The sequence below is a fragment of the Phacochoerus africanus genome, chromosome 4 (genome assembly GCF_016906955.1).
Source record: "Phacochoerus africanus isolate WHEZ1 chromosome 4, ROS_Pafr_v1, whole genome shotgun sequence".
NCBI lineage: Eukaryota > Metazoa > Chordata > Mammalia > Artiodactyla > Suidae > Phacochoerus > Phacochoerus africanus.
Window position 1 is genome coordinate 130,601,874 of NC_062547.1, and position 288,358 is coordinate 130,890,231.

A 288,358-nucleotide genomic window follows, 5' to 3' on the forward strand; every position below is an offset into this window, starting at 1 on the left:
CAAGGCCTGGCTGACACCTTGATTGCAGCCATAACTGCACCCATTCCACTGAACTGTCTCACAGTGAGACTCCCTCTATGGTATATTCCATCTCCAAAGTTTACAATGGAGACTTTCCAGTGTACAAAGTTAAGACCTTAGCATATTACATTTATAGTATAGAGATCAAATATTTATTTTTAAACACCTACATAAATGAGTTATCATATACTATATGGCAATATGATGATTTGAAATAGCCAAAAGAAAATCTGGTCTCAGGTTTGTTTACTTTTGACAAAGGCAGTTGATGACAGCCCTTGTATTTGTTATTTTTATTAAAGAAGTTATTGGATACCCACTCAACATTTTATTTTTCAGCTAGCACTGGGATTCTTAAGAACTTTCCTCAGCTCTGATTTCACAATAAAGACTGGAAATTCTATAGCAATTTATTTACTTGAGCTTAACATTTGTATAGATTTGAGCACCTACTTAACGTATGTCCAGACTTGCCTAGATTCTGTGAAAGTTAAAAAAATCTTACTTGTTGATCCTGGGATGCCTTTTCCCTTAGAAATTGCTTATTGTGGAGGGAAGGGTATTGTACAAAAGCACATTCATTCTGCCTCTGGAGAATCTGAAGACATCTCAGTGGCCTCCTCTAAAATGATACTTGTCACTTAACATTTCTGCGTTAATGTGAAAGTGTTTAAAACTTCAGAGCATTTTGCTAATGTAAGTAATTTGCCTGAGAATGTTTCATTTGGCCCCCTATTTTTGAGACAGGGTCAGGGATCTAGAAATTAGAATTTAAGGGGAACAGAGAAGACCTCTCTTCTGTGTCTGCCTTGCCTCAGCCTCCTTGATTCCTTGATCTTGATTTTTGCCTTCACCATTTTCAATGCCACTTGAGACGATTCCTTTGGGACAGATGAGAGTAATATGATTTTTTCTACTCATTTAAATGTTTATTATTATGAAACTTGGAGTAAAATTTTAATGCCTTATAGGGAGTTTATTCATCCATCCAAGGAAAAGTTTTCACAAATGGGTGAATTCAGCGATATTCAACACAAGGTTAGGTTTTGATCCATCAAGTCTTTTTTTCCCCAAAAAAAGAAGGGACAGCGTATGAATTTGAAAGGTGAAAGTTGGAGGTAGACTCAAGCTGGCAGGGGGGGGTGGGGGGGTGGGGGGGGGAAGGGCCCAGAAGAGAAAGATGGATGGAGAAGGGGAAGCATTACATCATTTACAGCATTACCTTGTTCAAAGCATATTTGAGTGACCGTTACACATTCCATTTTAAACAAAAGAGAACAGTTGCTTCTCTTTCTGCCCACAGTCAGATTCTTTCTTCTTATTACCATCTTTTACCAACTTATTTTGATCAGTAAAGAGAAGTCTAGAAATTTGTGTTAGAGGCTAAGAAAGTACTCAGGCTTGGCAGTTCCAAAGAAGTAAAATTTACGATGTAGCCTATAAAGAAGCTGAGAGGTTGTGCTACCTCCAGGCTTGAGCCACAAGTATACAGGGGAAAAACGGCTGCCAACGGAAGGTTCAATAGAACATCCATCTCAGTGGGAAGATGGGGACCGATCCACAAGTAGAAGTCCCAGTCCTCCCTCATAGAACCCTTAGGTAGTAAAGCAGTAATTCAACTCAAGAAAATGCCTTAGAGCATTTTCCCCAAGGAGCGATTACTATCTCACAAGAGACATCTCAGTCTTCCACCTCTGCCTTCTCTATTTGGTGACTTTCAGAACAACCAGATGTGCCATACAGTGTGACGGAGGGAGAGGACACAATGTGGAGTCAGAACAACTGGATCCCACTCAGCACTTCTACCTTTGTGCGCAAGTCATTATATCTCTTTAAACCTCAGTCTCCTCATCAGCCACAATCTCAGTTTAGAAGTTGTTTAGGGAGTTCCCATTGTCGCACAGCAGAAACAAATCTGACTAGGAACCATGAGGTTGCAGGTTTGATCCCTGGCCTCGCTCAGTGGGTGGTTAAGGACCCTGTATTACTGTGAGCTGTGGTGTAGGTCGCCATCGTGGCTCGGATCTGGCATTGCTGTGGCTGTGGCGTAGGCCGGCGGCTACAGCTCTGGTTAGACTCCTAGCCTGGGGAACTCCGTGTGCTGCAGTGTGGCCCTAAAAAGACAAAAAGACAAAAACAAAAAATGTTGTTTAGAAGCCCACTGAGATAAAATGGTGAATATGTTGTTTTACACATTATGCTCATGATTTTTATTGCTAAAGCATGTATGTGTGTGTGTGTGTGTGTGTGTGTGTGTGTGTATTCTTTTTGAGGGCCACACCCACAGCATATGGAAAAGCCCAGGCTAGGGGCTGAAACAGAGCTGCAGCTGCCAGCCTACCCCACAGCAACACCAGATCTAAGCCCCATCTGCAACCTGCACCACAGCTCACGGCAACGCTGGATCCTTAACCCACTGAGTAAGGCCAGGGATCGAACCTCATCCTCATGGATCCTAGCGGGGTACATTACCGCTGATGAGTACAATGGGAACTCCACTAGAAGGGTGTATAAATTCCAGAACATCCCACAAGAAGCATCACAACTTAGTGGTCCAAACATAGGTGCTGTGACAGAAATGTAACTGCTTCTCATAAGCAGCATGTGGGATTCAAATCTTCGTTCTATTCCTTTCGGATATATCCAAAGATATGCCCAAGATAGAGCTTAGAGGATCCCTAGAAAGTTTCCTTGGTTGACATGAAAAAGATATCCTTGCGGTTCATTATGTATATTTTTAAAACGAATTCAACTGAAATAATTTTTTCTAAATGTATATATATTTTCAATTCTCTCTCACACACACAATAAGGCTAGCCAGTTGTTTACATGAATAACAACTTTTTTTTGCTGACACAAGTCTTAAGAGAAACCCTTGAATTCAGTTGCCATGTCTTTTGCATTCAACAGAAAGCAAATGCCAAAAAAAAAAAAAGGGAAGTTTGAGGTTATACTAATAGCTGTTCTTGAAAAGATGTGAGGCACTGAGAGGGCAGGGAAGGGAAATCATACCCACTTCTCCACTTTCCAGAAGCAAATGTGATTTTGAGGCCTCTGATTAAATATTGAGTGGGTGAATGTGAGTACTCTACTTCATGACCTAAAATATCCATGGTAACATTTTGAGTGGTAGTGGGCTGCACAAAACACATTACAGCACAGAGGTAAAGAGAATAGATTTTAGTAATAAAAGAACATACATCTGAATTTCAGGCTCTCTAGTTACTAGCTGTGAGATCTTGGTTAAATTATTTAACTTCCATTAAGTCTTGGTTTCTTCATGTGGGAAAGAGCAATAATCATAACAGTTGGTACCATAGAGTTAAAATGAAATAATGTAAATAGAACTAAGTCTGGCACATTGTATGATCCCAATAAATGATAGATCTTCTTATGTTGTTATTGTCTATACACTCTTAAATTATGTATAAAAACAGAGATATTGTAATTTATTGTAACGAAATTCCTAAGGTTCTGAGTCCATTCATTCTCATATTCAGCACACATATATATTTGTCATTTTATAGCAGCATTTTTCTCTGATGTGCGTATACTTTCTTGGCAAAACAAACTAAATCAATGTATTGTAAATCAAATTACATTTGATAGTGAGGGATGGTATTACACTCAAGAATCATAATTTTTCAACTTTGCTGAAAAAGATAGTCCTTTGAAAATCTGAGGCCAGCTATGTATCCTCATTATGGCCAAATGCACAAGTCTTTACAATATAAAACTGTATAATTGAAGGAGTACTTGGACCTCCCCTTAAAAAAGCTGAGGTTTTTCAGGAAATGACTAAACATTCAATATTGCAAATAAACCAATCCTTAATTTATCTGATGTACAAACTCAAATTTTCATACAGGGACATTTAATGAAGTATCTTACATAGACTCTTGATGTTTAAAGTACTCTGAAACATAGTCATGTGCCATAATGTTTGCCAGATAAAATCATTTTTAACCCAAGATTATTAACTATGTTCTACCTAGCAGTTTTGTATCCAGTCAACAGTCACTAGTGGACCATTAATACTAGAGTTGGGGGGTAATACTGAATCATACAATCTGATTAATGATTTTCTTTTATGTTTTTTCTGTATCAAAGAGCCTGCAAACACAACAAACTTTTTTCTCTAGAACAGTTTTTTTAAACATTATAGTTTTAGTAAATATCTTTTGGAAATTTCTATAAAGTACTTATTTATACCTACTGGGAGTAACTGAACGGTTGGATCTTATAAGCAATCAGTAAGGAGACAAGTTTACCATTAAATACTTGGTTTTTTACTCCTGAACTCAATACTACATTGAAGGTAATGTAATGCAGTGTTTCAATACTTGAAAACAGCAAATGGCTAATAGACTTTGAAGGCGTCCTTGCCAGCAAAATTTGGTATTTCTACTAATAAAAACAAATCATGTCATGTTGTGAAGGTGTGTTTAAAGATAAGTTTCAAAAGATACAAAAAAGTCTTGAGGAAACATAGCTGAGCTATGAGTTAACCTTTACATGTTCATTTCTGAAGTTGTAGACTAACCAGGGAAATATCTTATTTTAAGCAGTTTTCTTAGCTCAGGACAAGCTATGGCATCACCTCATTTGTGGTTTTGATCTCCTGTACATCTTCAACTCTTGGAGTCTGACTCTTCGCTTCATTTTTTTTTTCTTTTTCATAAGCAAAATTCACGAAACTTCCATGTGAGATTTATGTTTTTTTTTTTAATGGCATTAGGTAAATCAAGAGACAAATGAAAATATTTCCCACAGTGCTAAGGGACCAGTCACTTCCACTGGCAGGGGTTTGGTTTGGTTGCTGATCTTCTGCATCTGCCACATGTGAAAGGACAGGAGGGTCATTCAGGAAACTCAATATACCCACAGAAAGAAACCAAACATGACAGCTTATTTCGGGAACCATTCTATCCTGAGGATACATTTGTTCTTGGAGCAGCCTCAGGCAGCCTCCCTTTGATCAAACTGCATCTTGATTAAAGGGACAGCTAATGTCTACTACATAGAAAATGGTTTTCTCTTGACAAAGTTGTCTTGTTGTTAATCAATATTTTATTGCTAAATGTCTGTTTCTTTGAAAACAGATTGAAAGATGGATCCTAGAAGGATGGGTATAGTCATCCCATAACTTGGGAATAATAAATCCTTATAATAATGTGTACGGCATTTCTGTCTCTTAAACAATATACTTCTGAAGAAGGAGATATGGGAATGTAACTGTTATTTCTTTCTTTCTTTTTTTATTTGTAATATTTACACTTGTGGAATAGATCACCAAAACTGATTTAGTAATTAAACTATAGAATCCAATTTAGAAGCTTTTGTGTTTACTAAAGCCCTTAAATGAAAGCAAATAATTAAATATTAATTGTAACTAAAATTAAGAATGACATTAGTTAAGGCACTTAGTCATGCTTTTTATCTTTCATTCTCTTCAATAGCTTTCTTTTCTACCCAGTCTTGGGGTTTACAATTCATGTCACTTCTTTTTTAATGAGAGTCAGAATGGCCAAAATCATCCTTTCTTTTCTTTCCTTTTTTTTTGTCTTGCTATTTCTTGGGCTGCTCCCGCGGCATATGGAGGTTTCCAGGCTAAGGGTCCATTCGGAGCTGTAGCTGTCGGCCTAGGCCAGAGCCACAGCAATGCGGGATCCGAGCCGTGTCTGCAACCTACACCACAGCTCACGGCAACGCCGGATCCTTAACTCACTGAGCAAGGGCAGGGACCGAACCCGCAACCTTATGGTTCCTAGTCGGATTCGTTAACCACTGTGCCACGACGGGAACTCCAAAATCATCCTTTCTAAATGATAAATAACAACTGTGATACATGAAAAGCAGGATGGTAGCTCCATCTTGCCAGTTTCTGGGACTTCAAATTCTTGCTGAATTGCTTTTAGACTCAGCAAGCATCTCACAAACTTTCTCATTGAATAATAAAATAATAATCAATGTCTTAAAAGGACAAGCAATAATTCACTGTTGGAGCTGTGTCTGGCAGATTGTGAGCATTTTTTTCTCTGTGTGGTATACACTGAGTGTTTATATTTAAGACTAAGAACACCAACAAAATTGTTTGCCTTTTTGAATTGCTCTATTTAAAATTTTCTCCTTATTTTCAACCTGCCACATATTACACTTCTCCAAGATCAAGTTTCTTCTCTTTTGCTTGGATTGTAGTTAATAATTCTCTTCTTCCCTAAAATTAAGCAGCAAATACATTCCTCAATAATTTTCAGTTGTTTAAGATTAACTTATTTTTTTAATAATTTCCATGGGTTGTCTATGAAACACAAATACTGTCCTGTACCTAAATGGGCACATCCTAAGAGAAATCGTTTTTCCACCAGGCTGACAGCTCATGATGATGAATGTTTCTAGAATGGCTAAACGTTCCCTGCATTGACTAAGGACAAATGGTGCTGACTGTCTCTTATTTGTCATTTATTTTCAACACACAGTCACATCAAGTTCCAAAGTGGTGTCTTCTTGGTGAAGGATAATGATGAAGATGTGACTTAACGGGTTAAAGAAGTGACTCGACAGGCATATTTAGACTCTATAGTTGAAGTTGAGAATTCTTTCTTGCTACTCAGTGGCCTGATATTAGCTCTTTTGTAAGGGAAATGTGTGTACTTTTCTCATATCTCCGTTCTCTCCTGTCTTGATCTCAATTCTTAATCTTCTGATCTCTCCTCCAATGTTCTATGTACTTCAGGAAGGGTATAGAAACCTCTCAAAATCCTTGTCCATTGTGCAAGCAACACACAGACACACACGCACACACACACTCTCTCTCTCTCTGTGTCCAATAGGGCCTGGCACAGACTAAATATTCAATTAAGTGAGTGAATTCAATGAATGGTGGAAAAAAATAAAGAAATAACTAATGAAATGAACCTCATTGAAATAAAAATAAAGGAAGCCTGTCGTGAATTTTTGAGCTGAGCAAGACGTTTTGTTGTGTTGGTGGTTCTATGAGGGCAAAGGTGAATTTTTATCATTCTCTGGATAGAGAGATTAAAATGGATGTCTTTTCTAAGTTAAATAGTCACATCATTAAACATAAAAATTTCAAAATAATTTATAATCTATAGTTACAAAATGACTGGTAATTTCATGACTATAATAAGATTAGTGAATATAATGCATTTTAAATAGAAATACTCTATTTTGAAAATAAATGATATATAAACTACTACATGGTTAGTGTTTATTTCCTTCATGATTGTATCTAAAAAAGTTATTTTCAAATTATATTTCAAATAAAAATATTCAGTGTTCTCACTCTAAATTTTTATTTCCTTTGATGGTATATAACCCAATGATAAAGAATAAAAATGCAAAAATAGAGAAATAATGAACTTGAGGATTTCAATAGTAAATTAATCTTATTGAATATTTTCCTAGTCTAGGTAATATGAAAAAATATGTAAAGCACCTATATGGTAGTACCCTATATTAGTAAGTTATGATCATTATTATTTCTATCATAAAATAATCAAATAAGAAATCCAGGACCAGAAGGCTTCACAGGCAGATTCTATCAAACATTTAGATAAGAATTAATATCCATCCTTCTGAAATTCTTCCAAAAAACTGCAGAGGAAGGAGCACTCCCAAGCACATTCCATGAGGTTGCCATCACCCTGATACCAAAATCAGGACAAAGACACCACACACAAAAAAAGAAAATTACAGGCCAATATCTTTGATGAACATAGATTCAAAAATTCCCAACATAATATTGGCAAACCAACTACAACAATACATTAGAAGGATCATACACTGTGATCAAGTGGAATTTATCCTAGGATGTGAAGTTTCTTTAATATACTCAAATCAGTCAATATGATATATCACATCAATAAACTGAAGAATAAAAACCATAAATTCAAAATCAAATGAATTTCTATATACAATGAAAGACCAGAAAAAAGAAATTAAGGAAACAATCCCATTTGCCATCATATCAAAGAGAATAAAATACTTAGGAATAAACCTACCTAAAGAGACAAAAGACCTGTACTCTGAAAACTATAAGACACTGATGAAAGAAATCAAAGATGACAGAACAAACAGAAAGATACACCATGATGTTCACTGGAAGAATCAATATTGTCAAAATGACTATACTACCCAAGGAAGTCTATGGATTCAGTGCAATCCCTATGAAATTAACAATGGAATTTTTCATAGAACTACAACAAAAAATGTTAAATTTGTGTGGAAACACAAAAGGTTTCCCAGTTGGCCAATCATTACATATACCTGAGTAAGCATATGCCAATCCCCAAAGTCCCTGAGTAACAAAGGTAATCCTGAGAAAGAAAAATGGAGCTGGAAGAATCAGGCTCTCTGACTTCAGATTATACTACAAAGCTACAGTCATTGAAAGAGTATGGTACTGGCACAAGAACAGAAATATAGATCAATGGAACAGCATAGAAAGCCCAGAAATAAACCCATGCAGCTATAACCTATGACAAAGGAGGCAAGAATGTACAATGGAGAAAAGACAGTCTCTTCAATAAATAGTGCTGTGAAAACTAAACAGCCTTGTGCAAAAGAATGAAATTAGAACATTCTCTACTACCATACACAAAAATAAACTCAAAATAAATTAAAGACCTAAACTTAGGACCAGATACTATAAAACTCTTAGAAGAAAACATATGCAAAGGACCCTTTTAAATAAATAGCTGCTATATCTTTTTGATACAGCTCCTATAGCAATGAAAATAAAAACAAAAATAAAAAAATGTTACCTAATTAAACTTAAAAGTTTTTTTTCCCATCAAAGGAAACCATAAAACAAAAAGACAGCCTGCAGAATGGGAGAAAATCTTTGCAAACAAAGTGACTGACAAAGGATTAATATCTAAAATATACAAACATCTCATACAACTTTACATCAAAAACACAAACAATCCAATTAAAAAATGGTCAGAAGATTTGAACAGGCATTTCTCCAAAGAAGACAGAGAGATGGCCAAAAAGCACTGAAAAGACGCTCAACATCACTAATTATTAGAGAAATGCAAATAAAAACTGTATTTTTTGTGTCCCTTTCTATCTCTCTTCTCCTTCTGGCACCCTTATAATACAGATGATGCTGTGTTTAACATTGTCCCAGAGTTCTCTGAAACTCTCTTCATTTGTTTTCAATCTTTTTCTTTTCTGTTCTGCATTCGTGACTTCCACTAATCTGTCCTCCACTTCACTTATTCGTTCTTCTGCCGCCTATATTCTGTTGTTGGCTGCTTCTAATGAATTTTTTATTTCAGTTATTTCATTTTGGATCTCTTTTTGCCTAAGTTTTATATCTTGTATTTATTTGCTCAGTGTTTCCTTTAAATTATCCATCTTTGCCCCCAGTTTATTTCAAATGTCTTGCATCATCTTCAGCAAGAAAGTCTTTATCCTAGAGGCTGAGAATCTCCTCATCACTTAGCTGTTTTTCTGGGGTTTTTTCTTTCTACGTCATCTGAGTTATAGTTCTCTGTCTTTTCATTTCTATAGGTTTATGGTGTGGTGACCCTTTTACAGATAATAGAGTTGTAGCCTCTCTTACCTCTGGTGTCTGCCCCCCTTGTGGCTGAAATTAGTATGGGAGCTTACTGTAGGCTTCCGGATGAGAGAGACTGATGCCTGCCCACTGGTAGGTGGAGCTGATTCCTAACCCTCTGGTGGGTGGGGCTGTGTCTCTGGATGGGATTAGAGGTGGCTGTGTGCCTGGGGGGTCTTTAAGCAGCCTGTTTACTGATGGGTGAGGCTGTGATCCCACCTGGATTGTTGTTTGGCCTGGGGCTTCTCAGCCTGATGGGTGGGGGCCGTATTTTCCCAAAATTGCCACCTCCAGAGGGCGCAGCTGATGAATATTCCTGAGAGTTTTGCCTTCAATACCCTTCCCCCACAACAAGCCACATTCACCCCCTGTTTTCCCAGGATGTCCTCCAAGAACTGCAGTCACATTTGACCCAGATTCCTATGGAGACTTTGCTTTGCCCTGGGACCTGGTGCACTGAAAGTCTGTGTGTGACTTTTAAGAATGGGGTCTCCATTTCCCCCAGTCCTGTGGAGCTCCTGTGCACAAGCCCCACTGGCCTTCAATGCCAGATACTCCAGGGGCTCTTCTCCCAATGCCAAATCCCCAGGCATGGGGACTGGACGTGGGGCTCAGAACTCTCACACCTATAGGTGAGTCTCTGTGATACAGTTACTTTCCAGTCTGTGGGGCTTCCCACCCAGGAGGTATGGGGTTGATTATAGCACATAATCACCTCTTGATGTGCCCTCCTTTTGTCTTCTGGAGTGGGATATCTTTTTGAAAGTTTCCAGTCCATTTGGTTGAAGATTGCTTAGCATTTGGTTGTAATTTTGTTGTTTTTAGGAAAGAAGTTGAGTTCCAGTCCTTCTATTCCACCATCTTAATCCTGTTTCTCCAAATAAAAACTATAATAAGGTATCCCATTACACTAGTTAGAATGGCCATCATCAAAAATTATACAAACAATAAATGCTGGAAAGGATGTGGAGAAAGGGAACACTTCTACACATTGATGGGAATGTAAATTCTACTATGGAGAATATTATGGCGCTTCCTTAAAAAACTAAATATAGAACTACCACATGATCTAGCATTCCCACTCCTGGGCATCTTTCCAGAGAAAACCATAATTTGAAAAGATACAAGCACCCCAGTGTTCACTGCAGCACTATTAGCAACAGCCAAGACTTGGAAGCAGCCTAAATGTCCATCAACAAAGGATTGAATAAAGAAGATATGGTACATATATACAATGGAATATTACTCACCTATAAAAAAAGAATGAAATAATGCCATTTTCAGCAACACAGATAGACCTAGAGATTACTGTACTAAGTGAAGTAAATGAAGGAAAGGCAAATATCATATGAGATCACTAATGTGTGGAATTTAATAAAAAAATGATACAAAAGATATTATACAACAGAAACAGATTCAAAGATTTAGAAACAAAACTTATGGCTACATGGGGGGGATAATTAGGAGGTTGGGATTAACATATACACATGACTATATATAAACTAGATAACTAATAAGAACCTACTGTATAGCACAGGGAAATTTACTCAATATTCTAGAATAATCTATATGGTAAAAGAATCTGAAAAAGAATGGATAAATGTATATGTATAACTGATTCATTTTGCTTTACATGTGAAACACATTTTAAGTCAACTATACTCCAATAAAATTTTAAAAATAAAAAATGAAGAAAAAGAAATGCATGTGTGAATTAGATACAAATTATGTACAAATGTATGCCTGCATTGAAGAGTGCTAAGGCCTCCCAAACATATTTCATCCTTCCTCAGTATGTAGTGGCATGGGACTTGAATGGCAGTGATCCCTCCCCAGAGTCCTAAGGGTGGGCTGTCACGGATCCTTTCCCATTGCCACAGTAGTTGGTTGTGGGTAGGCATATATTTCAGATTTAAGCCAATCAGCATTTCCCCAGCTGAAATGATTCAGCTATTTAGGATCACTCAGTGGGAACAAAACATATGACTTTTGTTCTAAGGTTCTGGAAGGCAACCCTCTTTATCTCTAGCCGTGAACAAAGTCACCTGCAGTCACATTTACTACTGGCAGCCATTCTATGCCCACGAGGAAAGCAAGCTTTCAGAAGAAGCCAACACTGTTGACAGAAGAATGGCAAGATGGAAAGATACTGTGTACTGATACCATCACTGATTAACCTTGAAGAACCTTTAATTTCTGGACTTTCAATTCACATCAGCCAGCAAATTCCCTTACGAGTTAATGAGTTCCCTTTTTTGCTACTTCTAACTGAAAGTATCCTTCACAATACAATATCCACCAAAACATGTTCATTTATTTGGTTGAGAGCTATGAAAAAAATCCTAGTGGAGAAGATGACTATTCTGAGAAATGGCTTAAGATCCTCTTCTATCACCTTGCTTGGTTTTACTTATTTGAGTCTAGAAGTTTTTATTGGAAGTATAAGAAAACTATTGTAGAGATAAAAATGAAATATTTGGATAAATTATATTTAATTTTACAGCTAAACAAATCTCTAAGAAATTTCAACAGAGACCCTATTAGAGACACATAGACAATAGATTCCACAGAGCCTACTGCAGCAAAGCATTAGGAAAAACGTGAAGAATATTTAAAAATACATTAACCTAAAAGAGAAATTTCTGGGGTTCCCGTCTTGGCTCAGTGGTTAATAAATCCGACTAGGAACCAAGAGGTTGCGGGTTCGATTCCTGGCCTTGCTCATTGGGCTAAGGATCTGGTGTTGCCATGAACTGTGGTGTAGGTCGCAGATGTGGCTCAGATCTGGTGTTGCTGTAACTCTGGCATAGGCTGGCGGCTGTAGCTCCGATTAGACCCTTAGCCTGGGAACCTCCATATGCTGTGGGTGCAGCCCTAGGGGGAAAAAAAAAGAGAGAGAGAGAAATTTCTTGGGGAGTATAACTGCCTAACAAATATGTCTTGACACAATTACTGTTTTGAACTATGTCTGTCTGCAATGCCCTGCATTGTGACAGGAACACACATAACAATAAATATTTTTAAGTGAATGAATGATTTACTCTCAAGAAGCAAATAACTCTAAGAGAACAGTAAATCAATCACAGAAGGAACACAAATACATCCTCAACAAGGCAGTATAATGTTTTAAGAAAAGCAATGAATGTAAGCCAAAGAGAATGAGGTTTATGTTGGAAGTTGAACAACTGGGTTTCCTGGACAAAAACTGACAATATGAAAAATATAAGAGCATGAATCAGGCTTTGATTCCAAGCAACAGAAACCAATTCTGGCTAAGAAAAGAAAAAGGGAATTACTTGGCAGTATATTAGGGCTCATGACATCAGCAGAGGTTTCAGTTAGGGTTGGTTAGGAATGAGTAGAAACCAAGGCCATTCCAGGGACTAAGAAGCAAGACTCACAAGAGGGAAAATTCTGGTCCAGATGCAGCTATGTAAAGCAGGTGACAAGGTGGAGGGTTGGTGGTGACCTGAATGAAAGCCATTTCAGGGGAGGTTGTGAATTACTGAAGAAGATCGGAGAGAGATTTAAAAATAAGCAATTTTCAGAAGAATTTTCCTATGATGGGGGCACAGAAAGACCTAAGTTCAGAGAAGTTTTAATGCTGCTACTTAGTATGTGTCTGTGATGATGGGAATGAACCACTGGCTAGAACACCTTCCCTGAAATGGTCATGACACTGGTTCCGTCTCATCCTTTGTGCGTCAGTTCTTTGCTGCCTCCAGCTCCTAGTTGTACATCCTTGTTTTATTCTCTCTGCACCACTCATCCCTGTCTGAAATTATCCTCTATATTTCTTTGACTGCCTCCACCAACTAAAATCTGAAATTAATAAGAGCGGCCACTTGGTCTTGTTTACCCCTGTATCACCGGCATCCAGAAAAAATACCTGTCCCATAGCAGAGCCTCAGGAAGTATTTGTGGGAAAAAGAAACGAGCAAATGGATAACTAAAATGTGGACTGGTTCTTTTATTCTCTCTCTCTCTCTTTTTTTTTTTTTTTTTTGGTAGGGCAGCACCTGCGGCATATGGCAGTTCCCAGTCTAGGGGTTGAATTGCAGCTGTAGCCACCACACTACACCACAGCCACAGCAATGCCAGATCCCAGCTGCATCTGTGACCTACACAGCTCAGGCAACCCAGGATCCTTAACCCACTGAGCAAGGCCAGGGATCAAACCTGGGTCCTCATGGATGCTAGTCAAATTTCTTTTCCGCTGAGCCACATGGCAACTTCTGGTTCTTTTACTCTTATATTACTCTTTGAAAATCAAAGTCCCAGGATCTGGTTTCCAGGATAGCCAAGTTCAGGTGCTATGCATTCCTTTGTCTGGACAGGGTTAGACTCTTCTTAGGGTATATGGTGGGGGCTGAGTATGTGACTTTACTATCCCTCCAAAACCGAATACAAGGGGACCAAGACAACTCCCACAGGGAAGTCAGAGACTGTTTAGGGATCCCCCAATAACATATACTCATGCAGTACAGAAACTGTAAGGAAGGAAAAGGAGTATTTACTTCCTGCCATAAAAAAACCATAAATGAAAAGTTTACATACCAGCTCATCAGTTAACAGCTTTCAATTTCATGCTTGTTTTCTGAGGAAAGACTTTAGGACCAAGGGGCAGGCAAGTTATTCTCTGCTCACCGAGGTAAACATCCCTCTCCATTAAAACAGGTTGGAAGCCTGGAGATAATTAGACCCACTGTGTCAGGCAATCAGCAACATAGAGAAGAGGTCACACAAAACAATGACAAGAGAGCTGGCTCATTTTTGAGAGGTGCAGAAGAAAAGCCATTAGAATCAGTTGAAAGATGTTTGGGTTGTTATGGTTCGTGGACTGAGCAGTCCATGTACTTGTTTATGAGATGTTGCTGTGGTTTCTTTCTCACCTGCACCCCTGTTCTTGACCTCTCTCAGCTCAGACACCCCCTGCATGGTCCCCCTGTGTGCCCTGTCATGAAATTGTGGCGAACTTTCCCAGGTCAACTCTGCACAAGTAATCATTTGTCTCCACAAGACTGTGCATCCATAGGAGGAATAGCTTGGAAGCACTTCTGTTTGGTTTTACTTATTTATTCTTTTCAATGCTTATTCTTTAAGTTAGAACACCCCTTTGGGAATCGAAGACCTGCTTCATTTACTCTTTTTCCAACAAAACATTCATGGCTCCCAGAATTATAACTTGATAGAAGGATCAGATCCAAGAGAGCAGAAGCAAGTATTGATTTTATTCATGCCTAGCATCAAGCCTAGTGCACCATGGGTTTTCAATATTTGGTGAGTTAGTGAATGTACGATTGAAAGTAAGTGGACAGATAAATGCCAAAGGGCTATTTCCCAAGCAGAGACTAAAAACCTTCAGTGCAGTTTTCTCCTTTTTCCTCAGTCATTCCACTTCATTGTGAACCTACTGTCTCTTCTGTCTTGCTCGCTCCTCATTGTACATTTCTTCTTCTTTCCTTTCTGGTTTTATTCCCAGGCTGAGCTAAGTCGGTTAAGGCATCCTGATAAGTATTAGGATGAGAGCATGTAAAGTATGAATACTTTTTCAGATTCCTCCTTGTTATATGCACATACATGATGTATTTTGTTTTTGATTTTATGTTTATGTTCCATATGAGTTATTACAGAATACTGAGCAGAGTTCCCTGTGCTATAGAGCAGGTCTTTGTTAGTTATGTATTTTATATATAGTTGTGTGCCTATGTTCATTCTCATTCTGCCAATTTATCCCCCCACCATGGTTTCCCGTTTAGTAACCATAAGTTGGATTTCAAGAATCTGTGTCTGTTTTATAAATAAGTTCATTTGTATCATTTTTTGATTCTAATAAAAGATACACTTCAGATAGACCAGAAGTAAGTTTTTAAACGGCTCTAGCAGTCTCTAAAAGCCCAGATGAGCTTACATTCTTTTGTTTATTTATTTATTTGTTTTTAGTTTAAAATATTGTTAACGGTGGAAATGCCAATGATTTATATTTATTTATAGAAGCTTTGCTATATCACCTCCTTTTTCCTTTAGACTAGAGGGAAAATTTGTACTTTTCTCAAAATTCAGTCCAGCTTCAAAAAATAAGATCATTTCAATGACTTTCATTAATAAGTGCTTTCCTTTAACTTAATCACAAAGAATAGTATCATTTATTTCATTACTTAGCTTGTTCAGTTAAAAACTCTATAGACCAATATGTCTTCAATAAACCTCATTTCTTCACCACCTCCTTCTGAAATCCTTTGCTGTAGCATTCAAACAAGGAGGAGCAATAGAGGAAAAGTTACTCTGTTTTTCAAGGACTTTTTGAAAGCCTGTTTTTGTACCAGCCATATCTCCTCACTGCCTTTTGATCAGTGAGATGTAAGATAAGATTAATAAGTATTATAAATAATTAGTGCTTACACTGCCTTTCACCAGCCATTATTGAGACGACCTTCCTTTCATAAATTGTTATGAACCAACGGCATAGTGAACATTTGCACATTCCCCTAAAATGCACTAAAGTATAATCTACTTTGTGGGTTTTTTAGTAAGACAGGCTAAGGAAATACAACAGAATGTTAAAGCTGGAAGCGACTGCAGCAAACAACTCAAGTGAGTCTTTAAACCTAGGTCACAGAGAGGTAAGATGATTTTCTGAAGTTCACACTGTCTCCAACTAGATGCAAGGCCATAAATACCCCAATCTTTATTTTTCAAAACCTCTCTAGTTAGTGCTGATTTTCCCACCCAGAACACCAAATTGATAACTTGACTCATAAGGCAGTATCTGAGTAATTTAAAGTTCTACTGGAGAAATAAATGTTAAATTCTTTTTTTTTTTTTTTAGGGCTGCACCTGTGGCACATGGAAGTTCCCAGGCTAGGGGTTGAATCAGAGCTGTAGCTGCTAGGCTGCACCACAGCTCAGGGCAACGCTGAATCCTTAACCCACTAAGCGAGGCCAGGAATTGAACCTATGTCCTCATGGATACTAGTCAGATTCGTTACCACTGAACCACAACGGGAACTCCCTATTTACATTTTTTAATTGATAAGTTTCAACTAGTCCCACTGCTATTACAGTTATTTGGTCTGTGTGCTCCATCCCTGGAAACAAACTCTGTGATAGGAAAAATATCTATCCTACCAACCTAATTTATTTGGGATGGGCTGTGTATTTAGGTTTGGGTGAGCCCAGCACATAAAAGATTAACACCCAGGAGTGGCTCTGATCTGTAGACTTCAAAGGTCTTACGTGTACTTCCTGTCAGAGTAGGAAGTGGAGTAAACACAAGCTGACCTGGGTCCATCCATGTGCCAGGAAAAGATGTAGCAAGTGGCTGGTGTTTTTTTGGACAAATAAGTAGGGAAAAGGAGCAGTGGCTGCAGATGAGTTGTGACTGAGATCAGATCACCAGCTAATCTGCACAGTTTATCACTTCTGCAATCTTGGGTCAGGAAAGAAGCCTTAATTAGGATGTGGCCAGGTGGGATCTTCTGTCCCAGGGTCTTTGGGTCCCAGAAAGGGAAGATTATCACAAGGAGAAGTGGTCTGTAAAAACCACTGTTAACCTGTAAACCAATCCATTTCTACAAATGCAGCCCTCTAAGACAAACTGTGGAATTGTTTCCTTAGCACTGGTTGTAGATGTCATGCTTTATGCACAAAACTGCTGCTTCTGGCCCACTGTGAAGGCATTTTCCAGAAAGGATGAATATGGAGTGGTTTTTCATTTACCACTGGATCTGACTTGTGAGATGTTTTAAGAGGTTACTGTGGCTCTGTAATTGACTCTCTTTTCCCCCCTCTGGGAAGTTAACTGTCCTTTCCCCAGCCACTGTGGTTGCCTAGCAACAGGGGACAGCAGAGCAGTAACAGGGATTCTAAACCTCTAAGGAATGGGGATAGTTGATATCTGTCCCACAGAGAGATTAGCTCAGTGGCCCTGCTTTGAGATGGGAGAATGTTATAGCAGGACATCTGTAGCCCCAGGGCATGAAACCCCAGAGAGAATCAGGTAAGTTCCTAGCTCCTCCTGTTCCTAAAGAATCCTTGGAAATTTCTAGATCAAGTATCCTTTACTCAGGGCTTCAAAGAAAACTTTTCCTTCATGTCTGGGGAAAACATCAGACAGACTTTTTCTCCTTTTCTAGAGAACAATCCCTTTCTTTGAATATGGTTGTCTTCCCAGATCAGAGAGCAGAGTCTGACATGCAGTCAGTGCACAATAAATATTTGTTGAAGGAATAAAATGCCCCTCATTGACTCTTCTCAAAATCACATCCTCACCCCAACTGTTTTACTGGTGTGGGAAAGGGGGGCTGAGCCAGTCCTTTTTCCAAACCACTGGAATGAAATGTCCCCTTCACAGCTCCCTCCAGTAATTATTCACAAAAGAAGTGAGGTCATTCCAACTCTCCCGAAACATAAGTCCAAATGGACAGTGGCTTCATGCGTGGAGATAGAGTTTGCCTCTCTAGGTGATCTACACTTAATTGATCTATAGCTAATCACCAGAAAATTTGCATGTTGCCTCCTTTCCCTTTAAAATGTGGAAAGTACCTTCCATTTACAATTTCCTTTTAAACCTCAAATGAGAGGTGACCATGCCTCCTCTGCAGAAAGGACTGGATCCCAGAGGGTGGTCCTTGCAATACACAGGTAACTGCAGTTCTGCTTTGTCAAGATTTAAGATGTCTTTCCAATATGTGAAATATGAGGGCTTTTTATTTGCTTTTACTCTTGTGCTATGGTCTGTAGAGGATGTGGGAAATTCACAAATCCCTCCAAATTATATGACAAATGTTTCTCTGTGCAAAGGAGTCTTTGACTCTCAAATGATTAACAATCTTTGGGAGGAAGGAAGTTTTGTGCCTTTGAAAGAAAATAAAAATTTAATGAATACTTGTTTTCTTTTCATTTCTCTGAACATGGCACCTAAAGGGACAATATGTCAATGTGCTGACAATTGGAGAGGGGAATGTGTGTGTAATGGTACCAAATGGAGGAAAAGTGGCCTGTGGTTAACAATTTTGAAATGAAGAGCCCAGTGGACCACCAGCAGGGAAGCCAAGTGAAAAGCAGGACTCTGCTCACACTGCAAACTATCAATGATGTTTCTGTTCTATGCAAGCACAGAATTAGATGCTCAATAGCTGTATTTCCAAACCAATGTTATTAAAATCACTCATGCATATGGACTGATCGCTGACTAATTATTACGCCAACATAAAAAAAATCAGGTAAAAAGTTGGGAGAACAGGTAGATATTTAAAGGAAATATTTATGTTGTAAAATACTGCTAAAAAGTGACTATAAAGCTTCTAAGTCACATTCTTACTTCCTGCCCATAGAATTTTGAAGACTTTGTCCAGCTTTTCCATGAACCCTGAAAGGAGAAAACACTGCAATACAAACAAGCTTCATAAATACATTTGTTAATTCTAATTTGTTTTCCTCTCAAGGCTAATAGGCTTTCTAAAGCTTTTGTTCCCTTAATTATGGTACAACATGGCTTGTACTGTGTATGCTCAGTTACTATGGTTACTCTAAGGCCATGACTCATGACCTTTAAACATTATTGTCGGGAAGCCAAAGCTCCTTCACTTTTAAACCAGCAGTTATGTTTCAGGCATTATTACAAGAAGGGAGCTTCACATAGTACTTTTTCTTGTTTCTGTGTGGCACTTCTGACTATGCACATGTATTGTACCCTCCATTTTCTTTTTAATTTGGCTTCATTTAGAGACTGAATATTAATTTCTTGACAAAGGATAGGCCTTGTCTTCTAGGAGTTATCACTGAGAAATGCAAAAATATAAGGAGACAAATAAATGCATATGCCATGAAACGTAATAAGGCTATAAAAGACAAATGTCCAAAAACTGCTCATGGACAGAGGCAATAAGTGGTTCTAGGAGTTCCTTTCGTGGCGCAGTGGAAACGAATCCAACTAGGAACCATGAGGTTGCGGGTTCGGTCCCTGGCCTTGCTCAGTGGGTTAACGATTGGCGTTGCCGTGAACTGTGGTGTAGGTCGCAGACTTGGCTGGGATTCCACGTTGCTGTGGCTCTGGCGTAGGCCAGTGGCCACAGCTCTGATTAGACCCCTGGCCTAGGAACCCCCATATGCCTGGGAACCTCCATATGCCTCAGGTGCGGCCCTAGAAAAGACAACAATAACAAAAAAAAGAAGTGGTTCTGATCAGTAGGACCAAGGAGGCTTCAGGGGAAGGCGGCATTTGAGTCACAGGGTGAAGAGTAAGATTTTAACAAACAGAGAAGAGAGCAAGAGGCTCCTAGTCAGAGGAAACAACAAAAGAGGAGGATAAACGTGTTCCCTGCAACTACAAGGCAGTACAATTTGGTGAAAATACCAGTTTTGTAAGACGCATTGATAGAAGACAGCATTAGTTAGAAGGTAACCGGGGACCAGCTTACCAAGGTCCCTCAAAGTCATGTGTTGTTTTGCCCAGCAACTGGGATGATCAAAAGCTGGTTTTCCAAGTGTTAGCTCCAATTAAGCTCAAAACTGTGTTCTCTCTTCTCATCTGTATACTTGCCCCTCAGCCTCGAAGGAATAAAAATACCTTATCTTTGAACAACAACAAAAAAAGTTTGTTTTCCACTTCATGATAAAGAGGTACTGTCAAGTAGAAAGCACCACAATACTGGGTTTTGCTGATGTAGGTAGGAAGCAAGAAAAGCAATTACCTCTGTCAGAACCCCGGTGTGTCCTTCTACTAAGTGGGAATTTAATTAATTTTGTTTGATGGTCACTGATTGCTCTGCGAACATTTTAAGTGGTTTTAATTTTTTGGAAAAGTGAGAGACATGCACGGAAATATTAGAATAAAATAATATGTTCATTAGGAAGATGGTAGGACAGAAAAGAATAAAAATACTCCAGTATTTAAAGTAAAACTTACTGGTTGGTCACAGTAGAATGAGACTTATTAAGACTGGAGGTTTATTAACTCATCTATTCATTCATTCATTCATTTATTCAACAAATATTGACTATCCTAGCCCTCTTCAAGAAACTAAGGATGCAGTAACAAACTAACAGAAAATAATTCCACATCTTCAAGGAATTTATATTTTCATTTGGGAGGAAACACAATAAATATAACAAATCCCATGATATGTTCGAAGGTGGTAAGTACTGCAGAGAAAAATCAAGCAAGGTGACGAGGATGAATAGAGGTGCAGGCTTCCCTGAGAAAGGGATATCTGAGCAAAGACAAGAAGAATGGGAAAGAGCCAGGTGGACAAGTGTGGATGGAGTGTTCCTGGCAGAGGCGACTGAAGAACTGTGAGGAGGCCAATGTGACTCTGAGGAGACGGACTGAGAAGGAGAATATGAGATGAATTCAGACAGGTGAAGGTGGGTTGTGTTTGGGAAGGAAAGGAGGGAAGGCAATGGAGTCCTACTGTGAGTGGGAAGGCTGAATGCTGAGACCTCTGTAGGACCTTGTAGGTCATTGGATGGGCTTTGGCTTTCATTCTGAGTGAAGTGGAACTCCTTATGGGAGGGATTCTTTAGAAGAAAGTAAGATACTTTTTCTTATGGTTGGTATGTCTTGAAAATGGAAGGTAGGGGGCAAATGTAGAACAAGAAAGAGCCATTCAGGAGGTTAATGCAGTAGTCCAGGTAAGACCTGATGGTAGCATGAGGTTTGAATCAGGGTGTTAAGAATGAAGATGGTGAAAATTGGTCAGCTACTGGATATATTGTGATGGTAGAGCCCAGGCAGAGAAGAAAAAGAACCATCAAAAGTTCTTTCCCGTTGAATTGGATATGGGTTCAAAAACAAAAAAGGGGAGTCAAGGTTTTAGCCTGAGCAATGGCAAGGATGATGTCCTTATCAACTGAGATGGGAAAGACTGCAAGTTGAACAGATGTGGGAGTAGGAATCAGGATTTTGGAAATGCTGAAGGTTTTGGAAATGCTGAAACTGAGATGTCTATTAGACCTCCTGGTGGAGATGTCAAGAACTCAATTGAATGAATGAATGTAGAATTCAAGGGAAAAATCTGGACTGGAAATACGCATTTGGGAGTGCCCAGAAGACAGGTGACATTTAAATCCCTGAAGATGGATGAGCTCCCAAAGGGAGTGAATGTGAGTAGAGAAGAGAGGACGCACTGGAGCATGCCAACGTTGAGAGCTCAGGGAGAAGAAAAAAAACCATTAAAGGAGACTGAGAAGGAGCAGCAGCTGGGACAGGAAGGAAGCGTGGAAACTTAGGATGTTTTGGGAGCCAAGCGAAGAAAGTATTTCAAGGAGGGGTAATGAATCCTGTCCAACCTTGTCAAGTAAGATGACCTGGACCACATGACCTCTGGATACAGTAATGCGGACATCACTAGTGAAGGCAATAAATGCAGTCTCTGTGGAATGGTACTTGTGAGAGTCTGAATGGAGTGCCTTTAACATATATAGAAGGAAAGGAACTAGAGATTCTGAGGATATAGTTTTGTTTTAGTGGGGGTCGCAATAATCAAGCAGAAACCACTGGATTAAGAGGGCACACGAGGCAATAAATAAGAGAATGTTTGTAGACAATTGGAGAGAGAGAAGGAAAAACTGCTTGAGAAACAGTGTAGGAGACAAAGAATTCCCCAAGTCTGCTGTTTCATAGGATATGCTTTCCTCCCTGTCTTTTTTTTTTTTAAGTTGAAATAAGATATTTTGCAGGTTTTTAGAACAGATTGTACTGTTTGGACTGCTTATTCTCAAGAGGAACTTTAAAGGCTATTTTATCTTCTTTAAGTAAAGTTTACATTCCCTAGTCTTTATTTCCTTTAGAAATGTTCAGAAACTGACTTTGGGAGGAAATACTTTTAGAAAATGTACCTTCAATATTACAGCACAAAGATCGATTAGATGTGGGTGTATATGTGTGTGCATGTCTGAAATAAAACTTTGGAATTCTGAACTTTTACTTTATTTCAGCAGCAGGTCTGGAAGTTCAGACACACAACAAGGAAACAAACTACTGGTAAGAAATGAAGTTTGCATGAATTCCTTTTTAAAAAGCATTACAGTTAATGAGACAATTAATTCATGTTGAGATCTTTCCAATATAGTTTCGTTTTCACATTTTACAAGTAAAGATCTTAAAAATAAAACATGAAATGTTCTTTTTCAAGCAGAAGAAGGTAAAGTGGGCAGAGTGCCAACTAAGAATGCTACTGGGCAGGAGAGAAATTAGGTGTAGTGTGGCTGTCCCCATCTTTACTTGGAATTCCACAGTGCTCTCTACGGCCCTACCCTGTGGCAGGCACTCCAGTTGCTTCAAAATGTCTACTTGTATATGAGAAAACCCTGGAATTCAGACATGCTACAGACTGGGTAAATCATATTCTATTTATTTAGCCTTGGGTTTAAATTACAGTCTATTCAGTCAATAGACTGAACATCAGTCTATTCAGATATTCTCGGTTGATACTCTTTCAAGTCATCCCTGGGACAGCTGGGTCCTTTCTACCTGAGCCTCAGCTAGTCCCTCTTAAGGCATCAGGTGACAACCATGTAGGTTGGTGAGAGGTGTTGAAGCTGGGTGGAGGCTCATTATACTAGTTCTCTATTTTCATGTAAGTTTGAGAATTTCTCTTAAACAAGAGAAAAATAAGCTCTCTGTGCATTCTTGATTCAATTTCAGTAAGGGTCCCCTAGACTTCATCCATAGACATTTCCAGAACAATCTTTTCAGCTCTAATGTAGGGGCAATGTGGTAGAGGAGAAAGATCATTGAGCTAGGAATCAGGCCCAAGTTTGCCAGCTGCAGGGTGTGTGACGACGGCCAAGTCACTTAAACTCTCTGAGCCTTGTTCTTTATCCATAAAAGGAAGAATGATGAGACCTTAATAAATACTTGCCTTCAAATAAGATGTTTGAGATGTGGAATGGTTGTGTATAGGAGTATGGCTATTCAGAATAAGATTCCATTCAAATGGGCTTCCCTGTGGACCATGGAATTTTGCCCTCTGATTTCTCTATTTCTTTTTGGATTCAACAGTTCTGCTTTCCTACTCTGGTCCCCAATTAAGACGTTTGATCTAGTGAGGTTCCTATTCAGAACCCTACTTCTGCATAATTATTTTTGTTCAATGTTAACATCTCTTTCCTAAGTAAAGTTCGTGTAATCTGGCCCCAAACAGACTGGACACATATGTGAAATCTGTAATAATTTACAGGAAGAGGGTTTTTGTTGAAGAACTCTAAGTTAAAGGGAAATCAATTTAGATGAGTAGAGTACAACTTTAATTAAAAATTTGTTTTCTAGGATCTACTCTGTAGCACAGGAAGGTCTACTCAATGTTTTGTAATAGCCCATATGGGGAAAAAGAACAGACATATGTGTGTGTGTGTAACTGATTCACTCTGCTGTAAACTGAAGCCAATACAACATTGCCAATCAACTATACCACAATACAATCTTTTTAAAAAGGTTGTTTTCTAACTCTAAAGATACTTTAATCATACATTACTTTTTTTCAGCTAGCAAATCAAAACAAAATAATGAGTTTTAATTTTATATAGTAGAGCTATTTACAATTGTGTTGACCCATAAGTGTCCCTCAAAGGCACTACATGAAAGTCCCTTTTCTCTGGTTGGTTGGAACCCTTGGGCTACTAGTTAAATTGGAGTTTTGAAAATGGGAGAGTTCAGATCCCCAGGGTGTGTTAACTGCCTTTCCTCTAACAATGCTAATCAATTAGCACCCTAGAGGTAACCCTCTCACCGACTGCCTGAGACACTGGAAAAGGAAAAGGTGCCAATTACCACATTTAGGATTTCTCCCAATTAGCTTCCTGGGGTTCAGAATCTATCTCTTTTCAATTTACACTGAACATAGGTAGAAGCCCTGGGGCTTGAAGTCATTGGTTCTGCTTTAGTTACTGAATTTTTACATTTCTAAAAGTATACTTAGCTCCAGGAGGAGGTTAGGATTATAGACCTCATGGCTATGAGATGTTCCGAGTTAGTGCTGCTGCCTTCCCACACAACCCCTCTTAAACCTTGGAACTCAAAGCGCAATTGCTCAGCAGAAGAGATTCTGCTCTGTGCCAGGAGGAACTAAATTGCAGGTGGATCTCAGAGGCCTCTTTAAATAGTTCTTGTTCGCTTTGGTAGAGAAGATTAGGGTGAAGGATAACAAGCTCTTTAATTCTGTGAAGATGCCTTCACTACACAAGCAGAGTGAAACATGTTCTACTTTTGTGGCACCACCACCTGGGGACCAGGGTTCCCAATTCGCCTTTACTGACTGGGTCTCTGAAAAATACGTTAACTTTTCTACTCTCTTGGAAAACCGAGCATTCTCAAGAGCTTTTTTCACCTCTATGTCCCTGGGACAAAATTTCTGACGCTAAAACAGCATCTAGTCAGTACCATTTGAAAGAGAACCAATGGACTGGTTCCATGCAGAGGATCAGGTGATTGACAGATGAATCCTTATAGCTGTTTATGGGGGTGGTTTTTCAGAGTCATCACTATTACAGTGATACTTTTCTTCCCCTCCTCCTCTTCATCATTAATATCATTATTACTATTACTGCCCCTTTCGAAATGAAAAAATTTGAGAATCAGGGAGATTGAGGGAGAGTCTGGCTATTGAGTGATCAGTGAGTTATGGGCTGACTACATAGTAGGAACATTATGGGATAGTCCAGTGAGAATTTATGTGGATCCACTTCTCAGGTGCCAGGTTGTCCTTGTTTATCTGGACCTTATTCCTCTGGGCCTGTTGGAGCATTAAAACATTATTTGAACTATTGCCTTTGTTCTACTTTAACAACCTCTGTAAGAGAACAGCTAGTACTTATAAATCATCTCATCTGAAACTGTTTAGGAAATAAAAGTTCTATTGCAAGGAGGCCTGTCCTGAACTGGGGATACCTGGCTCAGGGTTTTCTTCCCCACTCCCCTAAAACTATTCCTAAGAATGGAGACACATAGAAATGGCTGATGTAAAACAGCAGATGATCATTGGTTAAGTGGAATGGCACATCTAAAAGTGAGAGTATGGGTATGAATTCATTACGGCTAGAGTATGCAGGAAGTATTTCACCCATTGGGCAAAATGGCTTATTATAAAATCTTGTAAGACGTTTAGTGGTCAAGTTGTAATTTAGGGATGACTTCATCAAAGAAATGTTATTTTAAGCACTTTTTAGTTTTTAATAGGTAAGGTCAAATTCATAGCACACCATATGGGAAGTCAGCTTTATAAAACAACCTTAAATTAGCTAAAAAAAGAAAGTACTACATTTGATAAGCTGGGAAGGGCAAGTAACACCTTAAGCTGTGTCAAATTATAGAGCTTCTTCTAGTACTTGGTATAATAGAGGATTATTTTTGCAAGAAACATATTTGGTCACATTTCTGATATTTCTAAATTTCAGCATTCTAAAATCGCTTTCAAAAGATTTTCTCCTTTGATGAGCAAACTTTCAAATCATTAATGAATTACTATTGTTAATATAGCACTTGTGCTTTAAATGAATATTTCAAATGATTTAAAGTCAGTTTTATTTACCTTAAAATGAAGTCAATACAGGAGTTCCCGTCGTGGCGCAGTGGTTAACGAATCCGACTAGGAACCGTGAGGTTGCGGGTTCGGTCCCTGCCCTTGCTCAGTGGGTTAACGATCTGGCGTTGCCATGAGCTGTGGTGTGGGTTGCAGACATGGCTCGGATCCCGCGTTGCTGTGGCTCTGGCGTAGGCCAGTGGCTACAGCTCCAATTCGACCCCTAGCCTGGGAACCTCCATATGCCGCGGGAGCGGCCCAAGAAATAGCAACAACAACAACAATAACAACAACAACAAAAGACAAAAAAAAATGAAGTCAATACAGATTCCATTTCTATGCATATGTAAATATAAATTTTTTTGCTATTATAAGAAATAGGTTATTAATGGGGCCTAATTAAACCCAAAGCTTTCGCACAGCAGAAGAAACCATTGAAAAACCAAAAAGACAACCCAGAGAATGGGAGAAAATCTTTGCAAAACATGCAAATGACAAGGGCTTAATCTCCAAACTATACAAACAACTCATACAACACAACAACAGCAAAAAAAAAAAAAAAACAATTGAAAAATGAACAGAAGACCTAAACAGACATTTCTCCAAAGACATTCAGATGGCCAGTAGCCATATGAAAAAATGCTCAATACTGCTAATTATTAAAGAAATGCAAATCAAAACTACAATTAGGCACTTCACACTGGTCAGAATGGCCATTATTAATAAGTATACAAATAACAAACACCAGAGAGGGGGTGGAGAAAATGGAACCCTCCTACACTGTTGGTAGGAATGTAAACTGGTATAACCACTATGGAAAATAATATGGAGGTTCCTCAGAAAACTAAACATAGAACTACCATATTATCCAGCAATCCCACTCTCAGGCATATATGTGGACAAAACTTTCCTTGAAAAAGGTATACGCATCCCTATGCTCATTGCAGCGCTATTCACAATAGCCAAGACATGGAAACAACCTAAATGTCCATGGACAGAGGAATGGATTAAGATGCGGTGTATGTATATATATACAATGGAATACTACTCAGCCATAGAAATGAATGAAATAATACCATTTGCAGCAACATGGATGCAACTAGAAATTCTTATACTAAGTGAAGTAAGTTAGAAAGACAAATACCGCATAATATCACTTACATATGGAATTTAAACTATGGTACAAATGAACCTATCTACAGAACTTAAAGAGACTCATAAGAGAACAGGCTTGTGGTTGCCAAGGGGGAACAGGGAAGGAGCAGGATGGGTTGGGAGTTTGGGGTTAGTAGATGCAAACTCTTACATTTAGAATAAATAAGCAATGAGGTCCTACTGTATAGTACAGGGAACTGTGTCCAATCTCTTGGGATAAAACATGATAGAAGATAATTTGAGAAAAAGAATATATATGTGTGTATGTGTGTGTGTGTGTATGTGTGTGTGTATACATATAGATATAAATAAATAACTGGGTCACTTTTGTACACAGCAGAAATTGGCACAACATTGTAAATCAACAGTACTTTAACACAAATTTTTAAAAAAGAAACAGGTTATTTATTAGCCACCCTATTGGGAAAGAAATGCTATCTCAGAACTGGATTTTTTCTCTTTTCTTCTTTCTGCCTTTCTTTTCCTTTCCTTTCCTGAAGCACACTTGACAAATTGAAGTTGTACAAGTTGTCGAGTTTTGACACGTGTGTGCACATGTGAAATTGTCATCACAATCAAGATAATCAAACTTCCCATCAGCCCCAGAAGTTTCTCATGCTTTTTGGAATCCCTCCCACTCACTTCTTCCCACCTCATTTCCAAGGAACTACCACGTTTCACATCATTATATATTATTTTGCATTTCCTTGAGCTTTATGCAAACAGAACTGTACATTATGTACGCCTTTTACTGACTTCTTTAACTCGGTAAAATTATTTTGAAGCTCACCCATGTTTTAGTGTATACCAGTAATTCATTTCTACTGCTAAATAGTATCTCACTGAATGGAATGTACCAGTTTGTTTATTCCTTCACCCACGGACTGACATTTAACTTATTTCCAGTTTTTGACTCTTTACAAATAAAGCTGCTATAAATATTCACATACAGGTCTTGTATGGACATATGCTTCCTGTTCTCTTGGGTAAATCCCTAAGAGTGAAATGGCTGAATCACATGGTAGGTATGTTTTTAACTTCTTAAAAACCATCAAACTATATTTCAAAGTCATAGTATCACTTTATGTTCCCACCAGCCGTGTATGAAAGTTTTAGTTCATCTACATTCTCCCTGATCCTGGTATGGTCAGCCTTTTAAACTTAGTTATTAAACTTAACCACTCTAACAGGTGTGGCAGTATCTCATCGTGGTTTTCATCTGCATTTCATTAATAACTAGTGTTTGAGCAACTTTTCACCTATTTGCCATTCTTATATCACATATAGTGATGTGCCTATTGCAATCTTTTGTCCATTTTTAAGTTGTGTTGTTTGTTTATCACCGGGTTTTAACAATATTATTTTTATATATTCTAGGTGCAAGTAATTTTTCAGATGGATGTTTTGCAAGGTATTTTTCTCTAGTCTATGGTTAATTGTTTCATTCTCTTAACAGTGTCTTTAGAAGAGAGAGGTTATTAACTCTGATGAAGTCTATCAATTTGTACTTTCATGGATTCTACTTTTGGTGTCTGATCTAAGAAATCTTTATTCAAGGTCACACATGATTTCTTTTAGGTTTTCTTCCAGATGTTTTATAGTTTTATGTTTTACATTTACATCTATGATTTAATTTTGCCTGATGAAAACTATCAGTTGAGTCTATCACCAGGAATTTCTTTCAGATGAAGGCACTCCACTGCCCCATAGTCATCCCCCTTCATGAGATCAACCTGTATGTAAGGACTGGTTGATGCAGCTCTGCAAATCCTGGTGCCTCCCTCTGAGGACATTTCCAAAGGGTCAGTCCAGCTCCAGAGCTCCCCATGGGGTCAGCTCAGGCCCTGTTGCATTCCTGTTTCTTTCCTTCCTTTATAGCTATTACTCCCAAAAGCCATCTCCAAAAGCCCTCTGCAACTCTCAAGAGTTTTCATCCCAGGAATTCTAACCCACAGAATAACAAAATCAGAATAGGTCTAACAAGTGAATGAGGTGTTGTGAATGGAAATGCTTAAGAGATCCAAAGCAACCATGGTGTGCCCCGTTGAGGGTGAGACAACAGACATGAATAGAAACTGTCTTTAGGAGTTCTGGTTGTGGCTCAGTGGTAAGGAATCCAATTAGTATCCATGAGGATGCTTGTTTGATCCCTGGACTTGCCCAGTGGGTTAAAGATCCAGCGTTTCCGTGAGCTGTGGTGCAGGTCACAGATGCAGCTCTGATCCCACGTTGCTGTGGCTGTGGTGTAGACCAATGAGTGCAGCTCTGATTGGACCCCTGGCCTGGGAAGCTCCATATGCTGCAGGTGCGGCCCTAAAAAAGGCAAAAAAAAAACCCATCTTTATAATTTTGATAGCACTTCAGAGAAATCTTTCCTAATATAAGTGAGAGATTTAATGAATATCTGTTTGCAAACTTTAAGGAAGTGAGATATATTTAATAGAGCACAGTAATGTTCATTTGTTCGGTCTAAAAAATTAGCTTTTTTCCACAAAAGAAAACAAGTTGTATAGAAATTGAAACTTTACTTCTAGGGACATCTGATAGTTATCTAGATAGTATCTGACATCATTGTACCTGGGAGAGTAACATTATCTCCCCAGATGTTCAGATGTGAGAGGTTAGTTGGAGACTCTACCCATTGTTCAGCCTCTTACGTAACAACTTCCCTGTTGAGATCTTTCAATAAATGAGGGGCTGACTTATATCATGCTCTCCTTTCTCCATCCCACCCTTGTCCCTTTACAGTCATCTCAAAGTTCACCCAGTTAAAGAGCCTAAATTCTATACAGAAACAACTCCAGCAGAGAGTCCAGGTCAAGCAGTATCTAGAAAGGTGATAATGATGGTATCATTGTAATTAGTGAGAAACTTATTTTTTCCTTTGGCTGTTATAAAAAATGGTCAAAACTTCATTAAAAGTTAGGAAGGTTATCAGGTGCAAGTGGCTAATGGCTTAATATTTTACTTATCTGAATAATTCACTTTTTCTCCACAACACCCACCCAAGGTTGGAGGCAGAGGAACTCTATTCATCACAGTTACCAGGGCACCCTCTGGACGGAAGCTTTGCCTGGGAGTGCATTTCTGCAATCCAGGCAGGCGGCCATGGAGGGAGGGGCTGAGGGCATGGTGAGTGCTCCACCCGGAAGTTACACACTCCACTTTTGCTCTTCCGTCATCGGTCAAAGGACTCACACGGCCAAAAACAACTTCAAGGACTGGGCAAGTAAATCACATCATGTGCCTCAGATAATTTTTAGAAACATTTTGATGGTCCAAAATTACAGCAATGTAAAACTAGATGTTAAAAAAAGAAAGAAAGCCTAAGAAAAGAAAGGAAATGCTATAGACACAAAAGAAAACATCACCTCCAGGATTTATTATTTTAATAAGTTCTATTTAACTTGAGGACAGAGACCATAAAGAAAACCTTAGCTTTTTTTCTTTTTCTTTTTTCTTTTTAATTAAGCACCACAGATGCATTTCTAGTGCCGCACCCTCGGCATATGGAGGTTCCCAGGCTAGGGTTGAAATGGAGCTACAGCTGCCAGCCTATACCATAGCCATAGCAATGCCAGATTTGAGCCACCAGGGATTGAACCTACATCCTCATGGAGAGGATGTAGGTTCCTGTATGGCTTCCTCTGAGCCATACAGGAACTCCAGACCTTAGCATTTTACAATAACGTTGGCCAAGGAGTTACTGTTATGGCTCAGTGGGTTAAGAACCCAACTTAGTGTCCATGAGGATGCAGGTTGATCCCCAGCCTCAATCAATGGATTAAAGCTTTGGTGTGGCTGAGGTGAAGGCCAGCAGCTGAAGCTCCGATTTGACCCCTAGCCCAGGAACTTCCATATGCCACAGGAGTGGGCCTAAAAAGAAAAAAATAATAATAATTAAGGTTTGCCAAAGAACTAGGCAATGTCCTTCAGAAAAATGATCCTTCACAAGCAATTAGGCAAAACGACCCATTTCAACTTAACTTTCTCTGATAGAGCAGAAGTATAAGAAACAAAAAGTCCTGTTTTCACATGCAAATATGTTTATTTTTCTTTGAAGGTCAAGAGGTAAAGAAATTTAGAAAACATGTGGCACTGAAACAGATTGTTTACAGATAGATTATTTTTCAGGATTTCCCCAAGAGGCATCAGTGGAGCAAAGGACCTCTTAAAACTGAAGAATTTGAGTGCGGATTTGTTTCATTAGATACCCATGACATTTTCCCCCTCTATTTGGCTTCTTCAAATGGCAAAAAGTTCCAAACAACGGGCATTATTTGGGGAAAGCATGGTAATTTGTGCTGTGTAGCTCTGTGCTAACACATTTTATTTTCTGGAGGGTGGAAATGTTGAGAAGTTTGTATGTAGAGAAGGAAGTTTTGACATGTAAAAGGGGGCAGAAGTTAAACATACATATTTAACTATATAAAAGTTACACATATGAAGTCAAATCCAAGGGTTACTCTGAATTAATATTCCGTTAAATTCAAGTTTCATGTACAATCTGCTCATCTTCTGAAACCTGAATGTTTCGATCAGGGGAAGGCAGGGGAAGGGGAAAATGTGGTTTGGGGACCAGGTAATCAATGAGTCTGACTATGAGAGCACACTTCAGTTGCTGTGCTCTAAAGAAAAACACTTCCCCAAATTTCAAATTTTCCTTGAGAGAGGAAATATCCTCCCCAATGACTGGGACAAGTTATTCAACCTAGCATTTTCCAAAGGAGTGAGTCTCCCTTTGGATGCTGGGAGAGAAGCTGGAAGAGACAGGTATGACCAGGAATGAGAAACACAAAGATACAGGCTCCTAGCAATAAAGCCTGGCCTCTGGCTGCCCTCAGCCTCATCAGGAAGATTGGATAATTGAAGTTTAATTTGTTTTGATAGTTTTGTTAAATTGAAATGTGCTGCTGGGAATAATAACCCCGGGTCATCATGTCAATAGCTGAAACTGTTTGTGTTAGCTAAGGTATCAGGGTGAATTGGCTATTTCAAAATATATCTAATGATTCGAATCAATGTGATATGTTATCTGTACTTAATGAGGTTCAGAGAAGTAGAGCATCTCTCCAAGTTTTGATTAGAGCTTGCTTCTACAAAGACTTCACTCTTTCCTCGAACAAAGTTATGCATTAATGCGTGAAGATGGAAAGATCATTTAGTCTCTGGAAATTCTATATCTCATAAGAAAACTTATCGCTATTCCAACTCATATAAGAAGCACTGATAAATATTCAAAGTCAGTCATAGAAAACATTTGTAACATCCATTACAACATAATATCCTTCATATATTAAGGTCTCATATTAATTGATGAGGAAAAGATTGGCCCTTAAATAGAAAACAGGCAAAGGACATAAATCACTATTTCTAAAGAAGACGTGCAAGTGTACAATAAGCTGTCCAGACTTGCAAATATAAAATAAAATGTCCAAATAGAAGGCAAAGAAATAAAACATTTTAAAACTTAGATATCATATTTACCCATAAATTTGACAGATTCAGAGAGCATTGAAAATATCATTATTGGCAAAGGTGTAAGAAAAGTCTGATCCTCATGTACTGTGGTGGGAAGATTCATTTGGGGGATGTAATCTTAAATATGTATCAAGTATATATTCTTTAAAACCTGGTAACCACTTTTTTCATTTATATTAATAAAAAACAAGTTCACAAAGGTGCATAAATATGCTTATCACAGGGCTGTTAAGCTGCATATGCACATAGTAAAATTTATTGTGAACCATTAAAAATTACGGTAATTTTTAAAGTTAAAATTGTGAAAATTGACATTTGTTATTATTCAAATATATATACTTTTGATATATTGTTAACTGAAAATGATCATAATTTAACCATATATAAGCATGTATAGTATGAACTAGTATTTCATATGTTATACATCCTCAGGTACACATACCGCTCTAGAAGGTTATACACTGAATGCAGTGTCCCTGTCCACTCAGACTGCCATAACAAACTACCACAACAAACTACCACAGACGGGGTGGCTTAAACAGTAGACATTGAGAGAGTTCTGGTTGTGGCAGTGGAAATGAATCCAAATAGTATCAATAAGGATGTGGGTTTTATCCCTGGCCTTGCTCATTGGGTTAAGGATCTGGCATTGCCATGAGCTGTGGTGCAGGTCGCAGACGCAGCTCAGATCCCCCATTGCTGTGGCTGTGGCATGTGTAAGCTGGCAGCTGCAACTCTGATTTGACCCGTAGTCTGGGAACCTCCATATGCCACAGGTAAGGCCCTAAAGACCAAAAAACAAAACAAAACAAAACAAAAAAACCCAAAAAACAAACAAACAAAAAAACCCAAACAAACAAAAAAATAGACATTGGTTTCTCATAGTTCTGGAGGCTGGGAAGTCAGAGATCAGGGTCTAGCACAGTTAGGTCCCAGCTTACAGATGCTTTTGCCTTGTGGCTATAACTCCACATGGGGAGAAGGAAGTGGGGAGGAAGAGAGAGAAAAAGTGACAGAAGGAGACAGCTCTCTGGTTTCTTCTAAAAGGGCACTAATCCCATCGTGAAGACCCCATCCTGGTGACTTCATCTAAACCCAGTGACCTCCCAGAGGCCTCATCTCCTAATACTATCACATGGGGAGTTAGAGGATCAACATATGAATTTGTGGGGGCCTGGGACGTACATCCTGTCCAGAAGATCATATGGCCGTCTCTGGGTGGTAGGATTCTGGACGACTTTCACTTTCATGTTTATGCCTTTTATATTGCCAGAATTTTGGATCCATCATATATAGAAAACTCATGGCACAATGATGGTACTCCACATATCTTCTCCCCTTTCTCCTCTCTCATCCTTGTAATACCGAAGTCCACTTATCTAGAACCTCTTTCTTCCCTTTCTCAATACTTCCTACATCATAAGCTCCTGAAGGGTAGGGAATTTGATGAATTCAGCTTTATCCTCCAGGGTTTAGCTCTGGGCCTTACATATGACAGCCACTTGATCAGCATGTAAACAGTTCTCCCATGTTTGTTATGAAACAGCTGGACACATTTTTCAGTCAGAGAAGAAAATGCTCTAGAATCATACACAATGCAAAGGAAGATTAGATTATAAGATTAAAATTAAATGCAGTTTAGAAACATTCTTTGGAAATGAATAAGCCCTGTTTTGACTGCCTCAAATGCCTAAGGAAAATGCTATAAATTCTAGAATAGTTTGCTTTCCCTAGGGGCTATTTCTACTTGGAATCTTTCTTAAAATAGAAATATCTAGGTCTGTGGTGGTAACCATAGTCTGAATCCTATTAATTTTTCTCCTTCTGAATAAAGCAGCATGTGACCTTGAGCCTTCAAAGGTGTCCTTACATTCTTTCCTGATAATCACGTTACTGAAAATCTACAAAAAGTCTCCCATAAAGACTGCTTAACATGTACTACTGAGTTCTAAATGGTCCAGCCTCAGAACTGCTTTGCAGTGAAAACAAACCAACCCACAGTCTAGTACCCACAAGGTAATTTTCAAATTGGATTAAATAAACCCAACTAAATTTTTATTGCTAAAATCACTTTCAAATAATCTACAGAAGAATAAAGACGTAGGTTTAAAAAAAAATAACTTCATTAGAAATTGCAATCAGAATTTAAACATAGCAAATCTACTTGTTATCAAGTAAAATTTTTGGCATATAAATGTTATAAAATATGGCACAACACAGTCACATATTCTCTTAATGAAACAGAAAAGTCTAAGTTCTTGTCACAAAATACTGTGTGACACAGCCTGTCTCGTATGAGAATACCCTATTTCGGTTTCTGTCCTTAGAGATGTGTTTTTCATTCACTGATTCATGACTTTGGGGACATCCATCTGAGTGTCCAGGAACTTATGATCTGAAGATGCAATCTATTTCACTTATGTGATTGATTCTACCATCTAGAGCTGCACGTTCTAAAAGAAATATGTAATTTAAAAGCCATATATGCAATTTAAATTTTCTAGTAGCCACGTTAAAAATTTTAAGTAAATAGGTAAAAGTAAATTGAAATAATGTATTCATTTAACCTAATATATCCAAAATACTATCATTTTAATATGTAATCGATAGAAAAATATATTGAGATATTTTCTCATATATTGTTGTGTACAGGCTTCAAAATCTTGTGTCTATTTTACATAATAGTTGATTCAAACCAACCACATTTCTAGTACTCAAAAACCACACTTAGCTAGGTGCTACTGCACTAGATCATGCTTCTCAAGAATGCTGTTCGTATTCACTTTCTGATTTGTCTAGGAATTGTGATGTATTTCTCAGTCAATTCTCTTTGGGCCTTATGGATTAAAAAGAAATTTCAAGATTCTCAACTGTGTTTAATGAAATTCAAAAATATGCTATACTAATTGCTATATTTATTTTTAAAATTAAGGTGTAGTTGATTTACAATGTTATGCCTATTTCTGCCATACTGCAAGGTGACCCACTCCTATATTCACGTACATTCCTTTTGTTATACTATCTTCCATCATGGTCTATCCCAAGGGACTGGATATAGTTCCCCATGCTATAGAGTAGGACCTCATTGCTTATCCATTCTAAATGTAAGAGTTGGCATCTACTAACCCCAATCTCCCAGTCCCTCTCACAGCCTTCTGCCTCCCCCTTGACAACCACAAGTCTGTTCTCTGTGTCTGTGAGTCTCCTTCTGTTTTGTAAACAGGTTCATTTGTGCTATATTTCAGATTCCACATGTAAGTGACATCATATGGTACAAAAATGTGCTATAAAAATGATCATCTCAGCCATACAAAAGAATGAAATAATGCCATTTGCAGCAACATGGATGGACCTAGAGATGATCATACTAAGTGAAGTTAGTCAAAGGCAAACATCATATGATATCACTTATATGTGGATTCTAAAAAAAGGATACAAAGGAATTTATTTGCAGAACAGAAACAGACTCACGGACTTTGAAAAATTTATGGTTACCAAAGGGGACAGTGAGGGGGGGGCGATGGACTGGGGTGTGGGATTGGCATATGCACACTGAGTTATAAGGAATGATGGACCACCAGGGACCTACTGCATACACAGGGAACTCTACCCAATATTCTGTGATAATCCATATGGGAAAAGAATCTGAAAGAGAACGGATGTGTGTACATGTATAACTGAATCATTTGTTGTACAGCAGAAATTATCACATTATAAGTCAACTGCTCCTCAATAAAACTTTAAAAAAAATGATGTCTTGCTAGTGGAGCTCATGCTGTGAGGGGAAAGGGAGGGAGATCAGGTGGGGTATGGACTGTGTGGATTGTCTGACCAAAGGCCATGTTGTGATTGTGTAGCAAGGGGTCCCCCTGTGTAGGAAATAGACACTAAGCTGTTCAGGGTGATGGGCATAAGGGCATGAGCGAATTCTCATACCCAAGTTCTTTGTACTATAATTCCAACAGTTGTCTAAGTGTGTTATTTCTTTCAAAATTTAAAAAAATTAAATCAAATTTCTAAAATGAGAACTCCCCTTTTATCCTTTGAAGGATGATGCCATATTTTTGGTGACACAAGAGAAACTTGAAAGATGATTATTAATTTTACTATTATATTATCCATCTAGTTATTTCCACAATTTTTTGCTCTTCTTTTAAATTTTTTTAAAGTCATAGTTGGAAATACTCAATGAATAATGATAAAAAATAATTCCTAGGATGATTAAGTAGCAATATATTTCAAATATAGGAAAAATAAGATCATTAAGATCCAAGAATATATCATAGGTTATATAAAAGGCTCCAACAGACCTGTATGAAATTACAGGAATGCATTTTATTCTACATAAAAGAAAAAATACATATATATGCACTCTTTGTAAGACCTCTAAGAAGAAAAGCCATGAAATTCAGATTTTTATGAACAGAATGGTTCAAAAAAAAAAGTAACTCAAAATTACATTTGTGTTCAATGAACTGTAATGATATACTGAGGGGTAAGTCTCCTAATTAGACAGTCAGTGAGGAAAAATTTCAGAGAGTCTTTTTGAAACATCCTTCTTTCCTTTTTCCATAAGCTTCTATCTCACATGACAGCTTTTTCCAAGTTTTCTCAAAAGTTCCTTGGAAAATGTTTTCCTTTAGCCCTAGTCCACACTTCTCTTGCTCTTCCTCAATCTCCCCCTTTCCATCTCAGAAGCCCAATAGAATATGTCCAGCAAGAAGGTCAAGAAAAAGAAGAAATAGAGCAGACCAAGGGGCAGAAGAGGGTACAGGCTGTCCCCTCTCCTGTATTTTTGAATTTTTGTTCTTCTATTAAACATAGTGACTTTTCCAAAAGGGAGTAATGAGGCTAGGTGCAGCTGCATAATGCCAAGGTCACCAGCATTTCTAAGAGTTTCTGGTCCTTAGGATCAACAGCTTAGGCTCTTTCTTAAGCTGTGAGCTCCCAGAGGTTACATCATCAAAGTATAAAAGCTAGATCTTAAAAAGAAGATAATTTAAAAAACCAACACCTTTCTTTTATGGATCAGGCATTAAGCTAAGTATTTTCTGCATGACCACATTGAACTAGCACAGCAGCCCTCAATGAGTTTTCATTTCCTCCATTTTTAGAAGTGAGGAAATGGAGCCTCAGGATAATTCAATTACTTGCTTGAAGTCATATGAACAAGTAATAGTCAGATCCACATTTGAAACCAATAGAATTAATATTAGTTAGTATTAAGGAGAAAATGGATTTCAGAGGATCCCTAGGAGAGTAGGAGAATCAGGCTTGGAGACTATTCCCCACTTTCCTGCCAGATTTTGGTGAAGAACCCATTACTGTTGCCACTGGGCACAGGCCCATCATCCTTGCTACTTCCCCTGAGGGTCAGGTGTCACTTCTAAGCCATCTGTCACTGCAGCATCTGTAAACAGACTAACCCTGTCAATCTGGCCAGATGCCATTCTACTTGGCACTTTTTCCATACCACTGTCACTTATACTGAATTCTCAGGCTGGTGTGTCTGTTTGGGGGAGCCTAAGTCATATGCCTACAACACGGTGCAAAGGAAGCTTAAGAGGGAGTTCCTGGTTTCTGCTCTGGGGAGATGAGATTCATAAGATGGGAAATATTCCAAACAGGTAAAGACACAGGATGACAAAGGCCATGGCAGGGTGCAAGTTGAATTAGATGTAATGATCTTCTCATTTCCCAAGTGAGAAAACTGACTGCCCCTGTCTAAGCTCTGCCATCTTCTCTGATTTCTGGCCATGCCTCTTAGTGATATTTTGACTGGGAGACCTTAAAAGAAGTGGAAATTTACAGCAAAAGAGAGTGCTCTCATCTGTCCTCCACTTACCTTATCACATTGGAATGTACTATGGAAATTGTTACTGAACTTTTATCTGATCCAAAGGATGCAGAACACATTTCTCCTTCAGGTCTTGGTAAAGAGGGATGTCTGAGCAAATGCTGGGCTGGGTTGGGGGAAGGGGAGATTGGTCATGGAAAAGATTTCTCATGGAACATCAAGTTCAACGAAGGATTTCCTTGCTAGGTTTTGGAAACAGAATCATTAGAATATTGACATTTCTATCATGGCCATTGGATTTTTTTTTTTTAAGTTTACTTACTTGGAGCCCAAAATTCACTGATAGAAGAAAATTAGCTTCATTTTGAACTCTACCAATCATAAATCATTTGTTACTGATTGTACATAATGTAGCAATAATTTATTCACAAAACTAAGTTTGAAAAACTTCAACGTGGGCAAAATAATTCTGTCACCTTACTCATAATCTGACTTAATAGTCTTCTTTCTACAGGCATGTGCCTTTACTAAAACATTGGGATAAGTGGGAGAATGAAAACACTGTTGGTCAAATACCAAAGTACTCAAAATGAGGTATGAGAGAATGAATAATCCTCTCACCAAAAACTCAGTTATTCAAAGCATTACCTTTACAAAAGGAGAAAGTATCTGCATTATTATATGTTACACTAAAACAAAATTTAATTTAAAACAAGTAGTATTTTTGAATTTTTTTAAATTAAAGGACTCAAGATCTTTTCTTTAGTAAGATTACCTTACTATGGTTTTTCCTTACATTTTACAGTTTTTAGTATGTGCAATCTTTTTTTTTTCACAGCTTTCTCAATCATGTGAAGCAAGTGGAGTAGTTGAATAATTTCACTATTGACTAATTCCTTTACTCCATAATTTATCTGTTTTATATATACATTTTATGTTATTTTTTAACTGTGGTAAAATGTATATGGCCTAAAACTGACCATTTTAACCATTTTTAACGTGTAGTTCAATAGTGAAAGGCATGTTCACAATTAATCTCCAGAACTTTTTTATTTTGCAAAGCCAAAAATCTATACCATTAAATAACTCCCCATTTCAGCCTCTCCTCTATTTAAAAAAAATCAAAACTATGCTTTAATAGCAAATTACCTTGCTATGTCTTTTTCCTCCCCTTTTTAGGAAGGAAATACAGTCTCGTCACTAAAATCTTTATGATCAGCAGGATGGATTAGCACCAGCTGCTGTGAGGTTTCAGTTACAAGAACCAGGCTTCCCTGAGATGCTATGTGCTCCACTGTCCAGAGAGGAGTCATTTTGTGTCTTTTGAGTTTGGGGCATGGCTCTAGGAAGAGATTATTCATTTGTTCATCTGCATGACCTACAATGGAGGCAACGAGAACATACTGATATGCTCATGCATTAATATTTGTTACTTTATTTTTGAATAAAAACAAAAGGTACTGGACCACACTATTCCCTCTAAACAAGGAAATCATAATTTGAGCTACATGAATGGCATCAAGAAAAATGCTTAAACACCCTGAAAGTATATGCAAAACATAAGCATGTGTACTTATTTTGTGTGTGTGTGTGTGTGTGCACACAAGCATGTACATAGGCATTTTTTTTCCTAGTAGGAGAATTGACAGATATCAATCAGTAGGGAGTCAAAGAGATCTGTAATGTCCAAAGTTTGAAGAAATCCACCCATAAAGTCAAAATGATAGAGAGCTATTGTAAGTCATGGAACAAACTCTGTAACATAACCTGAGCCCAAAGGCAGATCTTCTCTAACCCAGTCCCTGCTTTACTGTTAACTTGAATTGAAATGATGGAAGATACAAACTGTTTCCTAGGTCCCTTTTCTCTTCTGATACTATTTGGACACAGTCTGTAAGTGCTTATAAAGCTGTATTATTTGAGACAGTTCTGGAACTTTTGAAAACAGCTTAGGACTGCCTGTTACCTCCTCCTTACATCTCTCAGAATCTTTGTCAAATAGAGAAGAACAAAGCCCCAGAGCACAGAGCAGTATGTTATGAGGGAGCATGAAAATGTTAAATTAACCACCAAACTTTTGACATTCCTTTGGTTTTTTTTTTTGTTTTTTTGTTTTTGTTTTTGTTTTCCATATAACTAAATCCTCGGATTTTGTATGGGAGAGAAATTCAAAACTGAGTATCTGGTGAAGGTATGCATCCTGCGTGTCTGGCTACAACATATTTCTACACTGCTGAGACCAGTACCTGGCAAATAGTGAGACCTCAATAGATAGTTTTTTAATTTAAATGAATGTAATTGCTTGGAAATGAATGGAAATGAGTTAGCCTGTTAAGAGTTTCAGGTAAACTGTTATTTAAAGTTAGATATGAAGCTATCTTAAATCACATGGCCATTTCTATTCAACATTCATATGCCAATAATCTTTTTATAAATTAAAAGGAGTCAATAATTCCTTCCAAATACCTATTTATTTTATTTAGCAATGCCTGAGAAATGGAAAAGGAGTGTAATCTTTCACAGGGTAAATGGTTGAGCTTAACAAATTTGTCTTTTTTTTTTTCTTCCTAGAATAATAGCATCTTGGAGCCTTGCTAACGTGACTTGATATTGAATTCAGGTCCATCTTGGGCTTAATCCAGGGGAATTCAGGGACCACAGTTCCAGAATGGCCACCTAATAAAACTTTCAATATATAATTCAACAGAGATCACTTACATAGAGGGTTTCTATGCTTTTACATTTCATAAACCTGTAGGAATTTCCATCAAAAAAATAATGGGAGTTAGTTCTTATAGGACTGGCAAGCTCTCAATTTTTTTTTCCAAGAAAAATAGCAAAACACATTTCTCACCTACTATCACTGTCATCTGTTAAAGAAACACCCTCTTAACACCAAAATATATAGAATGATCATAATCTCAGAAAACAGGACAACTCACTAAATGCAATAAATTTGGCTTCATGAAAAATTCACAACGTTCTTTTCAAAAGATTTGTTTTTGTCCTTTTCTTGCTGACTGGTGAAAAAAAATGTTATCACAAATGAGCACTGATCTACGGGCTGGCATTTGAGAGCCACTAATAGAATTAAACCCCCTTTGCCAGAGATTTCTTTGCTTCCAACTCCATACCCTCTCTCCACCATCCCCCCCACCCCCCTGCTCTTTTCCAGGGAGCTGGACTTGTCCTCAAGACTCTCCTGCCCTCTGGCTTCTCATTGGGTTCAGCCCCAAGGAAGATACAGACAGCGGTACAGAGGATGAGAGGAGGATCAGGGTATTTATTCCACTGGGTCCATCCACCACCACTGCCTGGGCACAGGTTGCAGTGGGTGTATTTCTCTGCCCAAGGTCTCAGTTCATTGGATAGCCCTGTCCACAAGTTCTTTCTAGATCTTGTAATAATGCTCTCCCATGACCTCTCCCCCTACCTCTTCAGGTCAAGGAGTGAGGCAGCGCACCCTCTTATCAAGGGGACGTCTCACCATCTTTGTTGATACCCTGAACTGTATCCACACCATTCCTTTCATCAAACTGCTCTCAGTCACTCCATTGGAGGGACCATCTATTTTCTTCTGGAACCTGATTGATACTTTCTTCATTTAATGATGAAATAACTGAGGTTCCGTGAAGTGAAGCCCAAAGTTTACAAAGACCAAGTCACACAGTCAGAGAGAGTCAGGTCTGGTCCAGAATGTGGGCTTGCAGGTTACAAGCACAGTTCTCCTTAGTCAGTGCTCATCCATCATCTTCTCATGACCCCCTCTTCCATGGCCTTATTGATGGGCACTTTCTAGAAACTCTTTCCACTGGGCTTTGACAATAGCGAAGTTTGAGTTTTGAATTTAAATATCGTATTAGGTGACTAACACCACCACCCCACACACAGAGGAATACCGTTTTCACCAGAATGGATGGGAATCAGGAAAACTGCATTGTCAAATTGTTGCCTAAATAGAAGCTGACAATTTAGCTTAAGAAACTACAGCAAAAGCTAAGCACAAAAGGACATGAGAGTGACAAACCTTCCACCATGAAATGAACTCTGATCACCAGAGACTGGGGGTGGGGGGGATGGGAAAATTATGCTCAAAGGTAAGGGGCTGAGAGGCGGGTAGCTGTCAAGAGACTTTAATCTGCGTGGCAATTATGAGCAGGTTGTAGAAGGGTAAGGAAGTTTAGGGACTTGGGTGCTTGTCAAGCGTGGGGAAAGAGGAGCAGACTGCAGTAATGACAGACAAGACATCAAGCAGGAAGCTGTTGCAAAGGGTGTTGAAAGTGCATTTTATCTGGCAGGAAGTTACTACACCACTAGGTGGGGGTCGCTGCTGGAACTCTGGGTGTTAGATGTTCCAGATTACTAGAAACATTTAATTGTCTTAAACTGACTTATGTCAAAATGTTCATCTGTAAAGGTGGAATTTGCCACAACCACATCTTTATTTAGCAATCTTGCTTTTAAAGAAATGCGCGTGCACACACACACACACACACACACACACTCATATTTAGCATGTTAACTCTGTTCTAACTGCATACTTGACTGAATTTCCCACTGCTGTGGTTTGACTGTTTGCTGTTACAGAAGTGCCTCTACTGGGACTTTCTTTTACTAGGGTTTAAAAATAAGCTAGGAAGTTTTAATATCAAATGGTTTTCATTGAAGGATTACACTAATAGAATTATTACTAATAATATTAATTGAGCACTTCATCCACCCCAGAAGTTACCTGATTTATGGCATTTAATCCTTACATCAACCCTGCCCTCATCGCCCAAACTCATGGCCATCTCCTTGCCCTCTGCTGCACTGTCTGGCCCCTGGCCTTGACAAGCTGACTTTCCCTGGGGTTCTGATTCCTGTCAGTGTTATAAGCTGGATGGGTGGAAAGTATTGCTCAAAAAAGTGACTGTTAAAGCCTCCCAGCCTGAAGGGGTGCTCCATCTGGTGCAATCACTTGCTTTGACTTCTAAGCCTTCTATCCACAACTTTTTACTGAGCTCCTACTAAATGTTCAGTGTGGGGCTGTCTGGCCTTTGTAAGTGCCACACATGGATTCAGAGTGGGGTGGAAGATTTGGATGAATCAGAGACCTTGAACCAGTCCGGAAGGGTGGAAGGGATTTATGCAGCTAAGGAAGAAGAGCAAGGTCACTGTGAGGCAAAGAAATACTGACTTAAAATTAAGGAAGGGGACAATGAAAAAGTACTGAGATGAATTAGAAAAATAGAGAAAAATTAAATTAGATCAACGAGTAGACTTTCCTCCAGATTCTCAAATCTGAAAATTTAGCAGCTAAAAGACAATCCACTCCTACCTTTTTTCATAAATTTGTCATTTATTAGGCTGTCAACTTTAACACACATGCATAATAGTTCAGAGTATTTACCAAAACCAAAAAGTTTGTTGAGTTTTTAATATCCTGTAGTATTCCTTCAATCTGATCATCTTGGTTATCTTAGAAACATATTGTACTTAGATTACCAATGAACATTTAGGTAGAAAAGTTTCAGATATAGAGTAAAAGTTAGAATCCTTGAATACCCATTGAGGTGCTGGAATTTATCATCTGAAAATCCACAGACACAGATACAATCCCCAAATACCTATATATAGCATATATTTTCCTTTTTGATTAGAATAATTCACTTATCAAAAACTTAAACTATTCAAGCAGTTTCATATTCATAAGAAATGTAAATTGCGTTACATACGGTATATCCTCATGTGCCTGAAGCAGAATGAACTTAATGGTTTAAGTCCCACCTTTCTGCTCTTTTGCCATTACACCCTGCAAAACTAAGACAATGACTGCCTACACCTAACTGTGCAGGGTCCTTGAAGACACATACCCACCTCTAAAACTTCTAACCCCAGGTTTTCACTTTTTTCTGAAATTTTTCTTGATCTAATTTGTATGCCATCGTTTGGTTAATGGGGGCTGCCTCCCATTAAAAAGTGCTTGACTTTGTGTAGACCAGTGTTGCCCAGCATAGACACATCCATGGCTCTTTCCCTCCAAGGACTGGGGGGGCAGGAGGGCAAGTCGGAGAGCGGCCGAGACCTCTGGGGTAAAGGTGCTGAAGACAGGCTCTGCATTCTTCACAGTGTGGTCAGGACTCTCCCTGTTCTCCAACCCATGCCAATTTCTTAAATCTACCTGTACACAGAGTCCTATGTTATTTCATAACAGTCTCCAGTCAAGTCTGTTTCATTTGGCTTTGACTTGCCTTGCTTTTGTCTTACTGGAAATGGTTGTCCTTCTTGGCTAGAGAAATTTGGGATGTTTGGAGAAAATGACCTAGAGAAATCTATCAGATGATCTTGCTGGGTCTACTCACAAGAATTTAAAAACTTCCTCTTGAGGTCAAACATGAGTAAGATTCTCCCTGAAAATGGCGGTCTAGATCAGGGATCCTTATCTCTCTGGAATAGTTTGGTCTCTTCACAATTTCCCCTTTATGCACAAAATGTTTTGTAGCATAAAACTACCTCCCAGTATAAATACACAAGAATTTTGTTTTGAGGCTCCTGTTTTGAAATTTTTGGACTGACTCTTGAAATGATTGGAGTCATACATGGGATGCTGAGGGTCACTGGGTCATCCCAAACATCTATTCTGGCCCAAGATGTTCACCCCTCCAAGGCTGACCCAGGGAAAGATCATGCAGCCATGTATGACTTAGAAGCCACACTATTTTTGAGACATAGTGACATTTCTTTGCCCCTCATCCCATGGAGTTTCATTTATATCCATGGCAGGGCCCTATGGTTCAGAGTATGGTATGAACAGTTGCAGGAACTGAACAAATGCTTTATTTTTATGGCTGGTTCCATTTACCACCAGATGGCTCTATTGTATCATCAGGAAATGTACATAGGTGTAAAATTGGTGGGCTCCTAAACCAAAAAAAAAAAAAAAAAAAGCAGATTTTTTTTAACATGTAGGAACACAGTCTGTTCTTTCCTGTAGAGTTAATTGGAAGCAGCTGCGTCAGCCTGAATATTCACAAGAAAACAGGACACACCCAAGAAGGCTATAGTAACATTATAATCCTAGTACATATGAGGTTTTCCTTTTTTATATATATGTTAAATGATTTTTATTTTTTCCATTATAGTTGGTTTACAGTGTTCTGTCCATTTCCTACTGTACATCAAGGTGACCCGGTCACACATACACATACACATTATTTTCTCACATTATCATGCTCCACCATAAGAGAACTATATCATAGATATAGTTCCCAGTCCTATACAGCAGGAGAGGTTTTCCTTTTAAGTTTTCCTATTGCTTTGTAATTACTAGTTGTCTCAATAAGTCAATGAGTAGTCAGGAAGTGCTCTAGTCTTAGTGGTGCTGATAAGAGATATGCCCAACTTTTGCATATTCTTCTGCTTCTAGATGAGAAAGAGCAACTTTGGAATAATTTTGAGAGATAAAGTCCACACACTTGCTGATCTGAGTCATATGAGCCATGTTCTGGGGAAGAATGGTCTGATTCGAAACCCTGTGATATCTTTGCTTTAATACGTGTGATAAGAAGGTGACAATCAAAGGAAATAAGACCTTCTCTGAGTTCAAATGCCTTGTCCCTCAAGATAGGTACATGTTAAAAATGAAGGCATCCTAGGTGACATCTCTTATTGGGAATGTAAAATTTTGGTTCTAACCTCAAGAGACGTTCTGATTGTATCAAGAATAAAAGTTGCAGATTAACCAAAGTTCAACACAGGTATTTCATTCTACCTTTCTAAAACTATTTGTTGTCATAATTTAATCTACATTTTTTTTAACTCTGCCTTTAGACTCTAAACTATTAAATAACAACATTGTGTTTGGAATATTTCACTGTTTTATGACTTTGCTGAAGAAGAAAAGCAGATGATTTGTGTGAGTTTCTTAAGACTATCCTTAGTCCAGAGTTGTCATGATGTGTTCAGGAAACTACCCATATCAAAAAGTAATTCTTGATTATTGTTTTAAAGAAAGAGTCCCTGGAAGCCAGACAGGTGGTGTTTACTTTGGCATAACTCGAGGCCTTGGAGGTTTGCCTGAAGGAAGCAGAAGAAAAGGTTAAAGTCTTATCCGAACAGGTAATACCTGTCACTGGGACTGGAAATATCTGTTTCTCAGTGTGCAGTAGAGCAAGGTAAATCTAAATACACATTATAACCTCTGTATCCACTGATACAGGTGCAAGTACACACACACACACAGAGCATTTCATTCATTTCAGATATGACAATAGTTACTTTAATCTGTGTGGAACTTTTCAGCCTTTGCAACTCGTCTGATATTAATGTTTTGATTTTCCTTCACCACAGCCCATGAGTGAGGCAAGCCATCTTTAAGCAAGTAGGTTTCGGAATAAGTGAAACATATCTGCATTATAAACGGATAAGCCCAAAGTAAGATAAGACCTATGGGAACCACACAGGGGCAATTTCCTCGAATTATGTGAAGAAAGAGAGTTTTTCACCTACTGGCTTCCCTGTTGGGCTTTGAAACTCATGGAAGCAAAGCAGGTCATAAGTGGAGAATAGACTTCACTGGGCAGTCAGATTGCTGTATAGGTCACGGCCATATACACCAGGTCTCTGATTTCAGAGACACTGAGTGTGGGTATCTGTAAAGCTCAGATCACTTCCCGACACGATTACACTCTGCCAGCGGTATAGCATATGGTGCAAATCCCACCGTTACTGTTGACCCTCCCCCCGGGCAGGGGGGCTTGGCAGAGAGCAAGGCTGCCAAGAGCCTGGGTCTTCCTACAGCACAGGGCAGCTGTGCTCACTGCTGGTAGCAGTCAGTGGAAGAAAAACGACAGAGACCTTGAGATACTACAAACGTTGATTTGTTTATCATGGATCAAGACATTTTGATAACATAGTTTTAGAAACGTCCAAAAAGAAATTTTAAGTGTTGTAATAACAAAGGTCTGTAGAGCAAAATCTGATTGTCTCAGAATGTTGTAAGAATTTTTGTAGAGACTGGGGGAGAAAAGTGCTTCAGTTAGGAGAAAAAGAAATACGATGAAGAGTTCCTGTCGTGGTGCAGCGGTTATCGAATCCGACTAGGAACCATGAGGTTGCGGGTTCGGTCCCTGCCCTTGCTCAGTGGGTTAATGATCCGGCGTTGCCGTGAGCTGTGGTGTAGATTGCAGACACGGCTCGGATCCAGCGTTGCTGTGGCTCTGGCGTAGGCTGGTGGCTACGGCTCCAATTAGACCCCTAGCCTGGGAACCTCCATATACCATGGGAGCAGCCCAAGAAATAGCAAAAAAAAAATAAAAAAAGAAAAAGAAATACGATGAACATGTGCTTTAGGGGTACATGCACAAATGGGCTCAACTTTCCAAAAAAGGTGTACTCTTACTTGGAGATGTGTTTATACCACATTCATTTTATTTATTTATTTATGCATGCATGCATGCTTTTTAGGGTTGTACCTGCAGCATATGGAAGTTCCCAGGCTAGGGGATGAATTAGAGCTGTAGCTGCTGGCCTATGCCACAGCCATAGCCCTGCCAGATCTGTACCACATATGTGATCTGCACTGCAACACTAGATCCTTAACCCACTGAGTGAGGCCAGGGAGCAATCCCACGACCTCATGGATACTAGTCGGGTTCTTTTCTGCTGAGCCACAATGGGAACTCCTTTAAGATGTGTTTACTGCTTACTGTCTAAATCTGACAGACACAAGGTATTACCAGTGGTTATGCGTCAGTTAATGAAAAAAGTGGTGCCCTAGCCTTGGACCTATTGGAAAAAGACTCCATCTCACCTGCATGTCATAACCCACCCCAGCTTGCCAATGGGTCTTTTCTTTAAAAAGGAAAAAAAAAAAAAGCAAACTTCCAACTGTGACAAAACATGGAACATGAGGTACCATTTCAAAGCATAAAAACTAAGGAGATCAGAGCTTGCAAACATGGAAGAAATTTTGAATGGCTAACTCAAAGAGGGCCCCCCTGCTGGTATTAGGCTATGCTAAGATGTATGCGTATTTTGTAATTGAACACCTTTTAATGATTTTAATGATTTAAATCAATAAAGTTCAATTTATCCTTAAAAGTACTCATCCCTTTTGTTCTTTATAAATGTTTTTAAACAATGCAAATTGCCTCTAATATTTAACATTCTTAACTAGATGATCCCTTTATGTAACATCAAATACTTACTTTTTTTTTTTCAGGGCTTAGCAGATTAACTACATAAAATGGAAATTGGATTTCACTCAACTTCTTTGTAACTACCATGAGTAAGATGCTAGTTAACTGTCTGAGGAAGACAGACAAGCAAAGCTTTTCTGCCAAGTAGCTCACAATTAAAAGAACCACTCTAAGAGCTGGGAAGTAAAAATAGGTGTTTGTATGGCTCCCAGATCGCCTGCAGAATCACATTAAGTTGCAGGATCTGCATGTGTTATTTTCCTGAAGTATTGCCCCTGGAGGTGTCAAATTTGCATATAACCAAGTGAATTTAATTGGAAGTTGGCAATAGTGTGAGGAAAAGGAAAAGGTGATGTGCAAGAAAAAAAAAAAAAAGGCACCTTAAAGGCACTGTCAATATTACACTTTTAATTAAGTTGAGTATTTTATTAGATTTGGCTGTCTCCACTGTTACTGTTGAAACAGGTTAATCAAATACAGACACTGCTCTCAGAGGATTTAAGCCTGAAATTTTTGCCTTTTCCAGTGTTTTAGTTCCTTGTTCCTGAGCAGATAACAACTGTAACATCACTCCATCCAATCCTATGTTTAAATTCATAGATGTTTTTTAAAAATGTGATGACAGAAGGATAGAGAAAGGTAAGGGGAGCAAATGACCTTTCTAAAGGCTAAGATAGGAGAATATTTCTGAATGGAACACCTGTCTCAAACAATCAAACGTTTGTCCACTGGGTGCCACTGTCTTCCTTACCAGGCGATGCCACTTCGTAGTTGCAAAAACAGAAATTGCCTTTAGTGGCCCAGACAATGCTGTGTATGCGGGTGTGTGTGTGAAGGAATATGTTTTCCTGTACACATGCTAAGATTTGATTTATTTTATTTTAATTGGAGTACAGTTGATGTACAGTGTTGTGTTAGTTTCAGGTGTAGAGTGACATGATCCATTTATCTATGTATATACCTATCCATTCTTTTTCAGATTCTTTTCCCATCTAGGCTCTTACAGAATATTGAGCAGAGTTCCCTGTGCTGTACAGGAGGTCTTTGTTAGTCATCTTTTCTGTAGTTGTGTGTATATGTCAATCCCAAACTCCCAATTAAAGCTTCTTTTAAATACTATCGATTTAGGGTTGATGGAACGCTAGCTAGCTTTCACTGATAATCCAAATCATTTTGTCTATCCCGTAGCTGGGCCCTGGCCAGATGGGTTGGCCTGGTGGTCTAGAAACAAGTGGGGAGGGCAGAAGAAATAGCAGGGACAAAGATTTGTGCTGGGACTAGGAGTGGAAGCTCATGGCATTGTCAACCAATGGATCCTGCCTTTGAGAAGAGGATAAATGTCAACCTTATCTGAATTTTTGCCTCCTGGCTTTGTTTCTTAGTGATTCACATAGAACTAAGGCAAATAGATGCCTAGGGGTTCACCTACACTAAGCATCGATTGGTCCTGGGCCTCAGGTAACTTAAACTTAACCTTTCTAGGGTCCCTTCTAGCAAGGTCTCTGTTGGTTCACTATGAAAAAGAAGAAATGTAGACATAATGAGGAAATAAGAAGAGGGTGGTGCTTCCTCTCTGAGGTCACACGGATGACAGTTCTTTGTTGGCCTCTTCTAGCTAACATTATTCTTTATTTCGCTGCAGTTGTGTCACTAGGGTTAAAATAAGAGAATTATGAAATCAAGATAATTTGCATTTCAGGCTTTTAATCTGGGCTGTGCACAGCTCAAAGAAGTAAGTTTGCAGCAAAGAAAGGGATGTAAGAATCCCTCTCTTGTCCTGGATATTAATGGTAAGCAATTCAGGACATTGCCACGTTTAGTTAAAGAAAACACTTGATTATATTTCCTGTAGGTTAAGATCAGTGGGAGAAAATGTCTGGAAATTAGGTAGTAGATAAAGGACTAGAAGGAGGAACAGGAAATAAGGGAAAGTGTTAAGAAGAAGAAAAAAGAAGAGGCAAAAGGTCTCAGAAGCTCATAAAAAAGCAGTTTTTGCCTGTGTGCTGGCTTCTATCACCAGCACACACAGGATGGACAAAGAAAGGGGCTCTGATAGGCTGCGGTCTATGACCATACACATGCCAAGAGATCTCACAGCCTTGGGGCTAAAAAAGTGTCAGAAAACCCAGTTTCACAATGAAGCAAAGACCCAGAGGTGCCCCAGCGCAGAGGGGCTCAGCAGGCCAGTTCCTGACATGCTTCCTCTGGCAACAATGTTGGCTCCGTGTCTCTCATTCATCACTGGCTGCTGGTTCCTGGCTCCCAGCGGCAGGCCCAGGAGAGCTCAGGCTTTGTTTCTGCTCCACCACTTACTTGCTTTATGACCTTGGCCCGTTCCCTTGGTCGCTCCAAGTCACAGCTGTCTTACGCACACACAAGGGGGCAAACACGTTATTGCGAGGACTGAATGACATAAGTGTATCTGGCTCTCAGTTAGGGTCTCAGTAAATGTTAATTTGTCTCAATTCCTGCCAGTGGTCATAAAAGAACTATGTGAATCTCTGAGTCTTGTGTCATGGGCTAGGGTGTGTGTCTGTATTATTTGCATAAGTTTCCTTTTTTATTGGTCTCTCCCAAAGTGGTTGAAAGACAACCACATCACAACAGAGTGGTTACTCATCATCTCAGAGACTTTCAACCAGGAGAGGCCCCTTCCCTACCCCAGCCCCCTTGTTCGAGCTGGTTTTTCCACTACCTCACTGTCACTCCTATTCTTACTCAACTCCTCATTTGGTAAAGGGACTTTAGTACTTTGACCTTCTTTCTTTCCACTTCATCTCTTAAGTCTTCTGTCTGTTCCTGCTCATTCTCTGATTTTGCCCAGGCTGAGAGCTGAATGGGCAGTGCTGATATATGACCGTTTCAGGGTTTTGCCAGGGTCAGGGGCAACTGGGGAGTGAGAGGAGTCTATGATCACTTTCTCACCAAGGAGGTGAATCCAAGAATGACCATGTAGTCAGAATTTGCTTCACGCATCTTCTGGATACTCTACCTAGCAAAATATTGGTTGCATACTACGTGGGGCATAAACACTAGCCAGGAAAGAGATGTCATGATTTAAAGTAAGAGCTGGGAGGTAGGAACCTTGGTGGGGAACTCGAATTTTTTTTTTCCTAACCATTGTTTTTCCCAAGTAGGGATAAAACATAGATATGACACAGCAAGAAGGAATTTAAATAAATTATAAATAAATAAATAAATTCACAAAGAGGAATTTATTGGTGATATTCAATATATGGAAGACATTTCAATGGAGGATAATATGGTAGTTTTGTTTCCCAACTTTTCATGAAAGCACATGGGAGCCTTTTTCTTACTTCTTAGTAGTAGCTCAGGTGTCAGCTGATGTAGTTTTCCAGATGAGAGAGATACTTCCAAAAGCCCCACATAAAACTAGTAACAGGGGCTCCTCGTATTCTCGTTCTTTACTGAATCTGACCAATTATGTTACAGTCAAAGACAATTCCTTTCCCTTTCTTTTTCCCTTGGGATCTCCCTAAGATCCTCCTTCATTTTAAAGAAAGATATAATGAGACAAAGCGTGAAAGGGGGTGCAATAGGGGGTGTTATCTAAGTTCACATCCTACAGGAATGCAGGTACAATGCCAGCCCTCTGCAGTGTATTGCCAATGGTGGGCAGAGAGTGGAGGAATTAACCTTTATTCAGCATCTATAATGTTCTCAGTACTCTAGATGGACAGACATTTCATCGCATGCACACATGAACCCTATAAGAGGCACTATTATCATCCGCATGAGGGAAATGAAACTCGGAAACATTGTCGTTTTCCCGAAGTCACATAATTAATAAACCATGAGGCTGATATTAGAATCTAAGTATTTTTAAAATTAGAGGCCCTCTTCTTAAAAGCATATGGTCATAGGTGAAAGCCATTTAAAAGGAGTTTCCTACACAAGCAGCAGTGAACAAAAAGAACTCATTTGGTTCCCACACTGGAACCTAAAACACTTGTTAGATCGCTGGGTCCCACCCCCAGAGTATCTGATTCGGTACATCTGAGCTGGAGGTCAAGAATTTGCATGTCTAACAAGCGGAAGTGAATTTCCTGCATCTCACCCGTGAGGAGGAAATTTTGCCCTTGCTCTGTGCCCCACTCCCAGCCCAACCCCAGAGGAACTAAGTCAATCACTTAGGATTAGTTTTGTGTACATAAAACAACCCAAATAAGAGTGGTCTCAACAGGTTGACATTTATTTCTCACTCATATGGAGTTAATTCTGGACCAAGGCAGCCCAGGACAGGTGCGGCGGTAGATCTGTGATCCATAGAGGCCTGGGCTTGGTCTCCGTGTGTTCACAAGCAAGGCTTTAATCCTCAGGGTCTAGGAAGTTCCGACTGTGGCTCTGCAGGTTAAGAATCTGACAGGTGCCATTTTGACGTCCAATCATTTTGACTCAAAATCCATCATTTTTGACTTAAAGTTTCCAATAGTTCAGGTATAGGAGGACCTCCCACTGTGGCTCAGCAGTAACAAACCCAACGAGTATCCATGAGGACATGGCTTCAATCCCTGGCCTTGCTCAGTGGGTTAAGGATCTGGCCTTGCCGTGAGCTGTGGTGTAGGTCACAGATGTGGCTTGGATCTGACGTGGCTGTGCTGTAGGCGGGCAGATGCAGCTCCATTTTGACCCCTAGCCTGGGAACTTCCATATGCTTTGGGTACTGCCCTAAAAAGCAAAAACAAACAAACAAAAACAATCCTCAAGGTCCAAGATGCTCCTGCAGCTTCAGCTATTCAGTAAGTCAAGCAGCATGAAGAAGGAGAAGGCAATGCAAACTGGCAGAGACCTGGCAACTGAGAGGCCTTTCAAAGAGCTTTTCTCCAAAGCTCACCTAGTGAGTTCTTATAGCCTGAACACTGCTATTATCTTGGGGGCTAGGAAATCTGCATTTTTAGCTGGGCATATTGCACCCCAAGAGCATGAAGGTTCTTTTACTAAGAAGGGGAGGATGGATATTAGGTTGACCAGTATCTGCTTTGCTCATCCAACCCTGCACAGAGGGCTTAGTTCTGATAAAGTCAATGTTCTTGTGCATGTGAATAACTGGTTTTTCTGGCACGATCTGTTGAGATGATTTTCATCCATTGAATGGTCTTGACAGCCTTGTCAAAAATCAATTATTCATAGATGTATGGCTCTGTGGAGTCTTAATTCAATTCCATTGCTCCATAGTGGTGTGATTTTCAGCAGGTACTTCTGGTTGTAAATCCCAGGTGAATTTTTGAGCTGGACCTAAGATTCGGTCGTCTGGGTCCTTTACAATCCTGTTTTTTAGTGCGATAACTATAATGAAACCCTCTGACTTAAGCAATGGTTTCTGGGGATTGAATGAGTCTTCTGGATGACTTTTGACCTTTAACACTTAGCAAATAAACAAACAGAAAGAACAAAGACTAGTATATTTGACTCTAATAACCAAAATTTTTTCAGCTTTTTATATCTAATGCTCTAAAATTCCTATTATTTGCTTCTTAGTATTCAATCTACAGTTTTGTTAAGAACAGAAAGAATATAGATTTCCAGCAAATTTTTAGGTACTGAATATGTGTATGAGTGGCTAAAAGGGATTTGATGCATACTGAGATTGTCTCCAAAAATGTTCTGGTTCTTTTTTCATTGTTTAAATGCAACAGTGGATCCCTTGATGTCAAGTTTATTTGAAATAAGTAATGTGCCCTTGGTAGGAGTATTCATTTCTGCAAATGCTCAGAAATTGTGCTTGATATGCCAATCTGAAATCATGAGTTTTTGTGAATGAGTTTTTGTTTTCCAACCTATTTGGAAGTCTGCTTTAATGCCACAAAATCACAAGCAGCTCGTTTGACTTGGAATGGGTTTCCTAATCGCCATGAAACCTAGTAATTGAGAATTTTGTTAAACAATTTGGTTCTGGTTTATTTTATTGTGGAAGAGTTTCCTCTTAACACACACACACAAACACCCTCCTAACTAAGCCGTAGTCAATTTTAACCCTCTTACTGGATTGTTGGATATTAACTGGGAACTCCAGAGGGTGTAAGAAAAAAACCCAAGCTGGTGAAGAGATGTGTTGTTTTGAATAGAGTTGAGCACAATGACAAATGGGCTTCTGTTGTTTTTGTTGTTATAGGTCAGATGCATGGACTTCTGGCCTGTTATATAACTAAAGACTTCCTCTTGCTTGTAAATGTCAAGATCAAACAGAGGTCAGTTTTAAATAGCTGACTCGGTGCTAATAAATGGGACTTTCTTGCCTAAGAAAAAGCAAAATGCCTTGCCCCTTATATGTCTTGCCTCTGCTGAAAAGAGCAGGTGTTTTTTACATGCACAGAGCCTGCATTTTCTTCATAACATCTTCTCAGAGATCCAAACTAACTTTCACTTTGCTTAATCTCTCTCTACAAGGAAATTAGGCATATGCTTTTGTGCAATTATTCATTTAATAAAATACTGATTCAATATTCATTCAATAAAACATTGACGGAGCCATTTCTGTGAGCTAAGTGTTCCACAAGATACTCCTATGTATGTTAGCCCATGTATTTCTCTCCCTAGCCCTGGAAATTATGTTCCCATTCTGCAAATGATGAAAGCTCTTTTGTGGGATTGCAGCCTGCTTGTCTGCTCTTGCCACACACTCTCGCTTGGTGACCTGGCTTTAGAGCACATGGTCTACCAAGAATAACCAAGTCTTTACCACTATTTCTCATTTTCCTCCTGACCCCAGACCTGAATATACAACTGCCTCCTGAATAGTTATGAAGACCAAGGTCCTCACAGGCGAATCAAGCTCTAACTGTCCATTAGCTTCCTGCCCCAAACCTGTTCCTTCTCTCACATCCCTTGCACCAGGGAGAGGTGCCACCAGCCACCCCATGGTTTATATAAGTAGAAATCTGTGCTGCTTTGATTCTTCCCTCTTCCTCACCCCACATGCTCAATAGATTCCTCAGTGCTCAAATGAAGCCTCTCAAATAGTTCTTCAATCCATCTTCTTTTCTCTATCTCTACCACCATTGTCCTTGTCCAGTACCCCAACTTCAGAAACTTCTCCCTGCTTTACTTTCATTATGGCCCTTGTTTAATGACTCCTCAACACTATCACCAGAGTGGAAATTCTCCAACACATATCTCCCATTTCTTCTTGCATAAATCCTCATTTAGCCCCTTTTACTGTCAGGATCAAATACATACTTCTTCACAGATTTTACAGTCCTTTGTGGTTGAACCCCTACTTATTTCTCCAGTTTTATCTCACAGCATTCTCAGCATATTACTATTATACCTCTTTCAGTTTCTTCAATGTAATATATCCTCTCTTACCTTTCTCATCTATAAAACCCAAAAGGTTTTGTTCCTTACAGTGAAGTTTTAATTAATACATCCTTTCCCCTCTGCTTCTACATAGAATTGCTTTACTCTGTTCCCACCACCTTTTCTTATCTCCCTTTCCCATTATGTAACAAAACCCAACAAACTCCTCATTTCAGATATTCATTTAGATGTCACTTACTCCAAAATGCTTTTATTTCTCTTCCAAGTTTGAGTTAGGTGTCCTTCCTAGGTGCTCTCATAATCCTTCTCCCTTTTGTCACCCCATCCCTACCCCCTCCAACTATCCCATATATTCCATGAAAAAGAAGTACAAAAAGTGACTTCCCTGAGGTCTCAAATCAAGTTAGGATTCATTCATTGGTCTTTCTAATATCAAAGCTCATGCTCTTTCCATTATAACAATTGGAGTTGACCTCTAGGCAATGGGAAGTCACTAAAGGGTTTGAGAGATATTCAGATTTGTACCCAGAGAGCAAACTCTGAGGCTACTGATAAGAATAGATTTATTAGGAAACCACAGCCAGGTATGTCAATGTGTAAGTTCTTTCAAAAATCTAGTTTAGAAACAAATTCTCATGAGTAGTGAAGAGAAGAAAGATACAAGAAATATTTATGGTCTGGATTTGTTGATTAATTAAGTGGAAAAGTAGTATTCAAGACTGATCCAAACTATCACATCAAAAAGAATAAAATACCTAGGAGTAAACCTACCTAAGGAGGCAAAAGACCTATACTTCAAACACTATAAGATGCTGGTGAAAGAAATTGATGACAACTGAAACAGAGGGGAAAATAAACTATATTCTTGGGTTGGAAGAATCAATACTGTTAAAATGACCATAATAACCAAGGCAATCTACAGATTCAATGTAATACCTATCGAATTACCAATGGAAGTTTTCACAGAACTAGAACAACAAAAAAAAATTTAAATTTGTATGGAAACACAAGAGGCCCCAAATAGAGAAAACACTCTTGAGAAAGAACAGCAGAGCTTCAGGAATCATGCTCTGTGACTTCAGATTATAATAAAGCTACAGTCATCAAAACAGTATGGTGCTAGCACAAAAGCAGACACATAGATAAATGGAACAGGATGGAGAGCCCGGAAATAAACCCACTCATTTATCATCAGTTAATCTACAACAAAGGAGGTGAGAATATACAATGGAGAAAAGATAGTCTCTTTAATAAGTGGTTCTGGGAAAACTAGACAACTACATGTAAAAAAATGAAATTAAAACATTTTCTAACATCATGCACAAAATTCATCTCTAAATGTAAGACCAAATTAATTTCCAAAATATCCAAAGGTCATATAGCTCAATATAAAAACAAATAAGCAAACAACCCAATTAAAAAAATGAGCAGACTGGAGTTCCCATCAGGTGCAGCAGAAACAAATCCAACTAGGAACCATGAGGTTGCAGATTCGATTCTTGGCCTCACTCAGTGGGTTAAGGATCTGGTATTGCTGTGAGCTGTGGTGTAGGTTGCACATGTGGCTCAGATTTGATATTGCTCTGGCTGTGGTGTAGGCCAGCATTCATAGCTCTGATTTGACTCCAAGCCTGGGAACCTCCATGTACTGTGGCTTCAGCCCTAAAAAGGAAAAAAAAAAAAAAAAAAAAGGGGCAGAAGACATAAATAGATACTTCTCCAAGGAAGACACAGATGGACAACAGGCACATGAAAAGATGTTCAACATCACTAATTATTAGAGAAATGTAAATCAAAACTACAATGATGTGTCACCTCACAATCAGTCAGAATGGTCATCATCAAAAAGTTTGTAAAAACTAAATGCTGGAGAGGGTATGGAGGAAAGAGAACCCTTTTACACTGTTTGTGGGAATGTAAATTGGTGTGACCACTATGGATAAGAGAATGGAAATTCCTTAAAAATTTATCATAAGATAATAGAGTTATCATATGATGCAGTAAACCCACTACTAGGCATATACCTAGAAAAGATGAAAATTCTAGTTCAAAAAGATTCATGCACCCCAATGTTCATTACAGCACTACTTACAATATCCAAGATGGAAGCAACCTAAATATCCATTGACAGATGAATGGATGAAGAAGATAGGGTTTATGTATGTATGTATATACATATATATACATATAATAGAACATTACTCAGCCACAAAAAAGGAGACAATGTCATTTGCAGCAACACAGATAAACCTATAGCTTATCATATTAAGCGAAGTCAGACAGAGAAAGACAAATATCATATGATATCACATAAGTAGAATGATATAAAAATGATAAAATGAACTTATCTACAAAACAGGAATAGGCCTACAGACATAGAAAACAAATTTATGGTTACCAAAGGAGAAAGAGGTGTGTGTTGGGGGGGAATAAAGAAGTTTGGTATTAACAGATGCACATTAGTATGTACCAAAAAAAAAAAAAAAACAAAAAAAAACAACAAAGACCTACTGTAAAGCACAGGGAACTATACTCAATATTTTATAATAATCTATAATGGAAAAGAATCTGTAAAATATATACCTATATAGATATATTTGTATCTATCTATCTATCTATATACATGTAGATGGTTTTGACTAGAATATCCCTAAAGGGTATCAGGGACTGCCTGTCATTAAATATCCATTAAATAACTGCAAGAGACTACTTATACAACCCCAAATTAAAGCACTAAATTGTTCCTCAGGCTAATAAGTGAGATCATCACACAAAACACACAGTCATACAAAATATATTTATATATACATATATCTGAATCACTTTGCTATACACCAGAAATTAACACAACATTGTAAATCAACTATGCTTCAGAAAAAAAACATTAATCCCAAGTTTCAGGTGACTGGATGATCTGTGGTTCCCCCAGATATCTTATGTTTGAATCATTAGATGTTAAAGGTGATTGATTTCCTGCAGAAGACTTCATGCAGACTCAATTTACCCTATGCATGCCCTGGATTCTTCTCAATGCGTTGCAGTTTGGATCTCCTCATTTTGGTCTTCTGAATGTTTCAGTCCTTTGACTGATCAGACCCTTATCCTATTTTTTAGAAAGAGGTTTTTTCTTCCCATTTCAGCCCCTGGGGCTTCAAGGAGGAAATTTTGCATGACCATGTGTTTTGTGTGATGATCTCATTTATTAGCCTGAGGAACAGTTTAGAGCTTAATTTGGAGTTGTATAAATAAAAGTCTCTGTGGTTATTGAGTGGATATATAATGATCGGCCATCCTTGATACTCTTTAGGGGATATCCTGGTCAAAACTATTTACATCGTAATACTGACAGTTCACTGGCCTTTTCTACTATCATTCTTTCTCAAGTAGACAGAGAAGTTTTCTTGACGCCACATGGCAGACTGAACACAGAGCAAGCATGAGACTCTAGCTGTTCTCTCTTAAGCCAGACACTAAGGAGATCTGAGGAGAAAGAAAGACTCTTGGAAGTTGTTCAAGGTTAGGAGAATGCATGTCCCATAAGCCAAGCCAGAGAGGAGAGAGTCAACTCTCTGAGTCCTACTGGCAGGGGAAGTATGTGCCTTTCTCCACAAAAGTGTTCTGAGAAGGGAACAGAACTTAAAGGGACAGGCCGTATCTTAGGAATGGGTCCCAGGGCCCTACAGGTGTTGGTTTTAATTTCTTAGAACCTGAAATTAAATTATGGCCTTTTGACATTTGCATCCAAATAACTGACCTTTACATGCAAGTCAACAGATAATGGCCTCACCTTTTCCCATGTCTCATTTCTCCCTGGTATTTTTATCTATTCCTATAGCCTGGAGGACTTATTTAGAGATTAAAGGACTCTTAGAAATCTCTATGCCTGGGTCCGTAACTTTATATTTCAATTATAAACTGGTAAATATTTTTACTTTTTGGTGAATATTCCTCTCTTCACTCAACTTAAATGTTTCTTCCCTTACTCAGAGTCTCCTGCTGCCCCTTACCCCAATAAGGGGGTACTGTGGTTAAATGTGGTCCCTTCCAAATCCAAATGTTGAAGTTCTAACTCCTAGTACCTCAGAACATGACTTTATTTAGCAAGAGGATTTTTGCAGATGTAATTAGTTAAAATGAGGACATGTTGGAGTGAGATGGGTTCCTTATCCAATATGGCTGTGTCCTTATTAAAGTGGAAATTTGGACGCAGACACACAGGAAGAAAGTCACATGAAGATGAAGACAGAGACCAGGGTCATGCTTTAGAAGCCGAGAAATGCAAACACTTCCAGCAAATCACCAGATGCCAGAGAAAAGGCCTAGAAGAGAGTCATCCTTACAGCCCTCAGAAGGAACCAACCCTAACGATATTTGATCTTGAGCTTCTAGCCTCCAGAACCGTGTGACAACAAATTTGTGTATAAGCCTCTCAGTTTGTGGTACTCCTTAACAGCAGCCTTAGCAAACTAATATGGGGGTAACCATGCTTCTAAATTATAGGCCTTTGGGGGTCTATTTTAAGATGTGCATAAACTTAGGAATGGATGGAAATAACTTGTGAAAAGCAGCAATATTAATAAATGTAAAAGTCTGTTCTGTCTAGGGTGGGGGTGGGATGGGGAGTTTGTTGTTTGTTTTTAGCTGTAAAATTGAAATGAGACCAAACCAGTTCTGTGACCTAAATGTATCTTCAGACACAGAGTTCCTGCCCATTCCATAGGTAGAATAGGTAATTTTTACAGTGCTTACCTCGGTTATTTATTGCCAAGGAATTTTGTAGTTTGTAGTCCAAGTCAGCTTGCAAAGCATTTAGCACAAGGGAAGCCTTTGTTTTTTAAGTGAAGTCACTCCTCTCTATAGCATGAGCTCTACAAGGCTTGCCAAGACTCACTTGGATTTTGAGTGACACTGGGAACTTATTCTACGAAGTTAATTGCTGTGCATGTGGGTGTGGATTGTGGAGGAGATGGTCCAGGAAAACAACAATGAGAGGGGATAAACACCAAAATACATTACTTAATGGGGGTGGTTTTAATAATTGTACTCTGATGGATTGGGTGGATGGTGAGAGGAAGAGAAGTTTTTAATACACTTGTGGCTTAAATATATGGGTGGGTGGTTCCATTGATTAAGAGAGGGAAGTCTTGGGAAGGTACAGATTATGAGGAGTTCATTCTGAAGACATTACCTCTTACATGCCTAGTATATATTCAAGTATATCCAACAAGCTAATATGTAAAAAAAAATTGACTAGTGTTTCAACCATGACACCTAATGAGATCAGCTAGGACTCTTAAATTTTTATATTTAGAGGATTAGAAGAGGAGGAAAGGCCAGCCAAGGAAATTAAGAATCAGGGAGAGATCCAGAGAATCATGTCCTGGAAGCAGTAAGAAGAGTTTCATGAGGCACAGAGTACTTGAATTGCAATATTTTACTTAGAGGCTGAGTAAATGACCAGAAATGTGTCCAACACATTTGGAAAAGCAAGAATCATAGGGGACTTGGGCAAAATCAGTTTCTGTGGAGTCGTGGAGGGCAGAAGGCAAGGGCAGAGAGATAGGAGAGGAAAATAACTTAGGGCAGCCCTTCTCACAGTCCCTGGGAAAGCTTTCCTATAGCATAAAAGGAAAGAGGTTAGGAGGGAGGGAGGGAGAGAGAAGATTCTGAGAATCTAAGACTCAGAATTTAGGAGTGCCTCTCCTTCTCAGTTAAGTGCACCAATTAATTATCTTTTTAATCGAAACCAACTTGCATTAGCTTTCTGTAAATCACTGAAATGGTCCTGACAAATAGAGCAATTTGTGACATACCCAAGACTCAAAGTCAGGGCAACTCCCACCAAAGGAATACCTTCTAGCCTTTTTCTTGACTTTGACCCTGGAGGAAAAAGACATAGAAGGTTCCCAGAGGTCAGAAACAGAATCAAGCAGATGAAAATCCTCCACTCCCTGCACCACCCAGACAGGCCTTGCTATCTCTGACAAAGAAAATGCAATGTTTCCAAAGGCCTATGACAACTGAAAGCTGTTTCCCTTTTTCCTCTTTCTTAAAAAGGGGAATTGCATTGTCCGGTTTTCCCCATACTTTAGACATTGTAGGGAGGAAATATTTACAATTTTGTTTTTAGGTGCTGTGTCAGGATGAGTGTCCTCTGGATTTGATTCAGGGAAGGATGCACAAAATGGGGAGCCAGGTACAGAAATTTGATATGACTTTGGGTTGTCTCCTTTTGAGAGGGAAGTATATTTCTGGATTAATGTAGACTAGATGTATCATATTATGTAGGAGCATTTGGGAAAATGCACATTCTTAGGAGCATGAGGGTGTGGACTTTAATTGGCCTCTGTCATTACGGTTACATTTTCTGGAGAACAGCTCCTTCAGGCACCGATCTTTTAATAACCACATGGCTGTCAACCAAAGTATTCTTTTCTTTTTATTTTGCTTTTTTAGGGCCACACCTTCAGCACATGGAAATTCCCAGGCTAGGGGTCAAATTGGAGCTGCAGCTGCTGGCCTGCGTCACAGCCACAGCAAGGCCAGATCTGAGCCTCATCTGTGACCTACACCACAGCTCATGGCAACATCATATCCCAAACTCACTGAGTGAGACCAGGGATCGAACCTGTATCCTCATGTATACTAGTCCGACTCATTTCCACTGAACCACAACAGGAACTCCCCAACCATAGTATTCTTGACTAGAGAGAATGAGTTTTATGTACATGACCTAGGTCCAGTCAAGCATGATATCCCATTCTCCTGGCCATAAAGATCGGTCCAGGAGTGGCCATATGAACATAGACAGGGAAAAGAGTTCTTTCTCAATGTGATCCTGGAGTGCAAATTGTAACCTGCAGACCTAGAAGGCGATAGGTAGCATCTTCCCCAATGTGTGAAGAAAGCTTGTCTGCACTGGGAAACCAGGAGGACAACACACAAGAGCAGCATCAAGATGTGGAGGTAAAAAGAGACAGAGCACTACAATTTCTTTGGAGTCTCTGGAATCTAGTTGTGAGTGAAACAAAAATCTACTTCTGACTCTCCAATTATATAAGCCAATAATTTTCTTTCACAAAAAAAAAGATTGAGAATATTGTAAGAAAGTAACAACAGTGTGGGTAGGCAATCATTTTAAGAAGCTTGAGTGGGAAAAGAAGCCTAGAAATGGGAAGATGATTGGAGGAGGAGGTGGTGGAGAGTTCAACAGACAGCTTTTATTTATCAGAATTACTATAACATGTTTATATGCTGAACAGAATCATCCAGAAAAGGTGAGATAGACAATGTAGAGATGGATTGAGGGGGTCTGGGGCTGTAGAAATTACAGGAGCAAAGGCTTTTGACAGACAGAGGAGATGAGATTGCAAGCCACGTGAAAGGGCTGGCCTTTGACAGAAGAATGTCTTCATTTATTTAGTAAGGATGCCTTTTTATTCAACTAACAGAAACCCAATTCAAGTCATGTGTCAAGGCCAGCTATCATCTCACATAAGAATAAGTCCAGAGATGGAGTAGTTCCAAGATTGGTTACTTCAACAGCTCAAGAATGTCACCAGGAACACAGGTTGTTACCCATCCTTTGCCTAACCACCCAGAGTGTTGGCTGTGTTGTCTTTACATGGTATCTGTAGCCATTTAAGCATTATATGCAGTTGTGTTGGCTGTGTTGTCTTTACATGGTATCTGTAGCCATTTAAGCCTTATATGCAATTAGAACATCCTGTGAAAAAGATATGTTCTTTCTCCTGTATGTCTTTAAAAAAATTCTGGTAAAATCCTTCACCTCAGGCTCCATGGGCCTCTATTGGATTGCAGGCTCATGACTAAAATAATCTTTTATACCTGGGAATGAGACCAAAAAGTTTGGCTTAGCAATTGTGATTCATTCCCTGGGGCTGGACAAGACCAAGCTTCCCTCAACACATGGCTGCTGGCTAATCCAAATTGGGTGTCTGGTAGCAAGCGGTAAATGGGGAAAGAACTGATGGGAAACAGGTTAGCCATGTCTGCTGCATTAAGGTTTGTATACTGGCTGGTAGGAAGGTGAGGCAGTAGCCATCTAGCAGCTTTTATTATTTCAGTGAATTATTGATGAGGTGGTCATTTGGGGTAGAGGGTTGAAATCTGAAGAAAAAGAAAGTATGAAATATTTGAGGAAAGAGTAGAGAGAAGTAAATAGAGACGAGGAAAGTCAATTTGCTAGGGGAAAAACATGATATTTTAGTTTCAGGGTGGTGTTGAGTACCTGTCTGGGATTTGATTTGTTAGTTTAAAACTAAACCAATCCAGGAGTTCCCTGGTGGTCTAGAGGTTAAGGATTCGGCATTGTCACTGCTGTGGTTCTGGTTTGATTCCTGGCCTGGGTATTTCTGCATGCTGTGGGTGTGGCCAAATAGAAATAAACTTAAATAAAATCCAACCAATCCAATTTTGTTATTTTTTTTCTAATAACTTTCAGTGAATGGATGTAATGCTAACAGTTTTCTTGACCATTAAGACCTAACTAGACAGTCACTATTTTAAAGGAGGTGAAATTCATAAAACATACCATTAACCATTGTAAAGGATACAATTCAGCGGCATTTAGTGTGTTCATAGTATTCTGCAACCACCGGTCTCTTGAGTTTCAATATTTTTTATTCATCCCAGAAGAACACCTTGTACTTATTAAGTAATGATTCCCCATAATTCCTTCTGCCTATGCCCTGACAACCACTAATCTGCTTCCTGTCTCTATGAGTTTACCTGTTCTGGAGATTTCATTTCAAAGGAATCACACAACACGTGACCTTCTGTGTCTGGTTTCCTTCACTTAGCATAATGTTTTCAATGTTCATTCAAGTTATAGCAAGTATCAGTACTTCACTCCTTTTTATGGCTGAATAATATTTCATTGCATGCATACAACAGAATGTGATTATCCATTCATCTGTTAAAGGACATTTGGTTTTCACCTTTTAGCTTCTAAGAATAATGCTGCTATAAACATGTGTATACAAGCCTCTGCATGGATATATGCTTTCATTTCTCTTAGGTGCATACCTAGGAGTGGAATTGTTGGACCGTATGGTAATTCTATTTTTAACTCTTTGATGAATGACAAAACTGTTTCCCACAACAGCTGCACAATTTTACATTCCCTCTAGCAAGGTATAAGGGTTCTTATTTCACTATATCTTCGCCACTTTCTATTTTTTACTTCTAAATCACAGTGGCTATGAAGTGAAATCTCATTTTGTTTTTGATTTTTTGATTTTCATTTTCTTAATTAATGACCAATTATGTTGAATTTTTTAAATTATGAAATATCCAATTTTATTCATACAATTATTAATCACAATTGCAGGAATAGGTTTATAGTGCCATATATCAATAATAGAATGAGAAGGAAATGAAATATTAGTGACATCTTATAAATCTGCCAAAAACAGATACTTGGCTAAATATCTAGAGTTAAACCATGGTGTCACAACAGGTTAAATTCATTTCTACATCTGTGCAATAAGTTGTTCCTTATAGTTATTTTTCTCTCTTCCAGTTTGTCCAGATTTGGCTTCACGTGCAAGGATTTTTTTTCTAGTCTTTGTCTAGTTTTAACCTGCTGAGAACTACCTTGCTCTGGTGAATACACATATGGACAGTTGTACCATTAGCCTTCTTACACTGCACCTGCTCAATGTAGGTGACATATTTTCTTCTGCGCACCTGGACTGCCTCGCTGATTTGCTGACCTTGGTAGTGTCTTCAAACCACTCACACCTCATTGTCCTTTCAGATGGATGGGCACGAGCAGGTATTGTGCTTCTGCTGAAATTCCTTGGAGAGAAGGGACACCATGATCTTCTTGAGCACAAGAGGGGACATTCTAATGATATTTGTAATTTTTGTGGTCTTCTGAGTTCAGGAAGGTGTCGAACTTCAAGCTAAGGTTTACCTGGCACCAAATATGCTTTCAAACACGTTTTCATGAGTTTGTTGGCCATTTGTATATCTTTTTGGGAAAATGTCTATTCAAGTCCTCTGCCCATTTTTTAATTGGGTTGTTTGTCTTTTTGTTGGGTTGAAAGAGTTCTTTACAGGTATATTCTGGATACCAAATCTTTATCAGACATAGGCTTTGCAAATATTTTTTCTCATGCTGTAGATTATCTTTTCACTTTCTGGATGATGTCCTTTGTTCAAACGTTTTGAATTTTGAAGTCCAACTTAAGTATTTTTTATTTTCCTGCTCTTGCTTTTAGTGTCATACAATCCACTGCCAAAGCTGAGCTCTTGAAGATTTTCTCTTGCTTTCTTCTAAAATTGTTATAGTTTTTGCTCTTATATTTATATTTTAATTAATTTTTATTTATGGAGTGGGATGGGGTAGAACATCATTCTTTTGCATGTGGTTATCCTGTTGTCACAGCACCATTTGAGAAGAGACATTTCTTTACTTACGAAATGTTTTTGACACTCCTGGTGAAAACCAATTGACCATAGATGTTTGGGTTTATTTCTGAACTTGCAATTCTATTCCATTGGTCTGTTTGTCTGTTTTTATAACAGAATGACACTGTCAATAACTACTATAGCTCTGTAGTGCATTTTAAAATTGAGAAGTATGAGTCCTCCAAATTTGTTCTTTTTCAAGATTGTTTTGGCTCTTCTGGGTCCTCAAGATTCATATGACTATCAGGGTTACCTTTTCCATTTCTGGAGACAAAGCCATTTTAATTTCAGTAGGGATTGCATTGAATCTGTAGTTTACTTGGGAGAGTTTTGTCATCTTAACAGTATTAAGTTTTGTAACACATAAACATGAGGCTTTTTTTTCATTTATTTAGGTTTTCTTTAATTTTTTCAGCAATGTTTTTTAATTTTCAGTGTATCACTCTTTCACCTCCGTGGTAAAATGTTTTCCTTGGTAAATTATTCTTTTGGATACTATTGTGAATGGAACTGTTTTATTCCTTTTCGGATCACGCATTGCTGGTTGTATTAATCATGCCTTTTATTTTCTGTAATTCAGATGATATGACATCTGGGGTTTGCTGACTGCCCCTTCCCCCAAGCTTGCCAGTTCCTAGAGATAGTGGATGACTTTCCTGTGAGCGTGCCTTTCAAAGCCTGCACTCCCATTACCTCCTCTTAACAGGAGCTCACACTCAGGGCCAGTATACCCCTGCCATAAGCATACCAGGTACAGGTACCATACAACTAGGGACAATCTCTGTGTTTCAGAGTCCACTACAGTTATTCGAACTGGCTAATCCTAACACTGTTTATCTCTGCTCACCCCTTCCTTCCCACAGAAAGTACATTAAATGTCCTTGTGCACACTATCCCCTTGCTTTCTCTATCTCCTGACTGACTCTGGTCATCCCTATGTGCTCCCCTCACTACCCAGCATAGCCCCCTATGGTGTGGCATGCCCCTTCCTCCTGGGACTGCGAGTAATGAACTACCTTTTCAATGGCAGTCATCTCCTGATCTGTTGACCTCACCATGTCTGAATAATAATAAATCCTGCATTTTAAAACACAGGTGTAGAGCAACCCAAACTGATTTTTTTGTGTTTATCTTGTAGGCTAAAACTTTACTAAATTCATTTATTAACTGTAGTAGTTTATGGGAGGGCATTTTTTGAAATTACATATAAAATCATGTCATCATGAAGATAGTTTTAGAGATAATTTTCCTTTTCATTTCCAGTTTAGAGGTTTTATTCTTTTTCTTGCTTAATTGTCCTGGGTAGGACTTTCAGTACAAGGGTGAATAGTAGTAGAGAAAGCAGGCATCCTCACCTTGTTCCTGATTTTAGGGGGAGAGCTTTCTATCTTTCATCACTGAGCATGATGTTAGCTGTAGGTTTTGCGTGTGTGTGTGTGTCAGGGGGTGCACTCGCGGCATATGGAAGTTCCCAGGCTAGGGGTCGAACTGGAGCTGTAGCTGCCAGCCTACACCACAGCAACAGAAATGCGAGATCTGAGCCGCATTTGTGGCCTATACCACAGCTCACTGCAACACTGGATCCTTAACCTACTGAGCAAGGTCAGGGATCAAACCCACATCCTCATGGACACTAGTGGGATTCGTTGCCACTGAGCCAAGATGGGAAATCCTAGATGTGGGTTTTTCCTAAACGTTCTTATCACACTGAGAAAGTTTCCTTCTATTCCTAATCTGCTAACTGTTTCTATTACATTGAATTGTATGAAATATTTTTTCTGCACCTATTGAGATGATCACATATTTCTTTTTCATTCTATTAATGTAGTGTAATATAGTAATTTTCTTATTGTTTTTGGACTGTTCTTGCATCTTTGGGATAAATTCCACTTGTTCATGGTGTGTGCTCTTTGTAATGTGTCACTGGATTCAGTTTTCTAGTATTCTGTTGAGGATTTTTGCATGTATGTTCATAAGTGATAGTGGTTTGTAGTTTTCTTATGGTATCTACACGTGACTTTGATATTAGGGCAATGTGTTAGGAAGTATTTCTTCCTATTCTATTTTTTAGATGAGTTTGCTGAATTCACCAGTGAAGCCATCTGATCCTGAACTTAGTCAGGATTCAATTTCTTTACTTCTTGTAGGTCTATCAAGATTTTCAAATTTTCTTGAATCAGTTTTGGTAATTTGTGTCTGTCTAGGAATTTGTCCATTTCCTCTAGATAATATAATTGGTTTGTGTCCAATTATTCATAGTATTCTCTCATAATACTTTTAATTTCTGTAAGGTAGGTGGTAATGTCCTACTTTCACTTGTTTCTGTTATTTTTCTTTCTTTTTTTAGTCGATATTGTTAAAGATTTGTCAAGTTTGTTGATCACATTTCCAAGAACCAAATTTTTGGTTTCATTGATTCTCTCTATTGTTTTTCTTTTGATTGTTTTGTTTATCTCTGCTTTAGTCGTTATTATTTACTTTCTCCACTGGCTTTGAGTTTAGTTTTCTTTCTCTTTGAGTTCTTCAAGACATGAAGTTAGGTTGCGAATTTTACATATTTCTCCTTTTTGAATGTACAAAATATTTTCAGCTATAGATTTCCCTCAGGTACTGTCTCTGCTGTATTCTCTAAGTTTTGGTATGTTTTGTTGGTGGTTTCTCTTCATTTGTCTAGGACGTTTTATAATTTATCTTATGATTTCTTCCTTGACCCACTGATTCTTAAAGGATGTGTTATTTCTGTTTATTTTCAAATTTTCCAGTTTTCCTTTTGTCATTCCATTGTAATTGGAGAAGGTACTTTCTATAATTTCAATCCTTTTAAATTTATTGAGAATTATGTTGTGGTCTATCTTGGAGAATGTTCCCTGAGCACTTGAGAATTATATGTATCCTGTTGTTGTTGGGTGGATTATCCTGTATATGCCTGTTAGGTCTAGTTGGTTTGTAGTGTTCAAGTCTCTTTCCTCATAGATTTTTTGTTTACGTGTTTTATCCATTATTAAAAGTAGTAAACTGTTTTAACCATTATTAAAAGTAGTAGCAGTGAAGTATCTAACTACTCTATGACTATTTATTACTATCTATTTCTCCCTTAAATTCTGTCAATGGTTGTTTCATATACAGTTATTTCATATTTGTCTGTTGTTTGGAGCATATATGTTTAAAATTTTGATGAATTAGCCCTTTTATCAATATATAATATCCATCTTTGTATTTTGTAAGTATTTCACGTGGCATCTATTTGATGCCATCTGAGATTAGTATAACCATCCTAGCTCTCTTTTGGCTACTATTTGCATGTAATACATTTTCCCATCCTTTTCACTCTTTGCTTCTTTGAATCAGAAGTTAGTTTCTTATAAGCAGCATATATTTGAATCACATTTTTATTAATTTTGCTAATCAGTATCTTTTAACTGGTGAGTCTAATCCATTTACTTTTAAAGTACTACTGGTAACAAAGGACATAATTCTGGCTTTTTTCTGCCTGTTTTCTATATATCTTTTATCTTTTTGTTACTCAATTCCTCCATACTGTCTTCTTTTGAGTTTGTTTTTCTAGGGTACCATTTTGATTCCCTTTTCCTTTTCTGTATCTTCTTTAGCTATTTGTCTCTAAAATGTTTATATTAGTATACTTGGTAGCTGTCCATAATGTCCATAAATCTCTCAGACTCTGTTCATTTCTCTGTATCCTTTTTTCTTTCTGCTCCTCAGACTGAATAATGTCCGTTGTACTATCTTTAGGTTTGCTGGTTCTGTCATTTTCCCACTTATATCTGCTGGTGAACTCTTTTAGTGATTTTTTTTTCCCATTTCAACCAACTATTTTGCTATCCAACTCCAGAATTTCTGCTTGGTTTCTTTTTATAATTTTTATCCCTTTAGTCATATCCCCTACCTGTGCATACGTCATTCTTAAGATTTCCTTTCCTTCTTTGCCCACAGTTTCTTTCAGCTCTTTGAGCATATCTAAGATACTTAAAGTGTTCATCCACTAAGTCCAAAAGCCCAATGTCTAGGCTTCCTCATGGATGATTTTTTATCAATTTCTTTTTTTAAAGTAAATGAGCCACACTTCACTTTGTAATTTTTTGTTGAGAACTAGATATTTTGAATATTATAATATGGTAATGCTGGAAATCAGATTATTTCTCCCTCTTCAAGAACTGCTGTTGTTACTTATTGAGGTCTACAGTTATATATTTGTTTACTTTTCCAAACTAATATTTTCAGAGACCATATTTCTTGTCATGTGTGGTTACTAAAGGCTTCTGTCCCATTACTTCTGCAGTTAGCCAGGGACATGACAGAGATTGCCTTGAATGCCAGCATCTCTCTTCATCAAGTGCTTCCCTAGATGCTTCAAGTGTTCTGCTAGACTTTAGAGCTTGGAAATGGTTGATTTTGACAGTTCTTTCCAGTTCAAAATTTATTTAAGTGGAAGGACCAGTTCCTGGAGCTTCCTCCTCTATTATCCTCTTTGAAGTATGAGTCATTTGTTTTAACTATTAACTTGAATACAAATCTAAAATATATCAGTACTCTTTCTTGACTGCATCAAGAAACTATTCAGCATATACAGTTTATCTTTCACTTGTAACTGTATCACTTTACCTTTATGATGATCTTTTATCAAATATTGGAAACTATTAAATTTAGAATGGATAAGAAATGAGATCCTACTGCAGAGCACAGAGAACGATATGCATTATCTCTTGGGATAGAACATGATGGAAGATAATATGAGAAAAAGAATGTATATATATGTATGACTGGATCACTTTGCTGTATAGCAGAAATTGGCACAATATTGTAAATCAATTATATTTTAATAAAAAATTATTTTAAAATTTAAAAAAATTGAGGTATATATTAAAAGTTGAATTTTTTTAGTGGATTTACACATCCTCAAATAAATTATATGAAAGTTGTCACTTTGTTTTACATAACTCTTACAACAAATATTGCTCACACTTTTAAAATCACCTCTTCCTTCCAAGTTTGTTGGAATAAAGGAAAGAGGAGAGGGGGGCCTGCTCTTCAAAAATCAAATGAAGAATATTAGCCTCCCAGTGTCATGTGAACTATATGTCTAGCAAAGGTGGCTAACTAGGGTACATAAAAATTGATTACATAAAGAATAAATGCATTTCTACTCTCTTTTTGTAAGCAGATACCAGTCAATTGAATCAAGCTTTTATTTTTATGCTCTTTCAAGAGAGTAACTCTATAAAATCAAGCAGTTCTTACAAAAAGGGAAAAAGAGAAAAGGGAAAAAAAAAGAACTAAAGAGGAAGAAATGCCCAAGATCCCCAGAGTATTGTGATATCTTGCAGCTGCTAACTCGGATTTCCTCTTTCTTTCTTTGTGCCTTGTTTTCTACCCCATGATTTGAATTTGAATTTAAGCAGCATTCCTTGGGGCTTCCTGATTTGAAAATTAAATTTTGAAAAGCCCTAAAACCCCCATGGAAACAAAAGAGTGAATTCAAAATGGCAGTTAATATCTTGTAACTTAGCAATAGAAGACAATGTTTTATGCAGTGCTTAAAAAAACTCAGATGTGTAATTTTTATTTCACTTCACTTTATTTTTCTCTCAACTTTTTCTTTTCTTTCCTTCTGCATTCTCAGGCTTATTTGATAGGTAGTTTTCAAAGAGGCTGGGGTAATATCATTTGCCCTATGCCAAAAAAAAGTTTCATCATTATATAATGGAATAGAATATTAGTTCTTGCCTCAGTGTATTCACATGAGGAAGAGCTAATAAGATCCCTTTACCCCACTTTTGTGAGATTATGATACAAATGAAAATTAAAACTCATAGTTTAAAAACGTAATAAATGGAATGATCTTAGGAAAGATTGCTCCTGGCCCATTTGCTTGAGTCTTATTATAAGTTTTGACAGAATTTAACAGAAATCCTTCTGGGGAATTTACAGCCTAGTTAGAATACATATGACTGGAGAACTACCTTTTAAAAATACAGCAAAGTACCGTGGTAGAAATTTATTACGATTACATAGGTAATAGTATCAGAGGGTGTGTGCTGATTCCACATCAAGGCTTCTTGCAGTTAAGCTGAACCTGAGCTAAACATATTTGAGTCAATGGGATATTCAGATAGAAATCTCACTACAAGAGGAGAGAAAGGAGATGGGGTTGGCATCTACATAAAAAAGGAAGCAAGATTACAGGACAGAGTTCTCAGGTCTTAGGAAAAAGGAAAAAAACTTCCTTCAGGTCAGGTAAATAAGTAAACACATTGAAAAAGAATGCTGAAAATCACGTAATCGGCGGGAGGGGGGGATCACAGAGCTCATCTTTTCAGGCAGCCTCCTAATGAGATTTTTTTTTTTTTGGTCTCTTTTTTAGAGCCACACCCATGGCATATGGAGGTTCCCAGGCTAGGAGTCTAATTGGAGCTGTAGCTGTCAGCCTACACCAGAGCCACAGCAACGCCAGATCTGAGCCACATCTGTGAACTACACCACAGCTCACGGCAACATTGGATCCTTATCCCACTGAGAGAGGCTGGGGATCAAACCCGCAACCTCATGGTTCCTAATCACATTCGTCTCCACTTCGCCATGATGGGAACTCCCCTAGCTAGATTTTAAATGTAATATAAAACCCAGAGGGGGAAGCAGACCCAAATCCAACCCATTATTATTGGCTATGGGCAAGCTGATTCATCCCTAAAAGCCCCCAGTTCCTCAATCCTTAAAATAGTAACAACTAAAAATATAAACCAAATGTGTGGAATGTGTGGCCACCAAATAAATGTTAGTTACTGCTGTTTTTCCATGGACTTTACTCACTTGTGGTCAAGATCATGAAATTTGGAGATCAGATAATGTATCAATAGAAAGCATATGGTAGCAAGTAAGAGAAAACTCAACTTCTCAACAATAAGGAAACTTACAAGTCCACCAAGTTTAAGTCCCAGGGTAGGAGGTACTTTGAAAATAGTTGATAAAACATTTCAATAATGTCAACAAGACCCAGATTTTTTCTATTGTCCACACTTCCACTCAGAATGTGGCCTCATTATCTAACTGGTTTCTCAGATGTTTCTGGGATGGCTATGGTAGCACTCCTATGTTAGATAAGAGAAAGTGCTTCTCCAAATCATCAAAGTTCCTCCTGTGTAGTGTGAGTGGTCCAAATTAGGTCACTTTTCCTCACACATTAACTGTTGACGGAGGAGAGCCAGGCTCTGATTAGTTTAGGTCTTGATTCCTAAGCCCAACAGCAGGAAAGACAATGTGATTGTCTCATAATTAGCTGCACTCCTGGGATCAGGTTTAGGCTTAGGGAGTCAGACCCAACATCTACTGCTAAAAACTTGGGTTCCAATATTTATCTGTTATGTCCTTGAACAAGTTGCACAACCTTGCTGAATGTACTGAATTTCCTTATCTGCAAAATGGGTAGGAAGCTGAATAGAGATGAATAAATAAGAGAACAGAAAGTTCTCAGAATATGTGGTATTTAGTAAGTACCCTGTAAATATGAAGCATTAATATTTTTCATACTTTTATATTGTGTAATATTTTTAAATTTTCTGTTTTTCTGAAAAAACAGTGTTTTCTAAAATATAAACAATATCATTTCTTACCTCCAAAGTCTTACATATAATAAATATCCAACAAATTTGTTTAAAAAATGAGGGAATAAATGAATATCTGTTGAGTGAATGAATAAAGGCCTACAAATAATAGGAGATAGATTTAAAAGAAAGACAACCAAATGGTGACTGGATGAATTATAGATCAGTCAGGACCTGGGAACAAAATGGGCTGGATTAAGAAAGAATACATTTGGGATTTAAAAAAAATCAGACCTAAAGAGACCTTTTCCCTGAAGACTAGAATGGTTACAGGTAGTGAGCAAATGAAATACAATATGAGCCAACTCACAGAGGCTATGATGGCTTCAGATAATTTATTTTACAATATGATAAATAATAAATATTTGGATAAAAGCCCATATGAATGTTTACTGCAGTCTAGAGGAGATGGAAGAAATAATATCTATTGAGTACTTGTTATATTTCAGGCATTGTTCTAAGTGTTTCTCTCATATAATCTCATATAAACCTCAAAACAAATGTGTGAGTTTGGCACTGTTCTTTTTGTCCTCATTCCTGTTCACTGATAGGAAAGTCAAGCTCAGAGAGACTGAGCAACTTGTCTGAATCACAAAAATATCAAGCGGCAAACTGAGACTTTGACTTAAAGGGTCTGAGTCAAGAGTCTGTGTCTTTAGCCATTACACTATACTGTGGGATAAAAATGGAAGGGTGAGCAGAGAAACCAGACTGTATTTCCAAACTATCGTGCACCCAAGACTGAGATGTGTTGCTGCCCATGTGATCACAGGCCTCCCAGGTCACTGAGAGCTGAAAGGCAAAGCCTGACCAGTTCATGGTACATGTGTTGCCTCCAGCCCTCATGCTGCACTTTTGTCATCCTCTGCACATAACATAATGGCTGCATAGGATGTTAACTAGACAGATATTTGTTCAGGGAATGACTTTATTGATGGATGGATGGATGGATGGCTAGATACAGGTATATATGATGTGCTCAACTTACGTCCCTGGCACCAATCATGGAAATATACCAATATCTTCATGCCTCTCCATTTGGTAATTTGTCTTTAAATATGTGTTGCCCTTTTCAAGATGAGAGTATGCTTTGCAATAATACTTGGAGTAATGCAAAAGGGATACTTAGAGATAATCCATGCCTCAGAGCACAAGAGTTGGCATGAATACAAAGCTGTGTGTCCCTTTCCAGGGACTCTTTCAGAATTATTGCTGAGGTATAGACAAAAAGCATAATAAACTTCTTGAATGAATAAAGTTAGTCCAGCTGCTGTCCAAAAGAGTTAAGGGACTACAGACTATTAAACTACCATGCTCCTCAAGAAGAATCTACATATAGTAAAACAGTCACTTCTAGATATTTTTTCGTTGTGGTTTAGCATAGCTCTGCCCTTGATCAGACTTTAACTAAAAATTCCTGCATTTCCCTTCAGCTTCATCTACCATGCTACTTACATGGCAAAGACTCAAGAGTCAGAACTACTCTTTCTAGAGAGCTGCAGTCTCCCAAGAGTTAAGTTTCAAGAACCCTATGTAAACCCCAATACGGATTTTATTTTATTTTATTTTTTTTTTACATTTGTCTTTATTTATTTTATTTTATTTTCCCACTGTACAGCAAGGGGATCAAGTTATCCTTACGTGTATACATTTCAATTACATTTTTTCCCCCACCCTTTTTTCTGTTGCAACATGAGTATCTAGACAAAGTTCTCAATGCTATTCAGCAGGATCTCCTTGTAAATCTATTCTAAGTTGTGTCTGATAAGCCCATGCTCCCGATCCCTCCCACTCCCTCCCTCTCCCATCAGGCAGCCACAAGTCTTTTGTCCAAGTCCATGATTTTCTTTTATGAGGAGATGTTCATTTGTGCTGGATATTAGATTCCAGTTATAAGTGATATCATATGGTATTTGTCTTTGTCTTTCTGGCTTATTTCACTCAGTATGAGATTCTCTAGCTCCATCCATGTTGCTGCAAATGGCGTTATGTCATTCTTTTTTATGGCTGAGTAGTATTCCATTGTGTATATATACCACTTCTTCCGAATCCAATCATCTGTTGATGGACATTAGGGTTGTTTCCATGTCCTGGCTATTGTGAATAGTGCTGCAATGAACATGCGGGTGCATGTGTCTCTTTTAAGTAGAGTTTTGTCTGGATAGATGCCCAAGAGTGGGATTGCGGGGTCATATGGAAGTTCTATGTATAGATTTCTAAGGTATCTCCAAACTGTTCTCTATAGTGGCTATACCACTTTACATTCCCACCAACAGTGCAGGAGGGTTCCCTTTTCTCCACAGCCCTCCAGCACTTGTTATTTGTGGATTCATTAATGATGGCCATTCTGACTGGTGTGAGGTGGTGTCTCATGGTAGTTTTGATTTGCATTTCTCTTATAATCAGCGATGTTGAGCATTTTTTCATGTGTTTGCTGGCCATCTGTGTATCTTCCTTGGAGAAATGTCTATTCAGGTCTTTTGCCCATTTTTCCATTGCATTTTTGGATTTTTTGCTGTTGGGTTGTATAAGTTGCTTATATATTCTAGAGATTAAGCCCTTGTCGGTTGCATCGTTTGAAACTATTTTCTCCCATTCTGTAAGTTGTCTTTTTGTTTTCTTTTGGGTTTCCTTTGCTGTGCAAAAGCTTTTCAGTTTGATGAGGTCCCATGGGTTTATTTTTGCTCTAATTTCTATTGCTTTGGGAGACTGACCTGAGAAAATCTTCATGATGTTGATGTCAGAGAGTGTTTTGCCTATGTTTTCTTCTAGGAGTTTGATGGTGTCCTGTCGTATATCTAAGTCTTTCAGCCATTTGGAGTTTATTTTTGTGCATGGTGTGAGGGTGTGTTCTAGTTTCATTGCTTTGCATGCAGCTGTCCAGGTTTCCCAGGAATGCTTGCTGAATAGACTTTCTTTTTCCCATTTGATGTTCTTGCCTCCCTTGTCAAAGATTAATTGACCATAGGTGTCAGGGTTTATTTCCGGGTTCTCTATTCTGTTCCATTGGTCTGTCTGTCTGTTTTGATCCCAGTACCACACTGTTTTGATGACAGTGGCTTTGTAATATTTCTTGAAGTCTGGGAGAGTTATGCCTCCTGCTTGGTTTTTGTTTCTCAGGATTGCTTTGGCGATTCTGGGTCTTCTGTTTTTCCATATAAATGTTTAGATTGTTTGTTCTACTTCTGTGAAAAATGTCATGGGTAATTTGATAAGGATTGCATTGAATCTGTAGATTGCTTTGGGTAGGATGGCCATTTTTACAATATTGATTTTCCCAATCCAGGAACATGGAATATCCTTCCATTTCTTTACATTCATCTTCTTTGATTTCTTTGATTAAAGTTTTATAGTTCTCGGCATATAGGTCCTTTACCTCTTTGGTCAGATGTATTCCAAGGTATTTGATTTTGTGAGGTGCCATTTTAAAAGGTATTGTATTTTTGTATTCCTTTTCTAATATTTCATTGCTGGTATACAGAAATGCAACTGACTTCTGAATGTTAATCTTATATGCTGCTACTTTGCTGAATTTATGAATCAGTTCAAGTAGTTTTGGGGTTGAGTCCTTAGGGTTTTCTGTGTATAGTATCATGTCATCTGCATGCAGTGACAGTTTTATCTCTTCTCTTCCTATATGGATGCCTTTTATTTCTTTGGTTTGTCTAATTGCTGTGGCTAGGACTTCCAAAACTATGTTGAAGAGCAGTGGTGAGAGTGGGCATCCCTGTCTTGTTCCAGATTTGAGTAAGAAGGCTTTCAGTTTTTCCCCATTGAGTATTATATTTGCTGTGGGTTTATCATAAATGGCTTTGATTATATTCAGGAATCTCAATAAAGATTTTAGATTCAGCTGTACAAATAAAGTACAATCATGAAACATAATAAAAATGAATATTGAGATTGTTGTACTATAAAATCCCTCTCCCTGCTGTAATTTTGTGGTCTCTTCTCCTGCCCAGAAAATTTCTTTGTTATTAAAAAATAAATAAAACCAACATTATTTCCTTATCTTTCTCGACCAATCATTTGTCAACTAGAAGGAAAGTTTCAAAGGCCATTTTCATATTTCATAGATATTGGTGGAAGACAATTCATTTATAAATTGGACTTTTAAAAGGAGCTTGAAAAACAACACTGTATTTCCATACCCTTACAAGCAAATGTCTGGCTTGCAGCCTCTGAAAGAACAAACTCAAAACTGCTTGAGTAAGTTTCCTGGTTGGAGGGAAAAATAGAGGCTCTGAATCACAAGGAAGACAATGGGGAACTGAGCAAAAAAATGGTTCTTGCAAAAGCCCAGGTATGTTATAAAAGAAAAATAATTATTTTAAAAGTTACCTAACCTATACAAACTGACAATTCTGTTGTTATTTTTGGTTTGTTGGAAATTAATATGGTAAATTCAAGATGGTAAGAAACAATATTTGTATTTGTATTCCCTGATGAATATTCACATATAAAAATTAAATTTCCTTGTGATTTTTTTTTTTTTTTGGTCTTTTGAGAGCTGTACTCGTGGCATATGGAGGTTCCCAGGTTAGGGGTCGAATTGGAGCTATAGATGCTAGTGGCCTATGCCACAGCCACAGCAATGCCAGGTCCAAGCTGCATCTGTGACCTAACCACAGCTCCTTAACCCACTGAGCAATGCCAGAGATCAAACCCTCATCGTCAGGGATGCTAGTTGGGTTTGCTGTTGCTGAGCCATGATGGGAACTCCCTCCTGGTGATATTTTTAAAGTTGTTTGATATGTATTCTTTTGAACCATAATAGCTGACTATCCTATTTATTCTGTAAGTGGTATTGATTATAAAAATGTTTTTAAGTTTTCAAGGTTGAACTCAATTGAGGAATAGTTCCTTTCTGTGTAGTAAAACAAGTCCATCAGAAAATTTTTTGTATACTTTCAGTAAATTATTTTAAAGGAAACCACCAGTCTCTGGACATTTACACATGTGTCATTATAAAAATTTATCTCTTGTTCAACTCATATTGTTTTGTATCTGCCTTTGGGATGGATAGACAGAAATACTTGTATTTAGACATAGATATATTTCTTCACATAAAAACATATTCATATATTCCAAAGGCAAATACAAACACATTTGGTCCCTCATCTGTGTATATATAATATATGATTTACCTGTAGTACCTCAAATAAAACTTATTTTTCCTAATCATTTCCTAACTCTTAATATACACATGGACTTTGTTAGGTTCTTCCATAGAATAGAAGAGAGTTAGGATGGGAGAAATGATTTCTTTTTTTTTTTCGATGATTTTTTAAATGATGATTTTCAAAACAACTAGCTGAGATGATAATGCTGCCATTTGTAAGATATGAGCACTAGTACATATTTACCTTGGGATACTTTGAATATGTAAAAGGAAGCGTTACACCCTTTGTTTCTAATTCAGTTCATTGAGAAATTACAAGCCGAAGTGAAAGCTTCCCAGGAGCAACTTGAAGCCCATGTAAGTATTTTTCTCCTCTTTTTATTCCTTCATGTATATCACTGTGATTATGGAAATGAAATTTTTCAGAAGTTCTGTGATCTTTCTGTTGTAAACCTACTCATGAGGCTAAGAATCAGTGTTTGTATTGCCTCTACAGAGTTGCTTTCCATAAATAGATTTCTGCTTTGTGTTGGTGAGAAAAAATTACAAAACTGAGTTCCTATGAGTAACCAGATGGTTGAATCAGGTACCACCAGGATAAAGACTTGGAAACTTAGGGGAGAACGCTAAGCAAGCCAGACCAGTTTAATGAGAGAATGGAAGTGGAAATTATAGATCCCTCCCATATAGGCCTAGAGCAGTGCTTTAAATTTTAGCACATCAAGAAATACATGGAAAACTTTTAAGAACAAATTGCCTAGAGTTTTCTATACGCCTAGGATAGGACCTGAGACTATGCGCTTCCAGGTGATGCTAGACTCCAATGCTGCTGCTCATCTTCAGAAATTATTTTGAGCAGCATTGTTTTATGTACATTTGTTTTGCCTCAGTCTTGTGAGTTTCACACAAGTGACCACATAAACAAATGAGACACAGCACTGTCCATTTTTTGCTACAAGTTCTCCCCTGAGAGAGACATCCTATGAGGCTCGAGGGAAAATGCCATTTATACTTTGGCCTGTCTTCCCTCAGAGAACACCTAAGGAACAGCTCTGGCCAAAATGGCCTGTGCGTTCACATGCATAAAGCCGTCCTTGTTGCGCTGCCACTGTTCCTTCCCCAAGTTGTGAACAACCCTGAGCCTTTTAAGTGTTTCCCCAAAGAGGAGTTTGCCATCCTTTCAGATGTCTCCTTCACCCACATCCTGGGTGCCATGGGATGGCTTCCTGATTGAGAACGCTGCCACTCATGTTTAGGAGCCAGTCTGAATAAGAGCAAACTCAGACCAATCTGAGACCGGAGAGGCTGCAACCCAGAATTCCTTCAGGAAAAGACTGCAAAAAGAATAAATTCTAGTCACCATGCCATCGGGGTGTGCCATGAGCCGATTTGTATAAAACTGCAGTAATTGCCCCATTTTTGTGCTAGGGTCGAGAAATGCTCATCTGCTGTAGCAGCTAATAGAGTTTTTAAATCTAAATTCAGAAGCATTTTTGGCCTTGTGTGTTCAATTGACCAATACTGAACCTGACTAAGGCCTGAATTTGTGACAGTGAGACATACCCTGTGACAGAAGTGTATCTCATTAGCCCAGTATCCTGTCCCAGATGCCTCTCCCCCAGGGTTGCCCTTTAGGCTGCCAGGTAATGACTGTTGTCAGAGGATGTCGCCTCCTGCCAGATGGATACCTACAGCCATCTGCCCACGGAGTTTTTAGCTCAGTATTTTGCTAGAAGAGATACTGGCTAAGGTTCAGTTATTAGCTTCCAGCATCTCTTCATGAAAAACTGATGAGAAAAACATGCTCCTGAGTGCCTTAGGGAAATTCCTGTGGCGTCTTCTTCCACTGCCTTGCTTCTGTGGATCCTCTGCCGCTACCATGCTGTTCCCATCCCAGGCATGTCTGAATGGGACGTGTTCCCTTGTATTAGGGTACTGATACCAACCACCATAATTTCTCCTATGTAACTGTTCAATATTCAGGTTATGATAGAGCAGCCTAATCACCAGTATTTTGCTTCAACTCACCAAGAATATTTAAATGAGGAGTTCCCTTCATGGCTCAGTGGTTAATGAACCCAACTGGTATCCTTTGAGGATGTGAGTTTGATCCCTGGCCCCGCTCAGTGGGTAAAGGATCTGGTGTTGCTGAGAGCTGTGGTGTAGTCACAGATACGGCTTGGATCCAGTAATGCTGTGGCTGTGGTGTAGGCCAGTGGCTACAGCTCCAATTCTACCCCTAGCCTGGGAACCTCCATATGCCGAGGGTGCGGCCCTAAAATAGCTCCCCCCCAAAAAAGGAATATTTAAATGAAAATAATATTAATAATAGTGTTTACTGAGAGTGCACACAGTGATTTGTATTGGATAGGTGCTTGATATGTTACTGATTTCAAACCTCAATCCAGCTCAGACAGGCGAGCACTGTTTTTCAGATAAGAAAACAGAGTCTTAGAGGTCATTCGCCACACATGTTGATTCTGAAATCCAGGCTTCTGCTATGACAACTTGCTGCCTCTCCAAATTATATTCCCTACGTGCCATCGGAGGGGTCAAACGGTATTTACAAAATTTCTGTCTCCAATCTTCTCTTTTCCTTTATTCACTCTGAGTGATTCATCAGTTCATAATGCTCCCAACTCTTACTTCCATGAAAATAAGCAATCCCTCCACCCCCACCGAGCTCCTTCTATCTAAATCATTCTTGATTACACCTCCTTAGTGCTATAATGAGCATTTCTTTAAACACTGTTCCTGGAAAAAAACATTCCAAATGATGTTAATAGGTATTCTTAAAAAAATAAATAAATAAAAAGGCATTCAAAATAAAATTAAGTTAAATATGTTTACCTTAATCAGTATACAATCAATCTCCAAGAAAGGGTCAGACTATGTCATTTCCCCGTGGCGTTTGTCCATGAGTGATATTTTAAGCACAGAGGTTTGGAGACTGCTGGTACAGTGCATCAAATTAAAGCGCTATGCTCACTAAATGTGATCTGAATCTCTTGCTGATACCCCAGGTTCGGCACCAACAAAGTCACATTTGATATCTATTCTCATCTCTGAAATGTATTCCTCTGTTCTCCCCAGGCATGGTGAATACTATCTCACCACTTTTAGGCATTCTAGATCCAAACTACAAAGCAGTATTAAAACCCCACTTGTCTCTGCTTCCATCCAACATTTAGCTAATTGTCAGGCTCTGAGTATGCGTCTACAAGTTACCTCACTTCTGTGTCTTGATTCCATTATACTTCCAATTCCTAGCTCTTTTTGACCATCATATATCTCAATTATTTAATCAATTTATTTTTTGGCCATGCCTGCAGCATACAGAAATTCCCAGGCCAGGGATCGAACCTGTGCCACAGCACTAACAACGCTGAATCCTTAATCACACAGGCCACCAGGGAACTCCCATATATCTCATTTATTGCTGCTGACCCCAAATTAATGACATATTCAGGTTCACAGCCCCCACTACCCCTGCCTACTGCCCCACCCACATGCCCTCACAGGATGAAGCCCTATTTTCAGAGGAGCGAAAGGATAAAAGAGTAAGCTTTGGGGGTGGGGGTGGGGGTGGGCAGAAAACCAAAGAGAGCCAAAGGTTAACACTCACTCAATGTACTAGAGAATAGAGATGTGGGACTAAGGGCCCAAGGGGGTAGGAATGGAGCCCTGCGGATGGAGTGAGGGTTCTTCTTTCATAGGAGGTCAAGAGGCTCCTGGGAGTGTTGGCGATGCTTAAGGTTAGGAAACTACCCAGAGTGTTCATAAGAGTTGTCAGGCAGGAAGTACTGGAATGTCCATAAGTGTGTAGAGTCAATATGCAGAGTTTGAAGTTCCCGACTGGGCTATGCCTCCCAAGTGTACCCCTGCTGCAGTGGGCAGGGCACTCCTGGCCGCTCTGCTGCCACACTGGGGAGGCTTCCCCAGGACCACTCCTACCTTCATCTCCCCGTTCTGGTTTGCTCCACTCTCTGCCTCGCACCTAGCAGGCTAGTTAAATGGAACCTCTGTCTTTCTCTACACAACGGATGCTGGGTGGGGCTCTCCGTGTCCTTGGGGTCTGGACTCTCTTTCCAGCTCCACTTTATCCAATTAAATGTTACTCTACTTTTAAGACTCTTATCAGGGAGCAACTTCCCTCTCTACCCCCAGATTACCTTCTCTTGGCTCTCATAGCCCCCTGTACATACATCTTTTTTAGCTCAAAATACATTTTTTGTTTTTTGGGTTTTTTTGTCTTTTTAGGGCCACACCTGCAGCATATGGATGTTCCCAGGCTAGGGGAGAATTGAAGCTGTAGCTGCTGGCCTACACCACAGCCACAGCAATGCCAGATCTGAGTTGCATCTGCAACCTACGCCACAGCTCACAGCACCCTTGTATCCTTAACCCACTGAGCAAGGCCAGGGATTGAACCTGCATCCTCGTGGATGCTAGTCAGATGCATTTCCACTGAGCCATGATGGGAACTCCATCAAAATACACTGTATTGATGTTATCTGTTTATACCTCTGTCCTCCACTGGACTTGAAGGTAACTGAGGGCAGTACCAAGAATGTGTGTCTGTGTGCACTACACCAGGGCACACAGGCTCTCTGCAATCGCTCAATACATTTTGCTGAACTGATTTGAATTTTACTCTGATCATGTCATTCCCCTTCTTCCAAAGCCTAGAGGAAGACAATGGTTGTGCATTATTCCAGAATAAAGTCCAACCTCCTGGCCTTGGCATGTATCAACTGAAAATGAGGGCCTGACCCCTTCTTCTGTCTCCTCTGCAACACACGTCCATGACCCCCAAGTGTGCCCACACATTCCGGCCCTGCATTCTGTGCTCACAGTTTCTTTCCACCTGGAACATTTGTCCCCACCACTGTGTTTGCCAGATTTTTCCCATTCTTCATCTAAATTGTTCCTTCCAGGAAGTTTCCTCTGGCCATCAAGCTATAAGTGACCTCTCCTTCCCTGATGCTTTCACAGCACTTCTTCTCACCTGTCCTCTGTCACTTGTCACACTGTGACCCACAATGGAATTATGTATGTGATGTGGCCATCTTTTCCCCAAGACTGTGAGTGCCTGGAGAAGAGGGGACAAGGCTGTTTTTCTTTATGCCTCTCACAGTGTCTGATTCAATAGCTTGTACGGATTTTATTAAAATGAATTGCTAAAACAGCTAAGTTAAAAACAGGGTTATTTTAGAATTTATAAGAGCCTACTCTAAATCCCTGGCAATGTTACTTTATGAAATATTATTCCTTAAAAATGCCAGTTACACTCCCAAAGACATTCTATGAAGGCATCACCCTAATACCAAAACCAGACAAAGACACTACCAAAAAAACCATTTTTGATGAATTTAGATGTAAAAATTCTCAACAAAATTTCAGCAAACCAAATCTAACAACACATAAAAAAGATCACTATACATTGATCAAGCGGGGTTCATCCCAAGGTCACAATCATGGTTAGACATAGACAAATTAATCAATGTCATATACCACATTACAAAAGTTAAAAATGACGTCATCATCTCAATAGATGCAGAACAAGCACTTAACAAAATTCAGCAACCATTCATGACCAAAACAACAACAACAACAAAAAAAACTCTTAGCCAAGTGGGTATAGGGGGAACATATCTCAACATAAAAAAAGCCATTTATGATGAACCCACAGCCAATATAATACTCAACATAAAAAAGCTGAAAGCCTTCCTGCTAAAATCTGGAACAAGGATGCCCACTCTCAACACTTTTATTCAACATAACATTAGAAATCTTAGCCACAACAGTCAGAAAATAAATAAATAAATAAATAAATAAATAAATAAATAAATCCAAATTGCAAGAGAAGAGGTAAAACTGTCACTGGCATATAGGCAGATGACATGATACTACATATAGAAAACCCTAAGGAATCCACACAAAAACCACTCTATCTGATCAACAAATTCAGCAAAGTAGCAGGACATAAGGTTAACATTCAAAAATTGTTTGCATTTCTATATATTAACAGTGAAACAATAGGAACAGAATATTTTAAAAATATCTTTTAATATTGCACCTCCAAAATTAAATACCTAGGAATAAACTTTATCAAGGAGGTAAGAGACTTATATGCTGAGAACTATAAAACATTCATAAAGGAAATTAAAGAGGACTCAAAAGAAATGGAAAAATATCCTATGCTCCTGGATTAGAAGAATTAATATTGTTAAAACAGTCATACTATCCAAAGCAATCTACAGATTTAATGCCATCCCTATCAAGACATTTTTCACAGGATGAGAATAAGCTAAAGATTAATATGGAACAATAAAAAACTCAGAATTTCCAAAGCAATCCTGAGGGGAAAAACAAAGCAGGAGGCATAACTCTCCCAGATTTCAGACAGTATTACAAAGCTACAGTAATCAAAATAATGTGGTATAGGTTCAGAAACAGACACAAATATCAATGGAACAGAATAGAGTCTAGAAGTAAACCCAGAAACCTACAATCAATTAATCTTTGACAAAGGAGGCAAAAATATAAAATAGGTAAAAAATATTCTTTTCAGCAAGTGTTGCTGGGAAGACTGGACAGCTGCATGTAAATCAATGAAACTAGAACATACCCTCACACCATGCACAAAAATAAACTCAAAATGCCTTAAAAATTTAAACATAAGACATGATACCATAAAGCTCCTAGAAGAGAATATAGACAAAGCATCCTCTGAGAGAAACCATACAAATGCTTTACTAGGTCAGTCTCCCAAGGTAACAGAGATAAAAACAAAAATAAACAAATGGGAGCTAATCAAACTTACAAGGTTTTTCACTGCAAAGGAAACCATAAAAAAATGAAGGCAACCTATGAAATGAGAGAAAATAGTTGCAAACAATGCAAATGGCAAGTGCTTACTCTCCAAAATATACAATTTATACAACCCAACAACAACAACAAAAAACAAATAACCCAATCAAAAAATGGGCAGAAGACCTAAAAAGACATTTCTTTAAAGAAGAAATGGATGAGCAAATGGTATATAAAGAGGTGATCAACATTGCTAATCACTAGAGAAATGCAAATCAAAACTATGAGGTACCACCTCACACCAGTAAGAATGGCCATCATTAATAAGTCTTCAAATAACAAATGCTAGAGAGCATGTAGAAAAAAGGGAATCCTCCTACACTGCTGGTGGGAATATAAACTGGTACAATCCCTATGGGAAACAGTATGGAGATTCCTCAGAAAACTAAAAATAGAACTAACTTCCAGCAATCCCACTCCTGGGTATACATCTGGACAAAATTATATGCACATTTATGTTCATAGCACTATTCACAATAGACAAAACACGGAAGCAACCTAAATGCCCTTTAACAGGTGGATTAAAAAGATGTGGTACATATATACAACAGAATACTACTCAGCCATAAAAAGGAAGGAACTAATGGCATTTGCAACAGTGTCAATGCAAATAGAGATTCTCATACTAAGTGAAGTCAGAAAGGGAAAGACTAAAACCATATGATATCACTTATATGTTGAATCTAAAGTATGACACAAATGAATCTATCTACAAAACAGAAACAGACTCGCAGACATAGAGAACAGACTTGTGGTTGCCAAGGGGGAGATGGGGAAGCAGTAGGATGGACTGGGAGTTAGGGGGTTAGTAGATGCAAACTCTTAGATTTAGAATGGATAAACAATAAATCCTACTGTACAGCACAGGGAACTGTATCCAATCTCTTGGGATAGACCATGATGGAAAATAACATAAGAAAAAGAATGTATATATATGTATGACTAAGTCACTTTGCTATACAGCAGAAATTGGCATAACATTGTAAATCTACTTTAATTAAAAATTAACCAAAAAAGAAATGCCAGTTACATAAGGCATTACTTTAATCTCAAATTGATACTTATAAGATGTAAGATGGAAGGGACAAAAGTTAATGATTCTTTAGAGTGGTAATTGAGGGAAAACATAGCAGAGAAAGAAAATACAGTGGTGGGAAACTTCAATTTCAGAAGAAGTGTATCTAAAGGAGATTATGGTCCTTACACAAAAATTAATAACCTAAAGTCTAGGCTCCTTTTTATTCAGAGCTCACTCTTTTAGAATCCAATAGTTAAATTATATTATTGTATAATTAAAGGCATAGCTATGACATGGAAAGAAAGTACAAGTCTTGACATTTCAGAGAGTGTTGTCACTACTAATATTTTGAAGATTAGAATCTCATCCCATGAACTTCAATTTGCCTAGTCACAGCCTATATTTTTAAAAGATTACAAATGGTTGCCGCCCCTCCCAGTGTACACATGGGCACACATTCAAGCCACCCAAAGGTCTAACATGCCCTGGGCATTTTTATCACTCCCTCCCACAAGATTCCTATCTGTTTAGGGACCTGTATGGGATTGAACAAATATTTGAAGTGAGTGTTTATAATAACTTAAAGATAATTGTTCCTGGTAGGGCAATTTGAATCAAGACTAGGTGTCAAAGGAAAAAAAAAGTCCTTTCAAAATGATTGTCTTCCAAATTGTTGAATCTATTGCTTGTCTAGTTTTAATATAGAGGGAATATAAATCCTCAGCTCTGTTCCATCCACTGTCATTGATGATATGATTATCTGTAGTCCAGAGTTTTGCTTCCCTGACCCCTCACCTCCATTCCAATGGCCAGCTCATTTCTTGGTCAAACTAATACCAAGATTTGACCAGAGCAAAAGTTCTATAGTATTCGATGGGATTATTTCAAAAGGGTAATCTGGGCAACTTGGTGATAGATACTTGAGTGTTAACATTATTCTCTATACTGTCCCTGTATGTTCGAAATATTTTATAATAAACTAAAGAGTTACGAATATCCAGAAGAAGAAACGTCCCATGAATTACACAGGGTGCTTTAAGCTGTAGGATAGATGAGTGTGTTTTTGAATTCAGGAGTTCCTGACCTACAGTTTCTAAAAACATGCTTAAACTGGGAAGCAGTGGTCCTGATGCTCAGAGTCAGAAACACAGGGCATGAAGGGATCACAGTGAGTATCCATGACAGAGTTTCCCCAAAGAGTTCGTTTAACTTCTTCCTTTCCTTCTCTAAAGAAGCTACAGACTACCACTTTACAAAGTAAAGGATATATAAGAGCCACCAATTTAGATCAAGGGCAGACTCCTTTCCCCTAGAATTTCAGACTTTGCTAATTGGTCTTTTCCTACCGAGATAGAGGATGTGGGCTGCTTGTTGTTGTTATTGCTTTTTTGGCTGCCTAAGCAACCACTAACACACCTTTCTCAACAGTACCCTGATAACCTTTCTAGCTGTGTCTCTTCCATCTTGCAGTCTCGGAGGGCCTATAACTCAAAGTATTTTATCAACTACTAGCTGGGGATTGGGCATGTGCCCTATGCCAATTGGACTCTGAATATTAATTCAGGTGAAGCGAGAAAGGAAAAACACTTAGAACTGATATATCCTACCAGTGACATCCAAGCACCATGGAGAGGGAATTTGTGCTGCTGGACCAGAACTGCTCTATCTCCTGTCTATTTCTGAATCTGACTCCTGTCCATTTGAGGAACCATCAAATAATCCTAATTAACTTGAAATTTCCCCTTTTCTTTACACTCGTCAGAGTAGGATTTGGTTATTTGCTGCTGAGAAGCTATAATACTTAGCATTATCCAAGTAGTTCTCAAAGTATGACCCCTGGACCAGAAGCATTTGAGTCACCTGAGATTTGAAATGCAAATTTGAGGTCTCATCTCACACCTCCTGAATCAGAAAGTCTGGGAGCTAGGTCCAGCAATGTATGTTCTTCAAGTCCTGCAGCGATTCTGATGATGGCTAATATCTGAGAAGCACTGTACTGTCTGCTAAAATCCCCATCGCTTTCAGCCTAGACCCTCTGCTCTCACCAGCAGCATTGTCCCTGACCAGCATCTCACTGATGGGGGCCAGCTTCTCCCTCCTGGTGCTCCCACCTCTGGGAAGCATCTCCAGCCCTGCTTCGTAGACCAGCAAGCCAGGATGGTGGCACACAGGACATGTGTGATCCCCTGGTCCATGATCTTCAGGCTGCTTCCTCTCTAAATCCCATACTTCAGTGTCCTCTAGAAGTATTGCTTTCTTCCTAAAGTTTGTCGTGAGTAACTTGAAGGTAAGGTGACAGTAATTAATAACACCTTAGAGTCACACAACAACTTACAGTTTTCTAAATGCTCCCACCCACATTATGTCACGTAGTTTTCACAACACTCCTGTGAGGCAGGTATTACTCCTCCTTTATCAGATGAAGAAAGTGAGTCAATGTAAGAGGCCTGCTCACAGCAAACAGCTCGTATGGAGCAAAGCAAAGACGTCAACGTAGATATTCTGACTCCAGGGCCCCTGTTCTCATAAGCCTGATTCCACTTTTATTTCAGAAATTTTCCTGATTATATACACCAACACACATGCCAGTTGTAGCAATACATTAATTTTTATGATCGTTTAACTTTATTTTAATCTGCAGACATCATGGCAGAGTTCATCAGCCTGAGAGACTTCTGAGAGAGCCCCACCTGGAGTCCATAAGGAATGGGGAAATTCCTTCCCTGTGGGCCATTCTTTTAGAGCCAGACGTGTTAATCTACATGGAAAATTCCTCAGAGATTATGAACAGAACCCACTGGTACTGAACGGCTGCCTATGCGATAAATCTCGGAAACATTTTTACTGCCTTAGTTGATTATATTATAGTTAACCCCTCTCTGCATCCCATCTTTGATTATCTGGACTCAATAATTATTTGACCTTTCATTTTGACCCTTTGTGTGGTTACTCTGTGACTCATCTCCCACATGCTGGATCAGGAGAGGCTGAAAACCATAGAAGAATAGTGGAGGCTTTCCAATCCTATTGGTGAGTATTGCCGCCATATTTTTCCATGAGCTTAGAAGGGGAGGGTGGTGGAGTCCTCACTGCACACCAGCAGGTTGCTGTAACCTCTGACGCCGGTACTCTCTGAACTGTGGGCCATTAAATGGATCCTGCCAAGCAACATGTGGTTAACTAGCTAATAGTATATCGATGAGGCAGTATTCAACATAAAACTTTGGGATGCCATCAGGATCTTATTTAATTAAACTTAATTTGTCTTTTTTTTCCCCTCAAAAAGCCAAGGCACGAAAAATTGCTGTGGGAACCACTGATCTGAGCTGTAGGATCCACCAGTGAAGGCAGATTGAGTGGCAAGGATTTAAGGCATGAGTTTCTTCAGCCAAATTAAGGGAGCCTAGATTCTGCCACCCAGGAGGCTCATTTCCTCTTTCTAGCCAGATCTGAGTCCTAGTTGTTCTTTTTTTTTTTTTTTTTACTGTCATTTTAGAGCCACACCCACAGCATATGGAAGTTCCCAGGCTAGAGGTCAAATCGGAGCTGTAGCTGCCAACCTACACCACAGCCACAGCAACGAAGGATCCAAGCTTCATCTTCAACCTACACCACAGCTCACAACAACAGATCCTTAACTCAATGAGTGAGGCCAGGGATGGAACCCGTATCCACATGGATACTAGTCGGGTTCATTACCACTATTATGAACTCTCTATTTGTTCATTTTCTATAGATGATAAGTTTAAACCAAACAAGTATCCAAGGACCATGCCTGCCACTCCAGCTATTTCAGAACCACTGCATGTGTCTGATCTTTGTTATCTACCTGCCTGGAAACATGGTATAATCGTTTTACTTCTTCTGTAAATACCTATTAGCCCACTACGCATCTCTTCAAACATAGACTTGTTAAGGTTGGGCTTTTCATACCAACATCCTCTCAAAAAATATACAGAGTTTAGAGGCCCACATATTTCAACATAGACTTGCAGTATGATCTCTCTACCTTCTTGTCAAAAAATCAGGTGGGAATAACATAGCATTGTTTCCAGAATTTTCCCCTTTAATCCTAAGCTGCATTGATCTTTAAAAATTGATAGCCATTTGTGCTCACACAGAGCTCACCCTATACTATTCCCAGAAGCATCTAATAGAAATCACATTTTATTTGTTCTCTTAATAATTCAAATCACTTTAAGATAAGTGAGAGTCATACACTTCCATTATGGAGAATGGAAAGATAAGCTATTGATATGAATCATGAGGGGGGTTTAAAGGCATGACTCCTGCCTTCTACCCAGTCAGGCAAAAGGGTCCTTAGAGGGAGCTAGGCAATGATCTGGAAACTTAGTCCTGTTACTCTGGCTACATGACACGACAAAGGTTACTAACTTTTTGTTCTTATCTGTGGCAAGAAGCTAATAACATTACTTAGCCTGATGGGGTGCTGTGGAGGATATATAAATGTATATGTGACATACGGCATATGAAGTAATGAGCAGAGTGCCTGACACATACCAAGGTTCAGAAAATGTATTAACAGTTTTTCCAAGATGAACACTTTCAGTAACGGTTCCACAATTTTTATGGGGTTCTGGTTAATTATCTGCTCAAATAAAGTATCTCATTTTAGCAACCAGTTGGTTTATAGAGAGTGCTAGGAAGTTGATTAAAAACACTCTAAACTAATTTTTTTTTTTCTTCTTAGGGCCACACTTGCGGCATATGGAATTTCCCAGGCTAGGGGTCAAATCAGAACCACAGCTGCCAGCCTACACCACAGCCAGAGCAACATGGGATCTGACCCTGTCTGCGACCTACACCACAGCTCAGGGCAACACAAGATCCCTGACCCCACTGAGCGAGGCCAGGGATTAAACCCGCATCCTCATAGATACAAGTTGGATTTGTTTCCACTGCACCACAATAGGAACTCCCTCAAGACTAATTTCTGAGGAGAATCTCGTGTCCTGTCAGTGGCTCCTCAGCTCATTTCTTCCCCTGGAGAATGTCTCTTAAAGCCTTTTGTACAACTCTCTCCTTGTAATTTAATTGCCTCTTCGTCTTCATCCCTGATTTGACTGTAAGTTTCTTGAGAGTACAGCCTGGATCTAATTCAGGTGGTCTGCCAAGTAGGTTTTCAATATGTATTTGTTGAATGAATGAATGAATCAGTCCATCAATGACTGATGTTTCCAACAACAGATGCCAGTTCTAGTCCCAGCCCAGTGGACCACCTCTACCAGAGAGCCCTGTGCTTGACTGCCCTCTGGGGCGGAGGGCTAACCAGGAGTGTTCTTCTGGGCTCCATATTTAGCTTTGAAAAAGCTTGGAAGAAAGGAAACACATCAGAGAGAAGTACCTGAAATATGGTCTCTTTCCTTCAGGTAGATACCCTAAAATCCTTCCTGAATTAAGTGAGTTCAGCAGAAAGCCGCATTTCTAGACCACATTAAGTTGCCCTAGGATCACTTTTATTGGATGAGAAGGAGGCGGTAGGATGATGCTAATGACTTAGTTTGGGAAGATTTTATACAAAATTATCCTATGGAGCTTATTAATGTATTTGCTATCAGATTATTATGGAGGGTATTTATCATTCTACCAGAGAGTATGTATTTCTGTAATTTTTGCACCAGGAATATTGGCTCTTCCACCAAGCACTGGGCTTCCTTTTACTCCATGAATTCTGTGTTTCTATCAAGGGCTATTTTGACTATCAGAAAGGCTAGGGCCAAGTCCTCTGTGCCTCGTCTCTAGCAAGTGATCACGTAGGATGTCAGGACACGGATGTGTGACTCAACCCTCTCACTTGCTTCTCTATCCTCGGTCTCCCTTTATCTTTCAAATTCTTATTTTAGCAGCTTCTAATTCAATTCATTTACCTTTTCAAGCTATCCTAAATTCTTTCTGAAGGGCATCAATACCAGATTAAATCAACATATGGGGGGGGGGTCGCATTGTGGCTCAGTGGGTTAAGAATCCAACTAGTATATCCATGAGGGTGTGGGTTCAAACCCTGGCCTTGCTTATTGGGTTAAAAGATCGGGGTTGCCATGAGCTGTGATGTAGTTCACAGACATGACTCAGATCTGGCATTGCTGTGGCACAGGCCTACAGCTGCAGCTCTGATTCTACCCCTAGCCTGGGAACTTCCATATGCCACAGGTGCAGCCGCTAAAAAAATAAATAAATAAGGGAAATAATAAGACTGATTTGGTAAAAGTGCCCTGGGCAGTTCTTCCTGAGCTAGTTCCATGGACTATAGATTCAGTTCATAAGTCTCCTGCCTCAAATCCTCAGAGTCATTCATTGACTATATGAGAATAAATAACTATAATGACAAGTAAGGACCTTGACCAGGACCCTCCTATTTCTCCTTTGCCAGTTTCATTTCCTGACCTTCTCTCCCTTCCGCTATGGCCGCTTGACACCAACAGTGGTTCTGACTTGAGGATTTGGAATTCACTGGGGATTCCTCTAGGTTCAGGCCTCCATCCCATCACCAATAAGGCCCTTCCCCCTACATCAACCCCTACTAGCCTTTCAACAAAGAGTACACCTGTCACCCAGGTGAAAAACTTCTCCTGACTCCTCAGACAGTAACTTACCTTCCCTCTAGTGAACATTCTATAGATCTCTCTTTTGGCCTTCACGCCATTGGTTGAGTTCCCAAGATCTGAGATTTGGAGTTATTTACACATAGTTCTTGACACAAATAGGTGTTCAATAGATGCCTTGTGGAGGAATGAACAAGTAAATGAGGACATATTATCTGTATTTACTGGCTGCTAGTTAGCATTAATTTTTTATAATAAAACAACAACAAATAAAGATTGTCCCTCTAGTTTGTAGTAAATCACCCATAAATACCAAGAAATTATTTATTCATCACCTCATCCTATTTTCAAAAGGGAAAAAACAAAGTCAAATAAATATGTATGTATTAAATAGATATAGCCTGGCATTTTATGAATTTTAAACTTTATCTGTTCTCTTGATATAATTTTATACTGTTATTAAACATTAACTATAATGTTTAATTTAACCATACTTATATATTTATAGTCTAACTTCACAAAGAATTTGAGATGGCCTATAAGAAATGAAAGTATGAAATCATTGAATTTTTGAAAGTATATAAATAACTATAATTGAGAACATATACAGTGAAATAAAATAGCAATAAAAGGAAAAAAATAGAATATTCATGTTTATAAGTCATAAATTCCCGTGCAGTATAGCTGAAACAGAAATATAGCTTTGATCTTCGTAACAGCCAAAGGCAAAACAGGAAAAAAAGATCAGATAAATAGCTCTTATACATTATGAGGAGAAGATGTTACTAATTATTTTCTAATGAGTTAATTCTGAAATGAGATTTTTATATTGGATTTCATATAGGAAATACTGAGAGCTATAGTCAGGGTAGGGGAGAACCTACCAAAAACATCAGATCAGCAAATGCACACATGGGTTTTATATGGCTGCTTCTATAATTTCCATCAAAAGAAGCCAAGGGCATAACATGTAATAGTTACAGTAATTTTTACTCATTGTAATTGTAGTCTGATTAGATTGCATTTTTTTTAAATCCCCAGCTATTTATGATAATCCAGCAGGCAAATTCAACTGCATTTAAAGGCCAAGTAAGTAATGCAGGAGAGGGAGGATGGCCAGAATAAGTCATGTGAATCTAGAAAGTGCATGACTAACATAAAAGGAAGAATAAAGCCCACGTTGGCCAAATCCTCCAATTATTCTGAAGGTGAAAATCCAATTTTTTTGTGAAATACCATTTATAAATGTTAGCAATGAACTCAAGCAAAGTAGAATGCTTTGTGTGGCAAACAAAACACATTTATAGGCAGCCTAAATATGAACTTGACACTGAGTTTTAAATTTAGACGGTTCTTTTCCTACATCTGTTCTGTAATTTTAAAGATGTTCATTACAAAGGACATGAGTATGCGATTACATGCGAGGGGAGTTAGTTTTTATGGTTGTTGTTTCAGCCACTCTGATTTTATTAGCAAGGCTAATGCTAGCTGTTGTAACAAAGAAACCCCAGAATTTCCATGACTTAACACAAGAAAAGTTTATCTCTTGCTCATTCTGTTCACTCTGTTGTGAATGTTCTTGTTGGTGGACAGGCCCTGCTAATGCATCATTTCTCAATGTTCTCCAGGGATAAGGACTGAAGGAGCCTCTGCCATCTGTGACATGCAGATTCCCAGGTTACTCTGGGATCCCCTCTGTTCTAGGTGGCCAGAGGGGGAGAGATCACGGAGGTGATTGCTTGGGAGGTTTATAATGGGCTGTTTCTGGAAGTGGAGCCCCTCACCTCTGATCACATTCCATGGGCTAGAACTCAGTCATGGGGCCACACTAACTGCAAGGAAAGCTGGGAAAGGTCGTTGAACTGTGCACCCAGGAAGAAGAAGCAACCATGGATTTTGAGAAGTGGATGTCCGATTCTGCCACTGCCACACAGGGTTCAAGTCATTCATTTTATCTTTGATTTATAGATATTCACAACGTGACTCCAGAAGGAAGGACATTAGAAACTGGTATATTTTTTGAAATTATTAGTATCAGCATTAAACTAGGGAAAAACTTGGGATTATGCAATAAATAACAGACAATCAAAAAGTATGAAAGAGAATGTACAATATCCCTCCGTGTCTTGCTCTGTGATATTCAATGGACAAAAATATCAAGTTGCTTTTTGAAAAAAATAAATACAAATCTGACTCAGGGCCCTTTTGTCATTGTTAGCAGGAAATGTACTCTCCGGCATTTAGTAGGAAGGTTAGTCGTCTCTCCCTCTGGGGGTGCATATAGAAACCTCAGGGATATTACTAACCAGCAGTTGAGGGGCACCATTTTCTAGTTCATTGTGGCTGCCATTCCCTCTGCTCTAGGCCCATGCTACTGGACCTTCAAAGACCATTGGCTCTTTTTTGTCAGTAATAAGCCTTACCAGAAGATTTGTGGGAGCTTCTCATCTATAAACAGCACTCAGGGTTCAGCCTCCTTTGCACACCTGCCTACTTGAGGTCGTATTATCCAAATGACCTGGGTAGAAGTGGAGTATGGCCTCTGCCACCTGAATAACCCTCATTACCTTATCCTCTTTGTTTTGAATGAACCAACTTCCTCCCCTTGAGTTTGCTTACTTTCCTTTCTTTCTCAAAACACTAAACTCCATCCCCTCCCTACTTGAGATATTTTTAGGTTCTTATATTAATGAGGTCAGGCCTCTCAACCACAGGCTTTCCAGATGCTCAACACTATCAACAAATGTTAATTTCCTCTCCTAGCATGAGAGCTCAAGGTGGGCAGTGTCAGTGCTGGAGTAGGGGAAACTGGCCTTCATGATGCTGGTCTGAGAAGAGGAGACAGAAGAAAGGCTTGTCCTTGCCCTCGTCAACCTCTCCTTCACAATCCCCCCACACTCCACAACCCGTCCCTGCCCCAGTAAATTGGGTAAGTTAACTAAGTACGTAGAAATGCCTAAGCATCAACTGCTGGTATAAGACATTTTCTCTCTGAAAATTTCAGACAGGTTATGGGGTCAGAGCCCCACTCCCCTAGCTTATGAGTTGGGTGACCTTGAGTAGGATGCTTTATCACTTGAGGTGCGAGTTCCATGACTTCAACATAATGACAATAAGTGTATCTACCTCATAGGGTTGTCAGGAGGATTCAATGAGTTAATACTTTTCAAGTTCTTAGATCATTACCTGCCACATAGTAAACCTGGTATAAGGGCTGGGTAACTAATGAAACAAAAAAATAAAAGAACAACAACAAAAACCCAGCAGGCACTCCTATGGCTTTGTTCAGTGCTAAGTTTAATGGTCTTCTTGGTGAGAAAACACTCTGAGAACTCTGCAGCATGATTATCTGTAAAATGGGATAACCATAGAACCTGCCTCAGGAGGTTTATTGTGAATACTTGATGACACAGGTAAAGAGGTTAAGTCAGTACCTGCAACACAGCCAACCTTCACTCATCTTGCATTAATCGCTGCTGCTACCCTATCCTGACCATCATTTGTAATAAATATTTTGACATTTTTCTAACAATTTAAAAGCATATATTCTTTGATACTAAATTCTCTTTTATTGAGTTTGATGCTCAAGTACTCCACTGTCTCAAAGAAATGCAAGTCTCTGTTGAGCCCCAAGAAGTACTTGTTTTTAAAGCACTCATTCTTTCTGCGCACAAGGAAAGTGTCCAGGAGACTGTATGCACCCTCCAGAGGAGGCACAGAAGAACTAATACAGGTGTTTTGTTCCCCTTCACCTGGGGAAGAACACAGTGATTGCGTTAGGCAGCTGACAATGCCACAGGGAATGGAAGACGAGTGCTGAGGAGTTTTGCAGCTGGAAAAGTTCATCCTGAATGCTTGGAGGCAATTCTGACCATACTCCTGCCCCTCCAAGTTCACCTTCCCAACCTTTACTTCTCGGCCCCCTAGAGAAGGTCATCCCACTTGATTCTGTCCAATTCTTGCTTTGACCCCGTAAACAAACATCCCACCTGGGAGTCTGGATGACACACAGTCCCCCTGGGCAGTGCTAAATGCAATGCAGCTGACTTGGCCAAAGTTTCTTTGACATTCATTTTTGGATGCACATCTCTGGAAACATCAATGTGCCTTTAGTCGGGGAGCCAGTGGAGGACAGAGAAGGGTTAACTGGCACATATCTTTCCAGGTCTCTAGTTTCTTCTTCTGTCCTTTTCCTGCTTTGGCCTTCCCATCCTCAAACACTGTCAGGAATTCCTCTGGAACAGAAGCACCCTCAATTAGACTGAATGAGGAACCTCAGAATGGTCCAGAATTTACTTTTTAAGCAAGTAAATTTTCATATTGTTTCCTAAGAATCACTGAAGCTATCATCTCCTCCTTTGCAAAAGGAAAAAGGGAAGTTGTTTCTAATTTTTAAATGTTAATTTAAGCAACTGCTTATGTGCAGATGTTTATTATTTGCAGTGTTCCAAGTATAAAGAATCCTATCTTTTACATCTTTTGCCCAGTCTCTGTGCTTATTTAAGTTCCATTTATTGAGAATCGACATAAACCCCACCAGGAGCCTGTCTGGACGGAGGCAAAGAGAAGAGGTCCAGGAGAGTCCTCTCGAGACTTTATAAATGAGAAGGTATTGTCATCGACTCAGAACTTGTACAAATAATCAGCAACCACATAACATAAATGATTTGGACAAACTTGTTTAAACAGGTGTGATTTCTCAAAGGAGGATAACCAGTCAGGCAAATGGCTTAGGTCTGAGTCATCTTAAAAATGAAGAAAACCTAAAATAATAACACCACACCTCTTGAACTTTTTTTCATGAAAAATCTATGGCAAGATTGTGGGGCAGGAACTAAGGAGAACGTGAGCTTTTCATAGAAAGGGTAGAAGTCAGTCACAAAATTCCAGGAAGAGGCAAAGGAGGAATATTCCAAGAGAAATAGTTAGTGTTGATTCTTCAACTAGTTTTTCCCATCCTAACAAGCCAGTCTCTCATCCTTCAGGCTTACCCTGTACAAGGAGACTTGGTTGTGAGTTGCTGTTGCCTATCTTCAGTAGGGGAAGAACTGGTTAAGAGGAAGTGTTAGAAGGAGGAGCAGGAGGAGGAAGTTAGGGGATCAGACTGGGAGGGGAGCGTGCCCAGAGCACCAGGGTGGGGGTGGGAGCAGGAACAATACTAACAGTCAGACTGGAAGCTCAGAAGAAACACAGGGCGGATATGAGACTAAGAGGCATTACTCTGCCTCGTGGAATTGCTAATGAGACGGCAGCTAGATGTTTACATTAAGCCTTTAAAAACAAGTTGTGTCCAGTTTGAGCTCCTGGGAATGTTTCCCCCCTGAACACTCTTCAATGCCTGAAGCACACTTATCCCCAGAGACAGAGCTTATGAGGGAACAAAAGTAATTAAAGAGCTCTATCGCAGGAGCCTTTAAAAAGCTGCGGTGTTTAGTTAGCCATTGCTGTAGACAAAAGTCACTCTGGATGGAAACCTAGGATTCAGAAGAATTTCACCCTGAACCACTAGCATGTTCAATGCTCATGAATATGTAGTTTTTTAGTAGATTGGACGAGTTCAGAGTTTTGTTGGAGAGAGACTCAGTTAACAGTTTGAGGGTGGTTGCATGACTTCTCCGTAAGTGTGGTGCCTGGGGGTTTACTTTGCCTTTTTAGCCATGGATCTCAGGATAAGGATCTAGACTTCAGGATGCCTTCCTAGCCAACGAATCTTTTGCTGGTCAGTTTCAAATGTGACCCCTCTGGAAAATCACGCCAGTAAAATTATAGGCCACATGGCTTCCAATGTGGCCTCACTCATTGTCCTAAACATTGCTGAGGATGGACAATGGTATTCCAAAATCTTCTGTAAATATGACAAATTCTTTTTCTTAGGATACTTTCTAATTCGTTTTCATGGATGGGTTACTATTTGTTTTATTTTTATTTTCAAGAACATAGATAGGTTCCGGGGAAATTTCTAGCCTAAAATATAATTCTCTGTAGCCCTTCTGAATGAACATTCTGACAGCAGGATCTCTGTCTTTTTGCGTGATTGTGGGTTGCTTTAAAAATGCACAGTAGTAAGACTGCAGGCTGGTGTTTCTCAGACTGAAACTGTTGGTTCATAGATATGCTCTTAGGTCTATATAGTATAGGCATACACTGTGTGCCTTGGGAACTATGGCAGATACCAGCTTTAAAATATTTTAGAAAGGGTCCATTGATATTTATGACATTTCCTGTGGACTGCCACATGCCAGAAGAAACCAAACCTGAGGGAGATAAAGAGGAAAGGTCAGAACATCAGCTGAAACACTATTTCTTTCCTGGACTTCATTTTTGGAGCGATGTAAGAAACTCAAAACCTGGTTTCTTGAAATAGCCTACTTGAGACTGGAGAAGCTTGGAGAAAATCACAGCTAACATAATTTGGGTACATTCACAAGTTCTTGTATGGATTTTACCTTTGGTGTCACAGAAACCATCCTCTCACAGGCCTTCCAGACTGCCCACTTGAGTCTAAGAGGCTTCTTTATATCAAGAAGTATAAGAAGGGATTTGTCAAAAGCAATGATTGCATACGTTCTTGATTATATATTATTAAATAATAACATGTATATATAAAGTTCAAAATCACAGATCCTTATTCTCTCCTTAAACCTTTTCATCCATCCGTGATGCTAAGGAAAAGCTATTAGACGTTGTGTTTTAAAGCTGCTATGGTGCATTCATATGTGTTTAAAATAGCAGGGCAGGGAAGTTGATTAAAAAATAAGACCACCTTATATATATGTGAAATGGACTACTACTTAGCAATAAAAAGGAATGAAATAAAAAAAGAATCTATATTTTCTTACTTTCCTTCTCCACAGTATATGATTTTGTCTTTTTTTTTTTAGCATCTTCATGTTTAGATCTATTTATTTATGTGACTGCTTTCCAATTGTAGTTTCCTCCATCCTAATTCTTCTTCTTCTTTTAATTTAGAAAAGCCCTTTCAGTATTTCTTTTAGAATGGGTTTAGTCACTTATGATGGAGCACGATAATGTGAGAAAAAAGAATGTATACGTGTATGCATAATTGGGTCACTATGCTGTACAGTAGAAAAAAATTGTATTGAGGAAAAGTCATCTTAATTAAAACATATGCTCTTAGAGAAGTAAGAAAAAAAGGAATGAAATAATGCCATTTGTGGTGACATAGATGGACCTATAGATTATCATACTAAGTGAAGTAAGTCAGACAGAGAAAGACAGACATTGTATGATATCACTTATATGTGGAATCGAAACCATGATACAGGAGTTCCCATCATGGCTCAGCATAAAAAAATCTGACTAGTATCCTTCCATGAGGATGCAGGTTCAATCCCTGGCCTCACTCAGTGGGTTAAGGATCCAGCGTTGCCATGAGCTGTGATGCAGACGTGGCTTGGATCTGTCATTACTGTGGCTGTGGTGTAGGCCAGCAGCTACAGTTTGGATTTGACCCCTAGCCTGGGAACCTCCATATGCCAAAGATGCGGCCCTAAAAAGACAAAATCATAATAATAATAGACTATGATACAAATGAACTTATTTGCAAAACAGAAACAGACTCAGAGACATAGAAAACAAATTTACGGTTACCAAAGGAGAAAGAGGTAGGGAGATAAATTAGAGGTTTGGGATTATTAGATACAAATTACTATATAGAGAAAAGATAAATAAAAAAGTCCTAATATATAGTACAGGGAAATGTATTCAATATATTATAATAAACCATAATGGAAAAGACTATGAAAAATAATGTATATATGTATAACAATCACTTTGCAGTACAGCAGAAATTAACGCATTGTAAACCAACCATACTTTAATAAAATTTAAAAAAGAAGTAAGAACATTTATTAGACTGATGGACTTCACAAAGAGATCATGATTCATAGTTAATGTTCCACAGAGAGTACCATAGAAATCAACATGCTATTGTGTAGATAAATATTTTATAATTAGAGTCAAATATCACAAAGCATTTAGATTGCATCTATAAAGCTTTTTATACCAAGTGGTACAGAGAATTTGTCAAAACAAAGCTGAAAAAGATGACTTCTCTGCCAAAGAGTACCAGGGCTCTAAAACTAGCTAGCGATTTTGAGGCAAGCTTCTACTGACAGTTCAGCATCAATGGAACCTCTAAGGTAGAATTCTTTGAGAGCAATCATATTCTTGTTTAAGAGAAATACATTCCCACCAGTTTAAGCAGAAGAGGAATTAAATGAAGATCATGAGTGATTCCCCAACCATCTAGGAGGGCCAGAGGACCAGACTCGGAAACTGAAGCTGGGAATGATGTTCGATATTACACAGAGCTGCTCTAGTGGAATCACCCACCACTGTGTTGCCAGCCCTGGACATGTCCTCTTGAACCTCTGCCTCTGTATAGGGTGTTTCTGCTATGAATGGAGTACACCCCAAAATCATCTGATCTGAATTCTGTCATGGATGCTTTTGACTGATGGAGAGCAGATCTTAGACATGCACTGAGGATGCAAGGGGGTGGCAAGTGAATTCCAGCCTTTTACTTTGAGAAGGTAAGGACTCATAGACAAGGAAATCTTCAAGTTTAGAAAAAGTGCTCAAAATGCTTGCAAAGCAAAAAGAATGGTGTATTTCCACCACACCTATCAACCCAGAATCTGGTTCCTGGCATAAGCTCTTAGGTCTCAGACAAAAATAAATCAAGATAAATTTACCTGTAGCCTAGAAGGAGTCCACAGTTCGTAGTGACTGACTTACTCCTAGCTATTTGCTTCTTTAAATCTTATCTTTTAATATATATGGATTTACATTTGTCAAAGACAACAATGTGATATTATTATTTATACTAACTTCGTAGTTACCTTTTTATTTATGAATCAGAATTAACTGGATGCTATGATAGTCCTTCTTTTCCACCCATTAGCAGGTACCATTTCACACCTGCTAGGAGTTTTGGGGTTTGGGTACTGTGCCTTGGATGGGATAGTGATGCTAGGAAAGTAGTTTTCAACCTCAGGGAGTCTTAGAACTATCTGAAAAGGTTGTTTAAAATACAGGTGGAAGAGTTACCATATGACCCAGCAATTATACTCCTAGGTAATACCTGAGAGAACCAAAAACCTATCTACATAAAACCTTGTACACAAATATTCATGGCAGCATTTACAACTGCCAAAAAATGAAAAGCCAAATATCCAACTGATGACTGGATAAAAAAAAAAATGTGGTAGCGGGTTCCCATTGTAACGCAACAGAAACAAATCTGACTAGTATCCATGAGAATGAGGATTCGATCCCTGGCCTCACTCAGTGGGTCGAGGATCCGGCATTGCAGTGAGCTGTGGTACAATTTGCAGACACGGCTCAGATCCCGTTTTGCTATGGCTGTGGCTGTGGCTGGCAGCTGTAGCTCTGAATCAACCCCTAGCCCAAGAAATTCCATATGCCATGGGTGCAGCCCTAAAAAAGACAAAACCAAAAAAAAAATTAGTATATCTAAACAATAAACTATTTATTATTCAGTCATAAAAAGGAATGAAGTACTGATTCATGATACAAGATGAATGATTTCTTAAAATATTACACTAAATTAAAAAAAAAACACCTATTATATAAGTCCAGTGATATGAAATGTCCAGAGTAGGCAAATACATAGGGATAGAAAGTAGAACTGGTTGCTATTGGCCTGAGAGAGTGAGTGATAGGTGGTAGATGAGGAATGAGTTCTATCCAATGAGTATAGGTTTCATCTTATGTTGAAGAAACTTTCTATAATTAGATAATAGTGATGTATTTCAAGAAAAAATAAAAAAATACAAATAGCTTTCTCGATTCCTTTGCCAAAGAATCTAAATGCAGGTATGGAATGGAAGCTGGAAACATGTATTTTTTCATTTGGATGCAGACGATCTATGAACCACACTTTGGGAATCATTGTACCTGAGCCTTACATGTGTAATCTCCTCAACTATAACATTGTAGAGACACTCACACAAATCTGTAATTCTTCGAGTTCATCATTTTACTTAAGAAAATGTACATAAAAATAGTATAGAATGCTAACAGAAAAATCTTCAGAATATGATGTATGAATAAAACACAATAGCTTTCTCCTAAATAACTGCTGTAAAACCAATGGATTTAATGATTTTTAATAAATGTATTTGTATTTTTTTTACTCTGAACCACTTGTGTTCTAGGAAAAAAATGAGTGGCTAACTCTTAATATCACCTGATTAAAGTCTAAAATATTCTCACTTGTATTAATTTATTAACTTAGCAAAATAGTAGCATCAGTCAGCCTTGTGCACTGAGTTGGTACACAAAAGAACCAGTCACCACCCTCTAGGATTGTGCCATCTAATGCCGTGGTTCTCAGCCTTGGGCTACCCACTGAAATCAATTGGGGAGGCTTTAAAAAATTCTTAATCCAGTGTTGCCATGAGCTGTGGTGTAGGTTTCAGAGTTGGCTTGGATCCCCAGTTGCTGTGGCTGTGGCATAGGCTTGGGAACCTCCATATGTTGCAGGTGTGGCCTTCAAAAGACAAAAAAAAAAAATTCTGAATCCTAGGTCCCACCCCCTAGAGACCCTGATTTCATCCATCTGGAGTATAGGGAGGGCATCAAGAATTTAAAAATCTCTTGAATCATTCTAACATGCAATCAAAATTTAAAACCACTGCTGGTGTGATAAAGAGATTAACCATACATACATAGGTCATGTCCCACATTATGGCAGCAATCCAAAATTACTATGGAAACTCATGAAAGCATCCCTAACCCAGGCTGGAGAGGGGGATCGCGCAACAAAGGCTTCATACGTGGAGGACTGGGGGGGGGGGGGGAATACCTGAGCTGAGTATTAAATTATGGGGACAAAACTGCCAAATGAAAACAGGGGTGAGTGTGAGAGAGATCCAGGCAGAGGCAACAGACCATGCAGAGGCAACAGACCATGCAGAGGCAAGGAGAGGTGAAAGAGCCTGAATGTTATCTTGAGGAAAAGCCTGTGAAGTCAAAGCCCAACAGACAGGGCATGTATTTTGTTGCTGGACATATGCCCCCAGACATTTCCTCAGAAACCGACTTGAGCGAGCACGGCTGGGACTCTGAGGTCATGGCATCTTCTTACTTTCTTGCTCTTGGGGAAAGGCAGCAATATCCTAGTGCCCTGTATTAGGGACTCCCAGTAGAAGAAGAAAATCTAGTAGTGCTGGGCATTTCCCAGGAGGTTAGTAGCTATTGAAATGGATCTTGGAGTTAGTCTGTTTTGCAGAATGTTTAATACGTATCTACTCAGATCAATTGCAGAGCCTCTTTTCCAGAAATGCTGAAGCCCACGTCCCAGGCAAAGATCCTCTGTTAACCCTAAATTAAATAACCACTGAACAGCAGGGAAGACACAAACTAGGCAACTAGTAGGAAACCAACTAAAAAGGAATTTCCGTACAGAGCAAGAGATACCTATTTCTCTCTTATCCCTAAAAGAACTTTGGGAGTTACCACCTAATTATGTCAACACACCCTGCTTTAGGTTCCTGTCTCTGTACACTCATTATCTCTAAAATAGGATTGACAGACCAATACAGGTGGCTCTCTGGTGGAGTAAACAATCCATGTTATTTCCAGAGGAATACTTGAGGTTGTAGGGAGATTGCCTTTATCTGATGTGATGGAGTCAGCGATAGGATAATATGTTTTCTTTATTGAGTCTGGGGGGATCACTTCTTTAATGTGACTTCAAATATCTGAAATGAAAGAAACTTACATTTTGGCAAAGGTTTAACACAATAGTGAACATTAGCATACAATCCAAGCTTTCTGATGATTTCTCCTTTTAGATCTCTTTATTGCTAAAATGTATATAGTGCATTACGGCTTCTGAGATCCTTTCACAAAGATGACTACCCTCTCCTTGGATTGCTACAATTTATAGGGAGACTCAACAGCTGGTCCAAGGTTAGAGAGTCATTGTGTCTTACTTGGAATAGGCAGAAAGATATTTAGGCTGCAGTTCCTCAGCACAAAATGAATAGTCTATTGTCTACACGGTGTTTGTAGTTGTTCAAGCACCTTGGTCTCCATTTACTGGGATAGCTTTACCCTCTATTGTTTTTACAAAGTATTTTAAAGCACATAGAAATACACACACATCCTCTAATATTTTTTTATTTAACCTTAGCATTTCATTTACAATCATCTTCACACCCTTACTGGTTTATATTAGGTGAAATTTTTTCCTATTTTGAGTGATGCTGTGAATTTTGTGTATGGAACTGAATGAAGATTATTTCTCTCAAAAACCTTCATGTACATTTATCACATTTCATTCATATTATATTTCTAATTTAGTCATCCTTTAAAAGTCATGTTTTTCAGCTCTTGCACTGCAGGTCCAAAATGTAACCAATGAAACCTTAGCCAAAAGGTCAATAATATGAAAGTATATACATTTTAAAATTGCCTTCCCTTTCTTCCTACCTTTTCTCCCCTTATGTCAATAACATGTAATTTCTATACTCTAACATAGAAAAACATATACATACACGTACATTTTGTAAAGTTGAGATTTTTTTGTTTGTTTTCACAAAAATATGATCTCTGTATAGCACTGTGCAACTATATGTATCACTTTCCCCTCTATCAATAAATCCTTATCATCTTTATAATAAATCTTTTTAATGATGTACTCTTTAGTAAAATTTGTAACAAGAATTATTTTACTCTAAATATGTTTTTAACATAAAAATGTCTCATTAGCTTTTTGGTTGTACTTTCCATGCCCTCTGTTCACCATATGGCTAACATCTTTCAAAAATCCTTTTTCTCCTTTTATCCCCATAATATAGACACATTACATATGTGTACATGTCCACATGCATGCACGTGCACACACACACACACACACACACACACACACACACACACACACACAATCCAAGCAAAGTATTCACTGTAATGTCAAGTGATGATTAAGGGCTGGAAGTGTTATGGTGAATGTTTAACCTCCAGCTCTTGGGAGAGGGAGAGGAGCCCTCATTTACAGTGTTTGCCTATTTCAGTGTTTAAATAAATACCCCCACCACCATGACCCTTTTTAAGCCACCAATGTTAGATCATCCTGTTCCTAACTGTCCTGAAAGTTTAACAACCTGCTCTTATAAGCCCACATGAAGAGGCTCCAGGATGCCACTGACTGAGGCCATGGTGCCCACAGTGGATGGTGCTGTGCCTTGTACCTGGCATCTCGAGGTGAATGGGGAGACTCATCTAACAACCAGTCTCTCTCCTAAGAAGTCCAAAATGTCTTCTTGGCCCCTTTTCTTGATTATTCTGCAGGAGACTAGAGAATTAGTCTTTATAAAGATTCCATGAAGCTCTTCTAACCTCCCTAGGGATCTTTAACATGGAGTTGGGCAACCAGGTTTTCATGGACTTTATGGGTTTATCTCCATTTTGGCCAATGTTGAAGCTAAGAATTTATCCAGGTATCCTGCAGGAAGTCCTAAGGCCCAGCTCACAGCCTACTGTCCCTGGCATCTGGAATTAAGAGTGACAGAGAAGAAGGGAACTTGGGTGATCAAGTACATCCTCAGGTAGTCCTTAAGCCCACGATGTTTGAAGATCCTATCCTAATGGGTGACTCTTTCCTCCATGGCAGCATGACTGTAACCACCAGAAAAGACTTCAGGTACAAGACGGTACCAGAAACCATGGGACAGAAGGCTAACACAAAATCTAGTCAACTACAAACCATACTACAACACAATTTTATTTTATTTATGTATTTTTTAATGATTTTTATTTTTTCCATTATAGTTGGTTTACAGTGTTCTGTCAATTTCTACCAACTTTAAAATAACTATAAATATTTCCCAAACTCTACTAGCTACTTGGTTTCAAAATGTAAACCAAAGGACAGTAAAGGGAAGATTTAAATAAATTAAAATCTAGAGACAAGTCAATTAACTATTGGACTCTGGCATTGTCCATGGCCACATTTGAATCAACTGTCCTGATTCTTTTCCTCTATGAACAAAAAATTTGGCATTCCAGGGACAACATTCCAGGCTTGGTAGGACCCTGCCTTATCACCTAGTATCACCTAATCAAGAAACACAGAAAACTGCTTGCCCTTCTCAGAGAGAAGAGGCTTTCACTTTGCTCCTTGGATACATTGTTTAACCTTGGGACTCTGGACACATTCAAGTTACATCCTTTGCAACAAAGCCCTTTCCGTCTTTCCTTCCACTTGATGCCCAAAATGCCTATGGTCTGAGGAAGCTGAGAGAGATCAGAGTTAAAAGCACTGCTTAAGACCTCATTTATTTATTTCCCAAATATTTACAGGATGCCTATGGTGAGAAATAGCAGTTAACAAAATAAACAAAATCCCTGCCATCAGAGAGCTTACATTCTAGTGGGGCAAAAAAGACCAGCAAAAAAACTAGTAAATACCAAGTATCAGAGGGTACAAAAAAGCTGAAGAGAAAAATAGAGTATAGACACTGGTTAGACCTTAGGAAGGGGGTGTTATTTTATACAGAGTGGCAGGGACAGGTCTCATTGGTAAGATAATATCAAAACAAAAATGGGATGGAGGGAGTTCTGGGAATGTTGGGGAAAGGACATTCCATCAGAGGCTCTAGGAAAGGCAGAGTGCACCTGCTTGGTTTCAGAGCACAGGTCTCTGCAGATGAAGACTTTGGAAGCACCACAGATAAGATGGCCCTCACAGTGCTGCCACGATGTCAGTCCCTCAGGGCCCGGGAGGCACAGTGGGTGACACCAAGCTCCCATGTTAGACTATGTCTGTGTTGCAGCCTGGGTACCAACCTCAGCGTCAAGCCTCAAGGCAAGATTTCCATAGAGAAGAGGAACTAGTAAACCTTAATGCTCCAACCCGTTGAAATACCTTGCCTATCAGCTCTTCATTGAGAAAGAGTCACGCAGGCAAACCTGCCCCTCCGCTGAAGATGTCCATGAGGGCACTGGGATGTTTTGTACAAGTGCTCTGAGCAGTTACTGACAGCATTAGTGCAGAAAGTAATCCGACAATACAGGTGTTTCTCCCACACTTTGTATGCGGAAAGTCCGCCTTCTAAAGTCTATGAGTACAGTTAATGTTGACAAAGCCTGGGGCTGTTTGCAACCACACCTCTTTCCTCTACCATCTGCCCAGGTCTTTGGTCAGCAGGAGTCTTTCTATTTTCCATTACTGAGTTCACGCAACGTTGACCCACACACCCTTGGGATAGTCAAAACATCTCCGTTATGCCACCTTGTTAGAATTCACAATTTAATATGCTCTTAAATATTAAATATATTCTTTTCCTCTCTACTCATTTTCTCAGTTCAATTTCCCTGAGTGGAGATTATTTTACTAGTGAACTAGCCTCTCTTTATCACTTGGGTTAAAGGCTATAAAGTTGTTTTGGACCAACCTTCCGCCATCGTTACCAATAAATCCTATGGTCAAGCCTTTCTGAGGTCTCTGCCTTACTTCTGAAACAGCCAATTAGAACATGATGCTCTCTTTGGAAAGGGCCAGCCCCAAATATCCATTCATCTCTGACCTCTGGGGTCACGCTGAGAATCCTTCTTATATGTTCCAAGAAGGTCATAGGATTTTCCCCAATACTCCTTTACAATCATGTTTCAGAGTTTTTATTAAAATTGGTGAAAGGCTTTCTGTTCCAACTATGCCCACACAAAAGAATCATTATTGATTTGGCCTTTAATTGCCAACTAGACAACTTATCCTTTGCTGATAGAAATCCTAGGCATTTCCAAAAGGCTTAGTCCTCACCCCACCTAGAATACCAGGCCAACAAGGATCAGTGTGCATGTCCACCCAACACTAAGCATGGTTATATTCCTAACCATGAGCATACTCAGGAAAGAAATGAGAGCAAACCAACGGAAGACTTAAGACTTCTACCCACCGCCCCCGACTCTTTGAGAAATAGCAGTAACACCTAAAAGAGACTATATTTTGGGACAGGACAAAGGCTGAAAGCTGTGTTTCCCTTGAAGAAAAAACTTAGCAGCTGTAGTTTTCTTTGAAACATTAATATCAACCACTTACTTTCTAGCCACTCAAAAGGGAAGGATAGAGCAAATGATATAACTCTTAGTTTTGATTGAGAAAGGGACTGGAATTGCTCAATGTCCCATGACATTTATTTGAATGGATCCTGTTTAAGCATGCCAGCTGGAAAAAACAGTATTTATAAAAGCAAACAAGCAACATTCAGCAAGGAAGCAGGACCTGTGAAATAATGTGGAAAAACTTCATTTCCAAACTCCCATTCTTAATGTTTTCCTCATTGGGGGTTCATAGATAGTAAACAGGTTTTGTTTGAGTCTTTCCAATACTCCCCCAGTTTTTCCCTGAATGGAACCCTTTCCGAGTGCTTTTCTCATGGAATTTCACAGACTCAAAGAAACAGAAAATGTAGTTGCCTAGATTTGGGAGAGCATTAATTTCAACATTGTTTTAGATGGATCCACATGAAATCAGAGTCTGCATTAAAGAATCAGCTGTGATTCGTGGAGAAAGGAGCTCTGTGTGTTCTATAGAACAAAATGTGGGGCTACCACATAACTCACCCACCTTCTGTCCACCTGCCCCTTGGGAGCTGCTGTCCTGAAGTTAGGGTCACTCCTTCTTGGAAAAGACAGTGTTCAGGAAGTCACACAGCTCCTTATGAAGCAGTGTCTTTTTTCGCCACCTATAAGATAAATGGGGTTGGATTGGTACCAAATCTTTGAACTCAAACATACCTGTTTCAAAAGAAACAATGAAACTTTTTATTAAAAGGCTTTAATATGGGAGAGGACAAATCTGGTCGTTTGCAAGCACATGAGCTGATCTTTATGATAATCTGGGTATCTTGACAGGAAACTTGGACCAGATTTTAGAGCTCTTATAAAACTAAAAGACCTTCATTAAGTGTTTGCCTGAAGAGTCAATGTGAAGGACCAGGAATGGATAGTCACTGGGAAAGGGATGGCTAATAGCACTTACTTCTATTTTATCTACTAAAACTCATTCCCACTTTACAACGGCTATGAAAACAAGTTACACACAGTGGCATCAGAGCAAAGTTCAGAGACACAGCCCAAAAGCCTGCAGGTCCTATTTGTGCTATCTCTCTCCATAACATAAAAAGTACTGCCTTTACAATAAAGTGTATAGCTAATAAAACTCTGAGCAGAAACATGTGCAGTCATCTCCTCATCAGTCATAAATGGTGACTCCTAGGGTCAGCAGGAGCCTTGGAGGTTCCCAGGTTCAAAAACCATGAGAGACTGCAACAGCTCGGCAGCATCCCAGTCCTTACAGGAGGACCAGATATGCTCCATTGGACAGGCTTCCAGCTCTCATCAGTGCCCTTCAACCCACAGCCCAGGAGGCTACAGCTGTCCTGTTTGTTACACCTGGGTTTGCGAAGGACTGGCCCCCAGGGTCTTCTGGCAGGGCCTTCTGATGGCCTTTAACTGATCCAGAAATACAAATCCTTCTTCTATTTACTGCCAAAGATATACAATTTCATATGCCAAAAGATGTACAATTTCATATTTCTTCCCAAATCACTCTTAGGAAGAACTCAAGATTTTCTACTAGTTAAATGTCATTATGAATTACTAGCATTTAAGGTGCATAACCTAAATTTAGCGAGTTGCTAGAATTTAAGGAAGGAGGTATTTTATAAGCAGTGTGAGACAATGCTGGCAATGCTGGAAAGCTACTGGTACACATGTAAACAACCTGTAGTATGCTTTGACAACTTTATGGTCAATTTTTGGTTCTCAATTGTTGCTTTTTTTTTTTTGCTTTGTAATTATAAGTTAATGTTAGTTTAACTTTGCCACTTTTAATATAATTTCCTGAGAACTTTCTGGTTATTGAGGATCATACAGTTGAAGACTATTTGGCTATTATTTGATAATGAATATTTGCATTACCGATGTTTTAGCTTATATCTTTCAAATAACTAGTTATTTAAATAGGAATCATCCATGTCACTAATGGTAAAGAAGAGGTATATGACCCACACACAACCACGTCAACCCGCCTCCACCAAATGGCTAATTACATACACCTTGTTGGTAGGTGTATTAATTGAATTTGTGCAGATTGAGTTGCAACACACTATCAAGACAAGGGTCATAAAATAAATGTATTATTTTAAGGACATTGATTTATAGCACATGTATAAGCTCAAACAACAAATTGATATTTTCTTCTTCATTATCACTGAGGGTTTTTTTTAAGTTGTATTTAAGTGTAGTCGATTTACAATGTTGTGATAATTTCTGCTGTACATCAAAGTGATTCTGTTATACAGATACACACATCCATTCTTTTTTCAGATTCTTTTTCCACATAGTTTATGACAGAAAATTGGGTAGAGTTCCCTGTGTTATACAGCAGGTCCATTCTTTCAGATGAAAAGACGGATTAGAATTTTCAGATGAAATAGATGCATTAGAATTTTTTACTTCTTTCCACCCTCCTTCACCGAAGTGGGACATAATTTTCTTCTTTTTCTTTTTTTTGAAGTGAAAGAATCACTGCTTTAAATCACAACATACTCTGAAATGTGTTTAAGTCAGAAAACATGAACTTTTTTTTACCGAAGACATCACTGGATTGCCAAAGAAATCATTTTAGCACGGATGAAACTCAATGAGTGACAAAATCCTTATCTCCTTTGGGCAGCCCTGTATCCAACCTGCATGTTTTCTGAAACACAGATAAAATGTGCTGTCCATTTATCTTTTAAGAGTATATCAAGACTTCAGCAAGAATCTGGCTTCAAGAAAATCTGGAATTTAGGACTTCGAGAGACAAGGGTCTCTAATTCTGTAGCTGAAACTTGGTCATTCTTCTATTTGCTGAATTTTTATCTATGGTGATCTTGAATTAAATTCTGTAATGAAATAAGCCCCTTTTACTGGAGAATAAGAATAAAAACCATCTCCCAACTTTTTCTACCTCCAATGTCCTGATGACGCAGTGGTGATAGTTTTAATAATTATTTACCTTTGCACAGATAATTTGAAATCAACTATTATAACATTTGTATTCATTTTTTAAATATGCTAAATTAAGATAAGATGGAAATGCTGAACAAAATCTTATTAGTGAAGCAGATGAACTAGGTCACCTATGCAGCCTCTCCAAGGCCCATGTTTCAAGATGTTGGCAATGGAAGAAGCAAGATAGGTCAAGGGCTGGGCAGGCTTCACAAAGTAAGTCATGAAAATTCCCAAAGTGCAGAGTGTTTTTCTGAAAAGTTGAGTTCTTTCATTTCTTCTAGAAAGAGTCTAAGGAGTACAAGTTTTTCTGCTAGCACCAAACACCCATTTGGGCAGCAAAGACCTTGGATCCTGATAGCAAACTTCAAAGGTAGTTTTTAACGCTTTCTTCTAGCATCTGTTTTTTGTGTCCTTTAGGAATAAAGCCTGCAAGGACAAGAATGTTGTCCTAGAGTTCCTTCCACTTCAGATCTTCTTGATGGCAGCAGAGAAAAGCTCAGTTTAGAAAATCAGTTTATTTTTATCATCCTAATGGTGAATGATTAGCCCAAAGTCTTCGAGATGTCTGACATTTTAAAACTTTTTGATTTAGACAGGCATGGTTTATTGTCTTTCAATATGGAACCTATTGGTTCTTAAATATTTAATCAGTGTAAAACTTTAGGTACGGTCAGCAGAAGAACTCCTTGTGCAGCTGACTGTCTGTCAATAAGCCTGGCAAGTTTTCTCTGTCCCGGACACAGCTGTGCAATGTACAAGGAGGTAATGAAATACTGGACCAACGTATAAATGTCAAAACAGTAAAGAAACTCTTGCCTCCAACTTGATTTGTCAGACAGTAACTTTCTATTCCTTTGGGGGAATTCCAGCAGTTCCTGGGTAGGAAGACAAGAGGCATACATATACCTGGACTCTATGTAAAATTCTTGACCAAGGTCAGCGATTTCCCACTCATTCATTTGCTAAGAATTTGCAGGCTTGACTCATCAATTCATTTTTTAAAGCTCTATTCAATTTTCAAAAGAAATTTAAAGTATCCTTCACTTTCTACGCAGGGACTCTGGGAGAAAAGGCTAGACTTTTCTTGAATAATTAGAAACCATTGGGAAGAGCGGTGACTCATGGCATTTAGTTATTTGCTCTACTATTAAGTAACAGGAATGGACTAACGTGTCAGTGTTTTGATCCATTTGGAATCAGAACCATTTAACTTTCCTTCCCTGTCATCACACTGTCCTTGAGAGTTGTATGAGGAATAAGATAAAGGTTCACTCAAGGTAACATCTGGATTTTTTTCAAGCACATTTGAATGATTTGTTATATTTCTAAAACATTCAAAGAAAATGGTAAAATAAGTAGTTCATCAGAAATAGTGTGAATTTTCTAATTACTTTGTATCTGTTCATTTAATACTTATTCATCATCTATTATGTGCCAGGTTCTGTGCACACACTACAGTAAACAACATAAAGATTGCCTCTATAGGAGTTCCTGTTGTGACTCAGTGGTAATGAACCCAACTAGTATCCATGAGGTTGCAGGTTCGATCCCTGGCCCCACTCAGGGAGTTAAGGATCTGGCATTGCCACAAGCTGTGGCACAGGTCACAGAAGAGGCTCAGATTTGGTGTTGCTATGGCTATGGTGTAGGGTGGCAGAGGCAGCTCTGATGCAGCCCATAGCCTGGGAACTTCCATATGCTGCAGGTGCAGCCCTTTAAAAAAAAAAAGATGGCCTCTGTCTTCTGGCACCTCAAGCTAGTGGATGACATAATCAACTTGAAAGGCATTTGCAATGTAGTATGGCAAGCGCTAAGACAGGATAAACACACACCTTTTGGACAGTACCCAAGAAGGGTCCTTAATGAGACTGAGAGCAGGTGAGGGGGTTTCCCAGAAAAAGGCATATAAAATGAGACACAAAGTGTACAGAGGAGTGCAGGTGAGACACTATCAAGCAGAGGGGTATAATGTTCATTTCTTCAAAAAGGGGTCCAGAAATAAGTCTAAAGAGCAGGTGATCACCACTGAATGGTTGTAGACATAACTGGATTGAGGTTATAAAAGGTCAAACCGGGGGCAATGTGGAAAGTGACCTGGAGGAGATGCAACAAGGAATTCTAGTGCAGTAACCTGGGAAGTGATGGCTTCCCCTGGACAGAGAAAACAGATGGAAAAAGAAAGTAGACTGTGAGAACTGGAGATGGGCACAGGGGATGGGGGGAGAACCTGGTCAGGTCAAAGAACATGGGTAAAGGAGTGGAAGGTGGTGCCACTCCTGAAGGGAGGGAAGCTGTTGAGGAGCAGGTGGGGGAAAGAGAATTAATTTGATTTTGAAAACACTGCCTTTGATTTGTCTACGAGACATGAAAAGTACACTCGGTCAGAAGCAAGTTGAAACTGCAGATCTGAAGTGAAAAATGAGAACAAGCTTGGAAATGCTTTTAAGTGCAAGTCAAATAAACAAAATGGGAAACTTAGATCCTCTTTAAAATATTTTTTTCAGGAGTTCCTGTTGTGGCTCAGTGATAAGAAACCTGACTAGTATCCATGAGGATTGTAGGTTCAATCTCTGGCCTCACTCAGTAGGTTAAGGATCTGGCACTGCCATGAGCTACATGTAGGGCACAGACGTGGCTCAGATCCTGTGTTGCTGTGGCTGTGGCGTAAGCCGGCAGCTGCAGCAAGAATTCGACCCCTAGCCTGAGTACTTCCATATGCTGCAAGTGCAGTCCTGAAAAAAAAATTCATGGTTGTTTTGTGGTAGTTAACTCTTTAGGCATTTTCTGGGATATGCAAAGAAGAAAATACAAATTACCTCCCACCTTCGTCCTTCAAATATCTGTGACAGCACTATAATTTCTAAGAAGTTTGTTTATTTTTAACATCATTGCTGGAAACCAAAGAGAAAAGATGGCAAGAAGAAGAGAAATTGCTATAGGAGGAGCTGGGCAAATAAAAGCTAACACTGTGTTCTAAAATCCAAAAAGAAAAAGTTTCTAATTTCATAAAATATTTGCAATAAAAATTCAATGCGTGAAGAAATACAATATTTTTACTGGGTTTTTATTATTCATTTTTTAAAGGTTAGTTTACTTCTCAGATTAGTAATTTTCAGAATCAGAGTTTTGTGCCTTTGTTGATTTATAGAGGCATTAAATACACTTAAATACAATTGCAGTATTGTTTCCCCAACTGTACCCCCACAACAGTATCACCGTGATATAGGCATAGACAAGGATCTTTGACAAGTGAGAATGGGATACTGGTGGTTTAACAAGAGTCATGGAGGGAAAAAAAAATGTAGTGCTTTTTTCTTGCAATAAATTATCCATTTTCCTGAAAAAAATGAAAATTTGTATTGTGAAGTAGAATGGAAAATAAAATATGAACTCCTGTTTCTTACCTACCTTTGATTCATTCCAAATTTATGTCTCAGACTCAAATAGCCTTTAAAACAGTATACAATGACAGACTGTAATACATTCTATACAGCAAAGAAACGAAAATGGAAAAATGCTCACATGCAAAAGACTCAGAGTGCTTTGCAGACTCTGGAAAACAAAGATTTCTTCTAGTGTGCTTATGCGTGTGTATGTTTTGTCTGGGTTACTTTTTGTCAAGATTTTGATGGATACACTCTCATCTTGACCAGGCCTCTAAGGCTAGTAAAGAAAGCGAAATCTGGCAGGGTTTTCCATTAATTATTGGGGCGACTGAGGAAAAGCAGTGATTACTCGGTATATTACTTTGCTGAGGCTGCCATAACAAAATAATACAGATTAGGTAGCTGAGACAACCACCAGAGTTCTGGAGGTGAGAGTCCAAGATCAAGGTGTTGGCAGGGTTGCTTTCTCCTGAGACCGTTCTTCCTGGCTTGAAGACGGCCACCTTCTTGTCCTCACATGGCCCTTCCTTTTTATGTGACCATGTTATTCTTCTAAGGACACTAGTCAGATTGGACAGGGCCACTTTAAACATCTTATTTTGGCTTAATTACCCCTTTAAAGACCTTATCTCCAAATATAATATGGTTACATTCTGAGATACTGAGGATTAAGACTTCAATACCTGAATTTGGGAGAGGGATACAATTTTGCTCATGACACCCTGCTTGCCTCAAATTCATGGCCAGGGGCTAAGAAAAGATGTAAAATTTGGAAGGCAAAAAGAAATGGGCATTATTTCCTCCTACTCCTATGACTCTGCAGTCTACAAATAACCTATAAAAATTCCGTATGGAAAAGTAAAAACGTAAAGTTACCTAAAAACAAGTCTACAAATAAAAAATGCTGCAGAGGGTGTGGAGAAAGGGAGTCCCCCCCCCCACATACACCATTGATGGGAATGTAAATTTGTACCATCACTATGGAAAACAGTACGGCGTTGCCTCAGAAAAATCAATATAGAACTACCCTATGATCGAACAATCCCAGTTCTGGGCATATATCCAGACAAAACTATAATTCAAAAAGATACATGCACCCTTATGTTCATAGCAGCACTATTTACAATAGCCAAGATATGGAAACAACCTAAATGTCCATCAACAGAGGAATGGATTAAGAAGATGTGATATACTACTCAGCCATAAAAAGAAGGAAATACTGCCATTTGCAGCAACATGGATGCAACTAGAGATCTCGTACTAAGTGAAGTTAAATCAGAAAGAGAATGACAAATACCATATGATATCACATACATGTGAATCTGAAATATGGCATGAATTAATGTCTAGGAAACAGAAACAGACTCATGGAGACAGAGAAAAAACTTGTGGTTGCCAAGGAGGATAGGGAGGAAATGGAAGGGTTGGTCAGTCTGGGATTGGAAGATGCAAACTAGTACACTTAGAATGGATAAGCAATGAGGTCCCAGGGTGCAACACAGGGAACTACACCCAATCACTTGTGATAAAACATGATGGAAGATAGTATGAAAAAAAGAATATGTATATATGTAAGCCTGGGTCACTATGCTGTACAGCAGAAATTGATACAACACTGCAAATCAACTACACTTTAATTTTAAAAAGTTATCTAAATACAGAATGTTAAATGATAGTTTAAGAACATGATGACTCATGGAAATCATAATTGAGTATCTGCTAATCCACTGTTTTCAGTAAACTTACCTAGCAAGTTTAGCACAGAGGTAAAAGCTCCAGGGCTAGTGAGTTGTTTACAGTTAATTCTGAGGGATGCCACTTCTAAATCTGTACAAGCTATAGTTCATGATTACTTTGTAAAAGCACTAGAGACTTTCTAAATCTGCAGTTTAAAAGGTGTAAATCCTAAGAGCAAAATAAAGTGTTTTCTCCTAAAACTTCAGATATTTCTTCTACCTCAAAGTTTCTGTATTTCCTATGCTGTCAAAAATTAAGAAATACTGTATTGTTAAAGTTTATAAGCATCTAGAATAACTGCAGTAAAAAAAAGAAATGAATTTAAATCAAATCTGTAATTACATAAAAATAAATTATGCTTTGAAATCTTTTTAAAATTTTGTGTATATACTCACACATATACGTGTATGTATACATATACCTCTCCAATTATAGAATTAGCAAACAACTTTGCATGTGGGGCATTTTTATAGCCTGAGCTTTCCCATGTAACTTTATTCCCATCAAAATTAACATTCATACGGTGTGCGTGAGTTTTTTCAGATAGTCGTTATTAGAAATCAGAGAATACCAAAAAGGAAATGATTTACTGAAGTCTTAATTACTGATTATTACACACTTATTTTTAAGAGTCTCAGAAATAAAATAATAACTACATAAAAGTATTCCTAATGGTAGAATTTCAAATATTATGGCATTGTGATAGAAACTTGGTATTCATCTATCTAGGAGGCTGTCAAACTTTAAATTTGTTATATTTCTAATGATTTATTTTCATTAAAAACTGATATTGAATTAGTAAAAATGGGCATTACATGTAGAAACTTATTCTGTTCATTTTAAGATTAACTCTCCTAGCAGATTTTGGGCAAATAAGTATCCTGCCAATAACAGTCACCCAGGGTTTTGGGCCTTTAAAAAGATATACTGGATGCAGGAAATTTGCCAAGATACCGTGAAGATGTTGAAATGTTGAGTTACAGCAATCTCCCAACCCCATAAAAAACTTTAAATACACAGCACAGATTGAAACTAAAAGAAAAAAGAAAAAAAAAAAAAGGAAATCCTCAAATGTCAGACAGGCAGAGCACTCAAAGTGAAAATGCTGAGTTCAGGCTGATACCAAGAGGCTCTAGAGAAATTAGGGAGAAATTATTGATTAATGGCTGGCGATTTGGATTACCTGCAGAAGGGAAACTAGACCATGGCACCCTAGGAGCAGAAAGCTAGAACTAACCTTCATGCAAAAAGCTAACAGCCAGGAAAGACTGTTCCACAAATGAAATGGAAACAAAAAATTTCGGGAATAACTAGGAGGAAGTTTGTTATCTACCTACAGCTGTATGTTGAAACATAACCAACCACAAGGAACTGAAAACTTAATCCTGCTCTCCTAAAGGATAGAGGTCTGATTTCACATGATACACAAGGCTCTATATCCCCAAGCTGAGAAATTAACACAAAAAATTTTCCAAACATTAGTGCAAATAGGACTGCCACAGAGATGAATCCCAAGAAAGAAGTGTTTACAATAAAAAAAAAAATGACAACTTCTCTGAGTTGACAAACAAATAAAGGATTTGCATAGTACACTGGAAATGGAGATAATGAAGGAACTTTAAAGGGATTTCAAATTATTTACAATTTTTTTTTAAAGGAAGAAAACCATAAGACAAAAGGCAAGGTGGTATGTAGAAGAACAGGAAGATTAGAAAAATTACCTAACAGAAATTCTAGTAATGAAAAATATACTAATTATAATAATGCGAAAAGGTACATGCATCTCAATATACATTGCAGCTCTATTTACAACACCCAAGGCATGGTGGCAACCAAAATGCCCATGGAGAGATGACTGGATAAGAAGATGTTGTATATATGCACAATGGAATGCTACTCAGCTGTGAAAAAAGGAACAACACAATGGCCGTTTGCAGCAACATGGCTGGAGCTAGAGATTCTCATACTAAGTGAAGAAAGACAAATATCATATGATTATCACTTACATGTGGACTCTAATAAAAATGATGCAAAAGAACTTAGTTACAAAACAGAAACACACTCACAAATTTCAAAATCAAACTTATGGTTACCACAGGGGAAATGCTGAGGGGGAGGGATAAATCGGGAGTTTGGAATTAACATATACCCACCACCAGAAATAAAATAGATAAGTCACAAGGATCTATTGTACAGTACAGGGAACTCGATTCCATATTCTATAATAACTTATATGGGAAAAGACTCTGAAAAATAGCAGATATGTGTGTGTGTGTGTGTGTGTGTGTGTGTATATATATATATATGTGATTCACTCTGCTATCCACCCGAAACAAACACAACATTGTAAGTCAACTACAACAAAACTTTTAAAAATTGCAAAAGGACAAATTTAATAATGACTAACATAGAAGAAGTGAATTAGAAAAGAAATCTAAGAAGATCACATGGAGTCCTGCACAGAGGGGTAAATAAATACAAAATATGAGAGAATTTAAGATATACCAAAAAAAGAATGAAAAGGGCTAATAACTTCTAGAAAGAATAGAGAATAAATATTCAAAGTACAAATGAATGTATATATTCTAGCACATAAGAAACACATACAGGAGTTCCCATCGTGGCTCAGTGGAAACAAATCTGACTAGTATCCAGAAGGATGCAGGTTCAATCCCTGGCCTCGCTCAGTGGGTTAAGGATCCAGTGTTGCCGTGAGCTGTGGTGTGGGTCACAGACAGAGCTTGGATCTGGCTTTGCTGTGGCTGTGGTGTAGACTGGCAACTGTAGCTCCATTTCCACCCCTAACCTGGGACCCTCCATATGCCTCAGGTGTGGCCCTAGCCCCCCCCCAAAAAGAAACATATACATCTCCAAGTTGAAGAATTTCATCAAGTTTCCAGCAGAAAATATGAAAATAAGTTCACATATAGATACATCATAGTAAAATGTCAAAAGGTAATAATATGACCTTTTGACAAATCAATGTCAAAAAATAGAGAAAACCTTGAAGGCCACCGAAAGAAAAGGTAAGTACCTGACAAAGTCTGAAAGAAACTGATGACAGACTGCTAATCAACAATGATGACTGTCAGAAGACAATGGGAAAAAATTTGTGTGAGGTTGAGAGAAAATTATCACTGCCAAATTCCATACACAACCATCACTCAAGTAAAAGTGAAATAACATAATTAGATAAATGGAGTCAGAAAATATTGTACTATTTTTCCCTGGAAAGAACATCTAATATTCTTCATTAAGCAGGAAATTGAACCAAGAGCAGTGTAGCTGGACACAAAAAATAAATGGTGAATAATAAAAAAAAAATAGGTAACAGATTTTGGCAAACATAATTTAGTGTTGACTATTTTTAAATGTATTTAATTAATTAATTTAGTCTTTTTAGGGCCACACCTGCAGCTTATGGAAGTTCCCAGGCTAGGGGTCTAATCAGAGCTACAGCTGCTGGCCACAGCCACAGCCACATCGGGTCTGAGCCACATCTGAGACCTGCACCACAGCTCATGGCAACGCCAGATCCTTAACCCACTGAGTGAGACTGGGGATCAAACCCACATCTTCATGGATACTGGTCGGATTTATTCCCACTGAGCCGCTATGGGAACTCCTAAAATTTTTTTAAACAGATTAATTTAGAGAGCTTGGAAAGTGAGGGAGGGCTCCACAATATACTCCCCAGAATGGCTAACATGGAAGGCATTCATAATAACAAGTGTTGACAAGGATAAGGAGCAGCTAGAACACCTAGGTGGGCAGGTAAATTAACACAAGGAATCTGAAAACTGAACTTGGGCACACCTTGTGACACAGCTATTCTATTCTGATGGAATACTTCCAACATCAATTTGTATGTAACCAGAAGAAATGTACTAGACTGGTCACAGACACTCCACTTATCTCTGCTGTAAACTACCCAAAAACCCACAAAAGGAGAATAGATACATCTTTTATACATTCACACAATAGAATATCAAACAGCAGTAAGAATGAACAAAATTAAGCTACCATAGAGTGATGCACATAAGCCTTACAAACATAAGTTGAGTGAAAGAAGACAGGCACGAAAAGGTACATTCTGTGTAATTATGGTTAGTCACAGTGTAAAATCAGGCAAAACCAACGGATGATGTTAGAGGTTCAAATAGCAGTTACCTAGAAAGTGTCTGAAAGAGGGTGTGAGGGGAGCTTCTGAAGGGCTGGGGGTATCTTCTCTCTGAAGCTGGTGGCTGATGAGTCACACAGATGCATTCAGTTTGTGAAACTTCCTGGAGCAACCCAGTAAAGATATGCGTACTCTTATGCACATAGTGTGCTGCAATTAAAAAACGAAAGGACAGGAGCCCCTGCAGATTACTTATTAATTACAAATGGGGAAAAGTGACATTTACAATGGTGCTATCTGGAAAACACCACCCTGGCCAAGTGATCCAGCCTAGCATCATGAGTAAGAGGACAACGTGTTACCATGTACCTCCTGATAAGAGGCAGAAAACGTCATCTGTACAGTCTTCTGGTCCAAAGGGTTTAACCTAATCATGAGAGAAAATAGTCAAATGAACCCATACTCTCAGATGTACAAGACAACTGTGCTAAATTCTTCAAAAATGTGAAGATTATGAAAGAAAATAAAAGTCAGGGACTACTCGCGATTCAAGTAACAAAAGGCAGTGTAGGAGTTCCCTTTGTGGCTCTCCCTTCCTCTGACAAGGAACCATGAGGTTGCAGGTCGATCCCTGGCCTCGCTCAGTGGGTTAAGGATCCAGCATTGCTGTGGCTGTGACATAGGCTGGCAGCTGCTGCGTGAATTCAACCCCTAGCCTAGGAACTTCCACATGCCATGGGTGAAGCCCTAAAATGAAAAATTAAAAAAGGGCAGTGTATATGACCCCTGGAATGACGTCGGATTTAAAAAGAAAAACATGTAAGGGATATTTGCAGAGCCACTGGAGAAATTAGAGTATGGACTGAATGTTGGATAGTATTCTCGTATCAATATGAATTTATTGGGCATAACAATGGCATTGAGGCCATACAGAAGGACGTCATCATCTTAGGAGTACAGACATACCTCAGAGATACTGTGGGTTTGGTTCCAGACCACAGTGAATATCATAAAAAAGTGAGTCACGTGAACTTTTTGGTTTCCCAGTGCATATAAAAGTTATATTGACATATGCTGTAGTCTATTAAGGGTGTGACAGCATTATGTCCTAGAAAACAATGTAGATACCTTAATTTAAAAAGCCTTTATTGCTAAAAAATGCTAACCATCGTCTGAGATTCAGCAAGTCATAATCTTTCTGCTGATTGAGGGTCTTGCCTTAACGTTGATGGCTGCTGACTGATCAAAGTGGACATTACCAAAGGTTGGGGTAGATGTGGTTATTGTCTTAAAATAAGACGCTTGTCACAATAATTGCCTCTTTCTTCTACAAATGATTTCTCCATAGTAGCCAATGCTGTTTGATAGCACTTTACCCACTGTAGAACTTGTCTCAGAATTGGAGTCAGTCTTCTCAAACCTTGCTGCTGGTTTATCAACTAAGTTCAAGAAATACTCTAAATCTTTGGTGTCTTTTCAACAATCTTCACAGCATATTCACCGTCAGGGATTCCATCACAAGAAACCACTTTCTTTGAGCATCCGTAAGAAGCAACTCCTCATCTCTTAAAGTTTTATTACGACATTAAGCAATTCAGTCACATTTCCAGGCTCCACTTCTTATTCTCTTGCTGTTTTCACTACATTTACCATACTTCCTCCGCCTAAATCTTGAACCCCTCTAAGTCATTCATGAGGGTTGAAATTTACCTATTTCAAACTCCTGCTAATGTTGATATTTTGACCTCTTCCCATGAATCATGAGTATTCTTAATGGCATTTAGAAAGGTGAACCCTTTCCAGAAGGTTTTCAATTGACTTTGCCCAGATCCATCAGAAGAATAACTACATACAGCAGCTATAGAATCATGAAATGTATTTCTTAGTAAGATTTCCAAGTCAAAATGACTCGTTTCATGGGTTGCAGAATGGATATTGTATTAACAGGAGTAAAACATTAATCTCACTGCATATCTCCATCAGAGCTTTTCTGTGGCTAGGTACATGGTCTATGAACACTAACATTTTGAAGGGAGTCTTTTTTCTGAGAAGTAGGCCTCAAGAGTGGGCTTTAAAAGGAGTTTCCATGGTGGTGCAGCAGAAATGCATCTGACTAGGAACCATGAGGTTGCAGGTTCGATCCTTGGCCTCACTCAGTGGGTTAAGGATCCAGAGTTGCCATGAGCTGTGGTGTAGCTTGCAGACACAGCTCGGATCTGGCATGGCTGTGGCTGTGGCATAGGCCGGCAGCTGTAGCTCCGATTAGACCCCTAGCCTGGGAACCTCCATGTGCTGCAGGTACGGCCCTAAAAAGCCAAAAAAAAAAAAAGTGGGCTTAAAATATTCAGTAAACAATAAAAACTTTTGTAAACAGATGTGCTTCCACCCAGGCTTTGCTATTCCATTTCTAGAGTACCCATAAGGTAGATTTAGCATAACTCTTAAGGACCTTAGGATTTTCAGAATGGTAAATGAGCACTGGCTTCAACTTAAAGTCGGTAGCTGCATTAGCCCCATCAAGAGAATCAGCCTTTCCTTTGAAACTTTGAAGTCAAGCACTGACTTCGCTCGAGCTATCAAAGTCCTAGATGACATCTTCTTCAAATAGAAAGCTGTTTTGTCTATAATGAAGATCTTCTGTGTAGTGTGGCCATGTAGCCACCTGCATTCCTCATCTTAGCTAGATTTTCTGAATCACTTGCTGCAGCTTCTACACCAGCACCTGCAGCTTCACCTTGCACTTTGATGTTATCGAAACAGCTTCTTTTATTTTCCTTAAACCTCATGCACCCACATCTGCTAACCTCAAACTTTTATTCTGTATCTCCCTCACCTCTCTCAGCCTTCATAGACTAAAGAGAGTTAGGGCCTTGCTTTGGATTAGGCTTTAGCTTAAGAGAATGTTATGGCTGGTTTGATCATCCAGGCAGAACACTAAAACTTCCTCCAGATCAGCATCAGGGCTGTTTCACTTGCTTGTCATTCATGTATTCACTTCTAATTTCCTTTGAAAACTTTCCTTTGCAGTCACAACTTGGCTAAGTATTTGGCACAAGAGGCCAAGCTTTTAGCCTGCCTCCGCTTTCCATGGGTCTTCCTCACTTGGATTAATCCTTTCTAGCTCTACATTTAAAATGAGAGATATATGACTCTTCCTTCCACTAGAACACTTAGAGGGCACTGTAAGGTTATAAATTGGCCTCATTTCAGCATTGTTGTGTAGGACCAAGAAGAGGGAGAGAGATGGGAGTCGGGGTAGGGAGGAGATGGCAGTTCATAAGGCAGTCAAAGCACACACAACATTTACCAAGTTTGCTGTCTTATAGGAGCATATACTAGAGGGAGTGTAACAGCATTCTTGTGAAATTTTTAAAAAGGATAGGAAACAATAAAGGCATAAAAACATGTCTACAGTGGCAGTCCTTGCAAAAGAATCAATAGAACATAAAATAATAAAACAAATTTAAATCTGAAAGAATCACTAAAGAATCCAAAGTAGTCGTTGCTTCTGGGGAGAAAAGAAACTTGGGAACTGGAACTGGGGATGGGAACAAAGTGGCTTTCAAATTGATTAGTAATGTATATAAATGATATGGTTAATAAAATGGTAGTTGATACTACCTCTGAACCCATCACTAAAAACCCCACTTTGTATCACATAGTGAGAGAGAGAGAGGAACAGTTTTATCCTGTTCTTCTCTAGATAAAAACAACCAAACAAAATAAGCATATCTCAAAGCCCAGGGATTTTTGCAGAGTGCATGTGTCATCTTGTCAGCAGGTCCTACCCAAGCCTGGAACTACTGCGGGCCCTCATGGGGCTTGAACCTCCTGATAGTTGAAATGGGAGCCAATCTTTTTAAGCAATTATTGCCAACTTAGCCAAAGAAAGGGCTTATTCTGCATGCTGATAGACATTGAGGGAACAATTTAATTATGGCCACACGATAAATATTTGGACCTCTTTTTAAAAGATAATCTTATTCTTGGGTTGCCTTCTATGCAGCTCTTCCTCAGAAAATATGGCTTGGAGCAGAATTCAAGCGTTAACATTCTCATACCCCCCTTCCTTCTTTCTCATTTCAAAGTCCTGTCTCGTTCACTTTCCCTGATGGGTGGAGAGCAGATAAGGGGCAAATTAATTTCCCCATAGCACACGATTTATAGCTCTATTCTAATCATTTATTATTGGAATTCGTTTACTAAAAGTGAATTTTGTTAGAATTATAAGTGGTCATCACTTTCAAAGTTAGTTAATTTCTGGTTCACTGCCCTAGTATTTGATGTTGGGCACAGTAGGTGCTCAATAAATCTATAATGATTTGAACTTTATTTCACCTAGTCTCTGTGTATATTACATTACAAAGATAAGACAGTAGACGTGAGAGCAGGAACAGTATTTTCTATGTACACTGCTTATAGGTTTTACTACTACTTACTTAAACATAGCAATTGCTTCCTATGGCTTGAATGATTGTTTAGGTAGGAGAATACTTTAAATTGGTTTTTCCTTATCAAAGCAAAGTTCTCTATGTATGGATCTTCAGAGAGTTCCAATGCTTGAAACCAGCATTTTTTTTTTTTTTTTTTTTTGCAGATGACCTGTTTGTGCTCCTAAAATATACCTATTAATGAAAAGCTAATTTTTCAGGAGTTCCCATTATGGCTCAGTGGGTTAAGAATCTGACTAGTATCCATAAGGATGCACGTTCAATCCCTGGCCTCACCCAGTGGGTTAAGAATACATCACTGCCATGAGCTGTGGTTTAGGTCACAGATGCAGCTCTGATTCCACATGGCTGTAGCTGTGATATAGGCCAGCAGCTATAGCTCTGATTCACCCCTTTGCCTGGGAACTTCTATATGCCACAAGTGTGGCCCTAAAAATAAACCAAAATACGTAAAATTTCTAGCTATGTTAAATCAAATCACGGTAGTTAAGCACTATAATATTAGAATAAGCTATATAAAAGCAATTAAGTTGAATTCTTTGTCTCTCAGGAACTCCCGTCATTTCCAACCAAGACAGAGACCTCGAAAATGCCTCTTTGATCACACACAAGAAACTTGCACATATTTTATTCTGTATCTAAAAGAAGCAATTTTAAATCAACTGAAGAAAAGGGAAATCACAATAACTAAAAGTGAAACTTTAATATCACTTTACTACAATGCCTAAATGAACTTTAGAAATCATACAAATTTGTTTGATGGTATAACATGTTGTAATCATAGCATCTTTGCCAGGCAAAGATTTCAAATTCAAAAACAACCCAAACATCATCACGGGGAGAATTTTTTTGAAGGGAGCAACTGTTTGGTGCAAACAACTAGCTCTCCTGGGTAAAGCCAAGCAACCCCTTCCCTGAGGTTTGCCTGCTAATTGCTTAAGTCTCCAGAGAAGGTAATACAGCTGTGAGTATCTTGGACCGATAAAAACATTATCAGCTAATGAGTAAAGAAAACGTGATTGCATAATAATAAAATGAGAGTAAATGCGTTGTTCAGTGCTCCACTAGCCTACAGGGGCCAGTGTCTATTTTTCTTACACAAAGTAGGGAAAGGCAAATTTTATATTATTGGAAAACTGTGATATAAAAAACTAAAAATTACATAGTTCCAAAAAGTTTTCCTTCTTGTCAGCCAAAGCCTGCCAACTTGAGAGATAAAAATAATGATCATGCCTTTAAATTAAGCTACCAGGAATGATTTTTAAAATAAGTTTAGTTCTATTTGGTCCTATGGCATGAATTAGGTATGCATATAACCCATCTCATTTCACAAGAAATGTACAGGGATTGTCACCTCGGTTGTACATTTACTTAAATTGAAATATTAAATAGAAAATTGGTCTTACATATCAGGACATACTTCCTATTTTTCAGCCATCTACAAAGTTTCCCAAATTCACTCAAGTATTTTCCCCTTTGGAGTCTTTTTTCAGAATGGTCCTTTTGCCCAATTCTAGGGCTAAATTCCTAATCAACTTTCAGTCAAGTCCCCAATAAGCCCTTCATCAGTTTTCCTTTGAATGTGGGATCTCTCATTTGAGCTATTCAGATAACACCTTGGGTTGTGATGAGTCTAAAGAAATCTCTCTCCCTGTATTAAAAGGTAATGCTTTGTGTACAGGGATTAGGCTTTAGCTACATTTTGAGAGCCATCCTGAAAATGGCACCCATTACCACCGAAACAAATATTCATTATTTAATACCAAAGAGGAAGAATTAGGACTGAATCCACATTGAATTTCTGAAATGTGAATTCTAGAAGGCATTATTTATACCAATAGATTTTCTCTATTGGACTCACCCCCACAGAGCTAAGAAACCCCAATCATTCTCGTTCTACCTCCCTGATCCCTAATAGACTCAAACTTTGCCACAGTTGACAGGCTCTGGGAAAGCAGTATTTGCACCTGGTGGTCCCGAGAACACCTCGCCAAGTGTCACATATGTAGTTGACAGGTAGCTGGTACGAATGAGGACAGAACAGAGAGATAGTGGGGTGCTTTAGTTTCACTTGGAAAAAAGTTATGATTACTTGGAGAGTTCTAGGTTTAAATGAAAAGTAAAAGAAGTTATTGAAAACTTATTTGGGGGTACTAAGTAAATGTCCCTTAGTCCCCCAAAGACATTAATTTTCGAGACACATTTTAATCACAATCGTAAACATGACTGTAGCAGAGAAATAACAACCACAGTTGATAGCAGTTATTTTTTGAAGGTGGGAATATGTACAGAATTTCTTTCTGGGGATTACTAGATGAGCTGTCAGGAATGTATGGTCTTCCTAAGGCCCTCTTAAAATTCCCTTTCTGTGGTCCCCCGTGACCTTTTTTAAGACTAAGCTCTGCTATAATGATTACTTGCTGATTTTCCCTCTTTGTTGACAGTACTAAGAAGAGGTAAAAAGAAAATTAGACTGAAAAAAAAGATTTAGATCAGATTTACTAGTCTCTAATTCCTGTATCCACTGGTTCTAGGAGCCCCGAAATCTACAACCAGTTTGTAGCCTCCACGTCAATGATGGCACCATAAATTGCATGTCACAAAGCCCTTGTTGCTGTATTAACTTGAATACAAACACACTGACCACCTGGGCCTTTTCTAGTGGATAAAATCGGCTCCCAAAGAGGCTGAATAATACCAAGTAGCAGGTCCAGAGGAAGCCACGGGTGGTCTCTTTAGGGAAATATTTCCTGCCTGAGCTCTGGATTTTTCAGATACTTCATACTCACAGTTGTTTTTCTTTCTTTCTTTCTTTCTTTCTTTCTTTCTTTCTTTCTTTCTTTCTTCCTTCCTTCCTTCCTTCCTTCCTTCCTTCCTTCCTTCCTTCCTTCCTTCCTTCCTTCCTTTCTTCCTTCCTTCCTTCCTTCCTTTTTCTTTCTTTCTTGCTGCACCCACAGCATATGAAAGTTCCCAGGCCATAGGTCAAATTAGAGCTACAGCTGCCAGTCTACACCACAAGCACAGCAACTCAGGATCCAAGCCATGTCTGTGATCGATGACACAGCTCATGGCAACACCAGATCCCCGACCCACTGAGCAAGGCCAGGGATCAAACCCGCATCCTCATGGATACTAGTCAGATTCGTTTCCGCTGCACCGCAATGGGAACTCCCTCACAGCTCTTCTTCTGTATAGGAGATAGGGACTCTTTTCGTTCTGCTGCTAAGTTGAGGAGACCACGATAACTTAAAAATAAGTATAAACAGGAGTTCCCATTATGGCTCAGTGGTTAAGGAATCCGACTAGGAATCATGAGGTTGCAGGTTCGATCTGTGGCCTTGCTCAGTGGGTTAAGGATCCGGCGTTGCCGTGAGCTGTGGTGTAGGTCACAGACTCGGCTTGGATCCCACGTTGCTGCGGCTCTGGTGTAGGCCGGTGGCTACAGCTCTGATTAGACCCCTAGCCTGGGAACCTCCATATGGCCACAGGTGTGGCCCTAGAAATGGCAAAAAGACAAAAAAAAAAAAGAAGAAGAAGTATAAACAGTTCTTGGAACCCTGAGACAGTAAGCACATCACTTGTACTCATAAAGAAAACTTGGCAAAAACTTAAATGTTCGATTATAGTACAATCCCACCCACAATGGTAAGTGAGATGGCTCTTCAATGTCTTATACTTAGAGAACATGTAAAAACATGGAGAAAGGCTCACCATATAGTACTAAACAGAGGCGTGCAAAACCACATCACTGGTATGCCACCAGTGCTGTGAATATCCAGTTGACCCTTGAACAACATGGGTTTGAACTGTGCTGGGTCACGTCCAAATACTACTGATATTTTTCAACAGTAAATACTACAGTACTACACAATCCACGGTTGGTTGAAATCCCTAAGTGGAAACATAGATAAAGAGGAAAAGCAGATGCAGAGGGCTGACTACATTTTCTATGCAGATTTTCAACTGCGCAAAGGGTCAGCACCACTAACCCCCAGGTTGTTCAAGGGTCAACTGTGTGCGAATGTGCACATGGGGAGTGGGGGAGGGGGAGCCAGGAAGAAATGTACCAGAATGTCGGCAATAGTAATATCTTAGTAGGATTCAAGGTGATTTGTGTCTCTTCCTCATTTTTTTTTTGCTTTTTAAAGTCTTACAATGCCTATGTGTTAACTTTTAAATCACAAAATGAAGTAATCATTTAATTTTAAAATGAAACAATACCATCGTGAAAAGGAAATTATGGAGAAAAGCATGAAGGGTCATTGCCCTGAGTTGCAGGGTAATAGTTAAGAGATTGAGCTTTGGAATAAGACTATATGGCCTCATGGCCTTAAATTAACTTCTCTAAGCTTGTGCATCTTTGTCACTTGCATAGGGATACTGCAACTGACAAAGATGTCAAATCTAAGATTTTACAGATTGTAAATATATACACCATCATTTTATGTGCCAATAGTTTCTGAAAATGCTGCCAACTCTCCATTTTAAGACACCTTTCTATTTCAGAATGTGAAATAAACATGTCAGAGAACTGATGAATTATGGTAATAATTGTACCTGCCTCCATAGGCTTGTGTGAAGGTTGGCTAAAGTAATCTATGTATAGTTTTTGAATAAGTCTCTAACACTTAATAAACATTTAACAATTGTGAGCCATTGTGGCAGACTCACTTGAGATGGCTAAGACAAACCCTTAGGGCAAGGCAGAGATTTCAGTTTGAGAGGTCTGATGATGGTGTGGAGATGGACATTTAAAAAGAGTGAAGTTGGGAGTTCCCATTGTGGCACAGAGGAAACCAATCTGACTAGTATCCATGAGGATGCGAGTTCAAACTCTGGCCTCACGCAGTGGATTGGGGATCTGGCATCGCTGTGAGCTGTGGTGTGGGGTTACAGATACAACTTGGATCTCACGTTGCCATGGCTGTGGTGTACACCAGCAGCTATAGCTCCAATTCAACCCATAGCCTGGGTACTTCCATATGGCATGGGTGTAGCCCCAAAAAAAAGGGAAAAAAAGAAGAGTGAAGGTGGTGAGCACTAGGATAGAGCGAGTCTAGTTGTGGAGACCTGAAGCCAAGGCATCCTGCCCTCACACGACTAAGTGTAAGAGCCACAGGTAGTAAAAGTCTATAAAAAACAAATGTTGGTGAGGAGGTGGGGAAAAGGAACCCTCATATGCTGTTGGTGGGAAATGCAAATTGGTACTGCCACTAAGGGAAACCATATGAAGTTTATTTTAAAAATTAAAAATAGAACTATCCTATGATCCAGCAATACCACTTCTGGGTACTTATAGGGAAAAAAATGAAAATACCTAATTCAGAAAGATGCTTGTATCCTGATGTTCAGAATAGCACTATTTATAATAACCAAGATAAGGAAGCCACCTAAGTACCTTTCAACAGAAACTGGATTAAGATGTAGTGTATATATACAATGGAATATTATTCAGCCACAAAAAGGAATAGAATACTGCCATGTGCAGCAATGTGGATGAACCTAGAGAATATTATGCTTAGTAAAATAAGTCAAAGACAAATACTGTATGATATCACAATATTGTATACTCGATGAATAAATAAGAAACTATACTCAATGAATAAATAAGAAAATAGAGCCATTCTTTTAGAAAGCAATATTACATAGAGTCCTAAAACTTGAAATTCTCCAATAACTGGGTAAGAAGTTAAATGTTGAGGGCTGAAGAGAGAAAAAGAGGAAGAGGAGGAGGAGAAAAGTTTGAGGTTGAGCAGCTTGAGTATTACAGTCATCAAATTATGTCATTTTTCTCTAATGTCTATTGAGTAACCATAGGACACAAAGAGCCCCACAGTTACATGGATTTAGAGCAGATGGAGCTACAGGAAAAAACACACATTTGCTATCTCTTTTCTTAAGGGCTTTTCAAACAACTGAACAAAATAAAGGCATACATGCAACAATATTTGCAATTTACATGCCTATCATATTATATATAAATTACAGTAGAAATGAACAAAGATAAATGCAAAAATAGGACATGTTAAAATATTTTTTAAAATAATTTCACACTTCCTGAGCTGCAACAAGCCTCAATGAAATTAATGCTTTTCTTCAAATGTTTTTTAAAAAGATTTATTGCATGAACATAAAGTACTCATCTTGCTTAAAAGCAACAGTAACGAGAGTTATTAAAGGCATTAAAAAGCATTATGTTTTATCATATAGGTCACTTTAAAACTAAATCTATTATGCTTTTATTTACTGATGTTTAAAGTACTTAGCAAATATTGACTCTGTGGGTCCTTCAGTTAGATGAGTACAAAAGCTAAGAAATGAGGTAAAGCATGTCGACCAAGTGAGGGAAATCTGGCTGAATGAGTCAACCAGAACCCTGACCAATGAACCTTTTCGGGTTTTGTATAGAAACAAGACTTGGCCTGGAAATGGTCCAGCAAAATGAAATACTCTACAGTGCCAGGAATCAGATGGAGGTCAAACAGAGGGAAAAAGGAATTAGTGAGAGAAGGATTTTCCTTCAGTTTCTACGTGTTCTTAGCAGACAAATAAGTTTTAGTGTGCAGAACAGTGCTGTTGTGGGGAGTTTGTAAGAAACTTCAAGCTTCTGGTACGTTTTTGAAGCTCAAGAGAACAAAGTGCATCGTTATGGACTATGTTATTCAGGGAGAGCTAAGCTCTTCAGATTTATCATCCACGTTCCCAAAGGGCGTGATTCATTCTTTTCAGGAGACGGATTCATCAAAGCACATCAGATGGGGTCAAAGAGAATGACTGATAGTTGATACTTTGCATGGGTGTTAATTTTAAAAGAGTGGTGTGTTTTAGTAGCATGTGTGTGGGCCGTTTTTTTTTTTTTTTTAATTTTAGTTTTTAGGACAAAATCTTTTAAGTTTTCATAAAGTGAGAAGACTCCTTTGAATCCTAGAGCAGAAGGAGCTTCATCCATCTTCCAGGCTCGCCTTGTTCCATGTGAACTTTCTAGAAGAGGATGGGCATGTTGAGGTCATGGACAAGGAAAGCCCCTATGCGCTCCTCGGAAGTTCTTCCTAACATATGCTCACCCTCTTCTTTTGATTGCAACGTCTTAGGACAAAAAGGTGTCCAACCTTTGCCTAGGTGACTCCTACTTTCAATTAGCAATAAAGGCTTTGTAGTAGGTCACTGTCCCCAATGCAAAATGAGGAAGCAAGTCTTTGCATGGGCAGCCTTAACCTTTGGACCAGAGGGTACAAACTTGTATTTCTATAGGAGCCAAGTGGGTTATATAAATGCGTCCGTGAAGTCAGGGTGAAAAAAATCAACTGAGCAGGTGGAATGAGGAATGTTAACTGAGACTTGGCCTCAATGTAGGATGTAAAGGGAGTGAAGGAGGCTCTATGAACTGTGAGAAGGTAGGTTCTATTCCAAAGGGGCAGCTACCACACGATGCCCACTGATTGATGTCTGAGGACAATGGCCCCAGTTGCCAGCTCCTCTGAATTTTCACATGACGCTGGCTTCTTGGGCACATCACCTGTGGAGGCATATCAGGCCTGTACTTAGAAGGGCACACACTTGCTCTCACGCTCTGCTATCACTGTCACGGGATTCTTAATCACTTCTGAACAAGGGTGGCTGCATTTCCACTTTGTACTAGACTTCCCAAATGATAGGGCCCGTCCTGTTTGCAAGAGAAACAGTACATCTATATTTTCTGTGATATATTCTAACTTTTTAAAAATTGTTTCTATTATAATTTATAATGTTCTGTCAATTTCTGCTGTATAGCGAAGTGACCCAGTCTTTTTCTCATATTATCTTCCATCAAGTTCCATTACAAGTGACTAGATATGGTTCCCCGTGCTGTACAGCAGGATCTCATTGCTTGTCCACTCCAAATGCAATCGTTTACATCTACTAATTGTTTCTAACTGGCAATTAATTCAAATTTTAAAATGCAGCAGATGCTGCACATTTGCAAGCTAACTGGTCTAGGAGCAGGCAGTGGGTTTTAACCCTGCAGATGGACTCAGTGATTATCCCGAAATCTTACAACTTGGAGCTGTGAGCTCCTTGATGCTGCGTGGCCAATCCCCTTCCTTTCGGGATGAGGGAAGAGTCAGGAATAAAAACAGGAACACTGGCTGTCACATGCAACGCTTGCTCTCCTGGGCCTGTTGGGAGCAGCTGTTCCTGGACATACTTCCCATACACAAGGAAATCTGAGTTTTATGGCATCTGTGGCAGTGTGTGCTTTCTGCTTCATCATTTTAATTTCGTGGATGGTGGATCTGCCAAGAAAGTTTCTTTCACCTTTTGGTGACTTCTATTTATTTTTCCCAGTGGCTTCAAGCCACTGTTGATCTTATTATGATTTACACAGTAAATATCCAAGTAATATCTTGACCTGGCCCGGGGTCTATACATTTCTAGGGCTCACCCAGGTGTAGGAACTGTATAGCTAAGGGCCACAGTCTCTTATATGGGCAATTTCTTTCTTTCCTCCTTTTTCCATGCCACCAGCTTTGGTAACACGTTATGTGATGTCAGGAAAAAACAGCAGGTGCAAATGTAAAATCATATTCTAGCATAAGTGTTTTGATCTTCTGTATTAGAAAAGTATGCTTTTCTTTTTTGGTCATTTTGCCATTTCTAGGGCCACTCCCGCGGCATATGGAGGTTCCCAGGCTAGGGGTCTAATCCGAGCTGTAGCCTCCGGCCTACACCAGAGCCACAGCAACACGGGATCCAAGCCGCGTCTGTGACCTACACCAGAGCTCATGGCAACGATGGATCCTTAACCCACTGAGCAAGGCCAGGGATCGAACCCGCAACCTCATGGCTCCTAGTCAGATTCGTTAACCACCGAGCCACGAAGGGAACTCCAACATCATCTCTTTTCAAGAGTCCCCCCCCCCCCCGTTTGTATTCATTGCCTTTCCGCCCTAACTCTGTGTCTTTCCCTCTGCCCTGTTCTTTGGCATCCTATGGCCTCAGGGAACCCTGGTAGGCTATTAGTAATCAAGTATTTGCTCTGGCAGATCCTGGAGCAGACAATGATTGTGTTTTGAGTGGCGAAATGTTATACTTGAAGCTGCTAGTATAATCATTTCATCCCTGGGCACCTCAAAGTCTCATTTTCCAAGTAGATTAAACTTTTTAATAGAGTAGCAGGATTTAGAGACAACTTAATTGAAAGATACTGGGATGGATAAGACCGTTGTTTTCAGGAGAGGGTTTGACAGACTACAAAGAAAACTGTCAAAAACAAACAAACAGCCTGTGCCTTGAATATAATGGAGCCTTGGTTCCAGCCAGATTGAGGGTTTGATTTCACTGAAGCAGTTTTCCTTGGAATGATCACCCTGCCCTGAGAGGGTGCCTGTTCCTCCCCAGGTCACTCGGAGTGACTGGTTGATCTTTACACCCATGGCTCGACTAGACTGGATTTCCCCCTTGCAGAGACAAAGGTCAGGGAGGAGAGGCTGTGTGGCAGACAACTGGGATGCTTTGGGGACGCAGCAGGATGTAGATGGTGTGGCTGCTCTTTGTGTATTCATGGGGAGAGCCTGCCGGGCCGCTGAGCCAACAGAGCCCTGTGTTTGCTTCTTTGTTGTTTCGTACCATGTGGTGTCAGCAATATTCTGGCAGCTGACACTATCAGCAGGTGCCCCTAAAATACCCAGTAGCCCTGGGAAGACAGGAGGAAGTAACGCTTGTGGCCACATAGGGCTTTGTGCCACCATTTCACAGGGCACTGGCTTGTGTTATTTGTTTATTATTTTTAAACCAAAGGGTGCCACCCTTCTCTCTGTGGTTCTTTGAAGACAGCAAGATTCCGCTGCTTTTCTCTGTTCTTAAGAAGGATCATGTGTGAAAGATAAATAACCCCAAGATACTCAGAGGGAGCCGAGCTGACTTGAAAAGGCCACATTTGTAATAGAATAAGTGAATGCTACCGTTCAAGCAAAGCAGGAAAAATGGAGGTTTCATTTTCAGAAATAGCTGCTATCATTCAAATAAGCTATGTTTATTTGAAGTGAAGGACTTCTTGGTTTATTCAGTATGTTATTCCTCAAGATGCATGATGTTCACAGGCAGACCATGAGAAAGATTGCATTTGGGATATGGCACCAACAAACAGACCTAACTCATTGTATACTTGATTGGCAAACTCTACCTATTCGCCTGCATGTTTCAGCCATGTCCTATTAATGAAAAATACTATATCCCAAAATAAGAGTACCCTTGAGGCATATCTGTGATAGGCAGTGACTTCTCCTAAAGAGGTAATAGCTTGAGGTGGAGAGCAGTTCCAACCAACCACTGTTTAACTCCACTTCTGCATTTACTGCAAAATACTGGGTCTATGGAACAGTCATTTTTCAGTCAAAACCTGGTCTATCAAAGGATGTATTTCTTTTTTCCTCTCGATTTCATTAAAATGATTAGTTATGAGAGAAAAAATGCTTTAGATCAAAAGGTATAATCAAGACTATAACTTAGAATGACTTACCCAGTGTAAACCATCCCCAAGAAAGAATGATGTTCATACATACTCATGGAAAACCTTCATAATGTACATTCTTACAAATTATTTAAAATCTGAAAGTCATCTGGGATATTTAATTTCGTTTAATCAGTGTAACATATTTTCATCTACTCAACACCTTTGGATCAGAAGTGAAGACTGGAGCCTTTCTGAGGAGGGTTGAGGAGCAAGTGGAAGGTAACAGTGGAAATCGTGAGAAAGTGGGCAACTTTTTAAGAAGTCTGGTTGTGATACAAACAGCTCATATAGCTTAACAACAAAAAACCAAAAAACCCAATCAAAAAGTGGGCAGAAGATCTAAATAGACATTTCTTCAAAAAAGACATACAAGTGGCCAATAGGCATATGAAAAGATGTTCAACATAGCTGATTGTAAGAAAAAGGTGAATCAAAACCACAATGAGGTATCACATCACACCAGTCAGAATGAACATCATCAAAAAGACTACAAATAATAAATGCTGGAGAGGTGGAGAAAGGGAACCTTCCTATCCTGTTGGTGGGAATGTAAATTGGTAGAACCACAATGGAGAACACATGGAGGTTCCTTAGAAAGATAAAGAGAACTATCATTTTATTCAGTAATCCTACTCTGAGGCATCTATCCAGAAGAGATAAAAACACTAATTTGAAAAGATACATTCACTCCAATAGTCACAGCAGCATTATTCACAAGAGCCAAGACATGGAAGCAACCTAAATGCCCATCAAAAGAAGAATGAATAAGGAAGATGTGAGATACATACATACATATGTATGTATGTATGTAATAGAATATTACTCAGCCATAAAGAAGAACAAAATAATGTCATTTGCAGCAACTTGGATGGGCCTAGATATTATCATAGTAAGTGAAGTTAGTCAAGGACAAATACCACTTATATGTGGAATGTAAAAAAATGATACAAATAAACTTATTTACAAAACAGAGATAGACTCACAAACATGGAGAGCAGACTTGGGATTGCCAAGTGGAGTGGGAAGTAGGGCAGGTTGTGAGTTTGGGACTGACAGGTGCACAGTGCTATATGCAAAAACGGATGGACAATAGAGACTTGCTGCATAGCACAGGGAACCAAATTCAGTATCTTGTAATAACCTATAATGGAAAAGACTCTGAAAAAGTGTGTGTATATATATATATACATATCATAATATTACATATTTTATAGAGAGAGAGACTGAGTCACTTTTCTGTACACCTGCAACAGGCACAACATTGTGGATCAACTACACTTCAATTTTTAGGAAAAGAAAGAAAAATGTCTGATTGTAAAAGTAAATAGAGGGTGATAGCTAGGGAGGGATATGGAATGAGTAAGGCAGTTCATTTGCAAATTTGTTTTTAAGAAAGTCTCAGGGGGCATTCTGCTGGTGGCTCAGTGAACCTGAATAGTATCCATGAAGTTGTGGGTTTGATCCCTGGCCTCGCTCAGTGGGTTAAGGATCCAGCATTGCCATGAGTTGTGATGTAGGTTACAGAAGCAGCTTGGATCCCATGTTTCTGTGGCTGTGATGTAGGCCAGCAGCTACAGCTCTGATTCAGCCCCTAGCCTAGGAACTTCCATATGCTGCACTTGGGGCTCTAAAATGGAAAAAAAAAAAATAATAATAATAATGAAAGGAATTCCTGCTGTGGCACAGCAGAAACGAATCCAACCAGGAACTGTGAGGTTGTGGGTTTGACCCCTGGCCTCACTCAGTGGGTTAAGGATCCAGCATTGTTGTGAGCTTTGGTGTAGGTTGCAGAAGCATCTCGGAACTAGCATGGCTGTGGATGTGACATAGGCTGGCAGCTGTAGTTCCAATTTGACCCCTAGCCTGGCAACCTCCATATGCACAGGTACAGCCCTAAAAAGCAAAAAATAAATAAATAAATAAAAATAAAAAAGAAAGAAAAAAAAGTCTTATGAATACTTATAGCCATTAAGAATGAGCCTGAGGTGGACAGTTTGAAGACTTGGGAGAAGACATGATAAGAGCAGAATAGAGAAGTCCTTATGCAGGTAGGAGGAGCGAATCCAGAGCACACAGGGCAATGGGGAGGGATGAGCCCCCTGGAGAAGGGCACCTCTTCTGCTGTGACCCAAGGGAGGGAGGAAAGGATGGAGGCCAAAGGGAACAACTCCATGGATTTTGGGGCCTGAGCTTGAGGAACTGCTGTCTCAGTTGTTAATCTGAGTTTTAAGTTTTTTCTCCGCATAGTCGGTGGTCAAGGACAATTGCAGAGAGTGAGAGGAGATGCGTTTCAGGGGTTTGTGAATAATAACGAGGGCCTGTCCGGGCCACTGTGGGGAATGAGAGGAACCTGCCAGAGAGGCTCAGATGAAGTGCTGGGTGTTCTGAGAACTCAGCTGAGACTAGAAACCAAGACTGGAGAGTATCAAACAGGATTGTGAGGTTTTTATCCCATGGCACTCAGCAGCACCAGTGTTGGTTCCAGAGGGACAAGAATCAGGGAAGCGTGATGTGGAAAGTGGCAACAGAAGGCTGACGGAGGCAACTGCAAGATATTGGGAAGGGAGAAGAAGCAAAAGGGCAAGACAGGCACTGCGGGTAGACCTGACTGAGCTCCGTCCAAGGTGGCCTCTCAGTCATGTGTCCAACCCGCTCGTAGTTAAAATAATAAGTAAATGGGCTCAGGGAGGTTAGGCTTAATCACTGATTTTTCTGAAGACTATTGTCATCAAATGAGTCATTGTAATACATTTTCCAGTTTCTTATATGAAATATGTAATAAATGAGGATTTCATTGGGGGACAAAAAAACTTGACTTCAAATGGATAAACAGAAACAACTGTATGTAATAAAAGAAAATGTAACTATAAATCTTTATATATTCACTTACAAAAATTACATTGAGTCAACAGGGACGTAGATATGCTCTGCATATTAACGGCACAAAAGGCCCCCATGAACCTCAGTGAACCCAGGGAATAAGAGCTAATTTTTGTGCATCAGAAATTCATCCTGAAATTAATGTTCTAGCTATTTTCTCTGGAATGTAACCTCTGTAAAGGCCAGGACTTTGTCTTTCCTGCAAAGGTCTCCCCAGAACCTGGAACAGGACCTAGATAAGTAGGTATTGAATAATATTCGTTGAAAAAAGGAGTAATTAAACAATGCTGACTCTTCCCTGTGACTTCTCAAAGGCACCTTAAAGTCAAAACTGAATTCTTTTTGGGCCCATTCTCACCCTACATCCCCACCCCCACCACACCCCCACAAAAGAATCTGATCTTTCTTTTACTGCCTATTTCAGTTAAAAGTGTTTCCATCTACCCGCTCAATAAAGAGAAAAAGCCGGGGACAATTCATGATTTTCTTCCCTCCTTTGCATTTGTAGGATCCATTGGTTCCCAGATCCTGTCAGTGCCATCTTGGAAAAAGTCTGATCAATACTTTCCCTCGGCATTCCCACAGTCTTGGTCTTCATTTCTCAACTCGACTTTTGTGTTGGTTCTCTATTTAGGTTCCCTGACCCAAATTCTCCCCGCATTGTTCCAGCATCATTTCTAAGTGCCCATCCATTGGCTAAAATTATGACCTGTTATTTTCTTCAGAATAAATTTCCCTAGCATGGCCTTTAACAGTTTCACAATCTAATCCCTTGCTAAGCTTGGAGGTTTGTCTCTTTCCACTTTGCACTTTGGTCATTTGGAATTGACCCACATTTTTTTTTAAAATGTTCTTTCCTCATATAAATGTCTAAAAGCTCTGCTGCCATAGAGTACATGAGCTGCACTAACTTCCTCTTCCAAACTCAGGGAGAGCAGACCCTGTTGCCTCTCCTTGGACCAAAGCTTGAGCTCAACTCTGCAACCCATACTTTTTAATTCTATGCCTCTTCTCATGCACCCTCTGTTTAGAAGCTCTTGCTCCTAGCCCATCTCATAAAATCATTATTCTTCACATTTCCTCTATTATTATTTTTTTTTTTTTTGCCTTTTGCTATGTCTTTGGGCCACTCCCACAGTATATGGAGGTTCCCAGGCTAGGGGTCCAGTTGGAGCTGTAGCCACCGGCCTACACCAGAGCCACAGCAACTTGGGATCTGAGCCACGTCTGCAACCTACACCACAGCTCACGGCAATGCCGGATCGTTAACCCACTGAGCAAGGGCAGGGACTGAACCTGCAACCTCATGGTTCCTAGTCGGATTCGTTAACCACTGCGCCACGACGGGAACTCCCATTTCCTCTATTATTAACTCATCTTCCAATGAGCGTCTTCATTTGAAATTAACATGGTGAATACCTAGTTACATTTTGGCTGCTGATGGTATTTCTCCAAAAAAACTATTTTAAAAAGATAGAGAACAATATTAGTGATATGAATTTAATAGAAAAGAGCAAAGTTAATATTTAAACATTATATAATAATGGACAAAATATAAGCACATAAGATCTTTTACTTCCCTTATAATTAGATTAAAATCAGTCAAAATAACTATCAACAACTAGAAATGTCATTTTGCATCTTTCTGGTTGGCAAAATATAAAAGCTTGATTTTAAAAACAGGACAGGCTATTTATTATAATGGAAATAAATCTGAAAAAAAATTTATATGTAAGTCTAAGTGAGTCACTTTGCTGTTTACCTGAAACTAACACAACATTGTAAGTCAATTATGTCACAATTAAAAAATTAAATTAAATTTCTGAAAAACAGGATAGGTTAGGGGACAGGCACTCTTAAAAATACTTTGGGAGAAAGTGAGTTGGTATGACTTTTGTGAAAGGAAAATGAACATCTTTCAAATTTTTATATGCAGGTATCAGTTGGTATTAAGACTGTTTCTCTGGTGGGTGGGCCCATTTCTTTCCAATTCCTCAGTTGCCTCCATTTTTATTTTCTCATTAAAAATCCAGATTCAGACAGAAGTGGGATTCTAACAGGAATGGGTAGATGCTTTAGTAAATAAATGTTGTTCACTTTGGTTGTGTGCCATGAAGTTGTTTCTTCTGGACCGTGTGGCTTGTGGTTGTGGAAAAAACGAAAAGAGACCTGTTAAGGGTTCAAGTGAACAAGCTATCTACAGCCAGAGGATCTGGAATGGCTGGTCAGGATATGTGAAGTCAGATTTGGCTTAAGGCAACATGCCTGAATACATATGCGCTGACCTTGTTCAGGATGATTTGAAGGAAGAGATTGAGAGACCCTAACGTTTCATCTGCAGTATGTTCCTCAGTGACAGCAGACAAGGGTGGCTTGGAGAGCATAGTCCCCTGATCCCCAAGCCACCCAGGATGAAAACATGAGCTAATGTAACACAGTGTGTCTGCTATGCAAACACAGACCTAGACCAGTTCACTGGCTGGCCGCACCCTGCCATCTGGATCACTGGTCCTACAGCCTCTTGTCTTTAGGAAATTCTGGAGCCACTATTGAAGCTCATTACGACCTGAGTTTCTTATCTCTAACAACATCCCAGGAGGATCAAATCACAGGAAGTAATAAGAAGTAAGAGATGGAGGGCTAGCCTTTTCGGTTGTGTTTTCTTTTTAATTTGACTTGAACACAGGGATTTTTTACTTAGAAAGGCAATGCACACCTCTAAGTGCTCTTCAAGGCACCAGAGGAAATTTGTTTTATTCTTCTCCATTTTAAGTTGATTTTCCTTTTCTATGTGTTAGATGGCCAAACCTTTGAGGGACGTATACTCTCAGTTCTTTTATCCTGAGGGTCCTAAAAACAGCTTCACAGCACATGGACTATGGAGGAATGCAGCCTTTGTCCAACTCGAGGGTGAAATCTAAATTCCCTAGTGCCCTGTGCCTGTTTCCATATCTGCAGCTTTCCCTTTCTCAGTCCAGATTTACCTCACATCATCTGGCTATTCATACCTGACCTTACTTCCTCTAGCCTTCATCCTTTTTTCCAGGAAAGGCTGGATTGCTTTCCTTCCTGGAACCATTGCAGCATAGGAATTAAGAACCCAGACCTGGAGCTAGTCTTCTGGGATTTGAATTCCATCTCTGCCACTTAGTATGTCCTCTTACCGAAACTCTGCCACTCACTTTGGTCAATCTTCTGTGCCTCAGTTTTCTCAACTTCAAAATCAGGATGCTAGTAAGAGTCTACCACATTGAATTCTTAAGAGGTTTTCATGAGGTAATATACATGAGGTGCTTAGAATAGTGCCTGGCACCAAGAAAACACTGGACAGGAGTCAATTCCCATTATTATTTCAGAGACACTTAGTTCATTTGGGGAAGAAAAGACGTGTCCATTGTAGAAACTGGAATAACTTTAGTTATGTAAAAACATGGAAGCTAGAACATACAATAGAGTAATTTTCCACCCACCCCTAGATAAAGGCTTCTGCATAAACATTGACAGATGATTGGATTCGGAAGATGTGGTATATATACACAGTGGAATACTACTCCGCCATAAAAAAGAACAAGATAATGCCATTTGCAGCAACATGGATGGAACTAGAGACTCTCATACTGAGTGAAATAAGTCAGAAAGCAAAAGACAAATACCATATGATATCATTTATATCTGCAATCTAAGATATGGTGCAAATGAATCTATCTACAGAAAAGAAACAAACTCTGGGACATGGAGAACAGTCTTGTGTTTGCCGGGGGAAGGGGGAGGGAGTGCGATAGACTAGGAGTTGGGGGTCAGTAGATGCAAACTATTGCATTTGGAGTGGATCAGCAATGATATCCTGTTGTATAGCACAGAGAACTACATCTAGTCACTTGTGATGAAGCATGATGGAGGATAATGTGAGAAAAAAGAATATACATGACTGGGTCACTTTTCTGTACAGCAGAAACTGACAGAAAATTGTGAATCAACTATAATAAAAAATCTTTTTAAAAATTTTAAAAATAAAAGTACTATTAAAAAAGAAATATTTATTTATGTCTTACCCTGAAAGTATGTGAAACTAGTAGGTATAGATTGTCTTATTGTGCCCTAGTAGAAGCCAGAATTTCTACCCACAATTTCACCTTTGTGGCACTCCCAGTCCAGCCACAGCCCACAAACCCAACCACAGAGGCTGAATGCTAACTGCCTGTGGCTCATTGCTAAGGCACCACTCTGATCTAGGGCTGTCACAGCCCTGGCTCACCTCTGTTCTAGAGACTTTCTGGCAGACAGTCAGCTTCAGGAATACCAGAATGCAGGAAGAGCTGGTTTCCCTGGGATGCTGTGCTGATTTCATTGCCCTGAGAGAACATTTCTGTACTCCTTCTAGTACATAAATCTCATCATTAGAGATTTGCCCTCTTGGCCTTAAGTTTCTCTAGCTTATAAAAATCAAAATGTCACCAAATGATTCCTTGACACCTGACTTAGAAACACGCAAGACCTATGAGAGCTGGGGAGAGGTGCCGGATGGAGGGAGAGGAAACCCATCCTTCAACTTCTAAGAATTCATGCTCCTAAAGCCAGTCCTGTTTCCTAGAATGAATCAAAACTGACAGCTCAGGATCTCCTAGGGTAAGAAAAGTTCCTGGTGAAGAAGAGCCTCTTCACACAGGACTCAAAAAAACCCCAAACAAGACCCTTAGAGGCTTGAGTCAAAATCATTTGAGTCGATCATATTCAGACAGACATCTGTACTTACTCAGATCAGGGTGTGGAAAACAGTAACAAGAGGAGAAAAGGGAGTTTATCCCCCTTTTCTGATAACATTTGCCAATTGATTATGAAGCAACAGTTTATGGCTTTAAGGCTGGTTGTAAAATAAAGGCCTGATGGATTATACAGTGTGGGATCAGTGCTGCCGCCTAAGTCTGCCACTTCTGTGATGTGGTTTCAGGATCACACTTAATCCCCTTATCTTTGGCAGGCGTAGAGCCTTCAGGAACATTGCTAGTTAGGGAGGTTATTCTGTGAACAAGGACAGCCAGCTGAGGGGCAAGTGTAGACTAATAACCAGCTACATGCTGCTCACCCAGCCCACCTTGACTCAGGAAAGAGTCCCCCTGGAAGAAAGGCTACTTTTAAAAGTTCTCGGAGTTCCTTTCATGGCTTAATGGTTAACGAACCTGATTATCATCCACGAGGTTTCGGGTTCGATCCCTAGCCTGGCTCAGTGGGTTAAGGATTTGGCGTTGCCGTGAGCTGTGGTGTAGGTTGCAGACGCGGTTTGGATCCGGCATTGCTGTGGCTCTGGCGTAGGTCGGTAGCTGTAGCTCCAATTGGACCCCTAGCCTGGGAACCTCCATATGCCACGGGTGTGGCCCTAAAAAGCAAAATAAATAAATACACAAATAAGTAAGTTCTCACAATAGATACTCTAATGGCTAACACAAAGACGCTTCTGCCTCCATGGGGCACATTTCATTAGTTCCCGCTAAGGTGCTCCATGGGATGCAGCATCAATCCTGCTGGACGGTTTAAGCTGCCCTGAATTCCAATCCCCTTACCGAAGCTGGGGAATTCTCCATTATGCAGTCTCCATTCTACAGCAGTCTGTAGACCAAGCTGGCCAGAAAATTTTCCAGGCTCCCTTGCAGCCAGGGTGAAGGAATATAACCCACTGATATATGTTCTCTGCACTATGAACTGGGATTTGGAGATGCACAGAACAGGTGAGGGAGAATTCTGCAGGGCAGCAACAAATTCCAGTTTCCAAAACAGCAGAGACAGGGGTAGCAGGAGCTGGAGGAAGCATCCATCACTCAGTGTCCAGTGCCACAGTGGAGTATTTATAAGCTGGGCTGCCTGCAACTCTGAAATAATTCTGTCACAGTGGTTGTTCTGGCTGCTGTTAAGTCTCCCCCATGTTCAGCCTGTTTCCCTGTTTGATTCTGCAAGTTTCTTAGCAGTAAATTCTTTTTGTATTTGTATTCAAATTGGTCCCAGTGGCTTATAAATAAGAACCCTAAGCAGGGATTAGCCTAGGGCTTGCTTTGATAGCCGTATATCTATCTTTTAGAACTAAAAATAATCCCAGAAAGGCTATGAGAACCACAAGGAGTCTTACTCAAAATTCAGTGATAACCTTTGTGGGAAAAGAATCTGAAAAGCAGTGGATATGTTTATAGGCATAATTGAATCACTTGATTTTAAAGCTGAAATTATCACAACAATCTAAAATCAACTATAGCTTTTGTTTGTTTTATATATTTTTGTTATTCTTGTTTTTCTTTTTTTAATCAACTATAATAAAAAAATTTTAATTAAAAAAAAAGGTGATCAGACAAGACTTTTCACCCTCCTAACACAACACGTATAGGTATACCTACTTCCTCTGGGCCAACACCACCCTGGTTTCGGATACAGTTCTCTCTCACCATCTAAGGAATCTTAGAATATCAACTATTCAGGTCTTTCTTGTATATTTAAACTTCCCCTCTCACTAGATCCCCCCATCAGCATTTGACTCCCAGTTAAGTAAAATATTTTGCCCTGAGCCCACACATCTGTCTAGCTCTTGCTCTATCTCACAGCTTACCAACAGGAGTGTCAGAGAACGCGGTGTTCCAAGAACAGGTTCTAGGACTGCCAGGAGATGCTGAAGGTCATAAATGTGTACACCAATACGGATTTGGTGAATCAGAAGCTCTAGGAATTAGACCCCAAGATGGCCACTTTAAACTTTTCTCACTAAAACTCTATGTAATTTTTAAGTCTAAAGAATTATGTCTTCTTTTCTGGACATTTTCCCCATCGTTTTTACTTCAAATACTGCCTCCCCCTACATTCTCTCTTCTTTCTTTCTGGAAAGCACGTTAGATTTACACTGGGGATTCGCCTTCCCCCCCCCGCTTACGTTTCTTAAACATTCCTCCATATTTTCCATCTCTTCATTTCTTCCAGTTCTCATTAATCCAAGACTGTCAACCTGTGTGCTGTCTCTTCTCTGCTGTGTCCTACAGTTTAACAGATAGACATTTTTCGATGATCACGGTTTTGTTTTTTTTTTTTTTTGTCTTTTTGCTATTTCTTGGGCCACTCACGCGGCATATGGAGGCTCCCAGGCTAGGGGTCCAATCGGAGCTGTAGCCACCGGCCTATGCCAGAGCCACAGCAATGCAGGATCCGAGCCGCGTCTGCAACCTACACCACAGCTCATGGCAACGCCGGATCCTTAACCCACTGAGCAAGGGCAGGGACCGAACCTGCAACCTCGTGGTTCCTAGTCGGATTTGTTAACCACTGCGCCACGACGGGAACTCCGATGATGATCATGGTTTTTAATCTCAAATCTTTGTTTCATTCTTTTTGCATACTCTCCAAAATGCCTCTTCCTTGTCATAACATTTTCAAAATTATTTCTGAACATCTTTGGAAGATTTAACCTGGTCAGAAAAACATGTCCTCAAACATCTGAGACCAAAAAGTTTTCCAGTAGCTTTTGTGCTTGGATTTGTCAAGCAGAAATATTCACCTCTAGTTGATGTGCTCACTTGGATCTTTCTGGTTGAGAGAAACGCCATCTCCAGTACAATGTTTTATCTAATTTACAGATTTTCTCTCATTTACTCTCACAGAGGTTGAGAAAAGGATAGAAAAGCAATTAGAGACCATCTTTTCTCTAAAATTAGGTACAGTTGTGACTCCAGTTTTGGAGAGAAAAAAAAATAAACAATGCATGTGATCAAAGACTGTCTAGTAACTATACTCCATATTAAGCCTTTTCAGACAATTGAAGATTTCTCCTCTCCACATACTGGAATTGAGTTACCTTGGAGTACTTTGAGGTTCTATAAGACTTTTTCTCCCATAGTGCACAAAAATTAGGCTAGCTAGCAAAGATCTTTGAGGTATTCTGTGCCACAGAAGGCGATGTTTCTTTTCCCTTTTTGCTGTGTGTGTGAGAGAGAGAGAGAGAGAAAGGGAGGGAGCTAAATACACATGGGGATTATCAAGGGATTTAAAACATTTAAGAAGCACGGGTTTATTTCCTTTTTTTTTTTTAATCTTGAATTACTTTTTTAAAAGGAAATATAATTTTAAAGCTAAAAAAGGAGATTTTCTTGAAGTTATCCTTTGCATTGTGACTGTCCCTCAACTCACCGTGAACATTTAGGGCTCAAAGCATTTCATCAGAATGAGTTAATTCATCCACATGTAAACCCTGAGGTGGTTTAAAAAAATTCCATTTGTCATTAGAGAGAGAGTGAATATCAAGGCAGTTGCCTCAGATTACTGTGTTGTTGACAGACTTGGGAACAGGACTTATAATTTTCCTAGTAGATTTCTTTGAAGCTTATGAAAGTCGATGAAATGACTTTGAACAATGCAATGAGTGTGAAAAGCAGGTATGGGAATTTTCCTTAGCTGCTATGACCTGCAACGAGTATCAAGGGAGCTCAAAAATCAGAAAGACTGGGGTGTTTTTCTCCAAGTCTGGGAGGGAAGGAGGACTGAAGCTCTGAAGAGCTGGGTGCAGTTTGGTACTTGGATTCCTACCTCTCGTATTTACCCTGAGAAAGAAAGCTGAGGTACTTCACAAATTCCTTAACTGCACGGCCTTAGGACAGTATGATTTCCACAAACAGAGATGCCTTTGCTTCAACTAATTCATTTCTTCCTACTGCTGAAATAGGCCATCTTAAAAAAGAGCACATGGAGTTCCCGTTGTGGCGCAGTGGTTAACGAATCCGACTAGGAACCCTGAGGTTGCGGGTTCGGTCCCTGCCCTTGCTCAGTGGGTTAACGATCCGGCATTGCCATGAGCTGTGGTGTAGATTGCAGACGCGGCTCGGATCCCGCGTTGCTGTGGCTCTGGCGTAGGCCGGTGGCTACAGCTCCGATTGGACCTGTAGCCTGGGAGCCTCCATATGCCGCGGGAGCGGCCCAAGAAATAGCAACAACAACAACAAAAAGACAAAAAAATAAAAAATTAAAAAATAAAAAAGAACACGTATTATGTGGACCAAAGTCCCCTGGAACCCTCCCTACCCACAGCTTAGCACAGTTGCCGCTGTACCACATCCCCAACTCACAGTGATGTCTGCCCTCAGGTACAGGAACACACAAATGGCCACAGCCCACTGCTACTGCCTTTGTAGCCAGCACCTGGTTCTTATCTACAGACACTCCAGGTGGCCTCCACAGACGTGCACATCAGAAGCAACCAGGAAGCTTAAAAACCAGGTCACCAGTCCCACAGCTAAACTTTTTCCAATTCTGATTGAGTAGGACTGGAGAGAAGCTTGAGCTGCTGCATTTTTTAAAAAGCTACTCAGATGGATCTGATATGCAGTTGTCAACCTACAGAGCAGAAGGGGAAGCCCTTAGCCTCTTTTTGAAAGGATAAGCATGAGCGAGAGGTTCATCACAGAATTGGCTTGTCTGAGAATCATCTTCTCTGTGCTTCTTTGCAAACAACCGCTAAATATCTATCAAACTCTATCTATTCCCTAGGCTACTGATTCTTGAGTTATGTCTGCTTGATAATCCCAGGACTGTTTATCTGTCAGTGGAGTTTTGCATTTCCTAACGAAAGATTTGTAAGTCATATGGACAGTGCTACTGGCTTTCCCTTTATAAAAAAAAGGAGGAAGGCCCTATGTCAGACACAGAAAAAAATGCCTAATTCAGAAATCTCTGATAAAAAATTATCTTACCAAGATCATTTAATAATACCTGATATGGCTTCTAAGAGACTTCCCACTTTGGGACCAATGTTCAGTTGACAATAAAAAAAATTTAACATTTTGAGTAAATTAAAATGTAATTTGTAATGAAAAGTTTCAGCTCATCTAGGAAAGACAAATAATCTAATTATTGAGGCAACCTCATTCTTATCTCAGTGGCATCAGATTCAGTTCAGGGTGTTCCAAAGATATATTTCTGGGGACATGACATTTTCAGAGCTGGGTGTCTCTTGTCAAGCCAATGTTGTTCCCACTAAGGAGAACCTGGAAGTTCAAATACAAAAGGCCATTGATCAAATATGGCTCCTGTGGGCTTTCTGGGTCAGGACCAGAACAGACACCTTACCTTTTGTCTAACTTGGCAAATCTTCAACCTGTTTCTGATGAAAACTCATCTGATTATCCCTAAATTACAGTCTCAGACTCTGGAAAGTGTGACACCACAAGTCACTAACAAGAGATGAGGCAAGTGGCTTTAAGCCCAGTTCAGACATTCCCCACCCTCCCCGTTAGCCTTACCTATCTCAGACACAAGGGTGTGTTGATTTAAACAGGCTCAGAGGTCTACCAGATAGGACTTTGAGATCTACTTAAAGACTCCTGATTGGAAGTTTAAATTCATGCACTATCTTTTCACTACTAACTTTCCTACTGGAAATAGACAAAGCACCTTGCTAGAGAGTGAAATAAGAGACAGACTCTGGAGTCCAACTCTGGAGAACCAAGGAACAATCCATATCTGATGACCTGTTTTACAGCAAAGACATTTGTCGAGACTTGTTAAAATATGCAATCTGAAACTTGCAAATATCTACATAGCAAAAGTTCCCATCATCACCACACCTTCCCTCCCCCCCGCCCCAACTCTCTGTGTACTGCTCACATGTGTCAAATGCCTGGTTCACTGGGTTATGCCTTTGCCGCATCATCTTGCATGCATATAACTCAAATCACATACAACATCAGATTGTGAAATTAAACTTTTGTTCTAAGGACTACTGAAAATAACTATACATAAATCCAAATATCCTTTTATCTCACCATCTGTGAAGTGTGGCTTCATGACATGAATAAGATAGCTTCTCTAAATAGTGGCAGACAAGACAAGAAAAAAAAATTAACTAAAAAAAAAAAAATTAACTCAAGTCATGGCTTGAATACGAGGAGTGAAAGTGAATTTAGGTTGCAAATATTGCCTAATGGTCAGGCCATTTCCCCCAAGTGTTTAGCTGAATCCACAGAGCAGGACTTACACCTTTTAATATGCAAGTTTTCAGGTGTGGCAAACCACAGCCATTTCTTGGGTCATCTTTAAATGTTTATGGTATAGGTTGCCCCAGTGGTCAAGAAGAGAAACTGCAGGAAAGCCCTAAGAGAGACTAAGCTAACGATTAGAATGAAAGGTTTTGGCTAAGAAAAATTTTGTTGTAGTATTGGAAATATGATTTTCTTGTCATCAAAAGGACACAGACCATGATGTCATACATGCATTATAAGTACACATTTATAAGAGAGCATGACCATGAACAGAATTGGGGAGGGGGCTACAAAATATTTTTGCAAGGAGATCCGGAAAGTGACTTTGCCTTGCAGCTCTTGGACAAATGAATTCTAAGGTAGTTCAGTTTTGACCACTGGGTTTTATCACCATGACTGTATGTTTGCAAAGTGATTATCAACTCTTTTATTTTTATGTACAGCATCTTAAGGAATCAATTTTTCTACATAAAGCATAGGACAGTTTTAGTGGCACTTGATGTCCCCTCTTTTTTATAATATGACTTCTCTTTATTACAGTGGATAGCTGAAAAGGAACTGAAAAGAAGAAAATCAGGAAAAGGAGACTATTTAGGGTAGAAATAATAACTGAAATGTTAAACATGGGCATGCAGTAGCTTCACATGGGATCTCAGTTCCCAGACCAAGGATTAAACTGGGGCGGGGGGTGGGGAGGGGAAGCAGTGAAAGTGCTGAATCCTAACCACTGGACCACCAGAGTACTACTGCTCACTCTGTCCCCTGCCTGAGGTTTTAGATAAAATTAGTTAGTCTCAGCTTATGTGAACTATAGATCATTAATTCTGCTGTGACTTCCTACAATCTGATTCATCAATTTATTTTCCCCAGTTGAATTTATATTGTCTGATTAGTTTAATATTCAAGGGAATCCTCCTTGTCAAGTCAAAGAGTTAAAAAGACAAACCACATCTTGAGCTAGGAGCCATGCTCAACACTTTAATTTCGGATGCTTCCTCCATACGTATTCAAATGTCCTTAGTGGAATTAACTGTCAAACATGGCTTGCAGTGAACCTGAATGGAAATTTTAAATTTTCTTAGGGAAAAACTTGACTTGAGATTCTTGCCCCTTAGGAAACTATTTTTGTTTCCAAACAGATAACAGAGAAAAACAGTTAAAAAATTAAAGAATGGATAAATTACTTATTTAATTGCACCCATAGTATATTCAATGAATAGATAACACTGTAAAGCCCTTTGCTCAATAATTCACTGACAAGAACCACCATCTCAGAAGCTCTACTTGTAAAGACTAAAGATCCTAAAATAAAAGCAGTATCAACATTAACTAACATAACACACTCAGCAATTTATAAAACCTTCACTCATACACTCACTCTTACTTTTCACATCGTAAATATCTTTTTATATGAGATTAAGTCCACTTCACCCTCAACTTAAAATTTTCTGCTGCAAAATTATTTTGATTCAGTTTTTAAAACATTGTACTTCATGGAAAATAATACACATCACAGAAAACTTCCTACTTAGCTGCTTTCTCTAATTTCTCTTAAACGCTGTACGAGGGTATTTCATGCTATATGAGAATCATTTCTCCTCTTATGGTAATTTTCCATTTCTCTGCCAGATTTCCTTAGGATTTGTCAAGTTATTTTAAAGCCAGCTCTTGTATTCCTGAGCCTGTGTCCCCTATAATTTCACTGCTCTCAGGTATGAGTGGGGTTTCTGAAAGAGAGGGACATTTCTTGTGCAAGTTAACTTTCTTCACTACCCAGAAAAACCCTTCAAGATTCTTTACCAACCAGAAAAACCCTTCAAGGTGACTGAATCAACTTAGTGCTTCAGGATCTTAATTTCCCAGTCCTCAAACACATGCTTTTGCTTTTATGATTCAAGATAAGTCACATATGGCCAATAGCTACCATTTTTTTTCCCCCAGAAGGCAGCCTTAGTCAAGTTCAAAAGGAGTGCTGAGCACAGGGAAACGAAACACAACAAGTATCTGCCCAATTATAAAGTCACTGCAGAGAAAAAAATTCTTCATTATTTTTGTAATCATGTTGGAGGAGATTAGCAATACTTTCATAGGGCAGATACAGGAATGCTTTTTCACCACCTGTCTATTCCGTCCTCTGGTCTCTGTGCTCTTCCACTATGGCTGTTTGCCAATGACACCAACACCTGTCGAGGTGAGGCCGAGAAGCTGAAATTGCTTTACATACAGCTTTGGCCCTTTGGGCATTCTATGTCCCCAGAGAAAGTTGCATTGAACAACAGCTCCCTAGCAGGCTCTGCTAGGTTGATGGTGTGCTTCTTCCTGTGTTCTCAGGGTGTGATCTGAGATGGTCAGCCCAAAAGGTAGATCTGGCTCTAGCAAGCACTGGTTATATTTTCTTTTTGCAAGACCGACTGAACACTCAATTTTGTTCTGCACTGTGCTCAGCTTAGTAATAGAAAAACTTCCTGCACTGTAAGTTCTTCTCAAAAATTCCAGTTGTCAGCCTGATTAATGTTTATTGAGTAAGAATGTCAAGTCAGAGCTACACTCACACAAAGAAGGAACATACAAGTAGTACCCGTTAATCTCAGAAATGGATTTGTTGGAGTACAGATATTCTGATGCTATAGGAAGGCAAGGTGGCTGGCAGATATGAATTTAGGTTATTACTCTGAAGTTATCAGGATCTCAGTGTCTCAGTTACCTAAAAATTCTTCTTTCTATCAAATGCATCCCGCATATGTACCGTCTAGAATGACCTGAGTCCAGTACTTCCTGGTTCTGTTTAAAGAGGGTTTAAATAAACCATCTGCCTAAATAACCACTGTTTTTGACACTGAGACCTTAGGCCTCAGGGATCTTGGTTATTGCTCCGGATTCCAATCAGATACCCATTTCATTGCCCTTCAGATCTTAGGGCCAAAAAGCAATGTGATAAAGTGGGGTGAGGGGAAACACTGAGTTGGAGAGTGAGAAAACCTGGCTTTGAGTAACCTGCTTCTTTTTGGTTTTATTAGCTGTGACTTTGGGAAAATTATGTCCTTTCTTCCTGCTTTCATTTCTGAAATTCTAAAATGCTAGGACTGGACAATTTGGTTTCAACGATTGCACCCAATTCTGTGTCATCTAAGATTCAGTGATTCTATCTGATTTCTAAATTGTATTGGGGGGTCAGCCCATGGCGCAAATCTTCATGATCCGAAGTTAGACTCATCTTACTTTAAGAAATAGATTTAGGAGTTCCTGCTGTGGCTTACCATGATCAGTGGTGTCTCAGAAGCCCTGAGATGCAGGTTCAATTCCCAGCCCATGACAGTGGGTTAGAGCAACCGGCATTGATGTAGCTGCAGCTTAGCTCACAGGGGCAGCTCAGATCTGATCCCTGGTCTGGGCACTCCATATGCCATGGGGTGGCCAAAAAAAGGGGGAAAATTTTAAAAAGAAATGGATTTAGAGAAAAAATTAGAATGGACATTCTTGTCTTGTTCCTAATTTTAGAGGAAAGTCTTTCAGCTTTTGATTTATCATAAATGGCCTTTATTATATTGAGATATGCTCCTTCTATACCCACTTAGATGAGAGTTGTGAATTAATGAATGGATATTTTATTTTGTCAAATGCTTTTTCTGAATCTATTGAGAAGACTGTGTGATTTTTATCCTTTCTTTTGTTAATGTGGTGTATCACAATAATTGATTTGCAAACACTGAACCATCCTTCATCCCTGGAATAAATCCCACTGGGGCATGATATCATGGCGTTATATTATAAGTGGTCAATAAGTGATAGCTTTTTTCTGGCACATTCTCAATAATGGTCCTTATACCACATGCAAGGAAGGGTAGCTTACTAATCTTTCAGAGAAACAAATTCCAACTTTTAGACAATTCTAGTGTTAGAAATTTCTACCTTATCATTGGAATTTACTCCAAGATAAAGTTTATCTTGTATTAATTGGTAGCTTCTCTTACATAAAACACTTAACTGTGATTTCTGGAAACTAGGACATCTACTGGCAAACTCTCCCTCCATCTCTAATAATTATTTATCCCATAGATGGAAAGAACTGAGACTTGGCTCCAAATATAAGTAAACTCTTCCCCTTTGGTGAGTCAAGACATTTGTCTAATTCCTGGGATTTTGTTTTCTTTTTATCAGAAATTCCGAATCCTCTGCATATGGGAAACAGAATTTAAATGTATTTCTATAGCATGTTGTAACATCAAATAAGCTACTTAGAAGGGAGGGATACTGCAAAGAAGTGAAAAGGGTCAGCTGTGATTTCTAAAGTTTAACTCTCTTGAGCTTTAAATATCAGCAGTGGTCATGCGGGGCCTGGCTCCTGGTCAAGGCTGTAATGAGGCTAAGGGTTTGTGATTCAGCTAGTTTCTCTATGACCTTACTAAATGAAACAAGGCTAAACTACACTTTGCCTTTGTGATTTGTCTTTCATTCAACGTATTTTGTAAGAAAGGTTCACTCTTTGTTACTTCAAATGATTTAACAGAATAGATTGATTGTAATCTTCAGGGTCAATTCAGGATACTCGGAGGAGAGTCACTAGGAGGGCACAGAACAACACCTGGCACAGAGAGCCCTCAGCAGGGTTCATCAAGTCCTTCCTTTATTTCCTAGGTTCTCGAAATATATCATGGCAACTCATGCTGTAAATGCCCTGCCATCACACATCCATGCTACCCTATTATAATCCAGTCTGCCTCTCTGCTTCTACTCACTTTGTAACTATCAAAGGTTACCTTTGCGAATTTACCAATCAATGGTGCTATTGATTAGTGAAGTCTCACGTTACCACTGAAAAGAAAAATCAACATCTGGAATCAAAAGACCTTCAAAGTTCTAGTTAATTTAGCTAGTTCCTTACTGAGAGAACATGATTAGATCAACTTAAGCTCTCTGGGACAACAGCTCGCTCATCTGTGAAACAGAGACATTAACATAGATGACAATTAGGTTTCATCAATGAGCAAGCAGTTGTTGGGAGTATAGGTTAAGGACTGTGAAGCCAGATGAGAAACCCAGTGTGAAAGAATCTCCAAATCGAAGGCCTGAGTAGGAAGAAACATGCATGACACATAGTTACCATCCCTGGACTTTTAAAATATTGACCTAAGGAAGTATAAATATAAAACAAAATAAAAGATGTGAAACTGATTTTCTAAGGCACGTTACAGCCAAATGCTACTATCACGCTTAATAGTTTCATTATTAATGATGGGTTATTAAAAGAGAAATGAAAAGAGAAACATACCTATACCTTCTGTATTCAAACCATTCTCTGGGATGTCCTTGGGAGCGAGCATTTTATCAGTGGCCTTCTGGAAACAAAACCTGTCTATTATACATGTTGTCTGAATGAAGGAAGGTGGGGCTGGATGGGATGGATTCCGACAAAAGTGGTAAGAAGCTATGCTCTGGCAAGCCCAAGACAGAGATTCTGCAGGAAACGAGAAGTAGGGTTTTAGTGCACTTCTCATATCATTACATGAAGGCAGCCACCTACTTTGCCTAGGCATTGGGCCAGCTCTGCGGGAGACTGGATCAAGGCTATTTGCATGTCTGTTTCAGGACATTCAGTTAAGTCTTGTCTATCCTACAAAGTGAGGAGGAGATCAGTGCAACCATGCAGAAAACTTAGTTCAGAAGAAGAAAAAGGAGGAGGAGAAAGAAGACAAATGTCTTGCTTTCAATAAAGTATAAATTTTTATTTTCTGTAAAATGTAACAGTCTTCTTTATTTAGAGAAGATACTTCAGTGTTTTAGTGTTTAGAGTTTCCCTTATGTGTTTCAAGGAATAATGACAAAAAAATAGAAAGACGTATCCACTGCATTGCAAACAGAGTGTTGGGTACTGTCATTTATGAGCTGTCATTTAATCCCTACCAACTCTGAAGTGGGGTCTAGAGCCTGGAGATGTCATGTGCCTGGCCAAATTTCTCATGGGCAATAATCGATAAAGCCCAGCCTTAGAAACTGAGGCCATGATTCAAAGCCTGTGGAAAGACCAAGAAATTTTAAGCAGCACTGGCAACTCTGTGTTGAAACTCTTCTATAAATAGTTCCCTGATTATTCGTAATTCCCATTGACTTGGTATAATGCAAGCTATTCAGCCATGTGATACGGATAAATATTTCCTTTTCAAAACACAGCCCAAATACATGATTTCCTCCCTCTGCCCACCCTGTAGGAGAAGTAGGAAAAGAGCAAGGTAATAGGAATTTACCTCTAAGCTATAAAGCCTTCCTATCCTTTCAGTAATCACTGAGGGGAGCTCCTAGTTACTAAGGAGACCATAACAGACTCCACTAGATTCAACTTAGGTTGCCTGGCTAGAGAATGCCAAAAAAGCAAAGGAAAATATTATTGTTACTGAAATCATTTGATGTCTATGACTAATAAAAAACATGTTGGCAAACTGAATTTTTAGAAATGCCCAAAGGGCTTGGTTAAAGCTATGAATTCATCGCATACAGCAGACCTATATGGAGAAACGAAAGAAAAAAAAAAAAAAAAAGACAAGGATGTTAAACTATTTTAAAATCTATCTGAATAATCCAAATGTCCCAACATAAATCTTAAGTAACCAATAGAGGTCCTTTCTTCAACTTTTTAATTTAAATTTGTTTCCCCTCCCCTTTCTCTTACGGCTACATAATAAAGTCTGTACATTTTGAGTCACATTATCCTTGAATTCTGAGGGATGCACAGGCCTCCTTGGCCTGCTTATTCAACATCCTAGGAGTACCAGAATTATCTCTGAAGTATCCCTGAAAGCTGTGCCCACCTTAGAGACTATAAGGGCTGCAGTACCCATTCATGCAAGTGTGGTGCCCCTTGAGGGCTGGAGGAAGTTGGGGGTTCCTCCAGGTTGGGGGTAACCCAGACCTCTTGACCCAGGTCCCAGAGGTTACCATGGGCCTGCCTGAAGATGTTCATCCAGGCCCTGCCTTATCCTGCCCAGAGCAGGAGGTCTTTGCCAGGACTCATCCTACCTTGTTATGGATACCAGCTCCAATGGTTGGAGGGTGCTTTCTCACGCTGTGCCAAAATCAGCCTCTCTGCATTTTCTACCCATTGTTCCTCATGGTATCTCTAGAACAATACTGTTTGATTCAACTTCCTCTCCTCTTGAACAGCCCCTTAGATAACTGAAGTCAGCTGTCGTGAAACTACTGTTTTCTCCAAACTAAATAGCCTGTTTCTTTCTCAGATCATAAGGCAAATATATGACTATTACAACAATCACAAGTGACAGAACATATAGTCACCAGAAGAGAAAGACAAAAAGGTGGTCTGGAAATAAGAATGTATTAAAGGAGTTGTTTTTTTTTTTAATGAAAACCTGAAAATTTTAAGTGATATGGAGAAGCACTGTCTCTTTCCACTGAGTTCCTGCACATATCCATCAAGTCATCCCATCTGAGTGGAAATGTAGCTTGCTAAGACTTTTTCTTAGTGACACCATATCAGCTCCTTGTGATCAGCCATCCAGTCTCACCAACATGCATTTATTTTTGCTTTTGTTTTTATTTATTATCAGTGCCTACTCTGAGCAAAGGTTCTGGAAGAATACTTAGCTGCATGTGAATAGTTCTGACATGATTTCAGAACTTGAATAACACCTATTAAGAATTAAAGGAGGGGCAATGAAAGGAAACGAAATCTTTAGTTCATTGTTCTCTCCAAATTTTATTATGTCAAATTTCAGACATAGAGAAAAGTTGGCATAATTTAATAGTAAATACCCATGTCGCTAATGGCTAGACACTTACTTCAATGAACACTTGGCCATCTTCAATTTATCACACATCTCTTGGTTTTTCCATCCATTCATCAACCCATCTTACCATCTCATGCATTTCTGTGTAAGTCACACTCAACAGTACACCAAATCCCTAACACTTGAGCATGTTTATCATTAGCAGTTCTCTTGTGATATTTTTAATCAGAACTCTCTCCTGAATTCCTCTTGCCATTCTTTGCCTCACTCCCTCCGCTTTCTCAATTTTCATTTCTCCCCGCTTCCTCCCACTTGCTCCCCCCAAGGTTCTAAGTGGTAAAAGGAAAAGTGTGAAAAATCTGAGCATGGGGCCATCTTGAAGCAACATCAGGAAAGGTTCCTCAAAGGCATCATCCAAAAGGGCTTGGGATAGACGAGGTCCTTATGAACCAACTGGCACCAACCAGCTTACAAGAGAAGGAGGTAGAGTTCAGCAAGACAATTTACTGTGCAAAACACAGCTATCAAATACGTGAGCATAGGCCTTTCATCATCGGCTCTGTCTCTCCCTGGAACTAATCCGTATGAAAGGCCAAATTTGGGTAAACAGAGAATCAGAGAGTTAGGAGGAAGGTCTTGATGACACGGAGCAGAGATCTTTTCTACACTGTTTTAATAGATGGCCGGGATGGTGTCTGACACCAAAGGGGTGCTTCACCTCCAGTGCAATGATGAAAGAGGCACGCACAGGCAAACTATCCCTCTAAAAGAACAGCTGGAGCTCAGGGCACCTCTCCCCTAGATGGTGCTGTGTAAACTTTGCCCATCCCACTCCTCCAATGCTCTTTAATGAAATCCCATGACCACCATTCTCCTTTGAGTAATACATTTTGTTTTATCTGTGCATATGCCATTAATTAAGCTTTCATGAAATCTTGATGTTGCTGGCTTTCAAATGAGTGGTCTGTGTCTACCTAATCCCATCTTTGATAAACCGATTTTACCGGATTAGTAATTCACTGCTGCCCGAGTCTACTCTTCTTAAAGATCAGGAAACACCATCTTCCCTGGTGAGCAAAAGCCATTCCTTTTCCCAATCTCCAGATTTAGGTCTGACAAGAAATGTCAGTTGTTTATTTTCTGGACTTCCTAATGAGCAGCGCACAAAGACGTGGCAAGGTGAGCTCTTCACTGGAAAAGCAGCAACACAAAGATGCAAACACAGCCCTTTTCACAACATTTAGCCTCTCTGTAGTTGCAGAGAAATCCAAATTGGACAAATCAAACCATTTTGAGATCCATAAAAGGAGATTTCTAGCTATACAGTCTCAATGTGAATTTCCTACTTATGTAACATTTTTTTTTTCTTTTTAGAGCCACACCTTAGCATATGGAGGTTCCCAGGCTAGGGGTTGAATTGGACCTATAGCTGCCAGCCTATGCCACAGGCACAGCAACACAGGATCCGATGCAAGTCTTCGACCTACACCACAGCTCATGGCAACACCGGAACCTTAATTCACTGAGTGAGAACAGAGATCAAACCCGCATCCTCGTAGATACTAGTCTGGTTCATAACACACTGAGCCACAATGGGAACTCCCTAGTTATGTAACAACTTTTTAATGTCGTCCTTTCAGAAGTTTAGATGTCATAAATCAGAGTATTTTATAGCAAGGAATTCCTGTCCTATGGCTTGAGAACTATTCTTACCTCCTACCACTTTCTTTATATAGATACTATAGTAAATATCTATAAATGTCAACATTTCATGGTACCATCACACCCTTGAGAGTTTATGTGAATGCAAACCATTATGGTGTTAGGGTGAAAATGACAGAATCAAGGCTGTGACTATTTCATGTGAGTCTACTTACAGATTTGGGGAAAAAAAATCAGATGCTTGTAGGCATTGGCCCTTCAATGGTAAAATGCCAGCTGCCAACTAGAGTTCTTTTCTAATTGCCTTTGTGTATAAGCCCCCAAAACACAAAGTTCAGATCCAGGTAAAAACCCTTCAGTAGTGTAAAAGAGGAGACTAGGATGAAAGAGTGTATTTTTATTGTTGGTCGTTCCAGTGCTTTGTCAGGAGCAAGAGTACCTCAAACAGGACACAATCTAGATGAATAGGAAACATGTTATCAAAGCAAGCCTTCAAAGGCTGTATTTGTTGAGAAATCATTAGTTATTTTTATTCCTATGATACATCTTCTCTGGTGATGGAAACTCCTTATTTATTTATTTATTTTTATTTCAGAAACTAAAACACAAAAGGAAACTGAAAAGGCTACCAACTGATTTGGCAACAGCTAAGCAAGAGGCTGCCATCACGGTCTTGGAACTCAATGAGAAGATAAAGGCTCTATGTGAAGGAAAGCCAGTCCCTAGAGGTCGGTGTTACCATGTGACAGTCACACCGTGGCCAATGGTCTTGGATGGCAACAAAGCAAAAGGTAAGGTCACAGTGCCAGGCAGTGTACCGGGCCAGCAGTGTGCTGGCCTGGCCCAAACTCCGTCTGCATGGTTACAGACAGCACACAAACCCCTAACTCCGAGCTGGTGGCTTTCCGCATCTGAGGGGTAGGAGGATGTATTGACAGTTGTTTAAAGCAAAGTCTCTGAGGCTGAAGCACTGGACTCAAACATGTCTGGGCAGCAGGGGAGGAAGTGCAGGGCCCAGGGGAGGAAATCTGAGGCTCTAGGGATGGAGTTCTCATAGTGGGGCAAGGAGTGGGGCTTACGTAAAAGTGCAGACTGGCCAATAAGCTAAGACAGGCATGGGGAAGGAAAGAAATTCGTGTTGTAACCACAGCCTAATGAGCCAGAAACAGGCGGGGTAGGTGGGTCGGGATGAAATCTGGGTGGTTCAGAAACATTTAATAGCTGCTTTGGTTTGGATTTTTTTTTAAGGCTTCTCTAAGATTATAAACACATTTGGAGGGCAAGGGGGAACCCAGTGTGAGGGTTATCAGCACTAATATGAGTTAACATTTAATACTATTTGTAAGGAATTTTGCTAAACATCTCACCTATACTTAATTCTCAGAATAACCTCTGAAGCTAGGGCATTTATGGATTCCACAAGAATAAGCACAGGCTTAGAGATGCGGATTATTGCCTTGCCCCAGGTCAGGTGTGTGAGCAACACCTGGGCAGTCACCCAGGGTGCCTGCGCAGCTCTGGGGCAGTGAGGCCATTTCTCTGCTATGCTGTAGCTACAGTAAAGCTCATTCTGCCTGGTGGATCGCTTGCAAAACCATGGTTCCCTGGGATGAATGTCTTCCTTTGATGTGCGGCACTCTTGTAAAGCCAGGAACAGCCAATTGTTCTTACTCCGGCTTCCTTTATTACTCATAAGTAATTATGGAAAAAGAGGAGGAGCATGGAAATAGTGTGTGTGGCGGCGGGGGGGGGGGGAGACACTAAGTGATGCGGTAGCTGCAAAAAGTGAGACACTCCCAGCATCCTGACCATATGGGAAAGCGTTTAAGATGAGTTTACATTTAACTTTCATTTTTGAACAGCACTTTCCCGACACTGAAATGGCACGTGACATAGTCACCTTGAGACACGTGTTTTTCTCTTTCCACAAGCCAACATAAAGACACTTAATTTGCTTTTACCACCTTGAAAGCTAAAAGAATAACCTCCATTAGAAAATATTATTCATCTAAAGGTCTTTATTCTAAGGCATCATAGCCAGATTTCAGGTTGGTTGTACAATGAGCTGACCATGATTGTACAGCACATTGGAGAAAGTTCTCCAGCTCACCTAAGAGAAGCTTTCAACTTCTCGACTGTATTTTGAATCTGGTGGGGGAAAAAAATTTTATTGCAAGGTATCTAATTCTCAATACTCTCATTTTTGACAAAAATAATATTATTTGGTATCAAATGATATTTTTGTCCCTTTGATGTTTTGACAAGTCAAAGTTAAAATTATACTGAAGTACCAGGATTCTAATGGTGGTGGAGAGGTTTGAAAACATTAAATCCCAACTTTCTTTGTATTTTTTCCCTGTACATTTACATTTAAAAGGAAAAAAACTACCAGTACAGGGAAAAGAAAATAAAGCGAAACAACCTAATGTCTTTTGAACAGACAGACATAAATTTTAAAAAAGCCAAGTCCTTCAAGGTCAATTACAGATGAAAGGAGTAACTCCATTTGAACCTACATGTTGCTTCTTTTACTTGGTGGAGAAACTGAGTCAGCGGATTGACATGCAGCACTAAAGTCTTAAACTGATTATTTACACAATCTTACTTTCCCCAGGTCTCCTACAGCCACACCTCACATTCAATGGGCCAGGAGATAGTCACGGCTGTTGTGGCCCCAGGGTAATATTAGCTGTCATTCTCAGACTTTGGTCACCTTGCTCTACTTCTTAATTCATCTGCAAGTAAAGCCTGAAAGGATGTAGGTAACTTTAACACACAATGACTCCCATTCAACCACTGAACAATTAGAGTTGACCCACCTCCCCCACACATTCCTTGACCAGAACACTACTCCTTCCCTAGTTAGTCTTGGGTCCTGTTATAAAATGTTGGGCTTTGGTTCTCAGACCTCTGTTTGCAAATGTCAGATGCCCCCACTCAAAATAGCTTAAGGAGAACTGGTAATTTAGTGGCACAAGTGTAAACAGACTAACAAAGGGCATGCCATCTGCTTTCGAGTCCCACTGGTCAAGGTCTCAGATGCCCTCAAGGACACGCTGTGTTTTCTGCTTCTCTCTGCATTGAGATGTTCCTTCTCTCCTATGGGATGTCAGGAGAGACAGGAAACATGGCCACAAGCAACTAAGGGCTGCCCTCTGTAACTCCCCTCCAGGAGGAAAAAAAGCATTTTCCTATCAGCTCCAGTTTTTTAAAAAAGTATAAGAAAGAACTCTGACATGGCTTGGCTTGGGTATTCATGAGGGAACATGAATCACTCCTCGTGGCCAGGGGTGGGGAAGTATGGTTGGACAAGTTTCGATCATGCACCAGCCACTGAGAAATAAGGATGGGAAAGAAAAATGTGGTGACTCGTGGCTCCCACCAGAAGCAAAGGGCTGCATTAGAAGAACACTTCCTTCAAGGAAAGGGTACCCATTACAGGAAAGACCAACACATCCAATACACTCTCAGCTAATGATCAAGTTAAAAATGCAATAAAATGCTTCATGTGTCACCCATTCATGAGTATTTGCACTTTTTAAGTCAATTCTTCTCGATGAACAAAGATTATGATCCAATTCATCAACCAAGAAATAAATGTCCAATGGCATAATTTCAGACCCCGCAATAGATGGAGAGTGAACCACTTTGGGAAAGGAGTCCCCTTCCAGCCTCCATCAGGCGACCTCATGGTCACCTACTCTGAAGACCTGTCTTTCTATAGTAATTGAAACTGCAAGAGGGAGAAAAAGGTGTTGATTCTAAGTGACATGTTACGTGGATTAGCACAAAGTGACTTCTCTGCTACAGTTACAAAGCAGTGCCTACAGTGATCCTAAGCAGATCAATGAGATACAGCCAAAGAAGTTAGAATTTCATTTTTATGCAAATATGCAAAAAAATTTCCCGGTTTTGCTTATTTTCTAAGTAAGCCTACATATAAGGTTGCTGTTCAGCTCTTCCGATACGAGGAATGTCCTAAAATACAAGGAATCCTTTTAAGCATATTCAAATTGATGAAAACAGTGAGCTACGAAACTTTTTAAACACCTAAACCCAGAAAAACTATTTCACTGGCTAGGTACTTAAATTACTTCCAAGGAAAGAAGTGATTTAAGTCAATGGAAAGTTCAACTGAGAAGAAAAACATCTTTATTATAAAACTGGCACAGCAGGAAACTTACTTACAGCCTGAGCAGTTGTTTGTTGACTTTACTCTGTGCAAATAATCACAGCCAAGGGCAGATTCCTTGCCTCCTTTCCATAGCCTGTACCTGAAGTGCTTACACTTTAATTTATTAGCGGAATTCAACGAAATGCCTATCGTACCCCTTAAAAACTGGAGTCCACCTTTTGGTAAACCTTAGTGTGCAGGAGCCTAAGGTTACAATTCAAAACAATCCTCGCTTCCTTTGGCTTTGGAGCACAAAGTTCGTTTGGGAAAGACTTCTTTTGGAAAAGTCCTGTTGTTGGCACACAAGTGTCAGGTCACCTGCTAGGATGAAGGCTCCTGTCTCTGGTCACAACATCACGGATCTGGTTTATAAGACTTCAAGCTAGTGTACTAAAGGGAATGCACTCTTCTGGGTTTTTGCTTTTGTTTTATGTTTTTGTCTTTTGCGGGCTGCACCCTCGGCATTTGGAAGTCCTCAGGCAGGGGTCAAATTGGAGCTGCAGCTGCCGGCCACAGCCACAGCAACGCAGGATCTAAGCTGCATCTGTGATCTTCACCACAGCTCAGGACCACGCAGGATCCCCAACCTACTGATTGAAATCAGTGAACCCGCATCCTCTTGGATACTAGTTGGCTTCATTACCACTGAGCCAGGGAGGGAAAACCTCTTCTAGGATTTTGGGCCTTTCTTTTCTTTTTTCTTAATATGTACAACTAGTGTATCAAATAATGTATATCTACCTCCCTCCTTCAAGTTCCCATTGTGCCCTGAAAGCTGTGTCCCCTCAAGTCAGTGTCTTAGTTTCACTCACATTAAGAAGACACCCCCTGGGAGTTCCTGTCATGGCTCAGTGGTAACAAAGCCGACTAGTATCCATGAGGACACAGGTTCAATCCCTGGCCTCATTCAGTGGTTAAGGATCTGGCATTGCCATGAGCTGTGGAGTAGGTCACAGATGTGGCTCAGATCCAGCATTGCTCTGACTGTGGCATAGGCCGGCAGCTACAGCTCCAACACAACCCCTAGCCTGGGAACCTTCATATGCTGCAGGTAGAGCCCTAAAAACACAAAGAGAAAAAGAAGAAGAAGAAGAAGAAGACACCCCCCCAGGAAGTACAGTTGCATCCAATCCAAGGGCAGGTGTACCCAGGACTCAGGGTCTGAATAGAGTCAGCCTCATTTATGAGGGAGGCTTGTAATAAGATTGACTTCTCAGTAACACAAAGTTATTTTAAGCACTATCCCATTACTTTTAAGACTCTGACTTGCTGGCCTACACCCTCAAGACAGTCAGGAGACAGATCTCTTTGTCACAACTCCAGAACCAACTCTAATCAACATTCAAGAGAGTAGCTTTTCTCATGATGTCCATCCCCAGGCATGCAGCCCAACTTTCCCTCCCTCTTTTTAGTTCTCTGCCTGCAAACATCCTCAGGATCAAATCTCCTATTGCAACGAGAGGTTAAGAAAACAGGGATTTGAGGGTGAGAAAAATGTTCTGGAATAAGATAGTGGCAACACTTGTACAGCAGGGCCAATAGAGTAAGACCATTGAACTGTACGCTTTAAAATGGTTAACATGGTCAATTTTTTGTTTTGTGAATTTTATCTCAGTTAGGAGGAGGAAAAAAAAAAAACAGAGATTCAAACAATCCTCTCAAAGATGTAACACCCTGTCCAGTGTAAGAGTATCTTAATGAGAATGTCTGGGGCCTCCATAAACTCCTGCCTTGGTAGAATTCCAGGCTCTTAGAGAGTGGTCATACTAATACTGACTGGAGTAACGCTAGTCTCGAGAAGTTGTCCATTTGTGTCTAGGTTTTTTTAAACAATGTCTTCCTCTCCTCTCAGCATGGCTCTTTTCAAGGCTGTCATTCCTGAGGCAAGGAACCAGTTCTCCACAATGGACCAAGAGTTCTCCACACAACCTTCTCTCACCATGAACAAAGATTCAGGTTGACAGGTCTACCTAGAGTTTTCCAAGAAAGTAACAGGGAGGGCCCTAGGATCTCTTGTTTCAGCTGCTGGGACTTTATCAAAAGCCCTGCTCCTTGCCCATGGCATTGGACTGCACGAAGCTCAGTCTGATATTTGGTCAAAGCACAAGCAGGCAACCTTCACCTCGCTACTGCTGCCAACCACGGTGTTAGGGCCTTGACAGAAAGGGAGGAGAACTTGGACAAACAAAAGGTGGAGATTTTCCCACCCGCATAATTATCGTGATAGTTGCACAAAAGAGTTTTCTTTGAAGCACTCCCACGGAATCCTTAGATGCAGAAACTATTCCACGGTGGAACAATTCACGTTGCAACCAAGAGACACCAGAGATTAGCAACAGGGAAAACGAGAGAACAAAGGAATCACAACTTTGACCTGTGCTTTCTAAGTATAACAAGCGCCTCAGAAGTTTGAATATTTACCTCAGAAGAGCTCATATTTATCTTCATGATCCCTAGTCTCATTCAGGGATTACCTGTCAGGTTGCCTCCCCCTTTGTCCACTGAGCTCTTCCTGAAACAGAGCTGCTTCCTGGACCAGAAGCCCAAAGCCAAAGTCGTCTTCACTGATTTGAGAAGTTCTCTCAAGGATAAACAAATGCCCCAGGAGTCCCTGCGAAGCTTTGGGATTTATCGCATGAGGATCCCAAGAAACATTATCTTTTCAACAAGGTCACTGGGTGATTTCCATTCTCAAAAGGAGAGTTTAGAGACCTCTGGGCCTAAAAAAAGGATGTATGTGAAAACCAGACGTTGCTCAGGACGTTGCTGGTTGCAAATGACAGAAACAAAAATGAAGCTGGTTTAAGCAGAAAAGAGGTTTGCTAGCAGCTAAGCCTGGCAGGGGAGGCTTAGCACAGGCTTCTGGACTGCTCATCTAGCTTCTCTTTGCCTGCTGACCCTATCTGAGCTGTGGCAGGAACAGGTCAGGAAAGACCCCCTTGGCTGCCTGGCTTATCAATCTCTGGTGAACAGCTCTTTCTGCCTGCTCAGAACTACTGCCCCCTTCTTTCAGTAATAGAAGTGTGGTTTTTCTTTGGGGAAGTACGTCTCTCCCATTCTCTGTAGTCCTAGCATCCCTGGCCTAACATGACCCTCGAAAAGGCATGTGACTAACTGGACCCCATCACACTTCAGTTTTTTCAGGAACTTGAATCTTGAGTTGAGTTGAATGAAGGAGGGCAGAGAAAAGATAGGCCTGATGCCTCCTGAAGGGGGGGGGCCTGCCCTCCAAAGAAACTGTCTATTAGCTTTGGTTATCTGTATTCCTAAGATTGCCTTCATGAGGTCTGGTTGTTAAGCTTTCCTTTAATACTGAGAGCTTTCTCATTTCCCTCCAGGAAATCCTTTTTTGCTAAGTCTGCACTGACTTCTAATACTGGCAACCAAAGAACCTTAACTGTTACCCAACTCCAGGGAACAGAACTTCTTTCTCACAGAAGTCATACAAAAATCTTAAGGAAGGCATTTGGTTGACGCTACTTGTATCATATTCTTAGCCGTGGATCAATCACTGTGGCCAAGTCAATGAGAGTTTATCACAGATCACACCAGGGTCGTGTGCCAGAGGTCAAGGGCTAGGGGATTTTGTCAGATAAAAGAAGATGGGAAAAGCTTCTGGACACAACACACAAAAAGAACAACAAACAAAAAAACCTCTCACTGTCCCCTGTAATCTATTTTAATTAAACCTCATAAACTTGGAGAAGTCAGGCATGAGTTAAAAATCAGTCAGGAAAATTCAAAAGCTCTCTTCTTTCTCTCCCTATCATTTTCAAAGTATTTAGGCCCTTCCTTTGCAAAAAGTCTGGAAATCTATTTTATAATTAACAAAGGGTAAGAAGATCCATTTTGAAGTTTTTGGTTGGGGTCCAGTAGCTGCTGGTGATATCAGCTGTGGGAATTTAATGATGTCAGGGTCCCCTCCCTCCTTTGTTTGTTAAGCCTAATTTTGGAATTATACTATTATCAGGAAATGGTGCTCCCTTCCTTCTGTCCATCCCTTAGGAATAGTTTTTTTTTGTTTGTTTCGTTTTGTTTTTTCTAAGTCTCCTGGCTTCTGTATCCAGAGAGGTTGGATGAAAGGGCAAAGCATCAGCTAAATGTCAGACAAGGCACATGGGAATTGGAGCTTGATCAATTTCAAAGGTTTCCTACTTAACCTTGGAAACCGCTGTGATTGCCAGAAGAGCATGTGCTGTTTGGAAATACTGCTAAAAAACCCAGACCAGATCCAAGAAGGAAGATGCTTCCTTCCAGGAAATGTTCAGAGAATCTGTGAGCACTCCTTTGTCAAACAGGCAGATGGAGATTTTCTTTGTCAACATAAGATGAACTGGAGAGTTTGAGGTTGCAAACAACTGCCAGTCAGTTGCAGACACTGATGCAGCTGTTCCTGATGCAAACCTCTTGGTGCCAAAGGAGAAAAAGTGAATGAATGATGTTCTCTCCTATATTCCCCAGATACCACATTATTTAATGATGCAATGTTCCCTGATAGGAATTAGAGTTGAAGTTAAAGGCTAGTTACGTGGTCATACATCTAAATCTAGAGGAATGAGTGGATACTTATGGGGGACTTAAGCTCATCAAATCAAATTTAGAAAGGATGCAGAGGACAAGATTCTGCTGGACAAGTGGGAAAGTTCTGTTTGAAGACACAGGATTTATTTCTGGGATTGTGTTAGATTTGTACTCTTATGTATATAGTAGTTACATATGGACATTGTCACAGTCTGGAAGAATATTTGTTTCTAAAGATATACTGCCTTGGACCAGATTACCCTACTATGCCTCTAAATTTTTCAATCCAATAAAGTCACACTTTGATACTGGACACAATTTGATGCTGGACAAAGAACATAGAACTGAGAAGAAATACAGAAGAAATGTAAGAGGAACAGCATTCTTCCTGATTTGCTTAATTTGCAGTCGATTCTAGAAGTGTATTAATCATGCTGCCATAGTAATTGGTGCCTGCAAGATCTGAGCACATTATTGCTCTCTGCAAATGCTTTCCTTAATCCCAGGAATGATCACTGAGAATGCCACTGCGATTTTCCAGTTGGACCTGGAAGTCCTGGCACGACAAGCTGTCATTTCAAGCTGGGCGCACTGTTAGAACATCTGCTCCACAGAGATAGATGGTCTCGACGATCTTCCAAAGGCTGCCTTTCGCCTCGGCCTTTTCTAGTGAATAAGGAAGGAGCCCTGTTCATATTCCAGGGAATTCTGAAGAGAACTTGGAAAACAAAAAAGAGAGGAACCTTCAGCCACGAACCGAAATTGTTTTCTCATAAAGTGATCAACTGTAACTTCAAACGGTGAATCTCTGAGGCCAAGGAAATCAAAGGATGCAAGAGAGAGAGTGGGGAGATACAAATACATTTCATGAAACAATGACAAGAATTCTCTGAGTCCTCAAAGCCATAAGAAGCTCAAGACTTGGGTCAATATGATACTTAGTTCTACAGAATCCTATTACTATAACTCTTCAAAAATTCCTCCATCTATTAGGTAATAAGGTAGCAAAATTTTTATCACACTGAACTGACTAGGACAGAATTTTGACCTCAAATATTTAGCAAACAATCCTTCCCAGCCCCTTTACTCCAGCTGACCAGAGTGACAACTTTGAGAGCTCTTTGGGGTGAACAGATTTACCTAACACAGGGTAAGTGCTTAGATCTCTCATTCATTGTATTCCAGGTAGCTAAGTACATTTCTGACAAAGGTAATTTTCAATATACTTTACTTTTTGCAAGGTATGCTACAACCAGACACTATTCATTTTCATTTAAAGCTATATATAAAATGTTAATTAATTCATATGTAATTATTTTTAAAACATTTCCTGGAGTTTTAAAATGAGAACAATTTTCATTTCAAAGTTTTAATACTTCATATATGTATAGTGATTATATTATCCAAACTAAAAGTCAAAATACTCTAATTTACATTCATTCTCAAAATATTTGAAGTCAGGACCATGCAGCAGAATCCTAGGAGTATTAGCGCTGCACTTGCAGATCCAACAGGGTTGCATGAGAGAGTGGAAACGCCCCATTTATCTAATTGATGTTATTTGTGGATCTTAGCAGCTAAGCGTCTTGGCATTCTAGAAGCCAAGGTTAGTGGAATGTAATTAACACCACAAATCCAAGAGAATGTCAGGAGACAAGGGGAAAAATACAGAGCTGATGACTCTGAAAGTGAAAATCGGCACTTATCTTTTTAAATGTCTCATCAGAAGAGAAAATATTAGGATCCGACCTTGTATAATCCATCTATCTTAATGCTATAAACATCTTCAGATCCAAGTGGTTGATCTTTCCTTCTTCATAACCTAACTCCTCCATGTAAGTCCCCAGAGTCAGTAATTGAATTTGAAAAAGATGTCCTTTTGAGGCTGCTTTTGATCTAAAGCCAAAGGGAAGTAATTTATTCAGCAGAACTGTGGGTTGTAAACAAAGATGTATATGTGGGAATATTGGCAAACAAAATAAAGTACCTTAATTTCTCTGTCAATAAAGCAATATCAGGATGCTAAGAATTCACTTCAGAATAAATTCCTATGGAAATGGAAAGTTGTTTTAGGTTTTCTTTTTTCTTTTTCCATCAGCACATGCTGATGAACACTCTAATTTATTTTATAGAAAAAGGCACTGGTCTTTCTTTAAAAGCATTCCCAGAATTTCTGTTTTGGCTCACTGGGTTACAAATTCGACTAATATCCATGAGGATGCAGGTTCGATCCCTGGCCTTACTCAGTAGGTTAAGGACCCGGCATTGCCATGAGCTGTGATGTAGGTCACAGACTCGGCTCAGATCCTGTGTTGCTGTGTCTGTATAGGCTGCAGCTGCAGCTAGGATTTGACCCCTAGCCTGGGAACTTCTATATGCCGCAGGTGTGGCCCTAAAAAGCAAAAAAAAAAAAAAATTCCCAAAGAAAAATGAAAGAACTAAAAGTCTTTTATTGCCTCAATTCCATCGACTTTCCTTTTAGTAAATTTAAGGCAATAAATTAATATTCTTATCCCTTTTTAATAACTGATTTCACACATAAATATCTAGTTTAGTGAAACTGTACGTATATTATTCCTGGATATATTACATGCATCCATTTCATTAAACACACTGTGGATGAAAGGTCAAGCAAGAGTTTAAAAAAATCAACCAACCATAATTTTAAAAAATGAAAAAAATCCTTAATGAACTTCAAATCAAGGGAGGGGAGAGAAAATGTAATATATAAAGATCACGGGGAGTTTCCGTCATGGGGAGTTCCCGTCATGGCGCAGTGGTTAACGAATCCGACTAGGAACCACAAGGTTGCGGGTTCGGTCCCTGCCCTTGCTCAGTGGGTTAAGGATCCAGCGTTGCCGTGAGCTGTGGTGTAGGTTGCAGACGCGGCTCAGATCCCGCGTTGCTGTGGCTCTGGCGTAGACCGGTGGCTACAGCTCCGATTGGACCCCTAGCCTGGGAACCTCCATATGCCGCGGGAGCGGCCCAAGAAATAGCAACAACAACAAAAGACCAAAAAAAAAAAAAAACACTAGCTAAATAAAATCCACATACAACGAGTAAAGTCCAAAGCTAAATGAAATGTTAGATCCATGTGAAACTTAGGAATTTCTCCCAAAGTGCCAATCTGCTCAGTTGCTGAAGCCTTTGCACCAGCTTTCCCCCTAAGATGCCTTAACCTTCTAGCCTTCTCCCCACTTCTGCCCCTTTTTTATCTTCTGATCCTTCTTCAGAAAGTCTTCAGGGACCATTTCCATCGCCACTACCATCTCTCCCACCACTTACTAGCCTTTCCGTGAGTTAGCTTTGACACATAGTATGTAAATATATCTTTACCTTTCTTTACTAAGAGACGCTCTTAGAGGTTCCCTGAAGACAAACAGAAATGCTGTCTTCTTTTTCTTTGTATCCACAGCCTAGCACAGTGCCCGATACTTGATGGTCATGAAATGTTGGATGATGGACACTGAATGAAATTTAATGGAATTCTGTCCTAGTGTTCTATTGCTTTATATGGTTATAAACTTCTAGGCATTGGAGAAAGTTTGCTTATAAAATTAAAAATTTAAAGCCAAACTGAGTAGCAGTTTTACCAGGGAACATATTTTTTTTTTCTTTTTTTTAAAGATTGCCAGTAGTGTCTGTGGGACCACTAGCAGTTACTGGCTCCCTGGCAAAAGGAGATTACCAAATCCTAGGATTGATTTAAACTATTACTGGTTCTTCTACACTGTACTGTAACGAGCTGATACAAATTTATCTCCCAATGTGTTATTTTGGATCTTTTCACTTCACCATTTCAACTCATACTAATGATATATACATATATTTAGATTAGCGTAAAATCTAGCACTCAGGGTTCAAGTCAGAGCATCATCCTTAAACTGGCCAATCCTGTAAAACTGAACTGAATGTTAGTTCCCAAACCCTTTCTATTCTACTGTCTAAATTGGCTGGCCTCCCTGTCCCACTTAGCACTTTGGGCCGGGACCCATCTTCCTCATGGGCCACAATTTATGCCCTGGGCCACTCTGACCCTGCCCGTCATGCCGAACTCTTCTTGACCTCCTCTGGCCCTATCGATGGTCAACAGTTTTATGATTATTTATACGGTTCTGATACTCAAGGTGACTCTTGGGTTCTGACTCATTCTATGATTAATCAATACATCCCTTGATGTATATCTGTTGCCACCTGCTTTAAGTAATATCCTGCCTAATCCTAGTCCATCTTGTAGGATTCTCTCTCATATGGCCTGATATTCCCATCAAGGTGGTTTGGTTCCCATAGATGCCAAGATCTCTTAAGAACTGAACCTTCTAGGGTCTGGTTCAAGTCACCTGTTGCATACTCTCATTTAGATCTTGATTATCCAACCACCAGTCTTTCCCAAATGGTCTTTTGGGTTTTTCTTTAACCATCTCAGTGCTTTACATTAAAGGCAGTTTAATTATGCAGGCGTACAGTTTTGGTAATGTCAGTTTCATAGTGAGAAATACTTTACGGCTCCTCATTGTCTGTGAAATAAAGTTTATGTGTTTCAGCCTGACATTCAGAGTGCTCCATGAACTGGCCTCAATATATCTTTCTGGATTTATCCCTTAAAGCCTTCTTTTACACATTCATACTCCCGCACTCCATCACTTGCCTAACATAATATCAGATAGAAGCCCTCTATGTCTGTGCTTCCTATTTGCTGACCAAATAACAAAACCTGCCTGATGGTTTCACTTTGTACAATTATAGACCTCAGATGAGCACTTAACTTTTCCCAGCAAAACAGCCATACTTCTTTTTTGCCCCCTACGTTGCTTTCTCACTCTCCAAGACAACTATTCTGTACCATCATGTCTCTCCTCAAACTTCCCTTCCCTCCTCCACACCTGCACCTGGCTAATGACCTCATCTATGACTCATGGAGAATACACAGGTTATCCAACCGAGACTCTCACCTTTCCACTAATACAGATTCCTGCTTCATGTTGTCACCTGTCTTCTTCTGATGGCCTTTGATACCAGTGGAGAAAGTGTCCCTCCTCCCACTCGAGGGTCTATCCTCCTGCTAGTGCTCCAGGCCCTGTGGCTCTCACCTTCCCAGGTAGGTCACTTATTTACCCTATCTCACACTTGCATCATATACACCTCTTCACTGGCTCATTCCTATCTACATAGCAACATGTCGGTATCTCACATCTCTGCAAAAACTTCCTCCGACTCCTCATCACTCAGTTCCTTTTTCCCACTCTTATTCTAAACAACTCCACAATGTCTTCACTTCCTCACCCTCCTCCCATTTGCTGTTTAATCCACCTCCGTCTTGTTCTTTCCACCCCATTTGGATGATGGTATTCAACTGAAAGGGCTCTAATCAAGGTCCCAAGCAACCTCATGTCAGACCCAGTGGAAACTTTTCTGTGTTCACCTTACTCGAATTCATAGCATCGCACAACACAGATGATCACTGCTTTGTTCTTGACACATTTTCACTCTCAGCTGTGTCAAACCACAGAGACCTTCTAGACCGAATCCAGGGCCCCCTCTTTTTCCAAATCATCAGTTTTTCCCTGGACTATCTTTCATTCTTATGGCCTCAAATATCACCTATAATGTAATAATTCCTAAATTCATATCTCCAACCCTATTTTTTATTATAGTTTATTGACAATGTTGTGCCCATTTCTGCAAAGTGACCCCATTATACATATATATAGACATTCCTTTTCCTATATTATCTTCAATCATGGTCTATCCGAAGAGACTGGATATAGTTGCCTGTGCTATACAGTAAGGGCCTCATTGCCCATCCATTTTAATGTAATAGCTTGCATCTTCTGTGAATCTGTTTATGTTCTGTAGGTAGGTTCATTTGTGTCATATTTTAGATTCCACATGATAAGCGATACCATACAGTATTTGTCTTTCTGACTTACTAACTGCAGATTCATATGTCTTCAGGAGAACATTATATGTTCTCCTTCAACCTAACCATGCCTTAAACATGGTCTTACTCTATCTTTTTCCATCTTTGGCAGTGGCACCCCCATATCCTATTACTCAAGTGAAATAAATTGGTAAAAAGAGACGTTTCCAATTGGGGTAAATGCAATAAAGAAATGGAATGGAGTTCTATGGTGCCAAATAAAAGCTGAGGTAGAAGGAGAGAACATTTTGATGTAGAAGAAGATGATGACATTTTGGCTGAAACAGGAATGATGAAAAATTAGTCAAGCATGTAGAGAGGCAGAGGAAGAGCACACCCCCAATGGAAATAGTAGGTATAAGACTATTTCAGGGACACAGCTTGATGTAAGTTCATAGTATTAAAAAAATCTACTACCTCTGGAGTGAAGTAAATGAGGGGAGCAGGTAGCCAGGCAGGCGTGTGTAAAAAACAGGCAGGGACTAGATCAAAAGTAAGTATTTCCATAGTCCAGGTGAGAGAAAGTGGTGCTGTGGACCAGAGAAGTAGAACTGGAGAGAATGGTTTTAATTTTTTATTGCCATATAATGCACATAACAAAATGTTTATCATTTTAACCATTTGTAGGTATACAGTTCAGTGACATTTATTGCATTCGCAATGCTGTTCGACCATCACCACTATTGATATCCAAAACTTTATTCTCTCCAGTAAACATTCTGTACCCATTAAACAATAATGTCTTCTTCCTTCTAGTCCCTGATATTCTCTACACTTTCTGTCTTTATGAATCTACTATAGGTACTTCATATAAATGGAATCACTTACCCTTTTGTGTCCTGCTTATTTCACTAACATAATTTTAACATATGATATATTGTATCATATATTAAAATTTCACCCCTTTTAATGATTGAATAGTATCCCATTGTATACATATGCCACACATATACACATATGCTTATGCCCTCTCTTAATCCAAACTTGATGTAATCTTTATTTTGGAACCAGAATTAGTGAGACAAGGTGATGAACTGCATGGGGAGGTGAAGGAAGGAGATGAAGGTAACAGAGATGAGTCCTAGGATTCTAACTCATGAAATAAGAGGTAGGAAATCAATTTAAAAGAATGGGGGAGTTCCCGTCATGGCTCAGTGGTTAACAATTCCGACTAGGAACCATGAGGTTGCAGGTTTGATCCCTGGCCTTGCTCAGTGGGTTAAGGATCCGGCGTGCCAGGAGCTGTGGTGTAGGTTGCAGACGCGGCTCGGATCCCGCGTTGCTGTGGCTCTGGCGTAGACCGGTGGCTACAGCTCCGATTGGACCCCTAGCCTGGGAACCTCCATATGCCGCAGGAGCAGCCCAAGAAATGGCAAAAAGACAAAAATAAATAAATAAATAAATAAATAAGAATGGGAAAAACTTGAGAAGGATATTCCTTTATTACAATCAAACTCAAGTAGAATTCATAACCTACTGGATGAAGGAGGACAATTCTTAAAGGATAAGGCCCTCATTAGGTCTTAAATGATAAATTAACCACATCGAGATATATGTGAGAGGGGTTGGATATGGAGGAAAATGCAAAACAAATGGACCAAATGATAAAAGTAATGAAGAGCTTGGTTTTATTTTTTTCTCGAACATCCTCCACTAATTCCTTGTGCCCACGTCTAAATTTTCCTGATCTTCAAGTCCAAGCTGAAATGCCATCTCTTAAGACCCCTGTAAGCACTTAGTTATGGTGTTTTAATGGCATTTATCTCTTGTAGCTTACCTAACAATTTCTGTCCATTTCCTGCCTATTATACTATAGACCCTTTGAGGGCATATATGACATCTTTTGCTTGTTGTGTACAGCCATGGTACCCAGTACTGCTGCCTTGAGTAAAGAGAATTGTCAACAAATGTTGGTTTTCAGCAGAGCACCACCATTAGGAATGAGAATGAAAGATGCTGTGCAAATTGCTATGCCTAAAACAAGCCAAGAGGATTTAAAGAACACTGATTACTGTAATTTTTATTTGAAGATTTTTTTTTTTTTTTTTTGGAACCTCCACAACCTCCCCGGCCTTGTGGAGGTTCCCAGGCTAGGGGTCAAATCAGAGCTGTAGCTGCCAGCCTACACCACAGCTCATGGTAGTGCCAGATCCTTAACCCACTGAGCGAGGCCTGGGATCGAACGTACAAGCTCATAGTTACTAGGTGGATTCGTTAACCACTGAGCCATAATGGAAACTTCTATTTGAATATTTTTAAGTTCTTTTTTCAGAATTCAGTTGTACAATTATCTGATACCCTAACATTTTTGGAGCAATGGAGAAAGCCCCTAAGTTATGGAGTCAATATCATAGAACCTTAGTATCTCAAAAGAAAAGGTAGACAATTCTGAGATGATTCTGAGGATGTTTTTCATTGTTGTCACTGTTCTGTTTTGTTACTATATCAATGTAATCATTAGAAAGATTGATTCCCGGGGAGAACTAGCAATTCAGAAAAGAAGAGATGTAGTCATTTCTAGATGAAATAAAAATTGGTTCATATATAAGATACTGACATAATGAGAAGTACTCGCAAGTGTATATATAGATTTCAGATACATAGGTAATATGGAGAGGATTTAAATTCTATCTTGCTAACTCCAGTAGGTCACTTGGCAACTAGCAGTGTGATCCTCTGACATCATTCTTGTCCAGGTCTATGAAGATGTGACATTGGGAGTTCCCGTCGTGGTGCAGTGGTTAGCGAATCCGACTAGGAACCATGAGGTTGTGGGTTCGGTCCCTGCCCTTGCTCAGTGGGTTGACGATCCGGCGTTGCCATGAGCTGTGGTGTAGACGCGGCTCAGATCCCGCGTTGCTGTGGCTCTGGCGTAGGCCGGTGGCTACAGCTCCGATTCGACCCCTAGCCTGGGAACCTCCATATGCCGCGGGAGCGGCCCAAGAAATAGCAACAACAACAACAATAACAACAACAAAAGACAAAAAAAAAAAAAAAAGACGTGACATTGTTTTACATGGTGTTCTAAAGAGAACCTAGATTATCATGGATTTTTTTAAAAAGCCTTAGAAGTCTGTATTATGCTTGTACAAATGTGCAAATAAAGATAAAAGAAGTCAAAAGCCTGGCTAAATATAAACCCATGGCTCAGAGTTAGGGCGAGAAGCGGTATAGAGTAGGTTGGTGTGAAAAATAGAAGAACAGAGAAAATAATGCGCTCCATTGTTATGAGTGACAAAGAATTGGCAGGAATCCAAACAGCACAGGAGACAAGAGTAATATGAAGTATATCTGTCCACTTCCTGTTTGAAAATCTCAGCCAGGATCTGAGGTATCTGAAAACATCCAAAGGGGGTTTCGCCTAAGAATGAGTCATATTCTCTGTAATAGAAAGCCCCAAAACACAGGTATAGGAGGTTAGAAGTAAAACAGAGGTTAGTGATCATGTTGTCCAGCTCCTGTGTTTTACAGATTGAAAAACTGGGCCCAGAAAGCCCTCTCTCCCCTCTGTGGTATCAGGAAGTGTTAAAGAGAATATAGACATCAGAGCCATACAGAATTGGGGTCAAATTCCTTGTCTGGTTATTCAGACAAGTCCCTTCCTATCTCCGAGCCTCAGTTTCCTTAACTGTAATCCGGGAATAGCTGCTTTGCAGGGTGGTTGTAAGATTATTAATCATGTGCATAAAGCATCCAAAACACAGAGAATCAACAATGCCAGATCCTGGGGTCATGATAGAACAAGGATGCCCATCTCAATCCCAGTGTCTTCAGTATATCTTTAGGGATTCCACCCATCTGTAAATATCTTCTCCAAAAAAGCATGAGCAGAGAGAGTGGTAACCCTTCTATAAATACTTATGCTTTTAATAATCTGGAAATATCAAATGAGTCAGCCAGTATTGCATAAAATGCCAAATGGAACTTCTAAATTTTTCCAGGACTTGAGCATCGCAAAGGATAGTTCAACGCAGGGGGCCAGACAACTAACAATTTGGGGGAAACAGTTCTAAATACAACTGAAGGAATCTTCTTGAGGTTAATCTTTCACACTTCAATATGTGTGGGGATGGGGTGTCACTGTTGCAGATACATATGCTGAAGTCAGTTTGGGAAATTATACAATGACGTATTTTTTTTTAACTATAGTTAATTACAATGTTGTTAGTTTCAGGCATACAGCTTCCGATTCTTTTCCATTATGGGTTATGGCAAAATACTGAGCACAGTTCCCTGTGCTATACAGCAAACCTTTGTCATCTATCCATTTTATATATAGTAGTATGCATCTGTTAATCCCATACGCATAATTTGTCTCTTCTCTTCCCTTTCCCCTTTGGTAATCCTAAATTTGATTTCTGTGGCTGTGAATCTGTTTCTGTTTGGTAAGCAAGTTGATTTGTTTTTTGGTTGTTGTCATTATTATTGCTTTAGATTTCACATACAAGTGATATTTTGAAATAGCTGTCTCCCTCTGTCTGGCTTCCTTCAATTAGTATGATAATCTCTAGGCCATGTTGCTGCAAATGGCAATACTTCATTTGTTTTTATGGCTGAGTAATATTCTATTGTATATATGCATCATAACTTCTTTATCCATTGATCTGTCGATGGATGTTTAGATTGCTTTCATGTCTTGGCCACTGTCAGTAGTGCTGCTATGAACACTGGGGTTTGTGTATCTTTTGGGCTTTTTTTTTTTTTTTTTTCTTTTTGAATTATAGTTTTTATCTTTTCCAGATATATGCCCAGGAGTGAGACTACAGGATCATGTCATTCTATTTTTACTTTTTTAAGAAACCCCCATACTATTCTCCACAGTGGCTGCACCAGTTGACACTCCCATCAATAGTGTAGAAAGATTCCTCTTTCTCTACAGTCTCTCCAGCATTTACTATTTGTAGACTTCTTGATGATGGCCATTCTGACTAGCGTGAGGTGATATCTCATTGTAGGTTTGATTTAATGGACAGTTTTTTTTTTTTTAAATTCAACAAAATTGCATTCAATTTATCTAACATTTGAGATGGGGGGAAAAAACCCCAAACCTTCAAAGATTAAATGAATTATACAGAGAAGAAAGATTCCTGAAACTTTCATGATTTCTAAGAGAGTAAAACACAGCTGAAATGTTTATCTGTTCTGATTAGCTATCTCCATTGTACATGCGCATGACATGGAAAGACAGGCCCTACCACTAACAGCAGAGACTTGATGAATTACAGGCAATCTGACTGCTCAGATCCTTTAGTCCTATCCGATCTTTTTCACTTGTACAGACGGAGTCATTAGCCATGACATGTTAAATGAGAGTGGACAATTTAAGTTTCTACAACCAGGCATTAGCTCTGCTAAATACCTTCTTACGGCCATCCCTTTGAAACTAATTTGAATGTCTTACACTGAAGTAGGATTAAGTCTGTAAGGAAATACCCTGTAACTGGCTTCTCTTAGTTACTACTTAGATTGCCTCCAGGTACACGGAGTTGGTAGTATGGTAACACAGAACTGGAGAGCTATGAAACAGGAGATATATAAGATTTGGGAACTAGAAAGGATCTTAACAAGGCTACAAATTAGGCTACCGGCTAAATCTAGCCACCAAAAGTGTTTTAATTGTTCCTTAAATTATTTGGTCTATGGTATGTTAGATACTTTGGCCTATGGTATGTTAAATACTTTGAATTTAACAATCATATTTCACATTATAAGCAGGATTTCCAGCTTCCCTTGAAAAGTTGGACACTCAGGCAACACTTGGTCTGAATTCTTTCCTGGCAGTATTTGGTTAGAGCTGAAAAATGCCAGCCACCTTTCCAGTAGCCCCATCTCCCATCCCTCCCAATTGGTTACTCAGGCCAGTTCTACTCATGGTCCTTAACTTCACAGCTCCTGACTTAGTCGAAATCATTGTTTGACAGAAGAGAAAACCCCAAACCCAGCTAGCTCCAACACTCAGATGCTCTGGTCAACTACACCATTCCCATCTGAAAACGTCCTTAATGAGTGTTAGTTTGTTGACTACTTCCTAGGAGATGAATAAACACAAAAAATACCATCTAAAGCAAAAAATTTAAGAAATAAAACGGGTAAAAAATAGTACTGCCTCAGACAAAGTCTTATGGATTATTAATTGCTACTTTGCTTGATCTTAGATTACAAACATATTCTTAGAAGAAGGCCTAATTATTAACAGGCACTTGGCTTTGTCTGATTTTTTTTTTTTAAGATTTTGAAGATCACTAATTTGACTGCATTTGGATTTTAAATGTTAACATACAAAAAGTCACTTGGAGAATTAGTGGAATTTAAATTCCTAGGCCCTTTTTAAAGACGTTATGATTTAGTATGTCTGTGTTGAGATGCAGGAATTTGTGTTTTTGATGATATCGCAGGTGATTTATGACGTTTACTCATCAGACCTTCACTTCTTCTGTTCTGATCTTAAGCTCCAGATCTTAATCATGGTCCTTTGTTCCTTTATTCAGAGAACAGAAGTTTCCTATGGTCCCTGATTCTTTCCATGCTTTTCCTGATCTTTGTGGTTTATGGGGCGGGGATAAAAAACAAAAGATGACATCATGGCTGGTATAGTACAAAAGGTCTAAATGTAACTGCTCAATCTGCATGTGTTTACCCTGATGACTAGGTTACTAATACACATCATCTCCTACCAACTCCACTGCTTCTCTTTCCAAAGAATGGTTTCTTCCTTATCAGACACAACTTAGAATAGATTTACAAGGAGATCCCGCTGAATAGCATTGAGAACTTTGTCTAGATACTCATGTTGCAACAGAAGAAAGGGTGGGGGAAAAATGTAATTGTAATGTATACATGTAAGGACAACCTGACCCTCTTGCTGTACAGTGGGAAAATTAAAAAAAAAAAAAAGAAATATAATTTACAAATGTTAAAAAAAAAAAAACAAAGAATGGTTTCTTCCAACTGAAGAAAAAAAAAATCAATTCAAATTGAAAAGTGTTTTCTTTTCCTTTATGAAGTCTCCCAGAAGGTTTGATCATTTAGTCTGAAACTTCACGTCACCCTCTTGTGTTTCTTCCTTAAATCTTGTCTTCTAAAGTTCTATACTTTATCTTCTACACAATTTCAGCAGACTTTTAATAAAATCAGACACAATAAACACTAATACACAGTAGTTTCCTCACAAGTGACCATTACTTCATTCCACCCAATTGAACTGGATCTTATCTGCTATATTATATCAAAATCCGTTTAAGCTTATCTGATTTAAAGAGAAAAATGCTATTTTCAGTCCCCCAAAAATTAGTTTCTTAGAGGGAAGAGATTACCAAAAAGGAATCTATCTGTCCACGATTAATCTCTACAGAAACTCTGAAGAAATAACACCAAATGACAGAAGGGGAAGACGAGGAAGAAGAAAAACTTCAAGAAAGCATTGAGCTGAATTCCCAGTGGGACAAATCTAAATGTGAAAGTTATAGCTCTAGGTTATGAATAATTACAATAGAGCAATTCTTGATGTGAAAGCGGGTACATTTAATCAGGCCACTCTTAAAAGATAAGGTAAGGCCTGGGAGGATTTTAAATATTATCTACGGAAACCCAAGTTCTATACATATGGATAATACAGTTTTAGAAAAAGGGTATACGTGGTGTTTTCTTCTTTCAGTTTACCTCCTTGGAATTAGGCTTTAGAGAATTTTCTCAATCCTTTTTTATCTTTCAAAATTTGTATTAGAATGGGTATTCTACTTTGTGAAAGCCCTTTTTAAAAAAATTGTTTTGAGAATGCCAAAACACTGAGTGCATTTTACTTCACCAGTAACTTTTATTACAAGAGAACGCAAGATAATATGCTGCAGAAGCAATTAACTGCTATGATTGTATCCAGTAATTAAGACCCTCCCTGATATCAAAGGAGAAGCATAACCTCCTGAGGAGCGTAACAGTGATGGCTTACAAGAGTTGGCTTTAGCTTTGTCAACTAACATAGGAATTTAGGAACTAGCTAGCTTAAAAACATGCTAGAGAACATTTTAATGGCCTGAAAGAATTCCTAATTAGGTCTAAAATCAGTTAAGAGAGGAGAACTGAGTTAGTTCCTCAGTTCAGAGTTTCCTATATAATAGTTTATACATGCAGTAATTTAAGAAAAAAAAAAAAAAACCATCCTCTACTTTGGGTAGCAATAAGCAGCCTATTTTGCAGGAATGAGGAGGCACAGGAACCAGGGGCAAGCAAGTAGGATAGAGAGAGAAGAAATGAGCCCAAACACAGCACAGCAAGAGAGAAGGTTGTCTGCTCCTACGAAATGCCCAGGCAGGGTCTGGCAGGACCAGCCTTGGGCCAGAGCCCATTCCCAGCCTTGCCCAGTGTTCTCCATCCTGCTGCCAGGGGTGGGAGGGAAGGTTGAAAGTTTGGAGCAGTACAGGACTGAGGACAGAATTATGGTTTTCTAATAACCTCTGTGGCTCTAGGGCACCTGGGTCATATCTAATGAGGACGGATACGCACGGGGAGCAGGGGTCCCTGACCTCTGTTTTGCTTTCTCTGTGGTGCCTGTTCAGGATTCCAGGGCAGTGATAACAGCCAGAGAGTGGGTTTCTCAGAGCCAACTAACTTTTTAGGAAGGAAATACAAAGTTTATGAATGAGGAATGAGTCACGGCCATGTTTTGACATTGGCTTCCAAAAGTTATAGAACGCTGACAATTTTAAACTCCGGAGTAAAAGTGAGGAATTAATTATGTCTTTAGTTCTCCGGTCTGCATTTTGGGGGGCATAGAGGAACTTTTTTTCCAATAAAATAAAAACCCTGCTTAACACAGAGGTGAAGAGAGGACCACAAAGCAAGCATCCTCAACAGATCTTTGCCTGGGAAGAGGCAGGTGTGCCAGGGGAGGGTTGGAAAGGTTAAGGCACCTTGGGAAGAGAAAAACAGGACTTGCTCTGAGGCTGCTGACCGGCCCCATCAGGCATATAAAGTCTGTAGGAGATGAAGTATTTAGAAAGAGTTTCTGGCATGACAAGGGTGCTGGCTTCATTATAAAGCTCATCAACAAGACGAAGGGCTGCTCCTAAGCTTAAAGGACTTACACACAGCTTCTCGGTTGGCAGCCATAAATGTAGAAGGTGACTATACACACACACACACAGAGCAGAGAGTGAGATAAAGGATCAGCAAGGAAAAAGGAGTCTTAAACTGCAATCCCTTCAAACCCAAACACCCAGCAGAGAATCTGCTCATTTGCTGGCTTGCCAGAGCTCCCGGAGCTCGGCTTAAAGACTCAGGCTGATCTTTTTTTTTTTGCTAGTTCTTTGGGCCGCTTCTGCGGCATATGGAGGTTCCCAGGCTAGGGGTTGAATCGGAGCTGTAGCCACCGGCCTACGCCAGAGCCACAGCAACTCGGGACCCGAGCCGCGTCTGCAACCTACACCACAGCTCATGGCAACGCCGGATCGTTAACCCATTGAGAAAGGGCAGGGACCGAACCCGCAACCTCATGGTTCCTAGTCGGATTCGTTAACCACTGCGCCACGACGGGAACTCCCTCAGGCCTGATCTTAATCTTGCAGGACCAGACTATTTGCAGCATTTTTTAAAATACAGAAAATACTGAGGAACAAAATTTTTTTTTTTTTTTTTAATAGGAGTTCCCGTTGTGGCTCAGCAGAAACGAATCTGACTAGCATCTATGAGGACGCAGATTCAATCCCTGGCCCCATTCAGTGGCTTAAGGATCTGGTGTTGCCGTGAGCTGTGGTGTAGGTCAAAGACGCGGCTCGGATCCCAAATTGCTATGGCTCTGGTGTAGGCCAGAGGATGTAGCCCTGATTCAACCCCTAGCTTGGGAACCTCCATATGCTGTGGGTGCAGCCCTCAAAAGACAAAAATAATAATAATAATAATAAAAAGAAAATCCTCCAAACAACCTGCATGTTTCCATTGACGCTTAAGTAAAAGTTTCAGATTCTGAGCAAAAACTCCCCAGTAGTTTGAAAGAGCACCTTCATTCACAGCTGTTTCCTGTGACAGGCCGAGGGTACATCCCAGATTCTCTGCTGGGTGTTTGGGTTTGAAGGGATTGCAGAGATATTTTAACATTTGCCTTGAATATCTAGTTCTCAGGAGAGAGAGCAGAGAGTGGAGAGAGAAACAGAAAACCTGGGCTCTGAATCCTGGTTCTACAGATCCCAATATTTGGCTGTGCCCTTGTTTCTTCATTGCTCTAAAACTAAAATAGTGTTGTAAGATTTTGTTGAAAAAAGCATCTGGACACTCCTTCACACACAAGTGTTCTTTTCTTTCCTTTTCCTGAAGGTGTCTTTTCCTTTTAGAAATGCAGCATCCTCAGGAGTTTCTGTTGTGGCTCAGCAGTAACAAACCCAACTAGTATCCATCAGGACAAGGGTTTGATCCCCAGCCTCACTCAGTGGGTTAAGGATCTGGTGTTGCCGTGAGCTGTGGTAGAGGTCACAGACGCAGCTCAGATCTGGTGTGGCTATGGCTGTAGGGTAGGTGGCAGACACAACTCGGATCTGGCATGGCTGTGGCTTAGGCCTGCAGGTGCAGCTCCAATTGGACCCCTAGACTGTGAATTTCCATATGCCATGGGTGCGGCCTTAAAAAGACAAAAAAAAAAGATTAAAAATAAAAGGAAAAAAGAAAAAAAGAAAGAAATGCAACACTGTAAACTAAAATGTACAAATACAATGGAATCATGTTTGTTCTACTCGTTATAAGAAAGTTATTAAGGCCAGATCAGATTCCACCTCTTAATGGGGTGTGACCAGTTCACATTTTAGAAGAATACGTGGGACAGAACTTACTGCTGTGGCCATCCTGGGAAATACTGTTGGCCAGACATGATTTGCTTGCATAACCCAATTTTGAAGGTCGGGCAATGATTATAGACTGTTGCTTTTTTTTTTTTTTGGTAACAAATTCCAATTTCTCCTCAGGCAGACAAATTCTTGGAGTGGACTCATACAAAGGATTTTTGGATTCAGGAAAATGAAAGAGAAAAACATTAAATATTGTAAAACATTTCTCACAAACACACTTATGACTCAGATAAACGGACAAGGTTCCTGAGCCATGACCACAAAGAATTGCCTGGCTTGCTACAGGCTAACAAGTAAGAGGGGTAGCACAAACTCTTATATTTAATTTGGTTTTCTTTAAGATTACTTTTATGAAAGCAGTGCCATACAAATTTGATATTGCTTTGAGGCTCAAGTCTTACTGAATAGTCTCTCTTCTGAAAAAGGACTGATTTGAGGAGAAAAAAAAAAAAAAGCTTTAACTTCTGGGTTCAGAATAAATATTTTTTTCCCATAGAAAACATAATTTGGTTTAGAAATTATTTTTACGCAGAAAAGTAAGACAGTCTAAAGAATGGGACACGACAAATTATAATCAATTTTATGTCACACAATAAAATTAAGCATCTTGGAGTTCCCATTGTGGCACAGTGGTTAACAAATCCGACTAGGAACCATGAGGTTGCGGGTTCGATCCCTGGCCTTGCTCAGTGGGTTAAGGATCCGGCATTGCTGTGAGCTGTGGTGTAGGTTGCAGACTTGGCTCAGATCCTGTGTTGCTGTGGCTGTGGTGTAGGCCGGTGGCTACGGCTCCAATTAGACCCCTAGCCTGGGAACCTCCATATACCGTGGGAAGCAGCCCTAGAAAAGGCAAAAAGACCAAAAAAAAAAAAAAAAATTAAGCATCTACCTGCTGCAAAGAGGTAAGATATGTTCCTTACTTGCATGAAACTTAAGTAATGAAATTCATTCCATGTTATGTCACTGAAATAGTCCTCAAGAAATTAAACTGTCTTGTTAAATCATAACATTGCTAGGTAATGACATGAATAAGCATTCTGTTTCAAATGGCAAAAAAATCAATCAATCCAAAAAGCATAATGGCATGAATAATCATCAGTGATTTGCCATTATTCTGGATAAACCAAGACCAAAGAAAGAATGCTTAGGAGGTAATTACCAAGACCATCACTTACTTGTATTTTTATTAATAATAAGTGAGAGTTTTTGCTGATGACAAAAAACACTGGTGTGGGCCTCTCATAGGCTATAGTCCCTGCACATCTGACTAATTAGAAAAGTGAACAAATATAAGGAGCCTGAAAATTAAAAGAGAAAACTGAAGAGTCATTGGTTTAGATGTGAAAAGCAAACACAATTAAAATTGAAACAAAAAATAATTAAATAATTACTGAGGGGCTGAGAAAAGGTTGTTGGTGTACCGGCTCCAGGGAAAGCTGAAGGGAGCATCTCAACCTCCAAGAATTGTCCTCTGTGCTCCCAAGAGCCAGGCCTTCTTTACCTTTATCTGTTCCCATTCCACACATTGCTGATGGTTCATCTCAAACCCCACTGCCCTGAAGCTACGGCAACAACATTCCAATCCTATTTTAACTTGGTCTCTGACTGACCAAGGGGCCCAGGTCATGTGCTTCCTTCCTCTTTTGGCCCCTGATTATGTTTTGTTTTTTTTTTTAATCATTTCCTCCTTGTCCTATTTGCAAACCAACTAGTCTACCTTCAGAACCAATCAGTCAACAACAGAGTCAAAAGAGAGATGAGTAGCCTTGAAGATGTGTAAAGTGAAATGAGATACAAGTGAGAATACTAGGGTGGGCAGGATAAAATCTGTGAAATCTCAAGGTTTTCTGTTTGTAAGGGTCCTTGGAGCACATTCTCGTCAAAGTCTCAAGCAAGCCACACTAACCAGCCTAAGTCCAACAAAACGAAAAAACAAACAAACCCTTAGTTTTCTCTGCTCTCTCTCCTCACGCATATCTTGCCCAGGGAGTTGGAAGCCCCAAGGGCTGTACCACAGATAGATTTCAGTCTTAAACGCTTTAGACAAGGTTGTCAGGGAGCTGGCAGAGAGTTCACTCCTCAACTAGGTGAATACTAGTGTAGGGAAGGAAAAGCTTTCACTCTATCCTCTTAGGTTTAACCAGTTGGAGCCTGCAGTTAAACTGACAAAGGTCAAAACCAACCAGAGAAAATTTAGACATGTTTATTTGATGTTAATATTTTTACCTAAGACAGGAGTTTCATAGGAAAGTAATAAAAACCTCAAAGAAAGGGTGAGGCCTGAATACGTGGAGACCATTTTTAAAAAGGGGTGGGGTTTTTAAAGGTGCTAAGTTGTGGGAAGCTAAATATGTGGGGGTCATGTGTTAAGGTTTGTTTGTACAGATTCTTCTCAGAATCGACTGACTCTGTCTCCAGTGTGAAGAATCACATAGGGAGGGCATCTCTCTTGGGAAATTCATACTTTGCTTTTAGGCAGAAAGGAGAAAGGTACAGAGCCTTTCCTGCATCTACTGTTTCTTAGTTTCCTTCAGCTCAAATAACCAATTTGCCAAAGCAGCATATTTCGAGGTGACATTTTCTGATCCCTTTCACTAGCTACCAGTTAAAGCCTGAAAAGTTCTGTCCACTCATTCATGTACTGTCTTTTAAGAGTGTTTTTCAAAGAATGAGGCTGGAATCGTCCATATCAAAATGACTCTGGATGATGAGAGACCCAGGTTCAGAATCCCACGCCTACCCCAGATCAGCTGAATTGGACTAACTGGGATAGTTCCCAAATCCACATGCTTAACAAGCTTCCAGGCAGTTCTCAGATCTTTGGTTTCTTCATGCACGGGGCTGCTTTCCTACATGATGAGAAATGGCTACAGCTACAAAAGGCCGCCTCCATTTGATAGGCTGTGTGCCAGATTTCCCCACCGTCCTCATTAGCTCTCTTCACTCACTCACATTTACCCAACTAGCCCATGCTGGAATTTATATTTCCAACCCCTGGTTGAGAGTCTCCTGGGTTTTGTGATGAAAGAAGACCAGCAGCCTCTGGAAAATCAGACTCGCTAACCAATGTTTCTGGAAACTTCTTCTGCCTAGATTACTTCAGTTCAGGAAAAAAATTCAAGTTAGAAATGGAGCAACTCTACTATGGCAGACAGCTGCTTTCAGTCTCTTAGGGCTTGAGGAACGCTCATGGCCCTTTTCTCTACGTACACCAAGGACCCATCATCAGCAAGTTGTCCATGAACCGATTCCCAGAGCCTTGTCTTTGACAGCTGAACAAAGGGACCAATATAGACTATCTTTATGTCACCTCTTCTACAGCTGCTGAGAAATCATTAGGGCATTCAAACCAGCAGAATTCAAACCAGAGGCAAAACTAGCACAGTTTCCCAAGACTATGCTAATTCTGACCCTTGGAAAACAGCTGGGGGAGGGGGGGAATGTCATAGGAGAAAGAGAAAGGCAACGCTGCTTGAAAACTAACAACAGTCTACTTTAAGTCAATAACCTGAAATGAAACTTCTACATACATCCACGTAATCAGAACACAGTTTGATAAACATTCTTACATATAACCTGATTATCGCTACCAAAAATACAGTATTAAACAGATATTTATAATAATATTAACCAAAATTTTAAGATAAAAACTATCCATGATCTTATTATCCCAATAAAATGCGTTTTCATATTAGCTCTTTCTATAAATATATTTGTACATACATATATTTTTATCATTAAAATTACTATTTTTGTATTCTATTTTAATAAGATCATCTAAATTTTATTATTATAAGATCCCCAAGATAATGAATAAATTGTATACATAAAATAATTCTTGAGGAATGTACATCTTTAACAATAAAAACCAAATAATCTAAAAAGACCATAACAGCAGAAAGTTATAAAACAGTTTTTTCCATTCTTGGATCTGGGTCCTCACATTCGCAACATGCTTGTTAAAAAAAAAAAAACCACTTCCTGCCCTCATTCAAACAGTTTATTAAATCCTCTTCAGTTTACTTTCACAAACATTCCTTACTAGGTCATCACCCCCGGTTTTCACATACCTCCCATCTGTACATTTATGAAACATACATCATACTTGGCAGGGAAAGTCAAGTGATGTATCTATGATTGGGCTGGTCTTCAGCAAAGCATTCAACAGGCTGCGTCACTAGAACATAAGAAGGAAGAACCCACTAGGCTCACTGCCTGCCACAGCTATAGACAATGCTCTGGGCCCATGTGACATTATAGAGGAAATAATCTATTGGGAAATCAGCAGTGGTACTTTTTTGTTTCTTTGTTAGGGCTATACCCACAGCACATGGAGGTTCCTAGACGAGGGGTCAAATCAGAGGTGTAGCTGCCGGCCCACACCACAACCACAGCAATGCGGGATCCAAGATGCGTCTGTGGCCTACACCACAACTCGTGGCAACACCAGATCCTTAAACCACCGAGCCAAATCAGGGACTGAACCTGCGTCCTCATGGATGCTAGTCAGATTCATTTTAGCTGAGCCACGACGGGAACTCCCAGCAGTGGTATTTTTACAAATGATGACATCAGTTATTTGGGGCAACCAATGACGTACCCTGGTGCTTTAGGGAGAGGGTGTGTGGGTTAAAATTCTTACTTACCTGGAGTTTTTCTAGAGCATGTGAGTATATTACCTCTATGCAACTTCATCACCTGCATCAATCAAGGCTCGTGTGGTTGCAAGTGTCAAGAACACAAACTTATTGTAAAAAAGAGAATGTAGAGATTTTGTAATAAACATCTGGGGCATGATGAGTTCTAGATGCTTAGAGAGTAGGAGCCAGGACACCTGTCTTCCACCCCTGTTCTCCCCTACAGTGGGTTCATTCTCAGGCATGTTCTTTTCCTTGATAGATGGAAATGGACACCATCAGCTCCACATTTGTATTTACTGAATATATTTAGCAACCCCAGGGGGATTAGAGCACAGAGTAATCTCACCTACTTTTACAATTCGCTCTCTTATAATTTTTTGAATGACTCATTATGATGGAGTGCTGTCGAGTTGTGAATGGGCATGCTTGGTTCATGTGGGCACCAGTATAGCCTTGAGTAACGTCAGCTGCATCCAAGTCATGCAGCCTGAGAGCAAAAGTGGAGAGTAAACCAAATGAAATTAGAATGGTATTACTCGTGATAGGATTGCCTGACAGAAAGAAACAAAAAATAGCTGTCTACTACAAACAGAAGAGCTAAAATCTTGGTCTCGAGTTTAACATTACATGACCAAATCATAAACCAAGAGTTTTGAAAAGAAATAAAATCCAAAGATAGAGAATTTCTATTGAAAACTGTTTTGTGTGGGAATGTGATACACAGCATAGGAATATAGTTAATGGTACTGTGTGTGGACAGATGTTTGCTAGCCTTATCATGGTGACAATTTCATAATATATGCAAATGCAAAATCACTATGTGGTTTACCTGAAAATAACATAGTATCACATGTCAATTGTATTTCAATAAAAAATAGCACTGAAACTCTCATGAAAAAGAAGCAAAACTATAAATAAACAACAAAAAGGAAAACTGTTTTGTTCTCGGAAGGGAATTAGCTATTTTTATTTTTCTTTTTAGGACTGCACCCATGGCATATGGAGGTTCCCAGGGCTAGGTGTCGAATCAGGGCTGTGGCTGCAGGCCTACTCCATGGCACAGCAATACCAGATCCAAGCTGCATCTGCGACCTACACCACAGCTTGTGTCAACACCAGATGCTTAACCCATTGAGCAAGGCCTGAGATCGAAGCTGGACGCTATGTCAGGTTCTTAACCCAATAAACCACAATAGGAATTCCTAAAATTAAACTTAGCTATGTGAGTTTCATCAAACAAAACAAGCACGCACGAGGATGTGGGTGATCTCTGGTCTTGTTCACTGGGTTAGGGACCCGGCATTGACACGGGGAGGTCACAGATGTGGCTCAGATCTGGCATGGCTGTGGCCGTGGCACAGGCTGGAAGCTGCAGTTCCAATTTGACCCCTGGCCTGGGAGCTTCCATATAGCGCAGGTGTGGCCATAAAAAGAAAAAGTGGCTATGATAGGTACAATGATGACTCCCACCGAAGATATCTTCACTGTAAACCCTAGAACCTGTGATACGTCATTTCCCATAGCAAAAAGGATTTTGGAGATGTACTTAAGGCCCTCGAGGTCAGAGATTATCCTGGATTATCCCAGGGGGCCCAAGGTGATCGTGAGTCCTTAAAAGCAGAGAACCTTGCCTGGTTGTGGTCAGAGGATGTGACCATGAGAAGAGGACAGAGAAATGCAACATGGCTGCTTTGAAGACAGAGAAAGGGAAACAGGAGCCAAGGAATGTGGGCAGTGTCCAGAACATGCAAAAAGCAAGACATGGATTCTTGCCTAAAGCAGCCAGAAGGAATGCAGCCCTGCCATCATCTTGATTTTAGCCCAGTGAGATCTCTGTTGAACTTGTGACTTACAGAACTGTTAAGAGAGTAAAAGCATGTTGTTTGAGCTGCATTTGTGGTAATCCGTTAGAGCAGCAATAGGAGACGGATACACCAGCTCTTTTGGCACTTCTTATATCCTGTGGTCTCAACTCTTGGGACACCATCAGTTCAGACCACTTGGGACAACTCAGACTAAAGAACCTCATTTCGCCAGACATTTAATGCTCCCTGAATACAGAGGATTCACCCACATTCCTAGCCTCTTTGCAGTTACGTAGGGTCAATATAATTTTCTCTGGTCAACGGATTATGAGTTGAAGTAACACTAAGACAACGCCCTGGCCCTGCCCACCTTCCGTCCAGCTCTCTGGTTCTCTGCCTGTGCAAAATGGATGGCTTGAGTTGAGATGGTGGTGCCACAAGACGCCAACATCCTGGACCCCTGAAATTCTGCCAAGGAGGAGCTGCCTGGAGAACTGCTGGATTTGCAACAAATTTTGCATGAGTGAAAAATAAATCATTGTGTTTTACACTCCTAAGATTTCCAGGTTTATGTGTTTCTGGAGCCTGAGTCTGTCCTAACTGGTATACTTGCTTAAAATAAGGCAATCCCAAAAGACAAAAAGTCCAACACAGCAAGTTTAACAGAGAAAGGTTCTTTCTAACTCTCACTTATTAACCTATTAAGTTACATCTTCTCTTTTTTTTTTTTTTTGTCTTTTTTGCCATTTTTGGCATATGGAGGTTCCCAGGCTAAGGGTCGAATCAGAGCTGTAGCCGCCCAGCCTATGCCAGAGCCACAGCAACTCGGGATCTGAGCCTCATCTACGACCTACACCACAGCTCATGGCAATGCTGGATCCTTAACCCACTGAGCAAGGCCAGGGATCGAACCCACAACCTCATGGTTCCTAGTCAGATTCGTTAACCACTGAGCCACAATGGAAACTCCTAAGTTACATCTTCTACGCCTCCATTTCCTTGTACATACAAGTGAGAGATGTGCAATTTTATATGGCACTTGAGAAAATACTGAACATTATATAAATACCTATTACTTTAATGTCTATTGTTTATCTTGAATTTTGATTTAGAAAAGAGAAGTTTCACATTGTATTAAGAAATAATGTTTTTGTTTCTCTGCTATTAACTGGCAATGGCAATGCAGATATTATGCTTTCATATCAAGTTTATATGATGGAAATTTATAGTTCTATGATGAAAACTGCTTTCTTCTATCAATATTTTACATTTAAGACATTTGCCAAAGTATTAATGAACCTTAGCAAAATAGCATGCATATGGCCATCAAAAGGTACAAGTGACAAGGAAAAGTAAACTCGCAGTCTGTAAAGCTTTCCTAAAAGAAATGGAATGCAAAAAAGTAAACCAAAAGCATAGTCTATTTTAAATAGAGTAATGGCTTAATATTTTCCATTTAATCATCCAAGGTGATAAAGACAGCTCGAGAAGAGCCAGAGAGTACCCAATTCCTCTCATCCATTTGATGGAAGAGAAAATTACAAACTACAAAAATTAAGTAATTTATGCCACTAGCCAATAAGGAGAGAGACAACACCTGAGAGTAAGTATAAATGCAGGGAGAAAGCAGCTCTTTTGTTGGGGTGACTAGATTCAGAGGATCAAAAAATTACATCTTTTTTTTTTTTTTTAAAACTGTGGTAAAATGTTCAAAACAGAAAATTCATCATCTTAACAATTTTCACTTGTACAATTTGGTGGCATTGCATACTTTCATCTTGTTGTTCACATCATCACTACCTTTCACTTCTGGAACTTTTCCCTCATCCCATACTGAAACTCTGTTCCCATTTAAGAAGAATTCCTTTCCCCTAGCCCTTGGTAACAACTATTCTACTTTCTATCTCCATAAATTTGACTTTTTGGTACTTTCTATAAATGCAGTCATACAGTATTTGTTCTTTTGAGTCTTGTTTTATATCTTTAAGCATGATATCTTTAAGGTTTATCTGTGTTGTAGAATGCTGTCAAAATTTCCTTCCTTTTTAGGACTAATATTCCACTGTGTGTATATACCACATTTCGCTTAGCCCTTCATCTGCCCGTGGCCATTAGGGTTGTTTCCACATTTTGGCTATTTAGAAATTTGACATTTCACTTTTTGAGGCGTGGCCATATTGTTTTGCACAGAAGCTGTACCATCCTATATTCCCACTAGGCAATGTGCAAAGGTTCCAATTTCTCCCTCTATATGCTACCATTTTGAATTTGGAAACGGGTCTGACTTGCCACTTATAAGAGGAATCACACCAGTGAACAAGGGCCAGCTAACCCAGAAGTCTGCAGTCACTTTAGTCCTTTTATTTTTATTTTTTTTTCACTTTAATCCTTTTAAAGAAATGCAAATAAATAATTCACTTGTTTAGGGATGAATTTTTTTCAAACTTTCTCTTAGAATGAATTGAAGTATTTCACCTAACCTAAGGTCTCAGGTTCAGATTATTAACTTATCTCAAGTAATTCACATTGAAAAAAGTTTTGCATATTATAATTTTTAGCTACTATAATACAATGAAAGTATCACAGTATTATACATATAACAAACTTTTCATTATAACAAAACTTTTCATTATTTTCTTAAGTGACTGATAAACCTAGATGTTAAAGTCTGGCAACTATTTCAAATTTTTGCCTTAAACGGACCTCATCTTAATCAGCCATTTCAAATAATTAAAATTTTTACTTCATTTTTGGAGTTTCCATCGTGGCTCAGCAGTTAACGAACCCGACTGGCATCCATGAGGATGAGGGTTCGATTCCTGGCCTTGCTCAGTGGGTTAAGGATCCGGTGTTGCTGTGAGCTGTGGTGTAGGTCACAGACATGGCTCAGATCTGGGTTGCTGTGGCTGTGGCGTAGGCCAGCAGCTAGAGCTCAGATTGTACTCCTAGCATGGGGACCTCCATATACCGTGGGTACAGCCCTAAAAAGACATACACACAAAAAAAAATTTTACCTCAATTTTAGGTCAAGGAGTTTCAAGTTTCCATGAAGTATATCACCAGCAGCTAAAACTAGGAGACACACCATGAAAAATTCAATTGCCAAAAATCTTTGGTATGAAGGGACTCTTCTCTCAATGGCACAACCAAGAACCCCTTTAGGGATTCCCAGCCTTTTCATAATCAGTTGAATTAATATGAAGTGACAAATCGGATGTTTGATTCAGTAACCCTCAACATTCTGCCTTTCCAGACACAATAGGAATGGTGTCAAACTCTGTAGATAGGATAATCAGGTTGTAATAAATAGGAAGTACAGATGTGAAGGCAAGGAGACGATTGTCTACTCAAGGTTGGTGCCTTCTAAGAAGATAATCACAATTCAGGGTAGCTTAATACCACAGCTTGGCTCTCCTGTTCACGCCATGTGAAGCCTCATCTTAAATACACAACTACACACACCTCAGAGCTTATTCAGCTCTAGGACACATGACTTTCTGGTTCTTTCCCAAGGCGGATGATTATTTTAAGGAGAGAAATACTCAAAACATACTGATAGTCTAAGCCCAACCATTTCCCGTGGTCATGTAATTTAACAGCTCTATAACTTGGGCCAAATCAGATCGTCTGTTAGAAACTTAGAGGTCTACAGGTTGGTTGGTTTGTTTGTTTACCAAGAACTAAACGAAATAAAGTCTATAGGAAAAGGTATTTTTAATCTTAATGTTTACAAAAGTATAAAGGAATATTCATCTTAAAACTGCATTACCAGTCATTCTTATTTCATCTTTCCCTTCCCCCAAAGAGAATAAAAACTTTGACTAAATAAGCTCAGAAATAAATTTTAACATCACTTCTTCCTGATAAAATCTAAGTGCATTAGCACTACTGTATCACTTTCGCAAGGAAATCTTGAGCCATTATATTGGTTTCTGATCTGAATTTTTGTAGTGTTAGAAAAATAATGTTTTTGAAACACGCTCTGATATAATTTCTAGTCTCAGTAATTTAGTTTTATTTGTATTTCTCAAATTGCCTTTTACCATGTAGGGTAGATCTTGAGACTGAAGTTTACCTCTTGGGATAGGGCAGAGTAGCAGCTAAACAGAACAGAGAATAAATGCCTAACACTGGCATTCAAACTGAAATATTTAAGCGGCATGTGGAGGTCCCCAGACTAGGGGTCGAATCAGAGCTGTAGCCACTGGCCTATACCACAGCCACAGCAACGTGGGATTTGAGCCGTGTCTGTGACCCACACCACAGCTCACAGCAATGCCAGATCCTTAACCCACTGAGCAAGGCCAGGGATCGAACCTGTGTGCTCATAGACACTAGTCAGATTCATTTCTGCTGAGCCACGATGGGAACTCCCTTTTATTTTTTTAAATTTTCTGGTCAAGATAGATAAGCAGAAAAGTTCAACACTTGATAGAATGGTTTATATATCCTTTTTTTTCTTAGAGAAGATCAGAATCTCGATTCAACTCTAAGATATTTTTAGTGCCTTTCCTGTGAATGAGCATCATTCTAAGGATCAACTTTCAGTATTACAAAAGTTGTTAATTTTAATTTGGCAGTTTCCTCATCTCTGCGTCTGCCAAGTCAAGCACCTGTATGAAAGAGACTTATGTCAAACTTAGACAAAGCAGAGGGAGTACTTACAAGAAGATGAAAATAATCAGCAAGTGTTACAAAGTTGATCTTCCTTAGTCTCTAAAGCTTCAAAGTGATCTCAGATCTGCATCTTCTGCCTGAGGTAAGGGGCTAGTTAGACCCTTCCTGCCTTGTTTGTGCATCTGCAAAAGGCGCCTTTCAGGGTGATGCATTTCAAAATCCTCTATGTGCCTTTAAACTGGATCACCACGTAGTGGATCACCAGAAGCTTTTGGCATGCTCACTAAATAGAAAAATGCAAACACTCAGCAGGTCAGAATGGGTGGCAGCCCTTTATACAGGCCTCCTAAGGAATCACAAAGAATTCACATTCAAACGAAAGCAATGATCTACCTTTCTCAGATTTGTTGGTTTATGTATCCATCTTTATTAGAGCATGACTGATGCAAAATGATGCCATATAAAAGGAAACTTCCAGCTGTGCTTCTAAATGGTTGGGTGTGTGGTAGGGAAATCCAGACAATAAGAAATTCCCAGGGTTGAACTAGTAATTGTTCGGAATCAAATACCTATACAGGCGTTTAAATGCTTGTTTGCAGTACAGTTTCCCCAACCCTTCCCATTGTTTTCCTCACTTCAACATGGGGAGTTCTTTTCCCAGGCAGGAGCCATAAGAAAGGTGGTGGCCAGTAGTAAACAGTGGACCACTGACTGTCCAGATGAGAGTATTTCACATGACCCCATACACAGGCTAATAGCAGTGTTCTGCCAAAGTATAATCCACAGGGAATAGACCTTTGAGGTTGTTTAAAAGTGGCAGGCTGTGAGAGAGAAGCCTATTTCCTTTCTTGGAGCCTAATTTAGCTGGAAAATGAAGATAGGCAGAATGTGAGTTTCCTGGAGCTTCATGCATTGTGTAATTTTATTAGACCATAAACAAACTTGCTCCCAATGACCGAACTATTTATTTTTATGCAAAATATGACCTTCAAGCTGTATATGGCACATCATCCAATACAAACACAGAATAGCTCCCGAACAATTCCCTTTCACAAGCAGGCCGGTCACCAGCTCCAAGAGCAGAGATCACCTTCTGAAATTTCACAAGACATACCCTACACCCTATAATATTGCTGAGAGTCCAGACATTTGTAGCACACCAGTGTGGGCCATGTAACTGTGCAAGCCCTGGAGAGGAGAAACTAGCTGACACTCTGTCTCAGTCCCCAAGGAGTTTACCTGCCTGAGGAGGGGACAGAGACTTAGACAGGCAAATACTAACAACAGTTCACAGGGCGCTGATGGCTGCCGAAAACCCACCGCTACTGCATAAATTTTTTGCGCATCTGCAAAATGTGACTTTCAGGGTGACGCATTTCAAAATCCTCTATGTGCCTTTAAACTGGATCACCATGTAGTGGATCCTTGTAATTTTAGACAGGTTACCAAGTACTTATAATCTAAACAGACCCTTCATCTATACTCTCTCTTATAAGGCGATCACAGGAAACTAAATAGCACACACTGTATTCCTCTCAGCACCATTAGCTGTTGTGCTCTATAATTTATATGCATTTATTGATAGACACAGATTTATAGAAAAATAATTTTTCTTCAAGGTCTAAAGAGAGTATGACAACATACAGTAAAACTGAGCAAGAGGGAAGGAATCAGTACCAGAGTTCGCTCTTTTGCCATATTTAAGCTCTTTACCCATTTAAGACCCCAATGAGTCACCCTCTATCCCAACCTCTCACCAAAAAAAGGGTTTTCTCAGGAAACATCAAGCAGGAAATATCACTGACCTGAGACAGTGTCTTCAGGCTGTTCTTCCAGGAGCCTCCTTTTAAAGCATGAATCGGGCATCTTCGTTCAACAGCATACAGCAATGGTTTATAAAACTGTTTTTCTGTTAGTGCCAGTGAGAACAAGTTCCTGGGTTTCGGGGAAAAAAAGAAGTTTGTTTTTTACTTTTTTCTTTGATCAAGTGTGGTACTTACCCAAAAGATTTTGAAACATAAAGTATTCTAGGAAGCCAAGGGCTTTGGCATTTATAGAAATCACAGGAGAACCCTACCTCCTAGGTCATGGAAGGGATGCAGGAGTCTCTTATCTTAAAACGCATTCCTTTCGGTGATAAGCAGGTGTTCCTTGGGGCCATTGTATCTGAGACACTCAGGATTGCTCTGGAGGAGAGACTCTCTACTCTGTGTTTAGATTTTTGTCAGCCACTGAAAGTTCTGCTATCATGTCTCCTTTTCTGTTCAGGGATCAGGGAACTTCAGATGCTTTCAGTGGAACTTCCAAAGGTTTGCTCTGTAGTCCACTTCACCAGGTTCACTTCTAAGCCCAGAAGAACCACAGCCAGCTCCAGAGAGCCCCTCCTGTCACCCTCTTACCAAGGACAAAGTAGCCTTTTAAATTTAACACTGCAGCTGTGTTCTGCTTGCAGCCCTGATCAACACCAATTCCCATCATCCAACGTTAAACTGTTCCAAGTCCCTCTTGCGCTATATTAATAGCTATTCCTGGTTGTTTAGCAGCAGAGGGAATGTTCTGTTTTACATATGAACTTTCTAAAGGTTGCGTGCAAGGACAAGGTCAGTGTTTTTAGAGTAAAACAGATATAAAATTGAATCCCGGTTCAGTCCTTTTCTGCTGTGACTTGAGGTAATTCTGCAAAAGCAGTTAATATACCCCAAAGAAGTTAAAGTAGGCTCCACAGTGAGTAAATAGCTCAGGAAGACATCAAATGCAGATATGCCTTTAGCATATTTCCTTCACAATTGGGTCTTTACTTCCATGGAGCATGAATGTTCCACTTATTTGCATTAACATCCTTTATAAACCTGCATTTACCTCTTTACTATTGGCCTCCTTGGTAACTAAGCAGTTCTATGTCTTGAGCCCGCCTTGACCGCAAAAGGGAAAGAAAACATCCTGAGCACAGTGGAAAAGAGATTTTCAGGTTCACTGCTACCTAGACTGCAGCTTTCTTTTAGAAATGTGAAGGAGATCAGATTTTTAAACCCAGCTGTAGTTACTGTGGTTAAATCTGATGTGGAGATGAAGTCTATTTGGGAGAATTTTAAAACACATGACCTGAGACTCCCCGGAGACAAAGAGGAAGGAGCCTTAGAATTTTCTCCGAGACAACGAGAGATTGTAGGAGCTGTTAACAAGGATAGGCCTTTTAGATTGGCATCTACTGTCAACTTCCTGAGACAAAACCAGACAAACTGCCTGAAGACTAGACAGTTCTTCCAACCAGTGGCTCACACATAGCAGGACACGGGCTGCAGGGCAAAACTGAGATAAGAGGCTTGGTGAGACCCATCCTTCTGGATTTTTCAACTCATCCCAGATGAAGCAAACAAAAACAGCACCTAGGGGATATATACCTACACCCCAAAAGTTGAGCTTGTTTTGATCTCTGGTGTGTTTGCATGAAATGTGGGTAGAAATTGGGAGAGAGGGGTTACAGAGTAAAATAATGGGACCAGGTAGAATTATTGTATCTTAATAAATGTTCCACAACCAAAATAACTGCTCCTTGGAAATTATAGCAGATCTATTAAATAGGGAGAAAGATTGATCTGGTGATAATGAATGTCATGGAGGAAACAGGTTCCACATTTTTCGGATCTGGAGAGCTGATTGGTTCAAGATGTTTATAACTGGAGAAACTCACATCCTCGCTTAATACATCTTGCTGTACAGAGCCAGGGATAGAAATCTCTTCTACACCATCCATCTTGACTAGTGTAATCTGAAAGTCGGGGCCAAACATATTTCGGAATGCAGAACTTTTCAAATTTGAAAGGTAATTCCAATAGGGTCGGGAATAGTATTCCACAGTCAAATATATGAATATTTACACTGAACCCGGATGTATAAATCCTATAAATAGCTTCCTATCAGTCCAGATCAGATTTTGCTGCCAAATGAATTCAGATCAGGTCAGGTCAGATTTTGCCACCAGATGAGATATGAAAAAGTTTCGTTTTCCAGAGCTTTCAGGATTTTGAAAATAGAGCTATGGGATTGTAAAACAAAAACAAATGGAAACTTCTAATTGACCATTCTGCTAAAGAGAAACATGAAGTGATTTACAGGAAGATGGTAAATTTTGATTTGAGGAATGTGCTTAGAAATAGTAGGTAGACAATAATAATGACAGAGGTAACATTTCCTGCACAGCTTTTCTGTGCCAGTATTCTTCTAAGACTTTAACATGAATTAACCCACATATGTCTCTTATGGTTCTTAGAGGTACTACAGTGACATATTGATAGGCTTCTTTACAAATGAAGAAACTAAAGCACAGATAGTTTAAGTGACTTGACAGCAACTGATTAAATAAATGGTCTCTGATTTGAACACAGACTGCTGCCTCCTCTGAATATTTATACTACAGTTTGATATTCTACACAAAGAAAACTGTTCTTATATATCATTCCACTCGCATTCCTCTCACCTAAAGGAAACTAAAGGGTATATTTGATATTTAAAGTTACTATAAACTTCCCAACATGCTTACTTCCATCATAAAATATCTTTTGTATTGGGACATTTGTAATTCTTTATCTTGAAACTGAGCCAATAACAGATTGACACAGGAGTTCCCATTGTGGCTCAGTGGTAACGAACCCAACTAGTATCCCTATGGATGCGGGTTCCATCCCTGGCCTTGCCTGGTGGGTTAAGGATCTGGTGTTGCCGTGAGCTGTGGTGTAGGTCACAGATGCAACTCAGATCCTGTGTTGCTGTGGCTGTGGCGTCAGCCAGCAACTGCAGCTTTCATTCCACCCTTAGCCTGGGAACTTCCACATGCTGCATATGAGGCCCTAAGAAAGCAAAAAAAAAAAAAAAAGATTATTGACACAAACAAGCTTACTGAATTGAGCGTTTACATTTTTTCTTGAGTGTAGAGACTGATTTCTAGTCACTCTTTTATTCCCAAAGTCTAACTTAAAGGTTTGTGAAGAATAGGCACTTTGTTAGATCAATGACTAAGCTCCAATCTCCCAAATCCCTCAAAGCAAATGAGTCCCACTCAAGAATGCTATTTTTTTTTTTTATGAAGGTTCCCAGGCTAGGGGTCGAATTGGAGCTGTAACTGCTGACCACAGCCACAGCCATGACAGATCCAAGCTGCGTCTACGACCTACACCACACCTCATGGCAACGCCAGACCCTTAACCCACTGAGCAAGGCCAGGGATCAAACCTGCTTCTTCATAGATGCTAGCCAGATTCGTTTCTGCTGAGCCACAATGGGAACTCCCAAAAATGCTAATTTGCATTATTCTACTTAGTTACATTTTGCTCTTTACTGGTGTTAATCCATTAGAATTTTGAATGAAACCAAACTTTTATGTTGATTTGTTCTTATATAGAACTACAGCATTAATGGATGGGAGGTTAACCACTTGGTGGTCAGTCAGATGTATTATTTTAGCTGGGTTCACCTGACTCCTGGCCACACTGTATGCATGTGTATTTACAACATACATGTGCACATGGAATGTGTGACACATCCAGATAGCATCAGGCCTTACACAAGCAGCACTTAGGAAATGATGCTGCTTAGCCAGTTTTACTCCAAATACTAGATTGCAAGAGTCAGGTGCCTCCACCTGGTTCCCATGCCTGTCTCTCACAATATCTGAAGAGTTCTTTGACTCAGAACTTTGTTGAGATGAAAGGACTGGGGAAGCCCAGAAACCATCCTATAAGTCATACTACACACAGTTTTCTAAACTTGAGAAACCATGTATTAATTTCCAACTATTCATTAAAGAATTTGTGGGTAAAAACACAAAAAACAAAAAAACTCCCCCCTGGTCCTGTCCATATTTGGCATCATTGCCAGGGTTCCACAGAATTCTATGCTGTGCACTGTCCTCATTTGAAACTTCACTGATGGAGTCACTCTCTTTTGGGGAGGCTTCTGCTCAGAGAATTCTCAGTCTCTCTATCTGCAGTTGTTCCAAGTGCTCTCTCAAAGAACACGTTTGTTTTATTGAGATTCTACAGCAGATTCTATTTTGCTACTGTGAAGGGCAGGGCTGGGACTTTAGAGAGTTACTATTTTCCAAAGCATCCTCTGCAAAATTGCCCAGCACGTGCTTATTCCTGGAGCTTTTCCCCTCTACCATGCTGCCTGCTACGTCTCCCTCTGCGTCGCTACTTCCCTCTCTCTCTTGGTCCCTCTCTACTTCTCTCCTATACTGCAGGGCCAGGATGGGCAATTTTGACAGAGAACGCAACTTTCAGGATTCACCACTGACTAGTAGCCAGTTATGCCCAGTTACTTCCTGTGTCACATTATCTACTTCCTCTCTGGATATTCTTGGACCGCACAGACATCTGCGTAAATGCACAGAAACACACACACCTGCATGCCCATATCCTTGCAGAGAGATGGTACTTTCAGTTGTTCTGTTGGCTTTATGAACGTGTTTTAAAGCAATTATTAATATAGAATCAATTTTAAGGATTTATTTTTCAATTTTAACTGAAATTCCTGCTTAGCAACATTCTCATTTTCCCCATGTGGGAGACTTATGCTCATATGCAAATAAGTAACTTCGTGGCTTATCATCAATAGGGTTTATAATTTCTAGGAAGCTGAAAAAGCTAAAGTTGTATTAGCCAAGGTATTTCTGCCCACCTTTGGTTATTTTGCCTGTTTTTCTATATGAAACAATTGGCAGGTAGTTTAGGGAGATAGTAATAAATTAGAGAGACACTAAATAAACTGTACTCCTACCCATTCATCTGTTGAATAAAGACTGAGTCATAATCACCACTAATACCTCCAATTTAATGCAACAAAATCTGGCACTTATCAGGCACCCACTACCGAGGAGTACAGATGTAGAATGGGATGTTGTATCATGTATGAGAAGCTTAAATGCTAACATGTAAACTAACAACACGATACATGACATCCCTAAATCGTTTAGAATATATACCCACAAGTCCAAAGTCTGGAATAAAATCATAGAATTCTAGAGACAGGAAAATGCTTCATTATGTAGACTGACATTTTTGTTTTACAAATGAAGAGGCCAACACACAGAGAGGCTGATGTGTCCAAGATTTTAGGATATTATTGTAGTGGACACCCATGTAGTGTAGACCCTGAGCCCTTGCTTCCTCTCTTTGCATCTTTTGGAGGTGGCTCTGTTTTTCCCTGATGAATCCTATAATGCACTTGTTGGCTTTTACACACTATTAATGTACACAAGGGTATGTTTTACAATGTATGCATATATATATATATATTTTTTTTTTTTTTTTACTCTGTGATGTTTATAGTAGATATTTTAGAAATGTTGACATTCCTGGCATTAAACATCATTGTGTGCTAAAAAGCTGATGCTGCTGAAAATATTTGTTATTTAAATTTTAAAAATCTCTTCAAATGATAAACATAAAGGCCAGATTTGTTCCTAAACTAATTCTGCATGAGTTCTTCAGCCAAAAACTAATTAATTCAATTTCCCCAATACTAAAATATCACCATGAATAACTTCATCTTTTTCAAAACCATAAATGTCATCCAAAACAATCAGTTTCTTATTCTGCTAGAATTTTAATACTGGTGTGGCTATGACTAGATGTTTCCTATAAATTTGATTGTTATGATTTCCTTTATTTTAAGCTGTCTTCCAGAAAATGATTCTTTAATTTATTGAAACGCTTTCTAGGGAAATAGCTATAATAGGAAACTCCACAATAATTGGGGAAAGTTTTTCTTTACTCATTATTCATTCATTCATTTGCTTGTCTGCCTGACTTCCTCTCATGTCTATCAGAAAATCACTTTTATAAATTGCATTGCTTTAAGTGCATTACTATGTTGTAAGCTTAAACATCAATTGTGTAGCCTCTCCACTGGTTCTGAGATGAGCTTGTACTCTAATAGGAGCCAGTGGGATATGAAGCATATTTGTTGAAGCTCACAGCAAAGAAATACAAGTACACATCCTCTTCGACACAAGATAAAAAGGAGGGTTATCTCTAGAAGACAGTGGCAGTCATCTGGCTAGCAGAGCAGGAGCAGGCAGGCTAAGGAAGAAGCTCACGTTGTAAAGAAAGCAAAGAAACCAAAAAGCTTTCCTTCAGTTACATTCCTGGGACCAGTCTTTCAAGTCATGGCTGAAACTAGCCCTATCTCAATACATTCTCTTTATTATGCAAGTTCTCTGCAACAAAAATAGCACTGAATGCCACACCATTGCTGGCAGTTTATATAAAAAGTTTTATGCACTATACCAGACACTAGGTCACCGACACAAAAAACCCGACTCTTCCTTCTTACCAGAATCCCAATTTTATTATTAATTTAGGCAGAGCATGTGTTTCAAGGGCCCTCCCCACCCACCCTAGAATGTTAATGTTTATTAACCAGTCGTGAGGACTCTATTTCCTTGTCAAGGGCTGCCTTAGGAATGTGATATGATCACAGACAGAAACGTGTAAGGTAAATTTGCCGCAAGCATCCAAGAAGATTTCCTAACTCTTACAAGACAAGACTTTTCTTTGTCTTCCAACTTTCAGACAATGCCCTGGAAGAACACAGCTAGCTACTCTGCAAATAGGAGGGGAAAATAACAGACTCTAGGAGAAGCCAACCTGGCCTCCTTGAGCCCCAGAATGAGCTAACCTTGCAATTCCCCAGCCTTCACCTTACCTGCAGTAATTTAAGTTGCTGAGAGTCATGTGTCCTGTTATGTGGAATTGAAATCACCCTGATATATTCACAGGTGATACTGATTGTTTGAGGCTAATCGCAAGGGAAAAAAAAAAAAAATCACCTTACGTGATTAACCAAACCCAATCTGAGTCTTTTGTAAAAAAGCAGATACTTTTATTAAATTTTAGGCATACCTTCTCAGGTGAAAATTTAAGTGGTTTAAAGAACGGAAGTGGCTGATTAACACATAACACAGATACATAATTTCCGTATCTTAAACCACAAAGTGAGAACCTGGCCTGCTGAAGATTTATGTCTCCTTAATCCTTTGTTTACCCAGGTGGTTAGAAGCCCGAAGACACTGGGAGGGTCAGCATGGAAAGCAGCCAGAACAAATGCCCACAAGTCTTAATGGTAACCCTGTGGTCAATTCCTAGGATTCCTATTATCTTAGTGTTTTTCAGATCAGAAATTAGTAATAAGAGTTCCCATTGTGGCACAGCGGAAACGAATCCGACTAGGAACCATGAAGTTCCGGGTTCAACCCCTGGCTGGCGTTGCCGTGAGCTGTGGTGTAGGTCGCAGACGTGGCTTGAATCTGATGTTGCTGTGGCATAAGCCAGCAGCTGTAGCTCTGAGGGGACCCCCTAGCCTGGGAATCTCCATATGCTGTGGGTGAGACCCTAAAAAGGAAAAAAAAAGAAAAAAGAAATTTGTAATAGATGAAAACAAACAACAACAAATAGAATGAGACACCTGGCTTATATTTTTATTCTTGTAAAGGCAAGAATATTCCACTAACAGGTGAAAAGTGTTCAGAAAATGACCCATAGATATATCTGATACCAGATTAGGAGCACACGCTGATGGGACAAAGCTTGCATGGTACATGGGTACCTAATGGTAGAGGCAGGGTGGAGTAATGAAGCTGAAAGGTGGCCTGCGTATCTCAGGCCTAGTCCTCTACCAGGATTCTGGTGGCATCAGTCAAAAATAACAGAAACAAAACATAAATAGTTACCCTGCTGCGACTGCTAAACAAATTCTTAGTAAAATGACATAAGTGCTCTGTACAGGTTCATTTCTTTCCTCATCTCCCTTTTCCTCCTCTCTTTTCCTCCTGGATGGGGGGGGCGGGGGCTATGTAAAAAGGTAAAAAGTGAAATCATAGTTATGGAAGTTCTTTGACATCTCTAAAAATCATAAATATCAATTTTCTAATATCTATAGCTATATATAATATGTCCAAAATATATACAAAGCTTCCCAGTAGGAGAAGCTTTTTGTTGAGTGTTTCACTAGTCTCCTAGACAATTTTTTGTGCTTCTCTAAAGGGCCTTGGATTTAAGTCAACCTGAAAATAACTCCTTTACCATCAGCTTTGATAATGTTCTCAAGGCAGGCACTTTACATGATGGAGTAGGCAACTAATGGAAAAACATCTTTGAAAATTAACATTTGTACCAAATATCAGAAGATTTCCTAAATAAAGAACAGCTTATTTGAGTTCCCTCTTGGGGAATGCCTCCATCAGTTTTGAATTATCTCTTGTAATTTCAAGATGAAATTACATCTTAAAATTTCAAAAAAATAAAATCAAGCTGATAAAATTGGAATGTGATTCCACTGGGAGGAGGAATTCAAACAACCATGCTCCATAGGCTATCCTCATGAACATGGCATTTTTATGCTGCCAATTTAATTCAGCAGAGACATCCCTGGTCCTCATCCATCCCTGAGTCAGTTACCACGAACTATTAACAACTATCTTATTATGGTGAAATTTAAACTAACACCAAGGTGCACAAAATAAAAGCCAAAGAAAGAGCTAATAAAGGAATAAAGGTAGATACAATTACTTGGATAGGAGGCAAGATGGATAAGCAGTCCTTGTTCCCGTGAGCTATTCTTCTCAAGTGTACAAGAGTTTCCCTACTTTGATATTTTCTTAACACATTTCAACTCTGCCACAGCTTCCCATACACTTAAACCACTTTAATGGTTCCTTCCCCAAAATCTATTTTTCTCCTTGTCTCTTCTGAATTGAGCCTTGTAGATTCTAGCAATAATTGTCCAAATGCTCAAGTGCACCACTATAAAGTCCATTTGTATTGTCTGACAAGTCGTTCCTACCAGCTTGTTAGTCTCTTGTGGCCCTCTATTATATTTCCATAAAGGACTAAAGCTGAGTTTAGAAAAGTCCTCGATAAAACAGTGTCTCAAAAAGATTAAAAAATAATTTTTGAATAAGAATTACAAGGCCAGGGAGGTGAAGGATGTTGCAGGAACGTATTGCTTGACATAATGGAGATAATTAGACAGTTTGAAGAATTATTTAAAAGTTTGAATCAGAGAGCTTTGTGACAAGATGGGCAAAAAAGCATGGGAGTAAAGGAGAAATCTAAAGTAACTCTCAAATTTCTGACATTGGCAAGTAGATGCATGGTGATGCCATTTTATTCAGCTAGAAAATATTGGAAGGAGATCCATTTTGGATTTAGATAATGAGTTCAGTTTGGGATATATATTATCGGAGATGTTTATGAAACATCTCAAGGGAGGAGTCCTGGGTCCAGAGCTCAATCTGACCTACAATTGTGATTTTCGGGCATCATTCACATAAAAAGATTACAACAATGGCTACAGGAATAAATAAAATTGTCTACAGAGAGAAAGGAGAAAATTTAAGATCAGGAATATAAGGATCTCCCTGCAATAACTGCTCTGAGGAGGAGCCCACAAAATGAGACTAGAGGAGTAATCAGAAAGTTTAGAGGAAAACAGATTTTCATATTACAGAAGTCAAATGAAGGGGGGCTGTCAACAGTGGCAAATGCTCAGAGGTCATTCAAGATGAACAATGAAGCCAGTCCATTGGATTTGGTGACATTAGTAACCTCAGCAAAGCCAAGCTGAGTAATGTCATTACAAACAAAAGCTAGAGTGCAGTGGGTTAACACGAGGAAGTTATGTGGAAGGGGAGTCACAGTATAGACAACCCTTCCAAGAGATTTGTCTGTGAAGGGGAATACAGTGGTAGAGCAACAGCTGAAGAGGTCTCAAGTAGTAAAAGAATTTTGTTTCCTTTTATTTTAAAAAACTGACTGCAATTAAATGCTAATTGCTTGGAGCTAGTAAAAATGTTAACATTTATAAGGAAGAGGGACTAACAATGACATAACATTCCAAAGGATGCCAACAATACATTAAAAAGATCACACATCATGATCAAGTGGTGTTCAGAGCAAGGATGCAAGGATTTTTCAATATCTGCAAATCAATCCATATGACACACCACATTAACAAACTGAAGAATAAAAACCATATGATCCTGTCAATATACAAAAAAAGCTTTTGACAAAACTCAACACCGACTTATAATGAAAAAAAAAAAAAAAACACCCTCCAGAAAGTGGGCATAGAGGGACCCTACCGCAACATAATAAAGGCCATATGTGACAAACCCACAGCTAACATCATTCTCAATGGTGAAAAGCTGAAAGCATCTCCTCCAAGATCAGGAACAAGACAAGATTGTCCACTCCTGCCATTTTTAATCAGCATAGTTTTGGAAGTCCTAGACATAGCAATCAGAGAAGAAAAGCATATAAAAGGAATCCAAATTGGAAAAGAAGGAAAATTGTCACTGTTTGCAGATGACATGACATCATACACAGAAAACCTTAAAGAAGGTATCAAAAAACTACTACAGTTCATCAACGAATTCAGTAAAGTTGCAGGACACAAAACTAATATACAGAATCTCTCACATTTTTATATACTATCAATGAAATGTCAGAAAGAGAAATTAAGAAAACGATCCCATTTACCATCATATTAAAAAGAATAAACCTACCTAAAAAATACCTAGGAATAAACCTACCTAAAGAGACAAAACACCCATACTATGAAAACTATAAGACAATGATGAAAGAAATCAAAGGTGACACAAACAGATGGAAAGATATACCATGTTATTGGATTGGAAAAATCAATATAGTCAAAGTGACTATACGACCTAGGGCAATCTAAAGATTCAATCCATTTCCTATCAAATTACCAAAGACATTTTTCACAGAACTAGGACCCCAAAAGTTTAATTTTTATAGAATCACAAAAGAATAGCCAAAGCAATCCTGAGAAAGAAAAGTGGAGGTGGAGGAATCAAGCGCCCTGATTTCAGACTATACTACAAAGCCACAATCATCAAAACAGTAAGGTACTGGCTCCCCAAAAACAGACGTATAGATCAATGGAACAGGATAGAAAGCCCAGAAATAAAACCAGGATGCTATAGTCAACTAATCTATGACAAAGAAGACAAGAGTATACAATGGAGAAAAGACAGTCTCTTGAATAGTTGGTGCTGGGAAAACTGGACAGCTATATGTAAAAGAATGAAATTAGAACACTCTAATACCACACACAAAAATAAGCTCAAAATGGGTTAAAAACCTAAATATAAGACCTGACACTAAAATGCTTAGAGGAAAAAAAAGGCAGAACACTCTCTGACATAAACTGTAGTAATGTCTTTCCAGATCCACCCCTAGAGAAATAAAAACAAAAGCAAAAATCAACAAATGGAAACTAATTAAAAGTTTTTGCACAGCAAAGGAAACCATAAACAAAACTAAAAGACAACTCATATAATGGGATAAAATATTGGCAAATGAAGTGACTGACAAGGGATTAATCTCTGAAAAACAACCCATGCATCTCAATTTCAAAAAAAAAAAAAAATCAAAAAATGGGCAGAAGATCTAAATATACATTTCTCCAAAGAAGATACACAGATGGCCAAAAAATGCATGAAAACATGTTCAACATCACTCATTATTAGAGAAATGCAAATCAAAACTTCAAAGAACGATCCCCTCACACGAGTCAGAATGTCCATCATCAAAAAGGAAAAGCTGGAGAGAGTGTTTAGAAAAGGGAACACTCCCACACTGTTGGTGAGACTCTAAGTTGGTACAACCACTATGGAGAACAGTATAGAGGTTACTAAAAACAAACAAACAAAAAAAAAAAAACTAAAAGTAGAACTACCATATGATCCAGAAATCCCATGCCTGGGCACATATCTGGAGAAAACTATAATTCAAAAAGATACATGCATCCCAATGTTCATTGTAGCACTATTTACAATAGCCAGGTCATGGAAGCTATCTAAATACCCAACAACAGAGGAAAGGATAAAGAAGATGTGGTACATATATATAATGGAATATTACTCAGCAATAAAAAGAATGAAATAATGCCATTTGGAGCAACATGGATGGACCTAGAGATTATCACATTGAGTGAAGTAAGTCAGACAAAGACAAATATCATATGATAGCACCTACATGTGGAATCTAATAAAAATGGCACAAAAGAACTTATTAATAAAACTGAAGCAAACTCACAGATTTAAAAAGCAAGCTTAAGGTTACCATAGATGAAACTGCTATGGGGAGGAAAGAATTGGGAGGATGGGAATAAAAACACACTATTGTATAAAATAGATGATTAATGAGAACCTTCCGTATAGCACAGAAAATCCACTCAATAGTTTGCAATAACCTATATAGGAAAAAAGAATGAATATATTTGTATGTATGACTAATTTACTTTGCTATACACCTAAAACTAATACAGCATTGCAAGTCAACTATACCCTCATAAAATTACATTAAAAAAGAATAACCCTGACAATGCTATTATTACTACAACATCATTTTGTCTCTCAATGTCATACAACGAATTGGCATCCCTCATTTTGTAAGAACTAAGCCTCATATAACCCTTGTACACCTGGGAAGAAAAGCAGGACAATCTCACTGCTAGACACCCTGCTGTACCTGCCATCCAGATGATGGAAACACCTTTCTGTTTACTTTTCCTCCTTCAAATGACTTTGAGTCCATACAGATTCCACTTCAGATAAGCAGAGAAATAATCCTTCATCCACTCTCTCTTTTTCTTCCTTTCTCCCTGTCTCCTGGGCCTGGACCTCCCTGAATTTCCAGTTCTCCCACCAGGATCATTTTTACCTTTTGGCCTCTGGCCAGGCTGTCAATCCTTGCATTCACCCATTATTCTCCTCCAAGGAACCAGACCTATGGGACTTCAGGTCTGCTCGTAGGAAGAGGTAAGAAAGGTTCCCCAAAAACCTTCCTTCTGCTTAGATTGAGTTCCTCTTGGCATAACTCAGGCACACTGTTTTAGTGACAGTGCTTGTGTATCTTGCCCAAGAACCCCTTGTAGAACAATCTGCTGTGATCTGAGACCCTGAAGTAGGTGAGAAGAAACTCTGTTCCAAAGGGGGCAATGGAGTAAGTTAACCTAAGCTGTTCTACTCTCACCCTAGTAAAACCCGTGCCTTATTGGTATAGGTAGGAGCTGGTGCACAGCACTGCATTCTGTCCACCAATCAATGTCTGGCCACTGGGTGCTTCCCTTCCCCCACCCAGCATGTCCCAGCCTGTATTCATTTTGTGGCACCATCTTTGAGATGTCCTCACTTGCTTTCCCATACAAACAACTCCCCCCGACTTGCAAGATTGTGCCAAGGTATTCATCTATCTTTCTGTGACAGTATTCTTACCAGTTTTCTTGGACATGCCCCCTGACTCCAGCAAATGCCAAGAAGAAAACCCTGGATTCAGATCTGCAGAGGGATTCACGTATTCCCTGTGTGGCCGTGGTAGCTGTTAGACTCATACGGAGGCTGAGGAGTCACTGTGCTTCCATCTCAAGGTGTGGTCCCTGCCTTCCCTTCCTCTGGCTCCCCTCTCCCCTACTCTTCGTGGGAAGGAAAAGAGCCTCTCTTCTCCAGATCAGTTTGTGGTGAAATGGATCCATCCATGCCCTGGGAAACAGAAGCAAAAACAAACTCCCAAACACTCATCATCTCCAGATATTCTGGAGATGATTAGCCATGTTACAACTGGTAAGAAGAGATGTGAGATAATTAGAATCAGAGGAGAATCTGAGGACCACAGATGCATCTGTCCCTAGCCATGCAGGCAGAGCCCTTTTGGGTAACAAGGGAGAGGCTCAAAGGGGGAAACTATGATCTCTTTCCTCAAGCTGTGTGCACTGCAGCCTCCTTGGGAAGAGGCTTGCCTGGAGAATTTCTGGTCTGCCTCTTAGGAGGTAGCCAAAACTTGGTTCACCATGTCTACCGTGGGTCAGCAGAAATTCAGCGTAAAAACCTGCCTGATCATCAGAATCACCTGGGGAGCTCTGTAAAAATTATAGATTCCCAGTCATCCTCCTAGATTCAGAATTTCATCAGTGAGGCCCTGGATTCTCCATACTGATGAGGCTTGCCAGGTACCAGCTTGGAGGACAATTTTTATTGCTTATAGATTCTAAGACAAAGATCTGGAAGAGATCTACTCTAAGCTCTTACACTCTATTAAAAGAAAAAAAAGCAAACAAACAAACAAACAAACAAAAAACACTTAACTCAGAAATGTTAAGTGAAATGTTATACAATCATCACAGTTAATTATCTTTTTAAAAAAACACAGTAGTGAGGAATTCCCATTGTGGCTCAGTGGGTTAAGAGCCCGACCTGATGTCTGTGAGGACAAAGGTTCAATTCCCAGCCTTGCTCAGTGGGTCAAGGATCTGGCATTGCCACAAGCTGCAGGGTAGGTCACAGATGCAGCTCAGATCCGGCATTGCATAGGCCTGCAGCCACAGCTCCAATTTAACCCCCAGCCCAGGAACTGCCATATGCCACAGGTGCAGCCATAAAAAGGAAAAATACAAATGTAGCAGTGAAAAGATCTGTATGAAGAAAAAAATGTGCCTGGTGAAAAAAATCTAGGGACCATCCTAATGATCTACCAATTGAAACCTTTGGACTTGTTGCCATGGAAATTCTGTATCACGTATGCACTTAAATTTCATTCATTTATTCATTTAACAAATGAGCACCTACTATGTGCCAAGGCCGTTTCAGGAACAAAGGACACAGTAGTGAAGCCCTCTTGGAGTTTTTCTGCTAGCGGGGCAAAGAGACTAGCAACAAGATAAAAATATAATATATAGTAGTCAGAGATAGCATGTCAGTAAAATCAAAGCAGGGGTCAGAGATTTGACATGTTTAGCAGTGGCAGTTGGGGTGAAATTTCAGGCAGGAAGGGCAGGAAAGGCTTCATTGTATGAAGGTAACTTTGGAGAGGAAAGACCAAAAGGATTTGAGACAACCAGCTATGTACAAAGCAGGGGTCCAATTTTCCAGGCAGAGAAAACAGCGAATGCAATGGCCCTGGGTAGGAACGTGATCAGTTTGATAGGAGTAGCGCTACAGGGTGAATGAGGAGAGGCGGAATAGGAGATAAGACAAGGAGGGCCAGGGGGACCAGATCACAACAGGCCAATATCAGCACTTGGGTTTTTAATCTACACAAGATGAAAAATCATTGGAGCATTTTGGACAAAAGGATCGATACCCAACTAATGTCTTTTTGTTTTGTGTTTTGCTTTTCAGGGCCTCACTCACCTGTGGCCCATGGACGTTCCCAGGCTAGGGGTCGAATTGAAGCCGCAGCCACTGGCCTAGCAACCCAGCAATCCAGGATCCTTAACCCACTGAGCAAGGCCAGGGATCGAAATGACATTCTCATGGATACTAGTTGGGGTCCTAAGCCACTGGGCCACAACGAGAACTCCCCCGAAGTATGTTTTAATGGGACCTCTCTGTGCAGAGTTGAAAGCAGATTGCAAGGGCAGCAGCAAGCAGCCTGGCCAGATATGAAGCTATGGCAACACTTCAACCACACATGCCGGCCGATAGAGAATTAACCACTTCCAGAAATGCTAAAGCAGGGGCATCATGGTGACTTCTGCATCAGGGTGAACCTAGGAAGGAGGCTGAAATCAGTGGCTCAGCTTCAGTCCTACACACGACTCATGGTGAGAACATCCTGCCACCACAGAGGTGACGCTAGTGGTTAGTGAGGTGTCCCTCTCATCCTGCCTGGTCCACAAAAACTGAAATCTCCAAAGCATCCACATCAGCCAGACCCCCCACGCTGCCTCTGGGTCCTGATGCCCACACAGCATCTTCTTGAGGCCCCGTGAACTTGAAGCAACAAGTGCTTCTTCTCTTTTCATCATGTGTTCGATAAGCGAAGTGCTTTTCGAAGTGGTTTTCTTTTCACCATGTGTCCTAGAGGCTCCCTGACCCCCTTGCTCTTTGGAGCTCTCCCCCACATCATCAGGCCTGCAGCCTTTCCATTGAGGTTTCAACTAAATATGTGGTCCCTCCAAAGCACTTATTAAAATAGACAGGTAGGAGTTCCCATTGTGGCTCAGCGGTAATGAACCCGACTAGTATCCACGAGGACATGGGTTCCATCCCTGGCCTTGCTCAGTGGGTTAAGGATCTGGCTTAGCCGTGAGCTATGCTGTAGGTCGCAGATGTGGCTTGGATCCCGTGCTGCTGTGGCTGTGGCGTAGGCCAGCAGGTGCAGCTCCCATTCGACCCCTAGCCTGGGAACTTCCATATGCTGCAGGTGCAGCCCTAAAAAGACAATTAATTAATTAATTTAAAAAACAGGTATTTTTAAGCTCTTAAGTAAGGGACAGTTGGGTTGTTGCTGGGTGAAAGTATTTGCTCAAGTCTGTCACTGAACCTCCAATTTTTCCTCTAAAATAATCCTGTCATAATTCTATTATAAAGCAGGTCATCATGATGATACGGGGAGTTTTGTGATACAACTCAAAAATTCCTAGCAAATATCAGACTGCATTTTTATTACTGCAACTGACCAAACGTATCTGCCAATTAAATCTGTTCTGATGATGCTGCTTGGTTTTTTTCCAAATCAACAAATATGCCATCTTCAAATGTATTCTAGGTATTCAAATAAACACACTGGAGGAGGATACACAAGTCTGCAGGAAGTAACACTAAGCTGATTTTCAAGAGGTAAAATATCTGTGCTACAAGAATGCAAAACATAAGCGAATCCTTTATTGCAGGGAATTACTATTCTCAAATGTTCACCGTGGAAGTCTAGAGAAGGATGGAAAATTAGGAAGGTTTTGGTTGTCCTTTTGGATGTTATTTAAGTAGCGAGAAGGATATATGTACAAGGATGTGCCAATTTCCAAGTCCAAGTATGGTGACAGATGAAACAGGACTCTCTTGTGGTTACTGGGAAATATACACAGCTTTCAAAATCAGCATGAAGGTGAGTCACAGTGACAGGCGTTTGCACAGAGGAGGAAGCTGACCTAGACTTTTAGGCCCAACAGTAATCCTGGGTGGTTCTCAGGGAATGCGGTATTTAATCACCTCACCGGTAAGAGTCTTTCTTATTGAGGAAATACTTGGCAGCCCCGGTCAGGAGCTTGAAAGGCAGAGCCGTCCACAAGTGAGTACCCAGTGGAGGTGTTTGTTTAAGCTAAATCCTGAATGCCCTTTAGGGCCTAACTCAGGGCTGCCTCTCCTACCCAGCCGTGGAACTGTGGCTGTGAAGGCAACCTGTGTCTGACTCATTCTCCACGTGCAGGGTCCAAGTGGCGAACCAACTGCTGAATGAATGAATGAACAAAAAAAAAAAACGCCCATGAGGATGCTAGAGCCCTAACGGGGAAGAAGTGTACTTCTCATTGTTAGGGGTATTAGATCAGATGCTAGGGCAGTGGTTCTTAGCATTTCTCTGTTCAGTGAATACTTTTGGGTGGGGACTGCAAAGGGATCAAAAGGAGCACACCTTTTTTTTTAGAAAGAACAATTTATAAAAACTGAAAAAAGCTTTCCAGCCATTCACTGGGCCACCACATCTCTCTCCCCCAATTAGCGATAAGTTGTACCCTGCACTTCCCCGACCTAACACAGCGCCCCTCCCCACCCCTCCAGCTATCTCTGTAACAATAGGATGGCAAAATGCAAATTTTACTCATTGATTACAATTAGCAGCTGACCTAAGAAGAGCCTGAGGGACACTGAGAGCCACTCACTTAGAAAAGCATCATTTGGGGATGTTTCAGAAATAATTCCTGTGCAGGTGAGAACAGCGCATCCCCAAAATGCACATTCCAACTCTAAGTCTATGCTACTGAAGGGAAAATTACCTCTGCTGTTATGTATTTAGTCATTTTTTAAAGATGGTTTGTTTGTCTGTTGGCTGCAGCATGCAGCGGCTTGATGTGGGATCTCACTTCCCAGACGAGGGATTGAACCCAGGCCACAGTGGTGAGAATGCCAAGTCCTAACTACTAGATCAGCAGGGAACTCCCTATTTAGTCATTTTTTAAATATAACTCTCATTGACACTTTGCTAAGAGCCTGAAATTTTTAAGGGGATTAAGAATGGGAAGCTGGAAATAGACAAAAGCAAATGTCACCATTTCTTCCAGGTGACCTTTCAAGGTGACATGGAAAAATGAACATCGCCTGGCCTGATGCAAGCTGAATGCTGTAAGCTGAGAGCTCAAGTTGTCTGTTCTCTTTCTAAACTTTCCTAAATCTGCACAACTACCAACATCCGTTCTCCTGCTTCCTCTTTGTCATGACCCTAAATCTGTGCTCTCACTCCTGCTTCCCATCTGTTTAAGGCATTGAAAGAGGAGAAATCCTGAAAAATGGCTTATGCTTATAAAAACCTCCACTACAGTAGCAGTTGTGATGACATCATATCCCAACTCTGGCTCATCAGATTTGCCCCTTCTGTCTGACAGACAGGAATCTCTCTTGCCTCTGGGGCTCTTACTGCCTCTGGGTATGAGATTAAACCTGAGATTATGTGGTCAGCAGACAGACTCCTCCATGCCTCAGGCAGCCGTGGCCTTGGCAAGACTGTCTGAGTTTCCAGCAAAAGGCCAGGGAAGACCCCGCAGGGGGTTGAGATTTGGGGGCCTGGAGAGCAGTCTGGACCTTAGGGATGCACAGCCCTTCCTCTGACAGATGAGGGAGCCTGGAGGAGGGAAGAGCAGCACAGACCAGATCAGGCTCAGGTTAGTGGTAGAGTCTGGAAAACTGGCTGGGCTCTTTCCAGTACAAATAGGATGTGAGTCCTGGAGTCCCTTACTTGGTTGAAAAGATGAAAACACTCTTGTTATGTGTAATGTGTTTACAAACGGAACAAAAATATTTTTGTTATATGTGTAAAGAGGTCATTTAATAGGAAAACATACTTGGGTGAGAAATACCCTTTTTGGTGTACACAGTCATTAGTGTGTCTCCTTATCAGCATTTTCATTTAATACATGCAAACCTTACAGTTGGAATCAAAGCCTCAAGCCACCTCTCCTGTTTTGGCCTTCATGTTTCATCTCTCCTGCTTTTCCAGTTTCTTTTTTTTTTCGTGTGCATTGACTAAATTATATCCCCCACAAAATCCAGATGTTGAAGCCCTAAACCCCCATGTAAGTGTATTTAGAGGAAGGGCCTCTGGGAGGTAATTAGGTTAGACGAGGTCATGAGGGGAGGGCCCTCTGAATGGGGTTCATGCCTTTCCCCTCCCCCCCCTTTAGGGCCACACCCACTGCATATGGATTCAACCCAGGCTAGGGGTTGAATCAGAGCTGAAGCTGCCAGTGTACACCAAAGCCACAGCCACACAGGATCCAAGCTGTGTCTGAGACCTATATCACAGCTCAGGGCAACTCCTGATCCTTAACCCACTGAGTGAGACCAGGGATTGAACCCACAACCTCACGGATACTAGTCTGATTCATTTCCGCTGAGCCACAACAGGAACCCCAAGCGCCACAATGAGAACTCCCATGACTTATAAGAAGATACGTCAGACAACCTGGGATTTCTTTCTCTACCATGTGTGGACACAGCAAGAAAGCAGCTGTCTGCAAGTCAGGACGAGAGTTCTCACCAGATCCCAACCACACTTGATCTTGGGCTTCGAAACTCTAGATCTTTGACAAAACAAATGTCTGTTCTTTAAGACACACAGTCTATCTTGTTGTGATAGCCTGAGCTGACTGAGACACCCTGACTCTATCTCTCTCTCTCTCTGTCTCGTTGTGTTTCTGCCCTCTCTCTCTACTACTCTCCACAGAGAGGGCAGAGACAGGACCCAGACCTAGTGACTGTGATTGCCTACATGATGCCGCCCTGCTATATTTTTGCCCTTTTATCATTAGCATTCAGTATACAAGGTATTCTACCTATAATTATTGCATGATTTAAAAATAAATAAATTTAGGGAGTTCCCATTGTGGCTCAGCAGTAACAAAACTGACTAGCATCCATGAGGATGCAGGTTCAATCTCTGGCCTTGTTCAGTGGGTTAAGGATCCAGCATTGCCCTGAGCTGTCGTGCAGGTCACAGTTGGGGTTTGGATCCTGGGTTGCTGTGACTGTGGGGTAGGCCAGCTCCGATTTGACCCCTAGCCTGGGAACCTCCATATGCCTCAGGTTCAGCCCTAAAATTAAAAAGAAAAAAAAAATTTTTTTTTTTTTTTTAAAACCATGTATACCGGTTTCCCTTTGGGGATGGCACTAAACTCTCTTCATTGTGCCATCTGTAGGAAATACCTTCTAAAAAGAGGAAAAACTAGAGAAGGAAAAGACTGAAGGAGAGGTCAAAGAGTAAGAAGAGGGCAGGCACACAGCAGGGGAGTGGTCCCTGATGTCCCTTGTCCCTGAGCCCCACCTAACCCCCCCACCCCCATCCAGCCTGCCACCCCTTTCCTTAACATCTCCCCACCGCCTCTTGCTGCCACTTCCCAGCCATTCTTTCCCCTCCTGTTGAAACCCACTTCAACCCACAAGGACCATTCTCCCAAGCCCAGATTTCCCCGCCTCCGTGTTCTGGAGTAACAGAAAAATGACCCCTGTGCTAATGGCTGAGGACCAGCCATCTTCCCTCCCAGATAACAACCAGACATGTTAACTAGCGCCTCTGCAAGGAACACAGCTACCTGACTTCACCAGAAAGGAAACTCCAGCTCATCACCATCCAATAGAAATGTAATGAGAACCACAAATGCAAGCCACATATGATAGTTAAAATTTTCTAGCAGCCACTTTTTTAGAAAGTAAAAACAAATGAGTACAGATGGATTTTAAAATGTATTTCAGGAGTTCCCATGGTGGCGCAGTGGAAACAAATTCAACTAGGAAGCATGAGGTTGCAGGTTCAATTCCTGGCCTCACTCGGTGGCTTAAGGATCTGGCGTTGCTGTGAGCTACAGTGTAGGTCGCAGACACGGCTCGGATCTGGTGTCGCTGTGGCTGTGGTGTAGGCCAGCAGCTACAGCTCCGATTAGACCCCTAGCCTGGGAACCTCCATATGCTGCAGGAGCAGCCCAAGAAATGGCAAAAAGACAAAAGTAAATAAATAAATAAATAAACAAAAATAATAAAAAATATATATATTTCAGCACAATATATCTCAAATATGTCATTTTGATGACTAATCAATTTTTAAACTGTAATGACATCTCACATTACTTTCCAACTGTCTTCTAAATCAAACATGTATTTTATACTTATAGCACATCTCAACTCAGACTAGGCACACTCAGTTTATTTATTTTTTTTTTTTTAGGGCCCCTCATGCTGCAAATGGAAGTTCCTAGGCTAGGGGTCAAATCAGAGCTATAGCTACCAGCCTACACCACAGCCACAGCAACGCTAGATCCTTAACCCACTCAACAAGGCCAGGGATCAAATTTGCATCCTCATGGATACTAGTCAGATTTGCAATCTGCCGAGCCACAACAGGAACTCCCAATTTTTTAAAAAAATTCTTAATTTTTGTTGGAATTTTTTTACACTCAGTTGCTTAATGGTGACATGTGGCAAGTAGTTACTGTACTGGGCATCACAGCTCTAGTCAGATAAAAGGCAAGATGAGACCCTGCATCCCAGTAAATGAGGAAGGCACCCCATCCTATGGACTCCCTCTGCTGCGCCTATTGAAGAGGGAACAAATTAAATGCCCAGTGGGATCTGAGTGCTTTCCAATGCTTTTAAAGAAAGGTACTCACACTACCATCTACTTAAGTCTTTTGGTTGGGTTTTTGGGGTTTTTTTGTTTTGTTTTGTTTTGTTTTTTGCTTTTTCGGGCCACACCTGCAGCACATGGAACTTCCTAAACTAGGGGTTGAATTGGAGCTACATCTGATGGCCTACACCACAGCAACACAGGATCCGAGCCGCATCTGTGACCTATACCACAGCTCATGGCAATGCCAGATCCCTATCCACTGAGCAAGGCCAGGGATTGAACCTGCATCCTCATGGATACTAGTCAGGTTCATTTCCACTGCGCCACAAGGGGAATTCCCTTTCTCCCTAAGTATTACTGTGAGAATTTCAAATGTTCAAGACAAAAAAACTTCTCCGTGGATTCTTAAAGCATACTACACTGCTAGTAAGAATCTCTAAGACTGTAAACCAGCTATAAGGGAAAAAATAAAATTAATGAAAAAAAAAGAATTTATAAAAGCAGAGAACAGCTTGATCCCTCCTCTCATCACTTTTGTGAACCCAAAGCATCATGCCCACTGCACCATGCAGTGCTCAAGCTTTCACTTCATAATCTCCTGAGAAAATGATGATAGCAAATTAGTTTTTGTGGGGGTTTTTTTGGTTTGGTTTTGTTTTGTTTTTTCTTTTTGCTGATGTACCTCTGGCATTTGGAAGTTCTCAGACTAGGGGTAGAATTGGAGCTGCAGGCCACACTAGAGCCGCAACAATGCCAGGTCTGAGCCACATCTTTGACCTACACCCACACCTTCCAGCAACACCAGATCTGAGCAAGGCCAGGGATCCAGCCCACATCCACCAGGATGCCACGTCAGGTTCTTAACCCACTGAGCCCTAATGGGAACTCTGCAAATTAGTTTTATTTGCTGAGAAGGCAGGGTGCTTCCCTGCCTGCATGGACGATCACAGCAAAGCTGCCCCATCTTTAGCAGGTGCGTAGGTACACAACGGTAGCAGGCTTTTGTATCTTGGACTGTTATGTTTCTTTTAGGTGCAGCTGTGGGGTTCGTTTTCACTGGGGATTGAGTAAAGGCTGGACCTTCAATTATAGCAATCAGCTGTCGACACCATGTGTCAGGTTCATTCATGTGCTAGTGGATCAATTAATCCTAGGATGACATTCGAGGCTTTGACATCCCCAGCATCAGAAATTATTTTAATGGTAGAAACTTCAGGATGAGAGTGGTGAGGAGGATGCTACTGCTAAAGTCCAGTAGAATGAGGTTTCCTTTCAGCAGCTAAATTTTTCGATGGTCAAGTGATATTTGCTTTCAAGGATTTCCTGCTGCCACCCACTCATCTTTAATCTCTTTGATGAAGCCTCTCTCTCCTTCCTTGCTCAGGCCTTTATCCTTATCTGAGGGGTTAGCTGATAGAAACTGCTAATGAAAAGCTTTTATGTCCAGGAGGTATCTGTGATTTTATTAAGACATCCTGAAAAGTCTTTGACCTTAGAGCAATTAATCTCTATACCATGCTAATAGAATTTTCCTGATCACCTCAAATCACACCCCTGGGAACTCTCAAGCTGACCTGGGCTAGGAAACTAGTCTTTTTTCCTTATCATTTTCCCAAAAGGGGCTGTAGTAGCCTTTTTTTTCCCCAAATTAAAACTCACAGTGAAGCATATTTCTACTTGATGATAGCTCCCGTGAAAGGTTCTTAAGGAAAAGGAGAACATGAAATCTAGGGTGGCTATTGTGTGTAGATTGGGTTTTTAAGGACAGCTCATTCCCATGGTTCATTGAAAGTTAAATGTGTATAAAAAGGAGTTGGCAAAGACCAATTCTCCTCCCTCTCCAGAGGCTTCTAAGATTTTTTTCACGAGCACCCAGAGTCTTTCCCCACACCGGATCCAGATTCCATTCTCAGCATCTCTGAACAGATGATGCAACATCTGTGTTCTCTTTTGAGAACGTGAGAAATGAAGCTTTTTCATCTTCCCTCTCCTTGAGTTCTGGGAAATGCAATTAAAACGGCTCAGACTTTCCTTCTCTTGTTTGCTTTAGAAGACAGCTTGCTAGAAGAGCCCTATGGTGGTCTCCCGCATGTGGAAGGCGGTGACCGAAAATTGAGCCTGATTATGGAGTTGTCCACCCAGGTTTCCCTTCAGGCTGAGAAGATCACTCTGCTAGAAGAAATTTTAGAGGAAAGGGAAAGGAAGATTCAGCAGCTGGAAGCTGAGCATGACCCCCATTCTCTCCTGGAGGTCAAAGACTCTCCAGAATGTTTACAAGAAGCCCCAATTTTCATTAATGATACTGTCACTCCTGTGGTCTATGATAAGGATATGTAAAGATTCCCAGTAAGAAAACAACCAAAGTTTCATAAAGTGTCATCAAGTAAAGTCGAGAGCCCAGGTAGTCTCTTCATGGGCAAGTTCAAGTTCATGGGTTCATACTGGAAGGAAATAAAACAAACAAAAGTCTTCAGAGGCAAACAATAAAATGTTGCCCCTTTGGACACTTGTCACATAATCCATACAGCTGTAGAATACTGTGATTCCTCATAACAGAGGGAGAGGGAAAAACACAAAACGAGACAGATTGTCAAAGAACTTAATATCATCCTCTTCCACGCTGCAGGGGACGGGTGGCACAGATCCCGTTTCGGGGTGCAGCTCAAGTGTGGACAGACAGCTGTCACGAAGGGCACGTTTCAAACCAGGAAATGCCAGGGCACTGAAGAGCAGACTCACTGCCAGCAGAGGAAATAGCCATGAGTTCTGTCCTTTTGTGTCCTCAAGAATATATTTCTCTATGGCGTGCATTTTACTAACATTAAGTAAGGCTAGAAATGAAATGAAACTGAAGCAAATCAAAAGAAACCAAGAATGGGTGAATCAGAGCTCAGTCCTTTGGGAAAAGTGTCTGGGGACAGCGTCTCCTTGGGAAAGCACTTAACACTGATTTTTCCCTTTTGAGCAAGACTAGAACCAAAGCAAAATACCCTGTTAAGACTGTACCAAGCAGCTGTGGACAGCACAAAATATATAAGGAGAAACTAAGGATGGCCAGAGGAAAGCTACCTTGTAATTAATGGAATAGAACATTACATCATATTTCTATCCCATGCATCCCCCTTTAAATGATTCAATTTATTTCCCCTCCAAAGAGAGCATCTAGGCACTAACTTTAATCCTTACTCTCCTGGTAAACAACTGTAGCTCTCTCATCAGTCCAACTGTATGACTACTTCTCAATTTAATTCAACCAGTTCAACAAATAGGCATCAAAATTCCTCAATCTACCAGGCACGATAATAGATGTTAACAGTAGTATCATAGCAGACAAGAAAATCACAACTTTTATCATTCAGGAATTCACAAACACAGTTAAGAGTCTCCTTAAACACAAGGGTGATTGTAATGAGAGATGGGAAATGGAAGAGCAACTTGAGGGGAAACCTAATTAGCACTGCTTTAGTAGAGTCCTCCAATTTATTACGCGGAAGTACATTCCTGGGAGTTCCCTTTGTGGCTTAGCGGTTAACAAACCCAACTAGGGTCCATGAGGTTGTGGGTTTGATCCCTGGCCTCAAACAGTGGGTTAAGGATCCAGCATTGTCATGAGCGGTGGTGTAGGTCGCAGACACGGCTCAGATCCCGAATGGCTGTGGCTGTGTCTGTGCCATAGGCTGGCAGCTGTAGCTCCGATTCAACCCCCAGCCTGGGAACCTCCATATGCCGTGGGTGCGGCCCTGAAAAGCAAAAGAAAACAAAACAAAAAAAAAGAATATATTCCTGGACTCAAGTGTATGGCCCAGGAATATGCATTTATAACAAACACATGTGGTATTCCTGGTGAATGTATTTCAGGAACTCCATTTTAAGATACACTGGTTTAGGGCTGGCTTCAAGCAGAACTATCATACTTTTGTTTGCAGGTTAAAAGTCTATTCCCAGAGGGAGAAATGCTCCTTGCAAAGCAGGGTGATGAGTCTTCAACAGGACATAAAAAGTGCATAATCTGAATATGGACCCTAACCATTTAAAAAACAAAGTTTCTAACTTTAACTTTTTTTTTTTTTTTAAGGAAATATTGGATTTTGGACTCATGATAGCTTTGCAATATTGACCCTAAGGGTTGACTACAAAACCAAACCACAGGTTCTACCTGCAGGTTCTATTCTCATACAAAACCAGAAATTTCCCATATTTGTATAGAGCCTCAGTTTCCCCTGAAATGTCTGCAAGCGTGTACAGGTACAGTCCCTCATCAGAAATGAAGCCAACTTACAACTCCATGATCATGCATATGCACCCACCCCAGAAAATGACTCATAACACTTTACCATAGTTCCATGCCGTCTATATCAGCCCCTACAAAGCTCACCTCAGAAATCCCTTCTCACCCCCTCAAACCCAATGACCCCATGGTCTTGTCAGTCTCTCTGGTACCAATGAGGGCTTCCTGTTCCAGTTTTAAGTCCTGCCCATTGAACCTGACACCATGGTAAGGGTAAAGGCTGCCATGTTTTTAGTGTGTATTACTTGAGAAAGCTTTAAAGCTTTGAGTTTGTTAAGAGTGGACTATCTCCAAGACAAACTTTCATCTCTGCAATTTTGATGTGTTATGAGAATCAAGTCTCCATTTTTCTATTTTCCCAAAGATGGTCTTAATCCCGTGGGATATGGAGGCTGAGAAAGATGAAAAGTAGAGAGGGAGACAAAAATCCCACCACCTCCCAAATAGAAGAGTGTTCACTTCTAGCTCAATATTCCCTGGGTAATGCCTTGGCTAGCTCTCAACGTGAAAGTAGTGGAGAGAGAATTACCGGCAGGGCTCGAGCTGCTGTTAATACTTAGTGGAGCCTGTCACCTCTACATAGCTAAGGACCAGCTACTGAAGAAGAAATTATCAAGGGTCTTGTTACCCCACAAACCGTCTTTACAAGAACCTGATCCTGACTCAGGCCAAGGTTATCCCCAAATCAGAAGCAGGGAGATTTGATCCAAAGGTGAACAGACTAATCTCTGTTAGTAACACCTGAGTAATGAGAATTCTTTAAATATCCAGGTTTTATGGGGGGAGGTGAGAAGAGGTGTTACTGGTCTCTGAGGCATCTCTTAGTAAAAAAAATTCACATTTCCTGCTGAACATTTATGCCACTGTGTGCCCCTCAAAGTTCATTGCCATTTTCTCCTATTCTCCAGTGAACTGGGTAGTAGGCTTTAGATTGCACCAAATACTTGGTTCTGACAAACTAAAAATCAGATTGTAGCTACACTGTAAGTCAAAGTCTCGCTTTCTTAGGAGCAAGCTGGATTTCTGAGATAGTCTACTGATCTTTAAAATATCTGGAATAAATACCACAAGGCAGTTAGCATGCTGATGACCCTATTTCTGAAAGAAAATCGAGCAAATCATCAGGCAATGTATCCGGTTCAAAATAATTGCAAATCCAAAAAATTACAATATTTAACAAATAACTAAAGCCATTCTCTAATATTCTAAAAACATTTACAAAAATATATGCATAGTTTTAATTCTCCTTGGTCACCAGTCATTAACTTTTCTCAGAGAAAAAGTTAAGATGAATGTGTGGTGTGTCTAATCAATTTAAATAAGTGTTGGATTTAACAATTTAGTTTCATTATTATGTACATGGCACGCTGAAATCATAGTAACAGACTTGATAAAGACTAGCACGAAAGCAAGTTATTGGAGAGACTGACCCAGAAATGTAAAGGGGTTGCCCTAGGAATCAATGAAGCTCAGCAAAAGCAAAGAATTATAATACTTTCTGCTAAAACGCATTCCTGGGAAAGAATGAATTCAGTCAGGCTTTAGTTTTCTTTTACACTCTCTGCTTATCCCCAAGCCCAATCCTTTATTTCTACATTACACTGAAGTAAAGAATTTTTTGCTTTAATGCAATAAATAGAGAAGTGCTGATGAATGTTGCAGGCCTAAGTCAAAAGAGTATTTATTTGGCAATTATCAAGTATAGGGAATGCAGAGGAAACTATTCCAAAAGACATGAGAAAACAAACAAATTTAAAGGACCTGGGAAATCAAAAGCCTGCGCTTCAAAAGTCCAACTCTCATAATTTGAAAACCTTAGACAAAAAAGAAAAAAGTAAATTATAAAGAATCAATTATTATTTTAAGTTTCCCCTGCTGGTACAACAAAATCTTAGGATTTCCCATGCACATGAGAACTCTTTTGCTTACAGAGAAAAATCAAGTTCAAGTAGGAAATAACCTTTTTAAAATACAAGTACTAGTACACTGGGACAAAGTTCACAGCAAAAGACGGGGCGGGCCACAAGATTTCCCATACCTAATGAAATTAGGACATTTATGGTAAAACAAAACTAAGAACAGTTCTTCTTCCCAGGTTCCCAGAGAAACTGAGCCTCTGGATTAGATATGCATTTCATTTCCAATCATGTGAACCTGTGGCAAGATGACATTTAATGGTCTATTTCCATTTCAAAGGTTTACGTTCGTTTTTATTTAACAAACAATGACCTTTAGCGCTCAATAATACCCAATCCTTTGTCCTTGGATGCAAAAATCACATGATGTATTGTCTAATATTTTTTTAGGTCACACACAAGCTTAAATAAGAGTTTAGTATCTGAGGTCACCTTTTTCAAAGAATGATGTCATCACAGGCAATGGATGACAGCTGAAGGGAAAGAAAGAGCTAGCCTAGGCACCAGCTCTTAGTCTTATGGGGTCCAAATAAGAATAACCACGCGTTCCAGTTAAAAAAGCTGATAATATAATCCTTGGCCCTATAATAAAAAGGTGTATGTACCTTATTTCCTAGTTCCTGTTTGAAAGAAGTTGCTATGGTGATGGTGAAAGAAACCATTAACAGCTGCAGTGGTTGCCCTACTATCTTACCAGGGACGTGCACTTACTAGCCCATAGTTGGGTATATAAGAGTATAATATTGACACAGCAATTTATAGTTAAACATTTTCAAATAGATTATTTTATTTAATGTTCATGAAGTAGGTTTTCAGTTAGGTAATTAATCCCAAGTTTTTAACTAGGAAATGTCAAAACCAGGGCCGTGGCCCCCAGGCCGGTATTAATTTCACAACCCTCAGCACCTCTGCACCGTTAGACAACAAAGACATTCATTGTCTACACTTCTTTCTCAGGTCAACCCTCATTTCCATTGATAGGAAAAACAATTTTCCACCGGTACCTTCTGTCTCAAGCGTATCCCACAAGAGGTGTCAAAAAGCTGTCCGGATGCAACAGATCAACCTATTTGGTTTGGCCAAAACTGTATTTTGGGTTTGTTAGCTCACTGTGTTCTATTTTTTTTTTGTCTTTTTGCCTTTTCTAGGGCCGCTCCAGTGGCGTATGGAGGTTCTCAGGCTAGGGGTCGAATCGGAGCTGTTGCCGCCGGCCTACACCACAGCCACAGCAACTCGGGATCCGAGCCGTGTCTGCAACCTACACCACAGCTCATGGCAATGCTGCATCCTTAACCCACTGAGCGAGGCCAGAGATCAAACCCGCAACCTCATGGTTCCCAGTCAGATTCATTACCCACTGCGCCACAGGGGGAACTCCACTGTGTTCTATTTTAAAGTAAATGCTTTTGAGAAGAGTGAAGCTGCACTCTATAGTTTGCCCTGGGCCCCACTATTTCCTATTGTCTTATTGCCTAGGCTGCTTTAAAAGGCCTTTTTCTTAACTGCCCAGCCCAGCAGATCAATGGTTTGGAATCCCTGCCTGAATTACTCACCAGGTGCACACCAAGGTCTGACTGGGTAGGCTGTCATCATAAATCCCAACTTCTTCGGGTTTTTTACTTATAATCTAACATAAATTTAAAATAAATACATCAATTAGTTAATTAAAACATTTTAAGGTAGATTTTCTTTTTCATTTTATAGTCAGTGGTAGTGCACAGTCCCATACGCAGGACAGAAACAACACAACGGAGACCTAGAGACAGGGACCAAGAGTTCACTGCATCTTCCTCCTGAGTTCAGGACAGGGTCTAAATCTTTTTTAATGTATATGCTTTGTAGAAGGGAATTCTGAGAGATAAAAGTCATTTTCTGCACACCACTAAAGCTAAAGAAAGGAGGTAAATGATGACTACCAGAACTGGCATTTTCTAAAGAAATCCCACCCATAGATTCTACCTACTTATCGACAAAACTTCCCTTTGAGGTCAGTGGCATCGACTCTATTTCACACAGATGGAGAAGCAAAGAAAGGCAATTAATTATGAAATCTGTAAAGACCGCTGGGTCTATTTCTAGTCACTTTTTTCTTCCATTTAGACGAAAATGTAGGCCTTGGGTTTCTTTAAGCACATTTATCAAATTTAGCAATAATGCCTTAAGTTTATAAGGCAAAGCAGAAAGTGGAGTTCCTGCTGTGACACAGTGGGATCAGAGGCATTTTGGGACTGCCGGGATGCAGGTTCGGTCCCCGGCCTGGCAGAGTGGGTTAAGGATCTGGCACTGCAGCAGCTGTGGCTTAGGTCACAGCTGCAACTCAGATCTGATCCCTGATTCCTTGCCTAGGAACTCCACATGCAGCAGGGCAGCCAAAAAAATTAAAAAAAGCAAAGTAAAAACTTATACCTCTGTTTGACCACCCTGTGAGTTATGTGTTTCCCATTTACAGATGGGAAAACTGAGCTCTAAACTTCAGAGCTAGACTCTTAGAGTCCAGACCAGGGGTCAGCAAACTATAGGTACAAGCCAGATCCAGCTGGCCATCTGTTTTTGCATGGCTGCTGAGCTTGGAGTGGTTTTTATATCTTTTAAACTGTTGAACCAAAAAAAAAAAAATACGATGCAAAAATTATATGAAATTCAAATTTCACTGTCTATAAAGTAAGTTTCATTGGAACACAGCCGTGCTCATCTGTTTTGGTATTGTCTCTGGCTGTTCTCTTGCCACAAAGGCAGAGCTGAGTAGTTGTGGCGGAGACCTCTAGCCAGCAAGCCCAGATATCTGGGTCTTCACAGAAAATAATGCTGACCTCTTATCTAGAGAAAACTGAATGAATTGTTTGAAGTCATAGAGCCCCTAAGTTTCAGAACGAGGCTTGAGTGTGATATTCTTATTCCAACCTGACGACACCTTATCATCAATGTACAAACACCTTTACACAGATTCATTCTCAACTTAGCATCATAAGGAATATACCCTGCCCAGAGGCCCCCACATTTCACAGGCTATAGCTAAAAAAGGAGCTCATAGGTCTTTTATCATCCAGTAATAGAACTCTTTTTCAGATTATTAATACATTTTTCTCCCTGTATTTATCTCACTCTATTCCACTATGAAAAATATAGCTTGCTCTAGGCTCCCTTGCTGAGGATCCAAGAGTTTTGCAGAAAAGGAACAGAGCACAAGGAGAATCTGACCACAAGAGACTTTCTCTCAAGGTTGTCATTTCCAAAGCTTAGGGCCATTGAGGAAAGAAGGGTTGGAAAAGTGCCTCTGAGGGGACAATGAGGAGACAGGGAGGGGTTTCTGCTACCAGGGCAGGGCGATCATGAGAGGCACCTGTGTCCTATCAGCCCTGAAAACCTGTGGCTGCTCCCTGGCCTTGCTTCAGGGATGTAGCAGGATCTCAGAGGGAGCAGCCACATGGAACACCTGGCAGCCTGCATCTGAGGACCCGGACTTCAGACCCTGCCAAGAGTTCCACACCCATGTGTGTCTTTCAACATAAACAAGCAACAGACTTGAGGGAACTATGGTGACTGGGAAGATAAGGGACTCAACCTCACCAAATAAAGAAGTGTCTTAGAACCAAGGATTCCAGCATGAGGCCAGGGAAAGGGAAGACTCAAAATGACTGGGGTCGAATGTCCGGCCTCCCTGGTGGGCTAAGGGCTCAGAGTCAATATTCAGATAATTTATAGAAAACAAAGAAATCAGGGCAGACTTGAGCTTTCAGATTCAGATTCACATAAGCCCCACTATTAAAATTTCCCATTAAGGAAGTTCCCACTGTAGCTCAGCGGGTTAAAAACCTGACTAGTATCCATGAGGATGCAGGTTTGATCCCTGGCCTCGCTCAGTGGATTGGGGATCGGGAGTTCCCGAGACCTGTGGTGTCGGTCACAGAGACCCGGATCCCGAGTTGCTGTAGTAGGTGGCATAGGCCAGCAGCTGCAGCTATGATTCGACCCCTAGCCTGGGAACTTCCATATGCAGCCGGTCGAGCCCTAAAAATGCAAATCACAAAGACTCCACACCTCCATCTGGAAATTCTTGCTAGATTCGACTTTCCATTGAGTTATGCTCCCCCAGAAACTTCTGGAAATCCCACCTTGCTGGTGACGCAACACCTCAGTCTGCCATTCTTACCCTGAACCGCTGAAGCTTCAGAGAATGGCTGTCATCCAGCCATGCTGTGACCGCCTACCTGCCCCCCCACACACCTCCATTCTGGTTCCCTGGTGGGCTCACCCTTAGACAGAAGCATTTCCCTTAACTTCCTGAAGCACAGCCAGACCACACTGTGGTATTTAACAAAACCATATTGCATGCTTAGGAGTAATGAAGATATGGTGCAAAAAATCACACAGCTAGTTCAAGGAACTCACAGATCTAAACTTAAGATTTCAAGTTCTTGCTTTGTTCTCAGGAGATTCCCATGTGGCAGACACCAGCTCAGCCCCTACCCTTGGCATTTCACTGTGGACACGCTATTTCTTCCCCCAGAGAAAGGAGGTCTTTCCCTACCCTAGTCCAAAGCTGCTCATTTATGATTCCCAGGGTGATTAATGATGACAATATTCCTCTTTTGTAGAAAACTCTACCGCACCCACAGGGTGTGGTCTCCATGGACTCCAACACTTAAGTCCCAAAACCTGGATTGTTGAAGCTTAAATAACACCCTTTGTGGGATTATGACTTTCCTGTAAATATCTCTGCTTAGAAGGAAATGTTCTCAAGACATACTGCTTTACAGAATGTTAGGTAGCAGCCTGTATTTCGACACTCATATATGGCAACTTCATCATCAAGAACAACAAGGAGGCATTTGCTTCACATTCCTGCAATTAAATGACCATTTCTATGATTTTTCTAATATAAGGGAAGAAGGCTTCTCCAAAGATGAATTAAAATCTTAAGTCTGGAAATCCAGTTTCCCATAACTTTTAAGAAAGTTCTTGCACAGAAACAAAGATTCTTTCTCTGGCCATAGCATCTTCTATCATTCCAAAGACATACAGAGAGGTACCACTATAAATCAAAGTACCAATCTCCTCACCACACAGCCATTTTTGGTAAAAGTTGCTCTTTTAAAATAGATTAATAGCTAGATACATGCTCCATCATTTACTCAACAAATATTTACTGAGTATTTACTATGAGCTTGTACTTACTATATGCTCTATCAATCATGTCAAGGGTCTAAATTTAGCCCACATTTATATATGGAATAATAGAGAGTTTATCATTGCCTTAGAGATGTTTACTCTAACTTTTCGGTTTATTAAATAGTGAGTTCAAGAAATAGCTAGTAAAAAGAAATTAGGAGAGGGAGATGTTTTCTACATCACCATTCCTTTCATAAATACATTTGAAATTGGTTAGAGGGATTTTTTGTTTAACCTTCCATGGACTTTCTTGTGCAGATGAAGGCTACTTTGTAGGGGTAAATGACTTTCAGAGAGTCAGGTCATGTACAGTCTGCAGCAGACAGCAGATTCAGACGCCTGGAGCAAAGTCTAGAGAATGGAGAAGGGTTGGGTCTTCCTTTGTCTCCATTTCACCTTCAGGCTATCAAAGATGCCGGGAATTTAAATTAATCTAATTATCCTCTGGGAGTTACTCCATCTTACTATTTTACCACAGAAACTTAGACTCATTCCAAAAGGTTGTTCTTGAGATTGCATCTTGCTAAGAACTTTAACAAATTGAGATGCTAAAGAAAGAAAAAAAACTTTTTTTCCATCTTGGTGGTTGCTTCACAATTTTGAGTCACAGCATTTAATCTCCTAAGACGTCAGGGTGTTTGTGAATCAGGAGCTCAGGCTGTGGAAGGGCTATTGGTAATGGTGGGAGTTGTTCCAAACATCAGACCATACTGATGGATCCCTGAGACCTAATCAAATATTGAACTGAAAAGTGTAATTTGAGGAAATATATTCCCTTCCACTCTTTTTCAAGTAAGGACTGAAGAATTCAATGCATATTGAGAAAACAGAATTAGATTTTCAAAGAGAGTTGTTGTCTACACTGATATTTCTTAAGTAATTAAAATTGGAAAAATAAAATATACTTGCATTACCGACCAAAGACATGGGTCATCTCTCCTGGGTGATAAATCCCAAGAAAATCTGTTCTCTTTAGTACCAGTATTAACCTTTACTGGCTTGGAATATTTGCGATATTTTTTCCCTCAAGAAAACTGTGGTGAATCCATAAGAGCACTAACTTCCAAGACACAAACGTTCTATTGATTTAAAGAACTCTCCATAGGACAAATAAATCCTTAGATGAAATTTTTAAAAAGTTTAGTCACTAAGTGGAATTTAGAGAAACAAGTTATTGATTTATTTTTGGTACTACTAGAGCTAGCTTCCTAATTAATTAAATTATGGGTATTCCAGCTGTATCTGGAGGAGGTACAATTAACTATAATGGTTAAACACTAACAGGGAACTGCCCATTTGAACTTCTCAGTTAAAGGGAACTACTCCTTTAATTTCCCAAATAAAGGAAAAGAAAAAGTTAAATGTTCTGTGTTTTGCCAGCCAGCACTAGTGACAGTGATGTTTGTGATAAATAAGTTTGGTGGAATTTTCCCCAGAGTAAAACTGATTAGAATTTGCCCTAAAGTGAGACAACATGGTAGAGTGTATGCCTTATATATATTAGCTGCTCATAGATGCTTCTTTGTTCTTTCTGATGATCTAAGTAGACTTGGACTAAATAGAGTATTATGGCAACTGTGTAAAATAAGCAACTTAATTTTCTTCCCAGTTTGACAGCACTTTATGAAATATTTGATTCTGTTACATTTTTTTGAAAGAATTTTAAGAATCATAGTGGGTTGGGTAATGAAATGGCACTTTCATACCTTTCACCTTGAAAGCAATGCACAACATGATTAAGAGAACTGTCATTTAAAATCCACTTGAGAATGTGCAGTGCTTTCCCATCTCCAACAATAGACTTTGGTAAGTAATGTATATATAACAAAATATATATCTAGAGTAACACTAAAAAAGCTATACAAAGAGATACAGATAAATCAAAGTAGACTTTTTAAATCCAAATAACCTAAAGGAAAGCAGAAAAAAGAAAACAGAGAAACAAGTAAATAAACAAAAAAGAAAGAACAGAAAATTTAAAAATAACAGTGTTAAACCATAATATGGCAACAGTTCCATATAAATATAAATGGACTAAATGTACCATTAAAACACAGGGAATGGTAGAGTGGATTTAGAACATGACTGAACTGTATGCTGTCTCTGAGAAAATAATTTCAAATATAATAATATAGGCAGATTGAAAACAAAAATTTCAAAACAAAAATTTCAAAAGAAATATTATGCAAAAACTGAGCAAAGGAAAGCAGTTGTGGCTATATTAATATCAGATAAAGCAGACTTCAGAGAAAAGTAAATTATACGAGTTGGAGAGGAATATTATAGTGTGATAAAATAGTCAATCCACAAAAAAAAAGGTAATGCTATGTATACTGGCATACGCAACAGGGCTGCACACCATGGGAAGCAAAACATAGACTTGAAAGGAAAATAGACAAATCCACAATTTTTGTTCAAGATTTTGAAACTTCTCTTTCCACAAGTGACGGAACCACTAGAAAGAAAATCAGCAAAGTTGCACAGGATCTCAACACCACCACTAACCAATAGCATCTAACCAACACTTACAGAACATTCCATCCAACAAGGTAAGAATGAATATTCAAGTGCCAATAAAATATATACTAAGATAGACCATAGCCTGAAACTTAAAACAAATCTCGACAACTTTAAAAGAACTTAAATCATACAGAGTGTTCCCTGATCACTAGGAAATTAAGCTAGAAATCAACGACAAAATGATATCAGAAAAATCTCCAAATTTGAAACTAAGCAATGCACTTCTAATTAATTCATGGGATAAAGAAGTCCTAATAGAAATTTTAAAATATGTTAAATGAAAATGAAAATAAACATAACAAAATTTGTGGGGTATTGCTAAAGCAATGCTGACAGAGAAATTTATAACATCAGACACATATATTTGAAAAGAGGAAAAATCTAAAATAAAAAATTAAACTTTCATATGAAGAATCTAGGAAAAAAAAAAACCCAAAGTAAATCCAAAGCAAGCAGAAGAAATAAAATCATGAAGGTAAAAGCAGAAATCACTGAAACTGAAAACAAGAACACAAAAAAGAAAATCAATAAAACAAAGAGATGGTATTTCGAATAGATCAATATAATGGACAGTTTCCCCAGGACTGACAAAGAAAAAAGAAAGACACAGCACGTTATATCAGGAACAAAACAGTGGCTACATCAAATAATAAGAAAATATTGCTAATGACTCTGCACACCGAAATTCAATAATACGAATTAAATGAACCAATTCCTTTAAAAGCTTAAACCACTACAACTCAGTTAATGCAAAATAATTTGATTAGTGCTATAAAAATTAAGGAAACTGAATTAATAATTTTAAAAAGCAAAAAAAGAAATATCCGGGCCCAGTGGTTTCAGCAGTGAATTCTAGTAAACGATTAAAAGAAGTATTAACAGAAATTTTATGCAGTCTCTTCCAGAATGCAGAAGAGAAGTTTATTAGATGGCGTTCTCCAGAGAGACAGAACCACTAGGGTGCAGGTGGGTGGGCGGATGGGTGGATGGATAGAAAGATGTGTGTGCAGGCATGGAGAGAGAGATTTGAAAGAACTGGCTCACATGAATGTAGGGACTGACAAGTCCAAATTCTGCAGGGTAAGACTGGCGATCCCGAGAAGAGTCAACACTGTAGTTTGAGTCCGAAGACTGTGTGTTACAGAATTCTCCTCTCTTCAAGGGAAGCCAGTCTTTTTCTATTAAGGCCATTAACTGCTTGGATGAGGCCTTTCCATATTAGAGGGTAATCTGTGTAACTCAAAGTCTGCTGACTTAAATGTTTACCTCATTTAAAAAATACTTTCGCAGAAATATCTTAAATAATGATTAACCAAATTTCTTCTAATGTACATCTAACAAACGTGTACAGGACTTGTGTACAGAAAATTGTAAAATGCTACTAAAAGGGAGTTCCCATCGTGGCGAAGCGGAAACGAATCCGACTAGGAACTATGAGGTTGCAGGTTCAATCCCTGGCCTCACTCAGAGGGTTAAGGATCCGGCATTGCTGTGAGCTGTGGTGTAGGTCGCAGACATGCCTTGGATCCCACATTGCTCTGGCTATGGCGTAGGCCAGCAGCTATAGCTCCGATTCAGCTCCTAGCCTGGGAACCTCGATATGCTGTGGGTTCAGCCCTAAAACAAGCCAAAAAAAAAAAAAACTAATAAAAGAAATTAAAGAAGACTTAAATTAATGGAGAGGTATATTGTGTTCACAGATTAGTCATTAAGTTGAGAAGACTCAACATAATAAAGACATCAACTCTCCTCAAAACAATATAAGCATGAGAGATACCAAATCTTAGTTCCAGGAATCTCAGAAGATGCCAAGCAGATTAAAGGCAACACACACACACACACACACACACACACTTACACATATCATATTCCAACTTTGAGGAGCAGACACAGATAAAAATTTTAATGAAGCTGGGGGTGGGGTGGGAACACTTATCTATCCAAGAATAAAGATAAGAATTTTATTGGACTTGTCAGAAACCATGGAAGAAGAAAGTTAAATATTTAAAGTGTTCAAAGAAAAAGGCCATCCACCTAGAATTTTTATATCAGTGACATAATTCTTCAAAGATGAAAGAGAAATAAAGACTTTCTCAAAAAATATAGAGAGAGAGATGGTCTGCTGTGTAGCCCTGGGAACTATGTCTGGACACTGATGATGGAGCATGATAATGTGAGAAAAAAGAATGTATACATGTATGTGTGACTGGGTCACCTTGCTGTGCAGTGGAAAATTGACAGAACACTGTAAACCAGCTATGATGGAAAAAATAAAAATCATTACAAAAGAAAAGCCAGAAATGGAGAACACATGAGTGGTTGCCAGATGTTAAGGGTTGGGGAGGAACATGCCTGGGCTTATAATAGGGCAACATGAAGATGCTCAGGCCAGAAATGTTCCCTACCTTGACTGAATCAGCATCACTACCCTGGCTGTGATATTTTACAGTAGTGTGGTAAACTGTTGCCTTTGGGGAAACTGGGTAAAGACTATACAGGATCTCTACGGCATTTCTTAACAACGGCCTGTAAATCTATAAATGATCTCAAATAAAAACATTAATAGGAAAAAAACTCCATCTCTTCAGGGCTGTTTCTTCATTATCCTTCTCCTGGGGTTGCTGCCAATAAGCTCTGAGGGGATGTAGGCAGAGGACATCTGTGGCAGGAGGCTAGCAGGTGCCTATTTTTGTGTCAGGCCCATGCTGCTTCCTGCTCCAGCTGTGACTCCTTCGATCTTACTTCCATGGTGTTTGGAGGGGCTGCAAACTTTCACCTGGCTCCCAGAGAGCATCCTGGTGTCCATCAGCTAACATGTGGCCTCGAGCCCCTCATTCATGTCACAGAACTATGGAGCCCAACGTAGGGGCTCCCCTCAGCCTCCACTGGTAACTTGGGGGAACCTCTGAGTGCCTTGGCCCACAACTTCGAGTGCACATAAAACTGAGGAAGCTGTCTCTGGCCCCTCCTGCCTGGCTATATTTTTATTGTGCCACCAGCTTTCACTAATACTTCTCAGCTGTCGTATCAGAATGGCCTGGGAGCAAAGAGTCATGTCCCTGAGAACTGCTGAGCCCTGATCCAAAGGGGTTTCCTCATGTCCACACCCTCCCAAACCTGACTCCAAGAGTAACTGGTTCTTCGTGGTGCTTGTGAATTTCTCCATCTTCCATCTAAACCAGCAGTTTTGAACCGAAGAACCAAGAATGCTCGACTTTCGTTGTTCAGTTCTCTTAATGTCTTCCCTTCCCCAAAGCAATGTGCAACTTATGTCTAACTTATTCAGGCTGAAGCAAAAAAAATCTTTGGGTAACTGAGTGAAGAGAAGAGATTTAAACAGCCTGTCAAAAAGGACACAGCACATCAACAGATACATTGGGGTGAAGGGTTCCATCACTACAGTCAAGTATCTCTCCGTTGTGTAAGGGGTACATCAGCAATGCACCCAAAGTACCACCTACCATAGCAGGCAGGGCCTCAACTGCCCGGCATCTACTGTAAATTCTTTGTCTTTTTAGGGTCATACCCATGGCATACAGAGGTTCCCAGGCTAGGGGTCAAATCCAAGCTGCAGATGCTGGCCTGACGCCACAGCCACAGCAACGCCAGATCCGAGCCACATCTACAACCTACAGCACAGCCCATGGCAACACCGGATCCTTAACCCACTGAGCAAGGCCAGAGATCAAACCCGCGTCCTCATGGATGCTGGTCAGGTTCGTTAACTGCTGAGCTAGGATGGGAACCCCTCCACTGCAAATTCTGCAAACAATTTGTTTTCAAAGATAATCCAAACCTACCAGGGACCTTAAGACTTGAGAATCTCTTTGGAAGAACTTATTAATGTGAATGTTTTCCTATTTCCTAAAGAAAAAGGAAGAGACACACAGCAGAAAAAAAAAAGAAAGGAGTCCAGGAAGACCTTGAACACAAAACCTGCGGGGAATGGAGCATTTGCAAACCCTTGTCTTCATTTTATCTTGACGTAGAGCTTCCCTTTTCCTTTCCTCTCTGCTGTCCCTCAACTTCCTGCTATCTTTCACTGCGCTGAACCTCTGCTTCCATGCAAACCCTTTGTGATGTCTCAGCAGCACACACACAAAGGTCCTTTTCAGAAGCTCTGCACTGGCAGTATACTTGTTTGGTACTTACCAGCTGCTTGTTAAGTCCTCTCACATCCTGGTGCACAGAGCACTATAGATAATTAACATTGTGAATTCCCTATAAATATCCAAGCCAATGTCCCCTTGGTCAAAGATTTCAAAAACAAGAAAATCCTTTGTGTGAACAGGAAACTGATTTGCGTACTTACTGTTAACTAGACAAACAACTTGCAAGTGAATTGCATTTGTTCTCTTGGCAGCTCTGTTTGTATAAAGAGGCTTAACTGGAAGATTAAAACAAATTCTATCTCAAAATAGTGAGCCGTAAAACCATACACCTGCTCAGAGTTCAAAGGACCGTGGTCTTATTACAGGTTGTATAAGCATCAGGAAATTTTTACACAGAAAATGGTTCATAGCAACAAACCTGGACATCTTAGGCCAATTCTCCCCAAGTCCAAGGTTTCCTGGGATGAAAGACTGCAAATGGGAAGCCAGACTTACCAGCTTCTTCAAGGAGAACCAGCCAGACTGATAGCATGGAGTGCTTTGGGAACTTGCATGGTATCATTAACGCAAGGAATGAGTTCTAAAGTGCAGGGAAAACACAAAACCACTTTCGGATCCTGTGCCAGGAGGTTTTGCTAATTCCGGAATAGTTAGGGCTATGAAAAAAAAAAATGCTGCTTCCTGGCCTGGGTGGTGATTACTCTTTATTTTCCATCAAAGGTATGTGTGAGCCAAGAGAACAAAAAATAGATGGGAGACACAAAAGAGAAATGTTTGAGAAGCCACGGGCTGTTCAAGCTTTCCCCTCGACTGAGATTTTCTGGGAGACGACCCACACACAAGATAAAATAAATACAATCCAGGTGTGCAGAGGGAGCTGCAGGGAGGGGCCCCTGCATCCAGGTGTTAAGAAAATGACTATTGTTTTTACTACTACTTACGATTTTCAAATCAAGGACCTAACTCGGCCCAGGATAAACAGACCACTTCTTAGAGGAGAGCTGGGCTTATTTTTTTAACCTAAAGCAGGAAACGCTCCTCCTGGGACTCTGGCCCTCTCCTGAAGCTGCCCCTGGGCCCCCTGCCAAGGCAGGCTCACCAGGCCCCTATTGTTCTTTTTGATTTCCTCCAATCCTTCTGCCTTAGCCATCTCACTTCTCTCCTGAATGTCCCTCCTGCATGTAAGATGATGGAAGTGACCTGCACTCCCCACCTGCCTGCTTAGAGCAGGGAAGACCCCTTGTTGGCTTTGTCTTCTCCACACAGAATCACAAAAAACCCACTAAAAGTTGAGACTAGGCTGGGCGTTCGTGGGGCTCTGGGATGACTATGTGTCCCTTAGATGAAACAAATGGTTGTTGGGAACTTGAGTTATTTCTCAGGATCCCTCCTGTGTAGTGTGCAAAGAGGTGGGTCACTTGAGGGCTGGATGGCCATCAAGTCCCCTGGGGCGAGGGGAGCTCACAGAGTGGCCTGTGGCAGCTTTCAATCTCTTACAGAATAAGGGACCCAATCTCCTGGTAAAAATCAGGCTCTGTTTCTTCCACTGCAAGAATTAGATCGTAATTATTCACTTTCCAGAGAAACTTTCTTTACAAAGCTCCCAAGTTTAAGCCTCTTGGCAGTTTTAGCAGAGGTTTCTAACTGGCTTGACTCAGAAACATATTTATTACTCTGCCTATCTCGAAAGTTCCTCTTTTTCTTCAAATGTCTCTTCTGCTTCTGGATAACAAAATGTATGTAATTTTATAATTCCAGAGAAAACCCCTAAAAAAGAAAGTGTACAGGGGTTGAGCTCAGGTGAGTGGGATCATGACAGCTGCTTGCTGCCACTTGGTTGCAGTGCTGCTTGTTGGAATTCTCTTTGCTTTTATGTCGAAGAAGAGAAGTCTGTCCTGTATGAGCGCCTCTCCAGGAAGCAGCCTCTGCACTTCATCGGATTGCCCACTCTTTCATTTCTGGCTATTTCAGTAAACAGCCCAGGCCTCAGGTTCAAATATGGATGGATTGCTTCCTAACTGTGTAACCTTGGGGATCATTCTCGTTACTTCTCCAAACCTTGGTGTCTGGCTTAGCACCACAGCCAACAGTCTTATCTGGTCTTCCTTTCTGGATTTTTCCCTTGGAGTCAGAGGCCACTTCCCCCGAAACTGAGAAAGACAAAGCATTGCCACGCAGCTAACAAAGACCTGATGCCTGTTCCTTGACCCTCCCTTTAGATTTCCTATTTCCTGCTGCAGCTGCTGAAATTAGGGATTCACTCACTTGAACAGTTTCTACTGACTCATTTCTCATTTTCCTGTGACATCTACAATACTTACTATATATACATATATATATATATAGAGAGAGAGAGAGACAGAGACAGAGACAGAAGTACCCAACAGGTGGTGGTGAAAACTTAATAAATGCTCATCATATAAGTGAAAGAACTAACTACTTAATGAAAACCTGAAGAATACAACCTTTTCGTAACTAAAAGAGACATGTCTGGACCCACAAATGTATTATTTAGAAAAACACTTTGCAACACCCAACACCAAAAGTGCTCCCAATGACCAACTGACTTCATTGAAATGATTTTGCGTGAACAGGAATGTTCCCATCCCCACCAGGTTTGCCCAGCAACACGGTTCAGTGATGAATCCAGAGAGGCCAGACTTGCCTGGTCGAAGGAAGGTCAAGTTGCCCTGTCTGTGACATTCATCAGGTGTTTCCTCATACCATGAGTCAAAGATGGTTATTAGGTAGATACAGAAGTCTTTTGTTGCTAAAGAATAGTGGGAAAAAAAAATCCCAGATAATGAAATTAGTTAGAAAATACTGAAACTATAAACAGTGACAAAAATAGCAGTTTCAAAGGATTCTATTGAGGACAGAATGAGATCATATATGTCATATACTGAGCACAGAGCCTAGCTCATGGTAAGTACTCAGTGAACGTTAAGCCATTGTTATTTTTGTTAGAGTGTAAAATAGCCTTTTGAAATCTCAGAGACTGCAACTGAGCCAAAAAACAATCCAACAATGTTTATAAATATGCACTAATAACAAGCATCTGCCGTGATTTAATGTCATGTCATCATAAAACATCCATCTTGGTAGGGATCCCTGGACGTAGGGTCTGAGGGAGGGAAGTGGATGCCTATGAATGGTTGAGAGAATGCTTTTCAGGAAAAACCTGTAAAGGGGGTGAGGAAAGTAAGAGATGGGAGGGGTCAAAGCAGAGCATGGATGTGGTCTCTAGTCTTGCTTGCAACCACAGGAAGGCTCTGGAACTTAAACCACACCACAAAGTTGCTGCCCGCTGGGACAAGAAGACTGGTCTTTTGCTTGTCCATATGCATCAGTAATTTGCTGCAGGTTGCACCCCCTCGCCCTCACGTGAAAGATGGGGCATTTATCAAGCGGACAAGGCAGCCCTCATCAGCTGTGGGCAATTCTCCAGAAAGGAACAACTGTAGCAGCTAACCACTCACAGTGGCTGAGGCATGGGTACAAGCAGGCATGGTAGATTGTTTGCAAAATTAGGCCAATTATCACCCTCTGTATCCATGTCCCTTTCAATATGACCCTGTAGTTCCCCTACCTTTTGTATCTGGACTGGCTTTATGACATTTTTAAAAAGTGGTTTCAGATATACAATATAGTGATTCAAAGTTTTTATAGATCATACTCCATCTAAAGTTATCATAAAATACTATCCCCTATGCTGTACAATATATCTTTGTATTTTATTTTAAACATAATAATTTGTACCTCTTAATTCCCTAATCCTATCTTTCCCTTTTTCCCTTCCCTCTCCCCACTGGTAATCACAAGTTTGTTCTCTGTGATTCTGTTTCAGTTTTGTTATATTTATCTAGTTTTATTTTTTTAGATTTCACACAAGTGGTAACATACAGTAATTGTCTTTCTTTGTTTCACTTTTTTTACTAAGTATAATACCCTCTAGGTCTATCCATGTTGCAAATAACAAAATTCTGTTCTTTTTTATAGCTGAGTAATATTCCATTGCATACATGTACCACATTTCTTTATCCATTCATCTATTGATGGATACTCAGGTTGCTTCCACAACTTGGCTATTGTAAATAATGCTGCTATGAACACTGGGGTATACATCTATTTTGAATTCATGTTTTCATCTTCTCTGGATATATACCCAGAAGTAGAATTGCTGGGTAGTTCTATTTTCAGTTTTTTGAGGAACCTCCAAACTGCTTTCCATAGTGGCTATGCCAATTTACATACCTACCAACAGTATGCCAGGATTCACTTTTCTCTTTATGATTTATTATGACCAATAAAGTATAGTTGAAGTGACATAATGCCAGTTCTAATTATAGGGCTCAAGAGTCCTAGTGAGCTTTCCCTTGCTCTCTTGGAACTCTGATGTGATCACATGAACAAGTCTGGGTTGGCCCGTTAGACGATGAAAGACATTGCTTCAGCTAACAGCCTGCCAACTACCAGACACGTGACTAGAGTAACCAGCGCCCAATCAACACTCAAGCTGAAGCCCAGCTGAGTTCAGCTGAGCCTGGACAAATCAGCACAACTATGCAACTAACTGGTAGACTCAGGAGCAAAAAATAAATGGTGGTTGTTTTAAGCCAATGAGCTTAGGGCAAGGTAGGTCTTTTTTAGAAAAAATAGTAGATAATTAATACACCTGATAAAGGGACAGAAATATGGCGTTAACACAGGCAATAAAGCATCTTAAAGCAATAATTCCTATAATGATGGAATGGTTTTTATTGAAATGGTTTTTCTCGAGATGGTTTTTCTCAGGGGAGATTTTTAAAGGAGTAATTGTGACTTGAAAAAATAATATAAAAATCACTTGTGATAGAGAATGATGGAGGATGATATGAGAGAGAGGATGTATATGCGTGTGTGACTGGGTCACTTTGCTGTCCAGCAGAAACTGACAGAACACTATAAATCAACTGCAATAAAAATAATATAAAAACTAATCATGTCCATATGCATCAGTAACTTGCTATCATAATTAGGCACATTTTTCTCAGTAAATATCAAATCCACCTCCGGAGTCTAGCTAATTCCTGTCTAGCCTCAAGGATACATTTCTAAAAATCAGCTTTTGTCTAAGGATGGTGATCTTACCTCAATCACTAAAGAAACCTCTTGAGATATACTCAAGAGAAGGAATTTCAGGGCTTGAGGACTGGGTCTCCTATTTTTTCACGTGTATAATTTGGCAAATAACTGGTCTGAATTAACTTCTTCAGGGGCTAAGAAAGGATAATATGATTTATCCACAGTGAAAATTTGTTAAGAGGGTCAAATGAAATATCAGTGTGAAAGTCTAGGTAAAGAGAGACATGTTCTACAAACAGAACTCAGTTCAAAGGGACCCAATCTGATAACCTCCTTGGAAACTCTGTGATAAAAAGATAAACAACCAGGAGTCCTTATTTTATAAAGCTCTCGACACTTCCTGATATAAATGTGAAGTAGATTTTGAGACACATGTTCAAAGTTTGAGACCCTGTGATTATATTCCCTAAAAAGTGAGATAAGAGCATCTTGAAATTCTCACCCTGAGGAGGACACCCAAAATATGTCTCAGCAAGGAATTATGATTGACTATGAGCAGGGAAGAGTCGTTGGGACATAGCTGAGACTACTTTTGAAACAGTGTCCTAAAGTCTTCAACAAAGGGAAAATAGAAAAAAATCCCAGTTACAGGAGTTCCCATTGTGGCTCAGTAGAAATGAATCTGACTAGCATCCATGAGGGTGCAGGTTTGATCCTTGGCCTTGCTCAGTGCATTAAGGATCTGGTATTGCTGTGGCTGTGGTGTAAGCTGGCAGCTGTAGCTCCATTTTACCCCTAGCTTTGGAACCTCCATGTGCTGTGGGTGTGGCCCTAAATAGACAAGGAAGGAAGGAAGGAAGGAAGAAAGAAGGAGAGAGAAAGAAAGAAAGAAGAAGAAAGAGAGAGAGAGAGAAGGAAGGAAGGAAGGAAGGAAGGAAGGAAGGAAGGAAGGAAGGAAGGAAGGAAGGAAGGAAGAAGGAAAGAAAGAAAGAAAGAAAGAAAGAAAGAAAGAAAGAAAGAAAGAAAGAAAGAAAGAAAGAAAGAAGGAAAGAAGGAAAGAAAGAAAGAAAGAAAAAGAAAAATCCCAGTTACATACTGAAGGCCTAAACAGTGTTGGCTTTTCAGTACAAGACAGCTAAGTGAATACAAAATTCACTCAAAAAAAAAAAAAATTCAACTTAAAAAATCCTATTAAAATGACTGAAAAGTATATATACATATAAAAAGATAAATCTTAGCTGAGCTGTAAATTTGAAAGACATGCCGTCAACTGGTTTCTGAACTATTACATATCCTGATATCAAGTAAAACCTAAGAGCACTAAGGAAGTCACAGCCTTATACAGAAGAAATAGGTCACAGTGTGTTTTCCCAACTGTGCCCCAAAATAACCCAAAAGGCAGAAACAGTGTTAACTAGGGAAAAGAGTAGAATGAAGACAGTTGGTGAGGTGATTCATTATGGGTGACAAAACATTTACATCAGTATCCACCCACGTCACCATCATCATGAAGGGACTGGTCTCAATTCTTAGAGCTACAGATTCTTCATTAGTCTGTCGATTCAAGCCATGAGGGTGGCTTTCTAAAGTGAGGCTTGAGGCATAGGAAATCTTGAAGAAGCTGAGGTTGGAGAACCAGTACTAAGGGTAGCCAGTGGTGCCTGGAGGGACGGGACCCTTGGTATTCTGTCCCACACAAGCCAGGCTGCTGTCATCAGAATCTGTTTCAGTGTTACATGAACAGTGGTTTTCATCTCAGGTAAGACTCACATCTACAGCTGAGAACAACCCGAATGTTTAAATGTTTGAAGAAAGCCACAGAAGAGGCATCAAAGAAAAGGCATCTATTTGTTGAGTTCTAAACTCAACAAAATAGAAGAATGAACCCCTGAGCAAATGATGGAACCACAGCACATAAAATTTCAAAATAATATAAACAGAGGAAATTAAATAAAACTGCAACATAAACGTTATTCATTGCCTCATATTGGTTGGAAGGGATATAGTGTTCAAAAAAAAAAAAAGGAATAGATTGCAATGAAAAGCAGCAAAGGAGATCTCTGAAGTCAAAAATAAAATCAGGAGTTCCCATCATGGCACAGCAGAAACAAATCTGACTAGGAACCATGAGGTCACAGGTTCGATCCCTGGCCTTGCTCGGTGGGTTAAGGATCTGGTGTTGCCATGAGCTGTGGTGTAGGTCGCAGATGCGGTTCGGATCTGATGTTGCTGTGGCTGTGGCCTAGGACGGCAGCTAGCTCCACTTGGGCCCCGAGCCTGGGAACCTCCATATGCCACGCGTGTGGCCCTAAAAAGCAAAAATCAACAAAAATAAGGTCAACATATGATAGTCCAAAGAGCAAAATGCACCCAGCAGAACAGTCAGAAAATCAGCTGGAAGATGGAGGCAAGTGACTCTTCTGCCATGCAGTGCATAAACTGGTGAAAAATGTGAAGCAAACTTAAGGAACATGAAGAAGAGACCTGGGAGAAAAATCATCCATTTAGTAGGAATTCTCGGATGCAGAAGAAAGAGGAAGAAATAATAAAAATAATGATACTGTAAAATGCTCTTATCAGATCTTCAAGTGAAAAACTCCAAATCAAAACAAAACAAAACAAACCCCCCAAAAAAAACCCAGAAGGAAACACTAGACTCACTGTAAAGAAATTTCAGAACCCAAACAGTAGACAGATTATCCTAAAACACTTCCCAGAGACAAAGAGTGTACCAATAAGGAAGAAGAATCAGAGCAACACTCAACTTTTTATCTTTTTATCTGCCACCAGCATTGCTAGAAAGCAAGGGAACAACACCTCATGATTCTGAAAGCCCTTCTGAACTGGCAACTCTAGGTTCAGGTCATTTATGTTCAATTTTAATAATATTCTCGTATAAGTGTTTTCAAGGCTCAGGATTTTCTCCTGCATACTGCTTTGGCCACATTCGATAGGTTGTGTTCTCCTTGCGACTCAGCTCTAACTTATTTAGACTTTTGAGTTCTTTTGTTGTTGATTTATTATGTATTAAAGTTAGAAAAATATGGCTGAAATAAATTCTCCACTTTGAAATTTATTGCACATTTGTAGATAAATGTGCATCTCTCAACAAACATATGACCCATTTGGGGAGAGGCACAGCCATCCTGTGTCCTCATGGATGCTAGTTGGATTTGTTAACCACTGAGCCACGATGGCACCTCCCTCAATGCTTAGAAGAGTTTTTTTCAATGGTACCTTTTCTGAATAAGGATGCAAAACATGCTCCCCAGGAGTTCCCGTCGTGGCTCAGTGGTTGGAGAGTCCAATGAAGAACCATAAGGTTGAGGGTTCGATTCCTGGCCTTGCTCAGTGGGTTAAGGATCCTGCACTGCTGTGGCTCCGGCATAGGCTGGTGGCTACAGCTCCAATTAGACCCCTAGCCTGGGAACCTCTATATGCCACGGGAGTAGCCCTAGAAAAGGCAAAAAAAGACAAAAAAAAAGCATGTTCCCCAAATATTTACCTTTATCTTACCTTTCAGTGAAGAACAATTCAAGAGTGAATAAAGTACAGGATATGATGACTAATTAGATGTTAGATGTAAGGAGGACAGAGCGAAGCAGATCTGGGGGGGAAAATGAGTATTTCTTGTCTGGACATGTTGAAATTGAAGTACTCTAAAGTTATTCAGATAGAGATGGCCTTCAGACATTCAGATACAGAGGATGGAAGAAGTCAGTGTTGGACATAGAAACATGGGTTTAATCTGAATCCAAGAATAATTAAATGTGGATCCAAGAACAGATTTGGTGCCAAATCTGATCAGTCCATAGTTAGACTGAAGAAGACATGTGTTTGGAAGGACTGTGAAGCCAAGTCAATGTTGAGCAATGATGAGTACAAGGACAAATCAGTGAGGTGAGCCAGGGCATGGGTGAGCGATTGCAATAACCATTGACTGAGGACTGGAAATATTTACTCAAGAAATCCATTCGGTTGTAGTTATTATGTCAAACACTCATTTGGTTATTATCAATTTTTGTAGTGAACTGGCATAGCCAACCATTATTAAAGGAAAATCAGATTGAGGGCTCTACTGCAAACCAAACCAAAGCTAGAATAAATTCAATTTTCTCCTTTAACTTTTCTTCTTATTAAATGAATCTTTACAGGAGGCTGTGTTTTGCCAGAATAATTGAGTGTATTTGTTGCAAGATTGAGGGAAAATTAGAATCTGCAAGCAGATGATGAAATGTGCTCAGTGACTATTACCACATTTTAGTTAAGACATGAATAATTTAAAAGAGACCAAAAGTTTATAAGTTAGCATTCTAAACATTCTGTGAGGGGTTCATTATGAGATATAGTTTTACCTAAAGCCCCATAAAACCTCATATGTCTTGCTTTTTTTCTCTTTCTCCCTCTATTTTTAGTATCTCATTTTCTGTAAGACATATAGAACTGTGCTTCAAAGCGAAAGTAATTCAATCTGCAAGTTCAGCAGTACCAAACATAAAATAGACTTACCAGTGAGAAAGAAATAAACTAGATGATCACAAAAAAAGGAATCACTTTCAAGAAGGCACACTTGGTCAAATATTTTTCAAGCTTTGATTTTTATAGAGCAAGTTTAGGTTGACAGCAAAATGGTGGGGAGGTACCAAGGTTTCGCATATAAACCCTGCCCCCAATAAGCATGGCCTCTTCCATTGTCAACATAATTCACCAAATGTCACTTTTTTTTAACTAGAGATAAAACTACACTTACATATCATAATCACCCATAATTTACTTTACAGTTCCCTCTCAGTGTTGCATATTCTACGGGTTCAAATATATGTATGTATAATGACATGTGTCCACCATTATAACATCATATAGAATTTTTTTTACTGCCCTAAAAATCCTCTATGCTCTGCCTATTCATCTCTCCCTGCTCCGTCCCTCCACCAGAAACCAGTGATCTTTTATTGTCTCCAGCATTTTTCTCTCTGCTAAATTTCATATAGCTGGAATCATACAGTATGTAGCCTCTTCAAATAGGCTTTTTTTCATGTAGGAATATGCACTTAAAAGATTTCTCCATGTCTTTCCATGGCTTTATAGATCATTTCCTTTTACTGCTGAATAATATTCCATTGTCTGGATAGACCACAGTTTATTTATCCATTCACCTGTTGATATGAATATCAATAAGCTGATTCTAAAGTTTATGCAAATGGAAATCTAATAAAGTGGGGGTCATGATACTCATATCAGACAAAATAGATTTTAAAACAGAGCCCATAAAGAAAAAGAAGGACATTGTTTAATAATAAAAGGATAGGTTCAAGAAGAGGATAATACGCTCATCAATATACATGTCCCTAATATAGGAGCAACCAAATATATACAATAAATACAAACATAAAAGGAGAAATTAGTGGGAATACAATAACAGTAGGAGATTTTAACATGCCACTGACATCAATGGACAGAGCCTCTCGACACAGAAAAATAAATAAGGCAACAGAGATCCTAAATGACATAACAGAAAAGTTAGACAATTAAGTCTAACTTTTGATAGTTTCAGGACGTTACATCCAAAAAAATTAGAATATACATTTTTTTCAAGTTTGGAACATTCTCAAGGATCAGTCACATACTGGAGCACAAAACTAACCTCCACAAATTTAAGAGTATAGAGATTATTTCAAGTATCTTCTCTGGCCACAATGGCATGAAACTAGAAAGCAACCACAGGAAAAGTAATGAGAAAAAAATGACTATGTGGAGACTAAATAACATGCTACCAAAAAAGCCAATGGTCAACAAGGAAATCAAAAAGGAAATTAAAAAATGCATCGAGACAAATAATAATGAAAACACACCATTCAAAATCTATGGGATGCTGCAAAAACAGTGCTTAGAGTGAAGTTTATAGTGACAAAGGCCTTCTTCAGAAAAGAAAAATCTAAAATTGACAACTTAACTCACCACCTAAAAGAACTGGATAAAGAGCAACAGACAAAATCTAAAGTCAGCAGAAGGAAGGAAATCATAAAGATCAAAGAGAAAATCAATAAAACAGAGATTCAAAAAACAATAGAAAAAAATTAATAAAATCAAGAGCTGGTTCTTTGAAAGGGTAAACAAAATTGACAAACCTCTGACCAGACTAACCAAGAAGAGCAAAGAAAGAACTCAAACAAAATAAGAAATGAAAAAGGAGAAATCTTAATGGATATTTCAGAAATACAAAAAAAAAAAATAAGAGAATACTATGAACAATTATATACCAGCAAATCTGACAACCTAGAAGAAATGGACAACTTTCTAGAGACATACAGGCTACCAAAACTGAATCAAGAAGAAGTGGATCAATTGAACAGATCGATCACTAGAAATTAAATTGAGTATGTAATAAAAACACTCCCTACAACAAAAGTCCAGAACCAGATGGCTTCACAGGTAAATTATACCAAACATACAAAGAAGAACTTATACCCACCCTTCTTAAAATTTTCCAAAAGGCTGAAGAAGAAGGAACATTACCAAAGACATTCTATGAAGCTACCATCACCTTAATACCAAAACAAAAAACACTACCAAAAAAGAAAATTATCAGCCAATATCTCTGATGAATATAAACGCATAAATTCTCCACAAAATTTTATCCAATCAAATCCAACAACATATAAAGAACACATACCATGACCAAGTAAGATTCATCTCAGGTTCACAAGGATGGTTCAACATATACAAATCAATCAACATCATACACTGCATTAACAAAAGAAAAGCACAAAAACACATGATCATCTCAATAGATGCAGAAAAAGCATTTGACAAAGTCCAACATTCTTTCATGATAAAAACTCTTACCGAAAGTGAGTATAGAGGGAACATAGCTTAACATAATCAAAGCCATTTATGACAAATCCAAATATAATACTCAATGGAGAAAAGCTGAAAGCCTTCCCACTAAAATCTGGAACAAGATAAGGATGCCCACACCTACCAATTTTATTTAACATACTATTGAAATCCTGGCCACAGCAACCAGGCAAATAAAAAGAAATAAAACATATCCAAATTGGAAAAGAAGAGATAAAATTGTCACCCAGTGCATACGCCATGAAACTATATATAGAAAACCCTAAGGACTCCACACAAAAACTACTCAAAATGATCACTGAATTCATCAAAGTATCAGAATACAAGACTAACATTCAGAAATCAGTTGCGTTTCTGTATACTAACAATGAAATATAAGAAAAGGAATATAAAAATACAATACCTTTTAAAATCCACACCCCCCAAAATTAAATACCTACGAATGAACCTGACCAAGGAGGTGAAAGACATATGCTGAGAACTATAAAACATTAATCAAGGATATTAAAGATAATTCAAAGAAATGGAAAGATACTCCATGCTCCTGGATTGGAAGAATCAATATTGTTAAAATGGCCATACTGCCCAAAGCAATCTACAGATTCTGTACAATCCCTGTCAAATTACCCATGACATTATTCACAGAACCAGAACAAATAATCCATAAATTTATATGGAAATATAAAAGAGCCATAATTGCCAAAGCAAGCCTGAGGAACAAAAACCAAGCTGGAAGCAAAAATTTCCCAGACTTCAGACAATATTACAAAGCTACAGTAGTCAAGATAGTGTGGTACTGGTACAAAAACAGACATATAGACCAATAGAACAGAATAGAGATCCCAGGGGAAAAATCCCAGATACCTGTGGTCAATTAATCTTGACAAAGCAGGCAAGATTATAAAGTAGGAAAATGACAGTCTCTTCAGCAACTGGTGCTGGGAAAAGTGAACAGCTGTATGTAAATCAATGAAACTAGACTTTAGCACAATAATAAACTCAAAATGGCTTAAAGACTTAGGCATAAGACAAGGCACCATAAAACTCCTAGAAGAGTGTTTTATGAACAAAAACTCACACCATGCACAAAAATAAACTCAAAATGGCTTAAAGACTTAAGCATAAGAAAAGACCATCAAAACTCCTAGAAGAGAACATATGTAAAACATTCTCTGACATCAACTATGCACGTTTTCTTAGGTCAGTCTCCCAATGCAATACAAATATAAACAAAAATAAACTAATAGGACCTAATCAAACTTATGAGGTTTTGAACAGCAAAGGAAACCATTAAAAAAAGAAAGAAAACCTACAGAATGGGAGAAAATAGTTTCAAACAATGCAACTGACAAGGACTTAATCTCCAAAATAGACAAACAACTCATACAATTCAACAGCAAAAAAACAAACAACTCAACTGAAAAATGGGCAGAAGACCTGAGAGACATTTCTCCAAAGATGACATACCGATGGCCAACAGACACATGAAAAAATGTTCAACACCACTAATTATTAGAGAAATGTAAATCTAAACTACAATCAGGTACCACTTCACACCAGTGAGAATGGCTATCTTTAGTAAGTCTACAAATAACAAATGCAGGAGAAGGTGGGAAAAAAAGGGAACCCTCTGACAATGCTGGTAGGAATGTAAATTGGCACAACCATTATGGAAAACAGTATGGAAGTACCTCATAAAACTAAATATAGAACTATCATATGACCCTGCAATCCCACTCCTGGGCATAGAGCCAGACAAAACTTTCCTTGAAAAAGATGCACCTGTATGTTCACTATAGCACTATTCACAATAGCCAAGACACAGAAACAGGGAGTTCCTATTGTGGTGCAACAGAAACAAATTGGACTAGGAGCCATGAGGCTGTGGGTTAAGGATCCGGTGTTGCCATGAACTGTGGTGTAGGTTGTAGACGTGCCTCGGATCTGGCATTACTGTGGCTGTGGTGTAGGCCAGCAGATGTAGCTCCAATTCAACCCCTTGCCTGGGAACCTCCACATGCCATGGGTACAGCCCTAAAAAGCAAAAAAAAAAAAAAAAAAAAAGACAAGGAAACAACCTAAATGTCCATCAACAGATGAATGGATTAAGAAGATGTGGTATATATGTACAGTGGAATAATATATAGCCATAAAAAGAACAAAACAATGCCATTTGTAGCAACACAGATGGGACTAGAGACTCATACAAAGTGAAATAAGTCAGAAGTGGAGAAACAAATACCATATTGTATCACTTATATCTGGAATCTAATATATGGCACAATGAACCTATGTATAGAAAAGAAAAAAACTCATGGCCTTGGAGAACAGACTTGTGGTTGCCAAGGCAGAGGGGGAGGGAGCGGGATGGACAGGGAGTTTGGGGTTAGTAGATGCAAATTATTGCATTTGGAGTGGATAAGCAAAGAGATCCTGCTGCATAGCACAGGGAACTATATCTAGTCACGTGTGACAGAACATGATGGAAGATTATGTAAGACAAAGAATACATATACATATGTGTGTGTGCATATATATATATACACATGTGTACACACACACATATATATATATATGACTGGCTCACTTTGCTGTACAGCAGAAATTGGCAGAACATTGTAAATCAACTATAATAAAAAATTTTTTAAAAATCTATATGATGCTGTAAAAGCAGTTCTTAGAGAAAAGTTCGTAGTGATACAGGCCTTCCTCAAAAAACAAGAAAAATCTCAAACAACCTAAGCTACCACAGAAAAATTAGATAAAGAAGAACAAAGAAAACCTAAATTCAGCAGAAGGAAAGAGACAATAAAGATCAGAGAGAAAAAAATAATATAAAGATTAAAAAGACAATAGGAAAAATCAATAAAACCAAGAGTTGGTTCTCTGAAAGGGTAAACAAAACAGACAAATCTCTGGCCACGCTTACCAAGAAAAAAAGAGAGAGAACCCAAAATAAGAAATGAAAAAGGAGACTTAAAAACCAATGCCACAGAAATACAAAAAAACCTGTAAAGCAACACTATGAACAATTAAACACCAACAAATCTGACAACTTGGTAGAAATGGGAGTTCCCAACATGGCTCATTGGTTAACAAACTTAACTAGTTTTCATGAGGACGCCGGTTCCATCCCTGGCCTTGTTCAGTGGGTTAAAGATCCAGCATTGAAATGAGCTATGGTGAAGGTTGCAGACTCGGCTCGAGCCTGAGTTGCTATGGCTATGGTGTAGGCCAGCAGCCACAGCTCTGATTTGACCCCTAGCCTGGGAACCTCCATGTGCCATGGGTTTGGCCCTAAAAAGATAAAAAGACCAAACAAACAAACAAAACAACCACCCAGTAGAAATGGACAACTTTATAGAAACACAGAGTTCACCAAAACGGAATCAATAAGAAACAGATTATTTGAACAGACCAATCACTAGAAGTGAAATGGAATCTGTAATTTTAAAACAAAAACAAAAAACTCCCTAGAAATCAAAGCCCAGGCCCAGATGGCTTCACAAGCAAATTCTACCAAACATACAAAGAAGTTACACTGATCTTTCTCAAACTATTCAAAAAAAAAAATTTTTGGAGTTCCTTTCGTGGCTCAGTGGTTAACGAATCCCACTAGAAACCATGAGGCTGTGGGTTCAATCCCTGGCCTCACTCAGTGGTTCAAGGATCCCAGCATTGCTGTGAGCTGCAGTGTGGGTCACAGACTCAGCTTGGGTCCTGTGCTGCTGTGGCTCTGGTGTAGGCTGGCGGCTACAGCTCGGATTAGACCCCTAGCCTGGGAACCTCCATATGCCGTGGGAGCGGCCCTAGAAAAGGCAAAAAGACACACACAAAAAAAAGAAAAAAAAAGTTTTTATGAAGAAGCAAATGACCCAGAATAGCTAACACAATATTGAAATTGGAGAACTGATGGGCACCTGACTTCAAGACTTACTACAAAGCCATAGCAATCAAGACAATGCGATATTGGGGAAAGATTAGACAATTAGATCAGTGGAATAAAACAGAAAGCCCAGAAACCAACTGCTATAAATATAATTAACTGATGTTTGGAAAAGGAACAAAGGCAGGAGTCTCTTCAACCATTGGTTCTGGAGCAAGTAGACATACATAGGCAAAGAAATGAATATAAACACAGACCTTAAACTTTTCTCCCACATTAACTCAGAGTGGATCACTGACCTGAGTGTAAAACACAAAGCTATAAAATCCTAGAAGATAACACAGAAAAAAAGCTTAGATGACCTGTGGTATGGTAATGCATTTTTAGATACAAAGCCAAACACACTATCCATGAAAGAAATACTTGATAAGCTACAGTTTATTAAAATTAAAAATTTGTTTTGCAGAAGACGAGAACAAGAGAATTAAAAAGGAATGGATCTACGTATATGTACAACTGATTTACTTTGCTGTACACCTGAAACTAACACAACTTTGTGAGTCAACTATACTTCAATAAAATTTATTATAAAAAAGAGAGAGAGAGAAACAGAAGACAAGCCATAGACTGGGATAACATACTTTTAAAAGATACATCTGATAACTTATTCAAAATATGCAAAGAACTCTTACACTCAACAATAATAAAACAGTGGGAATGTAAGCTGGTACAGCCACTATGGAGAACAGTATGGAAGGACCTTAGAAATCTATACATAGAACTACCAAATGACCCAGCAATCCCACTCTTGGACATATATTCAGCCGAAGCTTTCCTTAAAAAAGACACGTGCACCCTCATGTTCAAAGCAGCTCTATTCACAATAGCCAAGACATGGAAACAACCCAAATGTCCATCAACAGACAATTGGATTAGGAAGATGTAGTATATATACACAATGGAATACTACTCAGCCATAAAAAATGACACAATGCCATTTGCAGCAACATGGATGGAACTAGAGACTCTCATACTGAGTGAAATAAGTCAGAAAGAGAAAGACAAATACCATATGATATCACTTATAACTGGAATCTGATATACAGCACAAATGAACATCTCCTCATAAAAGAAAATCATGGACTTGGAGAATAGACTTGTGGCTGCCCAGGGGGAGAGGGAGGGAGTGGGAGGGATGGGGAGCTTGGTGTTACGGGATGCAAACTATTGCTCTTGGAATGGATTTACAATGAGATGCTGCTGTGTAGCATTAAGAACTATGTCTAGATACTTACATTGTAACAGAACAATGGGAGGAAAAAGAATGTATACATGTATGTGTAACTCGGTCCCCATGCTGTACAGCAGAAAAACAAACAAACAAAAACAAATATGAAAGGGAAAAAACAAAACAAAACCAAAAAAAAGCAATAATAAAACAAACAACCCAATTAAAAAGTAGGCTAAAGACTTTAACAGATTCCTCACCAAACAATATATACAGATGGTAAAAAAACAGATGAAAAGATTCTCCACATCATATGTCATCAGGGAAGGCAAATCAAAACAATGAGATACAACTGCAGACCTATTGGAACGGCCAAAATCCAGAACACTGACAATTCCAAGTGATTTGAGAATGTGGAGCAACAGGAACTCTCATACATTGCTGGCAGGAACGGAAAAGGTACAGCCACTTTGGAAAACGGTTTGATCGTTTCTTAAAAAACTAAACATACTCTTAGCATGCAATTCAGCAATTGCACTCCTTGGCATTTACCCAAAAGAGCTGAACTTAAGGATGTTTATAGCAGCTTTAGTTTAGTTATGCCAACATTTGAAAGCAATCAGACTAACTCCAATATCATTCAACATATTTGCTCTCAGGAGTTTCATATTCCCCTATGCCACCAGGCTTCCTCTGACCTTGAATTTCTCTCTCCTCAGAGTAGAGGCAGACTTTTTTTTTTTTTTTTTTAGGGCCACACCCATGGCATATGGAGGTTCCCAGACTAGGGGTCTAATCAGAGCTACAGTTGCCAGCCTACACCACAGCCACAGCAACACCAGATCCGAGCTGCATCTGCAAGCTACACCACAGGTCACCACAATGCTGGATCCTTAACCCACTGAGTGAGGCCAGGGATGGAACCCAAAACCTCATGGTTCCTAGCCGGATTCGTTTCACTGTGCCATGACAGGAACTCCTGTAATTTCTGATCAACAGCCCTTTCCTCATCTCTTTCAGACTTCCCACTGCAATACATGATTTTCAAGTCGCCAGTCCAGTTCCTGTTTTTCTGTGTCTCTGGAGTGACCTATCCAGAGTGGCTCAGCAATAATGAACCTGACTAATATCCATGAGGATGTGGGTTTGCTCCCTGGCCTCACTCAGTGGGTTAAGGATCCAGCATTGCCATGAGGTGTGAAAATGCAGCTTGGATCCCACATTGCTGTGGCTGTGGCGTAGGCCAGCAGCTGCAGCTCCGATTCCACGCTTAGCCTGGGAATTTTCATATGCCTCAAGTACAGCCCTAAAAAGACAAAAAAGAAAAAAAAAGAGCCACTTGATAGGACATCCTACAAATTCCATTTACTCTCTCAACGCAGTTCTACTACTTCATCCCTTCCTCTCCCACCTCTCAGGCGAAGTGCCAGATATCATTCCTAAGTGAACCCCTTCTCTTGTCTCCTTAATTCATCTCCTCTCATCTCTTCACCAGTCTGGCTCCATTAATCATGGCCCTCTCTGGCACCTTTCTCTTGAGGCCTTTCTCATCTCTCCTTGTTCTCTACCTATAAGTATATGTATATCCATTATCCTATGGATATTCTATATCCATTCTCATTTTTTAAAAAAATGTTTAACCCTGTGTGACAGAAAAATATTTTTAGTTATATCTTCGGATTTCTTTATATTTTCTGGCCTTTCTTCCATTTAATTAGCAAAGGCATTATGTGTTTATTTCTTCAGAGAAGAGATACTGTAATACTTTTTTCAAAAATTGAATTCTTAGCTTTTCTATTTCAGGATTCTAAAGAAGTTGGAGGGGAAACATGGAAATAAAAAGCATATGTCAGTAGATTTGGGAGAATACTAATGAGAAAAAGCCATAGACTGGGAGAAAATATTTACGTAAGTATTTCTAACTTAGTACGTAACATTCATAATATGTAAACTACTCCAAAAATCAATAAAAGATTGGCGTACGAATCATTGGTGAAGTTGTCAAGCAACGAGAATTCCCATATATTGTTGATAGAGGTGTAAAATAGTTCAACGATTTTGAAGAATTGTTCAGCAGTTTCTTATAAACACAAACCTATTCTATCACTCAGAAATCCCATTCTATGCTTTTACCAAAAAGAAGAAAAAAGAAAAAAAAGTCCACCCAGAGACTTCTTTAAGAAGCATGACTATAATAACTAAAAACACCCCAAACCTCCATCAATAACTGAATGAATAAAAAATTCTGGTATATCTATGCAATGCAATGCTACTCAGAACTAAAACAGAACCAATTATTGATATACTTAATAATATAAATGAATCTCAAAAACAAGGGGGAAAAAACCCAGTAACCAAAAAGTGCATACTATCTGATTCTATTTATATGAAGCCCAAGAACAAACAAACCAAAATTACGGTGGAAGTGTTTGGAAACAATAGTGGCCCCTGGTTTTGGGGAAAGGAGGGGATTGACTGGATGGGGAAAAGTAACTTTTTGGGATTATGGAAATGTTCTTTACCTTATTAGAGGTGTGCACTATGTAACTATATACATTTATCAGAATTGAAAATTGAAGATGAATTAGGCTCCCTGACTTCAGACTATACTACAAAGCTACAGTCATCAAAACCATATGGTACTGGCACAAAGACAGCAATATGGATCAGTGGAACAGGATACAAAGCCCAGAATTAAACCCACACACCTACAGTCAACTAATCTATGACAAAAGAGGCAAGAATATACAATGGAGAAAAGACAGCCCCTTCAATAAATGGTTATAGGAAAACTGGACAGCCACATGTAAAAGAGTGAAATTAGAACACTTCCTAACACCATACACAAAAATAAACTCAAAATGAATTAAAGACCTACACATAAGACCACATACTATAAAACTCTTGGAGGAGAACATAGGCCAAATAGCCTCCGACATAAACTACAGCAAAATCTTCTCAGATCCACCTCCTAGAGTAATGACAATAAATATAAAAATACACAAAGGGGACTTAATTAAACCTAAAAGTTTCTGCACAGCAAAGGAAACCTTAAACAAAACAAAAAGACATCCCACAGAATGGGAGAAAATATTTGCCAATGAAGCAACTGACAAGAGATTTATCTCCACAATTTGTAAAAAGCTTCTTCAGTTCAATACCAAAAAAATGAAAAACTTGATCAAAAAATGGGCAGAAGATCTAAACAGACAGTTCTCCAAAGAAGACATACAGATGGCCAAAAAACACATGAAAAGATGTTCGACATCACTAATCATTAGAGAAATGCAAATTAAAACCACTGTGAGGTACCACCTTACACCAGCCAGAATGGCCATCATCAAAAAGTCTACAAACAATAAGTGCTAGAGAGGATGTGGAGAAAAAGGAACCCTAGTACACTGTTGGTGGGAATGTAAATTGGTGCAACCACTGTGGAAAGCAGTATGGAGATTCCTCAGAAAACTAAACATAGAACTACCATTTGATCCAGCAATCTCATTCCTGGGCATCTATCCAGAGAAAACCATGACTCACAAAGACACATGTATTCTGATGTTCATTGCAGCACTATTTTCAATAGCCAAGACATGGAAACAACCTAAATGCCCATTGACAGAGGAGTGGATCAAGAAGATGTGGTACATATAAACAATGGAATATTACCCAGCCATTAAAATGACCGAAATACCAGCATTTGTAGCAACATGTATAGACCTAGAAATTATCATGCTAAGTGAAGTCAGCCATACAATGAGACACCAACATCAAATGCTTTCACTGACATGTGGAATCTAGAAAAAGGACACAATGAACTTCTTTGCAGAACAGATACTGACTCACGGACTTTGAAAAATGTATGGTTTCCGGAGTTCCCGTCGTGGCGCAGTGGTTAACGAATCCGACTAGGAACCATGAGGTGGCAGGTTCGGTCCCTGCCCTTGCTCAGTGCGTTAACGATCCGGCATTGCCGTGAGCTGTGGTATAGGCTGCAGATGCGGCTCGGATCCCTCGTTGCCGTGGCTCTGGCGAAGGCCGGTGGCTACAGCTCTGATTGGACCCCTAGCCTGGGAACCTCCATATGCCGCAGGAGCGGCCCAAGAAATAGCAAAAAGACAAAAAAAAAAGTATGGTTTCCAAATAAGACAGGTTGAGGGGTAGGGGGATGCACTGAGGGTTTGGGAAGGAAATGCTATAAAATTGGGTTGTGATGATTGTTGTACAACTATAAACGTAATAAAATTCATTGAGTAATAAAAAAAGAAAATTGGAGACCAATTTTATTTTATGTAAATTATACCTCTATAAAATAAACTTTAAATAAGGGAAAATGTATGTGTACATATGTTATATATTCCTGTTTTTGTTTTTGATTGTCTTTTTAGGGCTACACCTGCGGCATATGGAGGTTCCCAGGCTAGGGGTCGAATTGGAGCTATAGCCGCCAGCCTAAGCCAGAGCCACAGCCACGCCAGATCTGAGCTGCATCTTTGACCTACACCACAGCTCACAGCAACCCCGGATCCTCAACCTACTGAGCAAGGCCAGGGATGGAACCCGCAACCTCATGGTTCCTAGTCAGATTCGTTTCCGCTGTGCCACAAAGGGAACTCCAGAGACAGGTTCTTTTAAATTAGCTCTAAAATAAAAATCTGAAGTTCCCACTGTGGCTCAACAGGTTAAAAACCTGACTTGGTATCCCTGAGGATTCGGCTTTGATCCCTGCCCTCACTCAGATACTGGTTAAGGATCTGGTGTTGCCACAAGCTGTGGTATAGGTCACAGAAAGGGCTTGGATCCAGTGTCGCTATGGCATAGGCTCCAGCTGTAGCTCCGATTCGACCTCTAACCTAGAAACTTCCATAGGCCACAGGGGCGGCCATAAAAAGAAAAAAAAAATTAAAAAAATAAAAATCTCTTGCCCTTAACCCTTTAGGAGAGGTGAAAAGGGGGCATCCATAAACCTATCGAGCTTGGAAAGCCTTGTGTGGCTGTACTAGAAAGGAAAGAGAGAAAAGACTGGTCATATAAATAGCTGAAATGGGGGGAACAGATAGACAAAGGCAAGAATAAAAGACGGTGGCAGGCCAAAGGAGACACGTGAAGTAGCCATGGAAATTAGACATAAACACAGCTGACACCCCTCCTCACCCTGCTACTTAAAGCAGCCCCACAGGAGGCAGCAAGAGAAAAGCCAAATGGGACCTCATATTTGCCTTATCTTTTCTGTTCCTAAATCTGGCTTTATTACCCATCATTTTAAGGGGAAAACTTTCCACTAACAGCCTTCTTACAGTTGTTCAACTCTCCAAGACAATTTATAGAGATCAAGCAAGGGTGCTAAGCCTCTAGGTGACTGCAGATCAGGAAACAAGAAAATAGGAGAGAGCTCCGGGCACTTGGCTTGGGTCCTAGCTGAGTGTCCTGTTTGGGATGGAGCATTTTCTTCCGACTTAGACAGAGACACCCTGCAAGCTCAGAGCAGCACTCTGAGGCCAGCAGCTCAAGCTGTATCTCCCACTCCTGTCTACTCGAAGCTCCTACCATGTGTGCTTCACCAGCCTTCTTCTCTCTTCCCTTCTTCAAAATTAAAGCTCATTTCCAAAGCTCCTGCTGAAGGGTTCCGCTGAGGTTGAGCAGCAGACCCAGGGCCAGCCACACAGGTGACCCAACTCTCCAGCTCAACTCCCCACTTCACTTCTTTTCCCCACCGCTGCCCCCCCTCAGTCCCGCAGAGGATCCCATGCTATATTGAAGGCATAAATTCAAAGACATTCCAAAAAAATTTAGGAAGCCACTCCTTTTTTTTGTCAGGGATATTTTCAGATATGTTTAGCTCCGTATGCTCATTTTTTAAAATCCAGCTTTTCTGAAAATACGAATTCTTTGTAATGTTTAATTATCATCCCTCCTTCGCTTGATAAAAATTCTGAAAAGACTTCTTTCCTTAACCTCAAACAGCTAGGCCCTTAGACATTACCTATAGTATTTCATAACCTATTTAATTAGGCTCTATTCCAGCATCCACAACCCCTCCATTTGGCATTTTTTCCATGCCCATGAATGCCAGGCTTACCTCAGAGGGTTTTATACATGTGCTAAAATACCTGCAAGGAAACGTTGTTACCTGCAGGAGAACAGTCAGTACAAACGGAGTACATTTGCCTCTTCCACACCCCAGGGCAAAGGTCCTTTTTTGGGCTTTCCCCCTCCTCATCTTACTTGAAAGGGAAAGAGAGAGAATTTTGCGGCCTGTCCAAAAATATGAGGCACAGCCTCAGATTCTATGGGAGAAGGACAAAGTAAATACTGAATGCTGGCTCTGTGTAGACACTGGTACCAGGGATTTCACCTGCACAGCTGCCATCTAACCCTCACAGTAAGTATATGAGGTAAGGAGACTGTTTCCTTTTTTTTTTTTTTGTCTTTTTGCTATTTCTTGGGCTGTTCCCTCGGCATATGGAGGTTCCCAGGCTAGGGGTTGAATCGGAGCTGTAGCCACCGGCCTACGCCAGAGCCACAGCAACGCGGGATCCGAGCCGCGTCTGCAACCTACACCACAGCTCACGGCAACGCCGGATCGTTAACCCACTGAGCAAGGGCAGGGATCGAACCCTCAACCTCATGGTTCCTAGTCGGATTCGTTAACCACTGCGCCACGACGGGAACTCCCGAGACTGTTTCCATTTTATAGACCGTGGGACTGGAACACTGAGAGCTTAAGCATTCTATCAGATTCCACTCTACCATGCCATTTCTTGAGGTCATCAGCCTGTTTATATTAAACCCAAGCAACAGTGGCTGTAAGACTGGCATCTGATCTTGCTTTGGCTGGTGATTTCACATAGGCTATGACAATGGGAAGCTAGTTATATTTTCTTCTATCGAGCAGAGTGAGATCACAGAGCAACCACACAGCATGAAACTGTGCACTGAGGCTGCGAAGGACAGAGGCGCTGGTCAGACAGCTGAGCCTGGGTCCCAATTGGTATGTGACCTTGGGATGAGTCTGGGTCCCAGCTGGCTATGTGACCTTGGGGTTGTTTATTCATTCATGCATTCATTCAACAAGTATTTCTCAAACACCTACTATGTGCCAGGCATTCTTCTAGATGCTGAGAATACAGCAGTGGGCAAAAGAAGTCAAGCTTTTTTTTTGGTCTTTTTAGGGCCATGGAGGTGCCCAGGCTAGGGGTCTAATCGGAGCTGTAGCTACCGGCCTATGCCACAGCCACAGCAGTGCCAGATCCGAGCCGCGTCTGCGACCTACACCACAGCTCATGGCAAAACCAGATCCTTAACATACCGAGCAAGGCCAGGGATGGAACCCGCAACCTCATGATTCCTTGTTGGACTTGCCAACCACTGAGCCACGACGGGAACTCCTAGGGAGCATGCTTTTGCATCCTTATTCAGAAAAGATACCATTGAAAAAAATTCTTGTAAGAATTGAGAGAGGTGCCGTCGTGGCTCAGTGGTTAACAAATCCAATTAGCATCCATGAGGACACAGGTTCAATCCCTGGCCTTTCTCAGTGGGTTAAGGATCTTGCATTGCTGTGGCTGTGGTGTAGGCTGGCAGCTATATCTCTGATTTGACCCCTAGCCTGGGAGCCTCCACACGCCGCAGGTTCAGCCCTAAAAAGACAAAAGACACACACGCACAAAGAATGGAGACTATCACAGTAAACAGATATCACTTAACACATGTAGAGAGAACAGTATACCTAATGGTAAGAGAAAATACACTCTTTTTAAGATCCATGGAGTATTTATAAAAATTGGCCATGTACTTTGTCTCTGTGGCATTGCAGGTTTGATCCCCTGCCTGGTGCATTGGGTCCAGGGATATGGCATTGCTGCAGCTATGGCATAGGTCACAGCTGTGGTTCAGGTTCTATCCCTGGACCAGGAACTTCCCTATGCCATGGCTGTGCCTCCCCCTAAATGGGTCATATGTTTGTTGAGAGATGCACATTTATCTACAAATGTGCAATAAATTTCAAAGTGGAGAATTTATTTCAGCCATATTTTTCTAACTTTAATACATAATAAATCAACAACAAAAGAACTCAAAAGTCTAAATAAGTTAGAGCTGAATCACAAGGAGAACACAACCTATCGAATGTGGCCAAAGCAGTATACAGGAGAAAATCCTGATCCTTGAAAACACTTATACGAGAATATTATTAAAATTGAACATAAATGATCCGAACCTAGAGTTGCCGGTTCAGAAGGGCTTTCAGAATCATGAGGTGTTGTTCCCTTGCTTTCTAGCAATGCTGGTGGCAGATAAAAAGTTGAGTGTTGCTCTGATTCTTCTTCCTTATTGGTACACTCTTTGTCTCTGGGAAGTGTTTTAGGATAATCTGTCTACTGTTTGGGTTCTGAAATTTCTTTACAGTGAGTCTAGTGTTTCCTTCTGGGTTTTTTTTTGGGGGGTTGTTTTGATTTGGAGTTTTTCACTTGAAGATCTGATAAGAGCATTTTACAGTATCATTATTTTTATTATTTCTTCCTCTTTCTTCTGCATCCGAGAATTCCTACTAAATGGATGATTTTTCTCCCAGGTCTCTTCTTCATGTTCCTTAAGTTTGCTTCACATTTTTCACCAGTTTATGCACTGCATGGCAGAAGAGTCACTTGCCTCCATCTTCCAGCTGATTTTCTGACTGTTCTGCTGGGTGCATTTTGCTCTTTGGACTATCATATGTTGACCTTATTTTTGTTGATTTTTGCTTTTTAGGGCCACACGCGTGGCATATGGAGGTTCCCAGGCTCGGGGCCCAAGTGAAGCTAGCTGCCGTCCTAGGCCACAGCCACAGCAACATCAGGTCCGAACCACATCTGCGACCTACACCACAGCTCATGGCAACACCAGATCCTTAACCCACCGAGCGAGGCCAGGGATCGAACCTGTGACCTCATGGTTCCTAATCAGATTTGTTTCTGCTGTGCCATGATGGGAACTCCTGATTTTATTTTTGACTTCAGAGATCTCCTTTGCTGCTTTTTATTGCAATCTATTCCTTTTTTTCTTTTTTTGAACACAATATCCCAACCAATTTGAGGCAATGAATAATGTTTATGTTGCAGTTTTATTTAATTTCCTCTGTTTATATTATTTTGAAATTTTATGTGCTGTGGTTCCATCATTTACTCAGGGGTTCATTCCTCTACCTCAACAGCCACCCCGTTTGGTTCTTTGGGGAGGGATCAAAATAATCACCAGATTTTTCTCTATGGATGTGTGTGACTGCACTATTTAGCTTCCCTGCTAATACTCCCAAGAAACATCCCTGCACTTGAACAACATACAAAAGGAAAGGGAAGGTATTGAACACGAAATTCTATGGGGTTGGCTTAATTTAAGCCATGGCTCTGCCCATAAACGGAAACTGTGAATACACAATAGAAACCAAACACACACAAAGAATGATTATTTACTCAGGAAAGGTACACTCACATATTTGCCAAGGGTGAAAAATAAAGATGTGGGGTAGGTTTTTTGTTGTTGTTGTTGTTGTTGCTTTTTTCCTACTGGCTAAGAAAGAGTCACAGGTTTTTCAGGGTGACTTTTAGAGGTCAATATCATGGAAGGCAGCTACTAGACTAAGCCACCAAAGACCCGTTGAGTCTCATGTTCCAGATTGGACTCTTCCAAAGGCACCCATGAGAAAGGGGTGGTTCCCATTTTGAGGCCTCTCACTCCAGAGCCAAAAATCTAACTGTTGCCGGGAGAAGAGGCTCTGTGACGTCCCAAGACCTGAGTTTGAGTCCTTGACTGTATGATCTTGGATAGGTCACTGGGACACTCCTGGGATAAATGAGATAATGTATATGTGTGTGCCAGATGTCCCAGGAAGCCCAAAACAGAATTCAGGGTCTGCTGTGCCTAGAACTGGGAGGTCTGGCGATTCCCAATCCTATTTCATCAACTGATGTATGGTGTGAACTTGAACAGGAAGGTAAATCAGGAGGGAGAAGGAGAACAGGTTACAGAGAGGAATTTATGTCTAATCTCCTGAAGTCTGCAGAGTGAGGAGCTAGAGGCTGAGATTAAGGAACTCTGTTATTCTAAACTTTGTGAGGCCTGAGATCTCTGCATGAGCATCTGTAGAAACAGTTGGGAGGTTCCAGAAATACCTAGAGGAATCTGACAAAGAGGAAGGAAAGGGATGGAATGTTCAGTAGTAATGTTTACCTAAGATCTGATCCAGGGAAGTTCAGGGAAACATGTCAGCATGACTCTGTTTCCCCAAACATAAGAGGCCATTTAATTCTCACAAGAGCATGAGGAGGTAGATAGTATCATCCCTGTTTACCCCGTTTCTCTCTCTTTTATTTTTTTCGTTTGCCCCATTTCTGAGCTTTAAAAAGTATAGGTAGATAGCTGAAGCCAATACTATTAATATGTGTCTAGTAAGATTTGAATCAATTAAAAAAAGCTAAAAAAAAAAAAAAAGATTTGAGTCAAGGTCTTACTAAAAAGTCAATGTCCTTTCCTGTAGATCACACTACCCTTAAGCCTTCAAACCTATTCGTTTGCCTACTTACAGCTGTAAAATTCTTCAGACAGACAACTAAATTGGATGCTGTTTTAGATAGCAGAACTAATAGAGTCAAAAAGAGGGTGAGCAGCAATTGAGTTTGAGATCAATCCAGGCATAAAAATCAGGAAGCTCACATATGTATGCTTTCTGTATAAACACCTTCCTTCTTCAGATCCACCAGAAAATAGAGTGGAAACCTGAGAGAGGTTTCCCTTCCCGACTTTTCTAAAGGTCAAACACTTTACAGACCCCTGATTTTCTTGGGTTGCCTGAACATTGGCAAGTGTGGCTCCCCCATAGATGATTCTGGCACTTTGTGTTGGAGATTTTAGTCATTTGGACTGATAGTTTGATTTGTCTTCGAGTAACACAGTAAACAGCTCTCCCAACATTGTTTTTTTGTTTGTTTGCTTGCTTTTTAGGGCCACACCCTTGGCATATGGAGGTTCCCAGGCTACGGGTCAAATCAGAGCTGTAGCCACTGGCCTACGCCACAGCCACAGCCACGCCGGATCCAAGCCATGTCTGTGACCTACACCACAGTACACAGCAATGCTGGATCCTTAACCCACTGAGCGAGGCCAGAGATCAAACCTGAGTCTTCATAGATATTAGTCAGATTCATTTCTGCTGAGCCACGATGGGGACTCCCCTCAACATTGTTTTGATTGTTGATTGTTTTTACTGTGGTGACCTTCGGTTATAAAGAAAAACCTCAACTATGGCTAGCTGTCATATAGCTAGGAGTTTTAGTTTTATCTCGGGTCCTATCTGAGAAACATGGATTTCTTCAATACTGAATAGAACCACACAAATCTTGCCTTTCCTAGAAGAAATTTCAGTCATTTATCATTAAGGAGCTGAGAGTTCTTTTCATGGTTCAGGATCCAGCGTGTGGTTCCTCCACAGGGTTGGGGATCCCTTTTCCAATGGAATCATATGGAAGTTTCTTTACTCACATGGCTCCTCTGAGGCTGTAAACCAGAATCCATGCACACCATGGCTTCACCATAGCTTGGACTCCTCAGAGCATGGCATCTGTGTACCCAGGAGCATCCCAACAGGGAGCATCCACAGGGACGCGTATCAGGAGACCAGGCAGGCACTGAACGGCTCCGATGCCACACAGCATCCCTCCTGCTGCACGCTATTCATTCTAAGTGTGTCACTACAGTGAATAGCAGGAGACTCTTGGTGGAGGAGCAGCAATGTCATATTCAAAAGAGCATAAAGGATGGGAGATGCTACTGTAGCCGCTTTTTAAAAATACAATCTTCCACAGTAAGCACAAATACATTTCCTACACAAATAACATCAGATGAAAGAAAAAAAAATCTGACATAGGGCTTCTAGGGTTATGAAATAAACAAATATTAAGAGTTCTCCAACATATCAACAGTAATAGATAAGGAAATAAAGTGAAAAAAAAAAACCCATGTCCTATTTATGTCAATACAATAAAATATGAAAGAATTTTTAAAAAGTATGAAGATGGATATGAAGAAAACATGAAATACATTTAAACCCTGAAATAAATGGATACATTAGGTTTCTCAATAACGCCACCTCTGACCAATTGTAATAAAACATCATGCTCCTAAACAATATTTCTGCTACAAACGTTAACTCGTTTCCAAGAAAAAGTCCAACATAAAGTTATGTGAATTTGATAATATTAATGTAACGTTCATTAGGAAGGATAAAACTAAGGGTCAATGGCCTTGTCAAATAAAGAATAAAGGAGAAAAAGGCATACCGAATATTAAACTGTTGTGAAGCTTACCAATTTAAATAAAAGACTTCTGATAGCTACTTGGGTAACCATACACCTGAGACACTCCCAGTTTATACCTCTTGTCTCAGCATAATTATAATTTTTTTACTCTCAAAAGTGTCCTGGTTTAAATGATGATGATATGGCCACCTTGTAATTAATCATATGCATTTATCTCTACTCCCTCCCCGAAGACCTCAAACAGCAGTAAATACATTTTTTAAGTGCTAGTCACAAGGTAGAAGAGAAGAGAGGGATAAATGGATAGATGGATGGATGAATGTGTGGATAGGTGTATGGACAAGAGAATAGCTAAAGTGGATGGATGAATAGGAAGTTGAGTGGATATACAGGTAGTAAGCAGACCAATCACTCAACCCACAACCAACCAATAAAAAAAGGATCAAATAGTGTTACAGTGGGAATTAAGGCTGGTGTGATGATCAAAAGTTATCTTGACTATTTTTGGAGGAAAATGTTTTCCTAAGAAATTAAATGTGAATTTGTGACTTGAATGTCAAGGAGCAAGTCATTCCAAGAGCTGGAAGGGATGCTTTCCATTCATGGAGAAAACCCAGTGCAAATGACATAAACTAAGACTAAACTTAGTTGTTTTGAGAAACTTAAGTGTGTATGCAACTGAAGAACTATAACCATAAGAGATGAAATCTGAGAGGTAGACTAGAGCATTTAGAGCTTTGCAAGCCAGAGAAAGAATTTTGGGTTTTATGCTAAATGTAATTTGAAGCAATTAAAGAATTTTTAAGGAGAGAAGAATATCTGATAGACACTTTCAAATGGAGGAGGTGTGGAGAATGAGCTGTAGCAACTCATGAGTTAGAGGACTATGGCAGTGGTCCTGCCAGGAGCAGATAGTGTCTTAGTCAAGAATGGTACAATACCCAGACAAAACTTTCCTTGAAAAACACACATGCTCCTTCATGTTCATTGCAGCACTATTCACAGTAGCCAAGACATGGAAACAACCTAAATGTCCATCTGACAGATGATTGGATTAAGAGGATGTGGTATATATACACAGTGGAATACCACTCAGCCATAAAAAAGAACAAAAGAATGCCATTTGCAGCAACATGGATGGAACTACAGATTCTCATACTAAGTGAAGTAATAAGTCAGAAAGAGAAAGACAAATACCATATGATCTCACTTCTATCTGGAATCTAATATATGGCACAAATGAAACTTCCCATAGGAAAGAAAATCATGGACATGGAGAACAGACCTGTGGTTGCCAAGGGGGAGGGGGACGGAGTGGGATGGATTGGGAATTTGGGGTTAAAAGATCCAAACTATTGCCCTTGGAATGCATAAGCAATGAGATCCTGCTGTATAGCACTGGGAACTATGTCTAGTCACTTATGATGGAGCATGATAATGTGAGGAAAAAAGCATGTATACATGTATGTGTGACTGGGTCACTTTGCTGTACAGTAGAAAACTGGCAGAACACTGTAAACGAGCTATAATGGAAAAAATAAAAATTATTATAAATCAAAAATAAACAGTAATGTGAAAATCCTTGGGTGAAAAAAGAAGAATGGTACAAAGAAAGGTGGAGAGAATTATTTGGATTTGGGAGGAAGAGGTGACAGAACTTGCAGAAGATCGATGAATGTGGCTGTATGGAAATGTCAGTCTTGTATATCAAAAGGGCCATAAACATAATTAAAAGTTAAACAACAAATTAAGAGAAAACATGGGTAACATACAAAACAAAGGATTAAGATAGAATATATCTCTCATATATATAAAGGGGTTAATATTCAAGATATACAAAGAAAGATCTAAATCAATAAGATAAACAACCCAATGGAAACATGTGAAATGTTACAAACAGATAACTTACAGAAAAATGAGAGGGAAATAACATATGCAAACATATGCAACCTCACCAATAAACAAAGACGTACAAAATAGCACTTCAGTCTGATTAGAAAAATTAGGGTACGAAATTGAAAATATGACAAAAAAGAAAATATTCACATTTAACGGTTGTGCATTGGTTGAGATTGTGAGGAAATATATACCCTGATACTCTACTAGTGGGAATACAAGTGACTGCAGATATTTCAAGGACAACATGGTCCACATTCTTCAAGTTTTTTAATTGACTGCGGAATTTTTCAGTTATTTCAACCTAAGATACACTTTCAAATGTGTACATGGAGGCACATAAAAGAATATTCACTGCAAGGATTATTTGTAATAGAAAAAAAAGAAATGATCTACTTGCCCGTTTCTAGTGACACTCCCATCACGAAATATAATGGAAATACTGTGAAAATATTTCAAAGAGTGACAATGACGTAACATGTACTTGGAAATATCTCTATGCTCCGTTAGGAGGAAAAAAGATCAAGTCATGAAACAATGAGTCTGGTTCTATTTCAATGGCGAAAATTAAAACTATATATCAACTACACTTCAATAAAAAAAAAATTTAATGGAAAAAAAAAAAAAAAGAACCTATCAGTGAATCTAGGTAGAGACCCAGGATTCTGGTAAGTCACATGTGAAATGTTGAAGGGTGCTTCTACAGCAGGCTAAGGAATCAGTCAGACTTGCCTGGGGAAAGCTGATAAAGAAGCCCGTTGTGCTTCACGCCATACATTTCTACACTGTTTGAACATTTAGTAGCATATATTTATGTGCTACTTGAGTAATTTCTCTTCCAATATTTGTAAGGATGTGCTCACTTTTTGAATCTAAATACATTGGGTAGTGAAACTTAAGAGTCTTGGCAATCCTCCATACCTTAGAAATTCTGTCAACACTCATAGATGAGGCTTTAAGGCTAAACAGTTGTGAAACATTGGGGGAGATTTAAATTTAACTCATCTTTACTGGACGAGGCTCACATCGGTGCAGTCCAACGTGGAGCCTGGTCAAATGGCATTAAAAAGTCCCAAAGTGCTCCAAGCAGAGTCCAGTGACTTGGCAGCATGGAAGGAGAAGGGCCCTGACCCTAGAATCTGACTCTCGCTATGAAGTATTGGCCAAAGCAGCTTGGAAAACTTTTTTTTTCTTCAACAGAACTCTTTTTATATCCTTACAATGCAATGGCAGGAAAATCTCACTGTCAAAAATTGAAAAAAGCAGCATTTCTCTGGTTAAAGGAGGTCAAGGGCCAGAGCCCCACCCCCTCCACTCCCAGGTCTGCACCTGGAGGGGGGCACCTGCAGCCCTGCAGAACATTCCTTGAAAACCTCTAGATCACCGTTAAAGTCTTTTCAATCTCTTAAAGTACATCACTTTTATTTACTGGAGGTGGTTCAGGTGGGCCAAGAAAATGAAAGCCCCGCTGGGTCTAGCGTGATGTGTGGGTAGAATCTGGCTAAGGGTATGAGGATGGAGAAGCCCAAGGGAGGAGTGTTTACGGTGCTTCTAACACATGCTACATCAATGCCTCAAGTAAGGCATTTCTGTACCTCGTTTCGTTTCCTCTGTGTAACCACCCTGTAGTCTAAACCTCACATAGATGAGGAAACCAGGGGAAAAGGAGCTTGCCACAGGTCACACAGTAAGTACTGAGCTGGCATTCCCACCAGCTTAGTACCTGAAGGCACACCAGGAGGGCCAGGTAGCGTAGGGTCCTACAGGAGAAAGGAGGACACGGGGAAGGATAGTGATGCTGGGGGCCTGGAGGCAGGCAGAGGGGACCAGGAGAAAGAAGGAGGGGGAACTTCCAACACCAGCCCCTCATACTTCCAACCAGTGGAGAGCAAAGATTCTCTATCTTACAGGAAACAATTTCAGGGAAACATGAGGCAGCATGTTATTAGCTATTCAACTACCTGCTATATTCTAGAATTTGGGGTGCTCGGAGTTATTTTCTCAGGAGTAATGATAAATTTATACTGCTCTGCTTTCAACCGCTCCAGAGCTAGGGGTGCAGCCAGTGGCTATGGCCAAAGCATCAGAGTGTGCGTGCAGCACAGATGGGCATCATACCTTCACACACACACACACACACACACACGTCAAAACGATCCTATAAATCCTCCAAGTGCCCCAAGTGTCCACCTTAAAAGCTAGGGCTGTTCGGCATGCTGGATGACCTGCCTCCTAGTTCCTCCTTGGGACGTACCACTGTAATTGTAATGGGCATCATTCTCCAGGTAGTCAATTCACATGGCCAAACCAGAGCCGAGTTATCTTGGAAGAGAGTCCAAAATCTCCCCCGCACAGCAAGCTAACAAAAACATCATCCTCTGTGGAATGCAAACAACATGGCCTCCACCATTTATTAACGCTAATACGAGTTATTACAGATCCAGATAATTCCACACTCTGTAGTATCAAACTGGGCCACGGGAACAGGCTATCTGCCCACAGAGGTCAACTGAGGGGCAACATGAGCTTCCAGGACTCATCAAGGACCTCAGGGAACACTCTGTCTTCTGAGCTGGAAGGGCAGGCAAGATGTACCCTGAACTCAGCCAATGACCGGAGCTTATACTAAGCCAAGATGCGCATTCTTCTGAGTCATCAGCATTCACCACTTTTTAAGGAGAATAAAACAATGGCGTAACCCCAATCCAAACCATGCTTCCAACTGCTGCTTGTATAAAAGGAGAGTTTAAATAATAACAAAGAAGGAATTCACCAAGGCCAAACATAATTTCAATTGTGACATTACCTAGTAGAAGGAATAATAGGAATTTCATGAAGAAACAGCAGATGAAGAAGCTGCCATGAATTTTGTATTCAGAACAGCAGGCAGGCAGGGCATCTATTCATATGTGTATCCCTGTAGCTAGTATGACCCAGTATGTAGTCGACCTTCAGTAAATAAAGAAGACTTAGTTATGGGGCTTTGTGCAATGGGTATAATATTCTCCTCTGCTGGAAGACAAACTTTGATTTTTCTGTTGTTGAGGTTTAAAAGTTTGAACACCCTTATCCATTGTAGTAGCATTCCTACCACAGATTAAATTTGTTTCCTTTTCCTCTCTAGGGAAAGAAATTTAGAGTGATCAAACATCCTAGTTTGCCTTGTTTATGACCAGAACCTTGATGCACTTATTAATAGTGCCCTTGCAAAAATGCGCCAGTTTAAGGAGTTCCTGTCATGGCTCAGCAGTAATGAACCTGACTAGGATTCATGACAATGAGGGTTTGATCCCTGGCCTTGTTCAGTGGGTTAAGGATCTGGTGTTGCCGTGAGCTGTGGTGTAGGTCTCAGACGCAGCTCAGATCCCGCGTTGCTGCGGCTCTGGTGCAGGCCAGTGGCTGCAGCTCTGATTCAACCCCTAGCCTGGGAACCTCCCCATATGCCACCAGTGTGGCCCTAAAAGACAAAAAAAAAAAAAAAAGTTCTTGAATTCACACAGAATGCCCACACCTGGAGCTGTCAAGACCCAGAGTGGTCTGCAGTCAAATAGGCTCAAGATCTACTTGGGTCCCAAAGTCAGGGGATGGCTGGGATCCTCCACTTCTCATCACTCACTGTGTATTAATTCTGAGCATGACTGCAGACCACAGGACATTCATCTCTTTGTCCAGAAAGAAACCTAGGCTGGTGAAAAAATACTGATACTTTGAATTTTCAGGACAATGATAATAGAACTTAGAATTGTTTTGAGGACCATCTGAAATTGAGAAATTTTTCCACACAGAAGTATTATCATAATGGCTTCCAGCAAAACTAAGACCTTGGAAACTGAAAGCCAAAACTCACAGTGCCATTGAGAAAAAGTGCCTCTCTTTTTTAACCACTTTGCATCCCAAAGAGACCTCTTTAGAGACACCATGAGAGTCAATGAAACAGAGTATTGAGGATGGATAATAACCAAGAGTATTAGAGAAGCTATGGAAAAGACACACATAAAGAAGATTGGTGAGAACTAAGAAAGAAATGCAAGGTAAAATTATATAGAACAAGAACATGCAAAGAACCTAAACGGTACCCCAAACATGGTACATGATTTGAGAAGACGACTGATATCAAAGCATGATTTTAGAGGAAAACTACTCAAAACTCAAGGATGGCCAAGCAATGGGAATGTGTTTACACTGCAAGAAAATGAGTGTGACTCTAAAAATAAGATCCATAACAACTATTTCATGTACAAAGCCAGTGTTTACATAGCCCAGTGTTTACATTTATAGATATAAGAAGTGTGAGCTGGCACAGCTGATAACCCACGGAAGCGATCACATATCTGGTCACTACATACACTGAATTCTCTCATCGCTAATTCAACAGCTCCACATGATGGCACACAGGAATTTTCCACTGCTTATAGACCGGGCCAGCTCTTCCCTTCCATGAAAAGTAAATTCATTTCTTTATACAGAGTTTGGGGTTTCAAAGGGAAACCTGCAGACCGAATCTCATCTCACATCTCGATGAAAGTTGAAAAGGGTTGTGGCTGCCAGTTATGAAGTACTTCTGTTGTTGGCTTTTTGGTGGTGAGGTGTCATTTTTTAAAACTGGTTTCACTGATAATTATGGAGCCTATGGTTTATGTTCTAACTTCTCTGAGATTTGGTCAGCACTTTCCCAGGTTTGAAACAGAAGTAGGTTCTTTGCAAAACTATACTCTCGAGTCCTTGCTCACTGTATCAAGTTATGGTTTTTGGAAACTGGAACCTCTCCGTAAGGACATCAAGGCTGATCTACTGAGGGAATTGGATCCCTTCAAGATCTGTTTTGAGTACCATTCACTATAGAATGAATCACTTCATTAACAGCCAGGCCAAGGCGCTTGCAGAATTTCATTCCACTCACCACCACCCCCCAATCCTATGAACTGATTGGGTTGTTAAATACAATTGTGAAATGTATTTGCAAAACTAAACAAACCCAAACACATAAAAGACACGCTAGGTATCCGGTCAGGTATGAAAAAGTAACCCTTGTATTATAGAACAGAAGACAAAAAGAATAATTGTGAACTAGTCCAAGTAAACAGGATGTGCTGTCATAATAAATTTAAAATCAAACACAAGGATCTGGCAAGGAGAATCGGGAAAGAAAGCAAAGAAAACTTCCTTCAGTCAGGCCTCAAGAAGAGTGCCAGTCCTGTGGATGGAGGAGAAGAGAAGCTGGTGGGGCCTCATGGGAAGCAGCCCTTCATTTCTGCTCCTGACCTTGTTGGAGCTTCACTCTGCGACATGGGCAAAATGCACATTCATTCATTCACCAGAGGTAATGATGCACACACCACGCCAGGTTCCTAGCAGACTGTATATATTGCCTATAAATTGAAAAACAAGGAGTTCCTGTCGTGGCATGGTGGTTAACGAATCCGACTAGCAACCATGAGGTTGTGGGTTCGATCCCTTGCCTTGCTCAGTGGGTTAAGGATCCGGCGTTGCCGTGAGCTGTGGTGTAGGTCACAGACGCGGCTTGGATCCCATGTTGCTGTGGCTCTGGTGTAGGTCGATAGCTACAGCTCCGATTCGACCCCTAGCCTGGGAACCTCCATGTGCCGCAGGAGTGGCTCTAGAAAAGGCACAAAGACGAAAAAGAAAAAGAAAAAAGAAAAACAATAAATACCCTTGCTCACCTTGATTTGGAAAAATAGGAGGAAAGAAACTTTAATGAGACAAAATGCTCCAGTTCTAGTTTATGTTTGACTACTTACTAAGTATGTGACCACAGCAAGGTAGATCCTTGGTTTTCTCATTTGTAAAACAGCTTTTCAACAACTATCCCATGTGTGACCAAACATAAGCAGTTAGCAAGTTCTAAGTGATAATAAATATTAGGCGAGTTGCTATGTTTTTCATCCAGGGAGGTGTTTTGGGCTCTTAAATCCCAGACGAACAAATGTCACAGAAAGTTTGTTATAGAAAGAGATGGAATTCCCTGGTGTCCCAGCAGCTTAAGGATCTGGTGGTGTCACAGCAGCGGCTTGGGTCACTGCTGTGACGCAAGGGTGATCCCTGGCCTGGAAACTTCTGCATGCAAGGCACAGACCAAAAAAAAAGAAAAGAAAAAAAGAGAACGTTGATAATTCCATGGTCCCCTTTGCTCTGCTGCCCTCAAAGTGGAGAGCTGCAATACTTCATCTTCCCTTTGACAGTGATGGGCTCACCGTGTCAGCCAGGCCTGTTGTACCTTATGAGATCCCGAGGATTCTGTAGCTGTGGTAGCCAGGTCCCTACATGTAGGGCGGGAACGGATCTGGGAAAACGAAGCCAACACTCAGCTTCTCTGGCAGCGATGAGAGATTGGGATGGAATGTGAACAAATTCCAGTCTTCTGGAGGCTTCTCAGCTTGTTTCTCATATCTTCCTTCAGTTTGAACACATCCCACTTGGTGTGTAAGCTAATGTGCACTGGCTTCTGTCCACAATGTGATGACTGACCCATAGACAAAGGCAGGAACACACGATTGCTTCGCCCCAGGATTAAAGCTGTCTATACAAATGCTCTGGGCTGGGCCAGTGGCCAGAACTCTTTCCTGAAGGAGACTCACAGTCACAGCCTCCAGCTTTGGTGAAGGGACAGATGCTGACTTGCTGACTGGGTGGTGAGGGCAAGAGGGAAAGGCGTCAGGGGTCCTTGGGCCTAGGCCTGAGCTCAGGCCCTCAAAGCTGCGCCCTGACCTTTAAGCCACAATTAAGGTATCAGAGGCATAAACAGGATATTAATCCTGGCACTGCCACCAACGAAGTTACTTTGGGCCATTCATGCGGCATTTCCGGGGCTGGTTTTCCTTTATAAGAGTAGGGTCTCGCATTGCAAAGTGCTGTGATTCTTGAAGCTCCATGAAAATTTACTTTGCACGTAACAAAAAAGTAACTTAAGTTATCTAGTCAGACCCTTTCTTTTCATACAGTGCTTAAGCTAGATATTCATGTGCCTGACGTGAGGTGAGAACAGGTATCGCGCTAGAATGTTTGTTCATGTTACTTCAGATTAAGTCTGTTTTCTGGTCAATTATGCTGCCTTTTTGACCAAAGGTACAGTAAACAATATCAAAGTTATAGCCTGATAGCACGTGATGCACCTGAGCTGGAGGCCTCATTGATTCTTTCTGGTAATGAACTTGACACTCCATCAAGCTCCTGCTTGAGCTGTCATCACGACCTGTCACGTGCCTGACACTTTGGTAGCATAAGTCTCATGTGATGTGAATTATCTATCTCATTTTCTTTATCATTGTTAGATAACGCACAGGTGATGGATACAATAGCACACACGTATCAAATTGATTATGATCCAAAAAAAAGGAGAGATGAGAAATGATATATGATGAGTGGTTGGGGAGAGATTTTGATGTAAATAGTTGACTCTGTTTTTAGTAACAATGTTTATGATAATAACTAAATAACTAAAATAATTGAAACTATATGCCAGGCACTGTCCTAAGTGCATTATGCATGTTAATTCATTTAAGTCCTCGCATCAACTCTATGATAGACTCTAATTATCCACATTTACAGTTGAAAAAACCAAGGCACAAAGAGGTCAAGTAACTTCGCCAAGGCTATCCGAGTATCACATCAGAAATAGGAACCTAACTCACACAGTTTAGCCTTCAAAATCTAAGCCCTTCACAACGTTACACATCTGCTTTTAAGTGCATTTCCTTCTCAACCTGGCACGAAATAGAATTCAACAACTGCTTATTAAATGTTGGCAGATAAATCAAGTGACCTTTGTGGAGGCACTGATAACAACCGAGTGATGCATTCTTTCAAAGTCATGGAGACAACAGTGGAGGTACCTGTTCAGTGGACCTGACATCCTCTCTTGGGGACATTCTGCAGCCATGCTCCTAAAAGGGCACTTCTTTTCATCATGCTCTTTCTACAATTCCTGGAGCACTATGTGTAAGGGCGAAGTAAGTTTTATTAAAGGTAGGACCCTCTTGGAATTCCCATCATGGCTCAGTGGTTAACGAATCCAACTGGGAACCATGAGGTTGCGGGTTCGATCCCTGGCCTTGCTCAGTGGGTTAAGGATCCGGCGTTGCCATGAGCTGTGGTGTAGGTTGCAGATGCAGCTTGGATTCCACGTTGCTGTGGCTCTGGCGTAGGTCAGTGGCTACAGCTCCGATTCGACCTTTAGCCTGGGAACCTCCATATGCCGCGGGAGCTACCCAAGAAATGGCAAAAAGACAAAAAAAAAAAAAAAGAAGGTAGGACCTTCTTTGTGCAATTGCCTTAGAAACTGAATTCTCCTAAGCACCCTGGCTTTTGACAAATGGTCCTATCGCTCATGCCAGTGGGTAAAATCACAGGAAATAAACTGCTGGAGACAAAGAAGAGCAGAGAAGATGACCATCGTCACCAAAACCTGTTTTCTTGTTTTCCCCTTTGTTAAAGGAAGGCACTGTTTCCTCTCTAGGAAATACCTACATAAAAACCCATCTTTAAATCCCGGCTTTCTTAGCACCCAGAGAGATGGCAGAAATGGCTTGTTACTAAGGTCTATAATTTGGACAATGTGCTTATAATAAGATGTATTAAAAAATGTGTACTAAGTAGATTGGAATTTAGATTCGAATAAAACTTTGAATCTCACTACCTCTTGAAACAAGGATCAGATTTTCCTACATTAACTTTACTGTAAAGAATTATGTTGCTAGAAATCAAACTCAGTGGTTTAATAAAACCACTCCCTCATTGAAATGCTGAGATGAGGTTTATCAGTCCTGCCAGTGGAGCTTACCTAAGCAATGGAAAAGACCATCATAAATTGTATCTACCATGTGGTTTTACAAAGCAGCCAAAGTTTAGCAACTTGCACTCTTATTGTCTCATGGCTTCAAGGATCCAAGGAAGAAAAGGGTTTCAAGATTAAAAACTCAAATCTTGGCAAGGGCCAAGGTTTGAGAAACTCGGATTAGGACTACCAATAATTCTCTGTGCCCAGAACAATAGCTGTGGAAAAAAACTATTAGGTCACCGCATCTACCAATCCCCCTGCCGGTTCTAGAGTAGCAATTAGAGCTTCCCCTTGCTCCCTGTGGCTTCCCTGGGTGCAGAGGGACAGCTTTAACTCCTTGTGGTGCAGCCACAGGGGCTGTGGCTCTCCTAGGGATGTTGTGGGACTCTTATTTTGCAGCTCTTCCCCACACGCCCGTGGAAAAATAGCCCCAGGAGCAACTTCACCAAGCGCTGAGAAGACGGAAACACTCCACACAGGGGACCGTCTGCAGAGCTCAGCCCACAGAAAAGCCCTGCCTCTGTGAGCCCAGATGTCCTCCCGCCCGTGGTACCGGGACACAGGTGCATGTCCTCACTTGTCAGATGAGTTTTTCATGATTGCATAAGCTATGACACTGTAGTGCGAGCAATGTGTGCTACATGGAAATACAGATTTTGAGAGGCTGGTCTAGAGGTGTGAGGAAGCCCCTTGTTGCGAAGATAATCCTAATGTCTTAAAAGAGGATGTGCCAGCCAGAAATGGGGGGTTTGGAGAGATTAAAAGGATTTATTGTGACTCCTGCCCAGAAAACTAACTATGAGAAGCAGAATGGAAAAGGTGACTCCTTTCCTGTCCCTTTTGACAGTTTGCACAGGTGGGACTGATGCAGAGATGTTAAACTAGAATAAATTTCTGACCCTGAGCCCCAAATTAGTTGCCTTTAGAAGCAATCCGTTGCAAAAAAAAAAAAAAAAAAAAAAGGCAATCCATTGCAAATGCTATGGAGAGATTTCTGCATTCCATTTTAAACTTGTAGATAGCTTCCTTGAAAAAAAAATCCAGTATTTCTAGAGTCCAGGATAGATTATAACCCTTTGATGGTTAAGATTAGGCTACTCTTTCCCCGGTGGAGACATGCATTCTGTGGAACTGTGCCCAGAGCTAGACTATCACCGGCCTCCCAGATGGACCCCAGGGATCCCTGCCTGCTGGATCATACCCTGGAGTGGTTCTCTCCCACACTGCTCTCAAGTGGCCCTGAATGATCAACAGAACACAGCAGGAGTAACAGAGTATCACTTCTGAGATGAGGTTATAAAAGATTGTGGCTTCCTTTTATAGTATCAGTTTCATTCCTCTCTCTCCCTCATTCCTTCTCTGGCTCATCACTCACCCTCGGGAAAAGCAGTGTCCTGTGTTTGAGCAGCCTTCCAGAGAAGTTTATGTGACCAGAACCTGCTGATCCACCAACAGCTGGTGGGGAACTGAAGTCCACCAAGCACCACATGAATGAGCTTCAAAGCAGACGACTCACTAACCTCAGCGGGCCTTGACATGACTGCAGCCCCAGCCAACTGCTTGGCAGCATCCTCAGGAAAGACTCTGGGCCAGGATCACCCACCTGAGCTGGGCCTGGATGCCAAAATACGTTACTGCATTTCAGGGTAACTTTGTAACTCAGCAACAGATAACTAACACAATTATAGACCCTGTATCCCTTCTCATCATAGACATTCTATAAAATTCGCTTGACTACAGGCATGGAAGAGACAACAGGGGACATAAATAGCTGATGAAGTGTCCAATTAAGTTACAGATTTTCCTCAGTGGCCCCGATTAGAACATTTATCTTCAGCTACCCCTGGAAGAAAATCTCTTCCCTCCCTCCCAGGGAAGACTTCAGGGTCTTTCTTGAAGTTGAAGACTTCTAATGTCTTTTTAGGGCCACATATGGCAGTTCCCAGACTAGGGGTCAATCGGAGCTACAGTTGCTGGCCTATACCACAGCCACAGCAACACCAGATTCGAGTCACATCTGCAACTGACCCCACAACTCAAGGCAATGCAGGATTCTTTAAGCTACTGAGCAAGGCCAGGGATCGATCCCACCTCCTCATGGATCTGAGTAGGGTTTGTTACCACTGAACCATGACGGGGACTCTGATGAATTCTAGTTTCAGTGGAAGCTAAGGTGTGCTCATCTAGTTTGCTTTAAGCTGGCTCATCCCTGCCTCAGTTGTTTAAGATGCCCTCATTGTGCATCCATTCATTCATTCAACAAATATTTAATGACTATCACCACTCTAGGTGCTGAGGCTACAGAGGTGAATGAAGCTGATAAGACCCCTGGCCTCAAGAGGTGACATGTAGCATACGCTCCTGACAAGCTGTATTCACCCAACTGCAACACTGTCTTGATCTCTTCTGCCAGCTTTTGGGCAAAGCTGATGAAACTGTTAGAGAAGAAACATGGCTGAGTCTGGGTGTTAGGGATTAATTTGAGGGGGCAGCCACAACATCACCCTTTTCTCTATGATTGGTCACTCTGGCAGTGAAACTTCACTCAAGAGATCTATGTACAAATACATTCTCTACCTCCTCTTTGCCAATTTTTCAGACATGTTCATATGTGCCCGAATGCTGAATGAACTTGGCTTAAAACCCCTAATTTAAGAACATCCATGGGGTGCTCACTGATGGAGCAGGAGGTTAAGGATCTGGGGTTTTTACTGCTGTGGCTGGGGTCACTGCTGTGGTGTGGGTTCAATCCCTGGCCTGGGGACTTCTGCATGCTGCAGGCATGGCCAAAGGAAAAAAAAAAAAAAGAAAAAAGAAAAAAAGACAACAATATCCTAGAAAAATAGTTTGGGAACCAGCTTAATCTGTGTACTTCCAAAAGAATAGTTATATGTGAAAGTCACCATTTATGAAAGCCTGGGAAGCCTAAACTGGAAAAATTACACAGTCCAAAAATTGAACTCATTCATTCATTCCACTTGAACTTATCCACAAAAATCTATTGTCTGCCTTCAATGCTTTCATTTAGGTCCTTAAAGTTGTAATCAGAACCAAAGAGGTCTATCACTTTATTCACTAGGTTAATTTTTAGAAAGATTTTGAAATACATGATGACAAGTTCAGCTCATTATAAAGAAGGAAGATTTTGGTTCAGAGAAACTGCATTTTTTTTAGTTGCTAGGAATGAGTCCATTTAGTTAGTGTTTAGCTGTGATTTTAAAACAACAAAAATTAGTCCTTTTTCTGTGGTTCAAAAGTAAAGAGATTTTACATAAGGAGTTAGGATTCAAAACTCAAATTACATTCACAGCTTTTTCTTTCATCCTGCTTATTCATTACTTGGGTGTGTTTATTTCCTTAGGTTACATTTAAAAGACAAATTTGTTTTTCACAAATGGTAAATTGCAAATTTAGATGTACTTGAAGATAAATTCATTAAGGCAATTAGTTAAAGCGTATAACCCTGAGCTATGAAAAAGAAAATTCTGGGAATAAATTCAAAATGGAGATGAATGTGGTAATTCAAGCAGCCTAGGGAAAAAAACATAAAAATTGAAGAGATGTATTATACTATGCCACAAATGGGAGATATAATTCTGCATTTTCCTTTCATGTAGCTCTTAAAAGGACCATCTGTAACATGGATGCTATACTGACCTAAAATTTGGCTCCTTAAACACTTGTCCTTATAGGCTTGGAACATACACATCTGTTTTAGATAATAATACCCAGGAGTATCAAATATACAAAAAATAAATGGCAAAAGAGAATAGATTTTAAAAATTGCAAAGCACTTATATGGATTATTCCTGCAGATGGGAAAGGGTAATTTGTTTTTTCTGTACACTTCTTTTTGTCACTACTTAATTTTCTATAATGAACAGATTTTGTATTAGAGGGAAGTTGCAGGAGGAGGAGGAGGATGCTGCATTTGCCACCTGGTATCCACCTCTTTCCTTTGGTAGAAGGCTCAAGGAATGGACTTACTTCAAACTGGTTCACTTAAGTGCCACGTATTCAGGTGCTGATCATGTAAGTCCCAAGGATGCATCTGGAATGGTACACACTTAGGGGCCAGAGAGAGCCACACAGACGGTTCTCCTGGTTTTGCATACTCATGAGTGCCACAACAATCGGTGGTTAGCGTCCTTTCTCATTAATGGAAACCATGGACTTGGAGAACAGACTTGTGGTTGGTTGCCAAGGGGGAGAGAGAGGGATGGACTCGAGTCTCGGGGATAACAGATACCAACTACTGCATTTTGGAGTGGGTAAGCAATGAGATCCTGCTGTATGTATAGCTCAGAGAACTATATCCGGTCACTTGTGATGGAACATGATGGAGGATAATATGAGAAAAAGAATGTGTGTGTGTGTGTGTGTGTGTGTGTGTGTGTGTGTGCATAACTGGGTCACTTTGTTGTACAGTAGAAATTGAAAGGACACTGTAAATCAACTATAATGGAAAAAATAAAAATCATAAAAATAATAATAATTTTTTAAAAAAGAATGCAGTGAGTAAGTATGGCTTTAAGCCTGACTCTATTTAGGGAGAAAGGGTCACCATGCCAGGATGAATCACGGTTAAGAGAAGAGCAATAACTCAAAAGTGGCAAATATCTTTTCCAGAACTTTGGACTTGGTGGTTGGCTTTTCTGTGAATAAAGATCCATACATTGCTGATTTTCAGAACACTTCCATTTTTATTTAAGAGTCCATCTATGAGCCAAAAGGTCAGAATACAGGGCCATCGTGCACTAGTCTGGTTTCTCTGTCTCCCAGCAAAAGGGGAAAAATGGAGCCATTAAATGCTTGTGGGGGGAAAAAAAAAAACTTTACATACAGGCGTGCTGTATATAAATGTAAATAGCAGGATATCAGAGCAGAAAAAGAATACGATCATTTCAGTTATATCCAGACATTAATGAAAGCCAATTTGCAATGAGGTAATTAACAGAAGAGCCAGTGGTAACAAGCAGTGTGTTCTTATTCCAAACATCTTTGCTACAAATTGCTGTTAAGAGCTTCTCCCTGCATTTCTCTGTCTTTTGGCTGCATGGTGAGAATATAAGGCAATTGCACAGTATCTGCAGAATGTTGCATGTTGTTTCATGCAAGCCATTTGGTAACTATGTCAGGTAACCACACAGGAAACCTTGTAATTACAAGATACAACAGCTTGCATTACCCCCCTGCAGTCTCTCTGGTTAACCTGGTACTGAAGGTCCATTTCTAAAGCTCCCTTTTGCCCAGGTTGTGCTTTGCCAGCTGCCAAGGCTGCTCCAACCCTTTCTGGGTGCTCCTGCAGCTTAAGGCAGGCATGGAGGCTCCCTCATCTCTTTGTGCTGAGTATCAGGGGCTTGGCAGCAGTTGCCTTTTGGATCCACCTGATTCTGGTTAGTGACACCTGAAAGATTCATGGACGCAGAGGAAAGTGAAAATTGCTGATGACTCAACTCCAGTGAAGAATAAACTAGAGCTTCCTTAACAGCTAATTTAAGCAAACACATGCATATATCATATATTCACTGTAAGTGATATACAGCTTGGAATTACTCCCTTTTAGCATTCTAATTTTCCTCATTAGAGAATGGTGACTCATTTAGCTATGTGTGGCTAAAAATAATATACCTGCTGCAATTAGCCATATGTGGCTAAGAATAACATAGCAGCTATGGTCTTAGTTGTGTCCCCTTTTTTTCATCATCTTGGTTACATGTTATCTGCTGATAATTCCTCATTTCTGTGCTGTTTCACTTCCCCCCTTAGTGTCAAAGCTGCTATTTCCTTTAGTAAGTCTAACTTGCTAATTTGCAGTGCATATTCAGTATGTTTGATGGTAATTGCTGGAAATTCAATTTCCAAATATGTAAATGAAAGGTATTTATAGCTCTAGCTTGCTCTTCCTAAATTCTATGAAACAGATACCAGAACTTAGAAATACTCTCCTTTCCCAAGCTCTCTAAAAAGTACCTGCTTCTACTAACAACAAAAAAATCAGAAAGAGAAATTAAGGAAACATTTCCACTTACCATTGCAGCAAAGAGAATAAAATACCTAGTAATTAAGCTACCTAAAGACACAAAGAATACACTGAAAACTGTAAGACGCTGATGAAAGAAATCAAAGATAACCCAAAGAGATGGAAAGATATACCATATTCTTAGAATAAAAGACTCAATATTGCTAAAATGGCTATACTACCCAAGGCAATCTACAGATTCAATGCAATTCCTACCAAATTGTCAATAATATTCTTCACAGAACAAAATATTTTAAAATTTGTATGGAAACACAAAAGACCCAGAATATCCAAAGTGATTTTTTTTTTCTGGTCATTTTAGGGCTGCACCTGTGGTATATGGAAGTTCCCAGGCTAGGGGTCTAATCAGAGCTGCAGCTTCTGGCCTACATCACAGCCACAACAATGTGGGATCTGAGCCACATCTGCAACCTACACCACAGCTCATGGCAGCACCAGATCCTTAACCCATGGAGTGAGGTCAGGGATCAAACCCATATCCTCATGGGTACTAGTTGGGTTCATTACCTCTGAGCCATGATGGGAACTCCCAAAGCAATCTTGAAAAAGGAAAATGGAACTCGAAGAATCAGACTCCCCAACTTCAGACTATACTACAAAGCCATAGTCATCATAACAGTATGGTACTGGCACAAAAACAGAATAGATCAATGGAACAAGATAGAAAGCCCAGGAAAAAAATGCAAGCACCTATGGTCAATTAATATACAACAAAGAAGCCAAGACCATACAATGGATAAAAGAGAAACTCTTGAAAATAGTACCAGGAAAACTGGACAGCTACATGTGAAAGAATGATATCAGAACACTCTCAAAGTACCATACACAAAAAATAAACTAAAAATGGATTAAGGACCTAAATATAAGGCCGGATACCATGAAACTCCTAGAAGAAAATATAGGCAAGACACTCTCTGATATAAATTGCAGCAATATCTTTTTAGATCAGCTCCTACAGCAATGAAAATAAAACCATAAATACACAAATGGCACCTAATTAAACTTAAAAGGTTTTGCACAGCAAATTAAACCACTAAAAAAAAAAATCAAAAGACAATCCACACAATGGGAGAAAATCTTTGCAAACAGAGCAACTGACAAGGGGTTAATCTCCAAAATATACAACTACTACTTTACCTCAAAAAAAAAAAAAAATGCAACCACATCAAAAAATGGGGAGATGATCTAAATAGGTATTTCTCCTAAGAAGACACACAGATGGCAAAAAAGCACATGAAAATATGCTCAACATCACTAATTATTAGAAAAATGCATGTCAGGAGTTCCCATTGTGGCTCAGCAGTAACAAACCCAACTAGTATCCAAGAAGAACAAGAAAAATTCAAGTCAAAACTACAATGAGCTAGATTTCCTGTCGTGGCACAGTAGTTAACGAATCCGACTAGGAACCATGAGGTTGCGGGTTTGGTCCCTGCCCTTGCTCAGTGGGTTAAGGATCCGGCGTTGCCATGAGCTGTGGTGTAGGTTGCAGACGCGGCTCGGATCCCGAGTTGCTGTGGCTCTGGCGTAGGCTGGTAGCTACAGCTCCGATTAGACCCTTAGCCTGGGAACCTCCATATGTCATGAGAGCGGTCCAAGAAATGGCAAAAAGGCAAAAAACAAAACAAAACAAAACCTACAATGAGCTATCACCTGTCAAAATGGCCATCATCAGAAAGTCTACAAACAATACTGAAAAGGGTGTAGAGAAAAAGGAACCCTCCTATACTGCTGGTGGGAATATAAACTGGTGCAACTACTAGGGGAAATAGTATGGAGGTTCCTTAAAAAACTAAAAGTAGAACTGCCACGTGATCCACTCCTGGGCATACATCCAGTGAAAACCCAAATTCGAAAAGACACATGCACCCCAATGTTCACTGCAACACTATTTGCAATAGCCAAGACATGGAATCAACCTAAATGTCCACTGACAGAGGAATGGATAAATAAGGTGTGGTACCTTTATACAATGGAATATTACTTAGCCATAAAAAAAGAATTAAACAATGACACTTGTAGCAACACGGATAGACCTAGAGATTATCATACTGAGTCAAGTCAGAGAAAGACAAGTATACGATATCACTTATATGTGTAATCTAAGAAAAATAATACAAAGGAACTTATTAAAAAAACTCACAGATTTTAAAACCAATCTTATGGTTTATAGGGGAAACTGTGGTGGGGGAGGGAGGAATTCGGTGGACAGGAATAACATATACACACTCGTGGATGAAAGAGATAATTTACAAGAACCTACTGCATAGCACAGGGAAATCTACTCAAGAGTTTGTAATAAACTATATGGGAAAAAAGAATGGATCTATGTATGACTGATTCACTTTGCTATACACCTGACACTAACAATATTGTAAGTCAACTATACTCCAATGATTTTTTTTTTTTAATTTTAAAAAAGAGGAAAAAAGTACCTGCTTCTCTGAATGACACCCTGTTTCATGCACCCTAGTTTTTGACAGTGTGAGAAGGCCTGACTTTCAGACTGGATGTTCCTGTGGGGGAGAAATGAGATCCAACTGTGCAGAAATGGATCAACTTATTGAGGGTTTCCTTCAGCTACAGCTACTGGTGGCCTGTTGGTTAACTGTTTCATGACCACATACATACATGGGATATCATTATGTCAAAAAGAAACTTTGAACTTTTAATTTTTTTTTTTTTTCTTCTTAGGGCTGCACCTGTGACACAGGGAGGGTCCCAGGCTAGGGGTCCAATCGGAGCTGTAGCTACTGGCCTACACCACAGCCACAGCAATGCCAGATCTGAGCCGTGTCTGCATCCTACACCACAGTTCACAGTAATGCCAGATCCTTAACCCAGTGAGCGAGGTCAGGGATCAAACCGGCAACCTCATGGTTCCTGGTTGGATTCGTTTCCACTGCGCCACAATGGGAACTCCTGATTTTTTTTTTTTTTTCCCCACGGGGGTTTGGAGATATGAGCAGTGACAGAAAGTGTAAGTGGAATTTTTAGGTCAACATTAGAAAGGTTTTATTTTATCCGAAAATGGCATTCTAAAAGCTTATCAGGTTAAACTATTTCTCATTCAAAAGACCAATCAGGTTTTTCTGGACTCCTGAAAGTTTCAATACTTCTTATTTTCATGAGAGCTGATTGGTAATGATACCCTGCCTTAGGGTCTCTGAGATAATAAGACACCCCCACATCACTCACCTGTCCTGAATCATATCACCTTTAACGTCAACTCTTCCCAATGGGGGACCTTCTCCTAACCTCCTATCTTGGTGGGTATTCTCCACCCGACACTAGTGAGTGTTCCATGCCACCTATTCATGGGCTCCCCCACACATTATGAGGCAGCAAAACCCCGCATTATTAGATGCATAAAGACAGAAAGATACATTCAACTTTTCAAATGCCTAGTGTACATTATGTATTTACCCCTAAAACCACATGGATGGCTTTGTTTTGGCTGGAATTCTTTTATGTTAGTATGCTAACTTATTATCCCAGAATTATTCAAACTTTCCACTGGCTTTTGATGGCATCAGAAGAATTTCTGAAACACGAATGTAAATCAGACTTAAATTTTAAGTGTTCATCATGTAACTGACCTTGGTTGTGGGCACCAAAGGCCTGCAACGGAAAGCAGTGAAATACTTTCTTTTCTTTCTGGGGCTGCACCTGTTGCTGCAGCCTATAGATATTCCCCAGCTAGGGGTCGAATCAGAGCTGCAGCTGCCAGCCTACACCACAGACACAGCCACGACAGACCTGAGCTGCTTCTGAGACTTATGTCGCAACTTGCGGCAACACCTAACATTTAACCCACTGAGCCACAATGGGAATGCCAATAAAATTGATTGATTGATTGATTGATTGATTTTTGCTTTTTTAGGGCCGCACCTTTGGCCGTATGGAAGTTCCCAGGCTAGGGGTCAAATTGGAGCTGCAGCTGTCGGCCTACACCACAGCCACAGCAACAACAGATCCCTGATCCACTGAGCAAGGCCA

General features: G+C 39.8%; 1 protein-coding gene, 1 long non-coding RNA gene and 1 pseudogene across 2 annotated transcripts; 1 reads left to right on the forward strand and 2 right to left on the reverse strand.

The window, feature by feature from the left end:
• Positions 1 to 44,567: 44,567 nt before the first annotated feature.
• CCDC192 (coiled-coil domain containing 192) lies at positions 44,568 to 222,660 on the forward strand. Its single transcript, XM_047774737.1, is given in 7 exon segments — positions 44,568 to 44,675; positions 46,553 to 46,660; positions 67,080 to 67,086; positions 78,251 to 78,375; positions 79,495 to 79,551; positions 160,758 to 160,890; positions 222,349 to 222,660. Coding segments are annotated over 7 exon segments (825 nt in total). The 3' UTR covers positions 222,636 to 222,660.
• Positions 65,514 to 66,793, reverse strand: LOC125123887 (60S ribosomal protein L26-like; annotated as a pseudogene).
• Positions 104,215 to 156,236, reverse strand: LOC125126289 (uncharacterized). The gene is made up of 3 exons (XR_007134583.1): positions 156,031 to 156,236; positions 110,267 to 110,384; positions 104,215 to 105,398 (listed from the first exon to the last, which is right to left on the reverse strand). It is a non-coding gene; the product is annotated as an uncharacterized LOC125126289 (long non-coding RNA).
• Positions 222,661 to 288,358: the final 65,698 nt, after the last annotated feature.